At 42.7% G+C, this 279502-nt stretch overlaps 13 protein-coding genes, 1 long non-coding RNA gene, 1 other non-coding gene and 1 pseudogene across 30 annotated transcripts in view; 10 read left to right on the plus strand and 6 right to left on the minus strand.

Annotated features, from left to right (window-relative positions):
* LOC106588458 (zinc finger protein 706) overlaps positions 1–6039 on the minus strand; it is a 9213-nt gene extending 3174 nt beyond the window's left edge. The window contains exons 1-2 of the mRNA XM_014177490.2: positions 5923–6039; positions 4877–5018 (exon numbers count right to left, since the gene is read on the minus strand). Of these exons, the coding sequence (XP_014032965.1) occupies positions 4877–5011 (135 nt within the window). The 5' untranslated portion in view covers positions 5012–5018; positions 5923–6039. The remainder of the gene's footprint in view (positions 1–4876; positions 5019–5922) is intronic.
* A 19884-nt stretch (positions 6040–25923) lies between these two features.
* On the minus strand, positions 25924–45968 carry LOC106588455 (formyl peptide receptor 2-like; annotated as a pseudogene).
* mag (myelin associated glycoprotein) lies at positions 36922–55106 on the plus strand. 7 transcript variants are annotated; one of them, XM_045709175.1, is made up of 10 exons: positions 36922–37078; positions 37180–37261; positions 47794–48162; positions 49432–49515; positions 52398–52709; positions 53192–53458; positions 53630–53726; positions 53851–53869; positions 54182–54271; positions 54439–55106. In XM_045709175.1, the coding sequence occupies exons 1-10, from the start codon at positions 37055–37057 to the stop codon at positions 54520–54522; spliced, it is 1428 nt and encodes a 475-aa protein (XP_045565131.1). In that variant the 5' UTR covers positions 36922–37054; the 3' UTR covers positions 54523–55106. The 7 variants fall into 7 exon arrangements, with proteins under 7 accessions (XP_045565131.1, NP_001133927.1, XP_045565133.1 ...); XM_045709177.1 differs by lacking the exons at positions 36922–37078; positions 37180–37261 and adding exons at positions 46117–46841; positions 46914–47021; XM_045709176.1 differs by lacking the exons at positions 36922–37078; positions 37180–37261 and adding exons at positions 46120–46841; positions 46942–47021.
* Positions 55074–73441, plus strand: LOC106588457 (interleukin-11). Its single transcript, XM_014177489.2, has 5 exons — positions 55074–55351; positions 65303–65463; positions 65573–65668; positions 72161–72331; positions 72871–73441. Exons 1-5 carry the CDS (start codon positions 55204–55206, stop codon positions 73033–73035), a joined length of 741 nt encoding a protein of 246 aa, XP_014032964.1. The 5' UTR covers positions 55074–55203; the 3' UTR covers positions 73036–73441.
* A 5196-nt stretch (positions 73442–78637) lies between these two features.
* On the plus strand, positions 78638–82512 carry LOC106588290 (serine/threonine-protein kinase SBK1). Its single transcript, XM_014177124.2, has 4 exons — positions 78638–79138; positions 80315–80459; positions 80573–80775; positions 81312–82512. Exons 1-4 carry the CDS (start codon positions 79133–79135, stop codon positions 82113–82115), a joined length of 1158 nt encoding a protein of 385 aa, XP_014032599.1. The 5' UTR covers positions 78638–79132; the 3' UTR covers positions 82116–82512.
* A 13174-nt stretch (positions 82513–95686) lies between these two features.
* LOC106588454 (adaptin ear-binding coat-associated protein 1) lies at positions 95687–102256 on the minus strand. The gene is made up of 8 exons (XM_014177483.2): positions 101942–102256; positions 100991–101091; positions 100712–100816; positions 99114–99195; positions 98767–98875; positions 98450–98597; positions 96963–97059; positions 95687–96816 (listed from the first exon to the last, which is right to left on the minus strand). The coding sequence occupies exons 1-8, from the start codon at positions 102034–102036 to the stop codon at positions 96762–96764; spliced, it is 792 nt and encodes a 263-aa protein (XP_014032958.1). The 5' UTR covers positions 102037–102256; the 3' UTR covers positions 95687–96761.
* Positions 102257–102512: 256 nt separating this feature from the next.
* On the plus strand, positions 102513–117041 carry LOC106588453 (epsin-1). 4 transcript variants are annotated; one of them, XM_014177478.2, is made up of 11 exons: positions 102513–102593; positions 103247–103387; positions 103555–103656; positions 104521–104676; positions 108628–108756; positions 109791–109911; positions 110097–110278; positions 110421–111402; positions 113032–113184; positions 113665–113802; positions 115204–117041. In XM_014177478.2, exons 3-11 carry the CDS (start codon positions 103588–103590, stop codon positions 115635–115637), a joined length of 2364 nt encoding a protein of 787 aa, XP_014032953.1. In that variant the 5' UTR covers positions 102513–102593; positions 103247–103387; positions 103555–103587; the 3' UTR covers positions 115638–117041. The 4 variants fall into 4 exon arrangements, with proteins under 4 accessions (XP_014032953.1, XP_014032957.1, XP_014032955.1 ...); XM_014177482.2 differs by lacking the exon at positions 115204–117041 and adding an exon at positions 113344–113365 and having other exon boundaries at positions 113665–113934; XM_014177479.2 differs by lacking the exon at positions 102513–102593 and adding an exon at positions 102608–102831.
* Positions 117042–117638: 597 nt separating this feature from the next.
* LOC106588452 (germ cell-specific gene 1-like protein) lies at positions 117639–129606 on the plus strand. 2 transcript variants are annotated; one of them, XM_045709741.1, is made up of 8 exons: positions 117639–120374; positions 120669–120827; positions 121189–121975; positions 122821–123015; positions 124016–124063; positions 126111–126269; positions 126435–126546; positions 128049–129606. In XM_045709741.1, exons 3-8 carry the CDS (start codon positions 121780–121782, stop codon positions 128458–128460), a joined length of 1122 nt encoding a protein of 373 aa, XP_045565697.1. In that variant the 5' UTR covers positions 117639–120374; positions 120669–120827; positions 121189–121779; the 3' UTR covers positions 128461–129606. The 2 variants fall into 2 exon arrangements, with proteins under 2 accessions (XP_045565697.1, XP_045565698.1); XM_045709742.1 differs by having other exon boundaries at positions 117640–120827; positions 121189–121293; positions 121539–121975.
* trnae-uuc (transfer RNA glutamic acid (anticodon UUC)) lies at positions 119043–119122 on the minus strand. The gene has a single exon. It is a non-coding gene; the product is annotated as a tRNA-Glu (tRNA).
* Positions 129607–132452: 2846 nt separating the features above from the next.
* LOC106588288 (visinin) lies at positions 132453–142000 on the minus strand. Its single transcript, XM_014177123.2, has 4 exons — positions 141733–142000; positions 139301–139862; positions 133113–133224; positions 132453–132998 (listed from the first exon to the last, which is right to left on the minus strand). The coding sequence occupies exons 2-4, from the start codon at positions 139679–139681 to the stop codon at positions 132910–132912; spliced, it is 582 nt and encodes a 193-aa protein (XP_014032598.1). The 5' UTR covers positions 139682–139862; positions 141733–142000; the 3' UTR covers positions 132453–132909.
* An 8528-nt stretch (positions 142001–150528) lies between these two features.
* Positions 150529–152092, minus strand: LOC106588287 (uncharacterized). The gene is made up of 3 exons (XR_001324622.2): positions 152074–152092; positions 151033–151385; positions 150529–150821 (listed from the first exon to the last, which is right to left on the minus strand). It is a non-coding gene; the product is annotated as an uncharacterized lncRNA (long non-coding RNA).
* A 2371-nt stretch (positions 152093–154463) lies between these two features.
* LOC106588451 (splicing factor U2AF 65 kDa subunit) lies at positions 154464–168387 on the plus strand. 3 transcript variants are annotated; one of them, XM_014177468.2, is made up of 12 exons: positions 154464–154587; positions 155173–155308; positions 155464–155502; positions 155949–156055; positions 163416–163570; positions 163806–163922; positions 164112–164250; positions 164353–164432; positions 164603–164725; positions 166552–166638; positions 167108–167276; positions 167742–168387. In XM_014177468.2, the coding sequence occupies exons 1-12, from the start codon at positions 154539–154541 to the stop codon at positions 167768–167770; spliced, it is 1230 nt and encodes a 409-aa protein (XP_014032943.1). In that variant the 5' UTR covers positions 154464–154538; the 3' UTR covers positions 167771–168387. The 3 variants fall into 3 exon arrangements, with proteins under 3 accessions (XP_014032943.1, XP_014032940.1, XP_014032941.1); XM_014177465.2 differs by having other exon boundaries at positions 167108–167359; positions 167742–168380; XM_014177466.2 differs by lacking the exon at positions 155464–155502 and having other exon boundaries at positions 167108–167359; positions 167742–168381.
* Positions 168388–171707: 3320 nt separating this feature from the next.
* On the plus strand, positions 171708–188662 carry LOC106588450 (CCR4-NOT transcription complex subunit 3-like). Of its 4 annotated transcripts, none has more exons than XM_014177462.2 (18): positions 171708–171876; positions 174702–174768; positions 175406–175473; positions 176076–176150; positions 176598–176687; positions 180075–180203; positions 180762–180857; positions 182202–182421; positions 182879–183051; positions 183409–183465; positions 183622–184579; positions 184793–184898; positions 185021–185162; positions 185319–185415; positions 185831–186023; positions 186255–186387; positions 186571–186696; positions 186951–188662. In XM_014177462.2, the coding sequence occupies exons 2-18, from the start codon at positions 174744–174746 to the stop codon at positions 187047–187049; spliced, it is 2787 nt and encodes a 928-aa protein (XP_014032937.1). In that variant the 5' UTR covers positions 171708–171876; positions 174702–174743; the 3' UTR covers positions 187050–188662. The 4 variants fall into 4 exon arrangements, with proteins under 4 accessions (XP_014032937.1, XP_014032939.1, XP_014032938.1 ...); XM_014177464.2 differs by having other exon boundaries at positions 182924–183051; XM_014177463.2 differs by having other exon boundaries at positions 182208–182421.
* A 3154-nt stretch (positions 188663–191816) lies between these two features.
* LOC106588449 (protein shisa-7) lies at positions 191817–205802 on the plus strand. Its single transcript, XM_014177459.2, has 6 exons — positions 191817–192193; positions 192591–192672; positions 195339–199124; positions 199420–199574; positions 200790–200981; positions 201515–205802. The coding sequence occupies exons 3-6, from the start codon at positions 198382–198384 to the stop codon at positions 202339–202341; spliced, it is 1917 nt and encodes a 638-aa protein (XP_014032934.1). The 5' UTR covers positions 191817–192193; positions 192591–192672; positions 195339–198381; the 3' UTR covers positions 202342–205802.
* A 13470-nt stretch (positions 205803–219272) lies between these two features.
* LOC106588448 (zinc finger protein 91) lies at positions 219273–243461 on the plus strand. Its single transcript, XM_014177457.2, has 2 exons — positions 219273–220151; positions 237831–243461. Exon 2 carries the CDS (start codon positions 238260–238262, stop codon positions 242289–242291), a length of 4032 nt encoding a protein of 1343 aa, XP_014032932.1. The 5' UTR covers positions 219273–220151; positions 237831–238259; the 3' UTR covers positions 242292–243461.
* A 2684-nt stretch (positions 243462–246145) lies between these two features.
* Positions 246146–261198, plus strand: LOC106588446 (thyrotroph embryonic factor). The gene is made up of 4 exons (XM_014177456.2): positions 246146–247152; positions 251708–252133; positions 255276–255541; positions 257492–261198. The coding sequence occupies exons 1-4, from the start codon at positions 246963–246965 to the stop codon at positions 257705–257707; spliced, it is 1098 nt and encodes a 365-aa protein (XP_014032931.1). The 5' UTR covers positions 246146–246962; the 3' UTR covers positions 257708–261198.
* The last annotated feature ends 18304 nt before the right edge of the window (positions 261199–279502 follow it).

Below are 279502 nucleotides of genomic sequence, written 5' to 3' on the forward strand. Positions count from 1 at the left end.
AAGTGTCACGTAACAGCAGAGATCCCCTGTAATGGATAGAGATAATCAAGAAGGCCAAGAAATTGTCAGACAGGGCACTTCCTGCATGGAATCTTCTCAGGTTTTGGCCTGCCAAATGAGTTCTGTTATACTCACAGACACAATTCAAACAGTTTTAGAAACTTTGGAGTGTTTTCTATCCAAAGCTAATAATTATATGCATATTCTAGTTTCTGGGCAGGAGTAATAATCAGATTAAATCGGGTACGTTTTTTATCCGGCCGTGAAAATACTGCCCCCTAGCCATAACAGGTTAAATAGCAGTCAACTGTTGTTATTCTATAGAGGGTCGTGATTCGTTTAGGTTAACTAACAAAAGTGGTCTGGTCCCTTTTCCATGATGGAAGCCTCCCGAAATCAACATCCAACATTCAAAAATATAGATATAAGCCTTCAAGTGCTCATCTAACCGACCATTTATAGGTTATTCCAAGTCTACGTGTGGCCTTTGAATAGTGTTAGTTCAAACACTACACCCAAAACGTATATCCCCTGTTCTATTGATTTCAGCGGGATATCGATGGAAGCGATTTTTGTTAGTGTTGCGTTACTTACCACGTTGGCGACACACTTGACTAAAAATTCAACGCTTAAAAATGTAGTTAGGCGTCTTCTACAAAATTGTCCTCTAACCAGTGATGTACACATTATTTCCAGATACTGTGATGGTTGAGCCAGGCTAGTTTTAACAGGACGTGCCACCTCATCTCCCCCTCTCGCGCAATTGATTTCAACGTGATATCGACGAGTGATTGACAAATAAGTCTTGCGTATCTCTTTTCATTTTGGCGCCCCCCCCAAATGAAATTGCATCCCTTAAAAATGTAGCCGACTGTCTTCTGCGGGTTGTTCTCTAACCAGTGATGTAAAAAACATCTCCAGTTTCCATGTGTTTTTTTTTAGTTGTGTTAATAACTTCAACAGCACGTACAACCTGATTTCCACCCTAATCGATATCAGTTATTTATCAAAACAACAGGGTTATTGGTGAGTGTACAGTTTATACGGTGCATGTTGAAAAAAAACAGAAGCAGCAACTTAAGTTTTGGACAAATGTAACTTTCAACATTCATGGTTATGTACTCAACATTCATGGTTATGTACTTAAAAATCTGGTAAAAACTACTAAATGAACCCAAAAACATGCTGCGATTTATTTGATGATATACCTGAAATCACCAAAACAGGTGTGCATAGGGCTGTGGCTGTCATGAAATTGTCAGTTGGCGATTGTCAAGCAAATAACTGGCGGTCTCACAGTAATTGACTGTTAACATAAACACATTTAGCATCAGTGGCTTCCACGCATAGCATACAAGCCACTGATGCAGACCTTTGGAACATCTACACTTTAAAAAGTCTAATAAATCCATGTAATATAGCCTACACCTTCACAATAAATCAATTTTAGACAGGTCTAAAGAAACACGACATGAAGAAAATGTAGTCCATTTCAGAAGAACAGAATAGCATACACTGAGTTGTCCTTATGTTAAGCCCTGATCTGGCTATGCCATATGGCTGTGGGCTACACTAGTAGTAATTTAGCAGACAAGATTTGCTTAGAATTGCATGGAATTATTTTATATTATTTTACAGTATGAACAACAATTAAACATAGCTGAATAAAATAGAAAGAATATGTTCCCAAACATTTTGAGGGAGTGCGCATATTCTGTGTTGAGTGGTTAAAAAAGAAACAGGTACTCCTATATGCTTAATTTAGAGTTATTTGTGTAATATTTGTTGTGATACCCATGTTGGGCGTTATATATTTTGATTTTTAATACAATCTAAGGCTGTATGATGCGACTAAGGATGATTTGAAAAAAGTTGCATAAAAGGCATGAGCTCTGCTTTGTTTTTTGTGCAGGTTGTACACACTTCATCAGTCTCTCATTCACAATTTGGCAAGCACTTGATAATGCCTCGAATTTCCCAGTGGCATCCCATGTGGCCATAATGCCCCCGAAAAAATCCATGCCTTCTGCGGCCAGTGGCCGCGTGGTCTTGGGCTGAATATAATAATTACAATTCCCTTCTCCCGGCTGGGTGCCGAAGCACCTCTCACTCACATGGCTCCGTCAGAGGATCGGGTCTTTCTTACAGGCTAAAAGTGAAGACAGACACATCGGGGATACAACTGTGCACATCCTTATCCATTTCTGAGGATATTGAAGATTTTGTGAAAAAAACTGTCCACATTTACTTTTCGCCAGCCAACAAGATGAGTAGGCCTAACGAACAGCAAAAGCACTAGCCTATATCAATCTACAACCACAAATAGTACAAAAGTTGACCTATTCTATGCAAGAAATAAACATTCCAAACAAAGTCTGGGACAGTTGTGGGATGCGATAGATCCCAAATTAACCGCTCTAGGGTAGGGGGCAGTATTTGCACGGCCGGATAAATAACGTACCCGATTTAATCTGGTTATTACTACTGCCCAGAAACTAGAATATGCATAGAATTGTTTGATTTGGATAGAAAACACCCTAAAGTTTCTAAAACTGTTTGAATGGTGTCTGTGAGTATAACAGAACTCATATGGCAGGCAAAAACCTGAGAAGATTCTGTACAGGAAGTGCCCTCTCTGACCATTTCTTGGCCTTCTACACTCTCTTTATTGAAAACTGAGGATCTCTGCTGTAACGTGACACTTCCTACGGCTCCCATAGGCTCTCAGAAGGCGGCAGAATGTTGAATGATGACTTTGCAGGCCATGGCTGAAAAACAGTAGCGCATTTGGTAAGTGGTCGATCTGAGAACAATGAGACGGGGGTACACGTGAAGAGTCCATTTTAGATTTTCAGTCTTTGAACGAAAACAGGGTTTCCCGGTTGGAATATTATCGTTTTTTTACGAGAAAAATCGCATAAAAATTGATTTTAAACAGCGGTTGACATGCTTCGAAGTACGGTAATGGAATATTTTGAATTATTTTGTCACGATACGCGCTGGGCGCGTCACCCTTCGGATAGTGTATTGAACGCACGAACAAAACAGAGGATATTTGAACATAACTATGGATTATTTTGAACCAAACCAACATTTGTTATTGAAGTAGAAGTCCTGGGAGTGCATTCTGACGAAGAACAGCAAAGGTAATCCAATTTTTCTTATAGTAAATCTGAGTTTGGTGAGTGCCAAACTTGGTGGGTGTCAAAATAGCTAGCCCGTGATGGCGAGCTATCTACTCAGAATATTGCAAAATGTGCTTTTGCCGAAAAGCTATTTTAAAAATCGAACATAGCGATTGCATAAAGGAGTTCTGTATCTATAATTCTTAAAATAATTGTTATGTTTTTTTGTGAACGTTTATCGTGAGTAATTTAGTAAATTCACCGGAAGTTTGCGGTGGGTATGCTAGTTCTGAACGTCACATGCTAATGTAAAAAGCTGGTTTTTGATATAAATATGAACTTGATTGAACAAAACATGCATGTATTGTATAACAATGTCCTAGGAGTGTCATCTGATGAAGATCATCAAAGGTTAGTGCTGCATTTAGCTGTGGTTTGGGTTTATGTGACATATGCTAGCTTGAAAAATGGGTGTCTGATTATTTCTGGCTGGGTACTCTGCTGATATAATTTAATGTTTTGCTTTCGTTGTAAAGCCTTTTTGAAATCGGACAGTGTGGTTAGATTAACGAGAGTTGTCTTTAAAATGGTGTAAAATAGTCATATGTTTGAGAAATTGAAGTAATAGCATTTCTAAGGTATTTGAATATCGCGCCACGGGATTCCACTGGCTGTTGAGTAGGTGGGACGATTTCGTCCCACATACCCTAGAGAGGTTAATGCAACCACTAGTATTAAAAAAACTGTTTTAAGCAATGAGCCTGACACAACAGATGAGAACTTTTAGCTTAAAATGTTGAAACTATTAGGCTATTTCTTCACATTATAAGCGCTGCAATGCGCTGTAGGCTATAAGTGCAAATGTTTCATTAGCAGGAAAACACAACTCAAGTGACCACAGGTGTGTTATGGTGAAAATTATCTTCCCCAAACTTGAAACTCATGAGTTGCGTATGTACGCCAGTGTGCTTCATTTTAAGAAGTTATTTGGCCACTTCAGTTGTGATACGAACCTTATCAAAACATATAGGCCTATGGGCTAGGCTACATGAGGTGTGCAACAATGATTTGAAAAAGCTGGGCATCATTCCATCAAGTGATAATATATCATTCCCTATTTGTGATTTAATCTTGTCTTTATATATACACACACTAAATAATGTGTGAAATTTGTTTTGATTTAGAATGGACCCCGGTCTCGAAACATGGGCAGCGGAAAAAATATGTAATCTATGCACTTAAATAGCGAATGGAGGACGCTTTTCCCGTGGTTCATTTTCATGCCAGCCATGTAGGCTATACTCCTGTTGTAAAGAGAAGTATTGTGCTTAATATTAGGAATGTTGAGAAATAAATATAGTAGGCCTAGCCTATAGAAAGCTGATGGGATCCTCCTCTTTTTAATAAAGGCCATCACTATGTTTTCATAAGTAATTGCATAGCCTATAGAAATGTTGCGCAACATGAGCTCTCATGAAGTGTTTGATTAGATTTGATTACATTTGCATTGATATCAGAGTAATTAGAGGGACAACAGAGTGCTGAGTACCAGGCAGTTAGCAAGTGTGGTAGGCTACTAATAACTAGCAGTAGCATCAGAGCTTGGAGAAGCCTAATTAGTGACTAAACGGTCACGTGCAATTTGCCTGCCGTCATGACTCGTGACCGCTGGTGTGGCGGTAATACAGTCACCGTAACAGCCCTAACCCTGCCTACTAAAGGCAAATAAAGTACCAACCACTAACACTCACCCGGCAGACGGGACAGGTGTGGACAAGTGCTGCCTTGGCTGCAGTCTTCTGGTCTGCTGCCGCTCCCTTCTTCTTAGCAGCCGCCGCCTTGGCGTTCTTTTGCTGGGATTGAATCTTCTGCTGCCCGCGAGCCATAGCCTACCTGAAAGAACAGACTTCTAAAAATGCAACTCATAGCATTGATATTTATCCGTTGATACTAGTATCGCAGTCTTGTCAGCAATCTAGCCATCTATAAAGAAAATGTACAAGTGAATTTAGCTAAACAAGTGACTAACCAGCTGACAACTAAACAATAGATTATGTAAGATTCTATACCTAGCTAGGTTGTATTTAGTAAACAATAGTTTTTTTATTTAACAGCTTTAAACTATAAGATTTAGGCGTGCTATACAATCTAATGGCTAACATATTTTGTGAAGGCATCAGCTGGATTGTCAGGTGTGACTCTAGTCACTAGAGAAGCGTGTGGCTGAGCTTATTATCTTCTGTTCTGAGAAGAATGTGATAAGCATAAAGCAAGAGCCAAAACATTCCACTGTAGTGGCTAACTGCGGTGTATACACAGAAGAAAACGGGACGAAACTGACCTATGTGAATATGTCCAATAGAATCTCGTTTTCGTTGCGAAATGTTTTGCAACTGTTTGCTACGGTGTGCACTCATGATTATACCCCGTATACCTCGCATTGTAGCTAACTAGCGCTAACTAACGTTAGTTCGGCTGGCAAAAATAACTAGCACATCTAGCTAGTAAACTAGCCAATTGATTAGTAACAGTTGCGTAATAACTAAGACAAACACGTCTGCGGCGCGAACTGAAACAAAACACAGCATGGTTAGCCAGTTCTAACAGTTCTTAACTAGCTAGCCAAGTTAGACAGCCATTTCAAGTGTGGCTTAGTTAGCTATTTAACTACCGTCGCAGAACTGGATAGCTAAACCAAAATGAATGTTACCAAAGAGTTTTATTTGGCTACAAGTTGAACACACCAACATGTGTGCTGTTCAATCTGATAAATAAAACGCTTATTTTTATAAAATACCTTCGCGTTGTTTCGCCCGTCTTCGTTCTCCTTGGGTGTTGTACCAGAATCGGAAGTTGGCCAGGAGTATCAAAACTACGGAGCGCCGCCTTCTTTTTCTTCTTCGATGAGGTTTACCGGCGGTTGGCATACAATAAATGTTGCATTACCGCTAGCTATTAGACTGGAGTACAACTCCCTTATACTTTGGTCGAAAAAAACAAAACAAAAAAACACCATACCATCAAACAACATTCACCACTTTTCTTTTTTTTTAAAGCCCAACCTGTTTTGAGCCACATATTTTTAGCAATACAAATTATATACACACATACATATATATATATTTGGGGGGCTTGCCTGTTTTGTATGTTATTTTGGCATTAATATGTGTCACATATAGTTTTTGTTTTCTTGAGTATGGCAGCTCCAAAATGCAGGTGTTTCAGCCTAGCTCAGTGCTTTCTGTGGTGGTGATGCGAGCCAGCAGAAAATAGGAGCATTGCACCGTGATTGGCTGTGTTCTGTCACTCATGGGGACAGTATGTCATCGCCGAGTTTATGTCCTTATTAAGAGTAGACATCCAACATTTCAGCCCTTTGGGTCCTGCCATAGAGTTATATTACAAGTGCCCTTCCAAGAAGGCTCAAGGTCATTGGCCACAGATAAAATTACGGCAAATCCCGTTATATGTACAGTAGCTTTGATTGGACTGATCATGTCAACATCTTACTTTCAAAGTCTTAGCTAGCAGTCATCATGAATCAAGTCGACAATCTACTGGCAAATCCTTTTTAATCCTTGTCATATAATGAAGAGAAATTATAGATAAAACGTATCATTCATCATTGAGTCGTTTGGAAGGAATCAATGGCTATATGCAACCATTGCAAAGCAACCACTAACATTAGCCTACTATTCAATGGAGAGGACCTGTGGCGATTTTAGCATGTAAATCTTGGTCGGGCAAAAAAAGTACATATGGGATGCATGCCAGCAAAGCCACTACACAACACAACACTTAACAATACATGAATTTCACTACAACGGTGACAAACGGTACCTATAAACTGTTAGGGCCTACATAAATCTATCCCAACAGCAGAGTCCCAATAGCAGAGTCCCAACACCTTACCACTGCTACACCTGGCTATCAGCGGAGCCTTGTCTTGTAGCGAAACAGTTCATTCAGCCTCATTTACCGCCTTAAAAAAAAATATGGCTGACTTGCTTAAACAAATGTGGTTTCTACTGACAATTGAGATGTACAAACTATGGCATAAGGGGACGATAAGAGGCAATCCGTAATTTCGATTAAGACGTTAATGAGTGAGTGACGACAGACGTAGTCAACATAACTATTTGTTCAGCACTTTTGAAATGTACAGCGACAGAATTCAGAACATGGGCCATTCTTACAGTGTACTCCCTATACAACAAGTCAGAACCGTAGGATAAATAAAGGGGGCATATAAACAGACAATGCTCTTACAATATTAAATAATTACATTTCTCTAAACCTTCACACCTTGATCTGTTTCACCTGTCCTTGTGATTGTCTCCACCCCCCTCCAGGTGTCACCCATCTACCCCATTATCCGCTGTGCATTTATACCTGTGTTCTCTGTTTGTCCATTGCCAGTTTGTCTTGTATGTCAGGTTAACCAGCATTTTTGTTCTCAGCGCCTGGGTTTCCCCTGTTGCTCTTTTTTGCACCCTCCTGGTTTTGACCCTTGCCTGTCCTGACTCTGAGCCCGCCTGCCTGACCACTCTGCCTGCCGACCTGTACCTTTGCCCCACCTCTGGATTGTTGACCTCTGCCTACACTGAACCTGCCTGCCGTCCGGTACCGTTGCCCCACCTCTGGTTTACTGACCCCTGCCTTGACCTGTCTATTGCCTGCCCCTGTTGGAATATTAAATAATTATCAATTTGACGTGTCTGCATCTAGGTCTTACCTTGATTCCTGCCAAAAACAGGTTATAAGCTACATGTGCACCACCAAGTTAGAACAGTAGGTAAAATTGTAAGAGGTGAAAATAGACCAAATTATTAGGGTGAGGCACATTGAATGCCGTTTGGGTCTTTGCGTGTGAAAAAAGATACATGTCATATAATACTATTTGACGCGTTAAATAAGCTTTTGTGGGCAAATTTTGTCATCAAAGTCTGGCATTCTCTGGATTTATGGTGGGAACACGGGGGAAAAACATAGACACTCCATTAAAGAATGGGACACCACCATTTAACACACCCTGTAACTCTTCTCATGTCAAGACTCACACACCCAAATACCTCTATGCAGCTGCCACCACAACCTCAATATTCTGTGACTTACGTTCCATCCCTGCAGTAAAGTTGATAACCATTGCTATAAATGCTAAAAATCCAATCTTACTGAAACATATATCACCTGTTGGCCTATCCCTCTGTACTGGTACAGATATATTTCTCACACCACTCCTCTCAGGATCCCTCCCCCTTGACCTTTCTTTGCAGCGCCACCTGGCAGCGTGGGTGTTCTATATTTGTTCTTATCGTGCCCATACCTCTAGTTGGCGATAATCCATTGTGCCTTCGCATAATCACAATGGTAATGAAAGGATTAAACTGAGTGAGTAAAAAAAAAAAAAAAGACTATCTATTTGACTATAATATACTCTTTTGGCGCATTTCCAGTGAAGGTTTACCTCAGTGTTTTACCCAAAAGGCTCACTTTTCTGTTTCAATCTACGCAGCCTGGCACCTGTGTCTCACTGGGCCATGACTCCTGCGGACCTTCTCTAATTGGGGCCCAAAGCCAAGCCACTCTTACTTTTCAGTGACATTTGCGAAACTATGGCTAACTGTGAACTTTAACACCTTCTCAAAAAGCAACTGCTTGAATTATGCAGAGGTTGTTGATTCTGCTCTCCACAAGCCTTTTGTGTCACACACCTGATGGAAGCACAATAACACTAGAGCACACACTGACATGAAACACTGGCGACCCACTGGTGCGGGGGTGATCTCATTGGAAACACCAAAAGGGACCTCTAGGTGACAAAATTCCACAGTATTCCTATGGGTATGTATGGCGTGAATGCTTCTGCATCAGGGCAGCTGCTTTAGGCTTAGTTTCATGAAACAACATGAAATCTATTCATGAATTCACATGGTAACGTGTGGATTTCCCATAAAAGAAAACCCAGCACACAATGGTTTTGTGGAAAATCCACAAACGAACCATCTAGTCACTATGCTTCATGAGAAACATGACACACTGTTTCTCCGGATGAGAACAAGGCCTGTCTTGGTATCGCCTACCCACTCACACCCCAATTCCAGATAGGCTTCCACTTATATGCATTTTTCTGTGAGTTTAGTAACTAAATGGGCAATTTCAATTATGTTTCATAAACACCCTTAATGTTTATTTACAATGTTGGTGAAACCCAAAGTTACACAAAAGCAGCAAAGCTTAATTTCTCAGAAAAATTGATAGGCTACTTTCCATCTCACATTCTTAATTTTTTTTCACCTTTTATTTTTTCTAAACACAAACAGAAACAACACAACAACAAAAAACATAACCACCACACATAATACACACCTCAACATGCCCACACCTGTACTTGAATGTATCAAATATACATTTGAAATTCACACACGATTATGTCCGTTGGGAAATGTCACACTCCTCAAAACGGTCAATATACGGTTTCCAGATTTGATCAAACGTGTCTTTTGCTTTGGTTAATTTTGTAAAACACATAATCTAATGGAATGTAACTATATAGGTCAGTCCTCCAGTTCGTTATTGACGGTGAGTATAATGCCTTCCAATTGATAGCTATAAAAAAAATCTGCAATTTGACCAAAGTTACAAAACTTTCTTTGATATTGGTCACCAATATATACATTTCCCAACAGACATAATCGTGGAGATGGATGGGCCTTGATGGCGCCGAAGAGGATGGCCGCTGTTTTATGGGCTCTTCACCAACCGTGCTATTTTGTTAGTTTTTTTGCATATTTTGTAACTGATTTTGTACATAATGTTGCTGCTCCTGTCTCTTATATGCTGCTGCTACTCTCTGTTTATTATCTATGCATAGTCACTTTAATAACTCTACCTACATGTACATATTACCTCAATTACCTCGACTAACCGATGCCCCTGCACATTAACTGTCACGCTCTGACCTAGGAGAGCTGTGTTTTCTGTTTAGCTAGGCCAGGGTGTGATAGGTGGGCAGGCATTCTATGTTTTGTGTTATATGTTTTGGCCGTGTATGGTTTCTAATCAGAGGCAGGTGTCTATCGTTGTCTCTGATTGGAAGCCATACTTAGGCAGCCTGTTTTTCCTTTGTTTCTTGTGGGTAGTTGTTTTCCATTTTGTCTGTAGTACCTGACGGAACTGTTTGGCCGTTTTGTTGTTTTCTGTTTTACATGTATTCATTAAAGGAAGTATGAGGACTTCACACGCTGCGCCTTGGTCAACTCATTTCGACGCCTGTGACATTAACTCTGTACCGGTACCCCCGTATATAGCCTCGCTATTGTTATTTTACTGCTGCTCTTTAATTATTTGTTACTTTTATTTATACATTTTTAGGTATTGTTCTTAAAACTGCATTGTTGGTTAAGGGCTTGTAAGTAAGCATGTGACAAATACAATTTTATTTGAATTGATATAAATTCCTAGACACAATGATATGATAGCACAGACATTATACCAAAATTGTGTCAGTTTGTCACAGGACCACAGCATGTAATAGCGCAGACAGAAGGGGTAACCCAGACACGTCACAGGGGCTATAAAGCTGAAGCATCCGTTTAAAAAATGTTCTCACCACCAACTATGGTACTGAGAGGAATTCAGTCACAGGTAGTGGAACTAGGTGAACTAGGTGAAACTGGGCCGACATTCTGCTGATTTTCTAATCGATGAAAAATCTGATCTCAATAAATTTTTCTGTTCCCAAAACTGCAATATGTTATGAACACAGTGCACTAAGTTTTATAGACTTGACGCTTTACCAAAGTTTTAGAAAATTAGTGGGATGCATGCCAGAAAGCCACAGCACAACACCAAACAATACATTAATTGAACTATAACGTGAACAAACAGTTCCCCCAAACTGTTAGGACCTACATAAAGCTGTCCCAACAGCAGTCCCAACACCTTACCACACCTGGCTACACCTGGCTATCAGCGGTATCTTGTCTGGCAGCGAAACAGTTCATTCAGCCTCATTTACAGCCTTAAAAAAAACCTGTTAGGGCTAGGGGGCAGTATTGACACGGCTGGATAAAAAACGTACCCGATTTAATCTGGTTACTACTCCTGCCCAGTAACTAGAATATGCATATAATTATTGGCTTTGGATAGAAAACACTCCAAAGTTTCTAAAACTGTTTGAATGGTGTCTGTGAGTATAACAGAACTCAAATGGCAGGTCAAAACCTGAGAAGATTCTGTACAGGAAGTACCCTGTCTGACCATTTCTTGGCCTTCTTTGCCATCTCTATCCATTACAAAGGATCTCTGGTGTTACGTGACACTTCCTACGGCTCACATGGACTCTCAGAAGGCGGCAAAAAGCTGAATGGTGGCTTTGCAGGCTCTGGCTGAAAAAAAGTAGCGCGTTTGGGTAGTGGCTGGTTACAGTACTGTGAGACTCAGGCTCGTGCCTGCGTCGACCGAATGCTTTGTTTTCTTTCCTCTGTTTACCTAAACGCAGATTCCCGGTCGGAATATTATCGCTTTTTTACGAGAAAAATGGCATAAAAATTGATTTTAAACAGCGGTTGACATGCTTCGAAGTACGGTAATGGAATATTTAGATTTTTTTTGTCACGAATTGCGCCATTCTCGCGACCCGCATTTACCATTTCGGATAGTGTCTGGAACGCACGAACAAAACGCCGCTATTTGGTTATAACGATGGATTATTTTGGACCAAACCAACATTTGTTATTGAAGTAGCAGTCCTGGGAGTGCATTCTGACGAAGACAACAAAGGTAATCAAACTTTTGTAATAGTAAATCTGATTTTGGTGAAGGCTAAACTTGCTGGGTGTCTAAATAGCTAGCCCGTGATGGCTGGGCTATGTACTTAGAATATTGCAAAATGTACTTTCACCAAAAAGCTATTTTAAAATCGGACATATCGAGTGCATAGAGGAGTTCTGTATCTATAATTCTTAAAATAATTGTTATGCTTTTTGTGAACGTTTATCGTGAGTAATTTAGTAAATTGTTAGTAAATTCCCCGAAGTTTGCGGGGGGTATGCTAGTTCCGAACGTCACATGCTAATGTAAAAAGCTGGTTTTTGATATAAATATGAACTTGATTGAACAAAACATGCATGTATTGTATAACATATTGTCCTAGGGTTGTCATCTGATGAAGATCATCAAAGGTTAGTGCTGCATTTAGCTGTGGTTTGGGTTTTTGTGACATTATATGCTAGCTTGAAAAATGGGTGTCTGATTATTTCTGGCTGGGTACTCTGCTGACATAATCTAATGTTTTGCTTTCGTTGTAAAGCCTTTTTGAAATCGGACAGTGTGGTTAGATTAACGAGAGTCTTGTCTTTAAAATGCTGTAAAATAGTCATATGTTTGAGAAATTGAAGTAATAGCATTTCTAAGGTATTTGAAAATCGCGCCACGGGATTCAACTGGCTGTTGCGTAGGTGGGACGAATTCATCCCGCCTAGCCCAGAGAGGTTAAAAAAAACATAACTGATATGGCTGACTTGCTTAAACAAATGTGGTTTCTACTGACAATTGAGATGTACAAACTATGGCATAAGGGGACAACAAGTGGATAAGAGGCAATCCGTAATTTCGATTTAGACATTAATGAGCGAGCTAGGATGGACATAGTCAATATAACTATTTGTTTAGCACTTTTGAAATGTACAGCGTGTCACATGCGTTGATGAAAGGTGACCAAAACGCAGCGGGTATAGTGCTCATCTTCTTTTATTATTACTAAAGAGAACACTTAAACGAAAACAATAAACCGACAATCAACAGTTCTGCAAGGCACACGGCTATACAGAAAACAACCACCCACAAAAACACAGGAAAAACAGGCTGCCTAAGTATGGCTTCCAATCAGAGACAACGAAAGACACCTGCCTCTGATTGGAAGCCATACTTGGCCACACATAGAAAAATAAATATAGAAATAGAAAACTAAAACCAAAATCCCCTACAACTAAAAAAAAAAAAAACACAAAACAAACACCCCCTGCCACGCCCTGACCATACTACAATTACAAATGACCCCTGTACTGGTCAGGACGTGACAGTACCCCCCCGAAGGTGCAGACCCCGACTGCACCTCCAAAACAAAGAACCCCACAAAACCAACCCCAAACCTAAAGGGAGGGAAGGGAGGGTGGCCACCGTCAACAACGGTTCCTGTGCTACACCTCCCCTTTGCCAATCCTCCCACTACGGAGGTGGCTCTGGCTCTGGGCGTAGCTCCCGTTCAGAAGACTCTGGGCTGAGAGGCGTCGCTGGAGGCCCCGGGCTGAGGAGCGTCGCTGGAGGCTCTTGACTGGGGAGCGTTGCTGGAGGCTCCTGACTGGGGAGCGTCGCTGGACGGAGAGTTCGCGGAGCAGGCACAGGACGTACTCGGCCTTGGAGGCGCACTGGAGGTCTGGCGCTCAGGGCTGGCACAACCCGTCCTGGCCCGATGCTGACTATAGCCCGGAAAGGGCAGAGCGCTGGCACAGGACGAACTGGGCTGTGCTGGGGAATGCGGGGCACCGTACCTGGAGCAGGCGTAGGATATCGAGGGTCCAGGATTCTCCCTGGAGGTCTGACACTTACAGCCAGCATAACCCGTCCTGGCTCAATGCTCCCTCTAGCTTGGCAAGGGCGAAGCGCTGGCACAGGACGAACTGGGCTGTGCTGGGGAATGCAGGGTATTGTGCGTGGAGCAGGCGTGGGATATCCTGGGCCGAGGAGCCGCACTGGAGGCCAGATACGCTGCGCCGGCGCACTTTTTCCTGGCTGCCGGCTAGCTGTCGAACGACAACGTTGCGGAGCCTGTATCGACCGCACCGGGCTCTGAGTGCATATGGGCGACATAGTGCGCATACCTCCATACTGCCTAGCTCCTCCCTCTGTGCGTCTGCTCCGTCGTACGCTCTCCACCAGTCCCTTTCTCTGGAATCCAGCGTCGTCATACGCTCTTGACTCCTCGACCGGCTCTGGTTTCCTTCATGGCTCCCTCCGTATAGCCCGAGAAGTTAGGTCAGGGTTCACCCCTGACCTAGCAACACTCCCCTTATGCCCCCCCCAAAAAAACTTTTTTGGGGCTGCCTCTTCACCCCCTGAATAAGAGGATACAACGCCTCGTACCTCCGTCGTTCCCTCCAGCTCCTCCTTCAATCGCTGGTACTCCCCAGCCTGGCTCCATGGACCCTTGCCATCGAGGATCTCCTCCCACGTCCATGACTCAAAATACCTCCTCTCCAGCTCCTTACCCCGCTGCTTGGTCTTCTTCTGGTGGGTGGTTCTGTCACATGCGTCGATGAAAGGTGACCAAAACGCAGCGGGTATAGTGCTCATCTTTTATTATTATTAATAAACAATAAACCGACAATCAACAGTTCTGCAAGGCACACGGCTATACAGAAAACAACCACCCACAAAAACACAGGAAAAACAGGTTGCCTAAGTATGGCTTCCAATCAGAGACAACGAAAGACACCTGCCTCTGATTGGAAGCCATACTTGGCCACACATAGAAAAAGAAACATAGAAAAACTACAACCAAAATCCCCTAGAACCAAAAAACCCCAAAACACACAAAACAAACACCCCCTGCCACGCCCTGACCATACTGCAATTACAAATGACCCCTTTACTGGTCAGGACGTGACACAGCGACAGAATTCAGAACATGGACCGTTCTTATGGTGTTCTCCCCGTACACCAAGTCAGAACCATAGGATAAATAACCAGGGACCCTTGCACACATCAACAACTGACATCCACGGAAGCGTCGTTACCCATCACGCCACAAAAGCCGCGGCCCTTGCAACGCAAGGGGAAACCCTACTTCAAGTCTCAGAGCGAGTGACGTCACTGATTGAAATGCTATTAGCGCGCACCACCGCTAACTAACTAGCCATTTCACATCGGTTACATGTGCACCGCCAAGTCAGAACAGTAGGCAAAATTAAGAGGGATAAATAGACCATATTATTAGTGTGAGGCACATGGGATGCTAACATCTTACTACACAACGTACACTTAGTATTACTTTCTTAGCTACAGTATACATATCTCCCTGGTATATTACATAATTTATGCAGCAGCATACAATACATTTTGGGACTCACCTTGTTGTGCTGTGCTCACTTGAACAAGAAGGTGGTGCTGCGGTCCTTCGTGGGCAAATTTTGTCATCAAAGTATGGCATTCTCTGGATTTCTGGTGCTTTCAAAACCACTGGGAACTCTGAAAAAACAAGGTCGTATCATGATGACGTCATTGATCTTCAGGTCGTAGCTCTAGAAAGAGGCCGGATTTACAATTCCGAGTTGGATGACCTTTCAAAACTTGTTTTCCCAGTCGGAGCTTGTTTATTCACGACTTCCCAGTTGTCTTGAACTCACTGAAGTCAAGTTTTCGCAGTTGTTTCGAGCGCAGCACAAATCATGCTTTGTTGACAGCATGGAAAATGTTGAATGTTTATCATTTTAAACTTGGAAAAGAGCCTCTTAATCTCAGATTTGGCTAGTGATTGCTTTGCAATGCTTGATTGCTTTGCAATGCTTGCAGCCACTGTCACTGACTTCTTCCAAACCACTCATTGTTGAAATTGCGATTTCCAACTTCACTTCATTATTACTCCATATGACAAGGATTAAAACGGATTTGCCAGTAGATTGTCGACTTGTTTCATGATGATGACTGCTGTCAAGGAAATATTGAATCAAATATTTCTCAGATACCGGAGCATGTGAATTCAAATAGACTTTATTACAAAAAGTAACAAAGCCGAGCAATTCCATGGAACAACTAAATTATCTTTTTACAGACCAGTTACTGCATATATAACGTGATTTGACGTCATTTTATCTGTGGCCAATGACCTTGAGCCTTCTTGGATGGGCACTTCTAATGTAACTCTATAGCAGCACTCAAGGGGCTAGAATTTTGTAGCTCTACCCTGAGACTTGGCGGTGATGTAGGGTCCCCATGAGTGACAGAACATTGAGCCAGTCACGGTGCAACGCTCCGTATTTTCAACTGGCTTGCCCCACCACCACAGAAAGCACTGAGCTAGACTGAAACACCTGTATTCTGGAGCTGCCTTACTCAAGAAAACAAAAAAAGAGACCATGTTTGTATCCAGCTTAATTAACTCAATGATATATATATTTTACATTGTTTGCAAACTGATATGTGACACGTATTAATGCCCAAATAACATGTAAAGCAGGCAAGCCCCCCAAAAAACATATTTTTCATTTTTATAATTTTGTTTCTAAAAATGTAGGGCTCAAAACAGGCTCTGCCCCATCTGCTCTGAATTAGGGGTCGCCACTGTTTAGTAGGAGTGCAAGGTCAAATTGAGTTGTGCACATCTGCAATTCACAGATGAGGCGTTCCCTAACGGAAATATGCAAATACAGTTGAAGTCGGAAGTTTACATACACTTAGTTGGAGTCATTAAAACTCGTTTTTCAAACACTCCACAAATTTCTTGTAAACAAACTATAGTTTTAGCAAGTTGGTTTTAGCAAGTTGGTTAGGACATCAACTCATTTTTCCAACAATTGTTTACAGACAGATTATTTCACTTATAATTCACTGTATCACAATTCCAGTGGGTCAGAAGTTTACATACACTAAATTGACTGTGCCTTTAAACAGCTTGGAAAATTCCAGAAAATGATGTCATGCTTTAGAAGCTTCTGATAGGCTAATTGACATCATTTGAGTCAATTGGAGGAGTACCTGTGGATATATTTCAAGGCCTACCTTTACATTTCAAGTGCCTCTTTGCTTGACATCAATGGAAAATCAAAAGAAATCAGCCAAGACCTCAGAAAAAAATTGTAGACCTCCACAAGTCTGGTTCATGCTTGGGAGCAATTTCCAAACGCCTGAAGGTACCACGCTCATCTGTACAAACAATAGTACTTAAGTATAAACACCATGGGACCACCCGGCCGGCATACCGCTCAGGAAGGAGATGCGTTCCGTCTCCTCGAGATTAACGTATTTTGGTGCAAAAAGTGCAAATCAATCCAAGAACAACAGCAAAGGACCTTGTGAAGATGCTGGAGGAAACAGGTACAAAAGTATCTTCGGCTTGCAAGCCGAAGAACACCATCCCAACTGTGAAGCACGGAGATGGCAGCATCTTGTTGTGGGGGTGCTTTTGATGCAGGAGGGACTGGTGTACTTCACAAAATAGATGGCATCATGAGATGGGAAATTAAGTGCATATATTGAAGCAACATCTCAAGACATCAGTCAGGAAGTTGAAGCTTGGTCGCAAATGGCTCTTAGAAATGGACAATGACCCCAAGCATACTTCCAAAGTTGTGGCAAAATGGCTTAAGGACAACAAAGTCAAGGTATTGGAGTGGCCATCACAAAGCCCTGACCTCAATCCCATAGAAAATTTGTGGGCAGAACTGAAAAAGCATGTGCGAGCAAGGAGGCCTACAAACCTGACTCAGTTACACCAGCTCTGTCAGGAGGAATGGGCAAAAATTCACCCAACTTATTGTGGGAAGCTTGTGGAAGGCTACCCGAAATGTTTGACCCAAGTTAAACAATTTAAAGGCAATGCTACCAAATACTAATTGAGTGTATGTAAACTTCTGACCCACTGGGAATGTGATGAAAGAAATAAAAGCTGAAATAAATCATTCTCTCCACTATTATTCTGACATTTCACATTCTTAAAATAAAGTGGTGATCCTAACTGACCTAAAACAGTACATTTTGACTAGGATTAAATGTCAGGAATTGTGAAAACTGAGTTTAAATGTATTTGGCTAAAGTGTATGTAAACTTCCGACTTCAACTGTATGTATGATTGTATATGTATATTTTCAAAAAATATATGGGGGATTGGAAGTAATGCAGACAATGACATTGATGGAAGCTACAATCTATCTGTAATATTATAGCTGATCTACTCTCTAAAAAAAAGTCAGAACCGTAGGATAAATAAAGGGGGCATATAGGCAGACAATGAAAGCTCTTACAATATTTGATGATAACGTTTCTCTAAAACATGCTATAGGCTACACGTGCACCACCAAGTCAGAACAATAGGCTACGTTATGAAGGGGAAAGGGACCAAATTATGAGGGTGAGGCTCATGGGCTACTAACAGCTTACTACACAACATACATTTAGTATTACTTTCTAAGCTACAATATACAACTGGGAACTCAGAAAAAAACAAGGTTGATTCATGACTTCAGTGATCTTCAGGTCAGAGCTCTAGAAAGGGGCCCAACTTTAAATCCGAGTTGGATGACCGTTTAAAATGTTTTTTTTTACCCCCAGTCTGAGCTCGTTTTCTTCCGAGTTCCCAGTTGTCTTGAACTCACAAAAGTCTCAGATTTCCCAGTTCCGAGTTTACAGCTGTTTTTAAGGCGGCAGAAGTCATGCTGGATTGACCTCATGGCCAATGTATTCAACCTTTTCTGGACCATGTTATTTTGTGTGAATGTTTATCCTTTTATGCTTGGAAAAGAGACCCTTAAACCAAGACTTGGACCACACACCCTCTCCACCGAATAGCAGGCGGGGGAAGCAAAATAGTGATTGCTTTGCAGCACACTGTAAAAATTATTCTTGAGTTAATAAAGCTGCATAGAAGCATGGTCTCTTTTTTGCATCCTTGAGTAAGGCAGCAAGTTGGAAATTACAAATTCAACAATGAGTGGTTTGGAAGGAAGGAAGTTAGTCATTGATTCCTTCCAAACCACTCATTGTTGAATTTGCAATTTCCAACTTGCTGCCTTACTCAAGGATGCTGTCACAGTATCCACAGAAAATGGTGCCCCTCCTCGGCCGGGCGGCGCTCGGCGGTCGTCGTCGCCGGTCTACTAGCTGCCACCGATCTATGTTTCTGTGTTCGTTGAGTTTTGTCTGTCTAGGTCCGCACCTGTTTCCTTTTCTGTCATTAGTGGGGGGTATTTAGTTTGTTCCTTTGGGTTTGTTTTTTGTGCGGGATTAATTGTTTGTCAGCGGGCAGTGGTGGTTGACGCTGTTTCTGGGTTTTCCTCCAGCGTATTATATTGGATTATTATTTCTTGCCGGGCTGCGCCCCGTGAGTAATTTTCTTCATTGGTGGAATTACCTGTTTTCCCTTTTGGGGTATTGTGCGCTCCCTGTGCCTTTTGACCACCGAGTGTTTTGGGTGTGAATAAACTTCGGCACTATTGGACAATAGTCTCCTGCATTTGACTCTGCTCCTTCCTCCTGCCCTAAGTATCCGTGACAGATGCAAAAAAGAGACCATGCTTGTATGCAGCTTTATTAACTAAAGAATACTTTTTGCAGTGTTTGCAAACTGATATGTGACTTGTAATAACATGCAAAACAAGCAAAATAACATGCAAAACAAGCAACATTTAATATAATTATTTTTTGCTAAACAGGTGGGACTCTATTATTTGCTCAAATGTGGTGACCTGATTGACAGGTTGCTACTGAACAAGATTGTAGCCTTATTAGAATCCCCCCAAAATATATTTTGTTTAGAATTGATAACTTCTAAACAAAAGGCTATTCGGAAATGTAAAAACAGATATCTATGTGCTTTTTTTTCTCCATGACAAAAAATGATGACATATTTTTAGCTGATATGGGAGCCAATACATTGAAGCAGCATATCAAATTGGGATAATGTTGTAGGTTACACCGGGAAGTATAAGTATTTGCCATTTAATATTATTTCATTAGAAATCTGATTATTTCAAAAGGCCAGCTAGCTTGTAGTGTTCAGCCAACTTGCTAGCAAGGGAAGACAAGAGAGACTCTTCTTTTGCTTTCACAACAAATGAGAAGACATCAAGAAAACCTTTGTCGCCCCCTTGTGAATGTTGACCAGTGAAAAAGCAACCATAGAGGATGTGTATTGCTGCAATAGAGGCAAAGAAAAACATAACTTGTGTACTTACATACACAGCAGCACCCTTCACCCCACTGCCTTCAACCCATTTTGTTATTTCACATGTTGCTCAATTCAAGACCTTTTGACTCATGACAAATCAAATGAATCAAACATACATACAGTAGGAGTTCCCTCTTCCTATAGGTCAACATGTTGGTTGAAGAATGTGATATACGTTGGCATGGTACTTTCTCGACAATGGCAATTGGTCAATTTGTTTTACACACATTGATTTAGAAAAGTATTTCACATTGTATAATACATTGAAGAGATAAAATCACCCCAAATATATTACAATATTTACAGTATCACCAGTTACACTATTCAAACCCGGTCAAAACATTTGTGTTTTTGCATGGGACATTTCGACTTTTCACCCATGTTACATTCATTCTAAGCAAAGCAATGATGATAAACGGCAGAGCATCAAAAAGATGAGAGGAAGGAGGGTGCGGCTGGCTGGTCTGGTCTGTTTGTTCCCATCCATTTATGTTCCTTTCCTCCATTGTCCTGAGGGGGATTTCTGTTTCTCTGCATCCTGGGCATTTAGGCCTTTCATGAATGACACCGCCAGCTACACAGTTTCAGACAATACAGGAAAACAGTTTTGATTCCCATTGAGAATATTTATCAAAAGTAGATGTTGGCTGAATTGTTTCTTTCATACTTTTTCTTTCAGTACAAGAGTCCTGAAAAATATAAGCAGAGAGAGGGAGAGAGAAAGAGAGAGAGGGGGAAGGAAGGAGGGAGAAAGCGAGATAGAGTCATAAAGCGAGTTGAATTGTGGTTTCAATTTCTCTTCCACTGTGAGTGTGGTGTCTGACAATGCATATTAAGTGGAAACTTGACCGTCCGGTTTTATCTGATCTGGCAACCACAGAGCTTAAGCTAAACCACTTTGTTCACTTCTGATACAGTTCGTCTGAAGGAGTGACCAGTCATATGACTGAGACATGATAGAGACAGTCTGACTAGGAGGAGCAATGTGGTGACTAAAAGAGAAACAAGCGACCACCACGCTTCCTCAAGTCAAGTTGTCCAGATCACATCCTCTTCTTCTGACTCCCCTCTACCTATTTTCTCTCAACTCTTTATTTTCCCCTCTTTGTATCATCAATGAGAGTGAATGAGGTGTCAGCAATATGGAAAATTCACCAGTGGCACATAAGGATAGTAGACGTTGATTCTAAATGGAAAAGCTGAAATGGAAAATGGGAATAAATGTCCTTGTTTTTCCACTGTTGAAACATGACACTTATTAAAACATAGCATGATTGAAGTCATCTATGACTTTCCCTAAAAGCTGTACCACTTCCCCCTGATAGGTTAGTTTCTATTTTCTAGGCACAGTTCCACTTTCCTTATGAGCTGTGTGTTCCATGTCTTCACTGTTCTTTCATGCGCCATGATGCACCTGCCCTGTCCGCTGCCTATCAGGTATTCCTATTTGTTCTTGTCAATTTATATTGAAAATTGATGCAGCTTTGAATGGTTCTATATGTGGTGTGATTGCTAGTTAGCCTATTGCAGATCTGGACAAATGACCCACCTACCACTATTGTCACTATGAATGCTGGATAGACCGTTAGACTGGTAGACTATACTGACCTGTGGTGTAGTAAAAGTTAGCACACGGAAAAGCATGTGCATTTAGGGAAGCACCAATACACCTTGACATAGAGGAGGTGCCTGCAAGCAGATGAGGAAATTTGGCTAGGATGGAAGAAATTATATTGTAAAACCTCCCCAAACCCTCCCCAAAGCAAAAAAATAAAATAAGTTTGACAACCCTCCCCTATTTTGGACCACCCCAGCCCCCCCAGTAATTTGTGAGCTGTCCCTTAAGCAACATATCAATAATGTTGTAGGTTACACCGGCAAGTATAAGAATATTTGCCAGGGAATTTTATTAATATGTTTTTATTTTACCCCACATTTTCATCATATCCAATTACAATCTTGTCTCATCACTGCAACTCCCCAACAGGTTCATGAGAGGCAAAGACCAAGTCATGCATCCTCTGAAACATGACCCACCAAACCACAGTCCTTAACACCCACACACTTAGCCCAGAAGCAATAATGTGTCAGAGGAAACACTGTTCAACTGACAAGCACTGTCAGCCTGCAGGCACCCAGCCCACCACAAGGAGTCACTAGAGCACAATGAGCCATGTAAAGCCCCCCCCTGGCCAAACCTTCCCCTAACCGAGACAACGCTGGGCCAATTGTGAGCCACCCTACTGCACTCCCAGTCATGGCCAGTTGTGACACCGCCTGGGATTGAACCCAGGTCTGTAGTGACATCTCAAGCTCTGCAATGCCTTAGACCACTGCACCAGTCAGGAGACTCAGGGCATGTTATTTAATTATAAATCGGATTATTTCACGGCTAATCAACTTTAAAATCACTTAAACTTCAAGATTGCCGTCTCAGTTTAGCTTGCCATTAAATAAGCAGCCTATTTTGCGTTGATAACCAAAAAATAATCTCAGTGACTGTTCAAACAATAAATCAAACAAGATCAGAAGCAATTTTTTGGTGTAAATCTTGGTGGCGCAAACTCAACATTTTTATTAAGATGCATGCCAGCAAAGCTATTACACAACACAGCACTAAACTGTTAGGGCCTACATAAAGCTGTCCCAAAAGCAGAGCTTTCTTTTCAACACCATGGAGTGAATCCTTATCACCACTACACCTGGCTATAGGGGTGGCAGGCAGCCTAGTGGTTAAAGCGTTGGGCCAGTAACCAAAAGGTTGCTGGATGAAGTCCCTGAGCTGACAAGGTAAAAATCTGTTGTTCTGCCCCTGAGCAGGGCAGTGAGTGCCATGGATGTCGATTATGGCAGCCCCCCGCACCTCTAGGATTCAGAAGGGTTGGGTTAAATGCAGAAAACACATTCAGTTGTACTACTAACTAGGTATCCCCCCTTTCCCTGGAGTGTTGTCTTGCAGTGAAACAGTTCATTCATCTTAATTTAGTGCCTTTTTAGAAAACATAGCTGATATGGCTGACTTGCTTAAACAAATGTGGTTTCTACTGACAATTGAGATGCACGAACTATGGCATAAGGGAACGATAAGCAGATAAGAGGCAAGCCGAAATTTCGATTAAGACATTATTAAGCGAGCTAAGACGGATGTAGTCAATAAAACTATTTTTTCAGCACTTGTCAAATGTATAGCGTTTACATCCCGCCTCAAGCCAATACCTCGACGGCCCTCAAAGAACTTCACTGGACTATGCAAACTGGAAACCACATATCCTGAGGCTGCATTTATTGTAGCTGGGGATTTTAACAAATCAAATCTGAGGACTAGGCTGCTGAAGTTCTATCAACATATTGACTGTACTACTCGCACTGCTAAGACTCTCGACCATTGCTATTCAAACTTCCGGAATGCTTACAAGGCCCTCCCCCGCCCTCCTTTCGGTAAATCTGACCACGACTCTGTCTTGCTCCTCCCGTTTTATAGGCAGAAACTCAAACAGGAAGTACCTGTGCTTCGAACTATTCAACTCTGGTCTGACCAATCAGAATCCACGCTTCAGGTTGTTTTGATCACATGGACTGGGATATGTTCTGGGTAGCTTGCGAAAGTAATCTAGACGCATAAACAAATACGATGACTGAGTTTATAAGGAATTGTACAGTGTACCCACTGTGACAAGTAAAACCTACCCTAACCAGAAACCATGGATAGATGGTAGCATTTGCACGAACCACCGCATTTAACCATGGCAAGGTGACTGGTAATATGGCAGAATATAGACAGTGTAGTTATTCACTCCACAAGGCAATCAAACAAGTGAAATGTCAGCATAGAGATAAAGTGGATTCGCAATTCCAACAGCTCAGACTCGGACAACAAAAGGAAAACCAGCCACGTTTCTGAGACAGACGTCTTGGTTCCAGACAGGCTAAACACATTCTTCGCACGATTTGAGGATAACACAGTGCCACCGATGTGGCCCGCTACCAGGACTGTGGGCTCTCCTTCTCCGTGGCTAACATGAGTAAAACATTTTAACTTGTTAACCCTCGCAAGGCTGCCGGTCCAGACGGCATCCCTAGCCGAGTCCTCAGAGCATGCGCAGACCAGCTGGCTGGTGTGTTTTCAGGCATATTTAATCTCTCCCTATCCCAGTCTGCTGTCCCCACATGCTTCAAGATGGCCACCACTGTTCATGTACCCGAGAAAGAAAAAGTAACTGAACATAATGAATATCACCCCGTAGCACTCACTTCTGTCATTATGAAGTTCTTTGAGCGACTAGACAAGGATCATATCACCTCTACCTTACCTGCCTACCTAGACCCACTTCAATTTGTTTACCGCCCCAATAGGTCCACAGACGATGCAATCGCCATCACACTGCACACTGCCCTATCCCGTCTGGACAAGAGGAATACCTATGTAAGAATGCTGTTCATTAACTACAGCTCAGAATTCTACACCATAGTACCCTCCAAGCTCATCATTAAGCTTGAGACCCTGGGTCTCAACCCCACCCTGCGCATTTGGGTCCTGGACTTCCTGACGGGCCGCCTCCAAGTAGTGAAGGTAGGAAACATCACCTCCACTTCGCTGATCCTCAACACTGGGACCCACAAGGGTGCGTGCTCAGTCCCCTTCTGTACTCCCTGTTCACCCATGACTGCGTGGCCATGCACGCCTCCAACTTAATCCTCAAGTTTGTAGACGACACAACAGTAGTAGGCTTGATCATCAATAACGACGAGACAGCCTATAGGGAGGAGGTGAGGTGCGGTTTGCACAGCGCATCACCGGGCCAAAAAGATCAAGGACAACAATCACCCGAGCCACTGCCTGTTCACCCCGCTACCATCCAGAAGCCGAGGTCAGTACAGGTGCATCAAAGCTGGGACCGAGAGACAGATGTTATTTTTCAATCTCAAGGCCATCAGACTGTTTAACAGCCGTCACTAACACAGAGAGGCTGCTGCCTACATACAGACTTGAAATCATTGGCCACTTTAATAAATAGATCACCAGTCACTTTAATAATACCACTTTAATAATGTTTACATATCTTGCATTACTCATCCTGTATGTATATACTGTATTTCTATACCATCTATTACATCTTGCCTATGCCGCTCAGTCATCGCTCATCCATATACTTATATGTACAGTATATATTCTTATTCCATCCCTTTACTTAGATTTGTGCGTATTAGGTAGTTGTTGTGGAATTGTTAGATTACTTGTTAGATATTACTGCACTGTTGGAACAAGAGGCACAAGCATTTTTGCTACACTCGCAATAACATCTGCTAACCATGTGATATGTGACCAATAAAATTTGATTTGATTTGGTTTTCTGCTGGCCTGCCCCACCACCACAGAAAGCACTGAGCTAGGCTGAAACACCTGCATTTTGTATGCGGCTTTATTAACTCATATTTTTTACATTATTAGCAAACTGATATGTGACATGTATTAATGCCAAAATAGCATGCAAAACAGGCCCCCCTAAAAAGAAGATATATAAAATATAAGGCTCTGCCCTGAATGACGAGTCGCCACTGCGTCACTTTATCTGTGGCCAATGACCTTGAGCCTTCTTCATCGGGCACTTCTAATGTAAATCTATGGCAGCACCCAAGGAGGCTTGAACTTTTTAGCTCTCCCTGTAGATTTTCTGGCAACGTGTTCCCATGAGTGACAGAACACTGAGCCAATCACGGTGCAACTAGAGAAAATTACCAACCCCTACGCTCTGTTTTTTCCTCTGGCTGGCTCTCCACCACAGAAAGCACTGAGCTAGGCTGAAACACCTGCATTTTGGAGCTGCCTTATTCAAGAAAGCAAAAAAGAGACCATGTTTGTATGTGGCTTTATTAAGTCAAAAATAATTGTAACTTTTTTTTGTTAAACATGTGGGGCTCAAAACAGGTGGGACTTTGATTCTCATTGAGAATATTTATCAAAAGATAAATAGATGTCAGCTGAATTGTCTCTTTCACACTTTTCTTTCTGTAAAATATAATCAGAGAGAGGAGAAGAAGATAGAGAGAGAGAAAGAGAGACAGGGAAGGAAGGAGCGACAGAGTCATAAAGCGAGTTGAATTGTGGTTTTCATTTCTCTTCCGCTGTGAGTGTGGTGTCTGACGTTGCATATTAAGTGGAAACGTGGCCATCCGGTTTTATCTGATCTGGCAACCACAGAGCTTAAGCTAAGCCTCTGTGTTCACCTCTGATACAGTTAGTCTGAAGGAGAGACCAGTCATATGACTGAGACATGATAGAGACAGTCTGACTAGGAGGAGCAATGTGGTGACTAAAAGAGAAACAAGCGACCACCACGCTTCCTCAAGTCAAGTTGTCCAGATCACATCCTCTTCTTCTGACTCCCTTTACCTTTCTTCCTATTCTCTCTCAACTTTATTTCCCCCCCTTTGAATCATCAATGAGAGTGAATTAAGGTGCAGCTTTGAATGGTTTTATGTGTGGTGTGATTGTTAGTTAGCCTATTGCAGATCTGGACAAATGACCCACCTACCACTATTGTCACTATGAATGCTGGACAGACCGTTAGACTGGTAGACTATACTGACCTGTGGTATAGTTAAAGTTAGCACACGGAAAAGCATGTGCATTTAAGGGAGTAACAAAACACCTTGATATAGAGGAGGCGCATGCAAGCAGATGAGGACATTTGGCTAGGATGGAAGAAATTATCTAGTAAACCCAGTGCCCAATAAAAAACCACAAACCCTCCCCTATTTTGGACCACCCCATTCCCCCCAGTAAATTGTGAGCTGTCCCTTAAGCAACATATCAAATTGGGATAATGTTGTAGTTTACACCGGTAAACTACATTTTACTCCCCTTTTTCTCCCCAATTTCGTCATTTCCAATTACAATCTTGTCTCATGGGATGAAAAATGGGAATAAATATCCTTGTTTTCCCACTTTTCCATGTTTTCCAAACATGACACTTAGTAAAACATAGCGTGATTGAAGTCATCTATGACTTTCCCCAGAAGTTGTACCACTTCCTCCTGATATGTTATTTTATATATTCTAGGCACAGTTCCACTTTTTTCCTGTGATTTTCATCACATAACACTTCGAAAGTGTGACAATTATTTCCTGAGGCATTTACATAAATTCACAGTTACTCTATGTCTATATGTATCCCAACTGAAAATAAATATGAAAAATGTTTGTCTACACAAGCTATTCAGCTATAACTAGCCTGTGAGCTAATAAGGACAGAAACTCCTCCTCATACCAAATGTGACTTCCCTCAGACTTTGGCCACATTCACTTGAGACTGATGTTGGCCACATTCACCATTGCAAGTCGTGATGCAGAGCCAGAGCTATCATCCACTGAGCGACCATCTCTGTCATCGGCTAGTGCTCTCCGGTACACCCCCGCTAAGCTCTGCCTGAACCTCGACCCTCTCATGTCCAACCCCATACAGAAGTACAGCAGCGGGTTCACACAACTGTTGAAGTAGGCAAAGCCTGTGGCCCCTGTCAGCCCCACCTTCACCACCGTACTGTTGCTGTTCACCATCTTTGCCAGTAGGAGGCAGTGGTAGGGCGCCCAGCACAGGAAGAAGGCACAGACCAGCGATGCCAAGATACGGAGGGGACGTGACTTGCCCAACAGGCGGGTGCGTCGGATGCCTAACCCTGCTAGGATGTAGCAGCAGAGGATGATGAGGAAAGGAAGCAGGAAACCGCATAGGAAGCGCATTAGGTAGAGCGCTAGCTTAGCCCTGTTATCGCCTTTCGTTGACTCCTTGACATCTAGCGAGCACTTGCTCAGGTTGTTCTTGCCGAGGTAAACCTGGCGGTAGGCGAAGTAGGGGCGCTCAAAATGGCCGCCACTGCCCACACGCCGGCGCTCACCAGGCGGGCGGCGCAGATCGTCCTACGCCGTTTGGTAAAGACGGGGTGCCAGATGCAGAGCGTCCGGTCCATGCTGATGACAGCGAGCAGGAACACACTGCAGAACATGTTGGTATACTTGAAGAAGCCATTGAACTTGCATAAGAAGATGCCGAACGGCCAGTAGTCGAAGAAGAGCTTCTTGGTCAGTGAGAGCACACGGCTCAGGCAGAAGATAAGGTCGGCCACGGCCAGGTTGACCAGCCACACATTAGTGACGGTGGGCTTGAGCTTGAAGCCTGCCACCCAGATGACTACAGAGTTGCCTGTGGTGCCCAATACAATGGTCAGTGTGTAAAGGACAATGATTAAGTTGTTCATGATGGCCTCGATGTCCACCACCTTGGCTTTGTCATCTCGGGCGGCTGAGGTGACGAGGACGAACGGAAGGGTGGCGTTTGGTGTCATTCTGTAAAAAAGGGCGACAATAGTTTGAATACACAGAATGACTTCCTTCTAATCTACATTATACTTAATGGCTTTCCTCTAGATGAGTCATATTGTGTAACACTGTTTCCTCTAATGGTAGAACACTTTATCACAGCCAATAGCCAGTCAGTTATTATTATCGGGAAGAGGACTCATAGTCACAAATGGACAGAACTCTATAAATTCTTGACGTTAGGAAGTATATGGAATCTTCAGATGGGATATTGTGTACCAGGCATGATGTAATCTATTCATGACAGTCTATTTCTATGTCTGTGTCATTCTTTGTCTGTGTGTGTATGTATCTGGTTGAGTATGTGGCGGGGGTCTGGGACTGTGAACTACCCACAGTTTTACCCTTTAAAAAAAATGTTTTGACAAAGTGCACACCACAGGAGGCTGCTGAGGAGAAGACGGCTCAAAATAATGGCTGTAACGGAGTAAATGGAATGGAATCAAACACCTGTTTCATGTATTTGACACCATTCCACTCATTCCGCTTTAGCCATTACCACGAGCCCGTTCTCCCCAATTAAGGTGCCGGACGGGATGGCTGCCATTTTACGGACTCCTAACCAACTGTGCTATTTTGTTAGTTTTTTTGAGATGTTTGTAACTTATTTTTTTACTTATTTTGTACATAATGTTGCTACTACCATCTCTTATCACTGAAAATAATTTCTGAACATCAGAACGACGATAACTGACCTCGAACTGGACAAAGATTTTTATTTTAATGAGTCCGACGCAAAGGAATAACTTCTTTCTCAGAAACGAGCCCAAATCCCCGTCATTGCATGAAGAAAATACGGAGAAAAATGGGGCGGAGATCGGGCTGCCTTCTGCGAATTTGTAGGTGAGTGAGTAAACCTCCACTACCATTGGCCAACGTGCAATCATTGGAAAACAAAATGGATGTTATACGATCAAGACTATAATACCAACTGGACATTCAAATCTGTAATATCTTATTTTTCACCAAGTCGTGGCTGAACAACGACATGGATAATATAGAGCTGGCAGGATTTTCCATGCACCGGCAAGACAGAGAAGCTACGTCTGGTAAGATGAGGGGTGGGGGTGTGTGTCTTTTTGTCAATAACAGCTGGTGCGCAATGTCTAATATTAAAGAAGTCTCGAGGTATTGCTCGCCTGAGGACAGAGTACCTTATGATAAGCTGTAGACCACACTATCTACCAAGAGAGTTCTCATCTATATTATTCGTAGCCGTCTATTTACCACCATAAACTGATGGTGGCACTAAGACCGCACTCAACCAGCTGTATAAGGCCATAAGCAAACAAGAAAATGTTCATCCAGAAGCGGCGTTCATAGTGGCAGGCAAACTTAAATCCGTTTTACCAAATTTTTACCAGCATGTCACGCGTAACCAGAGGAAAAAAAACTCTCGACCACCTTTACTCCACACACAGAGATGCATGCAAAGCTCTCCCTCGCCGTCCATTTGGCAAACCTGACCATAATTCTATCCTCCTGCTTCCTGCTTACAAGCAAATACTAAAGCAGGAAGTACCAGTGACTCGCTCAATACCTAAGTGGTCAGATGACGTGGATGCTACGCTACAGGACTGTTTTGCTAGCACAGACTGGAATATGTTCCGGGATTCATCCAATGGCATTGAGGAGTGTACCACCTCAGTCATCGGCTTCATCAATAAGTGCATCGACGACGTCGTCCCCACAGTGACCGTACGTACATATCCCAACCAGAAGCCATGGATTACAGGCAACATCTGCATTGAGCTTAAGACTAGAGCTGCCTCTTTCAAGGAGCGGGACACTAATCCGGACGCTTATAAGAAATCACGCTATGCCCTCAGACGAACCATCAAACAGGCAAAGCGTCAATACAGGATTAAGATTGAATCCTACTACACCGGCTCTGATGCTCGTCGGATATGGCAGGGCTTGAAAACTATTACGGACTACAAAGAGAAACCCAGCTGCGAGCTGCCCAATGACGCGAGCCTACCAGACGAGCTAAATGCCTTTTATGCTCGCTTCGAGGCAAGCAACACTGAAGCATGCATGAGAGCACCAGATGTTCCGGACGACTGTGTGATAACGCTCTCAGTAGCCGATGTGAGCAAGACCTTTAAGCAGGTCAACATTCAAACAAGTGTCTTCACTGACATTTTCAACCTCTCCCTGACCGAGTCTGTACTACCTACATGTTTCAAGCAGACCACCGTAGTCCCTGTGCCCAAGGAAGCGAAGGTAACCTGCCTAAATGATTACCTCCCCATAGCACTCACTTCGGTAGCTTTGAAGTGCTTTGAAAGGCTGGTCATGGCTCACATCAACAGCATCATCCCGAATACCCTAGACCGACTCCAATTCGCATACCGCCCCAACAGATCCACAGATGACGCAATCTTAATTGCACTCCACACTGCCCTTTCCCAGCTGGACAAAAGGAACACCTATGTGAGAATGCTGTTCATTGACTACAGCTCAGCGTTCAACAACATAGTGCCCAGAAAGCTCCTTACTAAGCTGAGGACCCTGGGACTAAACACCTCCCTCTGCAACTGGATCCTGGACTCCCTGACGGGCCTCCCCCAGGTGGTAAGGGTAGGCAACAACACGTCTGCCATGCTGATCCTCAACACGGGGGACCCTTCAGGGGTACGTGTTTAGTCCCCTCCTGTACTCCCTGTTCACCCACGACTGCGTGCCAAACACGACTCCAACACCACAACTGACGACACAACAGTGGTAGGCCTGATTACTGACAACGATGAGACAGTCAATAGGGAGGTCAGAGATCTAGCAGTGTGGTGCCAGGACAACAACCTCTCCCTCAATGTGACACTGACATCGTGTGGACAATCAGATAGTTACACCCGGTAACAACAGGTGTCGCCATCAGAGGAGAAGGAGGATCTCGGTCCATGAGGAGATACCCCATCCGAGACCTTTGACACGTAATTACATCATTATATTCTGACCCATAAGAGCGGCAGTTCGGGGCAAGGTTAGGGCTAAACTAAGCATAGTTTACAAATGTACCCAAGTGTGCTTTTCTCTCTTTCTCTCTCTTTTTAAATCTCCATTTGTGTAATGTGTCATATTGTGTTGGCCCGCTAGGGACCTGTTTCATTGTATTAAGTTCTAATCAATAGCCTAGACTGTGTGTTTGTGTATCTTATATTATCCTTTTAGCTTGTTAGTAAATAAATAATAAACTCAATTGGTATGGTACAGACTTATTTAGTGGGACTCGGATTTGTGCAGATTCCCAGATTATGCGATGTTCAGGATAAGACTGTAAAGGAAATTAATTAATTAGCAACTGTTGTAAAATTGATATTCTGATATTTTTTTTAGTTAATTTGGGAAATAGAAACTCAATAAAACCAAACTTTCCCATGGTGCCCCAGGTTACTGAGTTAATAAGTACCTGATTAATTTAATCACATAACTATAAACAGTTAATCAATCGAGGAACAGCAGTCATCACATTAATCAATACAACGTCCCCACAGCTCCCTAACAGCTTCTACTCCCAAGCCACAAGACTGCTGAACAATTAATTAAATGGCCACCCGAACTATTTACATTGCCCCCCCACCCCATTTGTTATTACACTGCTGCTACTCGCTATTTATTATTTATGCATAGTCACTTTACCCCTACCTACATGTTCAAATTACCTCGACTAACCTGTACCCCCGCACACTGACTCGGAAACCGGTACCCCCTGTATATAGCCTCGTTATTGTTATTTAATTGTGTTACTTTTGATAATTTTTTACTTTCGTTTATTTGGTAAATATTTTCTTAACTTTTTCTTGAACTGCATCGTTGGTTAAGGGCTTGTAAGTAAGCATTTCACGGTAAGGTCTACCTGTTCGGCGCATGTGACAAATAAAGTTTGATTTGATTTGACCAACCTCCTGTGGTGCACACTCACATACTATACAATTCATTGGATATTGACATACTCTCTGCATTCCACCTAAAATATATCAGTCCAACAAGGAACTTGTAAGAACATGATCGCCATCCTGGTCCTCTTTGCATACAGTATCTCTATTTCCTTTCCAGAGGCATGCATAGACAGGAATCGTATAATGGTTTTGGCTTATAACTAGGGCTGTGGCGGTCATGAAATTTCATCAGCCGGTGATTGTCTAGCAAATAATTGCCGGTCTCACGGTATGTGACAGTTAATTAACAAACACATTTTGCATCTCCTGGCTTCCACACAATATAGCCTACACCTTCACAATAAATCCATTATTTATTTTAGACAGGTCTAAAGAAACATGATATGAAGAAAATGTAGTCTATTTCAGAAGAACAGAATAGCATACTCTGAGTTGTCCTTATGTTAGATCCTGATCTGGCTATGCTATTTTCTCCAAACAATTTGAGGGAGTGCGCACATGTGGCAATTCTGTGTTGAGTGGTTAACAAAGAAACAGGTACTCCTATATGCTTAATTTAGAGTTATTTATGTAACTTTAGTTGCGATACAAATGTTGGGGTATATGGTTTGATTTTTAATACATTGTAAGGCTGCATGATGAGACTCTAATGATGATTTGAAAGAAGTCACATGAAAGGCATGAGCTCTGCTTTATTTTTTGTGCAGGCTGTACATACCGCATCAGTCTCTCATTCACAATTTGACAAGCACTTGATAATGCCTCGAATTTCCCAGTGGCATCCCCTTTGTTTGACCATAATGCCCCCTAAAAGAATCCATACATTTTGCGGCCAGTGGCGGTTGTGCCCTTAGGCTGAATACGATAATTATAATTCCCTTCTCCCTGCGTGCTGCGTGCTCTAAAGCACCTCTCACTCACATGGCTCTCAGTCAAGTGATCGGGTCTTTCTCACAGGTTGAAGACAGACATATCGGGGTGGCAACTGCATGCGTCCTCATCCAATTCCGAGGCACGTATTAACGTATTAAAGATTTTGGAAGAATTTACTTTTCGTCAGCCAACAAGATGAGTAGGCCTAATGAACAACAAAAGCACTAGCCTATGTCAATCTACTATCCCCCATAGTACAAAAGTTGACCTATTCTGTGCGAGTAATAAATATTCCAAACATAGTCTGGGACAGTTGTGGGATGCGATAGATCCCAAATTTATACAACTGCTAGCATGAAAAGAAAAACGCAATGAGGCTGATGCAACAGATCAGAACGTTTAGCTTAAAATGTTGACAAACTATTTGTGCAGCAGTGCACAAACGGCAGTAGGCTATAAACCGAATGTTCCATTAGCTGGAAAACACCATTATCAAATGTGAAAGAAATGGGATTACCCATGTAATGCTTCTATTATAAAGGTGCATTTTAAAGGTGAAAATGATCTTCCCCAAACTTGAAACTCACGCACTGCGTATGTAAGCCAGTTAGAATCTACAGTTACATGACCACTTTAGTTGTGATGCAAACCTTATCAAAACATATAGGCCGATGGGCTAGGCTACATGATGTGTGGGACTATGATTTGAAAAAGTAGCAAAAAAAAGGTCTGCTCTGTTTCTTGCCTTATGCTGGGCATCATTCACAAGTGATAATATTTCATTCACAAGTAGGCTAATATTGCCACTCATCACACTATTCTTAATTTAATATTGCATTTACATATACTAAATAATATCTGTGAAATTTGTTTTGATTTGGAATGGACCATTATCATGCACCTGTCTCGAAACAGGGGCAGGGTAAAAAAAATACATATTTCATCTATGCACTTAAATAGTGAATGGAGGACGCTTTTCCCAAGGTTCATTTTCATGCTGTAAAGAGAAGCAAGGTGCTCAATATTAGGAAAGTTGAGAAATAAATATAGTAGCCCTAGCTGATGGGATCCTCTTCTTTTTAGTAGAGGCCATCACTCTGTTTTCTCACGCAATTGCATAGCCTATTGTGCAAAATGAGCTGATGGGCTCTCATTTAGTGTTTGATTAGATTTTCGATGACATTTGCATTGATCTCAGAGTGACAATAGAGTGGTGAGTACCAGGCAGTCAGCAAGTTTGGTAGGCTACTAATGACCATCAGCAGCATCAGAGCTTGGAGAAGCCGAATTACCGTGACTTCACATGAAATTTGAATTTGACTAACTCCATGACTCGTGACCGCTGCTGTGGCGGTAACAGCCTTGATGTGACCAGTCTCTTTGGATCATAGCCGTGGGAAGTAGGGGTGCTGAGGGTGTTGCAGCTCCACTGGTGGTGAGATAGTAAAACTGCAGAAGAGCTGAATATTCCAATCAGTGAGCAGTGCATTTGGAAAGTATTCAGACCCCTTCACTTTTTCCACATTTTGTTATGTTATTACAGCCCTATTCTAAAATGGATTCAATTGTTTTTTATACTCATCAATCAAAACACAATACTCCATAATGACAAAGCAAAAACAGGTTTTTAGAAACATTTTGAGATGTATAAAAGCAAAAAAACTGAAATATCACATTTACATAAGTATTCAGATTCTTTACTCATATACTTTCCGAATGCACTGTATATGTATATTCCCTTCAGTGAGCCAATAGTAAAACAAACATAGTCCTGTTGTCTGGCAACCAATAAGCTTCCAGTCTATATAAGGGATGGGGTTTACCTAGGAGCAAGACTATTAGGAATGTGTTATTGTGCAATGAGTCAAGGACTCAATCCACCTCTCGTACGGTTTTGTGTTGTTTTATGAGCAGAGGCTTCTTTGATATGACGCTAATACAATTTGCATTCCCATGTAAATACTTGCGTTGCCATAATGCTTGCTCTTGGCACTAGGTCAAAGTCAATATTGACAGGGTAGATTCATTGTTTGTTCTTTATCAGTTTGAGGATGTATTTCAAAGTAAAATCCGATAATTTGTCTTTGATAAACATGAGATACTATTTCTGTTTGATTTCTTTATTGTCAAGATAAAGAATGATGTCTTATTGTTAGATGTGACTGACAGATGCTGTTCGCCCCTGCTCGTAAACGTAGAAGAAACTTTGTTTTCAATTACTTACTGTTCCTGGCTAAATTAAGTTTCAATAAATTCTGCAAAACAAACAGTCCATATCTAGCCTAGACTTTACTCAATATTTTCATCTACAGTAGTTATATATATATCAGTGGCTAATCATTATTCGTCTTGTCGGCAACTCAATTTGAGCTGGCATTTGATGATATTGCAATGGAAAGCAATGGACGCAGATAAAGAGTAACGTACAGTATCTTCTTTATATAGTCCCTGACGGACGATCTGTATATATTCAGCTAACTATCCACAGAATCTCATCATTTGTCCAGAATAGGCTATAGCATGCTACAACTACGTACGTGTACAGCTTGAATGGCCAGTATTGATAGTCAGAAGACGAAGTTGCTTCATGTCAAAAGAGTTTACTAAATCAAAGCAATCGTCTCTTGATAGTCAGAACATCTAGAGAATATTCTCTCCTGTATTTGAAAATATCCAAATAAAGTGATTTAAGAAACTAAATGAAAAGTAATCCCAAAAAAACGCTGTATACGGTTGTTGTTATTCATACTGATAATACTTACCTATGAGTTGAGATGCTTCAGTAGTAGCTGTCCAGCATGTTTAGCTTCAGAGGTTGACCAAAGTGTGGAGGTTCATAGTTCTAAGCTGTGTGTCTTTAGTTTACAGATAGGTCTGGGTCCCTACAATCCTCACGATCTTCTCTATCCTTCCTGTGAGTGTGTCTGTGTGTGCATGTCTAAATTATGTGGCCCCCAACCACAAGTCATTGTGCCGCTTGGGTGAAAAGGCTACAGAAAAGTGAACTTCCTGCCTCTCGCTCTCTCTTTCTCACGCTCCATCTCTTTTGCTCCCATTCCCTATCTCCCACCTCCTCTCTCTGCTCACACAGATACAAGGGGCAAGAGTTGGAAGGGGGTGTGCACTACTGACCATGCCTTACTCGGTCGTTGGACACTCTTCCCTGGAGTCCTAGAGTGTCCACTTCCGGCATGTATTCTCTATTTTTAGCCAACAGACCCAGAATGAGGTGAATGCCTCAATAAATTATGACTTTATGATGAATGATGGTGTAGTTAGTAGCTAATTAGGTCAAGATAAGGGCTTTTTCATGGTGCCATCCCAATCTCAAAGTATCAAATGATACTACTTTATATAAGGATCTAAATGCATCATTCAATCACAATATTTTGTTTTATTGCAGATTTTAGTTAGAGTTAATCACTCTCCAAATGTACCAATAGCTGTCTTACTGATGCATGTACTGCACGACTGTATACAGAGCTTTATAAAAGCTATCTGCAGGATGCCCCTGACCCCTGATAGTTTTGGTGGCTCCTACAAGGGGATGTTGCACTCCGGTGGCAGACTGTGTCAAGTCATCACGTTGTGCCTTATTACAATAGAGAAGTCAGAGATGTCCTGTCACAGAATGTTGCAACCAATTGCAAATGTTCTAATGTTCCATCAACTGTAGCAAACATCCTCTTTATTCTGATGTTTGTCATTGGTTCAGCATTAAGCAAACAGGGTTTGGATTTCCCTTTATTTCACAATGCATATAAAAGAAAAGACAGCTTCTTGCTTTGATTGAACACCCTGTGCCATTTTGGATATATCTGTCATCTCAATATCCATGATCTCTATTATTCAGTCACAGGTAAGGCTTTTTCCTAATTTAATCTAAAAGACACATTTAGAGTATCTCAGAAGCATTACACAATAAACACAGTATTTGTCTGTCTCTATGTTTATTTGAAGTGTATTGTTACTGTGGAAGGCACCTCAACAACATCACAGATGGGTCTGTGGTTTATTGCTTTCACCATTTTTCTGCTGAAAGGTCAGTTTCTTCCTGATTGTCCTCTTAACTGATACACTTACTGACAATTTTACTGACATTTTACTGATAACATATTGTTTAATTATAAATGTGATTATTTCACAGCTAATCATCTTTAAAATCACTTAAATTTCAAGATTACGGTCTCAGTTTAGCTTGGCACTAAATAAGCAGCCTATTTGGCATTGATAAATAAATATAATCTTAGCGACTGTTCAAACAATAAATCAAAGAAGATCAGTGTCGATTTTAGCATGGGGCAAACGTAACATTGTTATTTCTTTTTATGCATGCCAGCAACGCCACTACACAACACAACACTAAACAATACATGAATTGCACTATAACGGTGACAAACAGTGCCCACAAACTGTTAGGGCCTACTTTAAGCTGTCCCAACAGCAGAGCTTTCTTTTCAGCACCATGGAGTGAATCCTTTTTAAAAAACATAGCTGATATGGCTGACAAATGTGGTTTCTACTGACAATTGAGTTGTACAAACTATGACATAAGGGAACAATGAGCAGATAAGAGGCAATCCGTAATTTGGATTAAGACATTAACGAGCGAGCTAATACGGACGTAGTCAATATAACTATTTGTTCAGCACTTTTGAAATGTACAGCGACAGAGTTCAGAACATGGGCCATTTTTACAATATACTCTCTGTACACCAAGTCAGAACTGTAGGACAAATAAAGGGGGCATATAAGCAGACAATGAAAGCTCTTACAATATTCGATGATAACGTTTCTCTAAAACAGGCTATAGGCTAAATGTGCACCACCAAGTCAGAACAGTAGGCTAAGTTATGAAGGGGAAAGGGACCAAACTATTGGGTGAGGCACATGGGCTACTAACATCTTACTACACAACATACACTTAGTATTATTTTCTAAGCGAAAGTATACACATCTCCCTGGCATATTACATAATTTATGCAGCAGCATACAATACATTTTTGGACTTGTTGTGCTGTGCTCACCTGAACAGGAAGGTTGCGTGGCAGTCCTTCTCGTGGGAAAATCATCAAAGTCTGGCATCCTCTGGATTTATGGTGCTTTCAAGACAACTGGGAACTCTGAAAAAAAACAAGGTTGAATCATGACGTCAGTGATCTTCAGGTCGGAGCTCTAGAAGGAGGCGTGAGTTCTCAACTCGGAATTCCGAGTTGGATGACCATTCAAAACTTTTTTTCTCAGTCGGAGCTTGTTTTTTTCAAAGTTCCCAGTTGTCTTGAACTCACTGTAGTCTGAGATTTCCCAGTTCTGAGTTTCCAGCTGTTTTGACGACGGCAGAAGTCATGCTGGATTAACAACATGGCCTATGTATTCAACCTTTTCTGGTCCATGGTGTTGCGTGTGAATGTTTATCCTTTTAAGCTTGGAAAAGAGACCCTTAAACACAGACTTAGACCACACACCACCACCGAATAGCAGGCAGTGGAAGAAAAATAGTGATTACTTTGCAACACTTGCAGTTAGCCACTGATTCCTTCCAAACCACTCATTGCTGAATTTGCGATTTCCAACTTGTTGTGTAATGTTAATATCCAATGGCCGATGAGCACTGATACGTTTTATCTATCATTTCTATTCATATAACAAGGATTGAAAAGGATTTGCCGACGTGATTCATGATGACTGCTTGTCTAGCTTGCTAGCTAAGATTTTAAAAGTATGATGTGGACATGTCCAATCAAAGCTACGGTAGATATAACGTGATTTGATGTCATTTTATCTGTGGCCAATGACCTTGAGCCTTCTTGGATGGGCACTTCTAATGTAAATCTATGACAGCTCCCAAGGGGGCTTGAACTTTCTAGCTCTCCCTGTAGATTTTGTGGTGACATAGTGTCCCCATGAGTGACAGAACACTGAGCCAATCACGGCACAACTAGAGAAGATTACCAACCCCTACACTCTGTATTTTCCACTGGCTGCCTCTCCACCACAGAAAAAACTGAGCTAGGCTGAAACACCTGCATTTTGGAGCTGTCTTACTCAAGAGTGCAACAAAGAGAACATGTTTGTATGCAGCTTTATTAACTCAGTAATAATTTTGATATATAATATTAATGCCAAAATAGCATGCAAAACAGGCAACATTACTTTTTTTAGCTAAACAGGTGGGGCTTAAAACAGGAGGGGCTCCGACAAAAGAATTCTGACATTCTATGTTTAGCTGATATGGGAGCCAATACATTGAAGCAGCAAATCAAATTGGGATAATGTTGTAGGTTACACCGGAAAGTATTTGCCATTTAATATTATTTGATTAGACATCCAATTATTTCAAAAGGCCAGCTAGCTTGCAGTGTTCAGCCAACTTGCTAGCAAGGGAAGACAACGAGACAAGAGGGACTCTTTTGCTTTCACAACAAATGAGAAGACATCAAGAAAACCTTTGTCGCCCCCTTGTGAATGATGATCAGTGAAAAAAACAACTATAGAGGATGTGTGTTGCTGAAACAGAAGCAAAGAAAAACATAACTTGTGTACTTACATACACAGCAGCACCCTTCACCCCACTGCCTTCAACCCATTTTATTATTTCACATGTTGCTCAATTCAAGACCTTTTGACTCATGACAAATCAGACATACAGTAGGAGTTCCCTCTTCCTATAGGTCAACATGTTGGTTGAAGAATGTGGCATGGTACTTTCTCGACAATGGCAATTGGTCAATTTGTTTTACGCACATTGTGTCACGATTGTCGTTGGTAATGGAGGACCAAAACACAGCAGGTATGTGTAAGCTCATCTTGACATTTAATAAACTCAGAATGAACGTACAAAAATAACAACAACAAAAAAAAGAACAACCGATCAACAAAACAGTCTGACAAGGCTAAACACAGAACAATCTCCCACAAATACACAGACAAACACACCCAACTAATATAGGACTTCCAATCAAAGGCAACACCACACAGCTGCCTTCAATTGGAAGTCCACCCCAATTAACTCAACATAGAAATAGATCAACCAGACTACACATAGAAATACAACATAGACCATAACTCAAAACCCGGAAATAATAAATCAAACGCCCTCCTAACTAACACACCACCCTGAACCACATAAAACAAATACCCTCTGCCACGTCCTGACCAAACTAAAATGACAATTAACCCTTATACTGGCCAGGACGTGACACATTGATTAAAAAAAGAAATTTACATCGATAAAGGACAGAGCATCAAAAAGATGAGAGGAAGGAGGGTGCGGCTGGCTGGTCTGTTCTGTTTGTTCCCATCCATTTATGTTCCTTTCCTCCATTGTGCTGAGGGGGATTTCTGTTTCTCTGCATCCTGGGCATTTAGGCCTTTCATGAATGACACCGCCAGCTACACAGTTTCAGACAATACAGGAAAACAGTTTTGATTCTCATTGAGAATATTTATCAAAAGATAAATAGATCTTGGCTGAATTGTCTCTTTCACACTTTTTATTTTAGTACAAGAGTCCTGAAAAATATAATCAGAGAGAGGAGAATGAGAGAAAGAGAGAGAGAGAGTGAGTGAGAGGGAAGGAGGGAGAGAGCGAGAGAGAGTCAGAAAGTGAATTGTGGTTTTCATTTCTCTTCCGCTGTGAGTGTGGTGTCTGACGTTGCATATTAAGTGGAAACGTGGCCCTCCGGTTTTATCTGATCTGGCAACCACAGAGCTTAAGCTAAGCCACTTTGTTCACTTCTGATACAGTTAGTCTGAAGGAGAGACCAGTCATATGACTGAGACATGATAGAGACAGTCTGACTAGGAGGAGCAATGTGGTGACTAAAAGAGAAACAAGCGACCACCACGCTTCCTCAAGTCAAGTTGTCCAGATCACATCCTCTTCTTCTGACTCCCCTCTACCTATTTTCTCTCAACTCTTTATTTTCCCCTCTTTGTATCATCAATGAGAGTGAATGAGGTGTCAGCAATATGGAAAATTCAAATGTGACTTCCCTCAGATGTGGGCCACATTCACTTGAGACTGAGTGTAGGTTGTGACGCAGAGCCAGAGCTATCATCCACTGTGCGCTCGTTGGACTGCGTGGAGCGACCATCTCTGTCATCGGCTAGTGCTCTCCGATACACCCCCACTAAGGTCTGCCTGAACCTCGACCCTCTCATGTCCAACCCCATACAGAAGTACAGCAGCGGGTTCACGCAACTGTTGAAGTAGGTAAAGCCTGTGGCCCCTGTCAGCCCCACCTTCACCACCGTACTGTTGCTGTTCACCATCTTTGCCAGTAGGAGGCAGTGGTATGGCGCCCAGCACAGGAAGAAGGCACAGACCAGCGATACCAGGATACGGAGTGGACGTGACTTGCCCAACAGGCGGGTGCGTCGGATGCCTAACCCTGCTAGGATGTAGCAGCAGAGGATGATGAGGAAAGGAAGCAGGAAACCGCATAGGAAGCGCATTAGGTAGAGCGCTAGCTTAGCGCTATTATCGCCATTCGGCTCATTGTCCTCCAGAGAGCACTTGCTCAGGTTGTTCTTGTCCAAGTAAACCCTGCGGTAGGCGAAGTAGGGGGCGCTCAAAATGGCCGCCACTGCCCACACGCCGGCGCTCACCAGGCGGGCGGCGCAGATCGTCCTACGCCGTTTGGTAAAGACGGGGTACCAGATGCAGAGCGTCCGGTCCATGCTGATGACGGCGAGCAGGAACACACTGCAGAACATGTTGGTATACCTGAAGAAGCCATTGAACTTGCATAAGAAGATGCCGAACGGCCAGTAGTCGAAGAAGAGCTTCTTGGTCAGTGAGAGCACACGGCTCAGGCAGAAGATGAGGTCGGCCACGGCCAGGTTGACCAGCCACACATTGGTGACGGTAGGATTGAGCTTGAAGCCTGCCACCCAGATGACTACAGAGTTGCCCGTGGTGCCCAATACAATGGTCAGCGTGAGAAGGACAATGTTTAATTTGTTCATGACGGCATCGATGTCCACCACCTTGGCTTCGTCATCTCGGGCGGCTGAGGTGACGAGGAAGAACAGAAGTGTGGCGTTTGGTGTCATTCTGTAAAAAAGGGCGACAATAGTTTGAATACACAGAATGACTTCCTTCTAATCTACATTATACTTAATGGCTTTCCTATAGATGAGTCATATTGTGTAACACTGTTTCCTCTAATGGTAGAACACTTTGTCACAGCCAGCAGCCAGTCAGTTAAAAACTTCTTCGGGATAGGTGTCCTGTCCAAGAGACGGTTGAGCTAACGTAGGCTAATGTGATTAGCATGAGGTTGTAAGTAACAAGAACATTTCCAAGGACATAGATATGTCTGATATTGGCAGAAAGCTTAAATTCTTGTTAATCTAACTGCACTGTCCAATTTACAGTAGCTATTACAGTGAAAGAATACCATGCTATTGTTTGAGGAGAGTGCACAATTTTGAAAATGAAAAGTTATTAATAAACAAATTAGGTACATTTGGGAAGTCTTGATGCAACATTTTGAACAGAAATGCAATGGTTCCTTGGATCAGTCTAAAACTTTACACATACACTGCTGCGATATAGTTGCCAAAATCTAAATTGCACCTGGGCTGGAATAATACATTATGGCCTTTCTCTTGCATTTCAAAGATGATGGTACAAAAAATACAAAAGAACATTCGTTTTTTTTCTTTGTATTGTCTTTTACCAGATTTATTGTGTTATATTCTCCTACATTCCATGTTCTATTGTGTTATATTCACATTTCCACAATCTTCAAAGGGTTTCCTTTCAAATGGTACCAATAATATGCATATCCTTGCTTCAGGGCCTGAGCAACAGGCAGTTAGATTTGGGTATGTCATTTTAGGCAAAAACTTTAAAAACGGGGCGGATCCTTAAGAGGTTTAATATTATCAGGAAGAGGACTCATAGTCACAAATGAACAGAACTCTATAAATTCTTGACTTTAAGATTAAAATGAAATATATTTTGCTGTTTAGGAAGTATTCTGAATCTTCAGATGGGATGTTGTGTACCAGGCATGATGTAATCTATTCATGACAGTCCATTCCTATGTCTATGACTGGGAAGGCGTGTGTGTGTATTTTTGTGAGTATGTGGCGGGGGTCTGGGACTGTGAACTACCCACAGTTTGACCCTTTTTTTAACCTTTTCCCAAAGTGCACACCACAGGAGGCTGCTGAGGGGAGGACGGCTCATAATAATGGCTGGAATGGACTAAATGGAATATCAACACCTGTTTCATGTATTTGACACCATTCCACTCATTCCACTTTGTATTTGACACCATTCCACCGATTCCACTCCAGCCATTACCACGAGCCCCAATTAAGGTTCCACCAACCTCCATACTATACAATTCATCGGATATTGACATACTGTCTGCAATCCCCCTAAAACATATCAGTCCAACAAGGAATGTTGTCTGAACATGACTGCCATCCTGATCCTCTTCGCATACAGTATCTCCATTTCCTTTCCAGAGGCATGCATAGACAGGAATCATAAAATGTTTTTGGCTTATGACTCATTTGACCAGTCTCTCTGCGTCATAGCTGCGAGAAGTAGGGGTGCTGCAACACCCCCTGGTGGTGAGATAGTAAATCTGCAGAAGAGGTTACAGCCTTATTCTAAAATTAATTAATTTGGTTTACCTCTGAAAACATCCCCATAGTATGATGCTGCCACCACCATGCTTCACCGTAGTGATAGTATTGGCCAGGTGATGAGCGGTGCCTGGTTTCCTTCAGATGTGAAGCTTGGCATTCAGGCCAAAGAGTCTTGTTTTTCATGGTCTGAGAGTCCTTTAGGCACCCTTTTTAAAAGGACAAAGCGAGCTGCTGTCATGTGCCTTTTACAGAGGAGTGGCTTCCGTCTGACCACTCTACCATAAAGGCCTGATTGGTGTAGTGCTGCAGAGATGGTTGTCCTTCTGGAAGGTTCTCCCATCTCCACAGAGGAACTCTGGACCTATGTCAGAGTGACCAAGTTTTTGTTTTGAATAAATTAGCAAAAATATATAAAAAAGGTTTTTTTTTGCCTTGTCATTATCAGATGTTTTGTGTAGATTGATGAGAAATAAAAACGATTTAATCCATTTTAGAATAAGGCTGTAATGTAACAAAATATTGAAAAACTCAAGGGGTCTGAATATTTGCCGAATGCACTGTATATATATTCCCATGAGTGAGCAAACAGTAAAACAAAACATAGTCCTGTTGTCTGGCAACCAATAAGCTTCCAGTCTATATAAGGGATGGGGTTTACCTAGGAGCAAGACTATTAGGAATGTGTTATTGTGCCATGAGCCAAGGACTCACTCCACCTCTCGTACGGTTTTGTGTTGTTTCATGAGCAGAGGCTTCTTTGATATGACGCTAATACGATTTGAATCCCCCTAAATTCTTGCGTTGTCATAAAGCTGGCTCTCTGCACTAGGTCAAAGTCAATATTGACAGGCTACATTCATTGGTTGTTCTTTATCAGTTTGAGGATGTATTTCATTCATGTAAATAGACCTTACAAAGTAAAATCCTTTCTGCTTCATTTCTTTATTGTCAAGATAAAGAATTATGTCATATCGTTAGATGTGACTGACATACTGTATGTACTGGCGACTTCATGAGCAATGTGTCTAGCACAGTGGACTGATTGTTCTGGACTTCATTGTATACATGATGAAGATTACATTGTTCTGTTACACCTCCTGTTTTATGGCACTGTTTGTGTTACTACAATATTTATGCTCGCCTACGTGATTAACTGCTGTTCGCCCCTGCTCGTAAAGGTAGAAGAAACTTTGTTCACAATGACTTACTGTTGCTGGCTAAATTAAGTTTCAATGAATGCTGAAAAAAAAACGTCCATATCTAGCCTAGATTTTACTCAATATTTTAATCTAGTAATGTATATCAGTGGCTAATCATTATCCGTTTTGTTGGCAACTCAATTTGAGCTGGCAAGTGGTGATATTGCAATGGAAAGCAATGGACACAGATAAAGGGTAACATATTTCTTTATATAGTCCCTGACAGATGATCTGTTCAGCTAACTATCCACAGAATCTCATCATTTGTCCAGAATAGGCTATAGCATGCTACAACTACGTACGTGTACAGTTTGGGTGGCCAGTATAGATAGTCAGAACATCTAGAGAATATTCTCTCCTGTATTTGAAAATATCCAAATAAAGTGATTTAAGAAACTATATGAAAAGTAATGCCAAAAAAACGCTGTATATGGTTGTTGTTATTCATACTGATAATACTTACCTATGAGTTGAGATGCTTCAGTAGTAGCTGTCCAGCATGTTTAGCTTCAGAGGTTGACCAAAGTGTGGAGGTTCATAGTTCTAAGCTGTGTGTCTTTAGTTTACAGACAATCCTCACGATCTCCTCTGTCCTTCCTGTGTGTGTGAGTGTGTCTGTGTGTCTAAGTGATGTGAACTCCAGCCATAAATCATTGTGTCACTTGGGTGAAGTGGCCAGAGAAAAGTGATCAGATCTGTGAACTTCCTGTCTCTCGCTCTCTCTTTCTCACGTTCCATCTCTCTCGCTCCCATCGGCTTTCCCATCCCCTCTCTCTGCTCACGCAGATAGGGGGTGTGGAAGGGGATGTGTACTACTGCCCATGCCTTACTCGGTTGTTAGACGCTCTTCCCTCTTCAACTGGAGTCCTAGTGTCACGTCCTGACCCTTGTAAGATGTCATTTTCTATAGTAGAGTAGGTCAGGGCGTGACAGGGGGTGTTTTTGGGTGGTTTTCTATGTTATCTATTTCTATGTGGTTATTCTAGGTTTCTATTTCTATGTTGGGGTTTTTGGGATAATCTCCAATTAGAGGCAGCCTGTCCTCGTTGTCTCTAATTGGAGATCATATTTAAGTAGGGGTTTTTCCACTTGTGTTTGTGGGTTGTTATCTTTTGAGTAGTGTTTATTTCTCTCTGCGTCACGGTTTGTTGTTTTTGTTATTCAAGTTATTGGTGCATCGCAAATGTTTCACGGAATAAATATGTGGAACCACAACCATGCTGCACTTTGGTCCGATCCTTCCGACAGCCGTGACACCTAGTGTCCACTTCCTGCCTGTATTCTCTATGTTCAGCCAACAGACACACCCAGAATGAGGCGAATGCGCCCAAAATCAATAGTAATAAATTATGACTTTATGATTAGTTAGAGTATATCACTTTCCAAATGTACCAATAGCTGTCTTACTGATGCATGTACTGCACGACTGTATACAGAGCTTTATAAAAGCTATCTGCAGGATGCCTCAGGCCCCTGATAGTTTTGGTGGCTCCTACAAGGGGATGTTGCACTCCGGTGGCAGACTGTGTCAAGTCATCACGTTGTGCCTTATTACAATAGAGAAGTCAGAGATGTCCTGTCAGAATGTTGCAACCAATTGCAAATGTTCCAATGTTCCATCAACTGTAGCAAACATCCTCTTTATTCTGATGTTTGTCATTGGTTCAGCATTAAGCAAACAGGGTTTGGATTTCCCTTTATTTCACAATGCATATAAAAGAAAAGACAGCTTCTTGCTTTGATTGAACACCCTGTGCCATTTTGGATATATCTGTCATCTCAATATCCATGATCTCTATTATTCAGTCACAGGTAAGGCCTTTTCCTAATTTAATCTAAAAGACACATTTAGAGTATCTCAGAAGCATTACACAATAAACACAGTATTTTTCTGTCTCTATGTTTATTTGAGGTGTATTGTTACTGTGAAAGGCACCTCAACATCACAGATGGGTCTGTGGTTTATTGCTTTCACCATTTTTCTGTTGAAAGGTCAGTTTCTCCCTAATTGTGCTTACTGTACGTCCCTCTTAACTGGTACACACTTAGACTTACTGACAATTTTACTGACATTTTACTGATAACAACTCTGCAATGTGTGCTTGTACGTTTGAACAAATGTGTGTGAGATTGATAAATCTTCGTGTGTGTGTGTGTGTAGAGAAATTTGTTTTGCTGTTCAGCCTGGTCTCATAGACTAGACGTAATATAATAAACGTAAATCTGTGACACTCAAATTAGTATGATATGTAACCATACCAAACGTAATATAAGACAGAAGGTTATTAATGCCAAAAAAAACGAAAGGAAGGAGGGAGGTTGGTCGGGGAGGATGGGTAGAGGTGAACGTCTAGCAACCCAAAGGTCTCATTTTTTAATCAAATCACGGACAACTTTAGCATTTTAACGAAATAGCAACTTTGCAACTACTTACAGTAGTACTTAGCCTGTTAGCTAAACCTTCCCCTAAAACTAACCCCTAACACCTAACCCTAACTTCAACCGTAATTTTAACCCTAACCCCACATAGCCACCAACTGTAGCTAACATTTGCACAGCAAAGTGGAATTCGTAGCATATCATACATTTTGCAAATTCTTAACATACTATACAAATTGAAATGCGTGATATATCATAAACGAATTGTAATTCGTAACATATCATACTAAATGAAGGCAGACAGATTTTATGTTTACAATGTTACGTCTATCCCTGAGTCCAGGTTTTGCGGTTCAGTGTTTGTTGATGGTGCGGTGTTCTCCAGGTGCTCTCTGCCAACAGTGGAGTCTGTGGATGCCCCAAAGCATTGTGGCTGTTGGTGGATCCTGCCTAATGGTCCCATGTAGATTCCAGATCCCTGCCGAGTTTGATGCTCCCTTGAAAAACTGCACACTCCATGGGCTTTGGAAGAAACATTCAGAATGGGGAAATATCGTTTTCCACTCAGCCCAAACGGATGCCAAGAACATCATCAAGGGAGTGATGTTGGGAAATCTGTTGAACAAGAACTGCACCACTATTTTCAACAGTTTCTCTGCAGGATATGATGACACGTATATCTTTAGGCTGGAATGTGCTGGAACAAATCCCCTCAAGTATAGCTTTCTACCAGGTGTAAATATCAATCATACAGGTACTGCATTTTACCTTTCCTAAGAAATACAGTGCCTTCGGAAAGTATTCAGCTCCCTTCACTTTTGCCACATTTTGTCCCATTACAGCCTTATTCTAAAATGGATTATATATTTTTTTTCCCCTCATCAATCTACATACAATACCCCATAATCAGGGGCGGAAATCCCGGGGGGGACGGGGGGGACACGACCCCCCCATCCTTGGAAAAATATGATTTGTCCCCCCCAATATATCACTGAAACATAACTATGTAATTTAAATAATATTAATAATACGCAATGAAAGCAATTGTGCTGATTATAGACACTTAATAGCGCGTTTTTAAGTTTCAAAAGATTGCGACCCCCCCCACCCTTTGCCTCACAATGGTTTGATCCACTGCCAGTTCCTTAGTTGGCAAGGTAACAGAGGGGTCGTGTCTACTGTCTGAAAGGCACTCAATGAACGTAACTGACGTGAGGTTAATCCAGTCAATCGCGCACACACACTAGCTGAATATGCAGAGCTAGCGCGCAAATATTAACTATTACGCTAGCTAGTACCTATTCCATTTATGTGGCCTCGTCAAAGATGGAATCTTTGCTATCGTCAATTTATTCCAAGATCATCATGCAGATGATGTAAGTTAGTGCTTCAAAGTCCCTGCGATAAGGTTAGCGATAAAGTGAAGTCCAAACTGAACAGAACTACACTCTCTTCTACCATTGTCTTAAATATATTTAATGGTCTCGTTGCAAAAGCTAAATTGTCACAAGGGAACTTTTATTTATTTATTTTATTTCACCTTTATTTAACCCGGGTAGCAAAGATTATAGCAAACACCATTGAAACGGAATTGGTGCTCGCTAGCTTTGCAAATTCAGCTATTGTTGGAAGCCAGCCAATATGAAACAAACTATTAAAATTATAAAAGGTTGCAGCATATGTTGTGTAAATGGTGAACTCATACAGCTGTCAACTCTTGTCATTTTAATCTGTTTCACATTTGCTAGCTACCTTTTAGATCGAAGCCCAAATAGAATGATAGAAGATGATAGAAGCCCATCTCCTACTGTAAATAACCTACACACTGTGTGTGTGTGTAGCCAGCCAGCCAGCCAGGTAGAAAAATGGCAGAAAAATAAAAGACGGACATCAGAGTATTTTTCAGTACACCAAAACGCAAAGTAAGAACCCGAGTAGCCTAATATCTCCAAGACTAGTTGATACAATGTTCATAAGAAAGAAATGAAATTCTAATGGAAATGTTTCACAATGATGTCATTAGGCAGAGCAGGCAACAGATGGCACACAGACAGCAGAGTTGGGGACAGATATGCAGGGACAGACTGGCAGAGACAGGGAGTCTCAGGTAAGTTTGTTGAGTCTTTGTTTGGCAACATTATGAAAGGTTCTCCATTTTTTTGACTTGTAAAATAGGAACATAATTGGAAAATGCCATGGATACCCCCACTCTCAACTTAAACTGGTGACTGAACTAAGATTTGTTAAAGGCAATGGTAGTGCTGTTGTAATTAGTTGTGTAGTTTTGGGTACCGGTAGTTAGGAGTACGGCAAACACCTTATTTCTTTGGTTCCTCAATATACATTTACCATATTACAATGTAGGCTATGTGTTACAGCACTACTTTTGGTGTCACGCTCAGGAATTGCTCTTGAGAAAATTTAATGTAATTGTCCCCTCCAAAGTTGATATCAGATTTTCGCCCCTGCCCATAATGACAAAGCAAAAACAGGATTTTAGAAATTCCGTATTTATACAAGTATTCAGACCGTTTGCTATGAGACTCGAATTTGAGCTCAGGTTCATCCTGTTTCCATTAATCATCCTTGAGATGTTTCTACAACTTGATTGGATTCCACCTGTGGTAAACTCTATTGATTGGAAATTATTTTGAAAAGCACACACCTGTCTATATAAGGTCCCAAGTTGACAGTGCATGTCAGAGCAAAAACCAAGCCTTGAGGTCGAATTAATTGTCCGTAGAGCTCAGAGACTGGATTGTGTCGAGGCAAAGAACTGGGGAAGGGTACTAAAACATTTCTGGAGCATTAAAGGTCCCCAAGAACACAGTGGCCTCCATCATTCTTAAATGGAATAAGTTTGGAACCACCAAGACTCTTCCTGTCACACCCTGATCTGTTTCACCTGTCTTTGTGCTTGTCTCCACCCCCCTCCAGGTGTCGCCCATCTTCCCCATTATCCCCTGTGTATTTATACCTGTGTTCTCTGTTTGTCTGTTGCCGGTTCGTTTTGTTTGTGAAACCTACCAGCATTTGTTCCCCTGCTCCTGTCTGTTTCTTGCTCCTGTTTCTTAGTCTTCCTGGTTTTGACCCTTCTGCCTGCCCTGACCCTGAGCCTGCCTGCCGTTCTATGCCTTGCCCCACCTCACTGGATTATTGACCCCTGCCTGCCCTGACCCTGAGAATGCCTGCTGTTCTGGACCCATTGCATCTTCTCTGGATTACTGACCCTTGCCTGCCTTTGACCTGTCGTTTGCCTGCCCCTGTATTTAGAAATAAACTTTTGTTACTTTGACACTGTCTGCATCTGGGTCATACCTGAAACGTGATACTTCCTTGGTCAGGGAGGTGACCAAGAACCCGATGGTCACTCTGACAGAGCTCCAGAGTTTCTCTGTGGAGATGGGAGAACCTTCCAGAAGGACAACAATCTCTGCAGTGCTCCACCAATCATGCCTTTGTGGTAGAGTTGCCAGACGAAAGCCACTCCTCAGTAAAAGGCACATGACAGCCCGCTTGGAGTTTGCCAAGAGGCACCCAAATACTCTCAGACCATGAGGAACAATATTCTCTGGTCTGATGAAACCAAGATTGAACTCTTTGGACTGAATTCCAAGCGTCACGTCTGGAGGAAACCTGGCACCATCCCTCCTGTGAAGCATGGTGGTGGCAGCATCTGCTGTGGGGATGTTTTTCAGCGGCAGGGACTGGGATACTAGTCAGGATCAAGGGAAAGTACAGAGAGATCCTTGATGAAAACCTGCTCCAGAGCGCTCAGGACCTCAACCTGGGGTGAAGGTTCACCTTCCAACCGGACAATGACCCTAAACACACAGCTGTGCAAAATAGCTGTGCAGCAACATTCCCCATCCAACCTGACAGAGCTTGAGAGGATCTGCAGAGAAGAATGGGAGAAATTCCCCAAATACTGGTGTGCCAAGCTTGTAGTGTCATACCCAAGAAGACTCAAGGCTGTAATCTCTGCCAAAGGTGCTTCAACGAAGATCTGAGTAAAGGGTCTGAATACTCATGTAAATGTGATATTTACGTTTTTTTATTTGTAATAAATTTACTAACATTTTTAAAAACGTGTTTTTTCTTTGTCATTATGGGGTATTGTGTGTAGATTGATGAGGGAAAAAAAACAATTTAATCCATTTTAGAATAAGGCTGTAACATAACAAAATGTAGGAAAAGTCAAGGGGTCTGAATACTTTCCGAATGCACTGTATATGATTTCCAATTGAATTATACCCTTAGGGCTAAACATTCTAACAAAATGACTAGATTGAACTCTTATGAATACTAACAGCAAACATAGGGCTCGATCCAGTCAGATGGAGCGTTAACGCGTGTTGGCCGACATCCGCATAATGGATGTTTTGGTGGTGTTGGACATGTGACTGCGGTAAGAGCTGACAAATTGGTGAGTGGCTGCTCTTGTGTGTCACAAACCACTTCCTTCCTTATTATCCCTACCACTTTAGAAGTTCAAAACAGTGATAGAAAGTGTAGGCTCTATCGATGATAGAAATAATTACTCTCAAGTAATATCATTAAACTAAATGGGCTATAGCCAACAAAAGCCACCTGGTTACGTTCTCCTTATTTATGCAGTTGAAAGTCAACAATGAGGCAACATTTTCAGAACTGCCTACTTCTAATGTGTCTGCATGGGATTTGTCGAATTGTGAAATCGGGTGGTCCAATTCAGTGTCCCAGATAAGGTAACGCAAGGATCCATTTGTGGATTTGAACTATTCCACCTCAGAAATCACCAAAACAACCGTTTGCGGGTGTCGGCTAAAGCGGATCTGATTGAATCGAGCCCCTAGAATCAAATACTCAACATGAAAAGTGATATTGTTAGCAAAGTTAGTTTCAACCTGGTTGCCCCACACGGCATGCCATTGAGCTATACCCAGGCCACTTTCTGTCATGTTATTGATTCAATATCACCCTTTCTCCCACATATCTTCATCCACCCAGTCACCCCACCCAGACCCCAACTGATCCCTATGGGCAACATCATAGAGGGGGAGCAGGGTACACTGAGCTGCTCTGCCCCCGCCCCTTGCCCTACATTGCCACCCTCCCTGACCTGGACCTCTGGGCTGGGTGGAAGTGTTGAGAGCCAGCTACAGGAGGGTATAGATGGGCTCATGACCATGATCTCCACCCTGACCTTTACCGCCTCCCTCCCCCATCACGGGCTGATGGTCAAATGCTCTGCCCGCTACACACTGCAGCCAGGGGGCACCACCAAGACGACTCAGGGGAACCTGACCCTCAATGTTCTGTGTGAGAGACCACAACCATAAACAGTAGTGTAATCTCTTTATTCTGTGTTTAAACATGTTTAGTGATTTAACTGTTAAGTGCTAACAGTATTAAAGAGCACAGGGCATAACAAACGAACTGGTTAGACATGAATTAGCAGATAATAGGCAGTGATTAAGCTAATCATACCTGTGCAAGGATTCTTCCCATCCTCATACTGTACACTGTATGTGTATCTTCTCAATAGTGCTTTCGAGATCAAGTTCTCAGTACTATGGCAACCTTCCAGCTCACTAGTGAGACTTCAAAATGACACTAATAATTTGTATTTTTTTCTGTTTTCTCTCATTCACTTCAATACGTTATATTTCTATCATTCGCACGCTTGTTGACGCTCACATGACGAACGTTCCCCGTGGGAATTGGTGTTTAATATTTCAAATCAAAATGAGCTTGTATACTTCACAGGAAGTTGAATTAACTGTGTGGATTTTGTCTTCCAGATGCCCCTAAAAACACTGTAGCCCTGTCCAACCCAACAGGGCCTGTGCCTGAGGGTAGGGCAGTGACCCTGACCTGCCAGAGTGATGCCAACCCACCGGTGGAGCGCTACTCCTGGTACAAAGACATCAGTGGGCAGGTGACCTGGAAGGCCAATGGGCAGACACTAGTCCTCCTGGTCAGCAAGGCGGACAGCGGGCTCTACCTCTGTGAGGCCCACAACCAGAACGGATCACAGAGGTCAAAGGCCATGCCTCTGGAGTTCGAAAGTAAGCCATTTTGTTCACTTTATGAATAGCGCACTACGTTTGACCTAATAGTGCACTATACGAAATAGAGTGCCATTTGATTTGTTGAAAAGTGCTGTTGTGGATAACACTCAAGACAAATGGACAACAAATTAACTTTAAAAACACATGTTCTATTCCGATTGTTTTCAGGTGACCAATTTTTTAAGATGGCCCCCTACATCATCTGTGGAGTGATGGTGTTGCTTTATGTTCTGACCGTCACCGTGGATGTGTATAAATATAAAAGGTATCATTGTTTACGTAGTCATGCCCATCGAGTTTAGGAATAGATTTATATAATAGATTTCTTGAAGGACTGTTCCAATCCTCTTTGTTCTAACCCAAGTTCCCCCTTTTCCTTCCCTATTAAGTCTCTCCAGAAGACTGAAAGTAAGAGGAACATTTTCATTTCATAATATTCTGTTTAACCAACCTCAACCACTGAGCAATTTTAAGACATTGGCAGTTGATGACGCGGTTTGATACTCAGAGTTTGATGTGTTAAATTCCACGTCAAAACTTTAACAATTCTCAGTATGACTATTATACATGTTGCGTCTTTGACAAAATTTACTGGGGTTTTGTATAAAACGTGTAACGCTAATACTCCTATTTCGTATTAAATATTATATAGTATTGCTACCTCTGTTGGGTAATATGACTCCTCTGTTTACATGAAATGATTTATCCTCAAAATTTTAGCAGATCGAGCTCTCCCTCTCAGGGAAAGCGGACAACACATACACCAACCTAAGGATCGCCAGCACCAGCTCTGACTATGACGAACTCCAGGTGACTATGAAGAAAAACCTCAAATATAAACTCAAAACAACAAAATACCAAGTTTGAGTTTTTAGGTATTTAAGCTAACTGTTATGTGTGAGGATTCATTTGAATAAGGTACAGTTAAAAATCATAAATGTGTTTGTGTGTCCATACACAATGTTTTCCTCTGACAGATGACTAGGGCTGCCCCAGGTAAAGCTCGCGCTCATGAAAACCCCAATGGAATTGGCAGAAGAAGTGAAATAGCTGCGCCCTGAAACCACATGGCAAAACAGCTCCAGATTTGACCTTTTCATTTTAGCTTTCGTATGGAAAATGATCATCTTGTATCTTTTGCTTCGGATTATACTATATCATTTTTAGTCACAAAAGACATGATATTATATATTTTAACCTGATGTTTTCTGAATGTCATCACCTCTGCTACTGTACTTCGCCTGAAAGAGTTCAAAATGATTCAGAGGCGTCATGCACCTGATTTTTAAAAAAAGGGGGCATTGATGGCCAAATTGGATATCTTTGGATTCATGCGTAAGATGAACCATAACTTCTGTATTTTCAGTGTACAAATGGATAAACTCAATGGGCATAATGCCTCTGTGTTGCCCCTGTGAGCTATGTATTTACATCTCAATGTGTAAGACTGTGTATCTGGATTAATGCAATGCTTTATGCACTGATAGTTGTATTTCCTAAAATAGTACTAAATTGTTCTTGAAGGATTTTGGTTTGTGGTTGAGCATCATCAGTGTATTGCTGTCGTCTTCTCTGTAAAGGATGTTAAACCATGCAGGGGATTGTGGGTTGTGTGGTAATCAGTCGGATAAATCTGTTAATGCCATTCTACCGTGTTTTCTCTCTTGAAATTCCACACATTCCATTGCCTCCATCAATGAACAGGAAAGAAAGTAGAGGAGTGGGTGGCCGGTCGGGGGGGAATGGCAAAAGAAGCAGGGCGTGATCTGACATCACTTTCTGACCCTCCCCCCTCCCTGCTCCCCTTGGGGCCCCCTGATTTCCCACCAGGAGGGAAGTGGGGGATCTTTGATGACATCATGGCGCGCTCATCTCCTTTGTCTGCTCTGTGTGAGTCTCTTTGCGTTCATGTCCATCCATGAAACAACAACAGGCAGAATGCTAACAGGGAGATCTGACAGTACTTGATAGCTACAGAGACGGTTGGGTGGGTTGTGTGTGGGGTGCAGTGTGGGGACATTTTTGGGGATTATTTTACTAAGGGAGGAGAACGATTTAAAATTCAGATAAAAATGAATCACCACTTAGCAACCGTTTCAAATACAGTATCAAACATGTCTGATAAATGTTAGTTTTGAATAATCTCTTTTAGGTGAGCCTCAATGCAACTCATATGATATCAGCGTTAAGGAGTGGGACAATTTTTTTTCCAGTGTCTGATTGCATCACTAATTCAAAGCCAAGATTATTCCATAGAACAGCCTGATAGGAGAACCCAATCAGTAAAACCCAACCAGTTTTAAGAACCCAACCAGTATAAAGAACATAACCAGTATAAAGACCCTAACCAGCATAAAGAACCAAACCAGAACTCAACTAATGAACCCAACCAGTATAAAAAACCCAACCAGTATAAAAAACCCAACCAGTATAAAGAACCCAACCAGAACCCAACTAGTATAAAGAACACAACCAGTATAAAAAACCCAACCAGTATAAAGAACACAACCAGTATAAAGAACCCAACCAGAACCCAACCAGTATAAAGAACCCAACTAGTATAAAGAACACAACCAGTATAAAGAACACAACCAGTATAAAGAACCCAACCAGTATAAAGAACCCAACCAGTATAAAGAACCCAACCAGTATAAAGAACCCAACCAGTATAAAGAACCCAACCAGTATAAAGAACACAACCAGTATAAAGAACACAACCAGTATAAAGAACCCAACCAGTATAAAGAACCCAACCAGTATAAAGAACACAACCAGTATAAAGAACCCAACTAGTATAAAGAACACAACCAGTATAAAGAACACAACCAGTATAAAGAACCCAACCAGTATAAAGAACACAACCAGTATAAAGAACCCAACTAGTATAAAGAACCCAACTAGTATAAAGAACACAACCAGTATAAAGAACCCAACTAGTATAAAGAACCCAACCAGTATAAAGAACCCAACCAGTATAAAGAACCCAACCAGTATAAAGAACCCAACTAGTATAAAGAACCCAACTAGTATAAAGAACACAACCAGTATAAAGAACACAACCAGTATAAAGAACCCAACTAGTATAAAGAACCCAACCAGTAAAGAACACAACCAGTATAAAGAACACAACCAGTATAAAGAACCCAACTAGTATAAAGAACCCAACCAGTATAAAGAACACAACCAGTATAAAGAACCCAACCAGTATAAAGAACACAACCAGTATAAAGAACACAACCAGTATAAAGAACACAACCAGTATAAAGAACCCAACCAGTATAAAGAACACAACTAGTATAAAGAACCCAACCAGTATAAAGAACCCAACCAGTATAAAGAACCCAACCAGTATAAAGAACACAACCAGTATAAAGAACCCAACCAGTATAAAGAACACAACCAGTATAAAGAACCCAACCAGTATAAAGAACACAACCAGTATAAAGAACCCAACCAGTATAAAGAACACAACCAGTATAAAGAACCCAACTAGTATAAAGAACACAACCAGTATAAAGAACACAACCAGTATAAAGAACCAAACCAGTATAAAGAACCCAACCAGTATAAAGAACCCAACTAGTATAAAGAACCCAACTAGTATAAAGAACACAACCAGTATAAAGAACCCAACTAGTATAAAGAACCCAACCAGTATAAAGAACACAACCAGTATAAAGAACACAACCAGTATAAAGAACCCAACTAGTATAAAGAACCCAACCAGTATAAAGAACACAACCAGTATAAAGAACCAAACCAGTATAAAGAACCTAACTGGTAAAAAGAACCCAACCAGAACCCAACTAATGAACCCAACCAGTATAAAGAACACAACCAGTATAAAGACCCTAACCAGAACCCAACTAATGAACCCAACCAGTATAAAGAATCCAACTGGTTTAAAGAACCCAATCAGAGCCCAACTAATGAACCCAACCAGTATAAAAAACCCAACCAGTATAAAGAATCCAACTGGTTTAAAGAACCCAACCAGAACCCAACTAATGAACCCAACCAGTATAAAGAACCCAACCAGTATAAAGAATCCAACTGGTTTAAAGAACCCAACCAGAACCCAACTAATGAACCCAACCAGTATAAAGAACCCACCCAGTACGAAGAACACAACCAGTATAAAGAATCCAACTGGTATAAAGAACCCAACCAGTAAAAATAACCCAACCAGTATAAAGAACCCAACCGGTATGATGGAAAACAAAGAAAGAAAGTGAATAGCCGTGTTTTAGAAGGGAGGAGGGAGAGGAGAATTGCGGGGGCATTCTTCTATGAATGGAGAGGGTGACTCAGGTGACGTGTCATCGTACAGATTCTATAAAAGAGAACGTTTGGATTTGTGAACTCATTTAGAGGGACGAACGATTGAGGCTGCTGACAGTTTTTTTTTTACAGCTTTTGGATTTTGGGGTGACAATGAAAAGTAAGTATTTCTGATATACTATTGACTGGGGATGTATGTCTGTGTGTGTGTGTGTGTGTGTGGGGGGGGGTGCAAATTGAATGTATAGTTCCGCGATTATGATATATTTATATACAGAAGTGCTCAAATTTATTGGTACCCCTCCACAAAAATGAAGAATGCACTATTTTCTCTGAAAAAAATTTAAACTGACAAAAGTAATTGGCATCCACCATTGTTTATTCAATATTTATTTATTTTTACATTTTTACATTTAGAATATATATTTTTTTACCCCTTTTTCTCCCCAATTTCATGGTATCCAATTGGTAGTTACAGTCTTGTCTCATCACTGCAACTCCCGTACAGACTCGGGAGAGCCGAAGGTCAATAGCAGTGCGTCCTCCAAAACACAACCCAACCATGCCGCACTGCTTCTTGACACAATGCCCACTTAACCCGGAAGCCAGCCGCACCAATGTGTCGGAGGACTTTTTTAAAATGTTTTTATTTTGCCTTTATTTAACCAGGTAGGCCAGTTTAGAACAACTTCTCATAACTGCGACCTGGCCAAGATAAAGCAAAGCAATGCGACACAAACAACACAGAGTTAAACATAAATGTAACACATAAACAAACGTACAGTCAATAACACAATAGAAAAGTCTATATACAGTGTGTGCAAATGAAGTAAGATTAGGGAGGTAAGGCAATAAATAGGCCATAATGGTGAAATAATTACAATTTAGCAATTAAACACTGGAGTGATAGATGTGCAGAAGATAAATGTGCAAGTAGAGATACTGGGGTGCAAAGGAGCAAAACAAATGGGGATGAGGTAGGTGGGTGGGCTATTTACAGATGGGCTATGTACAGGTGCAATGATCTGTACGCTGCCCTGAAGCTGATGCTTAAAGTTAGTGAGGGAGATTTGAGTCTCCAGCTTCGGTGATTTTTGCAATTCGTTCCAGTCATTGACAGCAGAGAAATGGAAGGAAAGGCGGCCAAAGGAGGAATTGGCTTTGGGGGTGACCAGTGAAATATACCTGCTGGAGCGCGTGCTACGGGTTGGTGCTGCTATGGTGACCAGTGAGCTGAGATAAGGCAGGCCTTTAACTAGCAAAGAGTTATAGATGACCTGGAGCCAGTGGGTTTGGCAACGAATATGAAGCGAGGGCCAGCCAACGAGAGCATACAGGTCGCAGTGGTGGGTAGTATATGGGGCTTTGGTGACAAAATGGATGGCACTGTGATAGACTGCATCCAATTTGCTGAGTAGAGTGTTGAAGGCTATTTTGTAAATGATATCGCGAAAGTCTAGGATCGGTAGTATAGTCAGTTTTACGAAGGTACGTTTGGCAGCATGAGTGAAGGATGCTTTCTTGCGAAATAGGAAGCCGATTCTAGATTTAATTTTGGATTGGAGATGCTTATTGTGAGTCTGGAAGGAAAGTTTACAGTCTAACCAGACACCTAGGTATTTGTAGTTGTCCACATATTCTAAGTCAGAACCGTCCAGAGTAGCGATGTTAGACGGGCGGGCAGGTGCAGGCAGCAATCAGTTGAAGAGCATGCATTTAGTTTTACTTGCATTTAAGAGCAGTTGGGGCCCACGGAAGGAGAGTTGTATGGCATTGAAGCTCATCTGGAGGTCTGTTAACACAGTGTCCAAAGAAGGGCGAGAAGTATACAGAATGGTGTCGTCTGCGTAGAGGTGGATCAGAGGAACATCAGCAGCAAGAGCGACATCCTTGATGTATACAGAGAAAAGAGTCAGCCCGAGAATTGAACCCTGTGTCACCCCCATAGAGACCGCCAGAGGTCCGGACAAGAGCCCCTCCGATTTGACACACTGAACTCTGTCTGAGAAGTAGTTGGTGAACCAGGCGAGGCAGTCATTTGAGAAACCAAGGCTGTTGAGTCTGCCGATAAGAATGCGGTGATTGACAGAGTCGAAAGCCTTGGCCAGGTCGATGAATACGGCTGCACAGTATTGTCTTTTATCGATGGTGGTTATGATGTCGTTTAGGACCTTGAGCGTGGCTGAGGTGCACCCATGACCAGCTCGGAAACCAGATTGCATAGCGGAGAAGGTACGGTTGGATTCAAAATGGTCGGTGATCTGTTTGTTAACTTGGCTTTCAAAGACCTTAGAAATTCAGGGTAGGATAGATATAGGTCTGAAACAGTTTGGGTCTAGAGTGTCTCCCAAGAGGGGGATGACTGCGGAAGCTTTCCAATCTTTGGAGATCTCAGATGATACAAAAGAGAGGTTGAACAGGCTAGTAATAGGGGTTGCAACAATTGCGGCGGATAATTTTAGAAAGAGAGGGTCCAGATTGTCAAGCCAAGCTGATTTGTAGGGGTCCAGATTTTGCAGCTCTTTCAGAACATCAGCTATCTGGATTTGGGTGAAGGCTTGGGCAAGTTGCTATGGGGGGTGCAGAGCTGTTGACCGTGGTCTGGGTAGCCAGCTGGAAAGCATGGCCAGCCGTAGAAAAATGCTTATTGAAATGATTGATTATCGTGGATTTATCGGTGGTGATAGTGTTTCCTAGCCTCAGTGCAGTGGGCAGCTGGGAGGAGATGGTCTTATTCTCCATGGACTTTACAGTGTCCCAGAACTTTTTGGAATTAATGCTACAGGATGCAAATATCTGTTTGAAAAAGCTTGCCTTAGCTTTCCTAACTACCTGTGTACATCGGTTCCTAACTTCCCTGAAAAGTTGCATATCGTGGGGGCTATTCGATGCTAATACAGAACACCACAGGATGTGTTTGTGCTGGTCAAGGGCAGTCAAGTCTGGAGTGAACCAAGGGCTATATCTGTTCTTAGTTCTACATTTTTTGAATGGGGCATGCTTATTTAAGATTGTGAGGGAAGCACTTTTAACCTCTCTACGAAATCGTCCCACCTACTCAACAGCCAGTGGAATCCCGTGGCGCGATATTCAAATACCTTAGAAATGCTATTACTTCAATTTCTCAAACATATGACTATTTTCCACCATTTTAAAGACAAGACTCTTGTTAATCTAACCACACTGTCCGATTTCAAAAAGGCTTTACAACGAAAGCAAAACATTAGATTATGTCAGCAGAGTACCCAGCCAGAAATAATCAGACACCCATTTTTCAAGCTAGCATATAATGTCACAAAAACCAAAACCACAGCTAAATGCAGCACTAACCTTTGATGATCTTCATCAGATGACACTCCTAGGACATTATGTTATACAATACATGCATGTTTTGTTCAATCAAGTTCATATTTATATCAAAAACCAGCTTTTTACATTAGCATGTGACGTTAATTTGTAAGTCGCTCTGGATAAGAGTGGCTGCTAAATGACTTAAATGTAATGTAAATGTTCAGAACTAGCATACCCACCGCAAACTTCCGGTGAATTTACTAAATTACTCACGATAAACGTTCACAAAAAACATAACAATTATTTTAAGAATTATAGATACAGAACTCCTTTATGCAATCGCTATGTCTGATTTTAAAATAGCTTTTCGGCAAAAGCACATTTTGCAATATTCTGAGTAGATAGCTCGCCATCACGGGCTAGCTATTTTGACACCCACCAAGTTTGGCACTCACCAAACTCAGATTTACTATAAGAAAAATTGGATTAACTTTGCTGTTCTTCGTCAGAATGCACTCCCAGGACTTCTACTTCATCCACAAATGTTGTTTTGGTTCAAAATAATCCATAGTTATGTTCAAATATCCTCTGTTTTGTTCTTGCGTTCAAGACACTATCCGAAGGGTGACGAAGGGTGGACAAAAAAATTCTAAATATTCCAGTACCGTACTTCGAAGCATGTCAAACGCTGTTTAAAATCAATTTTTATGCGATTTTTCTCATAAAAAAGCGATAATATTCCAACCGGGAAACCCTGTTTTCGTTCAAAGACTCAAAGTTGAAAATGGCCTCTTCACGTGCACGCGCGCACCCGTCTCATTGTTCTCAGATCGACCACTTACCAAATGCGCTACTGTTTTTCAGCCATGGGCTGCAAAGTCATCATTCAACGTTCTGGCGCCTTCTGAGAGCCGTAGGAAGTGTCATGTTACAGCAGAGATCCTTTGTTTTCAATAAAGAGAGTGTAGAAGGCCAAGAAATGGTCAGAGAGGGCACTTCCTGTACAGAATCTTCTCAGGTTTTTGCCTGCCATATGAGTTCTGTTATACTCACAGACACCATTCAAACAGTTTTAGAAACTTTAGGGTGTTTTCTATCCAAATCAAACAATTCTATGCATATTCTAGTTTCTGGGCAGTAGTAATAACCAGATTAAATCGGGTACGTTTTTTATCCGGATGTGAAAATACTGCCCCCTACCCTAGAGAGGCTAACCTAATATTTTTTTGCACAACCTTTAGAGGCAATCACTGCAATCAAACGTTTTCTGTAGCTCTCAATTAGTCTTCTGCACCTGTAACAGGTAATTTTGCCCACGCTTCCTGATCAAACTGCTCCAGCTGTCTCAGGTTTGATGGGTGCCTTCTCCAGACTGCAAGTTTCATCTCTTTCCATAGATGTTCGATTGGATTCAGATCAGGACTCATAGAAGGCCACTTCAGAATAGTCCAATGTTTTGTTCTTATCCATTCTTGGGTGCTTTTAGCTATGTGTTTTGGGTCATTATCGTGTTGGAGGACCTATGACCTGCGACTGAGACAGAACTTTCTGACATTGGGCAGTACATTTCGCTCCAGAATGCCTTGATAGTCTCGAGATTTCATTGTTCACTGCACAGATTCATGGCACCCTGTGCCAGGCGCAGCAAAGCAGCCCCAAAACATAACCGAGCCTCCTACATGTTTCACTGTTGGTATGGTGTTCTTTTCTTTGAAAGCTTCATTTTTTCGTCTGTGAACATAGAGCTGATGTAACTTGCCAAAAAGCTCCAGTTTTGACTCATCTGTCTGAAGGACGTTCTCCCAGAAGGATTGTGCCTTTTTAATATGCATTTTAGCAAATTCCAGTCTGGATTTTTTATGTTGTTCTTTCAAAAGTGGAGTCATCCTGGGTCTTCTTCCATGGAGCCCACTTTCGCTCAAAAAGTGACGGATGGTGCGATCAGAAACTGACGTACCTTCACCTTGGAGTTCAGCTTGTATCTCTTTGGCAGTTAACCTTGGTTCTTTTTCTACCATTCGCACTATCCTTCTGTTCAATCTGGGGTCGATTTTCCTCTTGCGGCCGCGCCCAGGGAGGTTGGCTACAGTTCCATGGACCTTAAACTTAATAATATTTGCAACTGTTGTCACAGGAACATCAAGCTGCTTGGAGATGGTCTTGTAGCTTTTACCTTTACCATGCTTGTCTATTATTTTCTTTCTGATCTCCTCAGACAAATCTCTTCTTTGCTTTCTCTGGTCCATGTTCAGCGTGGTGCACACAATGATACCTAACAGCTCAGTGACTACCTTTCTCCATTTAAATAGGCTGCATGACTGATTACAAGATTGGAGACGTGTGATACTAATTAAAGAAAGGAATTACTTTGAAATTTCACTATAATCCAATTATTTATTATCTTTTCTAAGGGGTACCAACAAATGTGTGCAGGCCATTTTAGAATCTCTTTGTAGAAGAAGCAATAATTCATCTCTTTTCACAGCTTCTTTGCTTTATTCTATGACATACCAAAGGCATGCAAGTATACATGATAAAATTGGCTTTTAATTTCCTCGCTTTTCAGGAGGAATGAAGCATTATTTCAATGAGCTGTAAGGGTACCAACAAATTTGAGCATGTCTGTATTTGATTTTTTACCTTGAAAGCAGTCTATGGACAAAGAGTGATTGCAATCCACACTAGCACTTTTGGACCAATTCCTCATGTAAATCAATCTTCACCATTTAGAACGTTTGCAATTTCATTCCCAATCATCTGAATAGGATTTGAAATCAACACAATCCATTTAAGAGAGGATTTGGGCAAACAACATGGAAACAAATACACAAATAAATAAATATATAAAACCACTGAACTTATAACTTAAGCAATTTTATTCTATTTAGGAGAGTAATATAGGCATATCCAACACACTATAATGATACATTTCCAGAATACTAATCCACTGTACGTAGACAAGGCAATGCACTTACAAGCAACAATGTGTGGAGAATTTCTAAGGAAATTCTCAAATACATGGGGGTGTGTTAGGTCAGCCCAAGGCTACATGAAACTTCAGTTCAGTGGTATCTGAATCAGCTGAACATCTGTATGAAAACTGGGTCAGAAATAACTTTTTGACAGTGCAAGTGACAATCATTTTTACATGAAATGACTGAACAGGAAATGGTTACCTCTAAGGTTACTCTCTTTAACTCCATGGCTAAATTGATGACATTTAACAACATAAGTACGTTGTTTCTAACCTTAAGAAGATGTTAAAAGGATCATAGACTTTTGCCTGCGTCAGACTGCGTTCTATTTATCAGGTAATGAAATGACAAATGCATTTTTCAATCAAGTGAAAGTATTGTACAGGAAATGGTGACTTTCTTTGAAGTTGTTTCAAACCCTATCCTGTTTCTCAAGCATTGATAATGGTTTATAAGAAGTGTATAGGGGATATAGATGCTACTGTATTATTCTACTGGTGATGTACTGGTCATCAACATGTTGCTCCTTTATGTTTACAAGGAACCTAAGATGTCTATTACAACATACTCAGCATTCTTCATCAATGACTTGGCTTCAACTGAAATATCTTGTTTAGTTCTGGTTGGGGATTTATATGAAGGTTTGGTTGCAGTGTTTCTGATGCAGTCTGCTGGCTAGGAAAACAGTTGACATCAATACTCATGATTTGGTTGCATCAAATGAATCACTAGCCTACTGTCTAAACTCTGAGTCATAGTGCTAGCTAGCAATATACCCCTAGTCTAGAAAATATTATTTGAAGTTGTCGGCTTGATGAGTCAATGATGAAACAGTTGGACTCCATGGTGATTGGATGACTCCTTCATCAAACGGAACCTCTTTTTGAAATGGAACCTATCATATCTATGTTTTTCCTGCTCATGGTAGCATATGGCATCTCATGGTAAAGGCATGTTGTGCCAAAGTGAAGGGGAGAGTGGCCAGGTAAAAAAAATATATCTGGTTCCACGATGGCTTCTTGCTCTCTGGGAAGACAAACCCCTGTTACGTGGCAACCAATCAGCATGTCCACTCACTCTAATGTAGGCCTACCATTTGGTCTGGTACCAGGCTATTAAATCACTGCTTTGTAATTGTTGAATAATGTTTCATAGCATTGTAAACAGTGGCAATTGTTCAAAGCAAACCTATTTTGAAACGTAAATGAATGCTGCGATCTTGAATGTAACCCTGATCCAATGCCTCATACAATGTACCTCTCTAAAATGAGGATTTTTTTTCTTATCTCTGCAGCGTGGCTTAACTCAACACAGTCTCTCCTCCTGTTGCTGCTACTAGCCCAGCTGCTTGTCCTTTCGTGGTCACGCCCAAGCCACAAGTTCCCCCTCTGTGCCCGTCTGACAATGATGGTCCAGCAAATGAGAAACCTGCAGATGCTGACAAGGAATCTTCAGGTGAGTGAGTTGACCGTATTTTGTTAGGCACAGCACAGTCAATGCTAGTCAACATACTCTCATTAGTTGACCATCCAATATAACTCTTACCTATGCCCTCTTCCTTCAGAGTGAAAGTGAGTTCAGCGGTATAGAGCTTCTGGAATACAACCTTGACACTCTTCCAGAGATGGAACACACGGCAAATCACCTCAGTTCACTGAAGGTATGTATCCCGTCTTCTCGAGTCCAGTCCTTATTGCATGCTTTCAGCCTTCAGAAAGTATTCACACCCCTTGACCCTTTCCACATTTTGTTGTGTTACAACATCTACACAAAATACTACGTAATGTAAATAAAAAAATACAAATAATAATAATAATTAATGGAAAATAAAACACTCATATTTTGATTCGATAAGTATTCAACCCCCTGAGTCAATACATGTTAGAATCACCTTTGGCAGCGATTACAGCTGTGAGTCTTTCTGGGTAAGTCTCAAAGAGCTTTGCAAAGCTGTGTTGTTCAATATTTTCCCATTATTCTTAAAAATAAATTCATGCTCTGTCAAGTTGGTTGTTGATCATTGCTAGACACCATTTTCAAGTCTTACCATAGATTTTCAAGCCGATTTAAGTCCAAACTGTATTTAGGCCACTAAGGAACATTCAATGTCGTCTTGGTAAGCTACTCCAGTGTATATTTGGCCTTGTGTTTTAGGTTATTGTCCTGCTGAAAGGTGGATTTGTCTCCCAGTGTCTGATGGAAAGCAGACCGAACCAGGTTCTCTTGTGCTTAGCTCCAGTCCTTCTCTTTTTATCCTAAAACACACCCTATTCCTTGCCGATGACAAGCATGCCCATAACATGATGCAGCCACCACCATGCTTGAAAATATGAAGAGTTGTACTCAGTGATGTGTTGTGTTGGATTTGCCCCAAACATAATGCTTTGTATTCAGTACAAAAAGTTAGTTTTTTTTGCCACATGTTTTGCAGTATTACTTTAGTGCCTCATTGCAAACAGGATGCATGTTTTGGAATACGTTTTTATTTTGTACAGGCTTCCTTCTTTTCACTCCATAATTTAGGTTAGTATTGTGGAGTAACTAAAATGTTGTTGATCCATCCTCAGTTTTCTCCTATCACAACCATTTAACTCTGGAACTGGTTTAAAAATCACCATTGGCCTCATGGTGAAATCACTGAGCGGTGTCCTTCCTCTCCGTCAACTGAGTTAGGAAGGACGCCTGTATCTTTGTAGGGACTGGGTGTATTGATACACCATCTAAAGTGTAATTAATAACTTCACCATGCTCAAAGAAATATTCAATGTCTGCTTTAATTTTGAATTTTTACCCATCTACAAATATGTGCCCTTCTTTGCGAGGCATTGGAAAACTGTTCAACTGAGCAAGATGGCGCCGACAGAGATGGTCGCCTCGCTTCGAGTTCTTAGGAAACTATGCAGTATTTAGTTTTATTATGTATTATTTCTTACATTGTTATCCCAGGAAATCTTCAGTCTTATTACATACAGCCGAGAAGAACTATTGGATATAAGAGCGACATCAACTTACCAACATTATGACCAGGAATACAACTTTCTTGAAGCGGACCCTCTGTTCGGACCACCACCCAGGACAATGGATCTAATCCCAGAAGCCGACACAAAACAACGGAGCCGCAGAAGGGGCAGACGGTGCGACCTCCTGGTCAGGCTCCATAGTCGTGCACTTCACCCACCGCTCCCGAGTATACTACTCGCCAATGCCCAGTCCCTTAACAACAAGGTAGACAAAACTCGAGCAAGGGTTGCCTTCCAGAGAGACATCAGAGATTGTAACATTCTCTGTTTCACGAAAACATGGCTCTCTCGGGATATGTTGTCGGAATCTGTTCAGCCACCGGGCTTTTCCATGCATCGCACCGACAGAGATAAACACCTCTCTGGGAAGAGGAAGGGCGGGGGTGGTGTATGCTTCATGACTAACGACTCATGGTGTAATCATAACAACATGCAGGTCCTTCTGCTTACCAGAACTAGAATTCCTTACAATCAAACGGCCATTTTACATCCCAAGAGAATTCTCCTCAGTTACAGTCCCAGTTTTGTACATTCCCCCTCAAGCAGACACCAAGATGGCACTCAAGGAACTTCACTGGACTCTATGTAAACTGGAAACCATATATCCTGAGGATGCATTTATTGTAGCTGGGGATTTTAACAAAGAAAATTTGAGAACAAGGCTACCTAAATTCTATCAGCATATTGATTGCACTATGCGCAGTGGTAATACACTCGATCACCGCTACTCTAACTTCCGCAATGCATACAAATCCCTCCCCTGCCCACCCTTCGGCAAATCTGACCACAACACCATCTTGCTCCTACCGTCTTATAAGCAGAAACTCAAACAGGATGTACTAGTGACTAGAACTATTCAACGCTGATCTGACCAATCGGAATCCAAGCTTCAAGATTGTTTTGATCACGCAGACTGGAAACTGAACGCGCGAACAATCGAATTTGGAAAGAAGTATGGGAATATGGCTGAATATAAACAGTGTAGTTATACCCTCCACAAGGCAATCAAACAAGTGAAATGCCGATATAGGGACAAAGTGGAGTCGCAATTCAACGGCTCAGACATGAGACGTATGTGGCAGGGTCTACAGGAAATCACAGACTACAAAAAGAAAACCAGCCACATCACGGACACCGATGTCACGCTTCCAGACAAACTAAACACCTTCTTTGCCCGCTTTGAGGATAATACAGTGCCACCGTCGCGGCCCACTAACATGGACTGCACCCCCCCTCCTTCTCCGTGGCCGACGTGAGTAAAACATTTTAACGTGTTAACCCATGTAAGGTTGCTGACCCAGACGGCATACCTAGCCGCGTCCTCAGAGCATACGCAGTGTGTTTACGGACATATTCAATCGCTCCCTATCCCAGTCTGTTGTCCCCACATACTTCAAGATTGCCACCATTGTTCCTGTACCCAAGAAGGCAAAGATAACTGAACTAAATGACTACCGCCTCGTAGCACTCACGTCTGTCATCATGAAGTGCTTAAGGAGACTAGTCAAGGATCATATCACCTCCACCTTACCAGCCACCCTAGACCCACTTCAGTTTGCATACCGCCCCAACTGGTCCACAAACGACTCAATTGCCATCACACTCCACACTGCCCTATCCCATCTGAACAAGAGGAATACCTATGTAAGAATGCTGTTCATTGACTACAGCTCAGCATTCAACACCATAGTATCCTCCAAGCTCATCATCAAGCTGGAAGCCCCCAGGTGGTGAAGGTAGGAAATAACATCTCCACTTTGCTTACCCTCAACACTGGGGCCCCACAAGGGTGCGTGCTCAGCCCCCTCCTGTACTCCCTGTTCACCCACGACTGCGTGGCCATGCACACCTCCAACTCAATCATCAAGTTTGCAAACGACACAACAGTAGTGGGCTTGATCACCAACAACGACGAGACAGCCTACAGGGAGGAGGTGAGGGCTCTCGGAGTGTGGTGTCAGGAAAACAACCTTTCACTCAACGTCAACAAAACAAAGGAGATGATTGTGGACTTCAGGAAACAGCAGAGGGAGCACCCCCCTATAAACATCGAAGGAACAGCAGTGGAGAAGGTGGAAGGTTTTTAAGTTCCTCGGCGTACACATCATAGACAAACTGAAATGGTCTACCCACACAGACAGTGTGGTATAGAAGACACAACAGCGCCTCTTCAACCTCAGGAGGCTGAAGAAATTTGGCTTGTCACCCAAAACCCTGACAAACTTTTACAGATGCACAATCGAGAGCATCCTGTCAGGCTGTATCACAGCCTGGTACGGCAACTGCACCACCCTCAATCGCAAGGCTCTCCAGAGGGTGGTGCGGTCTGCACAACGCATCACCGAGGGCAAACTACCTGCCCTCCATGACACCTACAGCAACCGATGCCATAGGAAGGCCAAAAAGATCATCAAGTTCAACAACCACCCGAGCCACTGCCTGTTCAAACCGCTACCATCCAGAAGGCGAGATCAGAACAGGTGCATCAAAGCTGGGACCGAAAGACTGAAAAACAGCTTCTATCTCAAGGCCATCAGACTGCTAAACAGCAATCTCTAACTCAGAGAGGCTGCTGCCTAAATTGAGACAAAATCACTGGCCACTTTAAAAAAAAATGGATCACTAGTCACTTTAAACAATGCCACTTTAAATAATACCACTTTAATAATGTTTACACATCTTACATTACTCATATCACATGTATATACTGTATTTTATACTATCTATTGCACCTTACCTATGCTGCTTGGCCATCGCTTATCCATAAATGTATATGTACATATTCTTATTAACCCCTTTAGATTTGGGTGTATTAGGTAGTTGTTGGGGAATTGTTAGATTACTTGTTAGATATCACTGCACTGTCAGAACCAGAAGCACAAGCATTTAGTTACACTCGCGTCAACATCTGCTAACCATGTATACGTGACCAACAAAATGTGATTTGATTTGATTTTGACCTTACAGATAATTCTGTGTGATGTAGAGAAGCGATAGGGTAGTCATTAAAAGTCCATGCAACTTTATTATCTGACTTGTTAAGCACATTTGTACTCCTGAAGTTATTTAGGCTTGCCGTAACAGCGGGTTGAATACTTACTGACATTTCAGCTTTGAATTTTTTATTAATTAGCAAAAAATTTCCAAAAACATAATTCCACTTTGACATGATGGGGTATTGTGTGTAGATCAGCGACACAAAATCAAAATGTAATACATTTTAAATTCAGGCTGTAACACAACAAAATGTGGAAAAAGTTAAGGGGTGTGAACACTTTCAGAAGACACAGTACATACAGTGCCTATAGAAAGTCTACATCCCCTTGAACTTTTTTCACGTATTGTTGTGTTACAAAGTGGGATTGAAATAGATTCAATTGCAATTCTTTATCATTGATCTACACAAAATACTCCATAATGCCAAAGTGAAGAGACAATTCTACAAATTAAATAACACAAATATAGTCGTTGCATAAGTATTCACCCTTCTTGTTAAGGCAAGACTAAATTAGTTTTTAAGTAAAATTTGGCTTAACAAATCACATAATAAGTTATATGGACTCACTTTGTGTGAAACAATTGAGGTTGACATAATTTTTTTATGACTACCCCTTCCACTGTCCCTCATACATACAACATCTGTCAAGTATTGAATTTTAAGCACAGATTCAACTACAAAGACCATGGGAAAAGACTCATAAAGAAGGGCAGTGATTAGTAGATGGGTAACAATAACAAATCAGACATTGAATATATCTTTAAGCATGGTCAAGTTAATAATTATGCTGTGAATGATGTATTAAACCACCCAGAACATCAAAGATGCAGTCGTCCTTCTGAACTGAGCTGCAGGACAGGAAGGAAACTGCTTAGGAATGTCACCATGAGGCCATTGGTGATTTTTAAACAGCTACAGAGTTCAATGGTTGTGATGGTAGAAAACTGAGGATGGATCAACAACAAGTTTGTGTCTCCACAATAATGACCTAAATGACAGAGTGAAAAGAAGAATACAAATATACAGAATAAAAATATTCCAAAACATTAAAGTAAACAAGGCACTAAAGTAATACTGCAAAAAAAAAAACGACAAGGGAATACACTTTTTGGCATAAATGCAAGGCCTTATGTTTGGGGCAAATACAACAAATCACTGAGTAACTGCCTATTTATTTACAAGCATACTGTTGGCTGCATCATGGTACGGGTATGTTTGACATCGACAAATACTGGGGAGTTTTTCAGGATGAAAAGAAATGGGATGGAGCTAAGCACAGGCAAAATCCTAGAGGAAAACCTGCTCCAATCTGCTTCACACCAGACACTGGGAGAGGTTTTCACCTTTCAGCAGGACAATAACCTACAACACGAGGCCAAATCTACACTCGAGTTGCTTACCAAGAAGTCAGTGAATGTTCTTGAGTGGCCAAGTTACAGTTTTGACTTAAATCTGCTTGAACATCTATGGCAAGACTTTTAAAATTGCTGTCTAGTCATGATCCCAAACACCTTGATAAAGCTTGAAGAATTTTGAAAAGAATAATGGTCAAATATTGCACTATATTTGCCCATTATTCTTTTCACCTGAATTATTCAGGTGTGCAAAGCTCTTATGAGACTTACCCAACAAGTTATAATTGTTGCCAATAGTGTTTCTAACATATATTGACTCAGGGAGCTGAATACTTATGCAACTACTATATTTTAGTTATTTCATTTTTATTCATCTATATAAAAAAAAAAAATCAAATTTGACAGAGTATTTTGTGTAGATTGTTGACAAAAACGGACAATTAAATCAATTGTAATCCTACTTTGTAACACAATACAATGTGAAGAAATCCAACGGGTCTGAATACTTTTGCAAGGCACTGTATACCGTGCTACATTGAGTGAAATTGACAAAGTGACATAAATGTGGTGACTTAAAGCGACATAAATGTATTCCATAATTCATCACCGCTCGGTTTATTTACTATATTGTGAGGAATGCTTCAGGGATGCTTTATCAATTCACCCGGAACACTTTTCAGAAGCTTTTTGATGTTGTACTAAATCATGTGTTTATAACACATTGTCAAGTCCCGAGTCTTTAGAACTCACACCTTGTCACCCTCTCTCCCCTCTGCCAGCTAAACGACTCTCTCTCCCAACTTTACACGGATTTCCGCTCCTTTAAGCTGCACCTTGATTGGCTGATTGATGTCCGAGTCAGTATGAGCCTGCCGGTCTCTCTCAAGACAGTAGAGGTCACTAGAGGCCTACAGCATATCTTAAGCCTCTGCACCACTGCGCTACAGCAGGTAGGTAGCTCAATATACTCTGGGTACAGTAGCGGTGTGTGTGGAAAATCACTGGGGAAGCCAGGCCAGAAAAATAAATCCATATTACAACCTATGTGTTGTCATAATTAGGTTGTTTGCTCTATAACCGTTTAGTTCACATGCCTTGCCACCGTAATAGTTAGACTGGGTACAGATCTAGGATCCACTTATGCTCTCAGATTCCTAACCTTATCCATAAGTGAGAGAAAAAATAACTGACCTTAGAAGAGTATAGGGGCAATGTCATCCTACTCCACTCAGATCAATATGACGCACAGCTGAGGTGGCACAAAAAGAGCTGACTAATGCCAGTGGTAGAAACCTTAATGTACCCAAGCATTTTAGCTTAGTCACTCTGTGGGGAAAAAACGACCTATATAATATAACAAATATGGAAAATCTGTTTGGATTTTGATAATTGACTGTGGTATGTTAAGATGTAATATTTCACAGTAAAATAACATTCTTAGTTGACACCATTCTAACTTTTCCCACCCCGCTTTTTCCCACCATTATAGATCGCGTGCCCACTACCCCAGATTTCCATTCCTTCTTTCCCAACTCGACTCACAACCTGGGACGTGGTCCTCCTCTCCTACGAGATTCCTGAACGGTTAGGATTCTACTGTCAATGGTCTACCAGAGTGCTGGTCCTCCTTAAGTCACAGGTTCAGGGCCTTTGACATCAAGGTTCCCGCCACCTAGGTTCCTACTCTTTGCGACAACAAATGCCTTCCTCCAAAGCGCTGTTAACTTTTTGAATTTAACTAAAGATTTCTGCCACTTTTCTAGGTACGCTTACTTACTGTGAATGAGAAGTGTTCAACTTGAGTATCTAAGATTCAGCTTACTGTAACATGTTGTCGTTCTTTCAAACATAATGCACTCTATACGGTCAATTGCTTTTTACTTCCCCCTGTGGTCTTAAATCAGGGGTACTCAACTTTTACATGCTGACTAGACCGAGCACGGGCTCACAAAAGACGCAATTAGGACACGCGGGTTTGAATATCAAAACGAACACTGAACCAACTATATTAATTTGGGGATAGGTTGAAACACATGAAACATTCATGGCAATTTAGCTAGCTTGCTGTTGCTAGTTAATTTGTCCTGTGATATAAACATTGGGTTGTTATTTTACCTGAAATGCACAAGGTCCTCTACTCTGACAATTAATCCACAGATAAAAGGGTAAACCTAGTTAGTTTCTAGTAATCTCTCCTCATTTACATTTACATTTAAGTCATTTAGCAGACGCTCTTATCCAGAGCGACTTACAAATTGGTGCATTCACCTTATAATATCCAGTGGAACAACCACTTTACAATAGTGCATCTAAATCTTTTAAGGGGGGTTAGAAGGATTACTTTATCCTATCCCAGGTATTCCTTAAAGAGGTGGGGTTTCAGGTGTCTCCGGAAGGTGGTGATTGACTCCGCTGTCCTGGCGTCGTGAGGGAGCTTGTTCCACCATTGGGGTGCCAGAGCAGCGAACAGTTTTGACTGGGCTGAGCGGGAACTGTGCTTCCTCAGAGGTAGGGAGGCGAGCAGGCCAGAGGTGGATGAACGCAGTGCCCTTGTTTGGGTGTAGGGCCTGATCAGAGCCTGAAGGTACGGAGGTGCCGTTCCCCTCACAGCTCCGTAGGCAAGCACCATGGTCTTGTAGCGGATGCGAGCTTCAACTGGAAGCCAGTGGAGAGAGCGGAGGAGCGGGGTGACATGAGAGAACTTGGGAAGGTTGAACACCAGACGGGCTGCGGCGTTCTGGATGAGTTGTAGGGGTTTAATGGCACAGGCAGGGAGCCCAGCCAACAACGAGTTGCAGTAATCCAGACGGGAGATGACAAGTGCCTGGATTAGGACCTGCGCCGCTTCCTGTGTGAGGCAGGGTCGTACTCTGCGAATGTTGTAGAGCATGAACCTACAGGATCGGGTCACCGCCTTGATGTTAGTGGAGAACGACAGGGTGTTGTCCAGGGTCACGCCGAGGCTCTTAGCACTCTGGGAGGAGGACACAAGGGAGTTGTCAACCGTGATGGCGAGATCATGGAACGGGCAGTCCTTCCCCGGGAGGAAGAGCAGCTCCGTCTTGCCGAGGTTCAGCTTGAGGTGGTGATCCGTCATCCACACTGATATGTCTGCCAGACATGCAGAGATGCGATTCGCCACCTGGTTGTCAGAAGGGGGAAAGGAGAAGATTAATTGTGTGTCATCTGCATAGCAATGATATGAGAGACCATGTGAGGATATGACAGAGCCAAGTGACTTGGTGTATAGCGAGAATAGGAGAGGGCCTAGAACAGAGCCCTGGGGGACACCAGTGGTGAGAGCACGTGGTGCGGAGACAGATTCTCGCCACACCACCTGGTAGGAGCGACCTGTCAGGTAGGACGCAATCCAAGCGTGGGCCGCGCCGGAGATGCCCAGCTCGGAGAGGGTGGAGAGGAGGATCTGATGGTTCACAGTATCAAAGGCAGCAGATAGGTCTAGAAGGATGAGAGCAGAGGAGAGAGAGTTAGCTTTAGCAGTGCGGAGAGCCTCCGTGACACAGAGAAGAGCAGTCTCAGTTGAATGCCCAGTCTTGAAACCTGACTGATTAGGATCAAGAAGGTCATTCTGAGAGAGATAGCAAGAGAGCTGGTCAAGGACGGCACGTTCAAGAGTTTTGGAGAGAAAAGAAAGAAGGGATACTGGTCTGTAGTTGTTGACATCGGAGGGATCGAGTGTAGGTTTTTTCCTCCTTCAGTCTTCTTCTTCTTCTTCTTCGGACTTTATATGGTGGTTGGCAACCAACTTTAAGGTGCATTACCACCACCAACTGGACTGGAGCGCGTCAATCGTAAAAAATAAAGCCAATTTCTATTTTAGCGCCTGGCTGTGCAGATGCTCGTTGACGCGCATGAGCAGTTTGGATGAAATGATTGAATAACATGTATGTGTACATTTATTTTGCTATGCTCGCGAATGCACTGCAAGTCGCACCTCTCCCATCTCCTCATTGGTTTTTAGGGAGCATATACCCATGTGGGTGATTGAAAGCTGAACTGAGGTCCACACTCCAATCCAGTTGGTGGTGGTAATGCACCTTAAAGTTGGTTGCCAGCCGCCATATAAAGTCCAAAGATGAAGAAGAAGAAGAAGACTGAAGGAGGAGAAATTACTAGAAACTAACTCAGTTTACCCTTTTATCTGTGGATTAATTGTCGGAGTAGAGGACCTTTTCAGCATTTCAGGTAAAATAACAACCCAATGTTTATATCACAGGACAAATTAGCTGGCAACAGCAAGCTAGCTAAATGGCCATGAAAGTTTCATGCGTTTCGACCTGTCCCCAAATTAATATAGTTGGTTCAGAGTTCGTTTTGATATTTAAACCTGCACATCCTGATCCCATCTATTGTGGATGGACAAAATCAACATGCACGCGATGGCGCATACGGACGCACGTGCGTGTCAAGTCTAGTCAGCATGTTAGGTCATTTACATGTTGAAATGCAAATTCCTCTTCTTTAATATACAGTAATTTATTATATCCTTATTACAGTGCTGTTACTGAAGAATGTGCTTGAATTAGGGTTAACCTTGATCATAACCCTAAATCTGACTGAGCCTATGACCCTGTTTTGTTTTGTATTTACTGAATGTATAGTTATTTATGACCCAAGTGTGTCATATATGAGCCTATTATATTTGTGATGCTGGCATCACATATTTTTATACAAATACATTATAATATCCGTGGGGTTTGCCCATCTAAAATTAAAGACAGTGATATATTACCATGTTGTCCTGCATTTCTTTACATCATTCAATGTAAAATGACATACTGTTTGGGTAACTTCATTTAATTGTACATATGACTTCATAACACATTCATCATGCTTTCATAGCAGTACTACCGACCCGTAGCACTCACTTTGTCACCATGAAGTGCTTCGAGAGGCTAGTCAAAGACCACATCACCTCCTCCCTCCCTGGCACACTCGATACTCTCCAATTCGCCTACCGCCCTGACAGATCCACGGATGACGCAATCGCCATTACACTGCCCTCACCCGCCTGGACAAAAGGAATGCATATGTGAGGAAAGGGGGAAACCTAGTCAGTTGTACAACTGAATGCATTTAACTGAAATGTGTCTTCCGCATTTTACCCAACCTGTCTCAATCAGAGAGGTGCACAGGGCTGCCTTAATCGACATCCACATCACCGGCGCCTGGGGAACAGTGGGTTAAATGCCTTGCTCAGGGATGGTAATGACAGATTTTTACCTTGTCAGCTCAGGGATTCGATCTAGTAACCTTTCGGTTACTGGCCCAATGCTCCTACCCGCCAGGCTACCTGCTGATCATAGACTACAGATCGGCCTTCAATACCATAGTGCCCTCGAAGCTCACCGCAAAGCTCATGGCCCTGGGACTGAAGTCCTCCCTATGCAACTGGGTCCTGGAATTCCTGATGGGCTGCCCTTCAGGTGGTGAACATTACCTTCTCAACACGTTTCCTCAACATGGGGGCCCCACAAGGGTGTGTCCTCAGTCCCCTCCTGTATGCTCTGTATACCCACGACTGCGTGGCCTCACATAGGTTCAACACCATCATCAAGTTCGCTGATGACACGACAATAGTATGCCTGATTACCAACAACGGCCTACAGGTAGGCACTCTGATGGCCTGGTGCCAGGTAAACAACATCTCCCTCAATGTCAGCAAAACAAAGGAGCTGATTGTGGACTTCAGGAGAAACCAGGCTGGGCACGCCCCCATCCTCATCAATGGGGCCGCTGTGGATACGGTAAAAAACTTCAAGTTCCTTGGCGTACACTTCTCAGAGGAGCAGAAATGGTCAAACCACAAGGACACTGTGGTGAAGAAGGCACGACAGCGACTCTTCAACCTCAGGAGGCTGAAGAAATGTTGCCTGTCCCCAATGGCCCTCACAGTGTTCTACAGGAGCACCATCGAGAGCATACTGTCGAGCTTCATCACAGCCTGGTATGGCAACTCCACCGCTCACCGCAAGGCGCTACAGAGGGTGGTAAGCTCAGCCGAACGCACCAGTGAGTGCACACTGACTGCCCTCTAGGACACCTACAGCAGCATGTGTTGCTGGAAGGCTAAGACAATCAACAGGGACCCCAGCCACCTGAGTCACAGACTGTTCTATTAATGCTTATGAACTGCTTATGAATTCATTACGTATAGGTTATGATTGTGTTAATAAGTATTTATGTAGGTACCCGTTGAAGGAAGTGTCACCCAGAACACTGCTACACATGAACACGTAACACAGATGACATATTGCTAACACAGCTAAAGTGACAGTACAGGTGTAAGTTGCGTGGTAATTCTAGTCGCAGAGAAAGGGATCCTCCTTGGGACTGGAGGAGTTAGAAAATATGTTGGCCAGGATAGCTGGTTGGATGGGTGAAGGTGGGGGAGATATTTGGATAGTTGGCAAGCTGGAGGAAATAGAGTTGACAGGCACTCAAGGTACGAGAGGATCGCACTATAAAGCTGTTTTGGTGCGCGACCTCCTTCAGCTGTTCGGTTTGTCAAACGAGGGGAGGGAGGGAGTTGGAGAGAGAGAAAGAAAGAGGCACAAAACAGGTGGAAAAGTTCAGAAAAAAAGAGGCAGTCATTTGAAAGCCTGTGATCGAGTGTGAGCCGCTTGTTAAACACAAGTCCGAAGTGGTTATCCAAGCACATGTCAGAAGTAGTTATCCAAGCACAGGTCAGAAGTGGTTATCCAAGCACAGGTCAGAAGTGGTTATCCAAGCACAGGTCAGAAGTGGTTATCCAAGCACAGGTCAGAAGTGGTTATTCAAGCACAGGTCAGAAGTGGTTATTCAAGCACAGGTCAGAAGTGGTTATCCAAGCACAGGTCAGAAGTAGTTATCCAAGCACAGGTCAGAAGTGGTTATCCAAGCACAGGTCAGAAGTGGTTATCCAAGCACAGGTCAGAAGTGGTTATCCAAGCACAGGTCAGAAGTGGTTATTCAAGCACAGGTCAGAAGTGGTTATTCAAGCACACGTTTGTCAGAGTGGCATGCCCTCTCTCGCTCCTCTTCAAAGGTGGAATGCAGCAAGCGTAGAGAGAGAGAGAGAGAGCAAGAGAGAGAGAGAGCAAGAGAGAGAGAGAGCGAGCAAGAGAGACAAAGAGAGAGAGAATGTGTGTCCACTGTATGTGTTTGTGAGTGAGTGAGTGAGTGAGTGAGTGAGTGAGTGAGTGAGTGAGTGAGTGAGTGAGTGAGTGAGTGAGTGAGTGAGTGAGTGAGAGAGGTGCCATTGGAAAAAGGGAGAGAGTCTAGACAAGTGTTTGGATAGACACAGGCGTTCATTTACTGATTGACAGAACAAACTCAAAATATTGACTGGCCTTGGGAGGGGCTGGCCGTCGACTGGTGGGACAGACAGCTCACCAGAGAATCCGGTGGGATGGAGAGAATGTGAGAGGAGTGCAGGAGAAGAGGAAAAGGGGAGCGAGATAATGCAGGGATCAAAGTAGGGGTTGGAGATATCAAAACTCACAAACAGGAGAGATAGTGGAGCCTCTGCTGAGAAAGACAGACGCGGACAACTACTCTACAAGATCTCTAGAGCAACTCTTTTACCTTATAGTTGGAAGAGCTAATGTGCAGCCTATGTGTTGTGGAAGCGGTATTGAAAGGTGCACTACTTGGTCGATGTGGGCAGGGATACAGATTCACTGTAACTTGTCTGTGAGGAACATCACAATATCACTGTGAAAGAGACTGAAGTCAACCACAGAGCCAAAATGACAGTAAGGAAGCTATCCGTTCACCCCATTTTCCTCTGCAACCAAGAAAGAATTATGAACAATGTGTTTCATTCAGCCAACATTCATCAATGTTTAGGTAGACATTTGTAGTAGTTTTCTAAGATGCTGACTTCTTATGAAATTGATTTAATATAGTTTTACTTCCTTTATTTTTTCGAAATGTATTATTTCAAAATAACATTTTATTGCGCCATTATATAAACAGGGAAATGTATTCAATTATTGCGTGTGGGGGGGCAACAGCAGTGCCTTAAACCGATGTGAGATGTCCCCATTATGTGACAAAATGGGATCAAATGTGTTACTGATATTAGACAGCAGGTTATTAGATAAGGAAAATTGGTTATGTAGTATGTACTATTTGGTAACACTTTATAATAACGTTCATGCAAAAGCCATTTGAAATGCTTATACATGTTTTTAAATGCTGTATTAATTATTAGAAACGTTATAGAAGCTTATGAATTGGAATCCTTGTAATGCTTATAAATAAATAAACATGTATAATGAAATACCTATTAACTGTATACTAATGCTTGTTCATGATAGGTATTATAAAATGCTTACCCGCTATATTTATTCATATTCATATCTAATCAATCCCTATACTTTTGATGCATACACTATTGATACCAAATGTTCCTAAGCATTGCATGTTGTAATTCATTAACATATGGCGCAGTAGTCAGAAGTTGGGTACAGTGCAGTACAACTTTAAACCCAAACCATACGCCTCCGTTTCCCCCAACACGAAGTTACATAACCAAGGTGTTGAGCCCATGTCCCTACAGGCTGTTCAGGTTATGCCGCTCTGGCAGGGGTCCGGGGAGGGCTTACCCCTGTGGAGCTAGCTATGCCACTCAGAGATGTATATATATCCATGGCTCTCTATGTATTAATGGGATGTCTTGGGGTCAATCCGGTTGGCTCATATAGAAAAATCACACAATCGCCTGCCTGGTGCCAGCCAATGAAAAAGTAAACAGTCGAACGGATAAATCAAAGGCTTGTTGAAAAGGGGGGTGTCCAAAAACTGTCCAATAAGAGCCTTTGAGCTGTTCATAGAGCTATAAAGGGATGTGTTTATACCTGGTTTAGTGCTGCCAAAATCGTCATGACGACAAGCATCATAACAGATATATGTTCCCATCTCCGCAGGCTGCCACAAGGTTATTGGACGAGATGTGCCATCTCACCGTCCAGTCGTTTACATCACTGGAGACCTCGGACCACTTCCAGGTGGTCAAGATGTTAGGGGAGGGGTCGTACGGGAAGGTCATGTTGGCTGTACATAGGAAAAGAGGTAAACTACGTGTTTGTTTTAACCCTAAACCCAGTTTGTCTGGCCTCATATCGACCGAATTTCTCTCTTTCTTTTGTTCTGATCACTTTTCACTCTCTCTTCCTTCCCTCAAGGAACTCCAATGGCCCTGAAGTTCTTTCCTCGTGATTCCACAAATCTCTTCTCCTTTTTGCGAGAGTATAACCTCTCCCTCTCCTTCTGCACCCACCCGTCCCTGACCAAGGCCCTCGGCATTGCCTTCTCCACCCCCTCACATTACGTTTTCGCCCAGCAAGCTAGCCTCTTCGGTGATCTGTACGACGTCATTGTCCCCGAGGTATAGTGTATGTGGGAAATGTGTCATTATTCTCGTATGCATCTTTGTTAACTAAGGTCTAGATCCAATCAGATCAAGAATTAACCGGCAATGGCAGACACCTGCATAGAGCCTGTTTTGGAGGTGTAATGTCAAATCGGTGAGCAGCTGCTCTTGCGATCCACACATTACAAATTCAAAACTAGAAAGTGTAGGCTATATAGAAATAATGACGCTCAAATTGAAAAATCCTGAAATAAAATTATAAGGGTTTCTATCATCGTATTGGAGGTGTAGATTACATCTCACGTTCTAGTGTTCAAACTTGTAAACAAGGCTGCAAGGATTTCTGTTCATGTGACTCCCTGCAGCCAATAGCAATGCCCGCTTCAGGTATAATGCCGGGAGCCACTTGTGGATTTGAGACCTATAATGCAGTTCCACCTCCCGACACTGTCAAAACACCCACCCTATGGAAGTCAACTAAAGTGGATCTAATTGAACAGAGCCGTAAGAGTGGGAAATGTAGTTCAACTTTGCCTCTGTCTTTTTCCCAGGTGGGTGTGGAGGAGGATTGTGTCCAGAGGGTCGTGTCCCAGCTGAGCAGTGCCCTAACCCACTTCCACTCCCTGGGTTTCGTCCACCGCGACGTCAAGCCCGAGAACATCTTCCTGGTCGACGCTGCCTGCCGCTGGGTCAAACTGGGCGACTTCGGCATGGCCAAGGCCACGGGAACCAAGGTACCCGGTGTGTGGTACAGTTCTGCTTACTGTACACCCGAGGCAGAGATAGCGAAGGAGTCGGAGGATAGTAGACATAATACTGCTTCAAAACCTGATGGAGGAAATGGGTTGCACAACAAGATCAAGAGGGTGTGGGTGTCGGTGGAGGCCAGTACGGACTGCTGGGCCTTGGGGATCCTCATCTACGCCATGCTGACTGGCAGTCTACCCTGGACGGAGACCGCATCCGACGACCGCTCGTACATCAAGTACAAAGAGTGGTTTGACCAGGAGAAAGATCAAGATGGTCAGGACGACGAACTAGACCTATGGGGGGAAGGAAAAGACGAGGACATCATGATGAGTTTGGATGAAGACAAGCAGAATCTGAACGAGAAAAAATCCAATCCGGTCGCCCCCCAGTTTGCCTATTTCACCCCACTGGCCTGCTCCCTTTTCCAGGCACTTCTCCACCCACAGCCTAGGCTTCGCAGTAGGCCCGACGATGTACTGGGCTACCTCGGGGGAGACTGGTTGCGGAAGAAGGAGAAGACACGGTTGGAAGAGGAGAGGAAGAAAATTAGAGGGAGAGAGGTAATCAGAAACGTGAAAGAGAGGGAGGGAAGGGTGGAGAGATAAGGGAGTGGCGACACAAGATCATAAACTTACACACTCAGAGGTGAAAGAGACAATATTTCTGACCTCCAGAAAACAATCCATATCCTCTGATGTGTCACATTGGTGCTAAAAAAGACCCTGTACAGAATATAATACCACTACAGTTGCACTTTTTGTAAGATAAATAGCCATCAAGTCATTGTTGATACTGGATAGCCTTTGGGGATAGACACAGTTGCATTTGGTTAGTATAGGGACTTGTAAGCACTTTATAAATTAGCATGTTGATGTGTTCAATCTAGTAAATTCTACAGTAAGTGTGACTACAGTAAGTTTTTTATAATATGTAAATATCATCTGTATGTCATAATGTCCTGTGGTTGGAATTGAGTCTAATAAAATGTTTATTATGAGTTAACATTTGGATTAAACTCATAAATTCAAAGTTTTCCTCTCTAGATTGCTGTGATATTTACAGTCTTCTGCACTTTGTGTTGATTCTATAGTAAGTTATCTAGCTACTCTACTGTATTACTTTAACCAAGACAATACAGTACGGAGAAAAAATGTATGAAATGTATGCATTCACTACTGTAAGTCGCTCTGGATAAGAGCGTCTGCTAAATGACTAAAATGTGAAAACTACATTTTATCAGACGCTCTTTTCCAGAGCGACTTACAGTAGTGAATGCATACATTTCATAAATTCTTTCCATACTGGTCCCCCGTGGGAATCGAACCCACAACCCTGGCGTTGCAAACACCATGCTCTACCAACTGAGCCACACAGGACAATTGACATGATTTCAGATTTTTCAAAATGATTGGACTTGGAGGGTAGAATAACAACTGTGACTGCAAGTGCCCCGCTAGGCAAAAACTGTTTGAATCATCGTGGTTTCCATGTAATTTCAACAAAAACATTCTGTTCTTTTTTTTCTTTCCCCCCTTTATTTAACCAGGTAGGCCAGTTGAGAAGGTCTCATTTACAACTGTGACCTGGACAAGATAAAGCAAAGCAGTGCGACAAAAACAACGACACAGAGCTACACATAAACAAACGTACAGTCAATAACACAAAAATGTATGTACAGTGTGTGCAAATGTAGAAGATTAGGGAGGTAAGGCAAGAAATAGGCCATAGAGGTGAAATACTAACAATTTAGCATTAACACTCGAGTGATAGATGTGCAGATGATGATGTGCAAGTAGAGATATGGGGTGCAAAAGAGCAAAAAGATAAATAACAATATGGGGATGAGGTAGTTGGGTGTGCTATTTACAGATTGGCTGTGCACAGGTACAGTGATCGGTAAGCTGCTCTGACAGCTGATGCTTAAACTTAGAGAGGGAGATATAAGTCTCCAGCTTCAGTGATTTTTGCAATTCATTCCAGTCATTGGCAGCAGAGAACTGGAAGGAAAGGCGGCCAAAGGAGGTGTTGGCTTTGGGGATGAAGAGTTAAATATACCTGCTGGAGCGCGTGCTACGTGTAGGTGTTTCTATGGTGACCAGTGAGCTGAGATAAGGCAGGCCTTTAACTAGCAAATACTTATAGATGGCCTGGATCAAGTAGGTTTGGCAACGAATATGAAGCGAGGGTCAGCCAACGAGAGCATACAGGTCGCAGTGGTGGGTAGTATATGGGGCTTTGGTGACAAAATGGATGGCACTGTGATAGACTGCATCCAATTTGCTGAGTAGAGTGTTGGAGGCTATTTTGTAAATAACATCGCCAAAGTCAAGGATCGGTAGGATAGTCAGTTTTACGAGGGTATGTTTGGCAGCATGAGTGAACGAGACTTTGTTGCGAAACAGGAAGTCGATTCTAGATTTGATTTTGTATTGGAGATGCTTATTGTGAGTCTGGAAGGAGAGTTTACAGTCTAACCAGACACCTAGGTATTTGTAGTTGTCCACATATTCTAAGTCAGAACCGTTCAGAGTAGTGATGCCAGTCGGGCGGGCGGGTGCGGGCAGCAATCGGTTGAAGAGCATGCATTTAATTTTACTAGCACTTAAAAGCAGCTGGATGCCACGGAAAGAGTGTTGTATGGCATTGAAGCTCATTTGGAGGTTTGTTAACATAGTCTCCAAAGAAGGGCCAGATGTATACAGAATGGTGTCGTCTGCATAGAGGTGGATCAGAGAATCATCAGCAGCAAGAGTGACATCCTTGATATATACAGAGAAAAGTGTCGGCCCGAGAATTGTACCCTGTGGCACCCCCGTAGAGGCTGCCAGAGGTCCGGACAACAGGCCCTCCGATTTGACACAATGAACTTTATCTGAGAAGTAGTTGGGGAACCAGGCGAGGCAGTCATTTGAGAAACCAAGGCTGTTGAGTCTGCTGATAAGAATGCGGTGATTGACAGAGTCGAAAGCCTTGGCCAGGTCAATGAAGACGGCTGCACAGTATTGTCTTTTATCGATGGTGGCTATGATATCGTTTAGGATCTTGAGCGAGGCTGAGGTGCACCCATGATCAGCTCGGAAACCAGATTGCATAGTGGAGAAGGTACAGTGGGATTCAAAATGGTCGGTGATCTGTTTGTCTTTCAAAGATTTTAGAAAGGCATGGCAGGATGGATATAGGTCTGTAACAGTTTGGGTCTAGAGAGTCTCCCCCTTTGAAGAGGGGGATGACCGCGGCAGCTTTCCAATCTTTGGGGATCTCAGACTATACGAAAGAGAGGTTGAACAGGCTAGTAATAGGGGTTGCAACAATTGCGGCGGATAATTTTAGAAAGAGAGGGTCCAGATTGTCTAGCCCAGGTGATTTGTATGGATCCAGATTTTGCAGCTCATTCAGAACATCAGCTGTCTGGATTTTGGTGAAGGACAAGGGGGGGGGGGGGGGGTGCAGGGGGTGCAGAGCTGTTGGCCGGGGTAGGGGTAGCCAGGTGGAAAGCATGGCCAGCCGTAGAAAAATGCTTATTGAAATGATTGATTATCGTGGATTTATCGGTGGTGACAGTGTTTCCTAGCCTCAGTGCAGTGGGCAGCTGGGAGGATGTGCTCTTATTCTCCATGGACTTTACAGTGTCCCAGATCTTTTTGGAATTAGTGCTACAGGATGCAAATTTCTGTTTGAAAAAGCTAGCCTTAGCTTTCCTAACTGAGTGTGTATATTGGTTCCTGACTTCCCTGAAAAGTTGCATATCGCGGGGGCTATTCAATGCTAATGCAGAATACCACAGGATGTTTTTGTGCTGGTCAAGGGCAGTCAAGTCTGTGGTGAACCAAGGGCTATATCTGTTCTTAGTTCTACATTTTTTGAATGGGGCATGCTTATTTAAGATTGAGGAAAGCACTTTTAAAGAGCAACCAGGCATCCTCTACTGACGGGATGAAGTCAATATCCTTCCAGGATACCCGGGCCAGGTCGATTAGAAAGGCCTGCTTGCTGAAGTGTTTTAGGGAGTGTTTGACAGTGATGAGGGGTGGTCGTTTGACCGCGGACCCATTACGGACGCAGGCAATGAGGCATTGATCGCTGAGATCCTGGTTGAAGACAGCAGAGGTGTATTTAGAGGGCAAGTTGGTCAGGACGATATCTATAAGGGTACACATGTTTATGGATTTAGGGTTGTACCTGGTAGGTTCCTTGATAATTTGGGTGTGATTGAGGGCATCTAGCTTAGATTGTAAGATGGCCAGGGTGTTAAGCATATCCCAGTTTAGGTCACCTAACAGTACAAACTCTGAAGATAGATGGGGGCAAACAATTCACATATGGTGTCCAGAGCACAGCTGGGGGCTGAGGGGGGTCTATAACAAGCGGCAACGGTGAGAGACTTGTTTCTGGAAAGGTGGATTTTTAAAAAGAGAAGCTCGAATTGTTTGGGCACAGACCTGGATAGTATGACAGAACTCTGCAGGCTATCTCTGCAGTAGATTACAACTCCGCCCCTTTGGCAGTTCTATCTTGTCAGAAAATGTTGTAGTTGGGGATGGAAATTTCAGGATTTTTGGTGGCCTTCCTAAGCCTGGATTCAGACACGGCTAGGACATCAGGGTTGATGGTGTGCTAAAGCAGTGAAAAAAACAAACTTCTGATGTTAACATGTATGAAACCAAGGCTTTTACGGTTACATAAGTCAATAAATGACAACGCCTGGGGAATAGGAGTGGTGCTGGGGGCTGCAGGGCCTGGGTTAACCTCTACATCACCAGGGGAACAGAGGAGGGTACGGCTAAAGGCTATAAGAACTGGTCGTCTAGTGCATTCGGAACAGAGAGTAAAAGGAGCAGATTTTTGGGCGTGGAAGAATAGATTCAAAGCATAATGTACAGACAAGGGTAGGGTAGGATGTGAGTACAGTGGAGGTAAACCTAGGCATTGAGTGACGATGAGAGAGGTTTTGTCTCTAGAGGCACCAGTTAAGCCAGGTGAGGTCACCACGTGTGGGGGGTGGGACGAAAGAGCTATCTAAGGCATATTGGGCAGAGCTGGGGTCTCTACAGTGAAATAAAACAATAATAACTAACCAAAACAGCAATAGACAAGGCATATTGACATTAAGGTGAGGCATGTGTAGCTGAGTGATCATAGGGTTCAATGAGTAGCAATAGGTGAGTCAGGGAGCCGTTCAGTAGTTGCTACTACGCTAGTCGAGCTGGAGACACGGCGATTCAAACAGCTAGCGGGCCGGGGCTAGCAGATGGGCCTTCGGTGACTTCGCAACGGAAGAGCCTGTTGAAACCACCTCGGACGATTACGTCGGCAGACCAGTAGTGATGGATCGGCGGGGCTCCGTGTCGGCAGTAAAGGAAACAGGCCAATTGGCAAAAGAAGTATTGTAGCCCAAGAATTAGCTGGTGGACCTCTTCAGCTAGCCGGGAGATGGGCCTATAGCTCGAGGCTAGCTTAAGGCTAACTGGTGCTTGCTTCGGGACAGAGACGATAGCCAGGAGTAGGCACATGGATTGCAGCAAGCTAGCTGCAATGATCTGGTGTAAAGGTTCAGAACTTGCGGTAGGAATCCGGAGATGTGGTAGAGAAAAAGCAGTCCGATATGCTCTGGGTTGATATCGCGCTGTGCAGACTGTGAGGTATTGACTGAGCTGTGGCTGGCTGGTGTCCGAGTTAACGGTGAAGACCGCTAGCAGTGGCTAACTGACTACTAGCTAGTAGCTAGTTAGCTGGCTAGCTTCTGATGGGTGTTCCGGTTAAAAAGTATAAAAATAGCAGATCCGTACCACATTGGGTGAGGCGGGTTGTAGGAGAGTATATTCAGTCCGCAGATGGAAAGTGAGATTAAAATATATACGAAATATATACGAAGCAAAACGAGGAAAGCGATATTTACACGGGACAGGGCGGGACAAGACAAAACACACTGCTACGTCATCTTGGATGTGATGTGATGACTTTGAATCAACATGGAAAACTGACTGGCTTTGTAAAAAGTAAGGGAATTTCGTATTTTTCCACCCAACTTTTAACCTAAATCCAATGAGATGGTGACATGTTTTGTTGATTTCAAGTTGAATTCACGTTAACTCAAACAAATGTAAATCAAAACTAGACGTTGAACTGACATTTATGCCCAGTGGGTCATGACTATCACGCCGTAATGTGAACTGGCAGTGGGCCTTCAACAAGTAGCCATACTCCCCGCCATAGAAGGAACTGGTACAACATAAATCTGCTCGTCTGCCCTGCAGGGTGCTCCAAAAAAAAGCCCATAATAATGCACGATGTCAGCAGAATCTGTCATCGTCTCCATTACAAATGGACGGCAATATGGAGGCCATTTTATGTATTCGGACCATTCCACTCCACAAGAGGACACAGTGACTGAGATTCAGGGTAGATTGGAACAAAATGGCTGTTTGATATGATACATTTGCATTATGTTGTGCGAGCAACTGAACATTATTTAAGGACCATAATATGATGACCTGGCATGCATAGGCCTATATACAAACACATGCCCTCGCATGCAGATACAAACACACACACAGAGATCTTCCCAGGGTGCCACCACAAACCTATTTCAAATTGACCGGCCACAGTTTATTACCCATCCCCTATCTATCTACCCCAACCCCAAACCCGTTTTCTGCCAATTTCTCGCTTGTGGCCCTACAAAGTCAAACAGTTCACACACAGCATTCACTTCAAAAGTTGCACACACTTTCAGTCAACATTATCACAAACACAGGGTGAATTCCTTGAACAGACCACACATGTACACATAGTGGTGTCAAGTCTCTTTCTCCTACCGTCAATGCGCATACATGAACAATAAACACTCCATGTCCACATATCCCTCTAACTCCATGTACAATAAGTCTGTCAATAAAATAGTTCTTCTTTAAAACTATTGCAATATGTCTTTGTTTACTACGACCCAAAGGGGGTTAGTTCTGCAGACCATGGTCAGCTAGTCAATTTATTTGCTTGAATACATTTGCTCTCTGACACTCGCAACTTCTTGGAAACGACAAGGTCAGCCCCTTAGAATCTAGGACGGGAAGGATATATATGTACAGTATGTAGAACCATTGCCTGGTGCCCAGCCCAAAAAAAACACACATTATTGGATTGTAAATCAACCGACACAAGACAACTGGAAAACTTCTCAAGTGGTTATGTCATACTCACCTATATGATTTCAGCCATTTTCTTTTATCTATTTGGTAATCCTTTACATTAAGGTATAGTTAATAAAGGCTTTATAAAGGGCTTGTAAGCTGCTTATAAAACAAGTTAAGTATTAATGTATAGATGGTTTATGACAACTTGATAAACTATTATAACAAATTGTGTTGACCTTTTGCTGAAGCAGCAGCTACTCTTCCTGGGGTCTGCAAAAAATACAACACATGAGAAGTAACTAAACATTTATACATTGATAGACAAGGACAGTCACACAAATTTAAAATACAAGGATATACAAACAATACCAAAACGTTTAACTAAAATAACAGTACAAATAATACCACAAAAATATGATGTGTGTGTTAGAGTGTGTCTGTGTGTGCGAGTGTGTCTGTGTGTGCGAGTGTGTCTGTGTGTGCGAGTGTGTCTGTGTGTGCCTGTGTGTCTGTGTGTTAGAGTGTGCCTGTGTGTGCGAGTGTGTCTGTGTGTTAGAGTGTGTCAGAGTGTGTCTGTGTGTCAGAGTGTGTCTGTGTGTCAGAGTGTGTCTGTGTGTCAGAGTGTGTCTGTGTGTCAGAGTGTGTCTGTGTGTCTGTGTGTTAGAGTGTGTCTGTGTGTCTGTGTGTTAGAGTGTGTCTGTGTGTCTGTGTGTTAGAGTGTGTCTGTGTGTCTGTGTGTGTCTGTGTGTCAGAGTGTGTCTGTGTGTCAGTGTGTCAGAGTGTGTCTGTGTGTCTGTGTTAGAGTGTGTCTGTGTGTCTGTGTTAGAGTGTGTCTGTGTGTCAGAGTGTGTCTGTGTGTCAGAGTGTGTCTGTGTGTTAGAGTGTGTCTGTGTGTTAGAGTGTGTCTGTGTGTTAGAGTGTGTCTGTGTGTTAGAGTGTGTCTGTGTGTCTGTGTGTTAGAGTGTGTCTGTGTGTTAGAGTGTGTCTGAGTGTCTGTGTGTTAGAGTGTGTCTGTGTGTTAGAGTGTGTCTGTGTGTTAGAGTGTGTCTGTGTGTTAGATTCTCGGCCCTCACTAGCATTAAAAATAAATACAGGCACAGACTGTGTGTGGAAAATGATTTAAGACTGAGACTCTCTCCAATACAACCCCAACATTGCAGAGTTATGTGCATCCTTTCAAGCACACCCTTCTCATTAACCTGTAGTTATTCACAATTTACGAACAAATAAGGTTTTCTACGTGGTTAAATAAAGAGCAAAACTATTGATTATTTTTATATTATTATTTGTGCCATGGTCCTATAAGAGCTCTTTGTCACTTCCCACGAGCCGGATTGTGACAAAAACTCACACTCACTCTTATGTTTAATAAATGTATCGTATAGTGTGTGTGTGTGACAGACTTACAATGATGGCAAAAAACAACATTTGAGAGTGCGCTGACCCTGGTGCTAGACGGGGTACGCAGCTGGAGGTTGAATGTTTAAAGAGGTACGGGACTATAAAAAGTTTGGGAACCACTGCACTACAAGACCATGATACTTGCCTACGGAGCAGCAAGAACCGCCCCTCCCTATCTTCAGGCTATGCTCAAACCCAACACCCCAGCCTGAGCACTCCAACTCTGCCACCTCTAGTCTCTTGGTCGTCCCACCCCTACGGGGGGGTCAGCTCCCACTCAGACCAGTCAAAGCTCTTCAAAGGTGGAGCGAGCTTCTCCCTGAAGCTAGGACAGCAGAGTCCATGCCCGTCTTCTGAATACAACTGAAACCCTACCTCTTCAAAGAGTATCTTAAATAAGACATCTCAGTCTTTTTTATGCAGTTGTCTTTTCCTACTAGCACTGACTTTGCTGATTACTTCTGTATTGAGGGAAAATGTACTTACCACAGCTGTGATATGTGGTTTTATCCCCTTGCTGTCTTAAGATGAATGCACTTACTGTAAGTTGCTTTGGATAAAAGCGTCTGCTAAATGACTAAAAAGGTCAATGTAAATGCAAGTGTTAAGTTCTGCGCCAGAACACCTGATCCCCTTGTAAAACACTGAGGTTGAAGCCCCCAATGCCCGATAGTCCTCAAATCACCACAGTGCAGCCCAGATGGGTAAACTTATGTGTAACATGAACACTATGTAGGTCACCCTACATGGGTTGCCCTTTGCGTGAATCCAAGAGTAAAAACCCCGGTTTTAGGAGCAAGACAAGGGGCCGAAAATGGCGTCAGAAAAGGGGCACTAGCCAGTAACAAATATATATGGATGGATAAAATAGTTATCATCTGGATGTGGCAGGCTAACAACACCAGGTTATAACCCACTTGGCCAAAACTCGTTAAAGTCGTTAATAATGTCTCGTTAACGACTGGGCAGTTTAATTAGAGTATTACACATGAGAAGGAGAGGGGCTGGGTTGGAGGGGGGTGAGAAGGATCGCTGCACAGCTCCAATACACTTTTCCAACCGCGGCTCACTCCTGACATTTCACCTGATATGAGTCATTGATGGTGTGCTTGTAAATGTATGCTGAATTATGTGTGTGTCAGAGTGGGGGGGAGAGAAAGAGCGAGAGACATGCATTTTAGGTATATTGAAAATGTATTTTCACGTGGCCACAACATCAGATCCCATGCTAACTGAATTAAAACCGATCGGTCTCGTTTTTTGGCTCAGAGTTTCATTAATAGACGTGTATTAAACGTTGACATACAATTTTACAAGACACATAAGGCGTCAGCCTCTCATGGGCAAGTTAATATTAGCATCCAGTAACTACGAGCCTGTTAATGGGCCTAGCACAAGACTAGTGCAGCCTAGCACTCTGTGGCCTGATACCTGAACCACCAACTGCCTTCAACCAGACCTGTGTTTGTGAGCCAACTTCAAAAAATGATGGATGGAGGAGACGAGATAATTGGAATCAGAACTAGAATCTCATATGCTTGTGTAGCACATGGGGATGCCTGAAGTGGCCCCACTTGCACTAGGGAATAGCTAGCTTTTCGCGTGGCCCTGATTGTTAACGCGCTTCAAGAGGGTGGTCACGTGTTAGCTAGCAAGGCAGAAGTCCCGAGTTCGTGCCAGGTATGGGCCGAATAGGGAGGAAGTGGTACTTGTTAAGCAAGTAACGTGACGTCCTTTACACTTGTATACAAATATAATTTGAAATAAAGGATAACATAATAAAGCTACTTTTCAAAAATGCTATGCAGTCACGTCCTCCTGAAAGAGACTTTTATAATATGTTTCAAAGGTGTTTCAAAGATATTTTCAGAATGAATGGGGCTCTGAAAACACCTCAATCAAATACCTAAAGCGAAATACCGCACATTTATCCCAAAACTGTTTTGCGGAATAGACTACAACCTAGGTAAGTGGCATTGTGTTTTAAGAGAGCAACATCCTCTGTCACAACTAACCACTGCCACCAACTGCTAATACTACAACTTTCTAATGTCGGTCAGTGGAAGTCCCCAGTTAGCATGCTTCAAATTTGATGTCCAAATAATCGCTGAAGGGGATTGTTTATTTCAAATTAAGTTACTTTTGGATGATTTGTGCATGAACTGTTAAGCATGCTAACTGGGGAACATTGACTTACATGGCTTTTGGTTAGAAAATGCTAATATCAGCCATTGGTGGCAGTGGCTAGTTGAACAAAACCAAAGTATGGATTGCAGTCTTTTCTTGTGCATACAGACAGTGGACTAAGTAAACAAATATGCTACATTTCCAATTTGGCTGAATTATCCCTTGAAATGTGAAAAATGTACAGATATTTGACACTGAGCTTGGTGCAGACCCTCTTGGTATTTTCAGACTATGTCATCTTCAAAGCATTGACAGACTAATAGCATAGCAAGCCCCATTCCTCAGAACTATGAGTGCATGTCTATCAGCCACGTGTTGCCAATTGATCAGTGGAACAATATCCAGGGACAGGTGGGGGAATGGAGAGAGATAGATGATGCTCAGCGGAGGACTGTACCTGTTCTCCTTTTTCCATCTCTCTCATTACTCTTGTTATCCATCCATATCCGTCAATCGCTTTCTCTGTCAGCAATGCTAAAAGCGACCAGCCATGGATAGATGATGCCCACCCCTCTGCCTGGGTCATATCAAGGCGGCAGGTAGCCTAGCGGATAAGAGCATTGGGCTAGTAACCGAAAGGTCACTGGTTTGACATACTTTTTCCCTGTCAAGGGATATAGGAATGTAAATGTACAACTTTAAATATGAATGTCCTCATTTTTGTAATTTATTTTGGGAAGCCATATTTACTAACACCTTTGACATACAGTCCACACCTTGAAGGTAAAACGTTGTCTTAATTTTAATGAACAGGCGAAACAACAAAATACAAATCTAACTTTCAAACATCATATTTTGAGATTAAAAAAAAATGTCAAACTATAAGCATAATCCAGGAGCCATCTAGGTGAAAAACCTGCCGTTGTGCCCTTGAGCAAGGCACTTAACCCTAATTGCTCCTTAAAGTTTCTCTGGATAAGAGCATCTGCTAAATGACTAAAATGTAATGTAAAAAAATGTATATCACCAGCAACCAGTCATGGAGTCACGCTGACCCCCTTTCTCTCTCTCGCTCTCTTAATTTACTTCCCGCCTCTGCCTGGCTCGTGTCAGTCTTATCTGTCCACGGTGTTCTTCACGTTATGTCCCCTTTGCCCATGTCCCCCTGACCCTGTTGTGTCAACTTGGTATTTGTGACGAATGTGTCGGGTCTGTTAACTTATCAACCTCGTGCTTCAGATAATGTCAGGTAGTTTTACGTGGGAATCGGCGTCTGCCTGTACTTGCCTTCAAGTCCCTGGTACAGTATGTAGGTGTGAGTAGATGTACTGAGGCTGGAGTGGCAGGTTAAAAAGCAGAGCATGTACGAAGCAGTTCAAAGTGGCTCCGTGGTGGTCAGCGTTGGGCTGTCCCCCTAGTGGTAGAAGTTGAGAGTTACACTAACTATTTACATTTCATGTAAATGTACAACTTCCAAATATTAAATGTCCTAATTTTTGGAATGTCTGTTGTTTTTTTGAAAGGCATGTTTTTCGAACACCGTTGACATACATAAAAGGCAAAACACTGTCTACACTCTCATGAACAGCTGAAATAACAAAATACAAACGTCATATTTTGAGATTGAAAAAAATGACAAACGTAATTATTTTTGTTTTTTGACCCTCTTAATCAAAGTCTAACCTTTTCTACCATGCATCATCAGGAAGAAGGCACAAAGACACACGACTCCCGTTGAAGGTTTTTATTGCCACTTTCAGATGTCATGAGTAATGACGACCAAGGCAATAAATCATAAGTACGCGTCTGGTGAAATTACAGTAACTATGGAATGACAGAGCCATCTGAAACCATGTTCTGGGGAAGGTAAACAAACACCTTTGACACGAGGCAACTTATTCAATCCATATACAACAGCACATCCTCGACAACAATAGTTGCAGTTGTTACACATTCACATTACACTGTGTTAGACAATCATCATTTCACAGCCTGGTTGCCAGACTGGAGGAGTAGGCGGGCACAGATCTGGCATCCCGGGCTACTTCTTTAAAACTCATACAAATTAAACATTGAAAAGCACTTTTGCGAATATCATTAGTTTTACACCTACAGTTGAAGTCGGAAGTTTACATACACTTACGTTGGAGTCATTAAAACTCGTTTTCCAACCACTCCACAATTTTCTTGTTAACAAACTATAGTTTTGGCAAGTCGGTTAGGACATCTACTTTGTGAATGACACAAGTCATTTTTCCAACACTATCACTATTCACTATCACAATTTCAGCGGGTCAGAAGTTTACATACACTAAAGTTGACTGTGCCTTTAAACAGCTTGGAAAATTCCAGAAAATGATGTCATGGCTTTAGAAGCTTCTGATAGGCTAATTGACATAATTTGAGAGTCAATTGGAGGTGAAGCTGTGGATGTATTTCAAGGCCTACCTTCAAACTCTGTGCCTCTTTGCTTGCCATCATGGGAAAAATCAAAAGAAATCAGCCAAGACCCCAGAAAAAGAATTGTAGACCTCCACAAGTCTGGTTCATCCTTGGGAACAATTTCCAAAACACCTGAAGGTACCACGTTCATCTGTACAAACAATAGTACGCAAGTATAAACATCATGGGACCACGCAGCCGTCATACCGCTCAGGAAGGAGACGCGTTCTGTCACCTAGAGATGAACGTACTTTGGTGCGAAAAGTGCAAATCAATCCCAGAACAACATCAAAGGACCTTGTGAAGATGCTGGAGGAAACCGGTACAAAAGTATCTATATCCATAGTAAAACGAGTCCTATATCGACAACCTGAAAGGCTGCTCAGCAAGGAAGAAGCCACTGCTCCAAAACCACCATGAAAAAGCCAGACTACGGTTTGCAACTGCACATGGGGACAAAGATCGTACTTTTTGGAGAAATGTCCTCTGCTCTGATGAAACAAAAATAGAACTGTTTTGCCATAATGACCATTGTTATGTTTGGAGGAAAACGGGGGAGGCTTGCAAGCCGAAGAACACCATCCCGACCGTGAAGCACAGGGGTGGCAGCATGATGTTGTGGGGGTGCTTTGCTGCAGGAGGGACTGGTGCACTTCACAAAATAGATGGCATCATGACGAAAGAAAATTATGTGGATATATTGAATTAAAATCTCAAGACATCAGTCAGGAAGTTAAAGCTTGGTCGCAAATGGGTCTTCCAAATGGACAATGACCAAGCATACTTCCAAAGTTGGGGCAAAATGGCTTAAAGACAACATAGTCAAGGTATTGGAGTGGCCATCACAAAGCCATGACCTCAATCCTATAGAAAATATGTGGGCAGAACTGAAAAACCGGGTGCGAGCAAGGAGGCCTACAAACCTGACTCAGTTACAGCAGCTCTGTCAAGAGGAATGGGCCAAAAATCACCCAACTTATTGTGGGAAGCTTGTGGAAGGCTACCCGAAACGTTTGACCCAAGTTAAACAATTTAAAGGCAACACTACCAAATACTAATTGAGTGTATGTAAACTTCTGACCCACTGGGAATGTGATGAAAGAAATAAAAGCTGAAATAAATCACTCTTTACTATTACTCTGACATTTCACATTCTTCAAATAAAGTGGTGATCCTAACTGACCTAAGACAGGGAATTTTTACTAGGATTAAATGTTAGGAATTGGGAAACTGAGTTCAAATGTATTTGGCTAAGGTGTATGTAAACTTCCGACTTCAACTGTATGTTCTGTCATTACAAGTAGGGATTTTCACCCAATGTACACTACATCACATCTACCAACTTACAAATGGACTGTAGAGGGCTGTGTCAAGTCCTCTGCAGCAAAGTTAACAAGAATACATGCTCTTCGCTCTTTAAAACAGGCCAAGTGTGAGGCAGTCAGTACAATGGAAACAGATAAGTTCATCAATATGAGCCCCATTCCAGTTCTCCTCCTTCTCCCAAAAATAGCCTATAGTTTGCATGCAATCATAAGGAATATGATAGAGTCCCTCCAGCCAAAGCATACACTCATCCAATGCTTTTAAATCATTGAGGGGGAGTGAACGATTGCACACTGAGGAGAACGGGGGCGAAACTAAATTGGGCGAGTGTCTGAGCAATTCCTTTTCACAATTATTTACTACGAATGCTGTTCCCTACTATGATCAGAGGAAAACCCTGTGGGAAAGATGGGAACCCATGGGGAATAACACTCTCTAAAAATCAAGCATGTAGGTATGTTTAGGTAAACATTAACAAGAGGGCGCTGTTGCCGGGTAAAAAGCAGTACTGTAAAATTGCTGCTACTGAAGATCCTATCATCATAGCCCTTAGGATATATTGAAGACATACCATGAAGCTCATATGACAAAATATTGAATATTTGCAATAGAGTTGCATTATTATCCCTAATATTACTTTTTTATTATTATTTTTACTTTGGGAGGAGATTGTAGTGTACATCCATTCTTAGATTTGATAAAGACTTTCTAGACGTGCATAGTGTTCTTTGACTTTTGGAAAGTTTGCTTTGACTGTGTTTGTAGCGACGGAGGGAGGCGTTGCGTTCAGCGATGGAGACAAATGAAAAAGGCGATGATGTGCACTCAAAACTGGCCCCAATTCGGCGTGTGCTCTTGTCGCGATGTTGGAGGGAGCGAACTGAAGATGAAGAGACTATTTTTACAGGCTGATTGACTCATAGCAATGCTGGTATTACAGTATATCAAGCATATATCAGTATGTCATAGCATAACAAGAAAAAAAAGCTCAAATAAGCTCCGTCACAGACAGTTCTAACAAGTTACCTTGTAGGAGAGGAGAAGTCTCCCCAAAGATCACTGCTGGGGTTGGATGGTTGGACCACAGTGTTGGAGTTACTACTGTCCAGATCTAGCAAACAGCCTAGAGAGAGAGAGAAACTCCTGAAATGTTTATGTTAACTGTTCATTTGTGATTGCCAAAGCAAGTGAAATAAACAATGATAACATGTTTTCCATGCCAATAAAGGCCCTTTGAATTGAGAAAGAGACACACGACACAGAGAGAGAGAAAAATGAACAATCAAAGCTACACTACATGGCCAAAAGCTATACTACAGGGACACTACATGCTCGTCGGACATCTCATTTCAAATCATGGGCATTAATATGGAGTGTCTGCTATAACAGCCTACACTCTTCTGGGAAGGCTTCCCACTAGATGTTGGAACATTGCTGTGGGGACTTGCTTCCATTGAGCAACGACAGCATTAGTAGGTCGGGCACTGATGTTGGGCGATTAGGCTTGGCTCGCAGTCGGTGTTCCAATTCATCCCAAAATGTGTTCAATGGAGTTGAGGTCAGGGCTCTGTGCAGGCCAGTCAAGTTCTTCCACACCGATCTCGACAAACCATTTCTGTATGGATCTCACTTTGTGCACGGGGGCATTGTCATGCTGAAACAGAAAAGGGCCTTCCCCAATCAGTTGCCACAAAGTAGGAAGCACAGAATCGCCCTATATGCAGTAGCATTAAGATTTCCCTTCACTGGAACGAATGGGCCTAGCCCGGACCTTGAAAAGCAGCCCCAGACCATTATTCCTCCTCCACTATGCATTTGGGCAGGTAGCGTTCTCCTGGCATCCACTAAAACCCAGATTTGTCCGTCGGACTGCCAGATGGTGAAGCGTGATTCATCACTCCAGAGAACGCCTTTCCACTGCTTCAATTCTGTCCAGTTTAAAACCACTTCAGCTGACGCTTGGCATTGCGCATGGTGATCTTATGCTTGTGTGAGGCAGCTCGGCCATGGAAACCCATTTCATGAAGCTCCCGATGAACAGTTCTTGTGCTAACGTTGCTTCCAGGAGGCAGTTTGGAACTCGGTAGTGAGTGTTGCAACCGAGGACAGACAATTTCTATGTGCTACGCAGTTCAGCACTCGGCGGTCCCGTTCTGTGTGGTTAACACCTCGCGGATGAGCTTTTGTTGCTCCTAGACATTTTCACTTCACAATAACAGCACTTATAGTTGACCGGGGCAGCTCTAGCAGGGCAGAAATCTGATGAACTGACTTGTTGGTAAGGTGGCATCCTATGACAGTGCTACGTTGAAAGTCATACTACGGGCCAATCTACTGCCAATGTTTGTCTATGGAGATTGTATGACTGTGTGATCAATTTTATACACCTGTCAGCAATGGGAGTGGCTGAAATAGCCGAATCCACTAATGTGGCCATGTAGTTTACCAATCAAAGCTTTATTTAGCTATAGAGAAGTTTATCAAGGCTTTATTGAGAGTTTTAACTGATGTACCCATATCTGAGCCTCCTGTTTGAGGCACTGTGTTGTAATTGGAGAAGGCAGAGGAAGGAGGAGGAGCCATCTTTCCTTTTGGTGGTGGCGGTAGGAGACCGAGCCCACCTGCCCCCTGTGGGCGTGGCTTATCCCTCTTTTTGCCTTGCTTGAAGAGAGAAAGGATGAGAGAGAAAACAAGATTGGAATTCTGAAGGAATATTGGTGTTGGGGAAAAGCCAAATGGCCAATCCCAAACAGACCCCAGCGGCAAGGGCTAGGATTTTGTTATACAATTTCTACAAGAATGATCTAGTTCAATTGTGCTTGGTCTTTACCCCAATATTAAGGGTGATGGTTTGTCCGTCTTTAAATCCCAAGTCCAGCTTTGGTCCCAAAGCTGTCCCCTGAGGGTTTTTGCTGATCTCATTCTCTTGTTTCACCCACCTGTAACACACACAATATTGACTGCACTGACACAGGAAAAAGCAATGTAACATCAGCTGTTTTGAAAACTGCAGCATCTGGAACAAGCAAACGCAATGACACGTTGTTTTGGCTGGCAACTTATGCTGCAGACAGACCACAGTACGTGTGTTTGTTATTAGTGGGAGATGGCGAAGCGCCAATGTTTGAGTGCCTTGACAGTCACATTGTCCCTGGAGTGACCCCTTCCATCACTTACTTAAAGTGGTCCTGCAAAGACACGTTGAAGTCAAAAGAGTCCCCTCTGTCCCCGAATCCAACACCAATAAACGCACTGCGGCCTGAGAGAGTAGGTTGACATAGCTGTATGAGTTCATTGACATCGAGCTGACATACAGTACCGGTCAAAAGTTTGGACACACCTACTCCTTCCAGAGTTTTCTTTATTTTTACTATTTTCTACATTGTAGAATAATAGTGAAGACATCAAAACGATGAAATAACACACATGGAATCATGTGGTAACCAAAGGAAGTGTTTAAACAAATCAAAATATATGTTATATTTGAGATTCTTCAAAGTAGCCACCCTTTGCCTTGATGACAGCTTTGCACACTATTGGCATTCTCTCATGCTTTTCAATTAACAGGTGTGGCTTGTTAAAAGTTAATTTGTGGAATTTCTTTCCACCTTAATGCGTTTGAGAAGATAGCCCTAGTTGGTAAAAGACCACGTCCATACAGCTCAAATTGAAATGACAGTCCATCATTACTTTAAGACACGGAGCATTTCAAGAACTTTGAAAGTTTCTTCAAGTGCAGTTGCAAAAACCATCAAGCGCTATGATGAAACTGGCTCTCATGAGGACCACCACAGGAAAGGAAGACCCAGAGTTACCTCTGCTGCAGAGGATAGGTTTATTAGAGTTACCAGCCGCAGAAATTGCAAACCAAATAAATGCGTTCAAGTAACAGTTCAAGTAACAGACACATCTCAACATCAACTGTTCAGAGGAGCCTGCGTGAATCAGGTCTTCATGGTCAAATTGCTGCAAAGTAACCACTATTAAAAGGACACCAATAAGAAGAAGAGACTTGCTTGGGCCAAGAAACACGAGGAATGGACATTAGACCGGTGGAAATCTGTCCTTCGGTCTGATGAGTCCAAATTTGAGAATTTTGGTTCCAACTGCTGTGTCTTTGTGAGCCGCAGAGTAGGTGAACTGATGATCTCTGCATGTGTAGTTCCCACCGTGAAGCATGGAGGAGGTGTGATGGTGCTTTGCTGGTGACGCTGTCAGTGATTTATTTAGAATTCAAGGCACACTTAACCAGCATGGCTACCACAGCAGGAAAAGCAGCCAACAAGTGCTCAGCATGTGGTAACTCCTTCAAGAATAAAGGAAAAGCATTCCAGGTGAAGGTGGTTGAGAGAATGCCAAGAGTGTGCAAAGCTGTCATCAAGGCAAAGGTTGGCTACTTTGAAGAATCTCAAATATAACATATTTTGATTTGTTTAACACTTTTTTGGTTACTACATGATTCCATGTGTTATGTCATAGTTTTGAAGTCTTCACTATTATTCTACATTGTAGAAATAGTAAAAATAAAGAAAAACCCTTGAATGAGTCAGTGTGTCCAAACTTTTGACCGGTACTGTAAGTGTAGAGTAAACTTACACTTGAGGAGAGCTGACAAACTCTATGAGCGCACTGTGATCAGAAAAAATATGTTGACATAGACTGATGAAAGTACTAAAACCTGCTAAAGGAGGCTGACATAACTATCTGACTTGTGTAAAAGGCTGACATAGCTATGAACGCACAGTGAGGGGTTCTTCACTCATACACACACACACCATTGTCATCCTGTATTCGCAGGACAAAGTAGCGACTGGAGTCGCTTACGGTTTCAACTGCGATGCCGGGATACTCTGTGACAGGGGCCTGAGCGAACAGCTCCCCTGCAGGATGGGAGGAGAAACACAATCATAATAATAAACCACAGATATGCTGTATGAAGTTCATTTTACTAGCTACTTTGAAAGGGCCCTAATGAGCAATGTTGGGACAAAGAGGCACCTGTGCCTGCCACCCACCCACCCACCCACCCACACACACACACACGACTCTCACACCTGAGACTTTCTCTTCCAGTTTGATGTAGGCCACTTTCCCCTTCGCCGTGAGCCGCATGCGCCCTGACCAATCGGGCACATCCAGTTTCCAGTCTGCTGCCCTACAGGAAATACCCAGGTCAGAGGTAGCCAATAACAAGGCAAAACAGGCAGTAGGTCAGAAGGTCAGTAAACAGTGCCTATTCCAACTGTTCTCAGACCAGCTTTTGTAACAAATAGTACTGTACAATATGGAGAGAATTCTGAATTGACCCAATTGTCTTGTTCTTATAATTCCTGAAGGCTGAAGCAAGACTATTATGAAGATCACAACCCCCAATTAATAGCATATCAGATAATGTACGGTTTTTGAGAATTTCATTTAAAACCATTTAGCCTACATTTAACTGGGCCACACACATATAGGCCAGACTGAAAACAGTAGTCTGCTGAAACTACTCTACTTTCTCCCTGGCAGCCTTGAACTGTTTGTTTCAGATGCCTTTAATATACATTGGTTTCATTATTTGAGCTATTCTGTAATCAATGTTACTATCATAATAGACTGGTGTAGAATGATCGGGAGCCTTGTATTATAGGCCCATGGATATAGGGCTATTTATCACCTAATATACATCCATATAACATTTGCTGTCAATACATTTTCTGGTTAAATTATGCTGATAAACAGCACACGCAAATACACATATCATGCCATACACTGTCGATTCATCCGCACTGATAGTGCCAGCTTTGCGAGAGTAACATCAATATTACCAATGGAGCAGAATAATTAGTGAGTCGTAGGCCTACGCAAAACAAATATTAGACACACGTCAACTGCTGTTAACATCCACTTAGCGCACAGACAGATGGGCACACACACGATGCAGCACCATGACCACAGATAGAACCACCGGCACCGCGGTTTTTGTCCAACACCCTAAATATGGGCCAACCCTTTATATTTACCTGTATCCACGATTTGTAGCCCTCGGTGGTATTCGATAAACGTTGACGTCGGGTTTAACGCAAAGGATCGACTCGTATTCGCCCTCGGTCGCCATCTTGATGTAAATTAAATTGATGTGTGGCTTATTTATAGTTCCTTTCGGGTTTTTTGCGAGTGGCCTATATACTCACAAGACGGCGATGACGTGATGGGGATTCCAGAGCAGAGTTTGTGCTCCATCAATGGATGCATTGACCCTGCGCACATCCCCCAATGTTTTAAGGCAGCATCCCTCTTCCAATAATATGTATTAATAGGCTAGATGTGTAAGCACCCATAGATGGCTTAGGTAAATATGGCAAACAGCTGTTTATGTACACTTTTGAGACCCAGAAAATGCTCAATAAACACATACTTTATGAGAAACAGGCATGACTGCTCCCAAGGATAATCAGTTCATTTGTGGAAGAACAAAGAAGCAAACATAGTATTTGTTTCAGTCCCAATAGAGACAACGTTACATTATTGCCACATTGTTTAATTTTATTGACAACAATGTAACGTTCTCGTGATTATTAAGTAGGGGGAGTGGTCTTTTAGACAGGTCAGGTGCGGATTGCAGACGGAAGCGGAAATTGTAGTTCTTAGCAGATCCCTGAAAGCATCCCGAAGGTTCGTATTCCTTTCAAATACACGCAAAATCATATGAAACATGGATACCCAATGGAAGCATGTTATCTTAAAAGTGTCCGCTCTCCTTAGAAGTTTACCAAAGCTATATTTTCCAAGCTGTCGTTGTCATTAGACGGCTGTCATTGATAGCTAACTGGTTAGATTGCTTGCTACGCTAAAGCTTGGATGAAAACAACATTCGACAGCCATGAAGATGCACTGACGTTGGCTAGCTACGGTAGCTGTCCATGGTTCTGAATCGTGATGCAGACAGTAGCTTGGTTGATCTATCGTAATTACTGTTCTTCAATAAGAATATTGCCAAATAGCATGCTAAATCGACAGTAGCCTACTCGGGTGCATAGCTAATCTGTAGCACTGTAGATCCTGGATTTGTCGGCATTACATTGGCATTGCATGACGCTAGCTAGCTACTAAGCTAGTTTAGCCTTTTGCTAACATGAATGGCGTTGATTTGGTTACAATCATGACGATGTCTAGTTACTAGGCTGCTTTTGACATTTTTCTGTTTGGTATTTACATTTAAAAACACAAAGCTAACCATTGCATGACTGGGTGATACAATTTGTTGCCCAGTGGCATGCCAATGTGAAGTTGCCTATAGCTTTGTCATTGCTTTGCTCCCTTTTTAGGATAATTATTTTCCAGATCTGTGTGTGCTGGGACCCAATGTTGTCGTGGAGAGAGGCTAACAGAATGAGCATCCAGTGAGAGCAGATCGAAAGAGAGACTCGCTTCTTTGACATCACCCACAGTCCGTTTTATTTCAATAGGTAAGCAGAGGTATAAGCAGCATGATTTGGGCTAAGTGCCGAGCAGCTTCTCCTGTGTTACAGACATGTACATGTCTGGTGTTACGCGAGGCAAGACTGAAGCGGCATGGTTAATATATGAGTGAAAGGTGTGTGTATATGCTTTTACTAGTCTTTATCCTGACTAGGTCCTTGTGGTTTGAGACACCCCATCAGGCACCATGACGTCCTCTATGCTACGCCGACAATTGAAGAACCTCGTTCAGAACTTCTCTGAGGCTGAGGTCAAGGTAAAGGATATGACTTACTTTCCATCGTCGCCCATCTTGTCTTTCCTCCTTTCCTTTCCCCTTCGCTCTCTCTCTTTTCTCGCTCTCTATCCTTTGCTCTCTGATTTCCTCTTGATTTGTCTCATCTTCCTCTCACTCTCTACTACTCTACATACTTCCCTTCATCTTCACTCTATCCCTCTCTTTCTCTCCTCTAAATGCTGTACCAAGGGTGGGTAATTTTACCTTGCAAGGGCTGGTGAGGGTTCAGGCTTTTGTGCCAGCCAATTAGTAGCACACATGATTCAACTGATCGCAGTCCTGGATCAGGCTTTAATTTAGTAGAATCGAGTTAGTACTGGTTGGCTGGGGCAAAAGCCTGCATCCACACTGGCCCTTGTAGGGTAAGAATGGCCTCCCCTGCTGTTCAGTTGACACTGTCAGCATTCTGAAGTGCCTTTGCAGCATCGTTCTGAAATAAGACACACCCTTTGTAGCAGAGCATGGGTAAGTCCTCCATCTGTTACCCCTGTCTGTAACACCAGTGACTCTATCACCAGTATTTTCCTACAATTATATAGTACAAGTTTGGTGCCAGAAGGCCTGGATGGTATTTGGTATTTTATAAGGATCCCCATTAGCTGTTGCAAAAGCAGCAGCTACTCTTCCTGGGGTCCACACAAAAGATGAAACATATTACAGAATGACATAATACAGAACATCATTAGACAAGAACAGTTCAAGGACAGAACTATATAACATTTTTAAAAAGGCACACGTAGCCTACATATCAATGCATATACACAAACTATCTAGGTCAAATAGGGGAGTCTTTGTTCTCCGTCTGGAAAATAATCTGTGTTAACACTGCTGTATGTCTGTCAGGTGAGGGAGGCCACCTCCAATGACCCCTGGGGCCCCTCCAGCTCGCAGATGGCCGACATCTCGGACCTCACCTACAATGTGGTGGCCTGCAATGAGATCATGACCATGCTGTGGAAACGCCTCAAAGACGACAAGAACTGGAGGCACATCTACAAGGTGAGGCCAAAAGGGGTATAATTACACATATTTATAGTTCGAAAGATTTAGATTGTGAATACAAGAATCTAATCTACAGATGTACATCTACTCATCATAACGTCAAAGTTGTTCGTACTGTATGGCTCACTGGTTGTATGCATTCTTTATTCTGAAACTTTATTCTGAATAATTGATGCGCTATCCTGCTGAACAGCTCAGTTCATCAACCAGTGCTGGATAGAACCACGCCTCTCTCTTTTTCCGTCACATCAAATGATTTATTTATCTTGCCTTTGGTGGGGTGGATTGCTATGACGCATTGGGTTTGAGTTACTGGTACCGATCACTTCAGTGTGGTTACCTTTCAGAGACGACAATGTCGATATCAAGCCTTTGTATAGGAATGGTGCTTTTATATTTCTGTTCAGTCCATGCTTCCTGTAATATTATGTTCTCTTATTCAAGTAGGTTGGTGGTTTTTGTGGTTGAGAGCTTTGTAAAACTTATATATATATATATTATTTAACACTTTCTTGTTTCTTTCGCCACAAATCAGATACAAATACATTTCGTCTACAGTATTTATATTGGCATCGGACGTACACGGTACCAGTCAAAAGTTTGGACACACCTACCCATTTCAAGGGTTTTTCTTTATTTTGACTATTTTCTACATTGTAGAATAATAGTGAAGACATAAGGTATGAAATAACACATAAGGAATCGTGTACTTACCAAAAACCTTCAAAGTAGCCAGCCTTTGCCTTGATGACAGCTTTGCACACTCTTGGTATTCTCTCAACCAGGTTTATGAGGAATGCTTTTCCAACAGTCTTGAAGCAGTTCCCACATATGCTGAGCACTTGATGGATGCTTTTCCTTCACTCTGTGGTCCAACACATCCCAAACCATCTCAATTTGGTTGAGGTCGGATAATTTTGGAGGCCAGGTCATCTGATGCATCGCTCTCCTTGGTAAAATAGCCATTACACAGCCTGGTGGTGTGTTTTGGGTCATTGTCCTGTTGAAAAACAAATGATAATCCCACTAAGCGCAAACCAGATGGGATGGTGTATCGCTGCAGAATGCTGTGGTAGCCATGCTGGTTAAGTGTGCCTTGATTTCTAAATAAATCACTGACAGTGTCACCAGCAAAGCACCATCACACCTCCTCCATGCTTCACTGTGGGAACCACACATGTGTAGATCATCCGTTCACCTACTTTACTGACTTTATTGTCCCAATGGGGAAATGTTGTTGCAGTGTCATGTACACGTTTAAAGTGACGTTTAAATAACAAACCAAATTGACAATACAACTTTCGTATCGGTTACATACCAATAAAAAGGGACTAGCCTGCTGGCTTTACTGGGTCGATAGGAACATTAGCCCGAATTATTTAGGTGGGATATCACACCTGGCACAAATTATTGTCTAGTTCTGTTTTTCCTGCTGAGGGGTACCTGCGCCCAGAGGGGAGTAGTTTAAAGTTTGGGTACAGGGGGTGGCTTGGGTCAAATTATTTTGTGAGCCTTGCGGAAGGCCCTGATCTTAAAGATCTCATCCAGGCCTTGTCTGATTGACTCCAAGTACCTTGCTTGCTGTGGTGATAATCCTTCTCAGCATATTTCTCTGGCTGACAGTGGCATTGCCAAACCAACAAACAATACAAAAAGTGAAAATACTCTCAATGAAAGATTTGTAAGACAGAGTCAGTAAAGTACAATTAACATTAAAAGATCCCAGCTTGTTGAGAAAGTACAGTCTCTGTTGACTCTTTTTGTAGATCAGGTCTGCACATTTACTCCGCTGAAGCTTATTGTCCAAGAGGACACACAGATATGTGTATTCCTCTACAATCTCTATGTTCTGACCTCTAATAGATGTTGCAGAGGTAGGTGTTGTATGCTTCCTGAAGTCTATGCACATCTCTTTGGTCTTATTGATATTGAGGACCACGTGTGATTGGTCACACCACTCTACCAAGTAATTTAGGACCGGGCCATGGTGTTCCTCATCATCATGCAACAGGCTGATCAAGGGCAGTGTCATCAGCGAACTTAACAAGGTGTCTGTCAGTATGGGAACTAGTACAACTATTAGTGTATAAGATGTACAGGAGTGGGGACAAAACACATCCCTGAGGAGAGCCTGTGTTGGTGGTGCGTATGTCCCACACGTGGGGATCCACCTTGACCCGCTGTGACCGGTGGCTCAGGGAGTCCAACAGCCACAAAACCAGCCCCCAATCTAAGGAGAAGTCCCGAATGAGTCTCTGTGCCAGAATGTAAGGCTGGATTGTGTTGAAGGCAGAAGAAAAGCCAACAAACAAAACTCTGACAGGGGATTTGGCACCCTCTAGATGTCTATAGACCATGTTGAGGAGAGCACACCCTCTAGATGTCTGTAGACCATGTTGAGGAGAGTACACCCTCTAGATGTCTATAGACCATGTTGAGGAGAGTACACCCTCTAGATGTCTGTAGACCATGTTGAGGAGAGTACACCCTCTAGATGTCTATAGACCATGTTGAGGAGAGTACACCCTCTAGATGTCTATAGACCATGTTGAGGAGAGTACACCCTCTAGATGTCTGTAGACCATGTTGAGGAGAGTACACCCTCTAGATGTCTGTAGACCATGTTGAGGAGAGTACACCCTCTAGATGTCTATAGACCATGTTGAGGAGAGTACACCCTCTAGATGTCTATAGACCATGTTGAGGAGGGCACACCCTCTAGATGTCTGTAGACCATGTTGAGGAGAGTAAGAATGGCATCATCGACTCCTCTGTTGGGCTGATAGGCAAACTGAAATGGGTCGAGGAGCTTCTGGATGACGCTGAGAATAGGACTTTTCACAATTTTCTTAACGCATTTGATTACTAAGGATGTCAAGGCAACAAGACAGTAGTCATTCAGCACAGAGGGATTAGATGCTTTAGGAATTGTTATATTTATTGAGTTTTTCCACAATACTGGTACGTGTTGCTGGTCAAGCGACTCTGCTTCTCACAAAGACCACGGTTGGAACCAAAATTCTGAAATTTGGACTCATAAGGACAAATTTCCACCAGTCTAATGTCCATTGCTCGTGTTTCTTGGCCCATGCAAGTCTCTTCTTCTTATTGGTGTCCTTTAGTAGTGGTTTCTTTGCAGCAAATAGACCTTGAAGGCTGGCTTCACGCAGTCTCCTCTGAACAGTTGATGTTGAGATGTGTCTGTTACTTGAACTCTGTGCAGCATTTATTTGGGCTGCAATTTCTAAAGCTGTTAACACTAATGAACTTAGTGTTAACTAACTTTGGGTCTTCCTTTCCTGTGGCGGTCCTCATGAGAGCCAGTTCCATCATAGCGCTTGATGGTTTTTGCGACTGCACTTTCGAAGTCCTTGACATTTCCCAGATTGACTGACCTTCATGTCTTAAAATAATGATGGACTGTTGTTTCTCTTTGCTTATTTGAGCTGTTCTTGCAATAATATGGACTTGGTCTTTTACCAAATAGGTCTATCTTCTGTTTGCCACCCCTACCTTGTCACAACACAACTGATTGGCTCAAACGCATTAAGAAGGAAAGAAATTCCACAAATGTTTTGGTAACTACATGATTTCATATGTGTTATTTCATAGTTTTGATGTCTTCACTATTATTCTACAATGTAAAAAATAAAGAAAAACCCTGCAATGTGTGTCCAAACTTTTGACTGGTACTGTATTTTGTAATCTTTCTCAACTTTTACAATCCACTTGTAATTTCATAAAAACGCTCCCATCTTCGCCATATTTTTCTGGCACGTCTTGGATTTCACTGTGGTGCCATCTTACATTTTTATGAATGATGTATTTATTTTCCTGCTGACGATTGCTCCATGCAGGGATCATGTTTCTGAGAGTGTTTTTAAGGAGTAGGCGATGATCATCTTGATTCCCTATTTAGTTTTTTTTACTCCCATCCCCCAACTGCAGTCGTTGACCCTGTTGGAGAACCTGTTAAAGACGGGCTCAGACCGCGTTCTGAATACGATGAAGGACAACGTCTACATTGTGAAAGCGCTAACAGAGTTCCGTTTCCAGGACAAGGATGGGAAAGATCAGGTACTAAAGCTTGCTAAATGCATGTTTGTCCCACCAACTCCTCTGATATGCAAGTTCCATCTCCAAGGTATTACTTTAAGCCTCCCCACTTGAGAAATTAACTGTGAGCGAATTTACGTATTCATAATTACCATTAGCATAACTTTTATCTCCAGATTATCTCGTCATTGCTCTAACTGAATTAATATTATTAAAATGCATCCGAATCTCTCATGGCTTCACGTTAAAAACAAATTACTATCTAGTCTTCTGATTTTCTTTAGGAATGCTATATTTAAAAAAAAAAAAAAAACAACACAGTGTTTCTCAGTCCAATTAGTACATACTAGCAACACGCATAACCACCAAACCAGACAGGCAAATTCAGGGCAGCTAAAACAACTCAAGCCAAGGACAAATCGCTTTAAATCTACAGTTTTATATAGAGCTATAGCTAAATGGAACTTTTTACCAATCCATATTTCTCAGGCAAAAAGTAAATCCACCTTCAAGAAAAAAATAAAAGAACATCGAATGTGATAGACCATATGACTGGACAGGAAATAGAAAGTATCAACTGAATGTTAAATGTGTTTCCTGTCAGGTATTTTAATTATCTGTATTGTCTACTTGTTGAATGTTTGAAGTCTTGATTGTGGTTGTTTGTAATGTCTTGTTAATTGGTGTTGGACCCCAGGAAGATTAGCTAGCGTTACGGCGTTAGCTAATAGGGATCCTAATAAAAATGACAAAATTAGCATCACTTTTATGATTAGTACATTCAGAAAATCTCCAGTGAAAGTGCTTTGTAGAACAGGAATAGGTTTAAACCGGCCCGGGAAACCAGTCCAATAAGTGAGTGAGGCTTGGAAGTATCTGGCTCTACTAACATCTAAGCTAACACAGTGCTTTGCCATTCATACACTGGCCACTTCTTTTCTGATGTTGAGCTTTCCCATACTAATTTGGTACAGTTACACTTAGGGAGCCCCATGCTCCAGAAAGAGAGCTGCCTAGCGGTACGTGCTAAGGTCTGCTCATGCTATCCTTCACAGGGGGTGAACGTGAGGGAGAAGGCCAAGGTAGTACTGGTTCTTATGGAGGACGACGAGAAACTAAAGGAAGAGCGAGAGTCTGCGCTCAAGACCAGAGACAAGATCTCAAAGAACGCCACTGGTGAGCATTAGAGAGCACACACTCTACATTTGAGAGACTTCATTTGACCCATTTCTCTTAAAACATTCCGGAAAATCTCACAGAAAACAATAAGCAATTTCTTCAATTGAAACCTGAATTGAACCCCAACCCTGTTTGACATAATGTATCTTATCATGCTATATCTTATCGTGCTCTTCCCACAGCCTCCTCGGACGACCCCAACGACCCCAAGGACCCCAACTACAAGCCAGTGTATGTCCCAGGAGCCACCGGGCTCCCCTCCCTGGCCAACATCCCTTCTGTGGCTGACCTCGCCGCCAGCTTTGAGGCCAAGAAGCAAGAAAAACTGAGAATAGAGGCCCAGAAGAAAGAGGAGGAACGACGGGTTAGTTTTACACTTCAATAGTCTGATTTCTCCCTTTATTTGGACTTCAGTAAATGATTGTACACTTAGGACAATTTTGGATCATCTACCAAATAAATGTGTGTTTGACATCATGATTGTCCAATCACTTATGTCATTGCAGTCAAAGATGACCAAGGAAGAGCTTGAATGGGAGGATGCCGCCAAAGCAGGAAAAGTTGCTGACGCCTTTGGCGGGGCAGATGAACCATCAGAGGATGCATGGGGTGCAGCAGCCAAAACACCCGCTCCTGATCCTTGGGGGGTTGCGTCCAAAGCTCCATCCGAGGATGCATGGGGCGGATCATCCAAAGCGCCATCCGAGGATGCATGGGGTGCACCATCTAATGCTACAACAGAAGAAGCAGATCCTTTTGCGGCGCCAGCCAGTGCCCCAACAGATGGTTCAGATCCTTTTGCAGCTACAATAGATGGTTCTGATCCATTTTCTGCACCATCCAATGCATCATCTAAAGTTGAAGCTGATCCGTTTGGGGCACCAAAAGATGATCCCTTTTCAGCACCATCCAATACACCAAAAGATGGTTCCGATCCATTTGGGGCACCGAAAGATGATCCCTTTTCAGCACCATCCAATACACCAAAAGGTGGTTCTGATCCGTTTGGGGCACCAAAAGATGATCCCTTTTCAGCACCCTCCAACACACCAAAAGGTGGTTCTGATCCGTTTGGGGCACCAAAAGATGATCCCTTTTCAGCACCATCCAATACACCAATAGGTGGTTCCGATCCATTTGGGGCACCAAAAGATGATCCCTTTTCAGGACCATCCAATATGTCTAAAGATGGAGCCGATCCGTTTGGGGCACCAAAAGAGGATCCATTTTCGGCACCATCCAATATGCCAAAAGACAATTCTGATCCTTTTGGGGCCCCATTGAATACCCCAACGAAAGGTGCTGATCCTTTTAGGGCACCATCCAGTCCACCAACCGAGGCTTCAGATGCGTGGGGTGCTCCATCCAATCCACCGTCCGAAAAGAAGGCTGATCCCTGGGGAGACGAGGGGACCACAGCTGCCTCTCCCCCCGCAGATCCATTTGGCGATGACTCGAAGGCTGATGATGACGCATGGGGACCACCAGGTAAGGAGTAATGGTTATTTTTTTATTTCACCTTTATTTAACCAGGTAAGCTAGTTGAGAACAAGTTCTCATTTACAACTGCGACCTGTTCCAAGATAAAGCAAAGCAGTGCGACACAAACAACAACACAGAGTTACACATGGAATAAACAAGCGTACAGTCAATAACACAATAGAAAAAAAAGGAAAGTCTATATACAGTGTGTGCAAATGGCATGAGGAGGTATGGCAATAAATAGGCCATAGTAGCAAAGTAATTACAATTTAGCAGATTAACACTGGAGTGATAGATGAGCAGATGTTGATGAGCAGATGATGGTGTGTAAGCAGTGATACTGGTGTGCAAAAGAGCAGCAAAGTAAATAAAAACAATATGGGGATGAGGTAGGTAGATTGGGTGGGCTATTTACAGATGGACTATGTACAGCTGCAGCGATCGGTTAGCTGCTCAGATAGCTGATGTTTAAAGTTAGTGAGGGAAATGTAAGTCTCCAGCTTCAGCGATTTTTGCAATTCGTTCCAGTCACTGGTAGCAGAGAACTGGAAGGAAAGGCGGCCAAAGGAGGTGTTGGCTTTGGGGATGACCAGTGAGATATACCTGCTGGAGCGCGTGCTACGGGTGGGTGTTGTTATCGTGACCAGTGAGCTGAGATAAGGCGGAGCTTTACCTAGCATAGACTTGTAGATGACCTGGAGCCAGTGGGTCTGGCGATGAGTATGTAGCGAGGGCCAGCCGACTAGAGCATACAGGTCGCAGTGGTGGGTGGTATAAGGCGCTTTGGTAACAAAACGGATGGCACTGTGATAGACTGCATCCAATTTGCTGAGTAGAGTATTGAAAGCTATTTTGTAGATGACATCGCCGAAGTCGAGGATCAGTAGGATAGTCAGTTTTACTAGGGTAAGTTTGGCGGCGTGAGTGAAGGAGGCTTTGTTGCGAAATAGAAAGCCGATTCTAGATTTGATTTTGGATTGGAGATGTTTGATATGAGTCTGGAATGAGAGTTTACAGTCTAGCCAGACACCTAGGTATTTGTAGTTGTCCACGTATTCTAGGTCAGAACCGTCCAGAGTAGTGATGCTAGTCGGGCTGGCGGGTGCGGGCAGCAAACGGTTGAAAAGCATGCATTTGGTTTTGCTAGCGTTTAAGAGCAGTTGGAGGCCACGGAAGGAGTTTTGTATGGTATTGAAGCTCGTTTGGAGGTTAGTTAACACAGTGTCCAAAGAAGGGCCAGATGTATACAGAATGGTGTCGTCTGCGTAGAGGTGGATCAGGGAATCACCCGCAGCAAGAGCAACATCGTTGATATAAACAGAGAAAAGAGTCGGTCCGAGAATTGAACCCTGTGGTACCCTCATAGAGACTGCCAGAGGTCCGGACAACAGGCCCTCCGATTTTACACACTGAACTCTGTCTGAGAAGTAGTTGATGAACTACTGGTAATGGTTATAACCTTGTGACATCATCACACGTGCTCTTAATACAGATTTTGGCTCAATCCTAAAGTTAAACACACGATAGGAAATTAATATATAGTCATTTTTAAGATGGAGAGCACAATTACCATATTTACATTTTTGGGTTGGAGTTCCCCATTAGATTGGTTTAACCCCTTCCCCTTTCCCCCAGCATCGACTCCGCCCACCGCCAGTGACCCTTGGGGTGCAACTGCTGCTCCCACAGACACAGCATCAACAAGTGACCCCTGGGGAGATGGAGGGGCTTCCACCACTACAGACACTATGAACTCTGACCCATGGGGAGCTCCAAGTAATGGCACAGGTAATATACTGTAGTAATGTATGCTTCCTAAAGGCCTCCAAGCTCTGAGGAAGGCGTCTGATACGCCGCAATGTAAGCCTGTCTTTTTGTCCAGGCAATAAGCCTCCAACATCCTTGCATGCAGATATCTGAGTGCTCCTTTTTCTTTCTCTGGGATAGTCGGCAATTGATGTGTCCTGGGGTAAGATGATTTTTTGGGATTCCTAAGTCCCTTAGTTAAATGCTGTATTCCCTTTTTCAGTCACGCATGTTTGGTTACGCTCACAGATTCCATGAATGTTTTTCTTTGTGTGTTAGCACTCCATCTGTCTTCCCTCTGTCTGTCTCCAACACTATACTTAACACATCCTTGTCTGGTGAAACCCATCCTTGCTCATATTTATACTTCCCACCCATAGGCAATGATTCCTCTAGGGTTTGGCAAAATCTTATATCAATCTCTTATTGTATATCACAATAATATTTGCTCTCTCTCTACAGACAATGGAGCCGCCGCAGACAAAAGCAACAAATCGCCAGCTTGGTTCCTTGGCGCAGGAGCTTCACTCGTGAACATGGACTCACTCCTCTCCTCCGAACCCAAACACCCCCCCCTCAACGTCCTTGCCAAGCAACAAAGTAAGGATGGGTAAATGAGAGACCAGGGGAGAGAGAGAGGGAATATATATTTATCCGTTCATTTAAAGCAGTGCTTGTGATTCAGTGTTTTGACTAGGTCTTCCTCACCCTGTAGTGGATAACTGTTGTGTGGGTCAGCACCGGTAGTTGTAGTCACTTACAGTACCAGTCAAAGTTTGGACACACCTACTCATTCAAGGGTTTTTCTTTATTTTTACTATTTTCTACAATTTAGAATAATAGTGAAGACATCAAAACTATGAAATTACACATATAGAATCATGTAGTAACCAAAAAAGTGATAAACAAATCAAAATATATGATATATTTTAGATTCTTCAAAGTAGCCACCCATTGCCTTGATGACAGCTTTGCACACGCTTGGCATTCTCTCAACCAGCTTCACCTGGAATGCTTTTCCAACAGTCTTGAAGGAGTTCCCACATATGCTGAGCACTTGTTGGCTGCTTTTCCTTCACTCTGCGGTCCAACTCATCCCAAACAATCTCAATTGGGTTGAGGTTGGGTGATTGTTGAAGCCAGGTCATCTGATGCAGCACTCCATCACTCTCCTTCTTGGTCAAATAGCCCTTACACAGCCTGGAGGTGTGCTGGTTCATTGTCCTGTTGAAAAGCAAATTATAGTCCCCCTAAGCGCAAACCAGATTGGATGGCGTATCACTGCAGAATGCTGTGGTAGCCATGCTGGTTAAGTGTGCCTTGAATTCTAAATAAATCACAGACAGTGTCACCAGCAAAGCACCCCCACACCTTCACACCTCCCCCATGCTTCACGGTGGGAACCACACATGCGGAGATCATCTGTTCACCTACCTACTCTACTCCTTATGAGAGCCAGTTTCATCATTGCTCTTCATGGTTTTTTGCGACTGCACTTGAAGAAACTTTCAAAGTCCTTGACACAACACAACTGATTGGCTCAAATGCATTAAGACGGAAAGAAATGCCACAAAATAACTTTGATCAAGGCACACCTGTTAATTGAAATGTATTCCAGGTGACTACCTCATGAAGCTGGTTGAGAGAATGCCAAGAGTATGCAAAGCTGTCATCAAGGCAAAGCGTGGCTACTTTGAAGAATCTCAAATATAAAATATATTTTGATTTGTTTAACACTTTTTTTGGTTACTACGTGTTTCCACATGTGTTATTTCATAGTTTTGATGTCTTCGCTATTATTCTACAATGTAGAAAATAGTAAAATAAAGAAAAATCCTGGAATGAGTAGGTGTGTCCAAACTTGACTGGTATTGTATATATTTTAGATATGTAACCTTTTCACTCCTCCCTCTGTTGTACACTCTCTTGGAATGTTTTGTACTGTGTATCCCTCCTCCTCCCTCTCTTGCCCCATTTCTTTTGCCTTTCCTAATTTCCCAGGCATTTTACAAGGCCCAGGCCCTATGGGCAGAGTCACGTCCATTGCTGGTGTGTCTCGTACTACAATCCCCCCAAACGCCAGCCTTTTAGGTTCCACCGCTATGTCCTACGGTGTTACCCACCCCAGCTTTCAGTCCCCCAACCCCATGCTGGGGACTCCTTTATCCCAGCTATCATCCCATTCCCTGGGCATGCCTCGTCCTGGCCTGGCTATGCCTGCAATGGGACCTCAGATGGCACCCCCCTGTTTTGGAGCTGTGATGGTACAACCCAATTGTCTGGGGGTGATTCCTCAGGAAGGTCACTCTGCAGTGGCCCACTTGGGAGCTTCCACTCCTCCAATGGGACGGGGGGTCCCTTTGCAGCCACACATGGTTTTGGACACCGGGATGGCAGAGCCTCTTCAACAGAACAACAATCCTTTCCTTTTTTGAAAAGCTACAACCTGTCCAGCTCACCTTCCTCAACCCCAAAATCTACAATGGTTAATATAATGTACATGTCCAATTTAGGTGTATGCAACGATATGTAAGAAATGAAGCAAGGCAAAATATAAGTATTCTGAAATGATTTTTCATGGAAAAACATTCCATTTTGGTTGATTCGATTTTCATTTCGGTTCTTTCAAGAGGGGGAAACTCATCGGGGACGGTAGGAGCTAGTTCCATTTAGGTCTTGTGTGATTTTGCTCTCGTGTTGTTCGTTTTCAGTTACACTGACCAGGTTATTATCAACGCTCTCGTTCTTTATGCTTGACTCATAAGGCTCTGAGAAAGATGGACGGAGGGTTAAGAAGACTTGATAGCAATATGTGTACAATCATTACAAAAGCCTACGTACCCATAAAGAACAGGATGCTAGTAGAGACGCTTTCAGGAGGTGTGTGTGTGTGTGTGTGTGTGTGTGTGTGTGTGTGTGTGTGTGTGTGTGTGTGTGTGTGTGTGTGTGTGTGTGTGAGCGAGCATGTTTTGTGTGAAGGTGAGGTCCTTCAGCAAAAGTAACCATAACAACAGTAACTTTTTAAAGTTCTGTTGTATTTTTTAAAATTAATTTATTATCCTATTTATTTATTTATTTATTAAACGATTTGTTTGTTTCTTGAACACTTGGCCTCCAACAGATACTTTCGAAAAACAAACTGGAGCCATATTCAAATTAATTCATCTCACATTACTGACAGCAAGCATCAAAGTTGTCATTGTCCCGTGGGTTTCTTGAGTTGAACAGTGACTTTGGTTGGAAACGGTCATATCCAATTGGATAGAACCCTAATCATCCACATTATCATCCAATAACCAATAGTGGCTTTATTTCCCTTTTATCATTTTGTACACATTTATGTCTACTTATTTACTTATGTTCGGGAACAAACACATTGTATAGAAATGAAAGCTGAATTTGTCATATCCATTTTTTCTGTCCTGCGAAACTATCTGTCAGTTGAAAGTCGTTTTTTGTCAAATATTTGTATTGAAAGACAACATTCCATGCATACAATACTGTTAATCTATGTCTATTCAGTGAGTTTTCATCGTAAAGCCTATTGGATGCTTGTCATTCTGTATTTTTGCATTCCTTCTTTGGCCTCAAACGAAACGGTCGAAGTACAACAAGACGGTGCACAAAACGTGAAGCGAAATGAAAGTGGGACTGGAAGTCAACAAATTAATTTCTGAATCGTAGTGCAAGTGTATTAGTATAGCTACGATAAATGTTATCATAGCTACTATTATAATTACATTTTGTATGATAAATCTTTATTTTATTGTGTATGTCAAGGCTGTGATGTAAACTGTGACAGTACACATTTGAGAAATAAAATGATTCAATTCCTGAGAGCTCGGCTCTGACTACAGTATCTGCAAATTCTCTCTTGGTTGGCATTTCTTATGTTTTAAGGTATCTCTATCAATGCATGTTAACTCTTTGAATGAGGCGTATAGTCTATGCGCAATCAACATTCGTCTCAATTCGCATCATAGTGATGGTTGCTATTACAAATGGCCACAAGAGGGCTGGCGACACATCTGTCACTCCAGTACAGTGAGTCTGTGTTTTATACTGTATATATATATATATATTTAGTTTGCACATACATGCATGTGCGCCACTAGACTAAAACCCAATTTCAATTATTTTTCATTTGCCCACTTCACTCTTCCAGCCCCTCTCCGAAATCGGGATGATTCAAACTAACTTGTGGACATCATTTTCGGAACAGCTGTTTGGTGGGGAGTGAGCTGAACGGAGTGGAGATTGCTGGGTTGAAGGGAAATTGGGTGAGTCAGAGCTGATGAGTGTACTAGATAACTTGAACTGACGGGGTGAAAGCGAGGGGCTGAGTGGTCAGTGCATACTGTAAATTCTCTAATTCCACTCCTCATTCAGAATATGGGCATGACCCAAAGGAAAGTTTGACTCGTCATCCGGGTCACGATGGGGATTCCCCGGAGGGGAACAGATTGTGTGAAATCTTGTGTAATCAGAGGGGTCAGAGCAGTACAGCACACCAGTAGAGTACAACAAATGACACCGTGGGTTCACGTCTAAAGCCATAACCTTAATCATTACGTAGTGAACTAGAAAGTATGATCATGGATTTGCCTAAAGTGGAGTGGAAGAAATGGTCGGAGAGGGAGGGAGAGAGAGAGAATGTGAGGGATGGATGGATAGAGATAGGGTGCAAAGAGAGAGAAAGTAACAGATGGGTGCTTGAGGATTAAGTCAAATCTGGGTGTATTTGTGTTAGAAACTCACCCAAGAAAGACGAGCGTGAGAGTGAGGGAGAAAAAGCGAAGGAAGTGAATATGGTAGAGAGGACGAAGGAGTGTAGAGGGTCGATGTCTTTGAAGGCCTTATATGGTAAGTTGTTTTCTTTCATTCCAATGTGATTTTTTTGAGCTTCGTTCATTCACAAACATCTGTTCGGTAACTTTCATGCATGCATTGTACAACCTAACGGGTGGACAAGGACTCAATGGAAAGCCCGCCGATATGCAGCACGTAGAGAAAATACAATGCGTACGGCAATTGGAAATCATATCTAGGCACAGGTATTACAAGAAATGAAACCTATCTACCTACGATAGCCTACAAGTATCCCGCAGGAAGTGTGGAAAGTAGCTTTTATCTTGGGGAGCTAGTTTTCTACAGCTTCATATGTGCTGTAGCACCATCTGAATTACATGGGAAGGAAAAATGATACTGCGTGTGTGATTGTGTGCCGGCTGTCATATTTAATCATATTGCAGGACAATGGGGATAGGAGATTTTCTTTGGTTTACCCGTTAAATTGATGCAGTCCCTAGACTGCCCCAAATCTTTTACAGTTTCGAGTGAAGCAATAAAATAGTGTCAGAGTATCTGGAGTTTATATGTATGAGACTCTTCGAAAGGACAGATTGATTGACAGTTTGAAAAAAGAAATTGTTGAAAAGCTGACAGATTTAAACAATTGGAAAATTGAAGGGCTTGTAATTTGATATTTCGGGAGTAAATTGACCAAGTTTGAAGGATATTCCAAATGTTGGAATATTTTGGTATCATGATGGGATAAATGAAATGCCTTACTTTTCTGGATGAACTTGAAAATGCCTAATATGGGTGTCACTAGGGAGCAGTCTGACTAACTCCTGGTCTTACTGTCACGAGGAATCATCTCCATCATTATTTTGTGCTGCAATTGACAAACAAATCTGGCAACAACACAGCTATACACTCTTAGAAAAATGCCAATAAGGTTCTTCGGCTGCCCTCATAAGAGAACCCTTTTTGGTTACATTTTTGTAAACTAGTATACGCTCTTATAGAGTGCATACATTTTTCATTTTGTTTTGTACTGGTCCCCTATGGGAATCAAACCCACGACCCTGGCATTGAAAGTGCCATGCTTTACCAACTGAGCCACCCAGGGAGAACCTTTTTTGGTTCTCTGTGGAAAGGGTCCTACATGGAACGAAAAGGGGTTCTTCAAAGGGTTCTCCTATGCGGACAACTGAAGAACCATTTTAGCTTCTAGATAGCACTTTTTTGTCTGAGTGTATAGTGGTAATGTATGCAGATGTTTCCAGATGAAATAAAAAATATACAAACATCACATCTGTGATTCTGCCATCTTCGTCAGATTGCTATTCTACATAAAGACCATATCAACACAGATGGATTGATCTTTCAATGTCTATTGTCAGGTTGGTGGGTGTAGCTGGTGTATAAAGTCAGGCGCAGGAGAGCAGAGATGAGGGAAACAACACACTTTACTCGACAGCACAAAGTAAACAATTTACAAGGTGCAAAAAGAACGGTTGCCACAAAGCATGGGTGATAAACAGCACCCGGTACAAACCAGCCGGAACATTCCGACCTGAACAAAATAACAATCACACACAAAGACATGGGGGGTTAAACAGAGGGTTAAACAGAGGGTTAAATACATGACCAGTAATTGGGAAATGAAAACCAGGTGTGTGGGAAAACAAATGGAAAATGACAAATGGATCGGCGATGGCTAGAAGACCGGTGACGTCGACCGCCGAACCCTACCCGAACAAGGAGAGGCATCGACTTCGGCAGAAGTCGTGACAACTATTCTCTAAGGTGACCAATAATGATTCATGGAAATGAAACAGACATCAGACCAGTACATTAAACCATCCGTATAGTATGATGATGATGATGATTGTGATGATGCCAAAGACTGTGATTATGAAGATAAGGATAAAGACTATGAGGATGACCACGATGACAGGATGATGATTGTGTGGGTGATTGGGATTGTGACGATGCATAAGATTGTGACGATGAAGATGATGATAAAGATTGCTGTGATGATGATGACGATGGTGATCGTCAACGATGTTGATCGTGGTCTGTTGACATAGTCCAAAGTATGTATGTAATCTCAAACTTTGCTTACTATATGGATTACATCGTTGTCTAAACCTATTGCCATGTAATATGAAATGTTTCTACTTAAAAGAGATTACAGTGAACAGTGATTTATGACAGATTTTTCTGTAATTTGTTGCCCCTTAATTACTCCTCCCAATACTAATCCAAATTATTTGTCTTGCTCTATAGATGGTTGGACAGACGTTACGATCGTGAGGTCAAGTGGTATTGCCCAGATTTACCGAGTACAGGGAGATTAACACAGATTACGGACCAACAGAGAGGTAGATTGAGAGATTAGACTAATCATTACATCAAATCACAATCTTCCTAAGAAAGCCGAGATGCGCGGGAAGAACAGAGTATGTCCTGAGAAAAAGGAGACAGGAGAGAAGGATTAGGTGTTGTATAAAATGTGGTGAAATTGAAGCGTTCCTCTTCCAGGAAACGACTGTATAACAGCGAACACATGTCAATTCCATGTCATGAAGCTGGAAACACGGGATGTAGCATTCAGACGAAAAATGTCAAATGTAAGAAAAATTCATTCATTCAATTTGTTCTTCCCAAATCTAAAGATGAAAAGCTCTCTGCCTGATTGCCTCAGTTCAAAGACTGCGTTGATTTGCTCATTAATCATCACAAGTCGTTATCGAGGGACCACAGCTGGATCAGCGTGTCAAGGGTGGAGGAATATCGAGAGGACTCGTTGGAGTAGACCATGACAGAGGCTAGAGGTTAGCTAGCCCTCATCCGCATGACATGATGTGATGATGATGACGATTGTGTGGATGATTGTGATGAAGATGATGATAAAGATTGCCGTGACGATGATATGATGTTGACGATGACAATGATGACGAGGATTATCATGGTCTGTTGACATAGTCCACATAGTCCAATTTATGTATGTAATCTCAAACTTTGCTGACTATATGGATTACGTCGTTGTCTAAGCCTATTGCCATGTAATATGAAATGTTTCTACATAAGGGAGGCTACATCATGAACAGTGATTTCTGACGGATTTTGCTGTAGATTGTTGTCCATGAATTACTCCTCCCAATACTAATCCAAATGATTTGTCTTGCTCTATAGATGGTTGGACAGACGTTACGATCGTGATATCAAGTGGGATTACCAAGATTCACCTAGTACAGGGAGATTAACACAGATGAATGAGGATTACAGGCTAATAGAGAGGTAGGCTGAGAGATTGGACTAATCCTTACATTGAATCACTGTCTGCCTAAGAAAGTCGAGATGTGCGGGAAGAACAGAATATGTCCTGAGAAAAAGGAGACAGGAGAGAAGGATTAGGGGTTGTATCAAACGTGGTGAAATTGAAGCCATCCCTCTGTCAATCCCCCTCCCCACTCCCATTTCTCCACTCTATATCTCTCCATTCCATTCCCCTCATTCTGCCGTGTCATTGAGTTCCCCCACAGTTCCCTCCTCATCATTGTCAATGCCCTCGCTCTAGCTGGTCTCTCCTCGGTCCTCTGTCATCCCTGCGTCCATCCTCTAGCCAGCACCCTCACCCTGTTTCACCATCCTTCGCCTCAAGCTCCTCTTGAGACACCCCGTCTCTCGCTTCTCTTTCCTGCCTGTCTCCCACCTCTCTGTCTCTCTATTGGAGGGGCATTATTTCTTCTCGCAGTGGCCCTCGCCCCACTCCCATAATCCACCATGCTGGAGAACATGTCACGATGCAACCGCTCCCTGCTCTCTTTGTCCCTGACTTCGCTGGCCCTGGCACTGTCCATTCTGGCCTTTTGCACCTCGTACTGGTGCGAGGGGACCCACAAGGTTGTCAAGCCCCTCTGCCTCTCCCCGGTCAAGTTGAAGAACTGCGGGCAGAACAACAGCCAGCCCTACACCACAGGTAGGGAACTAATTCCCCTATTCACCTGTGCAAGAACGAATGTGGAGCCCAGTACCTAACGATTTGTTTCCCCTCACTCTATACTTGTGGACTCACCCCTGTTGAACCAACCCTTGAACATGAGTCCTGAAACTGACAATTATTACTTTTTAGATTTGTCAGGGGAACCCTTAGCAAAAAGTCTACCTATCCCTTTTTCGCAATCGCTCTCTGAGCAATCTACTGTGTATCAACAGAAGGCAACCAGAGGTCTGTTGACATAGTCCACATAGTCCAATGTATCTATGTAATCTCAAACTTTGTTGACTATCTGGATTACATCGTTGTCTAAGCCTATTGCCATGTAATGTGCAATTTTTCTACATAAGGGAGATTACGTCAAGAGCGGTGATTTCTGACAGATTTTGCTGTAGATTGTTGCCCCTTCATTCCATTGACACTAGGGAGCACTTTTGACCTCTGTGCCTGACGAATATTAAATGATGGTCTTGTTATGCCTTTGAGGAACATGGCTGGAAGATGTGTGTTTCTGGAGTTTATTGTAGAACAACATTAATACGGTGTGTAGACTAGACACATACAGTACCAGTCAAAAGTTTGGACACCTACTCATTTAAGTTTTTTTCTTCATTTTTACTATTCACAACTATGAAATAACACATGGAATCATGTAGTAACCGATAAAGTGTTAAACAAATCTAAATATATGTTATATTTCAGTTTCTTGGCATTCTCTCAAGAAGCAGCTTCACCCGGAATGCTTTTCCAACTGGTACTGTAGATCTCGCCTAAAACTGTCCAACCATTCCTGTCCCAACTACCCCCTTACCCTCTCTTTTCCTCAGAGAGTCCCACTCTGGACCCTAAGAAGCCGGCAAACAACGTCACCTTGTCGCCCCAGGAAAACGAAGAGCAGGCGAGGCTTCGGAAAAAGGCCCTCGCCAACGCAGTGCACTACATCTGGGAGACGGGCGAGGACAAGTACATGCTGCGCTACTTCCACACAGGTTTCTGGTTGTCCTGTGAGGCACACAATGAGGGTGAGCATTTGGCTAAACATTGGGTCTTTATCCAGACCATTGTTTGAATATGCTTTACACTTATAGAAAGAGGGGTTAAGTAGCCTTCATCCCAAGAACCTAATGATGCCTGGTCCTTGTACTGTAAGATCCAATCTCCTCAATGAATGTACTTGCTACGACTGTGATACAGTATGTGATATGTGGTTGTCTCACCTAGCTATAAGGAATGCATGCACTAATTGTAAGTCTCTCTGGATAAGAGCGTCTTCTAAATGACTAAAATGTAAAATGTAAATATAAATGAATCCCTAGCCTTAGCCAGTAATTGTTTGACACAGAGAACTTCATTGGAACAGTGAATAAAACAGGAGATAGATCTTGTTTTAGGCTGTTGATCTACAGAACCTTCATCGAGTCCAGTCTTAGGGTCGGACCTAGGACTGAGCCTTGTGGAACCCTAATAATCACTGGACACTAGTGATTAGAATGCACTATAACGTCGATATATCTATCAGCAATTACCATTGTGCAAGACTGGTTGCTTTAACACCATACTCATCCACTGATCTGGGATTGTCCCTAATCAGCCGAGGCTATGTAGAGGTAAATAATCACAAGCGGGTGCTTTGTTAATAATTGAATCGTCTTTAATGTCAGTGATGTAAAGTCAAGAGTCAGTGAAGGCTAACTTAAAGGAATATCTTCCCATATCACCTCAGGAATAATTTGCTAGATCATTGTAGAGAGAGGAGAGTTAGAGCTTTGGTCTTGACCCTAGATAGAAAACATCTGGTGGATTTCTCTCTCTCTTCTCAATGTGGCTTATTTTACTACAGAAAGTGTCCCCTTCAGATTTCCCGTGCCAAATGGAGCACTGTCTTAAGATCTCCGAACAGCCACTCAAGGGATCTCTTATTAAATCAGTACGTCCATTTTCTTGACAAGGCCCTAAAAGATACATGTGAATATACTGACTTAAGTTGGATTTATAACTAATCACATTCTATTTGTCTTATAGAGGAGAAGTGCCGAAGCTTCATTGAATTGACTCCAGGGGAGACACAAGGTTTGTGCTCATTGAAAGTACAGTTGAAGTTGGAAGTTTACATACACTTAGGTTGGAGTCATTAAAACTTGTTTTTCAACCACCCCACAAATTTCTTGTTAACAAACTATAGTTTTGGCAAGTCGGTTAGGACATCTACTTTGTGCATGACACAAGTAATTTTTCCAACAATTGTTTACAGACAGATTATTTCACTTATAATTCACTGTATCACAATTCCAGTGGGTCAGAAGTTTACATCCACTAAGTTGACTGTGCCTTTAAACAGCTTGGAAAATTCCATAAAATGATGTCATGGCTTTAGAAGCTTCTGATATGCTAAATGACATCACTTTGAGTCAATTGGAGGTGTACCTGTGGATGTATTTCAAGGCCTACCTTCAAACTCAGTGCCTCTTTGCTTGACATCTTAGGAAAATCAAAAGAAATCAGCCAATACCTCAGGAAAAAAATTGTAGACCTCCACAAGTCTGGTTCATCCTTGGGAGCAATTTCCAAACGCCTGAAGGTACCACATTCATCTGTACAAACAATAGTACGCAAGTATAAACACCATGGGACCACGTAGCCGTCATACCGCTCAGGAAGGAGACGCGTTCTGTCTCCTAGAGATGAACGTACTTTGGTGCGAAAAGTGCAAATCAATCCCAGAACAACAGCAAGGGACCTCGTGAAGATGCTGGAGGAAACAGGTACAAAAGTATCTTATATCCACAGCAAAATTAGTCCTATATTGACATAACCTGAAAGGCCGCTCAGCAAGGAAGAAGCCACTGCTCCAAAACTGCCAGAAAAAAAGCCAGACTACGGTTTGCAACTGCACATGTGGACAAAGATTGTACTTTTTGGAGAAATGTCCTCTGGTCTGATGAAATAAAAATAGAACTGTTTGGCCATAATGACCATCATTATGTTTGGAGGAAAAAGGGGGAGGCTTGCAAGCCGAAGAACACCATCCTAACTGTGAAACACGGGGGTGGCAGCATCATGTTGTGGGGGTGCTTTGCTGCAGGAGGGACTTGTGCACTTCACAAAATAGATGGCATCATGAGGGAGGAAAATTATGTGGATATATTAAAGCAACATCTCAAGACATCAGTCTTGGGTCTTCCAAATGGACAATGACCCCAAGCATACTTACAAAGATGTGTCAAAATGGTTTAAGGATAACACAGTCAAGGTATTGGAGTGGCCATCACAAAGCCCTGACCTCAATCCTATTGAACATTTGTGGGCGGTACTGAAAAAGCATTTGCGAGCAAGGAGGCCTACAAACCTGACTCAGTTACACCAGCTCTGTCAGGAGGAATGGACCAAAATTCACCCAACTTACTGTGGGAAGCTTGTGGAAGGCTACCCGAAACGTTTGACCCAAGTTAAACAGTTTAAAGGCAATGCTACCAAATACTAATTGACTGTATGTAAACTTCTGACCCACTGGGAATGTGATGAAAGAAATAAAAACTGAAATAAATCTTTCTCTCTACTATTATTCTGACATTTCACATTCTTCAAATAAAGTGGTGATCCTAACTGACCTAAGACAGGGAATTGTTACTAGGATTAAATGTCAGGAATTGTGAAAAGCTGAGTTTAAATGTATTTGGCTAAGGTGTATGTAAACTTCCGACTTCAACTGTACATACAATACTAATTGAGTGTATGTAAACTTCGGACCCACTGGAATTGTGTTACAGTGAATTATAAGTGAAATAATCTGTCTGTAAACAATTGTTGGAAAAATTGCCAAAACTGTAGTTTGTTAACAATACATTTGTGGAGTTGTTGAAAATGAGTTTTAATAACTCCAACCTAAGTGTATGTAAACTTCCGACTTCAACTGTATACTGTAGGTACAGCTAATACGGCAACATTAAATTTAAACTTCAACTGTATACTGTAGGTACAGCTAATACTGCAACGTTAAATTGCAAATAAGGACTGTATGCCAACATTTTATCTCTCTACCTCTGTCCAATCTTCATTTTCCCGTTTTCTCTCTCTCTTCCTCACTCTTTCGCTCTCTCTCTCTCTCTCTCTCTGACAGGGGTGCTGTGGCTGTCAGTAGTATCAGAGTTCACGTACATAGGCCTGTTGGCCATGGGCTTTCTCCTCATGTGGGTGGAGGTGCTGTGTCTCTGTGCCCGGAAGGAGATGTACGCTCTTAAGATCAACGCCTTTGCCGCTATATGCACTGTCCTTTCAGGTGAGACAGCCACGACGAGCAGAACTTTCTCTTATCACCAACATGATACATGCCAAGGCTTTTGAGTACTCTGTAAAAATATTCAAAAAGGTAAAGAAAGCATTGATTATTCGATGTTAGTCAAATAAAATAGGAGATTGTCAGCAAATACCTTTTCTCTCTCAGGTCTGATGGGAATGGTGGCTCATATGATGTACACCACAGTGTTCCAGTTGACTGTGAGCATTGGGCCAAAAGATTGGAGACCACAAACCTGGGACTATGGCTGGTCATTTGCGTAAGTATCTCCTTAGGCATAGTTCGCCCAAATTACAAAATTGCTTATTTGTTCCCTTACCCTGAAAGCAGTCTTTGGACATTGAGACTGCAATCCTGCAATGGTTTGGTTTGTTTGTCTAGGCACTGTCTCCATTTTCTAACCACTAACCAATGGAAAACAGTGGGTCCAGAATGATTGGATCACTTGATAATGATGAGCAAAAAAAGCGTGTATAAAGGAAATAATACAAATACTGATCTATATTGTATGCTATTATATATATTTTTTAATCATTTATATTATTTTATACTAACACAATTTCTCAGAGAAAGAGATGTTGTTTAACAACTAGTAAAAATCTCAAAAACGTAGGGGTCAAAATGATTGGATCCCCTGTTTTCAATACTCCAGCATCCTCCCCTTGTGAGGATAAGGACACTGAGCCTTTTTCTAAAATGTTTTATGATATTGGAGAACACGTTGGGAGGATCTTAGACCATTCCTCCATACAGAATCTTTCCAGATCCTTGATATCCTTTGTCTGTGCTTATGGACTGCCCTCTTCAATTCAAACCACAGGTTTTCAATGGGGTTCAAGTCTGGAGACTTAGATGGCCATTGCGAAATTATGATTTTGTGGTCAAGGAACCTTTTCTTTGTGGATTTTGATGTGAGCTGGTGTGCGTGGCCAAAGACCTTTGTTTTCGTGTCGTTTGACCACAGCACCGGTTCCAATCCAAGTGCCAATGGCATTTAGCAAACTCCAGTAGGTGCTGTGGTCAGATGACATTAAAATAGAGCTCTTTGACCATGCACACCAATGGTGGGTTTGGCCTTCGAAAAACAATGCATGCAGAAAATACCTCATCCCCACTGTAAAATATGGTGGTGGATCTTTGATGTTATGGGGCTATTTTGCTTCCACTGGTCCTGGGGCCCTTGTATTAAGGTCAACGGCATCATGAACTTTACCAAGTACCAGGGCATTTTAACCAAAAACCTGATTGCCTCTGCCAGGAGGCTGAATCTTGGCCGCAAGTGAACCTTCCAGCAAGACAATTATCCCAAGCACACATCGAAATCCACAAAGAAATGGCTAATTGACCACATAATCAACATTTTGCAATAGCCATCTCAGTTTCTGGACTTGAACCGCATTGAAAATGTGTGGTTTGAATTGAAGAGGGAAGTCCAGTTGTACTGTACAGACAAAGGATATCAAGGATCTGGAAAGATCCTGTATGGAGGAATGGTCTTCTCCAATCTCATAAAACATTTTAGAAAAAGGGGAGGGTGCTGGAGTATTGAAAACAATATATTTGTTTCATTACTTGTTAAACAAAATATTTTTCTCTGCTCAATTGTATTAGTATAAAATAATTGTATTTATCAAGGGATCCATTAATTCCGGACCCGACTGTACAGTATGTACCCGATATTAGCATCTTTTAAACTTCCTAGGCCATATTTACAGCCTATCTATAACCAATGACCACTACGGCCCTCTCTTTTACCTCCAGTCTGGCCTGGATCTCCTTCAGCTGCTGCATGGCGGCGGCTGTCTTCACCCTCAACTCCTACACCAAGACGCTGATCGAGATGAAGCACCGCGCCCGCGTTCGTCTGGAGGAGGCCCGGGCGGCCATCCAGGCACCCTCCTATGACGAGGTGTTGCAGGCGGCCGGGGGCATCTACTCAGTCAGCAGCCTGCTCCAGCACTGCCATCAGGGGGCGTTGGTCGACCCCATGTGTGAGGGAAGGGGGCCGCTGGTGGGCCCGGGGGTTCCAGACCCCAGAGGGCTGGTGGTGATGGCTGGTGGCTGTGGGACAGAGGGGTGCGAGGACTGCGAGAGGGAGATGGACGAGATTGAGGACGCCCTAGACAGGGAAGAGGGGGAGGAGATGGAGAGAGAGGACTGTGAGAGGTGCTGAGGGAAGGGAGGAGGAGGCGTTAAAAAGAGGTTCTGGCCATCTGAAACTTTTTTTCTTCTTTTCTTTTTTTAACTGTGAAATGGACTGCTCTTGATTTCAGTCATTGCAGTGATAATTATTTCAGTACCTCCATCCATGCATTAAATCGGAGTAGCTAAAGCTCTGTAAAACCAAGCACAGAGAGTGATATGTATTGTCTGGGTAGAGATCAATATAGACAATCACTAAGAAATGCCTGGCATTGGCCACATTTAACATGTATAATATATCTCACTTTTATTCTATGCATTTGTTAACCCTGTTATTACTATCCTGATATGGATAGTAACTGTCCATCATGTCAGTTTTCATGTCATGTCAGTTCTTCTACATGGACTGGACCGATCCTGGGAATTGTCTGTTGGGACAACTGTCTCAATATCTCCAGTTGACGTCCAAAAATAGATGATTTTATCTTGTAGTTAAATGAAGATTGAGTCAAAGATTACATAAACAAAACACAGAGCTTTGGATGTTAAGACAGATGGTTTCAAATGCAGAAGATTATGTAAATTATCTCCCCAGAACTCTTCTGTACAGATTCTGTCAGACCTGGGCCCTGACAGTAGATCTCAGTAGGACAAAAATAATGCTGATCCAAAAATGGTCCAGTCGCCAGGACCACAAATACAAATTCCATCTAGACACCGTTGCCCTAGAGCACACAAAGAAACTATATATACCTCGGCCTAAACATCAGCACCACAGGTAACTTCCACAAAGCTGTGAACGAGCTGAGAGACAAGGCAAGAAGGGCCTTCTATGCCATCGAATGGAACATAAAATTTGACATACCAATTAGGATCTGGCTAAAAATACTTGAATCAGTTATAGAACCCATTGCCCTTTATAGTTGAGGTCTGGGGTCCGCTCACCAACCAAGAATTCACAAAATGGGACAAACACCAAATTGAGACTCTGCATGCAGAATTCAGCAAAAATATCCTTTATGGACAAGGTAAAACACCAAATAATTCATGCAGAGCAGAATTAGGCCGATACCCGCTAATGATCAAAATCCATAAAAGAGCCGTTAAATTCTACAGCCACCTAAAAGGAAGCGATTCCCAAACCTTCCATAACAAAGCCATCACCTACAGAGAGATGAACCTGGAGAAGAGTCCCCTAAGCAAGCTGGTCCTGGGGCTCTGTTCACAAACACAAACAGACCCCACAGAGCCCCACGACAGCAACACAATTAGACCCAACCAAATCATGAGAAAACAAAAATATAATTACTTGACACATTGGAAAGAATGAACAAAACAGAGCATGCTATAATGCTATTTGGCCCTAAACAGAGAGTACACAGTGGCAGAATACCTGACCACTTTGACTATGTACATACTCAGTGATCATAGCCTTGCTATTGAGAAAGGCCGCCATAGGCAGACCTGGCTCTCAAGAGAAGACAGGCTATGTGCACACTGCCCACAAAATGAGGTGGAAACGGAGCTGCACTTCCTAACCTCCTGCCAAATGTATGACCATATTAGAGACACATATTTCCCTCAGATTACACAGATCCACAAAGAATTCGAAACAACCCCAATTTTGATAACCTCCCATATCTACTGGGTGAAATACCAAAGTGTGCTGTCACAGCAGTAAGATTTGTGACCTGTTGCCACAAGAAAAGAGCAACCAGTGAAGAACAAACACCATTGGAAATACTACCCATATTTATGTTTATCTATTTTCCCTTTTGTACTTTAACTATTTGCACATCGTTACAACACTGTAGACATAATACGGCATTTGAACTTTTGTTTATTATCTACTTCACTTGCTTTGGTAATGTTAACATATGTTTCCCATGACAATAAAGCCCTTGTTTGAAAGAAAAGAAAGAGCGGGTGGAACTAGGGAAGGATGGATTGATGGATGTGACAGCCATCTCTTCAAGTCTGTAGGATTATTCAGATGTATGTGGTAAATGATAGAGAATGTAAATAAAAACAAAATGGTAGCATATAAGATCAGCAATATAAGTAGTGTGACAATACTGTGTGGAATGTAAAGAGTTTACATTTTGTATGGATCAATTTTAAATGTAATGTTGACATTTCCAACCAGAAAATAGCCATTTCTATGAATGTATCAACCATTAAAAAAAATTACTTTTCTTGAAGTGGAATGCTTTATTTCACAATAATACTTTTTAATCAAAACAAAGTGTACAAAAACAGAGGGGGGAAGCACAAATCACTAATAATCAAAAACAAAGAACACAAATAATCATCTGATAGATTTGATGTCTTGCTACACACCCCAGCTTTCTAAGAACTATTAAAAGGGCCATTTTTATCTAATGAAGCTTGAAGGTAATGGAATCTAAAGTTTATGACAACTCTTTCATAAAGTCAGTATCTTATCAAAATTAAAGGAATGTGTATTAAATGAGCTAGACTTCAAATGCTGCTAGAACCGTGCTCAAAAGACATGGTAAACCCTAGTGATCTTCCTGTCCGGGTTGGCGCCCCCCCTTTGGGTTTGTGCCGTGGGGGAGATCTTCGTGCTCTACACTCGGCCTTGTCTCAGGATGGTAAGTTGGTGGTTGAAGATATCCCTCTAGTGGTGTGGGGGCTGTGCTTTGGCAAAGTGGGGGGGGGGTTATATCCTGCCTGTTTGGCCCTGTCCGGGGCTATCATCGGACGGGGTCACAGTGTCTCTCGACCCCTCCTGTCTCAGCCTCCAGTATTTATGCTGCAATAGTTTGTGTCGGGGGGCTAGGGTTAGTCTGTTATATCTGGAGTATTTCTCCTGTCTTATCCGGTGTCCTGTGTGAATTTAAGTATGCTCTCTCTAATTGTCTCTTTCTTTCTCTCGGAGGACCTGAACCCTAGGACCATGCCTCAGGACTACCTGGCCTGATGACTCCTTTCTGTCCCCAGTCCACCTGGTCGTGCTGCTGCTCCAGTTTCAACTGTTCTGCCTGCGGCTATGGAACCCTGACCTGTTGACCGGACGTGCTACATGTCCCAGACCTGCTCTCTAACTCTCTAGAGACAGCAGGAGCGGTAGAGACACTCTGAAGGTTCAGCTATGTAAAGCCAACTGACATTTTCTCCTGAGGTGCTGACCTGTTGCACCCTCTACAACCTCTGTGATTATTATTATTTGACCATGCTGGTCATCTATGAACATTTGAACATCTTGGCCATGTTCTGTTATAATCTCCACCCGGCACAGCCAGAAGAGGACAGGCCACCCCTCATAGCCTGGTTCATCTCTAGGTTTCTTCCTAGGTTCTGGCCTTTCTAGGGAGTTTTTCCTAGCCACCACGCTTCTGCACCTGCATTGATTGCTGTTTGGGGTTTTAGGCTGGGTTTCTGTACAGCACTTAGTGACATCAGCTGTGGTAAGAAGGACTTTATAAATACATTTGATGGCAGATGGCATCATGAGGCAGGAAAATTATGTGGATATATTGAAGCAACATCTCAAGACATCAGTCAGGAAGTTAAAGCTTGGGTCTTCCAAATGGACAATGACCCCAAGCATACTTACAAAGATGTGTCAAAATGTCTCAAGGACAACACAGTCAAGGTATTGGAGTGGCCATCACAAAGCCCTGACCTCAATCCTATTGAAAATGTGTGGGCAGAACTGAAAAAGCGTTTGCGAGCAAGGAGGCCTACAAACCTGACTCAGTTACACCAGCTCTGTCAGGAGGAATGGACCAAAATTCACCCAACTTATTGTGGGAAGCTTGTGGAAGGCTACCTGAAACGTTTGACCCAAGTTAAACAATTTAAAGGCAATGCTACCAAATACTAATTGAGTGTATGTAAACTTCTGACCCACTGGGAATGTGATGAAAGAAATAAAAGCTGAAATAAATCCTTCACTCTACTATTATTCTGACATTTCACATTCTTAAAATAAGGTGGTGATCCTAACTGACCTAAAACAGGGAATTTTTACTAGGATTAAATGTCAGGAATTGTGAAAAACTGAGTTTAAATGTATTTGGCTAAGGTGCATGTACACTTCCAACTTCAACTGTAGTAAAAACAATACCAGTATACAGTATATAGTAAAAACAATACCAGTATACAGTATAAACAATACCAGTATACAGTAAAAAGTAATGTCCCGTGTAGGTCAGTTGGTAGAGCATGGCGCTTGCAACACCAGGGTTGAGGGTTTATCGTATGTTTTTACAATCAAGCACAGCTAAAGTAGTTGGAGCAAAACATTCTATTTGAACCGAAGTCCGATAAACATTTAAGTTAGACTGGGATTAAAACGAAATACTTTCTGCATTAAGATGGGTAAGTTGAGGATAGGGGCGGGGAATGTGGAATGTAGGAACCTGATCCCAGATCTATTTGTGCTGTCTTGTCAACTCCTATGGTCAACACTTACGGTCATGTCCTATGACCATTGGACTTTATTAGCAGAGGGTTACTTGTTGGCAGGTTCATATTGAATGAGGCGAAGCGCATCCTCATTGTCCATCACACCCTTGATGAACTCTCCTTCTGCAATTCGCTCTGAGGTGGGGAGAGAGAGCAAGAGGAAGAAACAGATAGGAATCATCATCATCATCAGGTTTATATTACAGTTAAAATGTCAAATCACGTTAAGCAAGACTTTCTTCTCCTCACCATTGTCTTCTTTCTCAAAGAATGTCCAGAGTTTGTTGGCCCTCTTCTCCGGTGTGTTCTCGTCGTTGGGCAGCTCAGCCTGTTTATCCTTGGGAATTAGCTTGAAAATAGCCTGTTGGGTACATAAAAACAGCGTTTATTAGAGACAGGCTTCTATTTGAGCCAGGTGTTTATTTCCTTAATACTCAATAACATTTTGAAAAAGACTACCACACTGTTTATTGTGACAAGTATGACCAGTGTAAACATTATAATAACAAATCCATCGCAGATCAGACTTGCAACGACTAGACTGCCTATCGTACGCGCTCCATTTCGCGCTTCAACGCAACGGAGAAGGGTACTGTTGATGTTGCATGTTCATTTTGGTGGCGCAATGGCTAGCAACAACGACAGAATTTTGTACCAATGTTTTTAATGACCATGGGAATATCAGAGCTGTGTCCCATGCTAATCTTGCAAACAATTCATTTCAACCTGGTGTTTATTTGAAGCAGGTGTTTATTTGCTGAAATGTGTTTTCGATGACCGGCTATTAAAAAAGGGACCGACGGCTATTTGAGATTCAGCGTTTAATTGAAGTTTTATGGTATGTCACTTTCAGCGGTTATTCTGTAACACGGGAGATTTACTAACAAATATGTGAAGCAAATCCTGCCGACTACGCCAAAATGTCAAGTTCATTAATGTTGTCTAACACAAATAACTATTATTATGGAACCATTTTTATCCACATTCAGTTTAGGAATTAATACAAGCGGCGTGTTGTTGTGAAGTGTTTGTGAAAGGATGTCATGGATATTCACTCACCCTATATAAACTATAAAACACCAGATCACTGCAGTGAGAATATATCCTTACAACACCCCAATCCCGTTCTTTTTAATCTTCTCATAAAACCATATTCCAGGGCAGACTATTTTAAAAGAGCGATTACTGTAGAACATTGATGTCTGTACTGTGAAATGATCAAATTATAATCTTTAAAGGTAATGTAAGGCTAAAGAAAACGTATCGCTCTGAAGCATTGTCAAAAACACATACTGTATTCTTTCCTGAACAATGTCAATGTATGAAATAATCAGGTACCATTCACATGGAAATAAAAATGAATTTGCGTTCTGTGAATATACAGTGCCTTCGGAAAGTATTCAGACCTGTTGACTATTCCACATTTTGTTATGTTACAGCCCAGTTCGAAAAAGGATTAAATAAAACCATTGCCTCAGTAATCTACACACAACACCTCGTAATAAAAAACAGAAATACCTTATTTACATATGCATTCAGACCCTTTGCTATAAGACTCGAAATTGAGCTCAGATGCATCCTGTTTCCATTGATCATCCTTGAGATGTTTCTACAACTTGATTGGAGTCCACAAATTCAAATGATTGGATATGATTTGGAAAGGCACACACCTGTCTATATAAGGTCCCACAGTTGACAGTGCATGTCAGAGCAGAAACCAAGCCATGAGGTCGAACGAATTGTCCGTAGAGTTCCGAGACAGGATTGTGTTGAGGCACAAATGTCTGCAGCATTGAAGGTCCCCAAGAACACAGTAGCCTCCATCATTCTTAAATGGAAGAAGTTTGGAACCACCAAGACTCTTCCTAGAGCTGGCCGCCAGGCCAAACTGAGCAATCGGGGGAGAAGGGCGTTGGTCAGGGAGGTGACCAAGAACCCGATGGTCACTCTGACACAGCTCTAGAGTTCCTCTGTGGAGATGGGAGAACCTTCCAGAAGGACAACCATCTCTGCAGCACTCCACCAATCTGGCCTTTATGGTAGAGTGGCCAGACGGAAGCCACTACTCAGTAAAAGGCACATGTCAGCCCGCTTGGAGTTTGCCAAAAGGCACCTAAAGACTCTCAGACTATGAGAAACAAGATTCTCTGGTCTGATGGAACCAAGATTGAACTTTTTGGCCTGAATGCCAAGCGTCTCGTCTGGAGGAAACCATCATGCTGTGGGGATGTTTTGCAGCAGCAGGGACTAGGAAATAGTCAGGATCAAAGCAAAGATGAACAGAGCAAAGTACAGAGAGATCCTCAATGAAAACCTGCTCCAGAGCGCTCAGGACCTCTGACTGGGGTGAAGGTTCACCTTCAAACAGGACAACAACCCTAAGCACACGAACAAGACAATGCAGCAGTGGCTTTGGGACAAGTCTCTGAACGTCCTTGATTATATTGGTTTTGAGGGATTTCAAATGTTAGCATCCACCATTTATAAATATTCTTCCCATCTGAACCTTAGTTTTGATTAAATCGCATTGTGTTCCCATGGATTGTAAGAAATCAAAATAACATTGGAGAGAAAAACGGTGGTACAAAAAAAACACTAAATCACATTTTAGTGTTTCAACTGTAAACAGGGAGCTTAAATAAGATTAGAGCCTAAGGACTGGTGTGAACTGACAAATCAGCAGCAGCTTGTTTACAGTTCACATAGATTCAGTTTGTTTAGAAGGATTTTTTCTTTTTATATGTACACACACTGGACAAAAATATAAACGCAAAATGTAAAATGTTGGTCTCATGTTTCATGAGCTGAAATACAAGATCCCAGACATGTTCCATACACACAAAAAGCTTATTTCTCTCAAATTTTGTGCACAAATTTGTTTACATCCCTGTTGGTGAGCATTTCTCCTTTGCCAAGATAATCCATCCCCCTGACAGGTGTGGAATATCAAGTAGCTGATTAAACAGCATGATCATGGCACAGGTGCACCTTGTGCTGTGGACAATAAAAGGCCACTCTAAAATGTGCATTTGTCACACAACACAATGCCATATTTTTGATAGGGCGTGCTGACTGCAGAAATGTCCACCAGAGCTGTTGCCAGAGAATTGAATGTTCATTTCTCTACCATAAGCCGCCTCCAATGACTTTTTAAAGAATTTGGCAGTACGTCCAACCAGCCTCACAACCGCAGACCACGTGTATGGGGCGAGCGGTTACCTGATGTCAACGTTGTGAACAGAGTGCCCCATGATGGTGGTGTGGTTATGGTGTGGACAAGCATAAGCCACATTATGGTTGTGCGTAATAAGGAGCGCACGCGCCTCAGTGTGCATCGAAATCGGCCTATGCTTCGTGACCTGCGCTCCACGCTTTGGAGTCAGAATGTTGAATAAGATTCAATTATTTTTCATTCCATGTATGCATGGTGTTGAAACAAACACAACTGCATTTTATCGATGTCAATTTGAATGCACTAAAATACCATGACGAGATCCTGAGCCCCATTGTGAGGCCCATTTTCATAAAGGTATATGTGACCAACAGATGAATATCTGTATTCAAAGTCATGTGAAATCCATAGATTAGGGCCTAATGAATTTATTTCAATTGACTGATTTCCTCATATGAACTGTTACTCAGTAAAATCAATGAAATTGTTGCATGTCATGTTAATTTTTTTGTTAAATATATATATATGTGTGTGTATGTATGTGTGTGTATATATATATATATATATATATATATATATAGTGTGTATGTATGTATGTATGTATATATATATATATATATATATATATATATACACACATACATACACACACACACACACAGTGGGGGAAAAAAGTATTTGATCCCTGCTGATTTTGTACGTTTGCCCACTTACAAAGAAATGATCAGTCTATAATTTTAATGGTAGGTTTATTTGAACAGTGAGAGACAGAATAACAACAACAAAAATCCAGAAAAACGCATGTCAAAAATGTTATAAAAGGATTTGCACTTTAATGAGGGAAATAAGTATTTGACCCCTCTGCAAAACATGACTTAGTACTTGGTGGCAAAACCCTTGTTGGCAATCACAGAGGTCAGACGTCTCTTGCAGTTGGCCACCAGGTTTGCACACATCTCAGGAGGGATTTTGTCCCACTCCTCTTTGCAGATCTTCTCCAATTCATTAAGGTTTCGAGACTGACGTTTGGCAACTCGAACCTTCAGCTCCCTCCACAGATTTTCTATGGGATTAAGGTCTGGAGACTGGCTAGGCCACTCCAGGACCTTAATGTGCTTCTTCTTGAGCCACTCCTTTGTTGCCTCGGCCGTGTGTTTTGGGTCATTGTCATGCTGGAATACCCATCCACGACCCATTTTCAATGCCCTGGCTGAGGGAAGGAGGTTCTCACCCAAGATTTGACAGTACATGGCCCCGTCAAATGATGCGGTGAAGTTGTCCTGTCCCCTTAGCAGAAAAACACCCCCAAAGCATAATGTTTCCACCTCCATGTTTGACGGTGGAGATGGTGTTCTTGGGGTCATAGGCAGCATTCCTCCTCCTCCAAACACGGCGAGTTGAGTTGATGTCAAAGAGCTCCATTTTGGTCTCATCTGACCACAACACTTTCACCAGTTGTCCTCTGAGTCATTCAGATGTTCATTGGCAAACTTCAGACGGGCATGAAGTTCTTTTGTGTTTCTTCCATTTGCGAATAATCACACCAAATGTTGTCACCTTCTCACCGAGCTGCTTGGCGATGGTCTTGTAGCCCATTCCAGCCTTGTGTAGGTTTACAATCTTGTCCCTGACATCCTTGGAGAGCTCTTTGGTCTTGGCCATGGTGGAGAGTTTGGAATCTGATTGATTGATTGCTTCTGTGAACAGGTGTCTTTTTTACAGGAGCACTCCCTTTAAGAGTGTGCTCCTAATCTCAGCTCGTTACATGTATAAAAGACACCTGAGAGCCAGAAATCTTTCTGATTGAGAGGGAGTCAAATACTTATTTCCCTCATTAAAATGCAAATCAATTTATAACATTTCTGACATGTGTTTTTCTGGATATTTTTGTTGTTATTCTGTCTCTCACTGTTCAAATAAACCTACCATTAAAATTATAGACTGATCCTTTCTTTGTTAGTGGGCAAACGTACAAAATCAGCAGGGGATCAAATACTTTTTCCCCCATTGTGTGTGTATATATATATATATAAACCACTACTACCCCAGGCAAAATACAGTATATGGTGTTTGCCATTGGTCACATTTACATGGCAAAGCACTGACTGTTCAGTTATTGGTTAGCAATATTGTATGCTTCATCATGATCGCTATAGGGTGGGACCACTCAATATCATTCTTTAGCATATATCCGGCTCGAAGGGCCATATAAGAAATGGTAGGTTTAAAATTGTTTTTTTTAAATTTGGACTAAAACGTTATTCACGATTTTAGTATTCAACCTCCTTTGCATGTTTGAACAAAACATACATTTACTTTCAGACAGCCATGGGAGATAATCGCACAGTGAGTGTCACGTACATCTTGACCTGCAGCCCAGTGTAACCGGTGTTAAATGGCTAGCTAGTTAGCAGTGCGCGCTAGTAGCGTTTCAATCGGTGACGTCACTTGCTCTGAGACCTTGAAGTAGTTGTTACCCTTGCTCAGCAAGGACTGCGGCTTTTGTGGAATGATAGGTAACGATGCTTCGAAGGTGATTGTTGTCGATGTGTGCAGAGGGTCACTGGTTCAAGCCCAGGATGGGACGAGGAGAGGGACGGAAGCAATTATGTTACCCCAGGACACACGAGATGCGTCTTTAAATCTTAAACACTGTTTAATCTCAGTCCCCATTCTCTACTAACCTACATTTATCCCTCCTTCCCTAATTCCCTCACTCCTACACCCTTTCAGTTTAAGCTCAGGGCCCGGAGAATATGGTCAGACGTTGAAGTGGAGTGGTATCAGCGCTTGAATTCATCTGCACCACAGGGACATTGACACTACCGCCGAGGCAAAACAATGTATCCCTGCCTCCAAGTCACTATAGTTCTCCCTGAGACTCCACAGCAGAAGTGAGGCGACAAAGCAATGAATTGTGAGATATTGGGGTTACTACTTTCTTTGTCAAATGGAAAGTCAAGATTTTTTGGATTGAACATTCTATTTTTTGGCTTAGTTTGCTCATGTTGCAAAGTGTTTAATTATCCTATGGTTGAGAGCCCTTGATATAAGCGTCGCCCATTTCTGGGTAAAAGGTTTGTGTGTAGAAGTATGTAGAAGTATCAGGGGTCAAGTATTACATCTTTGAAGATCAAACAGAGCTTGAGGCTTATTTAGATGACAAGCATCAGTCAACAGGATTTGTTTCTAACATGCATGTCATCTCTATTGATCTATCTATCCACCCACCCATCCACTCTCCGTTTCTCCTCCCACTACTTACGCTGCAGATCTCGGTCACTTCCGACTTGGTGATGTATCCGTTCTTGTCCACGTCGAACAGCGAGAAGGCCCACTCCAGCTTCCTGGTGGTCTTGCCCGTGGACGTCAGGTGCAGCGCAATTATGTACTCCTTGAAGTCCAGAGTGCCGTCATCGTTGGTGTCGAAAGAACGGAAGACGTGCTGCGCGTACGTCTGGGCGTTGCTCTCGGGGAAGAAGCGGCTGTAGATGACCTCGAACTCCTTGGGCGTGATACGTCCAGAGGGACATGACTTCTGGAAGCTCTCGTACCACTGGGTGATCTCCGTCTCAGTGAACTTGGTGCTGAGCTTCAGGTCTTCCAGGATCTCCTTGGAGACGGCGCTGCTCTTGGCGTTCCCCATGTTATGTTTTCAGGACAAAGAAATAGCCCCCTGATGTGTCTTTTAAAGGGCAAATGTATATCAACACGGACTGTGATGTGGGTTATTTTTGTACGTCCCGACAATATACGATATCCAGAAGCTGGGAGGCTGGGTCCTTCTCTCTGTAAGCAGGCTTTTCGCTTGACCCCTTGAAAAGCAACTATAAATGAAAATAGGAATGAAGTCATTTAATAAGGTTATTCCAGTCTAACAAATCGCAGAGTGGAGTCCAATGTCTTTAATATTTTAATCTTTAATCAAAAGCAGTATCTGGGCACAACGAGCCATCCATAACTAATTGCAGTAGTGTATCCAGCATGTGACGGGATGACAGTTATTTTAGACATGATAATCTAGAAGAAAAAGAAACGCACACACCTATTTAGGCGAGGTGCTAGCTAGCGGAGTAGAAAACTTGAAAATAAAGGAGAGCCGCACACTAGGAGCTCAGACGCAAAAATGTAATATCCAACGTTTCGACAGCCAAGCTGTCTTCATCAGGGTATGACCATGAACACTGCGGGATGACTCGTTTATATAGTGTCAAAAGACACACAGGTGTCTGTAATCAGGGCCAAATGTGGCCTAATATCATTGGTTAATTCTCAAATATAAAAATGGCATACAAAAAAAACAAATGGATAGCATACGATCATAGATTTGTTTTAGACTACACAAGCTTACAAACAATTACAATGGCAAAGTCACATAATCACAAGAATGGCTTCAGATCAAAGTCTCCGTTGAGACCGAAGGGTGCGTGGGTCTTTAAATTAAAGATCCATGCAGCCTCTCGTTTTAACAATAAATTATCAAGGTCACCCCCTCTCCTAGGGAGGGTGACATGTTCGATGCCAATATAACGCAGAGACGAAATTGAGTTGTTTGCTTCCAAGAAGTGGGCCGCAACTGGGTAAATCAAGTTTATGCACCTAATGGTGCTACGATACTCTGAGATACGTACTTTTAATTCGCGCTTTGTTTTACCCACATAATTTTTACCACAAGGACAAGTTATAAGATAAATAACTACCTTAGTGGAGCACATGATAACACCTTTGATTGGGATCTGTTTCCCTGTTTGGGGGTGTTTGAAGGATGTACATTTATAAGGGCCATTGCATTGAGCACAGCCATTACACTTGTAATTCCCATCCAGTAGGGGCGCAAATAGAGGTAAATCAGAGTGTACCAATTGGTCTATGAGATTTCTGCCTCGCGAGAATATGACCAAGGGAAGGTCCGATGTCGTAGACATGATAACCATTATCTGTGCTCTGTGATCTCCGTCTAGTAGGCATAAAATACCCATTCCTAATCATCGGGTCTAGGATGCAGGCTACAGTCAGCTAATGAGTTTACACACGCAACACACACACACGAGCACACACACACCTGAACAACATCCAGGCTTTCTCTGTTCTGTTTGTCGCTTCATAAAGCCCCACATATGTGATATACCCAGGCTTTAAGGTGTTTACAAGTCTACCTGTCTACTGTTCGGACTCACCAGTGATTCATATGCCAGCTCAATACACATATGGCATTAGCAGTTGAGAGCCCATTACTCTTATACTTTTAGACATGTACATGTATCACAATCAGAGAAGGCTGGTGGCAGGAGCTATAGGAGGTTATTCCTTTGATCTATGACTCAAATATGGACTAGCATACATTCATGATAATACAACTTTAAAATGGCTGTAATGTGTAGTAAAGCACAGGTGTACATCAGACCATTAGAAGCTTCAAAAGTACTAGAACAGAAATTACAACTATGGGTGAAATGAGTACAGTATGTTGAGTAGATACCAAAAACGAGAAAGTCCATATGCTTTTAGAAAGGAGTACCATTCAGTCAATTTAGAAAGCAAACTGAAATTCCAACATAAATTCCAATCTTCCACATAAATTTGAAGGGAATTTAACCCATCCCTGGCTCCAAAAATGCATTTCCTTGGAGTACAGCTAGAACTATAGACAGAAACAAATAAGGAAAGACATAAATAAAGATGAATTCAAACGCTTACCTGTGTGAGTGACTCAGAGAAGACAAGTCAAGATAGAAGTGATATTCGTGGTCAGCGGAGAGCAAAGTGGGATTCCGTTACATCTGCCGGCTGGGCTAAGTCAATTACACAGGATTGTTAAGGCGCTAAGCCACAAACACACCCAAATGAACTTCTTATCTGCTTCTTTTTGTTTCTCGATCATTCCATGTCTACACGTTAGCACACACAAAATATATTTTATGTAATGTCCATGTAATGTCGTAATATGTCCTTATTTTCTATTGCCCTGTCTTAACAAGCAAAGTTCAAATAACTTTAAACAATTCAATTATTTTAAATCTTTTGCCGTGAGCATTTTATCCACATAGGTTGCTGTGTAGTTTTTGACTGTAGCTTTACCTTCTTCACTAAGACTTGTTGTCCGTTATCATCACTTGAGTTGAATAAGAAAAAAACACAACGGTCTTTGGTATGAGCTGTTTTTATAGATATCAGAGGTTAGTGTACAGGGGCCATGCAACCATTTCTCAACACATTGCTAGCAGTTCCTAGATAGCCAACCGTAGGTCCGTTTTTATGGTTCAAGTGCTTTAGTCAGTTAGGATCCCACTTAAGTAGAGGGTTTGGTCAAACATGTTCAACTATGAACACTAACATAGAAACAAATTAATGTCTGTTCGCTGTTTTGTTGTTCCCAGATGAGGTGATTTTAATAAGGCTTCGAGCTTTATTCAAATCGCCTTCAAGGTAAATGACCACGTTAGCGTTATTAAATCACCATGATAGCTTTATTAAATCATCATGTTTGGGAGCAGCATAACAGTGAGCAAAGATTCCTTTTTTGATGTAGATCTTTGACTTTGAGCATGGTCTGGGAGAAACTTGGTGGGAAAAAGAAGGCGGAAGCAGATGATGAAGTGGATTCTGAATCCAACGGCGGTAGAATCAAGGATAATTTGTATAGAAAAGTAGTGTACAGTGATGAGAATGTGTCAAGGGTGTGTGTACTGGTGGCGAAGTCAGGTGCAGGAGAGCAGAGAGTTTGTGAACAGGCGCACACTTTACTCAGGCTGGAGTGAACAAACAGACGGACGCAAACTGCGTCAAAACCTCCAGCAAAAAGGCAAAAGTGCAAAGCGTGAAAAAAAACACTCACCAAAGCTAATGTACCAAATAAACATACAACGTGCACAAACACGGAACATGGAAACATAGCCTGGCGCGTCACAATAACCACATAACAATAAACAATCCCACACAAAGACATGGAGGGGAACAGAGGAATAAATACATGCAGTGTGATTAGGGAATGAAAACCAGGTGTACAGGGAACAAGACAAAGCAAATGGAACAATGAAAAGTGGATCGGCGATGGCTAGAAAGCCGGTGACGTCAACCGCCGAACGCCGTCCGAACAAGGAGAGGAGCCGACTTCAGCGGAAGTCGTGACAGAATGTCCCTTCGTATCTAGTAGAAGTACAGTTTCTTAATGAAGAGCAGTTGAGCAGATTACCGATCTTGAAGAAACCATTTGAAATATCCAAACTGATGGAGAGAGTGCTGGGCAAAGTGAAGGCTGTTGGGCAAAGTGAAGGCTGTGAGGATCCCGAGAGACGGGCTTGTTTAGGTTTTTTGTGCTTCTGCGGATCAGAAGAAATGGGCGTCTCCCCCGATTTGATAAGTTTGAAGTGTCGTGGCTGTCTCTTCAGAACAGGGCACACCTCAAGGGGGTTATATCTGGCATCTCGTGGGAAGTCGATTTTGAAGAGATGAAAAATATTCCTGGAGTGATTAATGCACGTCGGATGAATCGTGTGGTGAATGGTGGAAAACAGTCTATCTGTTCTAGTCTCTCCCTACTCAAGTGCAGTTGGGATATATAAACTACATAGTCAGAACATTTATCCAAAGACCAAAGCACTGTGATCATTGTAAAGCTTTTGGTAATGTTTCAAGTGTTTGCAGAAGGGAGGAGCAGAGATGTCCAAGTTGTGGAAAAGATCAAATCATGTGTTTTAAAAGTGAGGAAAATGTGACATTGCAATTGTGGTGGGAACCATGAAGCCACGTCTTTGGAATGCCCAACCAGGGTGAAAGAGAACGAGGTGGCCAAAGTCGGGGCTGTCCAGAGCATTTCATATGCAGCAGCTGTTAAAAGTGTTGAGGGTTTGAACGGTGCTCCTGAAGAGTCCATGGTGGTGGATAGGCCTTCACTAAAGGCTGCAGGGGTTGCCTTTCAACAGCAGGACCCAGACATTTTCAAGGTTAAGAAGGTGGACTTTGTGGCCTTTATAGCTATAGTGATTAATGGCACTGCCAAGGTGAAGAGGAGGTCCAGGAAGATAGATATTATTGTGGATGCGGCGGAGGGGTTCCTGGGACTGAAAGATTTCTTGGCAGAGGAGTTGCATGGAATATTGTCACATGCCGTACCACCCTCTGAGGCAATATACCTTTTCGGGTTGTAGTCCGCCATAAAACCCACAGAAGAAGAATAAGATGTAGATATTTTTGTCAAGGTCCTGTTACTATTTAAGATGTGCATAAACCCCCTCTTTCCATCATGTACACCACTTTTGAGACAGAAACAGACAAAATAGTAAAGGGTGGTCTCACAAACAAAGAGATTCAGTATGTCAATAACACACAGGTTACCTATTCTTCCCCCGTAATTAGAAAGGGCTAAACCTTCAGGTTCTTGGGTCTTACAGACCTAAGACGAGTTAGTGATAATTGACCCCTCTGTCTTTGATCCAGGGGACTTAAGTGCACTTACCTGACCTATGAGCCATAAGCCGTAGTCCACCACCTGCTGAGGTGAAACTGCCTGAAAGAAAATGTGCATTATATTTTTGGTAGAATCCTCATAACTTCCCCAATTTAGTTGGAGTTGGTATAAGCAGTGGCGATTTTAGCATGTAAATGTTGGTGGGACAAACTCCCCAATTTTTTTTTGTTTGCATGCCAGCAAAGCCATTACACAACACAACACTAAACACTACATTAATTGCACTATAACGATTGCAAATGGTGCCCACAAAATGTTAGGGCCTACATAAAGCTGTCCCAACAGCAGAGTCCCAACAGCAGTCCCAACACCTTACCACTGCTACACCTGGCTATCAGCGGTATCTTGTCTGGCAGCGAAATGGTTCATTCAGCCTCATTTACCGCCTTTAAAAAAAACATAGCTGATATGGCTGACTTGCTTAAACAAATGTGGTTTGTACCGACAATTGAGATGTACAAACTATGGAATAAGTGGATGACGAGCGGATAAGAGAATATCCGTAATTTCGATTAAGACATTAACGAGCGAGCTAGGACGGACGTAGTCAATATAACTATTTGTTCAGCACTTTTGAAATGTACAGCAACAGAATTCAGAACATGGGCTGTTTTTACAGTATTTTCCCTGTACACCAAGTCAGAACCGTAGGATAAATGAAGGGGGCATATAAGTAGACAATGAAAGTGCTTACAATATTCAATGATGAAAATGTATACCAAGAAGGAGAGTGATGGAGTGCTGCTTCAGATGACCTGGCCTCCACAATCACCCGACCTCAACCCAATTGAGATTGTTTGGGATGAGTTGGACCGCAGAGTGAAGGAAAAGCAGCCAACAACTGCTCAGCATATGTGGGAACTCCTTCAAGATTGTTGGAAAAGCATTCCAGGTGAAGCTGGTTGAGAGATTGCCAAGCGTTTGCAAAGCTGTCATCAAGGCAAAGGGTGGCTACTTTGAAGAATCTCAAATATAAAATATATTTTGATTTGTTTAACACTTTTTTGGTTACTACATGATTCCAAATGTGTTATTTCATGGTTTTGATGTCTTCACTATTATTCTACAATGTAGAAAATAGTAAAAATAAAGAAAAACCCTTGAATGAGTAGGTGTGTCTAAACTTTTGACTGGTACTGTATATATATATATATACATATATATATTTTTATATATGTATATACTGTATGGTATGTATGGTACTGTATATATATATATATATATATATATATATATATATATATATATTAGCTAAACAGGTGTGGCTCAAAACAGGCGGGTTCGCCACTGGGTATAAGTATAATGACTGTCGCTGGTTGACACTAGTTGAAAACCATGATAGCCATACATAAAAGAAGGATGGGCCTTGATACCTGGAGGTTTCGCCACCTCTATCTACCTCTGTTTATCACTAGGACCAGAGGGGTTTACAACAAAGCAGGATCAATGAGTTAGCCATCGAACTTGCATAAATATTCAGAATATTTTTTTTTACATTTTATATGCTTGAAATGCGTATGGTCTAATTGAGTCGACAACCAAAAACACATACCTAAGTTTAATGAACCAGAAAATCATTAGTTATTTCTGGTTGTTTATCAAAGTTGGCTAACTCATTATTCCTGCTTTGTATTATACCCCTCTGGAGGGGCCATGTTTTTATTGGCTTGGTTAACCCATTTTCTTATTCTTCCTTGTTTTCTCTGGCCTTTTCCATACTCCACCTATAATGCTTAGTGTTATTGGTTGATTGACTGACACAATGTTCATTTTCAAAACCCACAGTGTGTTATAGGGACCCAACACTGTGAAGTGGTCAATTTATCAACACCTTGAAAAAGATGGTCCTATGTACAGTATGAAAGTTTGGATTTCAACACTGTGTTTTGAATCTAATACAGAAAGGCTGTGTTTACACAGGCAGCCCAATTCTCATATTTTGCCCAATTATTGGGCTAATTGGGCTGCCTGTGTAAGTATGTATGTAAACGCAGCCAAAGTGCGTTTGAATCAAAATGCATTCAGTTTCTTTTGTTTCACACAGCAAACATTATCTCACTGATCAAATGAATACAAACATTCTTACAGCAAAAGAGGTATGTATTTTAGATTGTACTATAATACAAGTCACCAATTTTCAGTGAGTTCCTCTGGTGCAGTTTTAGGGGGTTAAGTGCCTTGCTCAAAGGCACAACAATAGGAGGTACCATCGAGGATGCTGATTATGTTTCTTGTCTATTTATTGTCTATGTGCTTGATTGTTGTATGTGTGAAGCAACACCACACCTTTAACCTGATAACATGGATTCGATTTGATCAACCACATCAAGAGAGACGTCTGGATAGACTGGCGCCAAGACGTGTGTGTTACCATCAGTCCCCGAATTCACCTGTAAATGAAATCAAACTACTTCAATGTTCAGATGGCCAGAACACCCATGGACAGAGGCACAGATCCCCTTAAAACAGAGTGGCATAGTACCACTCTTCAGCTATAGTCTTGTCCTCACATTCCACTTTGTCCACACACACTTTATCCATAGTGATCTCCCTGGCTTGACACGCACCCTCCCCCCCACTTGTTTGGTTCATCCATCTATTTTAAAGAGGGGATTTTCCCCTCGGCTAGAAATATACTTTGCCAAGAGCCCCTGGTTATTGGATTAAGTGTTTTGACGCCCCCCTCAACTCTCTGAGCCAGTAAAGCTGCTGCCCCGAGACCAATCTAACCTTTGCCCTAAATCAAGGTTTAGGCCGAGTGGGTGGCGGGCCGGCCGCGCTAGTGAAGGGATCTTTTGATTGACGGAGAGATAGACAGAGGAGAGGCTATGGAGGCTTTGATGGTTTATGTCAGGACAGAGCGGTGCCAAAGCAACCGAATGGCCATGCCATCCATCCTATTAGTCTGTTTGTCAAAGATACATGCCATGGTAAATATAGTTAGATTTTGTTGATGATCAATTATTTGAGAAGGAGACAAGTCAAGACGCTTGACCGGGTGGATTCAGTTTATAGTAAGGCAGTTTATTATGAGACAAAGATATTTGGCTGAGCGTGCACGGACTCCTTCGTTTAGCTCATAGGGAACTAGCAGAAGAGAGCCCCGAAACATAGTATACATCCAATTTATACAATGAAATAACAGTGTGTTGACGTTGAGTCTAGTAGGTCCGCTCTCCTGACTGGTCGATGAGTGGAGGGACGGTCCACTCTCCAGGTGGTGTCGACTTCCCATTGGCCCTTGGCAGTGTCCTTTGTCCTCGGAGTCCAACACACCTAAGTGTGTGTGTGTGTGTATTTCTGGTAATTCGTGTCTGGGTGCTTTCGATATTCATGGAATGTTGTTCTTTACACCAGTGGTCAGTTCGTGTGGCTAGGGCTTAAGTCAGCCATCTGTCTCTTGGTGTGGTCGTGATTGGTATCAGTTGGTTGCTCAATATGTCTCTGGAATTTTGTTGTGTGCTGTTGTGAAACATGTTGTGCAAATGCCCTCCTTATATATCATTAGGTAAAACGTTAGATTATCTTTATTACAGTTTATAAAAATAGTTGGCAATTGGATCACAACAATGGAACATGGAACGAACTAGCCATGGCAGGCTATATAGGCAACTCCATTCCTGGCCTCAGACTGGGCAGGCTTTTGGTACAGCCCTTTTGTTACAGCTCAGCTCTTAAATACCGGATTAGACTAATCATGATCTTCATTTAAGGCCATGATTAAATTGAAGACCATAATTCATTAATTAACCGTTTCTACAGACAGTGAGTAACGTGGCCGTGGCAGGCACACAGCGATCGAGGCCTTCAGTTACTGTTCGATTGAATGTTAAAAAGGCAAAACGAGTGACCTAAGCGACTTTGTGCGTGGTATGATCATAGGTGCCAGGTGCGCCGGATCTACTATCTCAGAAATGGCCACCCTCCTGGGCTTTTCACACACGACAGTGTCTGCTCCGACAAAACCCAGTTCCTTTTGCATCATGCTGATGGCAGAGTCAGGCTTTGGCGTAAGCAGCATGAGTCCATGGACCGACCCATCCTGTCTGCTGTCAAAGGTACAGGCTGGTGGGGAATGTTTTCCGAGCACACGTTAGGTCCCTTGATACCAATTGAGCAACGATTGAACACCACAGGGTATCTGAACATTGTTGCTGAACAAACCCAATAGAGCATCTTTAGGATGAGATGGAATGGGCTGTACGCAGAATGAATGTACCGCCGTCCGATCTGCAGCAACTGCGTGTTGCCATCGCGTCAGGATGGACCCACATCCCTTTGGAACGTTTCTGACACCTTGTAGAATCCAAGCCCTGAAGAATGCAGGCTGTTCTGGAGGCAAAGGGCGGGTCTGACCCGGTTCCTGTACCTAATAAACTGGCCAGTTTATATTTTTGCTTGCTGACTCTTAGTGATCAGTTGAATCTACCCATACAATTGTATAGATTTGTCATTTAGGTGAACTATCCATTTAAGTGTGGATCCAGACAAACCAGAACACTGATCTCACATTCATATATGTACTAACCCAGATATGTACTTATATTATAGGTAGCCTAGTGGTTAGAGTGTTGGGCCAGTAACCGAAAGGTTGCTAGATCAAATCCCTGAGCTGACAATGTAAAAATCTGTTGTTCTGCCCCTGAACAAGGCAGTTTAACCCACTGTTCCTAGGCTGTCATTGTAAATGAGAATTTGTTCTTAACTGACTTGCCTAGTTAAATTAAAAAAATATTAGGTCACCCAGCGTACAGAACAAGCTTGAGAGTACATGATAATTATCTGCTACACAAACTCATTACCTAGCTTATGAGGAAACACCCTCTTATAGAACACAAGTCAAAGACCCCTCTAAATTTGGCAGGACAAAACTATTTTCTCTTCTTCCAGGAGCAGTGGAGGCTGCTGAGGGGAAAACGGCTCACTATAATGGCTGGAACGGAGTGAATGAAATGGCATCAAACCATGTGTTTGATGTATTTGATACCATTCCACTAATTCTGCTCCAGCCATTACCACCAGCCCGTCCTCCCCAATTAAGATGCCACCAACCTCCTGTGTCCAGGAGAGTCCATTTTCTCTTCCCTGCCTTCCATTAAGCCTGTTTGTTGTTTTTAATATAATACTTCTTGCCAGGTTAACAGGATATCAGTTGTTTGACGGTATCCTCTGAATAACACAGCAATAAACTGTATTTGAGCCCCCTCAATATAAAGCTAATTCATTTTTGTTTAAGTCGTAAAACAAAAGCTCCCATTTTTCTCTTATTGGGAAACCAAATTGTGGTCACACACAGGACATGGAAGCTAGAGTACAATTATGAATATCTACCTTTGCATAGTAGTCATCGCACATACTTACATCGCTGTGTCTCTACGATGGAATATGCATTGTGTGCATGTAGGTTCTTAAGTGTGTTTAAATGTATGCTGTGTGATTTGGTTGAATAAGAGTGTCAGTCCAAACAGGTCTACTGGTACATAATGTACATCACAGGAGGTTGGTGGCACGCACCTTAACTGGGGAGGACGGGCTCATAGCCATGGCTGGAATGGACTAAATAGAATGGTAATCGAACTTATCAAACATACGGTTTCTTATGCGTTTGATACCATTCCATTACAGCCATTATTATGAACTTTCCTCCCCTCAGTAGCCTCCTGTGACGTACATACTGTACTCTCCTTGTGGGGACCTGAGAGTAAATCTGTTTGTCTCCATCTACAGTTCACAGTAGGAACTGTCCCAAGATAAGAGGGAATGGTTGGAGAGACTGAAAATACTGCAATTGCGCCTCCCAGAAACGTAAAACACAATGGATCACATTCACACTGCAGGGCTACCATCTAAACGATTTAGATTACTAGTAAACCTATTGACATTTCCAAAATTGAAAGAGCCTGAAGAAGCTGTTCACACAAGGAAACATGTATTATCAAAATAACGAAATGAAAATGATTGACCGTAAGGGCATTTTTCTAAATTAAATCACACCACACAAGAAATGTTAAATCACATCCACTATGTCAGATTTAACAGATGAGCAATTGCATTATTCTTTTTTATTTTACTTTGGACATTAATAGTTTGTAATATACAGGAGACATAACATGCTAGGTGAGTGCATTTCAACTGCTTGGCATAAAACAGTGCTAATTACCCATCACACATTTAATACTGCTGGACTCAAATCTCAGAAGAAAATGTAAAATACTGCACTAGCACAAGAACTATTGAAGTCGTTCAATGTGAGGGGAGATTGGGGGTGATTGAGCCAATATATGTCTGGCATCCACGCACCAATGTGTAGATGGGAAGCCTATTGAGAGAAGAGGTAGAGAGAGCGAGAGGTTACAAATCAATTAATTATTTTAGATGCTGCAGAAATAGCATGTCTCGTGGCGTATTTATTTTATTTAAGGGAGTCATGCTGAGAACAAGGTCTCTTTCACAGATGAGCCCTGTAAGTATAATGTAGAATATGTTTTGGCCTATAACCCATTATTCAAGTCCCTAGTAACTTAACTTACCTGCTTTTATGGCCAGTCACCACAGACCTAAGGCCCCCGGTGGCGATGGATATGCATCTTGCGGCTGAGGGTGCGGGCCAGTCGGTCCACGGTGGTGCCGATGTGGCCAAGCTCTTTGCTGGAGACGAGGCCGTCAATGTTTCCGCTGTACCACAGCACCCAGCCCCCCAGGGACATGAGCACGAACAGTGCTCCTGTGTACACCAGGAGGTCCCCAAAGTCCCTGCCTTTGATAGTCAGAGGGACAAAGACTCCCACCAGCAAGGCGGTGCCACCCAGCAAATCCATCAGCACTGCAAAGGCCAGGGCCAGTTTACAGTGGGACAGGCCATCACAGAGCCCCATGGTCACACCTGAGAGAATGAGGGAATCAGAAATCTGACCTGGGGTGCTACAAGTTGACACAAAAAAACTGGGTAAAGAATAAGTGCATCAAATAAATTCTAGGGAATATGAAAGGCTACATATAATTTATCATCTACATGAGTTGGATATAAAAGTGGTTAGTATTAGGTTACAAAGATTTAAACAAAGTTTGTATGGGATAAACAGGAACCCATTGGTCAAAACGGGTTGAATCAACGTTGTTTCCACCAAAACAATCAATGTAATGAATTTAAATCAACGTGGGAAACTAACTGGATTTCCAAAAGTCATCAAGGTAAGAGATTTTCGTTTCTTTTTCACCTAACCTTTAACCTAAATCCATAGACAAGATGACATTTTTGGATGATTTCACGTTAACTCACAACTCAACCAAATGTAGCCTAAATCAACTGAACGTTGAACTGAGATGGCACCAGTGGGAAGGCACTATTTTATAACATCAGAATAGCCTAACTAATTACATTTTCACTCCAAAGGAACAAAGACGATAGTTAGGCTAGGGAGGCTACGTTGTTTTTAAACCATTGGCTTTCCATAGTCGGCGTACAAGTTGCCCTTTGTCTGGAAAATATGTCATGTTTTTACTGAAATTGATGTCGAATCCGACATCGTTGAATGTTTTTTTTTTTATTATTATCAAAAATAGTTATCTACCTGGACAAGTTGTTTAATCTTGCGGAATTCGAACCCACCTTTTCACTTTTTGTGTGTTTTTCTCAACGACCACTTTACCCCTCCCACAATTTCACCTGAGCCCCGCCCACAAACGGGATGAAAAAATTGTATAAGACATGGTTATCATTGATAGGCTAATAAGGCTTGGACATGCAAATACAGTAGTTGATGTGTGAAGACACGATGAAGTAGGTACAATGTTAGTTTCACTGTAATTCTTATACATTTTCATTAGCCATCAGGAAGTCCGAAGCGTTACAAGTCGTACGCATGTGCGCTTGAGGAGAAAAGCTGACGAATTTACCTGATGGGGAGCGGATGGTTATTAACTTTAATATTAACTTGCGTCTTTTTATTTTATTTTTTTGCAGAACGAGGTAACAACTAATGCAAACGATTCGATGACCTTTCATGCGAAAACATAAGTTGTTTTTACATGAATCTTCATTTAGCTACATTTCAGCTTTGTGCAACCAATTTTGGAGCAGGTGAACTTACTAGATACAACTCATATGGCGAAATTGCATTTTAATATTAAAGTTAATTGTTTTACAGCTGGTGACATCACCGTGTCGGAGGACTAACGACTGTTTTAACACTTTCCGTACAACGTATGATCCATGATGGTGCTTATTATAATGTTACAATGTTGCCATATGTAGCCTATCACAGATTTGCAAAACAACACTCAGCCCATGAAAGATGACTGATCCTCGGACAAGCACGAGGAATGCAACAGGCACTTTAACTTGTCTTCCTCCTCCGGTCTAATTGTTATTTTACTAAATTACTATAAATCCGTATATATTACTGCATTTACTATAGAAATTTATAAAACCAGGGTTAGCCTACTCTCTAGGCACTTATATTTAAAGAGCTGCTTCTCCCTTTCTAGTTGATCAAATAACATAATTCTTAATTATGTGTCACTACCATTGACTGTGGTCCCTAAAGGTCTGTATAATGTTGTGGATGGATGTGAAGTCTCCTTCCCCTTTGAGGAGAACATACAGAATACTAGTGAGTTAAGCAACCCCTTATAAATATGTTCTCTTATGAAATGTCAGATAGTTCCGGGCTACTGGAACACAGGCAACATGATCTGCATTTTATTGATTCATGTCACTAATTGGCTAGAAATTCCACAGACCTGGAGGGTGGAGGTAATTAAACTACCATCCCTCATGAATAGGGCTCTGCATAATCACCTCTTGATACCTTCATCAACTCAATAATGTAATTATGGTGTCATAGGTCAAGTGGTCAATAACTTCTCAGTGCATACCACCTGCTTCTGCCCATCACCTACAGGTTTAGAAACTAATGGGGGTTCCTTTCCTCCTATAAGTTTAGACATCAAGGGATGGGAATGTAGACGTGAAGTTATTGACCTTCATGGGGATTCACTTACCAAAAGCTATAAGGCTTTGGTCACAGTCATTTGGCTCTAGCTTCAGAATGGTCCCCCCCCCTCACATCAGCTCTTGAAGTATCTTGTTCATTGTCCAAAGTGGAGATTGTGGTTGAATAATTTAACAGTGGCTAATTGCAGGATTACTGCGTTGAGGCTCAGAGAAGAGTTCTTTTTTTGTTTACCAAGAGATTTCTGTTCTCCCAACCTCATTTTTTTTACAAGGAAGAAGAGATGTGTAAGAAAGGTTTGTAGTCTATCACAGTATTAACTAAAAGCCACATTTTGTGATGTAGCCTATTACAGCAGTTACATAGAAAAATAGTGTTGGCTCCATCCTGAGTCATCCATTGGTTGGGCATGCTGTTTATGGTAATTGGATTATGTTTTGATAGCCATGAATCAAATACTATCTTTCATTCAGTTAGATGGCACAGCAGAATGATTATGTGAGGTGTTGCTGCATGATTCATGGATGGTAGAAGCACTGACATATTGCAGACACTGCATTCCTCCGTTTGAGAAGAAAATGTGAATAATTTGAGCACATATTGTTGTTTTGATGGTAGAGAAAGTTAATGGACATGCACGCCGTTCTGAGCCGTGGTGTTAAAGAAACTCCACCTGTACATGTTTTATTTGTTTTTATTGTTGAACCATTTGTTAATACCTGAATCTTTTTTTCTGTCTTTTATTTTTTTTCACGTTTTGATAGGTCAGTGAAAGCAGTGTAACCCATCTGCTGTACAATAAAACAATATCATTTGTGCAAAATGTAGTTATGGGTTTTTGTAGTTGGTATGTCTTCCTAGATATTAAATTGATCAGAAATGTGCATGTGTTTATTACTAATTGGCTGGCCTCTGAACAATTTTCCAGAATTTCTCTGCTCAGCACACACACTGGATTAGTATTATTCCATGCCGACAGAGGGCATCCTAATTCCTTGTGTCCAGTCTTGATTCAAACAGATGTTTATTTGTAGCCTTGGTAGCTAAACTAACAAGATCAAGTCATTAAATCTAGGTCCAAAATGTCGGATTTTGATGAATTCGAGAGACTGTTGACTGAAAATAAGAAAGGTGAGTGTTGTTGCACATTCATCCTACATTAATGGTTAATTTTACCATCTACAGTAGCTCCAATAGATTATTTTAGCTCGCTATCATACCGGTAGCTCCCTGTCACTGCATTGCTGCTAACTAGCTTGCACAAGGCCTATAAGGTGTTTACCAAAACAATATTATGACAAGAGACTCACATGCTTGCTTGCACCTCTGCTGGCAATGTATAACAAAAGGGTACTGTTTGACACGCTATCCATACCTGAATAGCTAGCTACATCTGCAGGATTGACTAGTGACATTTTTTTATTTGGGAGCCACATTTCTTAATTGCGACCTGTCCATTACTTTTTGACTTGTGCTGCTATTAACTGCAGCACGCCGACTATCCGATAGCTTATCTAAAGGGTACTGTACCAGGACACACAACTGTACATTAATGCAATGTAGAATAAGGGAATAGTGTTACAGATATGCCTACATATCGTGCTTGCTCTGCATGTTGATGGAGTGAATTTTGAATTGCCTTTTAACTCCTCTAACGCTGTGTCTTTGTCAGTGACTCTGCCCTACTCGCTTATTCTTCCTCCCTCCCCCTTTTAGAGCGGGACAAGGAGAATCGGCACGGACGGCGCACACTGTCCCGCAGTCGCAGCCGAGAGAGGAAGAAGAGGAGCTGGGAAAGGAGGAAGAGCAGGCCGAGCCCCAGCGACAGCAAGGACCATCAACACAGGCGCAGGTGGATACCGCTGTTCAAGTATTTGAAATGAGACCCATTCCCATTTTGTGTGAATAGTTGTCAGCTTTGTGGACCATTGACTTGTTTCAACTATTTCTTTCCCCCACCTTTATGCAATAGTAAACGGAATACCCATGTTTTAACTGTCATTTCAGCACACAGACTCAAAAACAATCCCAAGAGACTGTTGTGAGGTACAGTAATACAGCGGACAGTGACTTGCATGACACCTTCAAAGTATAACTGCTAATTATGAGTCAGCTGTCCATCTGTTGGTTATGTACTGTACTTGGTGGTTGTTGAGTGTACTAACGTTAGAATTGCTTCTTAATACGAGGTCAAGGTAAGGGGAGACGACTTGGATCTGTAACTGTCTTAGAGGCTTGCTTTGAAATCCGTACTTATATTTTGGTCGATATCTCATGTCTAATTCATATACAAATGTGACCATGTAGATGCCAGGAAGATAGAGTTCTGAGAGGAATGTGTTACAACTATCCATCCAAAATGTATATTTTTTAGTATCCCTTTGATTCCCATACTTTTGTGCTATTCGTTGTCCTCTGTCCACACATTCTCTGCATTGCAAGGCTATATGTCCATCTCTCCTGTCCTGTCCCTTACTGTTTCTCTCCGGCAGTCGCTCTCCAGCTCTGCACAGAGAGAAGAAGAAAGTGAGGAAGTACTGGGATGTTCCGGCACCAGGCTTCGAGCATATCACCCCCCTGCAGTACAAGGCTATGCAGGGTCAGTTCGGCAATACTTGTCAGCTCTCACTATAATAGTGTCACATCACAGTCCGTATATTGTCTGCTCAAAAGCAAAGGCTGTTGATGTGATATTGTATGAAAGTATTCAACTCAGTCCCTCTATCACTTCATACATATACAGTACATGTCAAAAGTTTGGACACACCTACTCATTCAAGGGTTTTTCTTTATTTGTACTATTTTCTACATTGTAGAATAATAACGAAGACATCAAAACTATGAAACAACACATGGAATCATGTAGTAACCAAAAAAGTGTTAAACAAATCAAAATATATTTTATACTCTTCAAAGTAGTCACCCTTTGCCTAAGTGCAATCCAGATGGGATGGCGTATTGCAGCAGAATGCTGTGGTAGCCATGCTGGTTGAGTGTGCCTTGAATTCTAAATGAATCACCAACAGTGTCACCAGTAAAGCACCATCACACCCCCTCCATGCTTCACGGTGGGAACACACATGTGGAGATCATCCGTTCACCTACTCTGCATCTCACAGAGACACGGCTCGTCACCAAATTTGAACTCATCAGACCAAAGGACAGATCTGCACCTGTCTAATGTCCATTGCTTGTGTTTCTTGGCCTAAGCAGGTCTCTTCTTATTATTGGTGTCCTTTAGTAGTGGTTTCTTTACCGCAATTTGACCACGAAGGCCTGATTCACACAGTCTCCTCTGAACAGTTGATGTTGACATGTCTGTTACTTGAACTCTGTGAAGCATTTATTTGGGCTGCAATTTCTGAGGCTGGTAACCCTGGGTCTTCCTTTCCTGTGGCGGTCCTCATGAGAGCCAGTTTCATCATAGAGCTTGATGTTTTTTTGTGACTGCACTTGAAGAAACTTTCAAAGTTCTTGACACAACATAACTGATTGTCTCAAACGCATTAAGAAGGAAAGAAATGCCACAAAATAACTTTGATCAAGGCACACCTGTTAATTGAAATGCGTAGCCTAGTGGTTAGAGCGTTGGGCTAGTAATCAAAAGGTTGCAAGTTTGAATCCCCGAGCTGACAAGGTACAAATCTGTCGTTCTGCCCCTGAACAAGGCAGTTAACCCACTGTTCCTAGACCGTATTTGAAAATAAGAATTTGTTCTCAACTGACTTTCCTAGTTAAATAAAGGTAAAATAAATAAAGCTGGTTGAAAGCCAAGAGTGTGCAAAGCTGTCATCAAGACAAAGGGTGGCTACTTTGAAGAATCTCAAATATAAAATATATTTTGATGTGTTTAACCCTTTTTTGGTTACTACATGATTCCATATGTGTTATGTCATAGTTTTGATGTCTTCACTATTATTCTACAATGTAGAAAATAGTAAAAATAAAGAAAAATCCTTGAAAGAGTAAGTGTGTCCAAAATTTTGACTGGTGCTGTTCATAAATATATAGTCATACATAGTCATACAAAACATTAAGAACAGCTTCCTAATATTGAGTTGCACCCCCCCATGCCCTCAGAACAGCCTCAATTTGCCAGGGCATGGACTCTGCAAGGTGTCGAAAGCATTCCACAGGGATGCTGACCCATGTTGACTCCAATGCTTCCCACAGTCGGGCGCAACTTTCACTGGGGACGGGGACATGAGCCGCCTCCCCCCCCACACACATTCTGAAATAACAGTTTTATAATTGCACTGTGATACAAAATGTGGCTCCAGTGTGCTTTAGTACCATGTGGATGCCTCAGAGCGGTCCGGTAGGCTGTTTTCCGGTTTCAGACAGCTGGATTTAGGCTTGCATGGACACCACAGAACGTGCAGACAGGCTGTGTGAAGGCAAAGCTTCTGAAAGGCTGGCGTATAAGACCAGCAAGGGAGAGATGATCAGAGGCAGCTGCTGTCTGGGTTTTTTCTCTGAGTAGTAAAAGCAAGCAGAACATAAACTGGCTACTCTTTAGTTGACTAATCTAGCTGGCAAGGTTACTGCTGTTTGACCGAATTTGTTTATTTTTATTCAAAATGCTGAGCTAGTAGTGTAACTGACATGTTACGTTAACCAATGTTTAATCCCCTCTCGACTGAAATGAATGAACTACTAGCAGCTAGTTAATTGTAAAATTGATTAAACGAAACTAGATCATCAAATTTTAAAATGTTCAGGGGAGAATTCTACGGAGCTCAGTAACTAAAACAATTTCTACCATGACCTGTTCTAATTTTTGGTACTGTTAGAAGCAAATGAGAATGGGACCGTAATTGATATTTATTTACCGACCTGACTAAAAAAGAAGAGAGAAAATGGCATTTTACCCAATATGGCCTTATAAATCAGTGTATACCAGTGTTTAAGCCTACGCAAGGTCAATGTCGGCCAGCCAACAGCGCTGTAGCGATCACAATGATGTGTTAGATGTTTTATCTACACAGAATAATATATATCACATTTACATAAGTATTCAGACTCTTTAGTCAGTACTTTGCTGGAGCACCTTTGTCAGCGATTACAGCCTTGAGTCTTCTTGGGTATGACGCTACAAGCTTTGCACACCTGTATTTGGGGAGTTTCTCCCATTCTTCTCCTTAGATCCTCTCAAGCTCTGTCAGGTTGGATGGGGAGCATCGCTGCACAGATATTTTCAGGTCTCTCCAGAGATGTTCGATGGGGTTCAAGTCTGGGCTCTGGCTGGGCCACTCAAGGACATTAAGAGACTTGTCCTGAAACCACGCCTGTGTTGTCTTAGCTGTGTGCTTAGGGTCTATGTCATGTTGGAAGGTGAACCTTCGCCCTAATCTGAGGTCTTGAGTGCTATGGAGCAGGTTTTCATCAAGCATCTCTCTGTAATTTGCTCCGTTCATAGTTTCCTCGACCCTGACTAGCCTCGCAGTCCCTGCCACTGAAAAACATCCCCCAGCATGATGATGCCACCACCATGCTTCACCGTAGGGATGGTATTGGACAGGTGATGAGTGGTGCCTGGTTTCCCCCAGACGTGACGCTTGGCATTCAGGTAAAAGAGTTCAATCTTTGTTTCATCAGACCAGACAATCTTATTTCTCATGGTCTGAGAGTCCTTTAGGTGCCTTTTGGCAAATTCCAAACAGGCTGTCATGTGCCTTTTACCCAGGAGTGGCTTCCATCTGGCCACTGTACCATAAAAGCCTAATTGGTGGTTGTCCATCTCCACAGAGGAACTCTGGAGCTTTGTCAGAATGACCATCGGGTTCCTGGTCACCTCCCTGACCAAGGCCCTTCTCTGCCGATTGCATAGTTTGAATGGGCAGCCAGCTCTAGGAAGAGTCTTGGTGGTTCCAAACTTCTTCCATTTAAGAATGATGGAGGTCACTGTGTTCTTGGGGACCTTCAATGCTGCAGAAATGTTTTGGTAGCCTTCCCCAGATCTGTGCCTCGACACAATCCTGTCTCGGAGCTCTATGAACACTTCCTTTGACCTCATGGCTTGGTTTTTGCTCTGACATGCACTGTCAACAGTGGGACCTTATATAGACAGGTGTGTGCCTTTCCTAATCATGTCCAATCAATAGAATTTACCACAGGTGGACTTCAATTAAGTTGTAGAAACATCTCAAGGATGATCAATGGAAACAGGATGCACCTGAGCTCGAATTCGAGACTCATAGCAAAGAGTCTGAATACTTATGTAAATAAGGTGTGTGTGTGTATAAAATATATATATATATATATTTTATACATTTTCAGAAATAGCTAAAAACCTGTTTTCACTTTGTCATTATGGGGTATTGTGTGTAGATTAATTAGGAAAACAAAATATTTGATCAATTTTAGAACTAGGCTGTAACATAACAAAATGTGGAAAAAGTAAAGGGGTCTGAATACTTTTCGAATGCACTGTATATACAAAAGTATGTTGACACCCCTTCAAATTAGTAGATTCGGCTATTTCAGCCACATCCGTTGATGACAGGTGTATCAAATCGAGCACACAGCCATGCCATCTCCATAGACAAACATTGACTGTAGAAGGGCCTTTACTGAATTGCTCAGTGCACTAGCTGCCTCGGTCAACTAACGTCTAGGAGCAACAACAGCTCATTCACGAAGTGGTAGGCCACACAAGCTCATAGAACGGGACCTCCGAGAGTGCTGATGCGCGTAAAAATCGTCTGTCCTGGGTTGCATCACTCACTACCAAATTCCAAACTGCCTCTGGAAGCAATGTCAGCACAATAACTGTTCCTTCACGAAATGGCTGAGGAGCCACTAAGATCACCATGCGCAATGCCAAGCGTTGGCTGGTGTGGTGTAAAGCTAGCCACCATTGGACTCTGGAGCAGAACTGTAAAGTTTGGTGGTGGAGAAATAATGATCTGGGGCTGTTATCCGTAGTTTGAGCTAGGTCTCTTAGTTCCAGTGAAGGGAAATCTTAAGGCTACAATATACAATGACATTCTAGCGGATTCGGTGCTTCCAACTTTGTGGCATTCAACTTTGTAGCAGAGCCCTGACCTCAACCCCATTGAACACCTTTGGGATGAATTGTACTGCGAGCCAGGCCTAATCGCCCAACATCAGTGATCGACCTCACTAATGCTCTTGTGCCTGAATGGAAGCAAGCCCCGCAGCAATGTTCCAACATCTAGTGGAAAGCCTACCCAGAAGGGTGGCTGCAGTTATTGCAGCAAAGGACAGACCAACTCCATATTAATGCCAATGATTTTGGAATGAGATATTCGATGAGTAGGTGTCCACATACTTTTGGTCATTTAGTGTACCTACCATAGCCAGTTCAGCTCTAGCTAGCCTCTAGCCATCTGTCAGGTAGCAGTATCTAACAGCTTATGTGTGTATGGAAATGTTTTGTAGACTTTGTTTTGTCCCGTTTTAACAGAAGTAAATTTCAACCATTGTATCATTAGCTAGAGCTAGCCAAAAGTTGGGTAACGTTAGCTAGCTAGCTCACTAACCTTTGCTATTATTTTTGCCTCAATCACACTAGACCTGAATCAAATGATTAAACCAGCGGCCAAACGATTGAAGGCCGATATATTTATTCAGCGTAATGTGAGTTTTTATTAGTCAGTAAAGCAATGTAACGTTATTCAACTGTTAGTTTCCCTAGTTAATTCCCTACTTTTCACAGTGACACATTATAAACAGCTCTACAGGCTACACTGCCATGGTGTACAGTCAGTACACAACACTATGCTCATCATATCCCAGCAGGGTCAGGCAGCCAGGGAAGACCAGTCTACGGAGCTTAGGTGAATTTTGCAATCAGTGAATGGATACAAAATTCCATCTTGAGTTGATGGGTAGGCTACAGTCTGGGAATAATGGTCATTTCAATTATTGAACCATTGATTCTATTCTTGGATAATATAATGTATAAATGTACACCAAGGTAATTCTTTGTCATGCCTCATCTGAGCAGGATCAGATGGTGACGGGTCTCAGCAGGGTCAGGCAGCCAGGGAAGACCAGTCTGTGACAGTGCTGAGGAGAACTTTTGCAGATGCAACACTTTATTCTCTCTGTGCAGCAAACACTGGACAAGTAAGAAGCTTCAAAGATTTAAACTATTTTAAGGCAGTCTGACAAACATTTCCAAACTGTATCGAGGGTTTTCCCCGATGATGCAAAACAGGTCAAACAAAAATGCGAGGAAGACCTGGGAGACACTATTGATGATGATAAATGGATACAGATGTGTTTGAATGCCCAGTCATGTTCATATAATCTCAGACATAAATTATTGCAGTTTATGATCATCCATATAACATATTATTTGCCAGTTAAATGGAATATCATGCACTCAGATTTGTCATTCTTCTGCTGGAGGTGTAAAACACAAACGGGGGCATATTTGCATATATCATGGTCTTGTGAAGGCTGGCTGAATTCTGTCAAAGACTATGTTCTTTTATCTCAGCATGTCTACTGATTCTCACTATTTGTTTGCTTATAAATGTTGATACTGGAGACTGTTATCAGACGAAACTGTAACCTAGCATTTATAGAGGCTAAGACATGCATTGCCATTAATTGGAAGGTTGGTTATCCTCCGATAATGTCACATTGGAAGATATGCAGCACTAGATTTGATTTATTTCAAGATTAAGGGTATACTGTGCAACTTTCATAAGGTCTGGATTCCTTATGGAATACTGTACAAGAAAAGGAGTCTATTGAAAACCTATTTCGTCAATCCCTAGCTTCTGGGCTGCTCAGTCCTGGCCCTGGGGGTCTGCCGTACTGTTGGTTGTCACACTGGTCTTGGCCTAACACACCTGAAACCAGTAATGGATGTTTCACTAAGATTCTAAAGCTGAGTTGGGTGTATTGGTTTCAGGCGCTGCAGGGCCATGGGCCCCTAGGGGGCAGGACGGGGTGACCCAGCTATATTGTGTGCAAGTAAAAATATCTCTACAGTACTATTAGGCCTATGATACGAATGATATGAGGGATGTACTGTTTCTGTGTGAATGTGTAGGAGGTGTATGTGTGTTTTTATTAAATGTTTGATTTCCAAACCTTTCCCTTGAGACATAAAAGATGGGAAGGAAGTTGTGTTGGGGAGAGAGTTTAGTTATTGATTAGACTGGTGAGGGTTGGGGGTGCAGGCGACTCGGGCTGGCTGGGTGGTCCGGCTGAAATTTGATATAGAGGATATCTTAATAAAAAGTATTTTGTACTTTATTTGTAAGAATTTGTTAGGCTATTGGTTAGATATGCAATTCAATATTGATTATTGATCTATATTGAACAAAAATATAAATGCAACATGTAAAGTGTTGGTCCCATGAAATAAAAGATCCCAGAAATGTTCCATACGCACCAAAAGCGTATTTCTCTAAAATGTTGTGTACAAATTTGTTTACATCCCTGTTAGTGAGCATTTCAACTTTTTCAAGATAATCCATCCACCTGACAGGTGTGGCATATCAAGAAGCTGATTAAACAACATGATCATTACACAGGTGAACCTTGTACTGGGGCCAATAAAAAGACACTCTAAAATGTGCAGTTTTGTCACAAGTTGTGCCCGTGCCCACAGTTGTGTCAGGTTGGCTGGATGTCCTTTGGATGGTGGACCATTCTTGATACACATGGGAAACTGTTGAGCATGAAAACCCACCAGCGTTGCCGTTCTTGACACAAACCGGTGCGCCTGGCACCTACTACCATACCTCGTTCAAAGGCACTTAAATCTTTTTTGTCTTGGCCATTCACCCTCTAAATGGCACACATACACAATCCATGTCTCAAGGCTTAAAAATCCTTCTTTAACCTGTCTCCTCATACCTCATAGCTTTCACCCTGGAGTCACCTGATCAGTCTACGTCATGGAAAGAGCAGGTGTTCAGTATTTCTTCTCCGTTGGGAGTCATATCTAACGTGAGTCCATGTTCCTTTCTCAGCTGCTGGCCAGATCCCAGCCACGGCCCTACTGCCCACCAAGATAACTCCAGAGGGGCTGGCCTCCACCCACACTTCTGTACCTGTGGTGGGCAGCCAAATGACCAGGCAGGCCAGGAGGCTCTACGTTGGCAACATACCTTTCGGAATCACAGAGGTAGGTAATAGAGAACTGCTATCCATTCCACACGACTGTGTTGTACATAAGGCCTAAAATACAGTTAAAGACTAACGCCACAACCCTATGAGATATGGGTAGTAAAACTCTGCATTTCATCGTAGCTACTGTGCCATAGCATCAGCCTGGTCGAGAGCCTTCTACATCTGCCTTCCCCACTGCAAAATGTATAGTAAGTGACTCTTTCGTGTGATCGTCCATGTTGTGTCAATAGGAGGCCGTGATGGATTTCTTCAATGCCCAGATGCTCCTCGGCGGTCTTACCCAGGCCCCTGGCAACCCTGTTCTAGCTGTGCAGATAAACCAGGACAAGAACTTTGCCTTCCTCGAGGTGTGCTCAACTAAAATTTATTTAATATAAAAACAAAATAGCATGAAATAGATCATGGACGGCAGTTATCAGCTAACTTGCATTGCCCTGTAAGTTTCCTTCCTGACTGCTGAAGTTTTGTTGACTTCTGCATTCTTCTGCAATAGCACGTCATAATGTTGACCTTCTCTCTACCTGTTCCTCTTCCAGTTCCGCTCGGTGGACGAGACGACCCAGGCCATGGCCTTTGACGGCATCATCTTCCAGGGTCAGAGCCTGAAGATCAGACGGCCTCACGACTACCAGCCCCTTCCCGGCATGAGTGAGAGCCCCAGTGTCTATGTACCAGGTGGGTCTTTCCATAGGACATCCACGGCTTGTTGACCCTGTCGAATCCTCTGATTTCAATTCAAATGTACTTAACCCTATTTCTCACTGTTGCTTGGATTAGGAGTGGTTTCGACCGTGGTGCCAGACTCAGCCCACAAACTCTTCATCGGTGGCTTGCCAAATTATCTCAATGATGATCAGGTCAGACCTTTCTAGCTCGTTGAAGTCCTTCTTTCTAAGTCTCTAGCATGATCAATAAATGTTATGCTACTGTTTTATTTAAGGTTGAGAAGAATTTGATTCAGTTCCAACAATGTTACCTGATAGAGCAATCTGTTTTCCTGTATTCACACCCTGCCTTCGTCACCTAGGTAAAAGAGCTATTGATCTCCTTTGGCCCTCTGAAGGCCTTCAACCTGGTCAAAGACAGCGCCACGGCCCTCTCCAAGGGCTACGCCTTCTGTGAATATGTGGACGTCAATTTGAATGACCAAGTCAGTGTCAGATATTGTACCTGTAATGCTGTGCGCAATCTTGTTATAGACTTGAGGTTAACATAAGGTCATAGACTCTTGGGCTGCATGTCAATAGTCCAAAGTGGCTACCCTGTGTTTCTTCTTTCATCTGCACTGATCTGCTATACCTGGCCAAGTGAAAGCAAATCTCATAATAGTCTTCTGCCATATTGCTTTCACCTATCCAGCCTTTGCAGATCAGTGTTGTTGTAGGAAAGGAGGTGAGAATAGGAAGCACATTTTGAGTGGAAAGATGGCAGCAAATCCCAAACTCCTTCTATAATTAAAATGTCTATATTGCCAAGAATGAACTTTTATACTTCCATGATCCCTCTTTCACCACCAGCAGGATACTGGGATAGGCTACATTCTTTACTTGCTAGATTCATTTGGAAGAGTAAAGGCTAGTCAGTTGTACACCTGAATGCATTCAACTGAAATGTGTTTTCCACATTTAACCCCTCTGAACACCCTCGTATTATGTTTTCTACACTTCAGCGTGAAAAATGTGCAGGTTGCCAAAACCTCCCAAATTTCTAATGATATTTTTTGGCTTTGATTTTACGCCCTCTGTACTCATGGTTAAATCCTGCTACAGCTGTATCTTGGCCCCCCCTAGAGGATAAACAAGTTGCCCCTCACAGACTCCAAGACATAATCAATTCTGATATCCCGCTCAAACATTGCAAATTCAAATTTGGACCTATCATCTCACAACTTATTTCAGTCTGGTGCCTGGTTGGTAACCATACCAAAACCAACCTCACTATCCTCACCTTCCTTTATTTCACAACCATGCTCTCCACCTGGGTGGTCGTCCTCTCTTTTCATCAATGGTCTGAAAGAGGGATTCCTACTATCTCAGATATCACTGAAGGCTACTATCTGTGTGCATTTCAAGACCTCCAGAAGCAATTTAACTTACCTGGTACTTTCTTTTTCGTTTATTTACAACTCCGTTCTGCTTTGTGCGCATATGTTCCTTTGGGAGGCACGAATGGTCTGTCCACCCTATTCACAAATGATTTATTCATATTAGTACACAGGGACTGGTCTCTAAATGACATTCTCTGCTACTTAAAATGACTCACAAACCAATCCCTTCCCTAGCATCATGGAAGAAAGAACTTTCCGTATGTAGTACTGTGACTAATTGGACTAGAGTTTGGTCCAACATATCAATTTCATCAAGAGACCCCAACCACCAATTTATACATTACAATTTTGCCCATCGAACGTACTGTACACCATGCAAACTATTTAAGATGAAAGCTAGACAAACCCCAAATTGCTCATTGTGCCCTCCGGGGGCTCCTGGAAAATTGTTTCATATGGTTTGGGAGTGCCCAGTGGTTTTACATTTCTGGAGTTGTGTTTCATCCTGTCTTTCTGACATAATGAGTAGAAATGTACCATGTTCACTATTTTATTGTTAAATGATGACACTAGACCTATCTGTCAAACAGCATTGTATTTGGCTGGCAGCCTCCTCATTCTTTAAACAGTCAGCAGTGGCTGCTATCATTCATGGCTATTATTGACATGGAAATATCTGTAGGACTGTAGGCATGCATGGGGCGAGTGAAAGAAACATATTTGCTCTTTCATCAACGTTATGACTCTGTAAAAAGACTGCTATCTAACTTCGGGTTCGGGAAGTCCTGTGGGTGGGATGGGAACTGTTTGTCTTGTTCGGTCTGGTCACTTGTTTTTCTGTCCATGTGTACCTGTTTTGTGTACCTTTTATTACAAATAATTTTTAAAAAACCATTTGATCACTGTTCTAACTCTGTTTGCTGTCTCAGGCCATTGCAGGGTTGAATGGGATGCAGTTGGGGGACAAGAAGCTCCTGGTCCAGAGAGCCAGTGTTGGGGCCAAGAACGCAGCTCTGGTGAGTACCAGAGATGATAGACTACCACTTTACAAATGGATGGTGTTCAATATAAGACAGAGATGGGGGGAAAATGAGTGATATTTTGGGGTAAGTTAGGACCTAACTATCCCCTCTGTTTGAAATGTTCTCTCCCATTTTGTGCCTTACTGAACACAAGCCTTCTTCAATCCACCTCCGCTGACCTAAAACATCAAGCTCTGTTTCATTTCAGGACAATCCAGAGCTGATTAAGGAATTAACTAAGCATATGCACCACTGGAAAGTAGACAGTATTATGACAAAAACAAGTTGGCAATTGAATAATAACTGTTTCATTTAAAAAATTAAAAAATCTTCCATTTCCTTCTGTGTTTTTACACCATAAACATTCTAAAACGTTTTCTAAAAGTATCTCATGTTCTTTCAACCTTCCCAATAACCAACACCTCTCCCCACCCCCACCCTTCCCCACCCCTCCCCTCACCAGACAGGTATGAACCAGACCCCGGTGACCCTCCAAGTGCCAGGCCTGATGCCCACCTCCATGGCCTTGCTGGGTGGCCTGCCCACTGAGGTGCTCTGCCTGATGAACATGGTGGCTGTGGAGGAGCTGCTGGATGACGAGGAGTACGAGGAGATCGTGGAGGACGTCCGCGGTGAGTGCAGCAAGTACGGTCAGGTGAAGAGCATCGAGATCCCCCGGCCTGTGGATGGCCTGGAGGTCCCAGGCACTGGGAAGGTGAGGAGGGGGAGGGGAATAGGGGTACCTGGGTATTAGGATGGGATAGGGCATGGGGTGTTTGTTGCAGTGTTTTGAGGAGAGTTTGTGTTGTTGTTTCAAAGTGAATTTGTTCAGTTCAGGTGAAATTATTGAATCTCCTTGGGGAAATGTGTCTTTTGCCTCCCATCAAACAAGCATAGCAATTCATAACTTATCACTCTTGCCTAGGCTTGTGGTAATAGTTTCCAATGCAATAATCCCTTTGTGTGTGTGTGTGTAAACATGTATCATAGTTGATTGCTGTAGAATTACATTTAACATGGTTGTCTGGTTCCATACAGAATGGCCATACACCCACTTTCCTATCCTTTCTTTCTTTCCCTCTCTCTCCCTCCCTCAGATCTTTGTGGAGTTCATGACCCTGTTTGACTCCCAGAAGGCCATGCAGGCGCTGACAGGCAGGAAGTTTGCCAACAGGATGGTGGTGACCAAGTATTGTGACCCAGACGCCTACCACCGCCGAGACTTCTGGTAGACCTGAGAACCAGAGAGAGGGAGAGAAGCAGAGTTTCATGTTATTTATGTAATGATATGAATATTTATGAGCATCACAACACTCAACTTTTTGCACTTTTTTAGAGGAGGCGTAGAAAGTTCATTTAAGGCCACTTATCACTGTAAAATCAGCAGAATTGGTTGAAGTATTACTTTTGTCCTCGTCGCTTATAATTATATGATTTCATTCAATGAATCAAGTTCAATCATGATTTTAACCATTTTATTTTGTCCATGCCTGAGCTTCAGGTACCAGTTGTTTATTGTTACACCAAATGACCAAAAGTATGTGAACACCTGCTCATCGAACATCTCATTCCAAAATCATGGGCATTAATATGGAGTTGTTCCCCCCTTTGCTGCAATAACAACCTCCACTCTTCTGGGAAGGCTTTCCACTATTTGTTGGAACATTTCTGCGGGGACTTGCCCCAAGAGCATTAGTGAGGTCAAGGCACTGATGTTGGGCGATTAGGCCTGGCTCGCAGTCGGCGTTTAATTTAATCTCAAAGGTGTTCAATGGGGTTAAGGGTCAGGGCTCTGCGCAGGCCAGTCAAGTTCTTCCACACCGATCTCAACAAACCATTTCTGTTTGGACCTTGCTTTGTGCATACGGGCATTGTCATGCTGAAACAGAAAAAGGCCTTCCTCAAACTGTTGCCACAAAGTTGGAAGCACAGAATCGTTTTGAATGCCATTGTATGCTGTAGCGTTAAGATTTACCTTCACTGGAACTAAGGGGTTTAGCCCGAACCATGAAAAACAGCCCCAGATCATTATTTCTCCTCCACCTAACTTTGCAGTTGGCATTATGCATTGGGCAGGTAGCGTTCTCCTGGCATCCACCAAACCCAGATTCGTCCGTCCGACTGCCAGATGGTGAAGCATGATTCATCACTCCAGAGAACTTGTTTCCACTGCTCCAGAGTCTAATGGTGGCGATCTTTACACCACTCCAGCCGACGCTTTGCATTGCGCATGGTGATGTTAGGCTTGTGTGTGACTGCTCAGCCATGGAAACCCATTTCATGAAGCTCCCGACAAACAGTTCTTGTTCTGACGTTGCTTCCAGAAGCAGTTTGGAACTCGGTAGAGAGTGTTGGACACAACCGAGGACAGACGATCTTTACGCGCTATGTGATTCAGCACTTGGGCGGTACCATTCTGTCAGCTTGTGTGGCCTACCACTTCGCGTGTGAGCAGTTGTTGCTCCTAGACGTTTCCACTTCACAATAACAGAACTTACAGTTGACCGGGGCAGCTCTAGCAGGGCATAAATTTGATTAACTGACTTGTTGGAAAGGTGGCATCCTATGACGGTGCCCCACTGAAAGTGACTGAGCTCTTCAGTAAGGCCATTCTTCTGCCAATGTTTGTCTATGGAGATTGCATGGCTGTGTGCTTGATTTTATAAACTTGTCAGCAACTAGTGTGGCTGAAATAGCCAAATCCACAAATTTGAAGGGGTGTCCATATATATACAATTTTCAGAACATCAACGCCACTAATCGTGAAGTCTGACTCATGTCTGAGGGGACATGCAAATACTGTAAGTGTGTGTGTCTACATTTAACTTATCATCACCACCCTCTTTTGATAACAAAATGTCTGAAAATGATGTAATGTTTTGACTTTGTGGCTCTGGCACCAATTCTCAGTGGGCAACCCCCATTCCACAAGAAACAATATAGTATATTAACAGGAAATACCTGATGAACCAGGCCAGATTCTGTAATAGAAGGCTCTCACCCAATCAGAGGTACTGTGACTGCCTCTGAAATTGATACCGCTGGGTCGTGTTCATTAGGGCACACCGTAGCAAAATGTTTTGCAACAGAAAACAAATGTGTATTTCTTATTGGAAAAGTTCAGATCTCTCTGTTTTCTTCAGTTTGGTGCCTAATGAACATGACCCTGAACTCTCCCCGCCCACAGCTTCCCTCTCTCTCTCTCTCTCTCTCCTTAGAAAATCTGCTATACAGCTAAAAGCCTTTTTCAGAGTTATCACTGCCCTGCCTCGACCCTTGGTTGGTTTTGTAAAACATTATTGGCATTGACTTACAATCACTAGGTAATGTTATTTATTATTTCACTGTAAAATCATATCTGCTGTATTTTTGTATTATGTTATTATATGTTTCAATTGTAAGTTTCTATTTAACCCAGTTGAGCTCTCATGGCTTTGCCTCAAAGTGAGATCTCTTTAGGACCCAAAGAGGCATGTGGATCTGCACGTGTGAGGCTTTCTGATGGGTGACATGAATTCAGGTTTATGACAGGCGAGACAATATAAAAGTTAAGATAATGTAGATAATTTGTATGTGTGGGTAGGCTCTATGAAACAATATGAATCAATTACATACCCCTTTCTTCCACTTCCACTCCTCTTTCCTATTTAATCGTTTTCATTGTCTATACTACAAGCACCACACTTGGAGGAACCTGTCTGACATTATTTTCCTTTCTATTCCCATCCCCTTCTCCAAGACCTTCCGTTGCTTAGAATTACATAATGGATATTTCTTTTGACAGGTTTTGCGCTCCAAATGCTGTAGTCTCCTGAGGATTTTTCGATGATTTGCATTACCGAACCATTTCCACATCTAAGACTTTTGTTGTTTTCCTAAACAGGTTGAAAGATTATGTAAGAAAATGTATTTGTCTCTGTCCTTATACTGTGAACAGGTTAGCAGGTGAGAATTTTTGCACTCCGTCACTTCCCTCAACGTTGTAAGGTTGCATTTTTTATTTCCAGGTCTGAGTGATCATATTAAAACAGATGTAATGTACTCTGATGCCTGTCTGATCTGTTTCATGTCTACAGGATATTGAATCAGAATTTTAGTGTGCGTGTGGCTCATCCTTGGTATTTTATGGAGCCAACTATTTGGGTTCTGCTCCAAGGAGGAATATTTTTTATGGTGAATGGAAAAGTGGATCAAAAGGTGTGATGGAACAGTGTCCAGAGACTCCATATAAAACCAATGTGTATCAATGAGGCTCCAGAGTGGTGCAGCGGTCTAAGGCACTGCATCTCAGTGCAAGAGGCGTCACTACAGTCCCTGGTTCAAATCCAGGCTGTATCACATCCGGCCGTCATTGAGTCACATAGGGCGGCGCACAATTGGCCCAGCGTCATCCGGGTTTGGCCGTCATTGTAAATAAGAATTTGTTCTTAACTGACTTGTCTAGTTAAATCAAGGTAAAAAAATATATATAAATAAAATCTAGATTCATGTAATCTCTCAAGCTAAAGTTACTGCTGAATTGCTGTCAAGTGTTCCCAAATGGGCAAAGGCTTGAATCTGTCTTTAATTTCCCAGTGCCTTCCAGTGGGGTTGGAAAAAAAGACAATGCCAGCCCAGAGTTCTATTCAGTGAGTTTTGAAAACTATATATTGTAATATTGCTTTGGCAACATCTTTCATTTCAGTCATGTAGGCCATTTGATTAATGAAAGACAGCATTGAATGATTTCATATTGCACTGTAATTAATAATCTACATGGCAGTCTACACTTGGACTATTACAGCTCATATTATCAATAGATTTTCTGTCGGCTCAGTTTATTATCGTGTTTTCTTGTCATTTGCTGGTCAGTGTTACTGGTTAGGGACAGGGATCAAAACATAAGGGGGGCGAGGTTTGAGAACTCATGTTTACCTTTCACCTTTCAAAGTTAACCAATCATAGTGCGACCTGTGCGGAAGTAGTAAATCTATCCCACTAGAAGGACAGACAGTCTAGCCAGTGGAATGCAAAAATGAGGACGAAGATCCAATCGCTTGCAAGGGAGGCGGGCCTCCAGTCCATCAGGGCAACAGCGGAGGAGGTGTTCCTGGTAGCCATCTTGGATGTGCGGAGTGATTGTTTGGCGAAAATATTAATACAATTTAGAAAAATAGCGTGAGGACTTGGGGAAAATACGACTTAAAAGAGTGGGGTCAACTAATAAAAGAAACGCTTAATCGGAAAATCCAGGTAAATGAATCGTACCCTAAAACAGATCTAGTTATGTGCCATTTTCTTCTCCCTTCCAATTTGTCTTACACTAATAGCTTAGCCGGTGGTTATCCACTAGCTGGCTATCATATCCGCTACAGAGCCAAATTGACATGGGTTCGGCTGATTTGAATTTCCTTGGAAAACATGTTTTGCAATAATGCACGGCAATTTTGTAGCCGACAAGTTCTTGTTACTCAGGTGTTGAAGTGGTCTACTTGTTTGCTTATCTCTGACAAATAGAAACAGCTTATAAAGTAATCTGTTGCTTGTAACATGTGTTTCTTTAATGCTCACGTTTTTAAATAAGCGATCGTTTCCCCCCAAGCCAGATGTGGAGACTAGCCGAGCTGCGTGGACGTTTAACATTGTCGCAAAAAAAGTAACAAGTGATGCTCAGCAAAGTAACCTGCCTCGCCCATTACATTTTTGAACTCACGTGCACTGTCTGAATGTCAAAGTATCCAGACGCCTCTCAGTGGCTACAATTCATGTAGTTAAACTAGCTAAATCGGTTAGCTGCAATCTACTGCCTCTTGTGCTGTTTACTCTTGTGTTATGGTATTGATTGACAGACACATTCAAAACGAGTCTTGTACAATAAAACAAACATACACTGAACAAAAATATAAACGCAACAATTAAGGAAATCAGTCAATTGAAATGCATTCATTCGGCCCTAATCTATGGATTTCACATTCCTGGGAATACAAATAGGCATCTTTTGGTCACATACCTTAAAAGAAAAAGGAAGGGGCATCAATCACAAAACTTGTCAGTATCTGGTGTGACCATGTCTCATGCAGAGAGACACATCTCCTTCGGATAGAGTTGATCAGGCTGTTGATAGTGGCCTGTGGAATGTTGTCCCACTTTTCTTCAATGTCTGTGTGAAGTTGTTGGATATTGGGGGAAATGGAACACGCTGTCATATGTTGATCCAGAACATCCTAAACATGCTCAATGGGTGACATGTCTGGTGATTATGCAGGCCATGGAAGTACTGGGACATTTTCAGCTTCCAGGAATTGTGTACAGATCCTTGCTACATGGTGCCGTGCATTATCATGCTGAAACAGACAACAACATGAGGTGATGGCGGCAGATGAATGGTACAACAATGGGCCGCAGAATCTCGTCACGGTATCTCTGTGCATTCAAATTGCCATCGATAAAATGCAATTATGTTTGTTGGCCGTAGCTTATGCCTGCCCATACCATAACACCACCTCCACCATGGGGCACTCTGTTCAAAATGTTGACATCAGCAAACTGCTCGCCCACACGACACCATACACGCTGTCTGCCATCTTCCAAGTACAGTTGAAACCAGGATTCATCCGTGAAGAGCACACTTCTCCAGCGTGCCAGTGGCCATCGAAGGTGAGCATTTGCCCATTGAAGTCTGTTACGACGCCAAACTGCAGTCAGGTCAAGACCCTGGTGAGGATGACGAGCATGCAGATGAGCTTCCCAGACAGGTTCTGAAAGTTTGTACAGAAATTCTTCAGTTGTGCAAACCCACAGTTTCATCAGTTGTCCAGGCATAAGCTACGGCTGGTCTCAGACCGTACCGCAGGTGAAGAAGCCGGATGTGGAGGTCCTGGGCTGGTTACACGCGGTTGTAAGGTCGTTTGGACGTACTGCCAAATTCTCTAAAATGACGTTGGAGGTGGCTCATAGAAAAATTAACATTCAATTATCTGGCAACAGCTCTGGTTTACATTCCTGCAGTCAGCATGCCAATTGCGCGGTCCCTCAAAACTGTGGCATTGTATTGTGTGACAGAACTGCACATTTTAGAGTGGCCTTTTATTGTCCCCAGAACAAGGTGCACCTGTGTAATGATCATGCTGTTTAATCAACTTCTTGATATGCCACACCTCTCAGGTGAATGGATTATCTTGGCAATGAGAAATGCTCACTAACAGGGATGTAAACACATTTGTGCATTCACCTGACATTTGAGAGAAATAATATTTTTGTGCGTATGGAACATTTGAGGTCTTTTATTTCAGCTCATGAAACATGGGACCAACACTTCACATGTTGCATTTTATATTTTTGTGCAGTATATGTTTCTGTGAGGCCCCCCTTGAAAAGTAATTTTCCCTTTCTTGAAATGGTCAGAAATGCCTTGTTATTAAAGGACCCATGTCTAAACCCAATTACATGCACCATTCAACAAGGAGATGACGATGTGTAAGATGTCAACAAGTCAGACTGTCAGCTATGGTCTATACTAATCCTTAATAACTAGACACTTTGATACAAGGTAATGACAATGCCCCCAGGGTGTACATCAGAGAGGTGTCTCATTCAAAATGCTTTTTAATGTATTTAACTTGAGTTGAAAGTCGAATACTGTACCATTAGAAATGAATCTTGAGTTATCAAAACTTTGTTCTGCATGCTGGCCGTTTTGATGCGGTAGCCTAATGTGGAAGCCATGTACCTGCGCCGTGCATGCTCTCACTATACATCTTCATCACATTGAGATGTGGGAAACATTCTCCCCAGGTGGAAAGCTGGGTCGTATTCATTAGGCAGCAAACGGTAGAAAGCGGACTGAAACGGGCAGGAGTCTACCTGAACTTGTCCAATAACAAACGCTCGTTTTAAATCTTCTCTTGCTAAACGTTTTACTGTGGTGTGCCTGTGCCCTACCGAATACGACCCAGGATTTCACACTGCTAACTTCGCTGAACTTCGCTGCCGAGTTAACGTGCTATGAAAAAGTAATGTAGTGTAAAAGCGTTGCCAGAGATGACTAATCACACCGTAAGACTTATTTTTCTCTACAGTGAAAGAAGTAAGGCATGAAGAAAGCATCCTAGTCAACAGTCATGGCTGATAAAAGGAAACTTCAAGGTGAGGTTACCAAATGGTCGATCAGAATGGTACCACCTGCCAGACATCCACCACCCAGTCAATCACTACATTCCCTCCCGGCATGCGTGTTTTCTCTATGAAGCACGTCTAGCCAACAGATGAAATGTCACTTAATCTCTATCCATTCAGGTAGAGATTTACCTCTTCATTCTAAATCTGTCACGCTACAGTGCAGTATGGTGCACTCTGCTTACTGTGATCAAATCGTCCTGCGCGGATGTGATCGCAGTAAGAAAAGTGCTGCACTGTATTACTGAAAAGGGTTGTGATGCCACAAATATGAAGCCAGAAGCAACGTTTAGGAGGAAGGCTGCGCAAGGCCAAAGTCAGACTTACTCTGCGGAGACAACCTTCTTAAATGAAGACTATCGTGGCCAGTGCCTGTGGCGCTGCATTTTTAACCAGGTTTGGGGTGACACATGTAGCTTTTACTGCATCTATCATTGATGAGCCTGCCAGCCACAGTTGTAAAAGCGGTGTTGCTTATGAGGAGAGGGAGCGCTTCGCATTTTGGACTTTACATTATTCATCCTGACGTGATGCGTCGTGAAGGATTTCTTTTTGAAGCCGCGGCTCTTTTTCCCAAACCTCCCTGTTATTCTATGCCCTTCCCCAGGTGAAATAGATCGATGTTTGAAAAAAGTAACGGAAGGCGTGGAACAGTTTGAAGACATTTGGCAAAAGGTAACAGCCATATCTCATTTTTAATTTTGAAAGAATGTTTGTGTGTTGATCTGAAAACGTGCTAACTGCGCACAGATATGGAAGTTGAGCGCTACCTCCCCAGCGCTTTGCTTGTTGGAATGTTTTGTGCTGACCGTACGAAGGTCCACCAAATTATTCAACGTTTAACATCCATTGTATATGCAGGGTCTTAAATACTGCATCACGCCTTGTTTGGTAGGGTTGTAGACATTGTTATTCACGGCCGTGGGGACAGAGAAGTAACAGTTTGTTAGTGTGTAAAGCAAAGAAGAACACGTTTTAAAGCCACACTCCTGAGTTGGGTGTTTCGGCCCAGTGGCAGCCCCGCCACTTGATTTGGTGTAAAGTTGAGGGATGATGGGACTGGGAGGGAATGTAGACTAATCACTAAAACGTACAGACAGAGGCTAAGCTATGGATGCTAGGCTTGACACTCCATGAGATTGAATTTGCCACGCTAGTTTTAGACATTGTGAAGCTATAGGCTACATTGTTTACAAAGACTTTATATGAAATATGTTTGGGAAGAGATACTGTTTGTCTGAGTGTACTTTGTGTGACTGTGCCCCTCCAAACCACAGCTTCACAATGCAGCCAATGCTAACCAGAAGGAGAAGTATGAAGCCGACCTCAAGAAAGAGATTAAAAAACTACAGGTGGGACACAAGACAACGCTAGGGTTCTCAACTGTTATGTGGCTTGAGGACACATGGGTTTTGGGATGTTCCTCAAATGTCAAAACAATGTGTACTAGTGTTATATGGTTTAGCCTGCCCACAGGTGTGTGTGTGTGTGTGTGTGTGTGTGTGTGTGTGTGTGTGTGTGTGTGTGTGTGTGTGTGTGTGTGTGTGTGTGTGTGTGTGTGTGCATGTACGTGCAGACATGCATGCGTTGATTAAATCTGATGAGGGTCAGCTATCCTTAAAACCAAGCAAAAGCACCTGGCTGTCCACTTTGTGATTTTGTTTCTGAACGTGTCCATGTGGACCAAACTTATGTGTATGCGTGTCAACCATACTTGATCTCACAGGGCAAGCCACTGCATGCTTTCAATAAGATAACTTATGTCTCTTCCTCTCCCGCTCTGTTCCCTCCCCCCCCAGCGTCTTCGAGACCAGATCAAGACGTGGGTGGCCTCCAACGAGATCAAAGACAAAAGGCAGCTAGTGGAGAATCGCAAACTCATTGAGACGGTGAGTGTGTGGGAACACATGTTCATTAGCCGCATACTGAGAAATCCCTTGGTATAAACACCTGTGCTTAGCGCGGCTTACCAAACCACAGTGCGTTGATGACGTTATTCAGACAGCTTCAATGACCGCACCTGCTAACACAATGAGATGTCATTTTAACCTCTGGATCTATGGTCTTGTATCTAAGTGTGTGAGCATCTGAGGTTTTGGTTGACCTGAAATGTGGTGCTACTAAGCCAAAAAATACATGCGATGATGTTGAAAAGGACATTTGGATATCAGGACTCTTGATGTGACTTTTGTATTGTGGTGATCAGCCAATACAAATTGAGACAAACAATGGTGACTTTTAATATTACCTTTGTGTGTGTGTATTCAAAGCCATGTTCATTGTGAATACTAGATCTCTGTTAGCAGTAAGGTTTATCAGAGGAGGGCAGCTAGATTCAGCCGCGAGGGGCGATTTGTCAGAGCGGGTGGTCAGGGGGCCGGAACATAATTATAATTTGTACACTGCAAATTGACCACAACTAAGCCCCAAAATGTTTTATTTGAAAATAACAATTTCATACCTTGATTACATTGAGACACGGTCACATCTATAAAAAAAAAACATCTTCGTGTGAATACTTTGGAACCGACACCCTCCCCCCCCAAAAAAAAGTTTTACTTTGGGGGGCCAAATAAAATCACTTGCGGGGCAGTTTTGGCCCGCTGGCCGCCTGTTGCCGACCCCTGGTTTATATTGAGTCTACTGCAGATCTCTAATCATCTGCATTTCACACCTGTAACACTTTGTTTAGCTGAGGGCAATTCCATGGTAACAGAATTGCACCATATTTTTTTTTCACTTTTAAAATGTATGCCAAACAAAAACCATTGATTTCCAAGTTTAACAAACCATACACCTCTATGCACAAGGACTACTTTTAACAATTTCCACTGAAGAATCCCAGGTTATGCGACCACATTTTCCAAAAACTCTTAAATACCTGCTCCGAATTAAGATTTAAAGATGTCTGCAAAAAGAATGGGGTGTCAGCTATGGGATTGAACTACAGTAAGTGAAGTGGCTTTACACCTGGTAACAGAATTACATCACGGGTCCCTGTACTACACAGAAATGCATAATTATGGATATGAATGTCATTCTCTTCATGTTTTACAAGTTTGGACAGCACAGCACAATAGAGCGGATTTCAGTACAGTACAATATACTGCATGCTACTTTTCTTTACTGTATATTACTGTACTGTCCAAACTTGTTAAACATAAGTCTATGATGGGTTCAGATTTGGTCCAGTCCGGTCCGTCTGTAGACGTTAACATCAAGGCCAGGGTGGACTGATCAAATTTCACCTACTTTTTAAATGTCCATGGACATCCGGTATTGGTCGATGCTCAGTGGGTGAGGATGCTGGTTAAAGTCAATGGAAAGAGGGGGCTCATAGGTAGGTATCAGTAAAATCTGGGAGAGGTGAAATGAACCTGGAGAGGGAGGGATTGTCCAGGCTTAGACTGTTTTAACACTCTTGGTTTGACCACCAGCCAACAGAGACAGAAAACAGTTATGAGCTTAACATAATTCCATTACAGATTTTTGGGGGGTTAATTCTGTTACCAATTTGGTAACAGAATAATGAGTTTTAATCACTTAATTCATAAACAAAAGGGATGTCGTAAAATCACTATAAAAAAAATGGTAGGTCTACCATTAAAAGTTACTTCTGTCAACTTTATCTTCAGTCATGAAAATATCTTTAAGAAATTAGTTTTTGGTAACATTTCTTAAACTTAGATGGTAAACAATTTCTCCCAAACAAAAATATAGACTCTTGGCTTTCATTTGACACCCTGTTTGATATGCTCTTATGCAGGGTTGGGGTCAATCTAATTAGAATTCTAGGTAGAAATGTTCCTAATTGAAGAGAACTGAAATCAGAGTACTTCCTGAATTGACTGCAAATGAAATGGAATTGACTCCAACGCTGCTATGAATTTCACATGTTGGCGCTCATGGGTCCTTTGATGGAAATGCCTCTAAGCATAATGTGCTTCTGTTTTTTGCAGCAGCCCCCCCCCCAGCCTGACACTCAACTTCTAGAATCAGACAATTGCTACATCACTTTAACAAAACTAAACTGATCAGACTTAGTCAAAATTATGTCGTCACCATATCCCAGTTTATGGTCCGCAGATATGATAAATGAAGGAAGTTGCCCCATAGCACCTATTGAAGCCCCAGCTTGTCTTCCAATACGTTTTGTAGCATTGAGGTAGGATCCTACTGTAGGTACTTACTGTAATGCGGCGACACCTGTTCAAGGCAGGCAGTTTGCCCCCTTTGTCTCGGTCCCCAATGACAGTGGTGTACCATTTACAAAGTACCCTTCAGGTTCCAGTTCCACAGAGCCCTACCCTGATCTATATGAAGGCTTCATCAGTCCACTCTAGGGCTGAGGTGGATTAAATAACCAGGCGGAGACTCCATCCACAGCCAGGCCCCCCTCAGGAGAACAGTTAGCCACATGAATAACATTTAGCAAATAGTCACTGCTCTGCTAAGCATTCACAGGCTTCATGCTAGGGTTTTAATTTAGCTTCTTGTTATACTGTCAACAGATTAACACAGGGGGACTATCAATCTTATATACAAAGGTGCTGCTGGCATGCTCTTGTGTGGATGACGCATATTACTACACTTACTGGGGCTGCTGACTTCTAGGGAAATGCATTGAAACAATGTTACGTGTTTGGCTGGGTTTACTCGCCTCCAAGCATTCGCCTTAGCAAAACATCATACAAATTCTGCACCGAACTCTGCTTGTGGGAGTCAAGAGGTTGTGGAGCCTCTTCTGAGAACACCTAGTGGAGTATATCCAGCATTACGGGTCAAGGAAGCACACAGGTGTCAAAATTGAGTAATCACTGGCCTAATTGGGAGATCGGTACACCTGCTGCGGTCACTCTGAAGCGTTCTATTGGAGGATGGCTTTAATTGGTGAGGACTCCGTGTTAATCTCTACCCACAGTGCCCAGCAGGCACACGTTCAGTAGGTCTGAAACCGCAAGGTAGTATCTGAACTTGCCCCCACCCCCCCACCCCCAAAAAAAAAAAAAAAAATGCTTCCTTTGGGTTTCCGTTGAATAACATTTCAAAAAGTTTTGCTACGGTATGCCCTAACACGACCTTATTTTGATCGCCAACTAGTCCAATGCTTTGACGTGAGCAGGTGGAAACGTCTGCTTTCACAAGCCAAAAGTTTTTTTTAGTTTTTTTTATTTTTATCTCTGGCATAGCTAGCATGTGGTCAGCTAATGGACTCTCAAAGAGAACGTATCACCTGTAGTGATTTATAAACCATTTCCTGCTATCTCCCCCTTTAGCAAATGGAGCGGTTCAAGATCGTGGAACGAGAGACCAAGACAAAGGCTTACTCGAAAGAGGGGCTGGGCCTGGCACAGAAGGTGGACCCGGCCCAAAGGGAGAAGGAGGAGGTCGGCAATTGGCTAACGGTGAGCACTACTTTTGATTGAAAACATTTGTTTCACACATGAGCTCATTTCTATTGGCAATAATATGGTCTGATGACATGACATTAATGACTTGGGGATTTCATCATGCAAGCTATGCCTATTCATTGCAGTGTACTTGGATTTCAAAGTACATAAGACTTGTTAAATGTCCAAATCTGAATTTGCTTTACTGCGTAATTTCTAGAGCCAGGACCGTACCAGTATTGTAATATTTTCTCCATGGCAAAAATGAAAACACCAAGCAGACCAAACTCTTTAGTCCTTTAAAACCTGCTGTGTGCAAAACAGTGTGCTTTAGCTTGGAAAATGTTTGTTTCCAACATTAGGGCTGTTTTCCTAAAGAACTTAAATCCGCTTCTTGTTTTTTTTCCTTGCCACGATACTGGTATCGTCCCAGCCCTAATAGTTTCACCTATGAAATAGGTTTTGGTGTTTTCAAGTGTTTGCATAGACCACGCTGCATAATGACTGGTTCTGGTGTGATCATGTCTGTTGTTTTGGTTTAAATCATTGAATGTCTCGCCTGTCGTCCATCAGAATACGATAGACACTCTGAACATGCAGGTGGACCAGTTTGAGAGCGAAGTAGAGTCCCTCTCAGTCCAGACTCGAAAGAAGAAGGGAGACAAAGAGGTCAGTAGTCGCACCATATGTTATCTACACTACATGACCAAAAGTATGTGGACACCTGCTCCTCAAACATCTCATTCCAAAATCATGGGCATTAATATGGAATTGGTCCCCCTTTTGCTGCTATAATAGCCTCCACTCTTCTGGGAAGGCTTTCCACTAGATGTTGGAACATTGCTGCAGGGACCTGCTTCCATTCAGCCACACCAGCATTAGTGAGGTCAGGAACTGATGTTGGGCAATTAGGCCTGGCTCGCAGTCGGTGTTCCAATTCATCTCAAAGGTGTTCAATGGGGTTGAGGTCAGGGCTCTGTGCAGTCCGGTCAAGTTCCTTCCACACCGATCTCGACAAACCATTTCTGTATGGACCTCACTTTGTGCATGGGGGCATTGTCATGCTGAAACAGGAAAAAGCCTTTCACAAAGTTGGAAGCACAGAATTGGCTAGAACGTATGCTGTAGCGTTAAGATTTCTCTTCACTGGAACTAAGGGCCTAGCCCGAACCATGAAAACAGCCCAGACCATTGTTCCTCCTCCACCAAACTTTACAGTTGGCAATATGCATTGGGGCAGGTAGCGTTCTCCTGGCAAACCTAGATTTGTCTGTTGGACTGCCAGATGGTGAAGCGTGATTCATCACTCTAGAGAACACGTTTCTACTGCTCCAGAGTCCAATTGCGGCGAGTTTTACACCACTCCAGCCGACGCTTGGCATCGGCGGTCCCGTTCTGTGAGCTTGTGTGGCCGTACCACTTAGCGGCTGAGTCGTTGTTGCTACTAGACGTTTCCACTTCACAATAACAGCACTTAGTTGACCGGGGCAGCTCGAGCAGGGCAGAAATTTGACGTACTGACTTGTTGGAAAGGTGGCGTCCCATGACGGTGCCATGTTGAAAGTCACCGAGCTCTTCAGTAAGGCCATTCTACTGCCAACATTAGTCTATGGAGATTGCATGGCTTTGTGGTCAATGTTCTACACCTGTCAGCAACAGGTGTGGCTGAAATAGCCCGAATCCACTAATTTGAAGGGGTGTCCACATACTTTTGTGTGTCTATAGTGCATCTCCTCCATATCTTCCCCTCCATCTCTCTCTCTCTCTCTCTCTGTTTTCTTCCATACGAAAGTCTTTTCTCTTTATAGATGATGTCATTCTAACTCTAAATTCATCTCTCATCCTATATGTCTCTTTATTTTCTCGGCACGCTGCATTACCCAATGCACCTAATGTAAAGTAGGTACCATCTGTTTTCCACTTCCATGCCTCCACACATGCATATAGCACATTCTGCGCTGAATGCGTACACTGAGTTTTAGGCATAAACTTACACGCGCATCTCTGCTATAGAAACAGGACCGCATCGAAGAGCTGAAGCGCTTCATCGAGAAGCACCGGTACCACATCCGGATGCTGGAGACCATCCTGCGCATGCTGGACAACGACACCTTGCCGGTGGACTCCATCCGCAAGATCAAGGACGACGTGGAGTACTACATGGACTCGTCGCAGGACCCTGACTTCGAGGAGAACGAGTTCCTCTACGACGACCTGGATCTCGAGGAACTCCGTAAGTGGTGCTTCATGGTGGTGTTCGTCGTGATACTCACGCTACTGATACTACAAAGGACGGTAATCACGGCAAGGAAATAAAACAGGAAGCGGACAATTTCCTGAGGAAACAGTCCTGATGTTGGAAACGGCCACCCTAAAGTCACATTTGTAGAAAAATAAAATCTATAGCACACACTATTTTTACCTAAAGCCATTTCTTAAAGGACCATAGAGTATTTCCTTGGCAAAAGCCATGGAAAGAGTATCGATACTGTGTCTAGACATCACTGTTCCATGTATGTGTTTATTCCTGAATGTGCGTGTGTACTGCATATCTTAGACCCCATGTGTGTATAATTTATGATGGCTTGGTTATTGCAATACTGTACATTCTATCATTTCTGATCCTGTTGTCTCTGTATAACTGCCCACTTAACGTTTTTCCTTATGCAACTTTTTTTGTTTTTATGTAGCTACCTCTCCCTCTGTCTCCCCCCATCCATCTCTTGTCTCTCTAGCCGGGTCACTGGTGGCCACGTCCCCGCCGGGCCAATCGCTCCTGGACGACGATCTCTTCAATCAGATCTCCAGCGGCACGCCTACCTCCACCACTTCCTCTTCGCCCATCCCCGCCACGTACACTACGGTGAGGAAACCCCTGGTTCTGTCTACTTCTCACTTCAGTCTCCGTTGTGTCCCCTACTTGCTCTCCCATTCTTTAGAACCGCCCACTCTCAGGCCGTACTGTCAGAGTATAGTAATTAGGTGTTGTGAATGTTGACTTGTTCCTGGGTTGGAGTGGGTGCTCCGTGGTCCCTCGCTCTCAGATCAGAGGGGGTTTAGAGAAACGGATGAAAGCGAGCAGATGAAGTTTGTATTGAGCCTCAATATGAACAGCACTTGATTTAATTTCGGTACAAAACATGTTTTGCGTTGAATTAGAACCAGTGGTCATAGCTCGGTGCTGATTGGGAGTTATTTTTGGGTTTATTTTTTTCTCCAGGAGAACTCTGAAGATGACAAGAAAAGGGGACGTTCGACAGACAGTGAAATCAGTCAGGTAACATGCATTGCAAAGTAAACCGTGCTGTCTGAGTCACTTGCTTTTTGTTGGGTCTATGGTCTTCAAAACTTTGCACCTTTCCATCTATATTCCTTCAGCTGTGCTGTGCTGCACCAGAAGTGGTTTTGAAGTATGTCTTTTACTCCATTTCAGTCGCCTGTCAAGAACGGCAACCCCTCTTCGTCGTTGTCTTCCTCGTCGTCGTCCTCGTCCTCCTCCTCTTCATCATCTGCCTCTGGCGCCTCCTCGGGAGCCGCCTCTTCCTCGCTGGCCTCTATGGTGACCATGGCCGGAGGCGGCCAGGCCATCGCTGGGGGCAACAACAACAGCCTCCTGGGCAACATGGGGGGTCTCCTCTCCAACTCTGGCAGCTACAGCGACGCTACCCAGCAGCAACTGCAGCAGCATCACCACCAAACGCAGCAGGCCAGAAACTCAGTCCTCTCCTCCAACGCCCCCTCCAGCACGTCGAACAACATCCTTCTCCCCAGCCCCTCCGCCTCCTCGCCCGCCATCTCTAGCACAGCCCTCGCACCCAACACCCAGCCCCAGGCTCCGTCAAGGCCCTCTCCGGGCTCCACCTTGGGGCTCGGGTTGGGCTTGGGCCTTGGTAAAGGCGGCATGAGTGGGTCACCGGCCGTCAGCCAGATGTCGGGCCTTGGCCTGTCAGGGATGCCGGCGTCCTTAAACACCATGGCCGGTCTCCTGGCGGGCTCCACTTCGGCCCCCTACGCCACGGCAGCAGCAGGCTCCGGGACCATAGGAAGCCCCCTTGCAGGAAAAATCAGCAGCCTGAGCACTAGCAGCACTAACTCCAGCGCAGTGGGACTGGTGAGCGGACACGGTGTCAGCGAGAGATCCACGGGCCTGTTGGGCTCTGTGCCCGGTGCAGTTGGTGTCAGTGGTGGGATCTTGGGCCTTGGCTCAGGACAGTCGACAGTCCAGGGCCCTCCACTGGTGACCCCCAGTCCCATAGGAGGAGGCCTGGGAGCTATAGGAAGCATTGGAGGGAACTCTGGATCAGGAGCGCCAAGCAACAGTGTGGGCATCGGAGGAGGAAGCGCGGCGATCGCAAGGCTGCCCAGTGGACAGAAGCAGAATGGTAGCACTAGTAAGCTTGAATTACCATCCGCTTATATTGTTGTTGATTGGTTATATCCATCCATGGCATTTTTTTGTGAATTGTTTTGTCTAGAGTAGTTGTTCAACCTAGAATTGGGTTGTACAGATTATATAAGGTAGACCAAACCAAATGAATATCACCTATGTACAGTATTATCAGAGTTCTGTTTGAGAGAGAGGTTTACAATCTCCTCTGTCCCAGGTTACAGTGCTGTAGTAGCAGACAGCACACCAGATTCCGCCCTCAACAGTGCCAGCCAATTACAAAGCAGCCAACCCTCGTCTTTGACCTCCACCACCAATCAGCTGTGAGTAAAATATATATTTTTTTAAATCCTATGGTATCTTGTATCGTGAATCTCACTGTATGGTCATAATTATTCAAACTCACTCAAAACCAAATCAACCAATGTCTCTCTTACCCACCCAGTAAAGACAGTGGCCCCAGCCTTTTAGGGTCCATGACCCTTCCCACCAGCACTCCCTCGCCATCCTACATTGAGAGTAAACCTTCAGGCAGCAGTATGCTCAACGGGCCGCTCTGCTACACACAGGCCTCTGAAAGCATGAAGGTGAGGGAAAAACACAAGGAGCTTCATGTAAAAATGACCCTGGCCGTAGACATTGATCTAGGATCAACCCCAAATACTAACCTGAGCCATAACGGGGAGGACTTCAGATTTCCTGATCTCTCACCCAGTTGGGTTTAACCCCTTTTGCACTTTCAGCCCCAGGAGCCTCTGAGCACTGTGAAGTCCATGGCTGAACAAGCGGCACTGGGCTCAGCAATGGAGGGAGAGTTGCCCCTTCTGCACCTCACCACAGGTGAGCAACCAACTGGACATAAAGACTCAATTGGTCCATTGATTCAGTCTTGGAATGTGTTGATATATCTTCCAGTTTACAACAAGAACATCATGTAGTGTGTTAAGTGTTGCTGACTGGGAGACTTTCTAAACACCTTTCAATTATTTATGGTATTGTTACTGAGCGGCAGGTAGCCTAGTGGTTAGAGCGTTGGGCCAGTAACCGAAAGGTCGCTGGTTCAAATACCCGAGCCGACAAGGTGAAAAATCTGTCTGCCCTTGAGCAATGCACTTAACCCTAATTTGGTCCAGGGGCTCCTACTATGGCTGACCCTGTAAAACAATGTAACCATTTTTTTAAATCCTTTTTGACCAGACTATTTTTTTCTTTTTTTCTCTTCTCCTAATTCTCTTTTCTCTCTCTGTGGCTTCAGACATTTTCCCCAGCACTACAGCGCCTCCCTCGGCCCCCCAGCAGCCCTCGCTCTCGGAGGTCAGCATCCCCCCATCGCTGGGTGTGTGCCCGCTGGGGCCCGTACCCCTGTCCAAAGACCAGCTGTACCAGCAGGCCATGCAGGAGTCGGCCTGGACGCACATGCCCCACCCCTCCGACTCAGAGAGGATCAGGTACGAACATGAAGGCAATCTGAAGCCACAAAGATTCTCAAGGGTTGAATCTCAAGTCTTCTCGTTTTCCCCCTCACATTTTGGAGAGGACATGAGTACTCAAGGAAAATACTTTTGAGATTCACCCCAGGCTTACATTTTGGAGGATATCTGTATCTCTTCTCTGCACTGTTGCTTTGGAGACTAAAGGCATGTATTTAATCCCCTATTGTGACTGTTTTGGTCCTCCAGGCAGTACCTGATGAGGAACCCGTGTCCCACCCTGCCTTTCCACCACCAGGTGCCACCCCCCCACTCCGACTCTGTAGAGTTCTACCAGAGACTGTCCACGGAGACACTGTTCTTCATCTTCTACTACCTAGAGGTGTGTGTCTACATGTGACAAAACAAGCTTCACTGTGTGACTGAGACACTGATTTATTTTCATGGTTTTACTTTTGAAGAGAAAGATGGCTGTGTGTGTAGTTTCAGTCTTCAGGCCTTGTCATGTTTTGGACATGGTTGTGTACATAATCGTAGCATATTCCCTTCTGTGTTCTCTCCACAGGGCACTAAGGCCCAGTATCTGGCAGCCAAGGCCTTGAAGAAGCAGTCATGGCGGTTCCACACCAAGTACATGATGTGGTTCCAGAGGCACGAAGAGCCCAAGACCATCACAGATGAGTTTGAGCAGGTGAGCTCGTCCCCCCTCCACACACTGCAGACTCCTTGGATCGCAACCTGGGTCGTGTTCATTGGGCACCAAACAGAAGAAAACAGATTGAAACAGGAAGGGACTACTACCTTGACTTGTCCAATAATAAACACTCACTTGCATTTTCCGTTGCATGCTCCGTTGAAATATAACCCATATTTAAAGATGAAGATTTTTGTCAAATTAAGGATTTTCACTAACATTGCTGTGCTTTTTCCAATGTCTTTTAAAAGGGGACGTACATTTACTTTGACTACGAGAAGTGGGGACAACGGAAGAAGGAGGGATTCACGTTTGAGTACAGGTACCTTGAAGACCGAGACCTCCAGTGACATAAGGCAGAGGAGGAGAATAAAAGAAGGGTGGACTACTGTCGACATTCCTGGATTGAACTCAACACACTGGGAAGAGGGACGGATGCAGACGTGAGACTGAGCCAGTCTGAGAACAACATAATGCATTTGGAGCTCCTCCCTCTTTGCCCTGCGACGCCACACCCCTACAGTGATAAACCCCCTCCCTCTTTTCCCATCAGGCCGTTTTGATTTAGATTGAAGCTTTTAATCTCTTACCTGAACTGGATCCCACCCTTTTTTTTGTTGGACAGATAAGAAATCATGATTTCATATAATGTTTGGTTGATAACGCATTCTGTATTGTTTTTTTATTTATTTTTCTTCAAAACTCACTCACCACTCATTGACAACCAAAGATGATTGGTCAAATCCGTCTTAATTCCCAGCAGTATGGCAGTCCAATTTAAAAAGAAAGAAGAGAAGAAAAAAAAGTGACAAGGCACAGAGAAAGGCCAATCAAATGAGCCCTTGGGGAATGTTGGGTCCGGGATGGTTCCAAAGTGTTTCACAGCAGTCAGGTCATCGCTGGGTTGTACACAAGCTAAAGACTAGATAGGGAAACGGTAGCATTTCCATGCTACAATAAGGGCTTATTGGGGTGACTCCATGTTTTTAGCCCTAATGAATCCTCTCTTCAGGGTCACCAGCCCCACCCTAATACTAAACTAATAGCTGCCTCTTGGGTACACCCAGCATTGACCACACTGCCATAAAGACTGCTGTAGTACAACATGGTAACCAATTCATTCTTGTCCCACGTTACATTACGTTTATATTGCTGTGGTCAACGGCAACCGAAACCACACCAGCACTGAAGCGTCTCGTCTGTAGAGAAAGTTTACAGGTGTTTTTCACCCCAGAGGCGGGCTTTTACAATAAAACTCAAGACTGCCCTAGTAATAACAATTCATTATTTTTGTTCCTGTCGCTTTGATGATAATGTACAAATCAATTGTGATTGCACTTCCAAATTCACTTCAACCACCAGGTAGATATTTCCTTTTCTCAGGAAGTGTTTGATGGATTATTATGTGAGGAAATATACCAAATCAGAAGCTCCATTGCAGCACAAAAAAACCCACACAAATGAGACTGACACCTCCAGGCAACTTTGTTTTGTCTGCCCCAATAAGGCTTTCTATTCCCATTTAATGGCCATTTGTTTCATTTCTATAAGGCTTTTTAAAAATAGTATCCTCCAATGTTTGGAGTGCAATCTTAAGTTTTGTCATTTTCGTTTGCTTATGTCATCTCAGAGATGGAAAGCGTTTAAATTCTAAGGAGTGAGACACTTTTTTTTTTTTTTTTAAGAAAATAACTTGTCGTGGCACCATTCACTGACAAGCCTGCTGTTTTTAATGTTATCTTTACCTATTTGGCGAGCGGAAGGGAAGAGAAGTCATCCAGAGGTGAAATGTGAATCTCCCCCTCTGAAAAGGTGTTGTATAGACTGTCATTTTCATCCTTTCCGTTTGTCGTCTTCTGGACAGCATGACACTTGCAAAGTGGAGCTGAGAAATTAAGTAAATATGAACCATAACCATGAATAAAGGATTGTAAAATATTAATAAAATAATTACTTTTCGGAATATTGTTTTTTTTTTAAATCATATTCATAAACCTTTTGAGTGCCTTAAATTTGGGTAGCAGACAAGTATAATGCGTTATTACTTGTTATAACAGTACAGTTTTACTACAGTAATAACTTTTTAGGAACGCACATAGTCTAAGTGTACTGTACACTGAACACTACATGGGATTTACATTTACCACATGCAAATATTAAAGGGGCAATCTGCAAACAATAACAAAGCGGTTTACATGCCACTTTTTGCCCCACAGCTGAGGGGTGGGGCTGGAAAGATTTAGCCACTCAAATTCCTAGAGCAATTGATGCAAGGACTGACGAGCCATGAGATCAAACGTATAGTTCTAACCATGTTTGTTTACAATTACATCGTTTACAAACATTGGAGTAAAACAAGCTTGTATTTTGGGTTCTGGTGGAGTTGGACCGAAGTAAGCTCATGAGTCAGAAGTTACGTTCTTCAATGTGCAATGGGTAGATAAGTACAGAAACGGATGTAGCAACGGCAGATTGCCCCATTTAAAGATCTTGTTCTTACAGGGTGGTGTGAGTTAAGTGCATGAGCCTAGCATTAGCATGTAGTGTTCCTAAGTCTGGAACAGCAGGTAACTGCTTCGATTGTCACCTCAGTAGAAGACCTATTCCAGGCAGAGACCTAGTACTCTGTAAAATAGAGTACCCTACTCGAGTAAAGAATAAAGTCACGCAAAATGCACCAGCCACTTCAATCAGATGGTAGAACTACCCATGAATATTGCATTGGGTCGTAGAAGTGTAGTCCTTTTTAAGGTGTGACCACATAATGTGTATTGCTATATCTTAAGGGGGGGGGTCCATGCAGGCTTATGATAAGTCTTTCAATGCATTATAACTGCACCATAATGCATCATACCTGCTGGTTTTAAGTCAAATGTTACCACTTTGACCATTCAATTTTGTCTGTCCCCTCCCTTTCATTGTGTTTACGTTGCACCATTGAGTGCCTATGTTTTCCTCTCCCTGTCTCTACATACCTTATGATATACGCAGCACAACACAACACATGGTTGCTAATGTGTTCAACAACAAGATGGCTGCTGGGGCTCTCTCGGGAGACTGGCTCTGCATATGCTACTTGATGAAATGATTTCACCTGGTCATGGACTATCGCCTGGAGTTGTTTGGGAGCCAGAGGTGCTTGGCCCTGTGTATCTGAAGGTGCTGTGTGTCAAAGTGTGTGTGTGTGTGTGCTTGTGACGCACACCGACTCCATCCTGGCCAGAGGACACTTTGAGTCATCCTGCACTGTTGACTGAGTAGAGGTCTGGCACGTCTACTATTGAGAGGCCTGCATAGCGATGGCGACAATGCTTCTCTTTTGCCCCTCAAGACATGGAATGGAGGAAGTGACGCAAATGGTGAGGAAAGGCTCCTTATGCCTTAACTTTCTCCCACGTGCACACGCACATCACATCTGGGAGCTTGTCGTTATCGCTGTCGTCATGTGACCCAGATTTGATCCTTTAATGCTAATTTGTTCAACGGTTCATATTGGGGCTGCAGGTAGCCTAGTGGTTAGAGCATTGGACTAGTAACCGAAATAGTTGCTAGATCGAATCCCTGAGCTGACAAGGTAAAAAATCTGTCGTTCTGCCCCTGAACAAGGCAGTTAACCCACTATTCTAGGCCGTCATTGTAAATAAGAATGTGTCCTTAACTGACTTGCCTAGTGAAATAAAGATAAGAAAATATACTGTATACATCCATATGCTTTGTAGTTATGCCAAAAAAGGGGACGGGTCCAAAGCCTGAAGTGAATAATAGGTCAGCCATTACTATCTTCCATTACAGTACCTTTTTGACCAACGTACTCATATCAGTATGTTTTGGCGTAGCCACCAACAGGCTTGTAATGCCCTCAAGAACTTGCCAAACATTTCTCTTTCTTTGGATCTAAGACTACTAGACAACACAAAGTAAGAAATTGCCCAAAGTCTACATATTGTCATTGTGAGGTGCAGTCCCGCAACACCGGACACCCTGTCTACTTCAAATAGGTGGACTTACCCATTGACTGTAGATACCCCTGAGAATTCTCCCTTTCCTGTTCAGGGGGGAGTATTTCCTGTGGCTGGTTCACAAGGGTTCTCTTTTAGCCTGTCCGCAAATGGCTATTATGGAGTGAAACGTGAGTCTCTGGACATTTTCATTCAGATGCAATTTCAGAGTTTTCATTTGCGAAGCATCCGGTCAGCACTTACCTTTGTTGTTAAAATGACTATTGCCATATTTGTTAGCCTCCTGGAGGCAATATTGATCATGTGTTTGGTTAATTCATTGATATATTGACGTTCAGAGTAATCACTGGTGAGAAGTGATGATTTGGACCTTGGCTCTAAGAGCCACCGTGTACCATGTTATAGAAGACCATCTGTGGTGCCACAGACCACATACAGTCCTTCAGTGTGCTCCCGTTCTGCTATACTGATAAATATTGCTGCCTCTGTCACATAATAATGCTCCCACCAATGGTGGACTTTATGGTAGATTTTGATGCATATTATTTTCTATTCTGCTCTGTTCGGTTCTATTTTATGTAGCCTACAGGGTACTGTCATTTATCTGTCACTGAGGGAAGGCGTGCCTGAGAGAATTTGGGAACAGTTTGTGCAACAAATTGAAGTTTTTTTTTTATATTTGCATATTTCCTTTTTTCTTATGATGACGTCATTTAGTGAATGGGGCAATGACTGGGAAGAAGGAAACAAGCATCTGCTAATTTCCATCAAATTCATAATTAAGCTGAAATACATGGGCATGGTTGTCAAGGCAACTAATGACACTGCATTATCCTAGACTCTTCCCTCTCTATCTATTTCCCCATGAAACGCTGTAAAGCAGTGTCAATTTTCCCCCATAACTTTGCTAGTGTTTTAGATTTTTACATTCCACTGTTATTTGCAAGGAGCTTAGTTGTGCACATAGAACAGAAACATTTTGCTTTTTGAAGGCGTGTGCGTGTTCGCTCCTGGTGCATGCGTTTAAACCATTCCATTCCATCCTCGTTTGTAAACCAATGGTTCCGCGAAAGAAATATCTCATTGGGAATAAAGCGTGTCACCGATTGGTAGATACTTTTGCTCACTTAACAAATGGAAACGTGGACAAGTAGTCCTACCATACTGTCCTATCAATGAATGAGCATCGAGTGTAGCGGACCTTTGTGAAAGCAATCACTTTTTATGAATTTTATCAACGCGGTGGAACCTCTATAGCAAAGGGGGGAGCGCACTGAGGATTATAGTCACCGCTAAAAGGAAATAGCAAAATGTGATTAACAAAATTATATCAGAAAATATATTTTCAGACGACCTCCCTCTCTTTTTTTTATTATTGTGTGTTTTTCTATGTCTTTTCGGAGAGAAGCATGTCCTTCGAGACAAATTAATTTCATCCTCACCTGGAATTACAATGGAAAATGTAGGCATGATCGATTATTTTCCGGGAATCACAATTAAGATCCAATGTTGGTGAATGGACTACTAGACATCCGGTAAAGCTACCTTTTGAACACTTTTTAATGAACAAAATCTGATTAATGTTCTCCTGTTTGCATAACTTCAAAAGCTTGAAAACGGATTTCCACTGCCTCATTCGAGTGGATAGATAAACACGACTCTCGCAATTTAGGATGGAAGTTAATTATTAATTGAGTGCTGATTTTCGTATTTTTCTAACAATTATTTTTGACCATATGACACATACAATTTTGGTGTAGTTATTTAATATTTTCAAGAGACCAGCGCAGCCGCGTGTGAACTCCAGTCTATGGGCTTTTATTGTGATGTGGCATAGTGTAGGGCCATTTGTACTCAATTTATATTGGAATTATTGTATTGGCAACAATTAATGTGCTACAATATTATTTTTCCCCTTGTTTAATTTCAAAGAAACATGGTGACGGGCCTGACGACCGCATCTAAAAATGGATCATCATCTTATTGCCCTTTGAATACAACCAGCGACACGCAGGTAAGTCGTTCCTTCATTTTGTTTCTGTTTAGTGCTGCAACATTGCCTAATGAAACGCGCACGTGAACAGGTCTCGCTCTTTGCGCCTCGACCACCGTAACTACCCTCCCATTTTGTGTCTATCTTGTCCGTTTCCCCCCCATAAATGAAGTCATCTAGCAGCAATAGAAAATGGAAGTGTGTGAATTGGCCTAGACACACAATGACTGTGTGACTTGTTCCCGACATGAGCAACGCCACATGAATGCAAATGTCGACACACCAGCCGTACCATAATGCTCATGGTCAGCAAGCCTTCCTAACTTTAATGTGTATCGATATGGTTTTGCTTTGATAACATTGTCACATAGAGGCACATGTTTGCTGCCCAAAACCTCAGCAGTGGGAGGCTTATCGATATATAATCTCCCACAAAGAGCCTATAGACTAAACTCAAGGAATGCTACATGATATGGCACATTAAGAAACAGCCACAATAGTTAAATAATGGTCAAAAATACTACATTTCCCAGTAGTAAAGGTAATTATCGTTAACTATCAAGGGGAGTCAGTAATGGGTCTACAGTAATTAAGTTGCTTCCATAATTCATGATGCCTTGTCTTCGGAGGCCTATGCACGCTGACACCTAATTACAAAGGACGCTGTTGCTCACTGTCCTAGTGGACTGCCCTTCGAACCAGCATGCCTCAGTCCAGAGAGAGATGGGGAGAAAAGGTGGGGTAGGGTGGACGAACAAGAGGAGCGGTGGGGTGGACAAACATCTGACACTGAGCAGCCTGGGAGTAGGGCGAGATGGAGAGATCCTTGGGAAAGGAGGAGAGGTGAAGCAAAGCCCATTGTACAACGGAGGGCATCGATAAGACAATGGATAGACGGATATGTGTTGACATGGAGAGAAAGTGGAGGACGGTGTTGCGCCTTCCCTTTCGTTCCCTTTCTCACTCTTCCTCTCGTTCAGTGCTGCAGTGCTATTCTGAGAGAGCCTGCTCCAGCCCACTCACTGGCAGAGAGAGAGCGGGAGGGAGGTGGGAGCGAGTGGGGGGGGGGTCGGTGTAGCGCTAACACGCTGTGTGCCAGCATGTGCGCTGTCTCTTTAAGACCTGTGTGCTCGCGGTAGGGGCCAGGCATATGCAGATGCTCAGGCAGTGTACATGTTCGGAATTCTCTGTTCCATATGGAACCGAACAGACTCATAACATCTCCCTATTTGTAGCCAGGCCGAGTGGTGTGTCTGTCGAAACCGATGGGTCTGCCTAGAAAGCATCCCATTAGAGGTGATCAGCTGTTGTCAATACCTTCTTAATTGCTGCATCCAGGAAACGGAATGCAAATGGCCCCCAGGGCAGTGAGTGATTTTTAAAGGCACCCTTAACTTTTCAGCACAAGAGACTCCACTGTTAGGGCCTCCAACCCAGCTTTGCCTCCTTTTTTCCTCCTCCCATTTCGAAACGATACTCCCATTCCGGGCAACCCCCCACTCTGCTCACATCTGTGGCTTCTCCCCTCCTTTCTCTCCTCTCGAGGCCCAGTCTTCACTATGAGACCTACTCTTCTCCCCTGACACTCGTGTCTCGGTGTCAGTATTATCCATATGGTGTGTCTCATCATCATGTCCCATCTAGCAGTTTTTTTGTTGTCGAAGTCAAAACATGTCTATTCTCTCGAAGTTGATGTTAATGTAGTGTGATCTCGCAGGTCCTTACCTAACGAAGGGCTGTAGGAGACTGTAGTCCTCAGGAGTCTGTGACTGGGATATTCAAGGTCTGGTGTGAAAGGATGAGCTTTTCCGAATTGTATTATGTTATAGATTTGCTGACAGTATGATGATTAGAATAAATGAAATCGTTGCTTTTAAATGAATGCAATAATGCAACGTGCGTTGTTATTTTTACACCGTGGATATCGCACAAACTGAAATATGAATCGATTTAGCCAAACAGAGTGAATGTATGCACTTGTTAATTACTGCTTATACCAGTTATTAGTCAACTGTTTATGTAGGAGTAATCATGCATGCTTGTTCAGTGTTGGTATTACCAGTGCTTTTGTACTCTGAGTGTACAAAACATTAAGGACACCTTCCTAATATTGAGTTTTACCCCCCCACTTTTGCCCTCAGAACAGCCTAATTTCGTCTGGGCATGGACTCTACAAGGTGTCGAAAGCGTTCCACAGGGATGCTGGCCCATGTTGACTCCAATGCTTCCCAAAGTTGTGTCAAATTGTCTGGACGTCCAAATGGTGGACCATTTTTGATACACACGGGAAAACTGTTGATCATGAAAAACCCAGCAGCGCCTGGCACCTACTACCATACCCCTTTCAAAGGCACTTAAATATTTTGTCTTGCCCATTCACCCTCTGAATGTCACACATACACAATCCATGTCTCAAGACTTAAAAATCCTTCTTTAACCTGTCTCCTCCCCTTCATCTACACTGATTTTAAAGTGGATTTGACAAGTGACATCAATAAGGGATCATAGCTTTCACCTGGATTCACCAGGTCAGTCTATGTCATGGAAAGAGCAGGTGTCCTTAATGTTTTGTACACTCAGTTTATGTCTTGTACCTAAACTCTCCTAGAATAGAAACACGATGGCTAAACTGTGGAATGAAGAAAAGGTCATCCATTGATCAGCTCGATGTCTTCTTCTTTTTGCAGTGTCAATTTAGAATAAGTAAAGACGTAGAAGAAGTTTGAAAAAAAAAAAAAGCTAAGAACTGAAAGAACCTCAAACCTGGATTACGTCATCATCACTGTCTTGGCCAGGTGGAACAACTAAGGGGACGTTCTCCCCTGCTTTAGAACCAGAGGCTGTTTGCTAATTACAACGGACTTTCTACATCCCTTTTTTATTTTCTTTATTTTTTTGGGGGGGGGATTTCTGACCTTTATTTACACTGACTGTTTTTCTTTCTTCCCCTGTTTCGTTTCGAGCGAGACCAAAACCGGTGCCATACAAACTGTGCAAGAAAAATGAAGAAAGAACGACAACAACGAAACTACCAAAGCCACGTTTATCATTCGTACCTCATGTTTCACTTAGTGTTATCTTGAGTTCACACAGCGTTCAGATTCAATATCAAAATAGTCATTTTTCATTAGTCTCCCTAACACATAAAATGCACATTTCATATCCTTATTACATCAAAATAGCATTGAAGCTCAAAGCGTACATAAAGTTATAACATTCTATCAATCAAAAAGTAGTTAGAACCACATTGTGGAGAGTTAGCCTAATGCCTGTAGTTAAATGTACATTTATTGTCCTGACGAAAAATGAAAAAAATCGTTCAGATTTGGATGAATAGTGCATTATTGGTTCGTTCAACTAATCTTTAATGGTGACCTGTATTTGTTTGTAGTACATTAGTTGGAGAATGGTAAGCAGTGATAACTCACAAACTTGCTCAGGCTCTGAAAGCTCGGCCCCAGATCGATCAATCGAACTAGGCTTTGACTGACTGAAGGGCAAGACAAGTCACATATAACGTGATACATTGACCTTGCTGCTATTCTGTCGCTACTTTGCTTGTCTCCCTCAATATATACCTCACATTGTTTCAATTTTTCTCTATCAGCATCTCTCCAGCATTCTCCCATACAGCACGTTGGCACACCACATTTAACAATCTGAAAAGCCCCCGTTTCCTTTTAACCCGAATGATATTCAAACCCTTGTTCTTCTTTTCTTCCTCTCAAAACATGCAACACAGCCCCTCAGCGTATTGATGTTGTCTGTCAAAGGAGATCCACTTTAACACATAAGCCATGTTATACCAGCCATACTATGACCCAACATTTTAGAACTACCATCTTACTATGTTTAAGATTTCTTTGCATCAACAACATCTCATATAGTAACTTTCAAATATAGGCGCGCTCATACATTCAGGGATACAGTGAAGAGCTTATATGACACTAGGATACCATTTCCTAAAAAAAAATTCTGAAGAAAAAAGCTTAGAAAGCTATTCATATTAGATTGTTCTACTTTTCTCGTTTAGGTCACAATTACCATGTATCTGTAGTCATCAGCCCAGGTTAGGTTAGGCTGGAAAGTGACCATATCATAGTGTACGTTTCCTTCACATATTCTGCATTGAACGAATGAATCCAGACATTTTCATGTCTGTTCTGTGGGCGGAGCCGCGCTGTCCTGCCAGAACCGGGCCCAAGCCCACCTTCGTTCTATTCTGTTGGGCCGAGTTAAACTCAGAGCAGAGACACTCCCGCAAGGGGATCAAACGCACATAGATCCTTAGCCTCCTTTCGTCCCTCCACCTCCCATCACCAGTCCCTCCTTCCCTCTCTCACCTTTTCCTAATTCACCAACAAACAGAAATTACTATCTCCGACTGCCTTTATTCATTTTGTCCATCACTCGCTGTGTTATATCTTAGTTTTTCCTTTCTCACTAAGTTAGGTGTAAATTGTGTGGTCCCAGTTTGTCTCAACTATATATGCTGCTTGGTACATTTCTTCAGTACCCATTTTCACCGGACCTTGTGACAAGCTTTTGCGATTGGTCCTTTTCTCATAGCGCAAACCTTTTTTAGGCTTTCAACCACTGTATTTAAGTCGGAATTTAGAATCCAACGTCTCTCTGAATGATATTTTCTCAATTGACCACCCCACCTCTATTTCCTTTCTCTCAATATTCAAAGAGTTGATCTGTGAACAAATAGAAAGCTCCATGCAGAAGAAATGACACTATCAAGCTAATACTGATAATAGACCAATCTGTTTTAGCACATGTATGGACATTATGAATTAGAGACACCTAAAGCTGCCAACACCATTGTTTACAATTCACACAAAGTTTTACATTAAGGTTTGCGGGTCAAATACCTACAACGGGAAACTGAAGTGCTAATTCCAAGTGAAAATATACAATTAAGCATAGGTGAAAAGTACTCAAATAAAGAAAATGAAGTTTACATACAACCCTTAATGTTTACAGACTACACTTGCCCTTCGAATAGGATTTGCTTGCTACCTTATTCATAACTTTGTGGGATAGTTCAAAAGACTCCGAAGGGTACGAAACGTTTACACATTGGTTTTGTTTACAAGATAATACTGCTTCTCATAAAGAAAGACAACCCACACTTGCCGTTTGAGTGAGGTCTGCACAGTAGAGACCACAGACATTATCATTACTCTTACCATTCCATAAAATAACACTTTATTGACTGATGTTTACAATATATACATTTTCCAGCATCCTCGTCATCTATTTTGTTTTTGTGTGCTAAGTTGAAGTTGTCGAGACAAACTTCAAATTGTCCTTTCACAAGTATAGCCATAATATAGGCCAGTACATGCTAAGGTCTAGAACGTAGAAATATAGGAATATATAAAACCTCAACATTTACATAAGCTGCTTACGAACGAGAAAAGATTTGTATTGAGAGCTTGAGAAATATGTTTACATAAATACATATAAGTTACACGCCACACGCATTGCTTGAACAAACAAAAAAAAAAACTTTTCAACAACGTAAAAACACCCACACTAGTGTGTGTTCTGTATACGGAAGCACTAACAAAGGATTAGTTCATCGTATTCCAATTGAAACCTTGAGTAGAAGCTTTTTATATTGTTAGACTTACACGCCAGTGAAATTCAAAGAAGACACTTTCCCTCTTGGAAGAGGACCTTGATATTTGAACACCCGGCGGGCCTTTAAAAAAAAAAAAAATGAGGCCAAGAACCTACAGAAGGATGCTCAGCAACTCCCTCATCTTTTTCCTTGTGTCCGGCCTCGTCCTTTCCGCCGTCACCATCACCACAGAGCGCCGCTCATCCAACGGCGGCCCCAGCGGCGCCACCCTGTTCCTCCTCACCGGCTTTGGGAACAAACCGATGCCGCCGCCCCCGGGGGGAGCGAAGGTGGCGCCTAAAGCGGCTGAGATGGAGGACGCTCACGACGGCGAGCCGAAAGTACCCGAAACGCTCCCCAAGCCCCTCCCCCAGATCAAGCTCCCTCAGAACATGACGGCAGCTGACGCCCTCAAGCCCCCTCTGGGTGCTGCCCAGGTGGCTCCACCCCCCCGGCGCCTGGTGGATGTGGACGTGTGTCGGGCCTACTACGATGTCATGGGCCAGTTAGACAGCACTTTCAACTGCTCCAAGGGCACCTACATCTACTGCTGCGGCACCTGCCACTACCGCTACTGTTGTGACCACCAGCGTAGCCGCCTGGACCAGGAGTCGTGCAACAACTACATCTCGCCCGGGTGGCTCGACACACCGCAGACGAACCCCCCGCTGTCGGGGAACCGGGGTGACCCAGACTCGGAGCAGCTGCAGCAGCAGAGCAACAGCACGGCGTACGTGATCGGAGGGGTGATCTCCTTCACCCTAGTGGTGGCAGTGGGCATCAAGGTGGCCTTCCACAAGATATCCCGACGACCTCGGAACAGAGACATCAACATGCCCAGGTGAGAAAAGAATGGAGAATTGTCTTTGAGCAGACGATCAGTAAGCACTGTCGGAAAAATGGCCGTATGGGTGTAGGTGGGTCTGTCAGTGGGTTTTAGTCTTTTAAATTCATTGAGGTCACAAGCCACAGGGGTGATGAAACTGAACCACAATCAATGAACAAGTAGCACATTTTACATTGGTGGCCAGCTAAGTCGAATGCTCTACTTTTTGAACGGAAAGTAGTTTGTTCTACTCTCTTGCCCTTGTCCATGATTTTTCCGCTCCCCTCCTCTTCTCTCCTCCTCCTACCAGAGCCCTGGTGGACATCCTACGCAGCCAGGCCAGCCCAGTCCAACAGGGGGAGAGGAATGACAGCAGCGTCCTGACCAACACCACCGTAGGAGACGGCCTCGGTCGCCCCCCCAAGAACCTCTACACCCCGGTGCTCCAGAGCAAAGACAACCGCAGTGAGTGACGCAACAGAACGCATTTGGACAACACTGTAATAACAATGTCGTAACACTGTTAGTGGAAGAACCGCTAACGCTGTTATTACATTGTAATAACACAGTAATAGCCTGTTTTCAGATGTACACGAACCCTTACAGTGATGATCGCGGGACGGCGGTGACGGACGCAGTAGCCTGGTAACGCTGACTGTATGGAGTCGCGCTCAACAATGCTTGCACTCTGAACACACTCACGTAATCCCACCGCTCACACTCCACCACACACGCAAACAATGCTCATGCTTCACGCGTACACGCACGAGTGGCTGTACCGTCAGTGTTCGCTGTGCTCTCTTGCAGTTGGCAACTTGCACCACAATTTTATCCAGGTGTCTGGTTCCAGTCCCAAACACTCGGCTGCTAAGGGTAAGCCTAACGAGCTGACACAGGCGGCGAGTGTGTGAGTTGGCCTGGTGACCCGTCTGTCTGGTGTTGTACATGTACCGCCGGGTGTTTTTTTTCCCCTCAGCGCAGTCGCTGTTTCCTTAACACTGTCGCTGTTTCAGTGCTCCCACTCACTCTGTGTGTGTGTGTGTGTGCGTCTCCCTCGTAAGTGTCTCAGTATGCGCTACGTACTGTATCTGTTTGTGGTGTAAGTGTGCTTACTTACACTATGGGCCTTGGCTTGAGTGAAGTCAGCGACCCGAAGCCTGCACGTGTTACTCCACAGTGGTCAATGTCTCCCGTGTGCTCCCTCAGTGGTTATAAAGATATTCTTGGCTGTTATTGCCCGTTATTGTACATGGTCAATGGCCAAAGTGTCAGACAATCATCTTGGCTTGTTATATATGTTACCTCATACTAGTCGCCTTAGAATGACTTGAAAATGTACAAATTACAAATGGCTGCAATTCTCTAAGACTAGTAATTTGTGAGGAGTTGGCACGTTTTGTCAATGTATATGTACCATTAAGGTCATTTTAAATACATGTTGGCCCATTATAAATGTAGCTACCCACCATATAGGTGTTAGGTCCTTGTAAATGTATATGTGTGTGTGTGTGTGTGTGTGTGTATATTAGGTCTTTATAAATGTAATCATACTGTATATATTATGTTAATAAACATGTAAGGTCATTCTAAATGTATCCCTGTGTGTTAGGGCCCTAATTAATGCTCCCGTGCGTGTCGGGTCTTTGAAAATGTCTTCCTGTCTTCCTCTTCCTCCTCCAGAGCGCGTGCCCCGCATGAACAACGCCCAGCTGGCCTCCACGGGGACCCTCCTCACCGGCAAGCACAACAGCTCCGGCCTGCACCCGCAACCCCCTTTCTCGCACTCCTTCCACAACCTGGCCCAGCTTCCCCCCTCCTACGAGGCGGCCATGAAACCTGAGATCAGCCGCTCCAGCTCCCTGAAGAGGCTCGGTGAGGAGGGGGGTGGTGGGGGGGTGGGGCGGAGTGAGGGCTGGGTGTCTGGGTGGCAGCCGCTGCTGGGAGGGGGTTGTTAGAGAGAGAGCTCCAGAGATATGTGTGTGGAAGAAGCAATAACAGGCGAGAAGCACAGCGGCCGACGGTGTGTGTGTGTGTCAGACGTATTCTCTTTTGTTGTGCCTTTAATGTAGGCTGTTATAGTCTATATGATGGGCGTTGATAAAGGCCTGTTTGTCTAGAGTGGGTGCCCCGGAAAACGATGTAATAGGGAGGATGTATAGGGGGATTGTAGAATAAACAGAGAGAGAGGAACCAACGGTTGGCTAATGGCCACATTTCAGTTTGCTGTCAGGGAGCTCAGTCCAGGGAAAGTCTTTAAAGATTAAAGACTTCTTAGGACGAGAAATGTTGGAACACTTTCTTTCACCTAATAATGAATGAATTTCACTAAATGTTATTTCTACATTTGTTTCTTTCATCGTCTTTCTTTAAAAACTTAACCCCCCCCCCCCCCAAAAAAAACACAGAGAAAGATCTGGAGGACTACTCTGGCTACTACTCATCGAAGCGACGACCTAACAACGCTCCTCTGTCGTTCCACTCCTCCCAGCACCATCTCTACTGGGGCGGTGACTACACTCTCGGAGCCAAAGGTACCCTCCACTCCTCCCGGACACATATTCACGTGCCACCATCCACCCCCAATCCCTACCCTCTGCCAGCCCAGTCGTCGGGGTACCAGGCTGCCTTCGACAAGGCCCCGCGGAGGGTTATGTCCCAGGACCAGCTCCTAGCGCTTGGCGAGGGCAACACCCTCTCCAGACTCTCCAAGAACCAGCAGCACCAGTACTACAAGGCTATGACCACCAGCAAGAGCTCCACCTCACAGACGCTTCGCAAGTCCCACGAGAGACTCCTAGTCTCTCCCGACCGTCTGGAGGAGAGGATGGTGGGCATGGGCATGTCAGGGGTAGGCGGTATGGTGGGTATGAGTGGGATGGGGGAATTTGGGGGGATGGGGTTCCCGACAATGGGATGCCTCAGCCACAAGGCCCAATCACAGCAGAACGTCTGCGTCACACCCTCGCTGGACCGCCATCACATGATCAAGATGAACTCCCACCCCACATCGGGCCACGAGCTGGAGATGAGTGTGGCGGGCCACCCGGTAGGAAGCTGGGGGGACCCTCATGGGCAAGGGAGCGGGGCGGGGACCATCGGGGGCCACAACGTGCGGAGGATGGCATTCGCCACCAAGAGGCAGAACACCATCGAACAGCTCCAATATATCCCCGGTGGCGGAGGAGGGGGCCAGACATTGAGGACGGCTAGTAAGAACGAGGTGACTGTGTGAGAGAGTAAAGCCAACGGTGAAGGAGAGATGAAGGTCGTGTTGAGAATGTTCAAGCTGAAAGTGTTCACACAGAAAGGAAAGGGAGAGGAAGAGAAGGTCAATTGGGGCATGATGGAACGATAGATGAATAGGAGAAGAAACAAGAGAGACATGGGCAAGCTGATGAGAGAGAAGGATATGACAGGGATACTACGTCCCAACAAGAATGAAAGACGTGAGAGAAGAGTGGATGCCATTGTTACCTGTTGCCAGGAAACACAGAAAAGGGCAATGATAGAAAGAAACCATTGAGAAAATGGAATTATTAGAGGGAATTTTGAATGAAGCCTATTGATTTGATTCATGTTATTGTGAGTCTTGGGAAAGAGAATATTCAACCATATTGTTGAGGAGGAAGAGAGAAAAAGGGCCATGTATAGAGCAAAAAAGGAACAATTTCAAAAAGTTTTTCGTGCAATTGAAACATTATTCGAGGACATGATGACTTTTACTAATGGATTAAATGAATAAATGGTTATTGAGTTTCTTGTTGCTCTGACAGAGAGAACGAAACTGTCTTTGAATCTGAACAGACACTGAGATGTCAATGGAATGCAGAACAATGTGATGGTGGTTTGACTTTTGTAAAAAAAAAAAAAAATACAAGACTGTAAATTGTTGGTTTTTGTAAAGGAATAAAGCCCTGTTAGACAGTATGTGTATTCTGGGGGGGTATCACACAGCTATAGCCTGATGACTTAATGGCTGACACTGAGTGGACATTTGAGTTGCCCATTGTCACTTTCCTAATTTTTGATTGGACGACTTGAAAATAGACACATTTTGGAGTATTGTTGCTAGCTACCACAATCTCACACTACAGCCATAGCTTAGTCTGCAGACGTTTTGTACAAGGTCATGTAAGGGTTGAACCTCTTGATTATGGCTGGATTTCTTCAGTTATTATTAGCATGATTTGACACAAATATAACTTTGCTGCATGACCTTTGCACCCTCGCCTGATTGGCTGGCTGGTCGATGTGATGGCTGTCATTCCCATAGAGACCCAAGTCTCAAATGAGGTCAGTTTCCAAACTGTGGAGCTGATTCCAGTTATGTTTATAGTCACACAGAAATGCTTTGACACTGTTATTCGATACACAATGTCAGTTGTGTTTTTAAGGAGTTAAAGACCAGCTGAAAGAAAAAACCTAAACAAAATTGTTGACCACATGAGATGAGAATGAAAGCTCAGCGAAGATGTGTTCATTTTGAGGGACACTGTCATACAGAGGATTTACCTCTTGGCTAATGCAAGTGCTTTGTTTAGCCATACCTGCCCATTGGTCTGTCCCTTAAAACAATCCCCAAAACCAGCCAAGCTCCATTGATAATCCTTTCTGAGCTGTTTACCAAGATTGTGAGGTAAAACATTGATTTGTTAGTAGTTAATATACCAATCACTACTCCGACTTCTCTGAATTCCACATGACTGTTTCTGAAACTCAAGCCGTTCACAATATTTGGAGGAAGGTGGGAAAGGGAGAACAGAAGACAATGGACACTTAACACCAAGGGCTATTCTGAAAACTCTTTATGTGTGTCTGTGGTCTACTATGTTGGCTTTTTCTGTGTCAATATTGGGGAAAGTTTGTGCAACGCTGCAGAAATGACTGACACATTTTGTAAGTGTGAAGAAAACAGAGTCAATGCTGCAAAGCTACTTTGTGCCCCCGTGAGGTTGACATTGAGTGTGACAAAAAGCCATCATATTATTGTTTTTTTACATTGCAGGGGTGGAGGTGGACCTAATGTCGTATTTTGTACATTTACAAAAGTTTATTTTTTTGTGGGTTTTTGACGGATTATAAAATGGAAGATGTGGTCATTTTTGGCCAATTTTGAAAGGGTTGAACTCAACTTTGACTGAAGGGATAATGAGACCATAGTATTTACAAAATCTTTGTATAGTATTTCGGCTCTCCCCTTTAACTGTGACTGGATAAAGACAAAAATGTATTACTTTCAACCAGACAATGTTTTTAAAACTCTATGATATGTGTTTGTGTTTATGGTCATGATTACTATAGATTTACTCTGATTATTATTATCATCATCATGATTATTAGTTCCCCTATTTTTATTCTCTGTGAAGCTCAATGTTTCCTGGATTTTGAATATTCATCTTTCTAGTGGATTTTAACCTTTGTATTCTTGATAAAAAAAAAAAGCAGATGCAATCAAAGTGAAAAGACAAACCGCATGAAGATGTCAAAGCCAGTGTTTGCGATGTCATAGTGCTGACTTATGATGTCATGGCGTGTATGTGTAATGTACATGCGTCTGTATTTGTGTGCCCGTGTGTGTATTTTTATTTATTTTCAGGAATGCTGAATCTCACATTTGATCTGACTTGGGATATTACAAGTAAGACAATTGTGTTTCTCAGAGAATCCACAAACTATTTCAAACCCAAAGCTATGATATTATTATTCACATTGGCTTTTTGGATTCAAAAGCCTAGTATCAGAAAGGACATCAATCAAAGCTGTCCTTGTAAAGTGACATTCACCAAAGCAAATGTAACAAAATCTACTTTTCTCACATTTCAAGGTGTAGAGCAAAAGCTATACAATTCCATTGTTGCCATTTTTTTGTGAAGATTTGTGCATTTCGTTATAAGATTACATTTATGTGACCGGAATCTCACTCTTTTCAAGAACTTTACTATTTATTGTAAAGAATGAGGATTTTGCTAGAATAGTTTGGAGAATGCATTGTGACTTGCCTTGTTGTCTAACATGATTATGGATCACCAATTATAGGACTAGAATGGCCCAATGATTTTTACAGTAAGAACTTCAGATTCCATAATTGGAATCTTGTTAAACTAAAACGAAGAGAGGCAAAATATATTTATGTCACACGAAGATTCAGTTATTTTAAATGTATGTTTTTATTGTACTTTTGGAGGTATACTGATGTTGTGATTATGTTTTTGTTGAGTACGCCCTCATTAATCTGTGTGCCTGTAAATGTACTGTTGATTAATGTGTGTGTGTATGCGTGTGTGCCTGCATGCGTGTGTGTGGTCTGAGGAAATGATTCCAGAAGGTGTGTGTGTGGGTGGGTGGAGGTAAGAGGGAAGTTGTGGTATAAAATGGTTGTTTTGGTGTGTGGCTCGTGGGGTGACATTTAGTGGCGTGAGGTTTTCTAGATAGAAGGAAGTGTAAGTAAACATGAGATAGCTTTATTGGCCCCTAATTGTATTGCGGGAAGATGAGGCAGGGGTGTACTGTATTACCTCAGAAAAATGTATAGGGATTAATCTAATAGATAAACCCCATGTCTGTTTCCAAGAATATAAAGTGAAGATCTCACAAGCGTGCAACCCTTATTTTGGTTATTGGTGAATTCTCGCATTTGTAGAATCATACTGTTCAATTGATAATAACAATTAAAAAAATCCCAACAATTACAAATTTTTTCTTCCACTGGGTTATTGGTGTTCATCAGATCAACACAAATGATGATTGTGATTATTCTATGTAAATCACTTTGGCTCATTGTTTTATGGGTGGACTGACTGATCAATTATGGATAGGAAACAGACAAGAAAGACAGAAGATGCTGCAACTATGTGGCGGTGCTGAGCACTGTCATTTACATGTCCAAAATTTAGGTCAGTAATCACGGGAGAGAGAATGCATTTTCAACATAAATTTTATACATTTTATGTATCCATTGATTCTTAAATAATACAATTTATCAAATGAATTGAGCAGCCAACAATTGACTTACCCCATCATAACCAAAAATACAAATGTTGTACTCTGTGGTTTGTATCAATGCCTTTTTTTTTTTTAAACAAGCATGTATTGCTTAAAAATATGTTGATTTCATGGACTGTAAAAGTTTGCACCCATATCTCCATGAATTTGACAGTGGTAACATTTCTCCAGCCCCATCCCTCATTATTATAGCAAATCAAGTGGCGGGGCTGCCATTTGGATGAAAAAATGTATTGTGCTTTTGAACTCACTTAGATAATACCTTTGATGATATAGTGGTAGCAATACATGGTTATAAAATCTACAGAAAATACAGAAATGCCAATGGTGGAGGTGTTGCCGTTTATATTAAGAACCACATTCCTGTAAAGCTTAGAGACGATCTCATGTTAAATACCTTTGAAGTAATATGGCTACAGGTTCCTCTGCCTCACCTAAAGTCTTTTCTTGTGGGAAGCTGCTATAGACCACCAAGTGCTAACAGTCAGTATCTGGATAATGTGTGAAATGCTTGATAATGTATGTGATATCAACAGAGAGGTATATTTTCTGGGTGATTTAAATATTGACTGGCTTTCATCAAGCTGCCCACTCAAGAAAAAGCTTCAAACTGTAACTAGTGCCTACAACCTGGTTCAGGTTGTCAGTCAACCTACCAGCGTAGTTACAAACAGCACCGGGATGATATCATCAACATGTATTGGTCAAATCTTTACTAATGCTGCAGAAATTTTATTTAAAGCAGTATCCAAATCCATCGGCTGTAGTGATCACAATATAGTAGCCATATCTAGGAAAACCAAAGTTCCAAAGACTGTGCCTAATATAGTGGTCATACAAGAACTATGTTTTGTAGTGATTCCTATGTTGTTGATGTAAAGAATATTTTTTGGCCTGTGGTGTGTAATGAGGTGCAATCAGATGCTGCACTTGACACATTAATGAAATTGCGTATTCCAGTTACTAATAAGCATGCACCCATGAAGAAAATGTCTGTAAAAACTGTAAAATCCCCGTGGATTGATGAGGAGAGGGGAGGCAAAAGGAATGGCAAATAAATCTGGCTGCACAACTGATTGGCAAACGTACTGCAAGTTGAGAAATCATGTGACTAAACTGAATAAAAAGAAGAAGAAACTAAACTATGGAACAAAGATAAATGACATGAAGAATGATAGTAAAAAGCTTTGGAGCACCTTAAATGAAATTTGGTGCAAAAAGGCAAACTCAGCTCCATCATTCATTGAATCAGATGGCTCATTCATCACAAAACCCACTGATATTGCCATTTACTTTAATTATTTTTTCAATGGCAAGATTAGCAAATTTAGGCATGACAGCAACAAACGCTGACACTAAACATACAATCATAACTAATCAAATTATGAAAGACAAGCATTGTGATTTTAAATTATGTAAAGTGATAGTGGATGAGGTGAAAAATGATTGTTGTCTATCAATAATGGCAACCCCTGACGTCTGACAACTTGGATGGAAAATGACTGAGGATAATAGTGGACGATATTGCCACTCTTATTTGTCATATCTTCAATCAAAGCCTACTAGAAAGTGTGTGCCCTCAGGCCTGGAGGGAAGCAAAAGTAATTTCACTACCCAAGAATAGTAAAGCCCCCTTTACTGGCTCAAATAGCCAACCAATCAGCCTGTTACCAACCCTTAGTAAACTTTTGGCAAAAATTGTGTTTGACCAGATACAATGCTATTTTACTGTAAACAAATTAACCAGAGACTTTCAGCACGCTTATAGGGAAGGACATTCAACAAGCATGGCACTTACACAAATGACTGATGATTGGCTGAGAGAAATTGATGATAAAAAGATTGTGGGAGCTTTTTTGTTAGACTTCAGTGTGGCTTTTGACATTATCGATTGTAGTCTGCTGATGGAAAAACCTATATGTTATGCAGTGGTGTAAAGTACTTAGGTAGTACATTAAAGTATTTTTACTTAAGTAGTTTTTTGGGGTATCTGTACTTTACTATTTATATTTTTGACAACTTTTACTTTTACTTCACTACATTCCTAAAGAAAATAAGGTACTTTTTTCTACATACATTTTCTCTGACACCCAAAAGTACTCGTTACTTTTCGACAGGAAAATTGTCAAATTCACACACTTATCAAGAGAGCATCCCTGGTCATCCCTAGTGCCGCTGATCTGGCGGACTCTAAACACAAATGCTTTGTTTGTAAATTACAGTGCATTCGAAAAGTATTCAGACCTCTTGACTTTGTGCACATTTTGTTACGTTACAGCCTTATCCTAAAATGGATTAAATAGTTTTTTCCCCTCATCAATCTACACACAATACCTCATAATGTCAAAGAAAAACAGGTTTTTATACATTTTTGCTTGTATAAAAAATGTAAAACTATCAAAATATCACATTTACACAAGTATTCAGACCCTCAAGTACTTTGTTGAAGAACCTTTGGCAGCGATTACAACCTCGAGTCTCCTTGGGTGTGACGCTACAAACTTGGCAGACCTGTATTTGGGGAGTTTCTCCCATTCTTCTCTGTAGATCCTCTCAAGCTCTGTCAGGTTGGATGGGGAGTGTTGCGGCACAGCTATTTTCAGGTATCTCCAGAGATGTTCGATCGAGTTCAAGTCTGTGCTCTGGCTGGGCCACTCAAGCACATTCAGAGACTTGTCCTGAAGCCACTCCTTCGTTGTCTTGTTGTAAGGTGAACCTTCGCCCCAGTCTGAGCTCCTGAGCGCTCTGGAGCAGGTTTTCAACAAGGATCTCTCTGTACACTGCTTTGTTTATCTTTCCCCTCCATCCTGACTAGTCTCCCTGCCTCTGAAAAACATCCCCACAGCAGGATGCTGCCACCACCATGCTTCACCGTAGGGATGGTGCCAGGTTTCCTCCAGACGTGACGCTTGGCATGCAGGACAATCTTGGTTTCATCAGACCAGAGAATCTTGTTTCTCATGTTTTTAAGAGTCTTTAGGTGCCTTTTGGCCAACTGCAAGTGGGCTGTCATGTGCCTTTAATTGAGGAGTGGCTTCCGTCTGGCCACTACCATAAAGGCCTGATTGCTGGATTGTTGCCGAGATGGTTGTCCTTCTGGACGGTTCTCCCATCTCCACAGAGGATCTCTGGACGTATGTCAGAGTGAGCATCCGTTTCTTGGTCACCTCCCTGACCAAGGCCCTTCTCCCCCGATTCTTTAGTTTGTGCAGGTGGCCAGCTCTAGGAAAAGTTTTGGTGGTTTCAATCTTCTTCCATTTAAGAATGATGGAGACGACTGTGTTCTTAGGGACCTTCAATGCTACAGACATTTTTGTTACCCTTCCAGAGATCTGTGCCTCGACACAATCCTGTCTCGGAACTCTACGTTCAATTCCTTCGACTTCCAGGCTTGGTTTTTGCTCTGACATGCACTGTCAACTGTTGGACATTAAATAGACATGTGTGTGCCTTTCAAAATCATGTCCAATCAATTGAATTTACCACAGGTGGACTCCAATCAAGTTTTAGAAACATCTCAAGGATGATCAATGGAAACAGGATGCACCTGAGCTAAATTTCAGGGTCTGAATACTTATGTAAATAAGGTATTTCAGTTTTTTATTTTTAAAACATTGTAAAAAATGCTAAAAACTGTTTTTGCTTTGTCATTATGGGATATTGTGTGTAGATTGATAAGGAAAATATTTTATTTAATCAATTTTAGTATAAGGCTGTAACGTAACAAAAAAATAAAGTCAAGTGGTTTGAATACTTTCCAAAGGCACTGTATGTGTTGTATGTGTTTTGAAATAAAATGTGCCATCTGCTTTGCTTAATATAAGGATTTTTTAATTATTTATACTTTTACTTTTGATACTTAAGTATATTTTAGCAGTTGCATTTACTTTTGATACTTAAGTATATTTAAAACCAAAAACCTTTAGACTTTTACTCCAAGTATGACATTTGAGTACTTTTTCCACCACTGTGTTTTAGCGACTTTTCAGATGCATTTTATACTTCAATTTCACTGTTTTCCCCTGTCCCTTGTCCCTGACCCAGACTTTTGAGATTTTACTGTTTTTCTATGAGAAACATGAATAATTACACATTATATAGTGTTCTCTACTAGAGACAGAGTCAATGAAATAAAATCCATATCAATATTTATTGTGAGTATGCCATTTATATTGTTTTTTACACAAAATATAACTGTCCTTTGGTAGTGGTGTCATTTCCACCGCTGAGGACAAATTCCTCATTAATAACGTTTTTTTCAAGAGAATGTTAACTTAGATACTATGGAAACGTATTGTGACACTGAAGCACATGGCTGTAGCGGACAGTTGTTCCAGATGTGAAGTTCAGGTTGAAGAAAAATGTAGGTAAATATTGCTTGTGTAGAAAATATTTTTATTGTCAGTCATTTCCAAACAGGCTATAATTTCTTTAATTTGTTGTATAATTATTATTATTTTTTTTTACTGTTTCATGCATTTAGTGTAAACTATATGCTAGCTGTAATACTAGCCAAAGCATGCTAAGCAGCCTGTCAATTTTCTCCAAAAACTGTAGAAGCATCATTTCTATCACAAAGTTAACTGTGGTTGAAATGACAGAACATGGTGAAAATGACAAAATTCATTATCCCATTAGCTTTCATTTGTGTTTACTTTAGGCGAAGAGAAAAAAGAGAAAGGAGAAGTGAAATCTATCTCTGAGCTTACAAAGTGAGAACAAAGAAGCAAGAGAAGGCAATGGAAATGCAACCAATGGAATAGAAGACAGACTTTAAAGAGAACAGTTGCAACTAGATAACTTGCAGCCAGAGGCCAATATACCTGCCCCTAACTTACCTGCCCCTGATACACTGCATGATACCCCTTCCTCATCGTCTGCAACACGAATGAGAAGTTGAATACTTGCTGGAAGGGAAAAGGTTGGATGAGGTCACTCAAAAACATACAGATAACTTTGCATGACAAATGTCAAACTTGATAATGCTTTACGGAAAGCTAAATAATACCAAAAAAGTGTGATCGACTTGATGAAGAAAATGGAGAGACAAGATTCCCCAAAAACAAAACAGCAAATGAAGGGAACTCCAAAGAACTTTAAAAGCATTTTATTGTTTCAAAATGCCATCATTGCAGAGTTAAAGCAAAAGTATCAAAAAATGCACAGTGCTAAGGACAAACAAGTGGCTTCAAAAATGCTCAGAGGCAACATCCTGAGAAAGTGTGGCCTGGTCAAAGCCACAAACAGATCACTTGGATTTTCAGCAAATGAAAACAGGCCAACAAGTCCTCAATACTCCAGGAAAAATCAGTGTAACAGAATTAGCACAGCCAGAGAAGAGAAAATCACTCGATTCTGTGAACGTGATTTCAACAGTAGAGCAACAACAGAGGAAAAAGACACACTAACGAGGACCAAGAAGAAAATGCAGAAGCGCTTCTTGAATGACAGTATCACGAAATGATCAGCTGCAGCAACATTGAGAACCTTTGGAGTCTTTGTTGATGTGAAAACCTGAAGAAAGAGTGCATGTACAGAGAGTTCTCCCTTTGCCAAGCAAAAGAGCTTAAACATCTGACTTTGATGCTGGTGAGCAGACATGGTGGTTTGAGTGGAAAAACAAAGCTGAAAAGAGAGAGAAGAAAAACAAAGATGGAAACATGTAGAAGTTCACTGTACATTTGACAGTTAAAGAAAAGGTGTGTGGCACACTGCAGATTCTACTGGAGGACTTCTCGAAAGGATTGAAAGAGAATTTGTGGAAACACATGTAAAACATTCAACACCAATTCTCCAAACTGAGAGAATTTAAAGAGAATCTGGGGAAAGAGGAGATCATAGTACATATTGACTTTTCAGAGAACTACCTGCGTAAATCCACCAGTGAAATCAAACCAGTTCACTTTGGTGATTCTCACGAGCAGGTCACCATCTACACTTGTGTTGGATATACCACAAATTATACAGTTTCACTTTGCTCAATGAGCTCTTCTATGACCTCTCTGCTATCCGGGCCCATCTCTCAAAAACACTGTCCAACTTCCTTGAGTTCTGCCCATCGGCTACTCCTGTACATTTTGTGAGTGATGGGCCAACAACCCAGTATAGGTCTTACAATTATTTATACTATCTCTCCACCCTTCCCTTTGAAATGGGCTTCCAGAGAGTCACATAGAATTTCCTAGAAGCTGGACATAGAAAAGGCCCAGCTGATGGGGTAGGGACAGCTGTGAAATGAAGAGCAGATGGAAATTGTGGCACAAGGCAAGGACCTCCCAAATGGAAGAACTGTTCTTGAGGAACTGCCAAAAGATCAGTCAGCTATCAAGCTCTTATATATCTCAGAGGAGGAGATAGAGAGCATGGAGTCTCTCCTACCGGATCACCTGGAGACGATCCGCGAGACAATGATATACCCGGTAATAGTTCAGGGTTATTTTATGTCAAATCTCACATTTGTTAAACAAACATATTATCACTACACTATGTGTCATTAGACTATGCTATCATTATATATTTCGAACGCACACAACTTTGACAATTTCCTGTGTTTCCAGATGGTCACCGACAGTCCTCCAGAGAATACTCAGTTGCTTCTGTTCCCTTCCACATCACTGCAGCTGTTTCAGCCCAAAGACTGTGACTCTGGTTGGAAAAAGAGAGGCAGACTGCGATGGAAAAATCCAACACATCTCACAACGCCTTCCAGCCCATTGAAGATCTAAGTGAAGCATTGATCGGAAAGTGGTGTGTGGTGGAGTATGATCAGGACGTTTACCCTGGCATCGTGCAAGTCGGTCACGCAGAGAGTGGTGCTCTTGTGAAAACCATGAGTCGCGTTGGCCCCAATCGTTTTTTGGGGCCGATGAGAGACGACATTATATGGTACAGACCGCAGCATGTGCTTGGACTTGTCCCTGAGCCCCATCCAGTGACCAAAAGGCACATGGAGCTGGATGCCTTGGTCTGGGAGGAACTTAGCTCTCTTTCTAAGCCTTAGGTACCCTTGGAAACTCACTATACAATGTATACAAAGCAGGACATAAAGGTACTGTTTATGTAAATATATGTAAATCATACATTAATTAAAACATGTACAGCTGTCAGCTTTAACTCTTCCCTCAATAAATACAGTTGAAGTCGGAAGTTTACATACACTTAGGTTGGAGTATTTAAAACTTGTTTTTCAACCACTCCACACATTTCTTGTTAACAAACTATAGTTTTGGCAAGTCGGTTAGGAACCCTACTTGTGCATGACGCAAGTCATTTTTCCAAGAATTGTTTACAGACAGATTATTTCACTTATAATTCACTGTATTAAAATTCCAGTGGGTCAGAAGTCTACATACGCTAAGATGACTGTGTCTTTAAACAGCTTGTAAAATTCCAGAAAACGATGTCATGGCTTTAGAAGCTTCTGATAGACTAATTGACATCATTTGAGTCAATTGGAGGTGTACCTGTGGATGTATTTCATGGCCTACCTTCAAACTCAGTGCTTGACATTATGGGAAAATCAAAAGAAATCAGCCAAGAACTCAGAGAAATAATTGTACACCTCCACAAGTCTGGTTCATCCTTGGGAGAAATTTCCGAACGCCTGAAGGTACCACGTTCATCTGTACAAACAATAGTACGCAAGTATAAACACCATGGGACCATGCAACCCTCATACCTCTCAGGAAGTAGACGTGTTCTGTCTCCTAGAGATGAATGTACTTTGGTGCGAAAAGTGCAAATCAATCCCAGAACAACAGCAAAGGACCTTATGAAGGAAACAGGTACAAAAGTATCTATATCGACAGTAAAATGAGTCCTATATCGACATAACCTGAAAGGCCGCTCAGCAAGGAAGAAGCCACTGCTCCAAAACCGCCATAAAAAAGCCAGTCTACGGTTTGCAACTGCACATGGGGACAAATATCGTACTTTTTGGAGAAATGTCCTCTGCTCTGATGAAACAAAAATAGAACTGTTTGGCCATAATGACCATCGTTATGTTTGGAGGAAAAAGGGGGAGGCTTGCAAGCCGAAGAACACCATCCCAACCGTGAAGGACGGGGTGGCAGCATCATGTTGTGGGGGTGCTTTGCTGCAGGAGGGACTGGATATACTGAAGCAACATCTCAAGACATCAGTCAGGAAGTTAAAGCTTGATCACAAATGGGTGTTCCAAATGGACAATGACCCCAAGCATACTTCCAAAGTTGTGGCAAAATGGCTTAAGGACAACAAAGTCAAGGTATTGGAGTGGCCATCACAAAGCCCTGACTTCAATCCCATAGAAAAGGTGTGGGCAGGATTGAAAAAGTGTGTGCGAGCAAGGTTGACTACAAACATGACTCAGTTACACCATCTCTGTCAGGAGGAATGGGCCAAAATTCACCCAACTTATTGTGGGAAGCTTGTAGAAGGCTACCCAAAACGTTTGACCCAAGTTAAACAGTTTAAAGGCAATGCTACCAAATACCAATTGAGTGTATGTAAACTTCTGACCCACTGGAAATGTGATGAAAGAAATAAAAGCTGAAATAAATCATTCTTTCTACATTTTACATTTATATTTTAGTCATTTTAGTCACATTTTAGTCACACTCTTATCCAGAGCGACTTACAGTAGTGAATGCATACATTTATATTTACATTTTTATTTATTTATTTTTTATTTTGGTATTTTTTTGTACTATTATTCTGACATTTCACATTCTTAAAATAATGTGGTTATCCTAACTGACCTAAGACAGTGCATTTTTACTTGGATTAAATGTCAGGAATTGTGAAAAACTGAGTTTAAATGTATTTGGCTAAGGTGTATGTAAACTTCAACTATAGGTGCTAGAAGACACCATTCTGTATACTTCTGGCCCTTCTTTGGACACTGTGTTAACAACCCTCCAGACGAGCTTCAATACCATACAACTCTCCTTCCGTGGCCTCCAACTGCTCTTAAATACAAGTACAACTAAATGCATTCTCTTCAACCGATCGCTGCCTGCACCTGCCCGCCCGTCCAGCATCACTACTCTGGACGGTTCTGACTTAGAATATGTGGACAACTACAAATACCTAGGTGTCTGGTTAGACTGTAAACTCTCCTTCCAGATTCACATCAAGCATCTCCAATCCAAAGTTAAATCTAGAATTGGCTTCCTATTTCGCAACAAAGCATCCTTCACTCATGCTGCCAAACATACCCTTGTAAAACTGACCATCCTGCCGATCCTCGACTTCGGCGATGTCATTTACAAAATAGCCTCCAATACCCTACTCAATAAATTTGATGCAGTCTATCACAGTGCCATCCGTTTTGTCACCAAAGCCCCATATACTACCCACCACTGCGACCTGTACGCTCTCGTTGGCTGGCCCTCGCTTCATACTCGTCGCCAAACCCACTGGCTCCAGGTCATCTACAAGACCCTGTTAGGTAAAGTCCCCCCTTATCTTAGCTCACTGGTCACCATAGCAGCACCCACCTGCAGCACGCGCTCCAGCAGGTATATCTCTCTGGTCACCCCCAAAGCCAATTCCTCCTTCAGCCGCCTCTCCTTCCAGTTCTCTGCTGCCAATGACTGGAACGAACTACAAAAATCTGTGAAACTGGAAACACTTATCTCCCTCACTAGCTTTAAGCACCAGCTGTCAGAGCAGCTCACAGAATACTGCACCTGTACATAGCCCATCTATAATTTAGCCCAAACAACTACCTCTTCCCCTACTGTATTTATGTATTTATTTAGCTCCTTTGCAACCCATTATTTCTATTTCTACTTTGCACTTTCTTCCACTGCAAATCTACCATTCCAGTGTTTTACTTGCTATATTGTATTTACTTCGCCACATGACCTTTTTTTTGCCTTTACCTCCATTATCTCACCTCATTTGCTCACATTGTATATAGACTAATTTTTCTACTGTATTATTGACTGTATGTTTGTTTTACTCCATGTGTAACTCTGTGTTGTTGTATGTGTCGAACTGCTTTGCTTTATCTTGGCCAGGTCGCCATTGTAAATGAGAACTTGTTCTCAACTTGCCTACCTGGTTAAATAAAGGTGAAATCAAAAAATATATTAAAAAATAAAGGTGAAATGTGTTATAGATACCGCGGTTATCAGATATTGTTTCTAGACAAATCAAAGACAATCAAAAATACTTGTAAAATGGTGTTTGAATAAGTTTTAATTTCTGAAAAATGCAGGGCCGAAGTGCCCGAAGTTTCAGAATCACCCACACAAGGATTTTGTATTATAGATATGTGACAGTAAAGTAGTGGCCTGAGGGAACACACTTCATGTGTTGGGAAAAGTGTTATGAAATGTAATGTCACGTAATATTTAAAATTGTATATAACTGCCTTAATGTTGCTGGACCCCAGGAAGGTAATGGGGATCCTTAATAAGTAAATACAATAAATAAAGTTTTCAAACTGGTTGTAAATTCTATAAATGGCCCTATAATTACACTGTACTCGTTTACTTAAAATTCCAGGAATATAAAACTCTCTGGGCCACACGCTCTGAACTAATTATTTCTAATTGCTTTACCTCACATATGTGATGCGCAGCTGTTATTAAGTGTCTAGTGATATGGGAGTCATTTTGATATTGTTCTCTCAACCTTTCTTATACCAAAACATGAAGTCGTTTGTCCCTTTATTCCCCTTTGTCACCCTTGTGGATTCAGTATGAATGATGTCAGTATAAATCAAATCAAATCAAATCAAATCAAATGTATTTATATAGCCCTTCGTACATCAGCTGATATCTCAAAGTGCTGTACAGAAACCCAGCCTAAAACCCCAAACAGCAAGCAATGCATGTGAAAGAAGCACGGTGGCTAGGAAAAACTCCCTAGGAAAAACTCCCTAGAAAGGCCAAAAACCTAGGAAGAAACCTAGAGAGGAACCAGGCTATGAGGGGTGGCCAGTCCTCTTCTGGCTGTGCAGGGTGGATATTATAACAGAACATGGTCAAGATGTTAAAATGTTCATAAATGACCAGCATGGTCAAATAATAATAATCATAGTAGTTGTCGAGGGTGCAACAAGCACGTCCGGTGAACAGGTCAGGGTTCCATAGCCGCAGGCAGAACAGTTGAAACTGGAGCAGCAGCACGGCCAGGTGGACCGGGGACAGCAAGGAGTCATCATGCCAGGTAGTCCTGAGGCATGGTCCTAGGGCTCAGGTCCTCCGAGAGAAAGACAGAAAGAGAGAAAGAGAGAATTAGAGAGAGCATATTTAAATTCACACAGGACACCGGACAAGACAAGAGAAATACCCCAGATGTAACAGACTGACCCTAGCCCCCCGACACATAAACTACTGCAGCATAAATACTGGAGGCTGAGACAGGAGGGATCAGAAGACACTGTGGCCCCATCCGATGATACCCCCGGACAGGGCCAAACAGGCAGGATATAACCCCACCCACTTTGCCAAAGCACAGCCCCCACACCACTAGAGGGATGTCTCCAACCACCAACTTACCGTCCTAAGACAAGGCCGAGTATAGCCCACAACGATCTCCGCCATGGCACAACCCAAGGGGGGGGCGCCAACCCAGACAGGAAGACCACGTCAGTGACTCAACCCACTCAAGTGACGCACCCATCCCATGGACGGCATGGAAGAACAGCAGTAAGCCAGTGACTCAGCCCCTGTAATAGGATTAGAGGCAGAGAATCCCAGTGGAAAGAGGGGAACCGGCAAGGCAGAGACTGCAAGGGCGGTTCGTTGCTCCAGCCTTTCCGTTCACCTTCACACTCCTGGGCCAGACTATACTTAATCATAGGACCTACTGAAGAGATAAGTCTTCAGTAAAGACTTAAAGGTTGAGACTGAGTCTGCGTCTCTCACATTGGTAGGCAGACCATTCCATAAAAATGGAGCTCTATAGGAGAAAGCCCTACCTCCAGCCGTTTGCTTAGAAATTCTAGGGACAATTAGGAGGCCTGCGTCTTGTGACCGTAGCGTACGTGTAGGTATGTACGGCAGGACCAAATTGGAAAGATAGGTAGGAGCAAGCCCATGTAATGCTTTGTAGGTTAGCAGTAAAACCTTGAAATCAGCCCTTGCCTTAACAGGAAGCCAGTGTAGGGAGGCTAGCACTGGAGTAATATGATCAAATTTTTGGGTTCTAATCAGGATTCTAGCAGCCGTATTTAGCACTAACTGAAGTTTGTTTAGTGCTTTATCCGGGTAGCCGGAAAGTAGAGCATTGTAGTAGTCCAGCCTAGAAGTAACAAAAGCATGGATTCATTTTTCTGCGTCATTTTTGGACAGAAAGTTTCTGATTTTTACAATGTTACGTAGATGGAAGAAAGCTGTCCTTGAAACAGTCTTGATATGTTCTTCAAAAGAAAGATCAGGGTCCAGAGTAACGCCGAGGTCCTTCACAGTTTTATTTGAGACGACTGTACAACCATCCAGATTAATTGTCAGATTCAACAGAAGATCTCTTTGTTTCTTGGCACCTAGAACAAGCATCTCTGTTTTGTCCGAGTTTAAAAGTAGAAAATTTGCAGCCATCCACTTCTTTATGTCTGAAACACAGGCTTCTAGCGAGGGCAATTTTGGGGCTTCACCATGTTTCATTGAAATGTACAGCTGTGTGTCGTCCGCATAGCAGTGAAATTTAACATTATGTTTTCGAATGACATCCCCAAGAGGTAAAATATATAGTGAAAACAATAGTGGTCCTAAAACGGAACCTTGAGGAACACCGAAATTTACAATTGATTTGTCAGAGGACAAACCATTCACAGAGACAAACTGATATCTTTCCGACAGACAAGATCTAAACCAGGCCAGAACTTGTCCATGTAGACCAATTTGGGTTTCCAATCTCTCCAAAAGAATGTGGTGATCGATGGTAAGCACACATGGAAGATAATCTGACAAAATGTCCTTAAAAAAAAACATTTTTTATTTTAATATAAGCAATAAGCAATCTCAATTGTGTGTTAAGTGCATAATTCAACTAAATACATGCATTTAATAATGCATTTGGCAATGGTCATGCAATGGCCATAGATAAATTGGTTGGGTTATGCACAAATTCAGAAACAACACGAGCACACATACTCTAACACGCGCGCGCGCACACACACGCACGGTTGGACTTCTTAGCCTGTGACACTACCCGGAAATAGAATACAGACCGGAAGCTACCATTTTAACTCGAAGAACATTAGGAGCCGTAGGCATAGTCCATAGACGGGGACACCTAAAATTGACACGGGGCGGAAAATATTTGACCGAAGAAAAATTATGAAAATACGACAAACACTAAAGAAAGGGCTAATTTCGGTAAATTCGAAGAGTTAACGATTCAAGCATCGAAACTACCGCTTCAAACAAGGGACATATCTGAATTAGCAGGCCAACCCAGCGGAAATAGTTTTTGTTATCGAGTCGAAAACAGCCCTCCTGGGCCGATGGAGAGGCAGGCCTTTGAAAATATTTGTCCCTGGATGAAGAATGGCTATCTGACATAAATAAGTTATCACGGCATTCCCCGCGCCATTTTTATCCTATGTTTTTCTTTTACCTTTTTGACAGGCGATTTTAATGGTATTTATAAGGTTAGCTAGCTAAAAAAGACAGCTATCAAGCTATCTGTTAGCTTGGTAGCTAGGTTAGCTTAGCATCGGCTACCTATGCAACCAGGATTTCAAACGACATTTTAATTTATTAGCTAACAACGACATGATCGAAAGACTCCTTTATTTATATCCAATTTCATTTGTATTGTTGCTTTGGTTGACAACTTTACTCAACCACTTATAAAAACAAGGTAATGTTAGCCTGCTAACGTTAGTTAGCTAATGACGAATGCCGCGCTACTAATTTTGGAATTTTGCCACCACCTGCAATTTTGGTGGGTTTTCAAGTTAGTCTAGCTAACTTGGCTACCCACCAGATGATCAATGGAAGCAGACCCATTCGTTTCTACCTGTAAACACGTTTTGGTCTTCAATCAAGCAGAAAGTGCTACACCAGTTTCCAGCCCATATACATCCCACCAAACCTGTTGGTAAGATGTTTTAAAATGAGTTTATTGTTAAATGGTACGTTATAACCTTGTAGTTAGGCAAGGTCTTCACAGACCAGCAGGAATTATTAGGAAATACTGGGAACGTCACTGAAAAACATTTTAGCACATTAATAGTCCTTTGTAAGTTATATGAAAACATATTTTCTGTTATGGTTGCAAATATCTCAACAGTAGGCTATTATTGGCACCTATCAGGTACAGGTCTAGACATGGCCATGTTGGCTATCACCCATAGTTTCGTCGATTTGTTTTACATAATGATGCACAGCATGTTATCATAAAAATGAAATGCTGTCCATGCCAATCATTTTATGCCAATTTCTGTCACATATTTATATTCTGGGTTCTCATATGCTCACTGTAATATATCCACTTTGATTGTAATTCCTTGAATTTATATATTTTTTATTTGTATTACATTTGCGAAACATTCTACTTCACTGTTGGAGTTAGTAACATAAGCATTTCGTTACACCTGCTATAACACCAGCAAATATTTGTACATGTCCAATAAACTTTGAATTGATTTTACCTAGGCCTAGGCTACGTTCTATTTAGGCCTATTTGATTGCCTTCTTGGCACTTTAGACTAATGGCTTCAAGTTCATGGTATATCATTTCATAACTAGCATTGCCCCGTAGGCTTCAATCTGCAATTTGTGCATTATATCAAAGAGTGGGCCCTTGAAAAAAGCAAATGATGGAGAAAACAGAACATGCGTCCCATGTAAATACCTTTACTGGTAACACTTAATTTCTATGAGATGAGGCTAGACCTAACTATAGTGCTCAAGGAATGTCATTCCACCAGAGCAACGCCATTAATAATTTGGACTTGATTTGGAGTAAATGGCCTAAATCATTTGTTTACAAAGTTTCATGACAACAAAAAAGTCTCCCTGGAGTAGGCTACTTGTTTGTTTATTATAACATAAGACAATTGTACCAACCTCCACAAGGTTATATGGGTCATCTATTTATTTTCTTGGCTATTATAATACCTTCCTTGTTTGGTAACAATAGGTTGGGTGACCTTATTGCCCTAGAAGAAAGGTAATTGGAACATTGCCTACAAGACACAACTGTTTTTGTGTGTCTATTGTTATGGGGAAGGACACAGTGAATTCACTGTTGTCCTCTAGCAGAAGTTTCACCCTGGGGTTCCTGTGATATTTACCTTAAAAGACTGAAGGTTGAGTGTAGCCCAGGGCCACGTTCAGTTGCAAAACGTTCTTGAACGTTGCAGATAGAAATTCTATGAATAGAGCTGACGTGGTTCCTTATTTCACATGTCTGTTCTACATAGCATATTTATATCTGAACGTTACAAAACGCTGCGTCCTGCTGAATGCGGCGCTGGTGTTACCATTTTGAAATGTAGCCTATAATTAGTCTAGGTGAGGTGGTTGTGTAGCTGTGGCAGGCCTCCCATGTCTCTAACCAAGTCAGAAAAGTAACCTGGGAAAAAGTAAAGGAGGTGAGAAATTATTTAGACCACCAGTGTTTTTATTTTATCTTTATTTAACTAGGCAAGTCAGTTAAGAACAAATTCTTATTTTCAATGACGGCCTAGGAACAGTGGGTTAACTGCCTTGTTCGGCGGCAGAACGACAGATTTTTACCTTGTCAGCTCAGGGATTCGATCTTGCAACCTTTTGGTTACTAGACCAATGCTCTAACCACTAGGCTACCTCCCGCCCCCATTTCCACTGAATATATTTATAGGCGGATTTGCCCTTACACATCTGCACAGCTCAACTAGACTAATAAAGGACTTGTTGGTTAATTGAATTAGTGCTGGGCTAGAACAAAGATGTGGACCCCTAGGACCAGCATTGCACATAATTAACTGCACACACTGAATTCACGTCTCTCCTATTTTCAAAGCAAACCTGGGGTGCATGAGGAAAGTATGATTGGGTGAACTAACAGCTGGGTTGTTCCATATGATTTCCAAAACTTGTTTACTGAACCCTTTTGATTTGAATGAAACCTTCCATGTTTTCCCATGGTGGAAGTGGTCAGAAAGTGACATTTTGGACCTGAATGCCAAAACATTCAGGAGATTGCTAAATTTTGACCCAATTTGCAAAGCCCACCCTACCATGAGACTTCATCACTGAAAAAGGTTGAGTTTGATATCATTTCAAAGCTTACAAACAGGGTTGTTAAAATCTTTTATGATTTATTGAAATACATTTTTCTTTTTATAAAACATGACATTTTTTACATTTATCTAAGAACATGTAAACTCAGATTTTGTTCATATACACTGTGTATACAAAACATTAAGAACACCTGCTCTTTCCATGACATAGATGTACCAGGTGAATGCTATGATCCCTTATTGTTAAATCCACTTCAATCAGTCTAGATGAAGGGGATGAGATGGGTTAACCCTCTAGGTTCTAAACTAACATGGAATTGTTTTAAGATGGCCATACCAAGGTTAATTTGACCACCTTTCACCACAGATGCGGAATGGCGATATTACCAATGGGACATTAAACTGTAATATCTTATGTTTCACCGAGACGTGGCTGAACGATGACATGGATAACATACAGCTGGCGTGTTTGAAACTTTTTCGGCAAGGATAGCACAGCGGCCTCTGGTAAGACAAGGGGTGGCGATCTATGTATATTTCTGAACAACAGCTGGTGCGTGAGGTAGAGTATCTCATGATAAGCTGTAAACCACACTATTTACCAGAGTTTTCATCTGTCTTTTTCGTAGCTGTCTATATACCACCACAAACCGATGCTGGCACTAAGACCGCACTCAATGAGCTGTATACCGCCATAAGTAAACAGGAAAACGCTCATCCAGAGGCGGCGTTCCTAGTGGCCTGGTACTTTAATGTAGGGAAACTCAAATCCGCTTTTACCTCATTTCTACTAGCATGTTAAATGTGCAACCAGAGGGGAAAAAACTCTAGACCACCTTTACTCCACACACAGAGATGGGTACAAAGCTTGCCCTCCATTTGGCAAATCTGACCACTATTCTATCCTTCTGCAAAAGCAAAAACTAAAGCAGGACGCACCAGTGACTCGGTCAATAAGAAAGTGACCAGATGAAGCAGATGCTAAGCTACATGACTATTTTGCTAGCACAGGCTGGAATATGTTCTGGGATTCTTCCGAGTGCATCGATAACGTCGTACCCACAGTGACTGTACGTACGTACATAACCATTAGCCGCTGAAAATACATTTGACCGGTCATGCTTATCAGTCTAGGTTAATTTGCGTAATTCAATTAGTGTCAGAATTTTAACAAATCTCGTCAGTCATAAAACGGGAACAGTGTCGGGAGTCGACCAGAATTGTTATTTAGCAGAAAATAGTAATGTACAGTGAGTTTATAGAGTTAGAAAGTAGCTTTCTTACGTCAACTAATGGCTGTCTTTAGTCAGTGAGCCATGAGCAAATGAGTAGAGACTCGTTGCTAGGCTACTCAGACTCACTGCAGGGAGCTGTGGGAGACAGAGTAGCAGCACTAAGTAGCTAACAACAGCTAAGCTAGCAACCAAAATAGCAAAATTCTTGCTTGAGCAATTGGTGTTTGTTAAGAAGCTATTTTCGTTTCTTTTTGACCATTTTAATTGAAAACAATCACAGGAAGGTACTTAATTGTTTCCTAGAAATTATTTAATTTTGAGATAAAAAGGTTGCATTGGACCTGTTTTAAACTGTCAATCTTCCATGTGAAACCTATTGAAATTATATAGATAATATGTTTCCATTCAAGTTGACATTCGACAGTGGGTGGACCAGCTGCTATCTTACTGTTAGTAATTGGAAGGTAGTTTCAATTAAATTGAAATGGCAATGGTGTACCAGATAAGTTGCAGGTGTCTGAAGGGATAGGTCCATTTTATGAATTCTATTTCTATGATTGAAATGAAACCCACCCTGTATTCGAGTATGCTGTCTCAACCGTTGACGGGCACAACACAAATGCTTCCGATGTAAAATAAGGTCTAAGGTAGGGCTGGGTGATATACCGTATTTTACAATATACCGGTATTGATGCACGGACCGGTTTGGGTTTTTACTTTACCTTCTATAACGGTATTTGAATGTTCTTTTTTTTAATGTGATGCGCCATGTGTAGTGTAGGCCTGGCCAATATATATCATATTCATTTTTGTTTTTATGAAAGTTTATGTCCGCTTGTTCCCATGTTGTCTTTTTGGTCTCGTCTTGTTCGCTCCTGTGCTCTGCACCTTCCCGTTTACATCAGAGAGTTGTATATAATGATGAGATGCTCACTTCTCCATCCTAACAATGGGAGTCGTTGTCTCAAAGGTGGGAAGGCAGGCGACAAGCTTAGGTTCAAAATAAGTGCATAGAAACGCATTAGGCTTATTTTGGGCAGATGTTGGCGAGAGGGAAACCTCATGCTTTGCCTCTTTCTCCCAAGATGAGAGATCACTTCTTCCTCTCTGACAAACGGTTTCAACTTGCTATTTTGCATTTGAGGTTTGGTCCAACAGAATCAGTCATATGGACACCGAAACACATGGAGACATAATTTTACTGTAATAGAGAACTTAACCTTTCGAACCATACCCTGTTCATGTTTTAACTCCTCAAATTTTGAGCCGAGCAGACACTGCTAAAACGTATGTATCAAATTAACAGTAATTCTGGAAAATTAATTCTGATTGTCACGCGTGCATTACGGTACCACGTATTGCTAGCAGCATTTTAGTCAGTTAACCTGGCTGGGAACGTGGGACCCTAGTCAACAGCCAGTGGAGTCGCGCGAGATACAAAACCTCATAAATGCTATAACTTCAATTTCTCAAACGTATGACTATTTTACATCATTTTATAGATGCAACTCTCCTGAATCGAACCACGTTGTCCGATTTCAAAAAGGCTTTACAGCAAAAGCAAAACATTAGATTATGTTAGGAGAGTACCCTGCCAAAAAAAATCCCACTGCCATTTTCAAAGCAACTAGCATGCATCACAAATACCCAAAACACAGCTAAATGCAGCACTAACCTTTGATGATCTTCATCAGATGACACTCCTAGGACATTATGTTATACAATACATGCATTTTTTGTTCGATAAAGTTCATATTTATATATAAAAACAGCATTTTACATCGGCGCGTGACGTTCAGAAAATATTTTCCCTCAAATGCTTCCTGTGAATCAACGCTACAATTTACAAAATTACTATTCGAAAACATTGTTAAAATTTAATATTGTCATTCAAAGAATTATAGATTAACATATCGTGAATGCAACCGCATTGCCAGATTTAAAAATAACTTTACTGGGAAATCACACTTTGCAATAAACGACGTGGTATGCTCAGAAAAATAGGCTAGGCGATACATGTTAGCGCCATCTTGGAACCATCTAAAATCAAATATACTATTGTAAATATTCCCTTACCTTTGATTATCTTCATCAGAAGGCACTTCCAGGATTCCCAGGTCCACAACAAATGTAGTTTTGTTCGAAAAAGTGAATAATTTATGTCCCAATAGTTCCTTCTTGTTAGCACGTTCCGAAGGCTACTCATAATGTACTGAAGCGCGCGGGACTTGTCGTCACGAATGTGCAAAAAAATATATATTTACGTTCGTTCAAACTAGTCAAACGTTGTATAACATAAATCTTTAGGGACTTTTTCAACCAGAGCTTCAATAATATTCAAGGCGGACGATTGCATTGTCTTACTAAACGTTTCAGAAAAAAAGGGTTCCCATGGGCGCCCGCGTCATAGTAGTAATGGCCCTCCCCCTGTGACCAACTTCCCAAGCCTCTCTTTCTACCATAGAAGACTCAAACCACTTTGTAAAGACTTGACATCTAGTGGAAGCCTTAGGAAGTGCTAAATGATTAAGTCCCTGTGTGTTTCAATGGCAAAGGTTTGAAGTGATTCCACACATCAGATTTCCATTTCCTGTTAGGATTTGTCTCAGGGTTTTGACTGCCATATGAGTTCTGTTATACTCACAGACACCATTCAAACTGTTTTAGAAACTTTAGAGTGTTTTCTATCCAAATCTACTAATTATATGCATATTATAGTTACTGGGCAGGAGTAGTAACCAGATTAAATCGGGTACGTTTTTTATACCCGACCGTGCAAATAGTGCCCCCTATCCCCAACAGGTTAAAGATCATAATACTAGCTGTTTAGTCTTTGTGCAATAAGCATACAACAATTATATAAGGAATTGCCAACTCATTCTGAGAAATAAGGTAGGCCACTTGATTTCAACATCTGAACAAAGCGGACAGGCTAGCATGCTTTTCAAACAGTTAGAGACGGACAAGTTGTGTTCATAACAATTCAACTGTTTTGCCTTGTTAGCTGAATTCAGAGCTTGTGAAATTTTACCTAGATCCAAGTTGGCTAAACTTGATATCAAATCACATCTTTTGGGTCACATACACATATTTAGCAGATGTTATTGTGGTTGTATCAATGCTTGTGTTCCTAGCTCATCACTGCAGTAATATCTTAACAATTCACAGCAATACGCACATCTAAAAGTAAAAGATTGGAATTAAGAAATATATAAATATTAGGATGAGCAATGTCGGAATGGCATTGACTAAAATACAGTATATACCATTGAGAGCATCCTGACCGGTTGCATCACCGCCTGGTATGGCAACTGCTCGGCATCTGACCATAAGGCGCTACAGAGTGCAGTGCATACGGCCCAATACATCACTGGGGCCAAACTTCCTGCCACCCAGGACCTAGTCACTTTAATAATGTTTACATACTGCTTTACTCATTTCATATGGGTGCAACTAACTTTTTGAGGATCTGGGGACTAGAGGTTGACCGACTATGATTTTTCAACGCCGATACCGATTATTGGAGGACCAAAAAAAGCCAATGCCAAATAATCGGCCGCTTTTTTTTTTTAATTTTTTTTTTAATTTTAATTTGTTATTTATTTTTTATTATTTGTATTTTATATTAAAAAAAAAAGTTACATATACATTTTTATTTATATATATATATATATATATATATATATATATATATATATATATAAAATGTTTGTTGTTGTAATAATGACAATTACAACAATACTGAATGAACACTTATTTTAACTTAATATAATACATCAATAAAATCAATTTAGCCTCAAATAAATAATGAAACGTTCAATTCGGTTTAAATAATGCAAAAACAAAGTGTTGGAGAAGAAAGTAAAAGTGCAATATGTGCCATGTAAGAAAGCTAACGTTTAAGTTCCTTGCTCAGAACATGAGAACATATGAAAGCTGGTGGTTCCTTTTAACATGAGTCTTCAATATTCCCAGGTAAGAAGTTTTAGGTTGTAGTTATTATAGGAATAATAGGACTATTTCTCTCTATACGATTTGTATTTCATATACCTTTGACTATTGGATGTTCTTATAGGCACTTTAGTATTGCCAGTGTAACAGTATAGTTTCCGTCCCTCTCCTCGCTCCTACCTGGGCTCGAACCAGGAACACATCGACAACGGCCACCCTCGAAGCATCGTTACCCTTCACTCCACAAAAGCCGCGGCCCTTGCAGAGCAAGGGGAACAACTACTCCAAGTCTCAGAGCGAGTGACGTCACCAATTGAAACACTATTAGTGCGCACCCCGCTAACTAGCTAGCCATTTCACATCAGTTACACCAGCCTAATCTCGGGAGTTGATAGGCTTGAAGTCATAAACAGCTCAATGCTTGAAGAATTGCAAAGAGCTGCTGGCAAACGCACGAAGGTGCTGTTTGAATGAATGCTTACAAGCCTGCTGCTGCCTACAATCGCTCAGTCAGACTGCTCTATCAAATATCAAATCATAGACTTAATTATAACATAATAACACACAGAAATACGAGCCTTTGGTCATTAATATGGTTGAATCCGGAAACTATCATTTCGAAAACAAAACGTTTATTCTTTCAGTGAAATACGGAACTGTTCCGTATTTTATCTAACGGGTGGCATCCCTAAGTCTAAATATTGCTGTTACATTGTACAACCTTCAATGTTATGTCATAATTATGTACAATTCTGGCAAATGAATTACGCTCTTTGTTAGGAATAAGTGACACAATTTCCCTAATTATAAGAAATTCATGTTAGCAGGCAATATTAACTAAATATGCAGGTTTAAAAAATATATACTTGTGTATTGATTTTAAAGAAAGGCATTGATGTTTATGGTTAGGTGCAACGACAGTGCTAAATCATCACCCGTTTGGCGAAGTAGGCTGTGATTCGATGAGAAATTAACAGGCACCGCATCGATTATGTGCAACGCAGGACACGCTAGATAAACTAGTAATATCAACCAACCATGTGTAGTTAACTAGTGATTATGTGAAGATTGATTGTTTTTTATAAGTTTAATGCTAGCTAGCAACTTACCTTGGCTTCTTGCTGCCCTCGCGTAACAGGTAGTCAGCCTGCCACGCAGGCTCCTCGTGGAGTGCAATGTAAGGCAGGTGGTTAGAGCGTTGGACTAACAAGGTAAGAATCTGTCGTTCTGCCCCTGAACAAGGCAGTTAACCCACCGTTCCTAGGCCGTCATTGAAAATAAGAATGTGTTCTTAACTGACTTGCCTAGTTAAATAAAGGTGTAACTATTTTTTTGGGGGGGGGCCAAATCGGTGTCCAAAAATACCGATTTCCAATTGTTATGAAAACTTGAAATCGGCCCTAATTAATCGGCCATTCCGATTAATCGGTCGACCTCTACTGGGGACCCATGCCAAATCTTTTCAGTCTCGTGAGGGGGAAAAGGTGTTATCGTGCCCTCTTCACGACTGTCTTGGTGTGTTTGGACAATGGTAGTTTGTTGGTAATGTGGACACCAAGGAACTTGAGACTCGACCCGCTCCACTACTGCCCCGTCGATGTGAATGGGGGCGTGATCGACCCTCCTTTTCCTGTAGTCCACGATCAACTCCTTTGTCTTGCTCACGTTGAGGGAGAGTTTGTCTTGGCACAACACTGCCAGGTGTCTGACCACCTCTCTATAGGCTGTCTCATCGTTGTCGATCAGGCCTACCACTGTTGTGTCGTCAGCAAACTTAACTTCTCTAGGGCCAGTGGGACGATTTCGTCCCACCTACGTAACAGCCAGTGGAATCCCGTGGCACGTTATTCAAATACCTTAGAAATGCTATTACTTAAATTTCTCAAACATATGACTATTTTACACCATTTTAAAGACAAGACTCGTTAATCTAACCACACTGTCCGATTTCAAAAAGGCTTTACAACGAAAGCAAAACAGATTATGTCAGCAGAGTACCCAGCCAGAAATAATCAGACACCCATTTTTCAAGCTAGCATATAATGTCACATAAACCCAAACCACAGCTAAATGCAGCACTAACCTTTGATGATCTTCATCAGATGACAATCTTAGGACATTATGTTATACAATACATGCATGTTTTGTTCAATCAAGTTCATATTTATATCAAAAACCAGCTTTTTACATTAGCATGTGACGTTCAGAACTAGCATACCCCTTCCGGTGTATTTACTAAATTACTCACGATAAACGTTCACAAAAAACATAACAATTATTTTAAGAATTATAGATACAGAACTCCTCTATGCACTCGCTATGTCCGATTTTAAAATAGCTTTTCGGTGAAAGCACATTTTGCAATACTCTAAGTAGATAGCCTGGCATCACAGGGCTAGCTATTTAGACACCCACCAAGTTTAGCCCTCACCAAAGTCAGATTTACTATAAGAAAAATGTTATTACCTTTGCTGTTCTTCGTCAGAATGCACTACCAGGACTTCTACTTCAATAACAAATGTTGGTTTGGTTCAAAATAATCCATAGTTATATCCAAATAGCGGCGTTTTGTTCGTGCGTTCAAGACACTATCCGAAAGGGTAAACAAGGGTGACACGCCCGACGCGTTTCGTGACAAAAAAATTCTAAATATTCCATTACCGTACTTCGAAGCATGTCAACCGCTGTTTAAAATCAATTTTTATGCCATTTTTCTCGTAAAAAAGCGATAATATTCCGACCGGGAATCTGTGTTTTAGTACAAAGAGAGAGAAAATAAAAACATGGGGTCGCCTCGTGCACGCGCCTCAGTCCGTTGTCCTCTGATAGACCACTTACCAAAGGCGCTAATGTTTTTCAGCCAGGGGCTGGAATTACATCATTCAGCTTTTTCCCGGGTTCTGAGAGCCTATGGGAGCCGTAGGAAGTGTCACGTTACAGCAAAGATCCTCAGTTTTCAATAAAGAGAGTCAAGAAGAACAAGAACTTGTCAGACAGGCCACTTCCTGTAAGGAATCTTCTCAGGTTTTTGCCTGCCATATGAGTTCTTTTATACTCACAGACACCATTCAAACAGTTTTAGAAACGTTAGGGTGTTTTCTATCCAAAGCCAGTAATTATATGCATATTCTAGTTTCTGGGCAGTAGTAATAACCAGATTAAATCGGGTACGTTTTTTATCCGGCCGTGTAAATACTGCCCCCTAGCCCTAACAGGTTAATGATGGTGTTGGAGTCGTGCTTGGCCACGCAGTCATGGGTGAACGGGTACAGGACGGGACTAAGCACGCACACCTGAGGGGACCCCGTGTTGAGGATCAGCTTGGCAGATGTGGTGTTACCTACCCTTACCACCTGGCGGCGGCCTGTCAGGATGTCCAGGATCCAGTTGCAGAGGGAGGTATTTAGTTCCAGGGTCCTTAGCTTAGTGAAGAGCTTTCTGGACACTATGGTGTTGAACGCTGAGCTGTAGTGACTGAACAGCATTCTCACATAGGTGTTCCTTTTGTCAAGGTGGGAAAGGACAGTGTGGAGTGCGATTTCAGATGGCGTCATCTGTAGATCTGTTGGGGATGTATGAGAATTGGAGTGGGTCTATGGTATCCGGGATAATGGGCTACCGATGTGAGTGCTACGGGGCGGTAGTCATTTAGACAGGTTATCTTTGCTTTCTTGGGCACAGGGACTATGGTGGTCTGCTTGAAACATGTAGGTGTTAGACTCGGCCAGGGAGAGGTTGAAAATGTCAGTGAAGACGCTTGCCAGTCGGTCCGCCAAAGCTTAAGGTTCCCATAGGAAACACTTGTCAACACTTTGTTTCCTACCCTGTCACAATAACTCCTCCTTGGCATTTTCAGTTGTTGTCAAGTCAAACACTTTATTTAAAGTGCCCACTATTATATTCTAACTATAGAATTTCCATGATTCTAACAGTTCACCCAAGTGTTTTCCTCTAAATCGCAAGTCAAATCGCAATTGCAACATTTGGTTAAAAATAAGGCCCAGATTCTTTGCCGATATTGTGCAGCACTACGTGGCAGTGTGGAAATGATCTCAAATGAGTGCAGGAAAAGCAGAAATGTATGATAACGCTGAGAAATTATTTTTAGTTGAATTGAAGAGTATGAAACAACCAGAATGCAGAAAGACCCAATGAAATCACTTAGAATGTATGTGTTGCCACCCTAGGGTCACACTACTCATAAAGCAAGTTTTTAACTTTTATTATTCAAAAACTTGAAATGGCGCCATTCAACAAAAAAAGTGATATTTTAGCTATATCACCCAGCCCTAGTCTAAGGTAGTGTTGTAAACGTTAAACTATTTAAACGAACATTTGGATCTTAACGTTAAGAAAGATCCATGACTGAAAATGTTTTGTTTGTTTTTGCGTAGATGCAGAAAGAACAACAACATAGTGGGTCAATTTCCGCATCAACTAAGGCTCAACTTCTTCTTTGTCTTGGTGCCCTGGCTACCACGCTGTGAACAGCGTAAAGCGAACCCGTGCACTATGAGATCGAAGTGTTGCATCTAGCTTATCTCAATATCCTAGCCTATTCGTTGATGAATAGGCCCTGCTTTACTGAAGTTGTGAGACTTTGCAAGCCAAGAAATTGTGATATACAGGATTCCATTGTGAGATACAGCTTTTGATTGCCGTCAGATAGGCCTAGTGCACGGTTCTGACTCTGTGTGTCTGGCGGCTGACCTTCCCATACTGTCTCCCTCCGTCCCTCGCTAGCTCACTGAAAATTGTGAGTGTTTGTGTTCTTGGAGGTACGGCAACTACTCAGTCTCCTGCGTTCCAAAAATACAGAATCTTAGGAGTCTTCACACTAGACGTGCAAGGATTCGAGGAAACAATTATTTTGGAGTTGACTCTCCACTACGTCATTGTTGTTAACAGTTGGAAAAATGGCAGAGAAAGGTAAGTGACCGCAGCGAAGTCCTGTGTGGCAATACTTTGAGAAGTTAAATGAGAAGGAACATCTAACTTGAGTTGAGGTACAGTAATGGTAGAACAGGTGCAATGCTTTAAAAATAAAATTCCACCAAACCACTCATTTGCATAACACTAATATGTGACAATAATTTTTGGTGGGTGAACACGTTTCATTTTGTTTAAGGTTGGTAGCAACATGTGGAAATCTGTTGCAGCTCAAGTCAACTACAAAACCCGCAATGCTGTCTCTGTGGGCTGGCTGGCTAGGTAGTTAGCTAGCAAATGTAGCTACACACAATAATACCAAAGTCAATATCAGCCTGTGAAGGAGAGGGCTGTAAAATCACCTAAACAAACTGCACTAACTATCGATTTACCAGTCTACAATCTCACCATGATCAACATGCCGATCGATGCAGTCTGACATTCACAACGGCACCATGCAATTCACACAGGACTGAAGAGGCAGACAAATGGGAGAAATGTGTTAAACCCTTTTTGTTAAATTACACATTTCTCTAGGTATTTATATCACAAAAATATGATCAATGGCTCATTGGAGAAAAGACAATCTGACATCGGTCAGTATTGAAATCTGACATGTTTTTCCGATCTAAAAGTCGTATTCCCGTTAACTTCCAGTGTGGTGAGAGCGGCTTTATCTTAATGCTACGTCATACCAACTGAATTTCTGCCTGCTTGAATGGCAATATCTCAGATAAACATGAATTGACCCAGGGAATCGATGGAACATTGCTCAGAGATGCACAAAAACAATATAACATTCAAAATGGTTGAATCTTTACTTTAACTATCTGAAAGGGATGCACGGTGAGACCCAAACCGTTGCTGGCAGCAGCACAGTTGCATTGTAAATTCACATGGAATTTTATGAATTGTCTTCTCTTTTTTTAATGGAAAAACGTAAAACTGTTTACGTTTAAATGTTAAGAAAAATTGTCCTTTGTCACATTCCTTATCCAGGGTACATTTGTGAAAATGAGAATCTGGGTTTAGTTAAAAAAAATATATATTGACGTAAACATTTTGTTTTTTGACAACCCTGTTTTGTAAGCTTTCAAATGATATCAAATGTAACCGTTTATCTTTTTCAGTGATGACATCTCATGGTAGGGTGGGGTATGCAAAATGGGTAAACTTCGAACACCTGTTTTGGCATCCAGGTCCAAAATGTCACTTTCTGACCACTTCCACAATGGGCAAACTTGTTTGAAGATTTTGTTCAAGTCAAAAGTGGTGCAGTTTGAAAGTGATTGAAATTATATGGAACGACACAGCTTCAGTTTTTATTTGACCAATGAGTCAGAGTGCAATTGGGGTCTAACCTATTCTGTTTGACATAATGCAAGCCAAATAGCATTGAAAAACTTGATGCACGCCCCTGATCACTATTGAAGCAAGAAAACACTTATTTCAATATAAAATGCAGGTGAAATGGTTTAAAATGCAGATTTTATGGTCTGCGTTTTGAAAGTGCAGATTTCTAAAAGCTAATGCGACCCCTGCTTCTGCCATGGCCTAACATGTTTAGAAATGTTTGTTCAAGTCAAGACGTGCGGTCAAAAAGTGATTGAAATCAAATGCAACGACCCTTGGGTCAAGCGAGTTTGGTTCTCGGGCCAGAGTCCTGTTTTCTTTTTTTTTTGCTCTTTCAAATCAGTTACTGATTCTGGATTCTGACCTGGAAATGTGGGCACTTTTGTGTTTTCAATAATTATTTTTGTTAAATAATTGTCAATCCTTAGTAATTGCATGTGGCTATGTTACAGAATGCACCTTTAACAGAGTTGATGGCTGCATTGGTCTAGGCAATACAATTATTGTAAATAATCACTATTTTAAAAGCACAAACGCTTGTTTACGTTTTGACAAATCTTAAGTTAGACAATGAAGATCTCCTGAGTTTTGTCTAGTGGTAAGTGGTTATGTATGCCTATACTGGGAGCTTAAAATAATTTGATATGATGCTTCGTCAATTCTCTGGGGATCAAATCAAATCTTATTGGTCACATACACATGGTTAGCAAATGCTAATGTGAGTGTAGCGAAATGCTTGTGCTTCTAGTTCCGACAGTGCAGTAATATCTAACAAGTAATCTAACAATTTCCCAACAACTACCTAATACACACAAATCTAAAGGGAGGAATAAGAATATGTACATAGAAATATATGGATGAGCGGCATAGGCATGGTGCAATAGATGGTATAAGGTACAGTATATACATATGAGTAATGTAAGATATGTAAACATTATTAACCTCTTACATCTAGACGTTCCGCTAGCGGAACACCTGCTCCAATATCCAATGATAGGCGTGGCGCGAATTACAAATTCCTCAAAAATACAAAAACTTCAATTTTTCAAACATATGACTATTTTACAGCATTTTAAAGACAAGACTCTCCTTTATCTAACCACACTGTCCGATTTCAAAAAGGCTTTACAGCGAAAGCAAAACATTAGATTATGTCAGCAGAGTACCCAGCCAGAAATAATCAGACACCCATTTTTCAAGCTAGCATATAATGTCACAAAAAACAAAACCACAGCTAAATGCAGCACTAACCTTTGATGATCTTCATCAGATGACACGCCTAGGACATTATGTTATACAATTCATGCATGTTTTGTTCAATCAAGTTCATATTTATATCAAAAACCAGCTTTTTACATTAGCATGTGACGTTCAGAACTAGCATTCCCACCGAACACTTCCGGTGAATTTACTAAATTACTCACGATAAACGTTCACAAAAAACATAACAATTATTTTAAGAATTATAGATACAGAACTCCTTTGTGCAATCGAGGTGTCCGATTTTAAAATTGCTTTTCGGTGAAAGCACATTTTGCAATATTCTGAGTAGATAGCCCAGCCATCACGGCTAGCTATTTTGACACCCACCAAGTTTAGCCCTGACCAAACTCCGATTTACTATTACAAAAGTTTGATTACCTTTGGTGTTCTTCGTCAGAATGCACTCCCAGGACTTCTACTTCATCCACAAATGTTGGTTTGGTTCAAAATAATCCATAGTTATATCCAAATAGCGGCGTTTTGTTCGTGCGTTCAAGACACTATCCAAGGGTGACGAAGGGTCACGCGCCCGACGCATTTCGTGACAAAAAAATTCTAAATATTCCATTACTGTACTTCGAAGCATGTCAACCGCTGTTTAAAATCAATTTTTATGCCATTTTTCTCGTAAAAAAGCGATAATATTCCGACCGGGAGTGGTGGTTTTCGTTCACAGACGAAAGAATAAAAACATGGAGTCGACTCGTGCACGAGCCTGAGTCTCATAGTACTGTGACCGGCCACTATCCAAACGCGCTACTGTTTTTCAGCCAGAGCCTGCAAAGCCACGATTCAGCTTTTTGCCGCCTTCTGAGAGCCCATGGGAGCCGTAGGAAGTGTCACGTAACAGCAGAGATCCCCTGTATTGGATAGAGATAATCAAGAAGGCCAAGAAATGGTCAGACAGGGTACTTCCTGTACAGAATCTTCTCAGGTTTTGGCCTGCCAAATGAGTTCTGTTATACTCACAGACACCATTCAAACAGTTTTAGAAACTTTGGAGAGTTTTCTATCCAAAGCTAATAATTATATGCATATTCTAGTTTCTGGGCAGGAGTAATAATCAGATTAAATCGGGTACGTTTTTTATCCGGCTGTGAAAATACTGCCCCCTAGCCATAACAGGTTAAAGTGGCCATGTTTAAAGTGGCCAGTGATATGAGTCTCTATGTAGGCAGCAGCCTCTCTGAGTTAGTTATTGCTGTTTAGCAGTCTGATGGCCTTGAGAGAGTAGCTGTTTTTCAATCTCTCGGTCCCAGCTTTGATGCACCTGTACTGACCTCACCTTCTGGATGGTAGTGGTTTGAACAGGCAGTGGCTCGGGTCGTTGTTGTCCTTGATGATCTTTTTGGCCTTCTTGTGACATCAGATGCTGTAGGTGTTTTGGAGGGCAGGTAGTTTGCCCCCAGTGATGTGTTGTGCAGACCGCACCACCCTCTGGAGAGCCTTGTTGAGGGCAGTGCAGTTGCCGAACCAGGCGGTGATACAGACTGACAGAATGATCTCGATTGTGCGCCTGTAAAAGTTTTTTGGGGGGTTTTAGGTGACAAGACACATTTCTTCAGCCTCTCGAGGTTGGAGGCACTGTTGCGCCTTCTTCACCACACTGTCTGTGTGGGTGGACCATTTGTTTGTCTGTGATGTATACCCAGAGGAACTTAATTTTCCACCTTCTCCACTACTGTCCCTTCGATGTGGATAGGGGGGTGCTCCCTCTGCTGTTTCCTGAAGTCCACGATCTGCGCCTTTGTTTTGTTGAGTGAGAAGTTGTTTTCCTGACACCACACTCCGAGAGCCCTCACCTCCTCCCTGTAGGCTGTCTTATCATTGTTGGTGATCAAGCCCACTACTGTTGTGTTGTCTGCAAACTTGATTGAGTTGGAGGCGTGCATGGCCACGCATTCATGGGTGAACAGGGAGTACAGGAGGGGGCTGAGCACACACCCTTGTGGGGCCCCAGTGTTGAGGGTCAGCGAAGTGGAGATGTTGTTTCCTACCTTCACCACCTGTGGGCGGCCCGTCAAAGTCCAGGACCCAATTGCACAGTGCGGGGTTGAGACCCATGGCCTCCAGCTTAATGATGAGCTTGGAGGGTACTATGGTGTTGAATGCTGAGCTGTAGTCAATGAACAGCATTCTTACAAAGGTATTCCTCTTGTCCAGATGGGATAGGGCAGTGTGATGGCAATTGCGTCGTCTGTGGACCTGTTGGGGCGGTATGCAAACTAAAGTGGGTCTAGGGTGGCAGGTAGGGTGGAGGTGCTATGATCATTGACTAGTCTCTCAAAGCTCTTCATGATGACAAAGTGACTGCTACGGGGCAGTAGTCATTTAGTTATCTTTGCCTTCTTGGGTACAGGAGCAATGGTGGCCATCTTGAAGCATGTGAGGACAGCGGACTGGGATAGGGAGCGATTGAATATGTCTGTAAACACACCAGCCAGCTGGTCTGCGCATGCTCTGAGGACGCAGCTAGGGATGCCATCTGTGCCAGCAGCCTTGCGAGGGTTAACATGTTTAAATGTCTTACTCACGTCGGCCACAGAGAAGGGGGCGGGGGGGGGGGGCTGCAGTCCTTGTTAGCGGGCCACGATGGTGGCACTGTATTATCCTCAAAGCGGGCAAAGAAGGTGTTTTAGTTTGTCTGGAAGTGAGATGTCGGTTTCCGTAACGTGGCTGGTTTTCTTTTTGTAGTCCGTTATTTCCTGTAGACCCTCGTGTCTGAGCCGTTGAATTGCGACTCCACTTTGTCCCGAGGCGCTATCAAGCTCTAGGCCTATTTAACCAAGAGACTTAAACAATGTTTCTGTTTTTCCCCAGTCTTCAAGAGTGTGGCATCAACGGGCAGACAAAGAAGTGGAACACCTGTTCATCCTTCATCACCCCAGCTGGATGCGGACAGCTTCACATTTTTGGTGAAAAACAAAGACTACCACTATACAAGAAGGAATCTACAAACACTACATAGACTGCATACTATTTATACATTGTATTTCAAATTAGGAACAGCATTTATTTAAAAGGACCTTTACCTGCTCTTCTTGGTTTAAAGTGCAAGCACTAGGCATTCATCTGTATAAGAAGGGATAAGGGATAGATATTGGTAGCAGCGGGAGTCATTCTAGAGAAAGTTGTTCAAGAAGCATTACTTTCAATAGCTGTGGCTATTGATTATTATTGGTGCGATATTGTTGTACTTCAACAGTAGGGCGAGTGACCCAGGAAAAACCTCCCATCAGTGAGTGGGAGATGTTCCAGTTCAGTAAGTACCCCTTGGACATTCTAGATATGCTAAGTGGACACCAAGCTCACCAGTTTAAAGGCCTTGGATTGGAAAGACAGTTGCAGCACCAACAGCAAGTCCAACTCCAGCACCAGCAACAGCTTCAGCAGCAGCACCAACAGCAGGGAGAGTCGTCAGGCGCTCTTCTCTCTGGGCTTGGTCTGGGGTCTCTTCAGGGGTCTAGAAGTAATGCTTTTGCTGATTCTTCATCGATATTTGCCAAAATGAGTGCCCCACCTCCACCAATATCACACCAGAGCCAGTCCTCATCCTCGCATAGTTCACGGAAATCCAGTAAGATGAGCAGTAGTGGGAGTGGGAGCTCTGCTGCGGGATACCCACAATTCTTACGTCCGTTTCACCCTGCAGAAGCAGCTCTAGCCCAAGAGCAGCTGCACTCGGGAATGGGACGTTTTGACTTTGGTGGTAGTAGCAGTGGAGGGTCTGGTGTTATTGGAGGAGTGGTTACATCGGCTCCCCCACCGCCACCTTTACACCCTGGCCTCTCTGTTCCCCAAGCCTCACCTGGACCATCCTCCTCGCCCTCCCCGTCATCTTCATCGTCCACCAGTAACAACCCTGGCAGTGCAGTGTCCTCCCTAGGGCAACCACTCGTTGGGCAGTCTGATCCACGTAGCTTACATCAGCAGTTCAGTTGCATGCTTGCCGCCAATCAGTACTTTCTTTCTGGGGTCCCGACTAACAGCAGTCTGGAGCAGTTTCTGGTTCAACAAGGGGGTCATAACCATCTTGGCCTGGGTTTGGGCCAAGGAGCTAGTGACTCAAACTCAGCCCTCGCCCCACCTCCAGCTCTTCACTCCTCTCACAGTCATAGTCACTCCACTCCCCAACCTCAACAGCAGCAGCAACCATTGGCACCCCATGCTTTATCTCACCCTCACAGCCATACCCACCCACACCATCCTCTTCACCCAACACCTCAGCCGTCGTCTCTGGGTGGCTTTGATTTCCAAGGTATTCCAGTTCTCTCCTCCAATCAGCTGGCTTCGTTGATGCAACAAGAAGCTAGTGGTATGCCTCTCCCTCTACCACTCCATTTATCACTTTCGAAAGATGAAGGGAAAGGAGACAGTGGATCTGGGTCTGGTGGAAGTGGTGGTAGCAGGAGAAAGAAGGCTATGGCTGGCTACCTTCCTCAGAGAAAAGCAGATGGCACTAGTCACAGCAGTAGCAGTGGTAGTAACTGCCACAGCAGCTCCACTGAACACAGTCAAAATTCAATCATTCAACCGGGCCTTGTAGGAGGAGCCATAACCAGCCTTGGTAATAACCATTCATCAGTCCTCTCTTCATCAACACAGTCTTCCTCAACGGTCTCCTCCTCTTCCTCTTCAGCTCCTTCCTCATCCACAGCCTCGGTGCTGGTAGCTAATGATTCACAGCTACCTAAACCTGCAAATCCCATGGCCTCCATGCCTTGTCAACCTGACCCTGAAGCCATCTACCACTGTGGTGAATGTGGAAAGACCTTCAGTCATCTTACAAGCCTTCGAAGACATCTCCGTAGTCATGGGTTGACTTCTGAAGATGCCAAGCCAGACACTTCAAGCGAAGACAAAACGTTCTGTTGCACCGAATGTGGAAAGGGATTCAAGAAAAGAGGGCACCTCCTCCAGCATGGTGTTATCCATTCAGGGGCTCGTCCATTTGCATGTGGTGTCTGTCAACGGTCTTTCAACCGCCGTGAGTCCCTCACTAGGCATGAGAAGATCCATGATGATAAGCCTTTCCGATGCCCTGCTTGTGGTCGCTGCTTCCGAGAGAGCACCTCTTTGCTAAATCATGCTGCGTCTGGCACCTGTGGAAAGCCTGGAAGGAATTCCCGGCCCAGACCAAGCGGTAGTGGTGAAAATCAAAGCTCATCAAGTGCAAGTAGCAGCAAAACTGAAATGGTGGCTGGAGGCAGTGGTACAGGTGATTACCAACGAGATGGAGCGAGCAAATATGGCACGGATTATTCAAGAAACCGGCCATCCTACCAACCATCCTACAGTGTGGATGACTACCGACGACAGCAGGCTAACCAATCTTGTTATTCTGGAGAGAGCTCCCATAGCAGTGAGATGTCAAGCCAGACACTTAGAAAAGCACCCTTGGCTCCTACCTTACACCCACACCCTCAAAGTCAACAACAACACCATCTCCATCAACAGCAGCCTCATCTTCCTCTTTCATCTCTATTGGATGACTCTGAGGATGAGGTCACTAGCAGTGCCATGTCTGCAATTGCAGCAGCTGCCGCTGCCTCCTGCGAGATAAGTACTGGCGAGAGTCGAGGAGAGGAGCGAAGAGACATCATTGGAGGTTTGCTTGGAGGACTTGGCTTTGGGAATATGGGAGTCTCACCAGGTGGTCCATCATCTACATCTGAAATCGACAAGACTTACAGAGCAGGTAGTGGCTCTACCATGCCTTTAACCCATCCAAGCCAGCAGATGATGAATGCTAAACCGAAAAAGCCCCGCAAGCCTCGACAGAAGAGAGAACCAGGACCTGATGGAATCATAGTTAGACAAAGAAGAAGTCGTGGAGAGGGAGAACGGCCATATTCATGTGGAGTATGTGGTAAAGGGTTCAGGAGACGTGAGACCCTACGTCGGCATGACCGTGTTCACACAGGTGAAAAGCCACACCGGTGTGATGTTTGTGGGAAAGAGTTCCGGGAGTACTTCCATCTTACTAAACATTCCACTGTGCATTCTGGTCAGAAGAACTACAAATGTGACATATGTGGTAAAGAGTTTGCTTATGCTCAGAGCTTGGTGAGACATGGAAAATTACACACAAAAGGGGAATCCGATGGTACACCAGGAGGAAAAATAGCTAAGGGCCATGGAGGGGTTAATAATCTAGATGGAAATCAAGCAAACTCTCAATCTTATTATCCATACCCTCAAGATAAGTCTCAGGGGTCCAGCTCGTCCACTCAACCCTCTCAGAAGCTCTATACATGCACAACATGCTGGAAATCATTCCGCCATCAGTTCCACCTGACAGCCCATCAACAAACTGTCCATGGTGGTGGAATAAGGGGTGAAAAGAATTTCTGCTGTGAGGTATGCGGGAAGGCTTTCGCCTATTCTAACAGCTTGTCCAGGCACAGGCAATCGCAGCATGGATTGGGCCGCACTGGTTCGGCAAACCCACCAGCTGGTGGAACCCAACATCCTTCCCAAGCAGCTGAGTACATCCCTCTTTTTGAATCAGGCCACCCCTCAACTTATCCGTCTGGCTCCTACATGCCAAACCAATCCTCCCAAGGTCAACACCGCCCTTTTCAGTTCCAGTCCCAAGAAGGATGGGTTGGTGGCAAGAGAAAAAGAGAGAAAAAAAGGAGGGTTGAATATCAAAGTATAATGAGAGGGGGGCAACTAGTAGGGGTTGCCTTGAATAAGGCCACGAGCAGGAGACTCAAACTGATGAAGCGGAAAAAAGGAATAATGCATGAGAAGCTTAAGCAAAAGAAACTGCTCGCCCAGCTCCTGAGGATGAGAGGAGGGTATAGAGTTAGACAATGGTGCGGAGGTGTGGTTAAGGTCAGTGGGCTGTCATCTATGGAAGTCCCCATAAAACGTTTTCCATGCCAGTACTGCCCCAGCACCACATTCGCCAGTCTGGCCAAACTTTTGATCCATCGTTGTGTGAGGCATCCTCCAAGAAATAACGGCCACCAGGCCCGTCTGAAGTGTTCGGTCTGCGGAAAGCGTTCTCGGACGTTACGGAAAGCCCTCATTCATCGTGGACGTCACCTTTCCCAAGGGCGGTTCTCATGTCCCAAATGCCGCTCCCGCTTCTGGAATGGATCTCTCCTGGAGAGGCACAGGGTTGCTTGCCGGGGTCAATCTCTCTTAGGTAGTGGAAGCTGGGGCTTGAACGTGAACTTGCCCCCAAGAGAGGTTGTTGAGAAGACAGCGGAAGAAGCGGTTCAGGAGGGCCAGCCTGGGAGAACAACAGTGGTGACTGAATACAGCCACTAATTATTTTCTAGTCTAGGATTTTTAAACTAAAAAGCAAGCAAGAACTAGCAAGTTTTAAAGATGTGGGCAACAGGCTTAGTATAACTACCATATATCCCCTCTACATTCATACAATCCTTACTATAGCAGAGATGTTTGTAAGATAACATGGACTTTTTAAAGGCCAACATCAAAAGCACCATCCGTCTGTCTTTGCTTCCCCAAAGCGGAGAGAGGATTCTAGATCATGTGAGTGTTTGAGTAGCACCTCTTTTCTTCTGAAATGCATTCTACCACAGTATAATTTTTGTTAGCTGTGTTTGGTCTGGGATTATGAATGCATACTAGTAAGAGTGGAGTACCAAAAGTACTGATGTTTTCTGTTTTCTGTCATTATTCACAGTTAAACAGTAATAGTATTTGTCTTTTGTTCTGTACTATGTGTTTTTCTTTTGTTCCCTGTAGAGATTTTTTTTCGTACAGATGTTTGGCCTGAAGCAAAAACAATTGTCTGGTAAGCAAGTCAGTCTAAGAAGCTATTTGAACCGATAAAAGATAGTTGTCAGTTAGTCACTCCTGTTATGAAACTTGACTCACTGAATTGAATAATCACTTAGTGTAACTGGACGTATCTTGTCAAACAATCGGTAAAATTGTGCAAAACTGGCTAGCTGAACAGGTTGGAATGGATCAGAATGGAATGAAAGAGACCATTTTTCTGTACACTTCCATCATATATAGGGGAAAACAATGGGACTTAGGTGTCAGGAATGGATAATGGGAACAACCGGAGTGTACTGTACAATTCGTATTATATTTTATTATATATTGATTATTTGCTGTTTTTTTTTACTCCAAGTATCATTTATTTTTGTCATTGTTGCTATTGTATGGGTGGGTGGGAATATGTTTTGGGACTATCTTTGTAAAACAAAGGGAGGACGATGAATATATGTATCAGTGTGATTATAATTTTTTTCCTTCCCTACCCCATTTACCAACCCTATGCCTTAGTTAAGCCCTATCCCGTAACACGTGTACACATCGTTCATTACTTAGGTCCTGTCCCCCAGTGTTTTCCTTTCAGTAAACTAAAACATGAAATATTATTACTAAATAACTATCGTTTTCTTTGCCTAAAGTGAATTGTTGAAACCCTTAAAAATGAAATAAAAAAAATTAAAAATGTCATCATGCTTTCCCTTCCTGTTATTTAAATTGTTGGTATTCAAAGTCTCCCCCTAGTGGGGTCGCAGGGGAAATGCAGTGGGCAAAAATTAGATTATTTTTGGGACAATATACAAAAGTTATTGAGAAAGATCATTTAAAAAATACATATACTAATGTTATTGAGAAAGATGATTAGAAAAATAAAATTTGAATGATTAAATGTGTATTACTTGATTCTTAATTTTGATAGGAGAGAAATGTAATTAATTGCAGGCAATTTGTTGATGTGACAATCCAAATGTACCAATTAAAAAAAAAAAAAAAAAAATTAAATGTAAAGGTTGTCATCAGATTTGGGATGGGGTCGTCAAATTCTGGCGAAGAAAATGGGGTCCCTGCTGAAAAAGGTTTTGAATACCACTGATTTAAATCTTGAGCAATTCTGAACTCTTTCTTTTTGCCAATGCACAAATGATCGCTCCTACACATTTCACTGTTTATATTTACCTTCCTATATGTTGATCATTTAAGTAGGTTCAAATAAATGGCAAAACTGCAAGGTGCTCCACACAGTGCACTGTCCTTACCTTAGTGCACTGTCCTTACCTTAGTGCACTGTCCTTACCTTAGTGCACTGTCCTTACCTTAGTGCACTGTCCTTACCTTACACTGCAGAGATGTTTACAGCTCACGTGTTGGCACATGCCCTGTGCAGTGCCACACTCAATTAGAAACGGAGGAAAAAAGCCCAGTAGACGAGTACGGCTGTTTAGTGCCAAAGGCGCACGACCGGCTGTTCTGAGAGTTTTCTTCTGTATCTGGAAGATTGTATATGGGTGCATTTGCTAGAATTCACTTTTCAGAAAGTCCTTTATTTTATAATATACTGTATTTGGTCACCAGTTTGGCAGGGCCTGCATTTAACACTTCGGTCAGATTATCAGTGTCAGTGGTGTGATACACATCAAACTCTTAGTAACATTTGATTTCTGTTGAGAGAATGGGCAGGCATGCAGCTGTGGTTGGAAAATGACTGGGGTAATATTATTCAGTGTCCTCTAGATGGCCATATGAGGCCCTTTTATGAATGCTTACAGAAACCTAATCAGAGAGGGAGGGAATATTTTGTGTGAGAAACATTGCAGTTTACATTTTCAAAAATGAAGTTATGCATGCACATTTAAAGAATCCATGCTATAACGTAGTCGCACCATATTTACAAATCAAGGATTGATTCATCTGTGTGAATATTTGTCCATGTTTTGAATGTGTTGATTGTGGCATTTTATATTTTTGCTCTTAAAAACCGCACTATTGCCTCCATCTAGTGGCTTGTAGGTCTAATGGATACAGGAGTGTGTTTTCAAGCACTTTTTAAGGTAGCACATCAATTAAGATGTTGTACTTCTGAAGTGTGACTCATTAACGGGAAGTTAGTTATGATTATGAAGATACTTTAACTTTCAAAGAAAATATTAGCGGGGGGGGGGGGTAGTATAGACAAGTACATTTATTATTATATTTTTATTATTTTTATATATATATTGGTATTGACGCTTATTAGGCTACATTGTATTATTAGTAGGGCCAAGTATTAATAGCCTATTGTCACTATTGGAATACTATAAGGAAAAGTATCAAGCCAAACTATTACACTGTGGGGTGGTCACCAACTAAATACTTTAATACATGTCAAAGCAAATTCAGTATCTCGATCTTGCTAAATGCAACACTAATCCGTTCAATCTCTCTGTCCTCACTTGCCTCTTTCACTTCTGTCTCACGCGGCCCTACCATGGGGATGTCTTTGGGCGGAACCAATGACCTATTTTTGTCCAATAGCGTTCGGCAAAGGGCAGAGACTGACCTAATTCGGACCAATCGCAGCGAAGCAAGGCTGCCGGTTGGCACCACTCGAGCGTGCCATGGCCATGTGCTCGCTTTGAGAGCAGGAATCGTTCTTAAAGTGGTAGGGAGATATTTTGTTGCGGCCAAAACACTGACTTTCACGTTTTGGACCGAAGTAAATGTGATAATATTGATAATGATGATTTGAATGATTTGTTTAATTTGTAACTAATCACACAAAATCACGACAGGGATCCGAATCCTTTAAATTACAGAGATAGCCCACACCCCAAGTAGCATACAATGAATTTATTGGTAAAATCTTTGAAAATAAATGAGGCTACTGAACATTGCAGAGCAATTCCATTATTGTGTTGGCCTAGGATTGGCTACAGGACCCGTGATCATAATCAATTAAACATATATGTATGTTGGTCCATTAATCTCGTGGTTACTGGTTTAGCTTTATGACTGACAGTAAAGTCAACCACGTGTTCCATAGGTTCCATCACCAGGACGGCCATTGAAAGTTATGCAGGTTTGAGAATAGTAATCAACAACTAACTCCTTCTGTGACTGTTTTGCTTATGAAGGGGAGGGGCTCATTAATGCTGTTTGGGGCGTTTTAGTAGGTGTGGATAATGAATATTGATCAGTCTCTCCCCCAGCGCCAATCCCCGGTGAGCAGTGATGTCATGAGAGCGGCCCGTGTTCATTCCAGCTGACTCTAGCCGCGCGGCGCTTGGTTGCTTCCTTGCTGGCAGTTTACAGAAAGGGAGGGAGGGAGGGAGTGGGTGAAGGTGAACGACAAAAATAACGACAGAGAAAGAGGGAGGGAGAGAGAGAGAGAGAGAGAGAGAGAGAGAGAGCGCGCGACTAAGTGGGGAGAGGAAAACAAGGGACATCAACATCTATACTACTCTCATGTTGTTGGATATTATTTGACGAAGCCTTTTTCCCCCTTATCACCCCCCACCCTATACCCCCCCCCTCCACCCCCAAACATACACTTCTTTTCAACTTTCTCTATTATTGGATTTCTTTGAGTTTTGAGACTTTACGTAGGACTACACATTCAATGCTGTCCGTTATATTATAGGCATTTCTCCAAAATCCATTTCAATTATTTTTCGCGGAATATTTTTGTCCAGGTCAAGAAGAAAATCAACTCGGTTGTGATACCTATTATCCTCAAATAAACGGACATCATCAAGCAAGGCATGTTTCGCGAAATCTGAGCGCTGATGTCCAACTTTGTTTATCTCATAGATAGAGGCTGGAATAAGAGATTTATTAAAGGGCCCATTCCATCTGGCAAGATTAATGAATCGAACACTTATTTGACCATGGACATTTCTTTGAGGACATCATTTTCACTTTTGATTTCTTCATGGACATTTGGGAGAGCAATAGTTTATTGTTGATGTCAAGTTATATTTGATATGTCGAATTTCACTATTATTCTCTAACACTTTCTTAATTCATATTTAGAAAAACTATCATTCGGTGTTCGAATGAGGTAAACAGCAGTTGGTGTAGCAGTGTGTATTCAGCTGTCCACCTTTTTAATCGTCACGTCACTGTGTTGTGAACCCGCTGATAGCCAGTCAATCATTTGTGGATTAATCGGATAAATTCCGCGTTCATTCCACGGTGGGAATCAACGGCGTACCAATGTCTAGGCCGCTCACACAGCTCCTACCGCCTGACCTCCCGGCCGGAGCGAGCCCACAGTTCAGTACCGGTAACCTCGCGGGCAGTGTCCCGACCGGCGGACACTTGAACTCCATGGCCAGCCTCAAAACTCTCCTACAGCTGCCCATCAAGGCTGACCAGCGAGCGAAACACTGCTGTGCAATGAAAGGTGAGGTTTGTGTGTGTGGTGGGGGCAGGGAGGGATGGAAGCGGAAAGTTCATGCATATCAAATGTTAAAATTAATAAATACACACACACACACAGGCTGGCCTGCAATCTTTGTTTTCATTCTGTTGACTTGAATTCATGTTTATAAATATAAAGCGTATAGGCTTGACAATTCTTGATTTGACTTGTATCATGCATTACTTATGGAAATAGGTTCATATTTTTAAGACAACACAGCAACAAGAACACACACAAACAGCGTTGAACATTAGCGCTTTTATCATTCAATAAAGACCTTCAATAAGGTCATAGCTCATGATATTGATGTACACTGAGTGTACAAAACATTAGGAATGCCTTCCTAATATTTAGTTGTACCCCCTTTTGCCCTCAGAACAGTCTCAATTCGTTGGGGCATGGACACTACAAGGTGTCAAGTGTTCCACAGGGATGCTGGCCCATGTTGACTCAAATGCTTCCTACAGTTGTGTCATGTTGGCTGGATGTCCTTTGGGTTGTGGACCATTCTTTATACAAACAGGAAACTGTTGAGCGTGAACAACCCAGCAGCGTTGCAGTTCTTGACACTCAAACCAATGCGCCTGGCACCTACTACCATACCCCTTTCAAAGGCACTTACATTTGTCTTGCCCATTCACCTTCTGAATGGCGTGCACACACACACAATCTCAAAGCTGATTTTTTTTAAACCTGACTCCTCCCCTTAATCTACACTGATTTGAAGTGACATCAATAAGGGATCATAGCTTTCACCTGGATTCACCTGGTCAGTCTATGTCAGGGAAAGAGCAGGTGTCCTTAATGTTCAGTACACTCAGTGTATATAGATGTCTACCACCAGTTCTCAATCCAACAAACATTGATTTTCACACTAGAGCCATTTTAAGTGGTCAAATGTTAACTAAGCGCTGCTGTTGTTTAATGTAAAGTACACATTTTAGATTTCTGCCTAAATAGACATACCCAAAAGTATTATTTATCATGAGTGCCATAAGCAATACCTAGCAATTCTTATACTGCCAGAAAGATTAAAGTCTCACTTTTCTGGTAATTTTTTAAATAAATTGCTGAGGTGTAGTTACTTTTGAGGACACAAACTCAAATTTACAGTACATTTATGATGGAAATATAAAAAATCATCTATCATTTTTTTCCTATTCATGGGTTGCATGTTTCGTCACAATATTGTTTTGAACGTTCGCTTTTTACTGATGCCCAATTGAGCATTCTACACAATGCATCGTCAATGAGCGCTGATGAAGATTTCATCAAAAGTGCATTACATTGGCTTGGAAATACAATGACATTCAAAGGGAGGCAATTAGTTTGTAGGAAAACCTTTTGTCATCATTTTGATGTCGCCAGATTGACTTTAGAGGCAGTACAACGTTAGCTAAAATTGAGGGGAGGTCACCTGATTTTAAGCTACCTAAGGTTAGATTTGCTAGCTATTTTTTGGGGACGAACTTTGCTAGCCAATGACAACATTGCCATCTGTCTAAAGTACATTTGGCGACATGATAATGCTGGCAAAGTTGTTTCCTACTAAACATTTCACAACTTTACTAATGCCATCGTATTTCCAGGCACTATATTGTAATTTACACTGAACAGGCGTCAGCCTCTGTCCGGAATGACTAGGCCTATCACGATTTTAGGGCACCACTATTGCGCCGCTGATAGAGGGCGGCTTGAGAACGTTCCTGACCCGACCGAGTGACGGAGGTGCAACCTATGAATTCAACAAAAATAGGTCTTGACCTTATTTAAATGCTTTCTAAATATAGTAACAATCAAATGATAAATGACTTACTATAATATTCCACCTGTCCTGTAACTGTGAAGTAAATATGATCACACTTAGTGACAGTATAAAAATTGGCACCATTTCATATAAATGACGAGGGACAAGTTTCTGCCCAGCAAAGCAGAGACGCCATTTAAACGCCCACTAACTTGTTACAACTTCAGCTTTAAGCACAAAGTTAATCTTTGAGCAATTGAAAGTGGTCTTGTTTAACTTCTACAAAATGATTTTTGTATCTTTTCTTGTTGAAAGATCTAAATCCAGCTGAGAAGGTCGCAGCAAGACGCTACTGCTTTTGCTGCGATCGCTAGGCTTTCCCGTTTCATATGCCGTGTTCATTGGAAGCGGAGCTACAAGGTTCACAGCCAGAGGAAATTGATCCTTTGTCTGGATAGGCCAGAAAGTGTGACGTGTTGCTCCCTATGCAAATGAGGTGTTCGATTTTCACATACTGCATCTCAGATGAGAGCGGAGAGAAGCATGCGGAGCGGGACAACCAGAGCTTTCATGGAGTGCGCAGCCATTGATGTTATGCCGTTCACAGAGTACTCTGTACACAAAAATGACGGGCGGAACCAGTCCAGAACCACACAAAGTCCCCTAAATAGGGGACTTAACGTTTAAGTTGAATGGATGTCACAACCTCAGTCAGCATCTGTCTGGCTAACATCCCCCCCCTGGTGGCTATATAGTTGAACAACGTCCCTCCACCATTTACATGGATGGTCTTTGTGTGAGAGACGATGCTGATCAAGACTGACAGCTCCTCCGATGGAGTCCGAGTACAAAGGGCCTACCAGCATCAAGTTCACCATCAGAACATGCATAGTCGTGGTGCATCACTAATGTTAAGGGATGGAGAAGGGTTTTTATTACATGAGATGGAGTCTTGAGTCTTTTTTTTTTTGCATCCGAGAGAGTTAGTGGCTTCGATGCATGATGCATTTCCCTTTAAACAAAAACAGTATATTCCTCTCCCTGGCATGCTTTGTTCTACGCCCTCGTATACACCCACACGCTGTACGCATCTCTCCTCTGTCTCCCTCGTCTATTCTCCTCTCCATCCTCTAGCACGTTTACCATATCTCCTCATTCACTCCTGTTGCACTTCTCACATCTCCCTCACTCCCCCTTCACTTCTGTCTCTTATCATCCCTCTTTTTTTTCTTTGCATTGCATATCTCTCTCTTTTCTCTCCTCTCCCATCACCCCCTCCTCCTATTTGCACTCCCTCTTATTTCTCTCCTCACCCTTCATTATCATCTGCTGTATTTCCTCTCATCCCCCAATATCGCCCTATCAGCCATCTCTCCTCCTATTTGAATCTCTTTAATCTCCACTCCTCTTCCCTTTCCTCTCCCTTATCAACCCATCTCCTTTTATATTCATTCCCTCTGTCTCTTTTTACTGTCTCCATTCCCTGTAATTACTCCTCTGTTCCTTCTCTCTCTGGTTTGGCGTTGCTTTCCCTTCCCTTTCTCCCCTCTCATTTCTCCTGTCTTCTCTGTCCTCTCTCCTGTCAGTCTTGCTTATTTTGCATTCCCTTTTTTTTCTCCACTCCCTCTCTCTCGCTCTTCCCTCCTACATGTCTCTCTCCTTTCCATCTCCATCTGCATGTGTGTGCTTGCTGACAATAATGTGCTGTGCTGTCCAGAGCCACCAGTACAGTCCGGGTGTGATCGTCACGCTATGAATCAGGCCTGTCACCCATTCCCCTACCACTTCTACCATGTCTCTGTGAAACCCTCTGCCTAGCCCCCAGCGGGGTCACACTGATAGTCATCCGCCATGTTTGAGCCCCCTCTCCTTGCTCATTAATCTGATTGCTCTCGCCTCCCCTTATTACCCCCTCCAACTCAAGGGAATGAGGGCTGAGACACCAGACGATGCCACCTCTGCTAATAGTTTTAGTATACCATCTCACTCTTGCCTCATTATGTTAGCATATTATCTCACTCTTCCTTCATTATGCTAGCGTAGCATCTCACTCTTTCCTCATTATGTTAGCGTAGCATCTGACTCTTTCCTCATGATGTTAGCTTAGCATCTCACTCTTTCCTCATGATGTTAGCTTAGCATCTCACTCTTTCCTCATTATGTTAGCCTACCATCTCACTCTTGCCTCATTATGTTAGCATATCATCTCACTCTTCCTTCATTATGTTAGCGTAGCATCTCACTCTTTCCTCATGATGTCAGCTTAGCATCTCACTTCTTCTTCATGATGTCAGAGTAGCATTTCAGTCCACCTTCATGATATTTGCATAGCATCTCACTCCCTTCCTCACGTTATTCAGCCAGCCTGTGTGTGAATGGGAAGACTGCTGCCACTGTTGCTGATGCATCCATGTAATGGCGGTTGGTTGCCTGCAAAGCTGATAAGGGCACGAGGCTCGCAGGCAGATTATGTGATGATAAGAGACATCAGTGATGAACACTGAAGAGGCTGGATTGTTGTACTCAATGGCCCTTCTTTCTTTCTTTCTTTCTTTCTTTCTTTCTTTCTTTCTTTCTTTCTTTCTTTCTTTCTTTCTTTCTTTCTTTCTTTCTTTCTTTCTTTCTTTCTTTCTTTCTTTCTTTCTTTCTCTCTCTCTCTTTTGCTATCTCTTCTTCTCCTCAATGTTCTCTCTCTTTTATTCTCTCTTTCTTTCTTTCATGCTCGCTCTCTCTCTCTCCAACTCTCTTCTCTCCATCTTTTTTCTCTCTCTCCCAATCTCCCGCCAACAGACAAAGACAAGCCCCAGGACTCGGACGAGGACACCATGGGTGGGGGCCCAGGCGGTCGGCCTTCCCAGTCGGCTTTCCTGGGGCCCCATCTGTGGGAGCGCACGCTACCCTGCAGCGACGGTGGCCTCTTCCAGCTGCAGTACATGGACCTGGAGGAGTTCCTGACTGAGAACGGCATGGCCATGCACAGCAAAGGTGGCAACAGCTCCAGCGCCAGCGCACAGGTGCCCTCGCAGAGCTCCCTGCAGTCGGCCGTGCCCAACCAGAGCTCCCAGTGCCCGCCATCCTCCCCTCCGCTATGTTCTTCTTCTTCATCATCCTCCATGTCCTCCTCATCTTCCTCCTCCTCACTGCTGGGCCTGGACAACGGGCCGCCACCACCAAACAGACTGCCAGGCATGATGGGAGGGCCCGAGTGCCTACGTGGTTAGTAGGGTGTGTGGTTAAAGAGGGGAGGGTGTGGGTTTGTCCAGGTATGTGTGTGTGTTTGATTGTGTCCACACGAGTGTTTCTGTTTCATTCTGACCGTATGTTTGCATGTTTTGCGTTGGTGTATCAAATCACATTTTATTGATCACATACACGTGTTTAGCAGATGTTATTGCGGGTGCTAGCGAAATGCTTGTGTTTCTAGCTCCAGCAGTGCAGTGATATCTAATAAGTGATATCTAACAATTTCACAACCATACACGCGCGCGTTTGCACGCGCAAATCTGTGTGTCTAAGCAAATCTTGTGTGCGGAAGCTCGACAATGTTGCAAGATGACTGGAACCGTCATTGCAGTAGTTGCTGCACCCTCAACATTCCCTAGGTCGGCATTGGTTGGTGGGGGAAAGCACGGCAGTTTGTGGAGCACAAAGGCAAAAACAAGTATGTAGGAGGGCCAGTGGAACGGCTTTGTGTTTCATTTGTCTAGTGTGAAATTGGTGGCATGATGCTGGCAGAAGATGTTATGTCAGCAGAAGCTATATAAAAAGACAGGGTATAGTCTCAAGCTAGTCCAATAGACTTTTCACTGCCCTTTATTTTGACGCTAACGCCTTCTGGTGGCATTTTCTAAACGACGCATGATATTGTATACTACCTTTATAAAGTACATTTAGTTTTCAAAACTACAAGCACATGCTTTACAATAACCATCAAGGTGTACCCTTTCCATGCATACTAAATGTTTGCACTTTTGGTGACTTGACTTATATTGCAGACTCCATGGGTTGCAGGGGGCAGATTCTTATGACATTGCCAGCAGTAAGATTTTAGTTCGATTTCCAAAAAGACAAGGGGACTGTAGCCTTCAAATAGTTATGTCACGTTCCATTTTCTGACAAAACATTCTTGCCGGATCTGGTACTGGGTCCAACACAACCACTCAGAGTTTACAAATACAGATCTGCTAAATACGTGCAACACAATCACACTACATTTATAAAGAGAACCTACACTGACTGGTCACAGAACAGGAAAAACAGAGTTACACCTTAGCTTAGAGAAATAAACAAATACATCAATCATTGAAATGGTGAGGTTAACTTAAGATCTCCCCTCTTTTACCACAATGATTCATTTGAATGAAATGTGGAGATGAAAGGGTTATTAAGGAAGACTGCAGTACAGTAAAAACTGCACAGAGAGAGAGAGAGAGCTGTCATTTTTCTCTCCCTCACTCTCTCCCCTCCCTCTCTCACACGCTTGGGCCATGTGCAGGCATCGCGTCACGTGCCGATGCAGAGAGCAATGGAGCGAGAGACGGGAAGGGTGGGGCATAGGAAGAGGGAGGGGTCGGAGGGAGGCATAGAGGGGGAGTAAAGCAGAGAGCGAGAGATAACATTGCATAAGACTAGCCTAGCATAAAGAAGCAGAGAGATTTACATTGCAGAGATAACGCCACCATGTCGCCATACCAGTGTTACACACTGAACAACTTTGTGACATAACATTTCAGAATTTCATGTTGTTGACAAGGACTGAGGGAAAGACTACTGTGAAATGAAAGGTGAGGTGTATTGTTTGTGTGTGATGGGGGGGGATAGTTTGTCTTATGAATACTTAGGAAGGAAGAATTCTGTGTATATTTTAAATATAAGCTAGAGGGAGGTGGTGGTATGTTGGGTGGGGTAGGGGTTGGAGGGGTATTGTAGGGAACTGTCTTTGTGGTGGCTATGGAGCAAGGGGACTGGGGAATGCATTTTATGTAACACACTTCCTACATTCCATTTCAGCATTGCATTTCCTCAAGTGTTTTCTAAAGACAGAGCACAATCAAACAATTGTTGCCAACAAGACTGATTTCCCCAGAGAGAATGCAATAATCAATAACACGAGACCAATATTTATTTCAAATGTAAAATTAAATGGCTATGTTATAGCTAATTTATGAATGTATAGGGAATGTATTGGTTGTCTTCCAGAGAGCAGCTGGTCTTGATTAGGCTATACCCCTTGACAAAAAGCTGCTGTGGCCATAGCTACAGCTCATATTACACCACAGGGAAGTAAAACAATGTAGTGAAGGCCTAATAAATTGCAGTCTAATTTCACTGGTTAAAGTTGAGTGTGAAAAAATAATAACAAATTATAGTGTGTTTGGATTATGAGCGCTTTAAAAATCCTGCTCAGAAGTGTTACCTGGAAAATTAGCATGTGTTGCTATCGAATGTCAAAAATGTATATTAAAGGAGTTGGTTCACTATTTTACAACTTGATGATAGATGGTTCCTCACCCTGAAAGTAGTCTATGGGCCAGGAGAAACTGTAATCAGGTTTCTATAAACAGCCACTACAAACGTCAGTTAACTTTAGACACCACAAGCTAACAATCAATGGAAGTGATGGGGGCGTGTGTGTTTTTTTTAAAATGGCAAAATCACCTTTTAAGCAACATCAAACTAAATATGGAGTTGATTTAAATTGATTTCAAGGGATTTGGACATTATTTTTGTAAACATGCTCACGTGCCCCTATCACTTCCATTCACTCTTAGCTTGTGGTGGCTAAAGATAGCTGAAGTGTGTAGTGGCTGTTTAAAGAAAACTGAACCTTGGATTACATAGACTACTTTAAGGGTGAGGAACCATCTAACATCAAGTTGTAAAATATTGAACTACTCCTTTAAAGATAATGCATATTTTACTAACTGAGGGAAATATAGTAGGACATTGATCAAAGGTTAAAGAGGGGGGAGAGAGCAATGGCCATACGAAAGCTCAGTGCTGTGTGTAGAAGGTTGTTTACACAGCAGCACTGTTCTTGGATCAGTTTCAACTTTTTGCCCAAAATGGTTGTTATTAGGATTAGGCTTTCGCGTCGGCTTATCCTGGATCAGCCAGCTCAACCACATGACTGACTGATTGATGTAGCCTATGCTTCCACCTGGTGGACGATCTGTATCACTGCAGCCACCGTGCAGCAGCCAGTTTATAAATGAGTGATGTTGCCATATACACAGAAATAACAAATCCTCTTTACCTTATTCTCGGCATGCTGGAGGCTTTGACCTTTCACCCTGGCCACGGTGTGAAGCATGTGACCAACCAAAAGTTTTGTTTTTGTTGGCCTCTCTCATTATAGGTTGCCAGGTCATGCCTCCAGACCTCTCGCCCTCCTCCACCACCTCCTCCTCCTGCCTCCCCGGGCCGCCAGGAGGCTCACTGGTCGCCAACGGCAGCGCTGACGTCATGGTGAACTTTGACCCTGACCCGGCGGACGTGGCGCTGTCCAGCGTGCCGGGCCAGGAGGCCTTCGACCCCCGGAGGCACCGCTTCTCGGACGAGGAGCTCAAGCCACAGCCCATGATCAAGAAAGCCCGCAAGATGCTGGTCCCAGATGAGCAGAAGGTACTACATTTCTTGCGATTCTTGGCTTTAAACGTAGTTTGCACCTAAGAAGCTTCAAGGTAAAGTTAGCAATATGATGTCATCATACGAAGCGGGGCAACTTCCTGTTTACTCAAGTGAATGACAATGGGGGCATGCCTCAAGGGAGGGCACACATTGGGAAGGGCCAAAAGTGGAAAGTTTGAACTGGCATGTAGATATGCATGCAATAAATAACAAGGTAGGAAACTCTCATATTGCTTTCTGTAGAGTAGCTAATTGTGACGGCATTGTTATTAAGGCACACACTTTAATAAAATCTTTATATACAGTTGAAGTCGGAAGTTTACATACACTTAGGTTGGAGTCATTAAAACTTGTTTTTCAACCACTCCACAAATTTCTTGTTAACAAACTATAGTTTTGGCAAGTCGGTTAGGACATCTACTTTGTGCATGACACAAGTAATTTTTCCAACAATTGTTTACAGATTATTTCACTTATAATTCACTTTATCACAATTCCAGTGGGTCAGAAGTTTACATCCACTAAGTTGACTGTGCCTTTAAACAGCTTGGAAAACTCCAGAAAATGATGTCATGGCTTTAGAAGCTTCTGATAGGCTAATTGACATAATTTGAGGCAATTGGAGGTGTACCTGTGGATGTATTTCAAGGCCTACCTTCAAACTCAGTGCCTCTTTGCTTGACATCATGGGAAAATCAAAAGAAATCAGCCAAGACCTCAGAAAGAAAATGGTTCATCCTTGGGAGCAATTTCCAAACACCTGAAGGTACCACGTTCATCTGTACAAACAATAGTACAAAAGTATAAACACCATGGGACCATGCAGCCGTCATACCGCTCCTAGAGATGAAAGTACTTTTGTGTGAAAAGTGCAAATCAATCCCAGAACAACAGCAAAGGACCTTGTGAAGATGCTGGAGGAAACAGGTACAAAAGTATCTATATCTACAGTAAAAACGAGTCCTATATCGACATAACCTGAAAGGCCGTTCAGCAAGGAAGAAGCCACTGCTCCAAAACCGCATAAAAAAGCCAGACTACGGTTTGCAACTGCACATGGGGACAAAGATCGTTCTTTTTGGAGAAATGTCCTCTGGTCTGATTAAACAAAAATATAACTGTTTGGCCATAATGACCATCGTTACGTTTGGAGGAAAAAGGGGGAGGCTTGCAAACCGAAGAAAACCATCCCAACCGTGAAGCACGGGGGTGGCAGCATCATGTTGTGGGGGGTGCTTTGCTGCAGGAGGGACTGGTACACTTCACAAAATAGATGGCATCATGAGGAGGAAAATTATGTGGATATATTGAAGCAACATCTTATGACATCAGTTAGGAAGTTAAAGCTTGGTCGCAAATGGTCTTCCAAATGGACAATGACCCCAAGCATACTTCCAAAGCTATGGCTTAAGGACAACAAAGTCAAGGTATTGGAGTGGCCATCACAAAGCCCTGACCTCAATCCTATAGAAAATATGTGGGCAGAACTGAAAAAGCGTGTGCGAGCAAGGAGGCCTCCAAACCTGACTCAGTTACACCAGCTCTGTCAGGAGGAATGGGCCAGAATTCACCCAACTTATTGTGGGAAGCTTGTGGAAGGCTATCCGAAACGTTTGACCGAAGTTAAACAATTTAAAGGCAATGCTACCAAATACTAATTGAGTGTATGTAAACTTCTGACCCACTGGGAATGTGATGAAGGAAATAAAAGCTGAAATGAATCATTCTCTCAACTATTATATACTGAGTTTAAAGGTATTTGGCTAAGGTGTATGTAAACTTCCGACTTCAACTGTACGTGCTTCAAGTGTGCAACTACAATGCTCAGCTTTGACACCTCTCCCCCTTCCCCCATTGCCATCACAAAACTGACCATTCTTGCCACTCTACTCCCCCCCCCCCCCCTCCCCACAACACGCCTCTACTTTGCCTTGACTCCTGCAGGACGACAAGTACTGGAGCCGGCGCTACAAGAACAACGAGGCAGCCAAGCGCTCACGTGACGCCCGGCGCCTCAAGGAGAACCAGATCACGGTGCGCGCCGCCTTCCTGGAGCGAGAGAACGCTGCTCTCAGACAGGAAGTGGCCGACATGCACAAGGAGCTGGGCCGCTGCCGCAACATCCTCAACAAGTTCGAGAGCCGACACGGAGACTTGTGAGGGAGAAGAAGAAGAAGAGGGGAAGGGTGGAGGAGGGAGAGGGTTAGAAGGCAGCCCCAACATTGGCAGCACTTTAGTTGAGGGGGTGCGCGTAGGGCCTACGTAGACGTGACTTAAGCATTGTATGACACCTGGCGTAAGCATCCGTGTTGTGAGTTGCCCGCAGTGTTGTAGTGAGTGCAGCCTCCATTTTGTGTATCTGTGCTATGCTGGTTTCACTTCCCTTGTCTCTTTGACAGGTTGCGACGTGACGTCATTCAGTGTTTATATCAGGTGTGTTGCAGTGTTTCTTTTTCGGGTAATGCGCAGGCCATACGCGCACCCATTCAGATGGGTGTGTTCAAATCATACAGATCACAGACGACTAATGTTTTTTAAGCTAAAGACAAGGAGACAAGCCAGGGGAGGACAGATGTGTCATTTTTTTCTATGACTGAACATGTATATTTTTTAACTGTACTGAGCAGGGAGGGAGGCATGGGCAAACTAGAAAACAGAGGATGAGCTATATCTAGAGGAGGAGGATTAGGAGAGGTAGGCAGAAGAGAGGACAGCAAAGAGAGTTCAACATAGGATAACTGTATATTTTTATATTTGCAAAGACAGTTCGGAGGAGATTTTGGAAATAATCTTTTGTATATTTTATATATGGGTGAGTTTAGTAGAGAGAGAGAGGGGCTATATGAAGATGTTTTAACCACGGGGTAGATGGATAAATTCTATATTTTGAACTTTGAACAACCATCCCGGTTTAGGGACATCGATCCTGAAGAGGTTTTAAGGGTCAGAGGTCGTAATAGAGAATGTATAATGGTTGAATCCAGGGACAACATGGCGAGAGAGGAGATGTATCTTAGTAAATGATTGTGGACATGAACAGATAGGTTAAATAAACATTGTGTAGTTTAAATAGTGTTCTTGTGGGTTTGTTCAAGCACTTAAAGGAAATGTTCTTTTTTTTTTCCTCACTCCAGCACCACCTCAACATCAACATATGTGAAAATGGCGCGTTTCTATGTTTTGTAGTAAAATAAATAGAGGAAGGTAAGTGTTTCCAATTAGATCATAAACCAGTTAGTAGGAAATTAGTAGGCAATGCCTACTCATAATTGGTTAAAAATCACACGATGCACACCGACGATGTCATTGGAGGAAACACTTATCTTAGAAACACGCAATTTTCACATGTTGATGTTGGGGTGGTGCTGGAGATGATGAATGTGAAAAGTGGTGGAGTTGACCTTTAATTTGTTATCGTCTCTTTGATTCCTTTCTTGAATTAAATCTTTTTAATTGTGTGTCTGGCAGTGAGGGGGAGAGAGAGAGAGAATTTATTGAAATGGTGCAGTCAGTGATCCATCACGAGAACAGCTGCATACGCACTGATGTTTGTGAATAAATATTGGTCAAATGCGTTGCCAGGTATACATGTAGATGGGTGAATATGTTTGGCTCAGCCGCAAACACAGACAGACACACACCACAAACAAACATTACTAGCCAAACAGTCCAATAACCTGGACCAGTGACTACGTATGCATTTTCACATTACACACACACATGCACGCCTCCATGTACGCACACACACACACACACACACACACACACACACACACACACACTCTTATTTCACATTTATTTATAAAGCCCTTCTTACATCAGCTGATATCTCAAAGTGCTGTACAGAAACCCAGCCTAAAACCCCCAAAAGCAAGCAATGCAGGTGTAGAAGCACGGTGGCTAGGAAAAACTCCCTAGAAAGGCCAGAACCTAGGAAGAAACCTAGAGAGCAACCAGGCTATGAGGGGTGGCCAGTCCTCTATTTGGCCCTGAAAGCAAGCTGGACCTTGAAACACAGGGCTGGTGTACGATAGCGCACAACCAGTCAAGGCAAATAACACTTCATCACTTTCTACAGCACATGCTGGGAATTTCTCTCTCTCTCTCTCCCCTCATCCTGATCCATTTTGAAGTGTGAAACTGGTTTAGAATTGATCGCCCAGGTTAAGTTGGCAGTGTTCAGCATGAACCGGAGCATGCTGCCACTTAACACACCCCGAGTTTGATTATAATGATGATTATTCTTGTGGATTATGTATGGTGCTCAACCTGTTCCTCCATCTGAACATAGACAACCCAACACAGTAACTGAACTGCCTATAGCCTTTTTATTTCTTTTTATTTGTTCTTTATTTTGCGTGTCATATTGCAAGAGTAAGTCTCGTATAGAGTGACACACAAAATAGTATGTCTATACCTCTCCTAAACCAGATAACCCAGTGAAACAATGCACCCTTATGCACCATACACATGTACAATTAAATACTACAGCTATTCTCTCACTAGATATGTGTGTGTATATAATATATCCTTGAACATATAATATATCCGTGACTATAGATGTAATAATATACATAGCTTGAATATATAAATGCAGTATAAGATGATTGGAATCATTGTCAATTTCTCAGGCGTTCTGGGGGACAAAAAAAACCTAAAAACTCTTACGATAAATCTTAACTTTGATTACAGAGGTTGTGTTTCTTATTTTTCTTTTTTTATCCGGTTTGTCCGGTTACATTTCGGAGCTGGCCCATTTTGGCAGTGCAATTAGGTAGAGTTCGATGGAATTCTACTGCGTACTACCAACTCACCTTGGGAGGGATGTTCTAATTCAACCAGTTCTGGATTTGAAGGTCTTTGTTGATTTCAGACATAGCATTCAATGTTATTTTGTATTATTATTATTATTATTATTATTATTATTATTATTATTACAGTTATGATTGCTAGTATTATCGTTGTTGTTGTTGTTATTATTACTCTAATTTATTTTCCTTGCTACAACTTTTAAGGGAGAATGCAGTTCTCATTTTTATCGCCCTTGTATTTTTCAAGACCATCCTTTACTCTACATTATTTTCTATGAGCCTGTTCACTATCGGCACCATCCAATGAGACTGTACAAAGCTCCAGGTGCACTGTGGGGACTGTAGTCTTGTCCGTGTGTTTTGTAATTGAACAAAAGCTGAAACAACCACAAACTATGGACTTGAAAGCCTGGAAGAATTTGAACTACATCTCCCAGCAGCAGGCTTCTAACACCGTCCATCTTTTGATGGACAAAGAAGCAACTTTTTGATACCTGGAACTTGTTTGCAGAAACTTATAAACTTTTGACAGTGCTATTTTTCTATGTGTCTGTATATGCATACTGCAACTTTTTGTGGGCATTTGTAGCCCATCCTCACAGTGATGGTATGCTACTAAACGGCATTGCGGGTAATGTGCACAGCCAATTTTCCCTTCCCCATGTGGATTACAAACTACTCCCTGTTGTGACTGTTATAAATAAACTACAAGTCCCATGAGCACACCACTACCCAATTGCACCAGTAATGTCTACTGATCCTGCCTATAGGGATGCTGAGGAATGTGATCTGGCTTTTCCCGAAAACACCAATAAAGACTCATCCTTACTCACTGAGAAAGCTTTTGTGGTGTCTTGTACGTTGTCATGATTTTATATCTTCTCTTTGTGTAAAACTGCAGTGAATCGTACTCACACAGCATCAGAAAGTACAACAGAGCGCCAATGGGGGGGGTACTAAGTCCCATTTAACATGGCGCTATTCTCGAGACCATATTAGACATCATAAAATGGCGGCCCGACGCTCCGAGTGCCACCTGTGAACAGTGGGCTGGTTCAGCTGTTCGTCAACGTGGATTGCGTCAAGCAGTCCCCCACGTAACTCCATTCTGCCATCTGTCCAATCAGTAGCAGCAGCAACAACATACCACCACACAGCTGTTAACTAACACGGGTTCAAATGATAGATCCACACGGACTCCCAGAGCATCTGTTTTTCTGATCACACTAGATGATAGATGGTAAACCTCAATCTGATTTCCCAGGTGAAGTAAATATTAGGTTGAACATAACCCTTTCCGATGTTTGTAGTTCATGAAAGACTCTAGTGCAGGTTTATTTCACGTATGACAACAAGGAACCGTCCACAACCACTGGATGCCGTTACATTACGATGATGTGATGGCAGTGCAGACAATGTCTGAGTAGAAAAACAGTCTAGACTAAGTCGTTGATCTTCACCTAGCAGAGCATGTGTTACAGTATTACTATTGCAAGGTAGGAATGCCAACATGATAGGAGCAAAGCCAAAGGCCAGTTTGTCCCTCAGAGCAGTGATCATGAGCGGTGACTAAGTGGTGGACACACTGCAACCCTTTCAATTATCAAGGCCTCATAGTGTCCTTGACAACACTGCTGGGGGGACCAACGCTTTTCCTTCCATCGAGAGGAGGGAGACGACTGTGGCTGTGTCCCGTATGGCACCCTATTCCCTTTCTAGTGCACTACTTTTGACCAGGGCTCACTACTTTTCAGCAAGACCCTCGTATCCAGGGCTCTGGTCAAAAGGAGGCGACTATAAAGAGAATAGTGTGCCATTTAAGACGCATCCAGTGTTTTGACCACGGGTATCAAGGCCTTGGCCTGCTACTGATTAAACCAGTATGGAGTGTTATTCAGTTGTCACTGAGCTAAGGAAATACCCGAAGAAGTACAGCGCTGTGTGAAAGAAATAATAGATGGTAGAGAACAGGAAGATTACATGAGGGAAATAATTGTACTTATTGTTTTACTACGAGGAGGGATGGGTGGGAAGTGTTTGTGTGTGAACCTTTGAGAAGACAACTAGTCTAATAGCTGACAAAGGGAGAATGTGCGTGTGCAAGTTGGTGTGCCGGTGCAAGAGTTTGAGCCTGAGAGAATTGAAGAGGGAGACAAAGAGCACTTGCTTGAGAGTGTGGCAGTGTAATGTCTCTACTTGTCTATCTCTGCGCTCTTCAAAGCCTCGCTCAGCTCCCTACGGAACTGGATGAGAGGTTCCCTTCATTACGGCTGTGTTATGTGCCATGCCTCAATGTAAGGTCCTTCCCAGTGGTGCCCATCTCTTCTCCACCCGCTCACTTTTACATTTAAGTCACTTAGCAGATGCTCTTATCCCAGAGCAACATACAGGTGCAATTAGGGTTAAGTGCCTTGCTCACCTAGCCGGCTCAGGGATTCGAACCAGCGACCTTTCGGTTACTGGCCCAGAGCACTTAACGACTTGGCTACCTTCCGCCCCCCACCTCTCTATCTCTCTATGTACCCCCATCTCCTTCCCCCTATTTTCTTCTCTCTCACTTTTCCCCAATCCTCTTTCTCCTTCTCTCTTTTCTCCTATAGTCAAAACCCCACAAACACCCCTCCGTCTCTCACTTTCTCCCTCTCTTCCCATCTTTTTCACTTTACCCCCTAGCCTACTGGACACCCCCTGCCCCCCACTAACTCCTCACCCCCTCCCTCTCTCTTTCACCCTACAGCTTTCTTCAATAACCATTTTGACAGCCAAGGAAGACGGACTGTACTCTCCTTACCTCCTCCCCTCCCTTCTTCGGACTTTTCCATCTCCCTGGCAAACCAGCCTGTAACACTATGGGATTGGGTGTGTGTTTGTGTTGGGGGGGGAGGGGTCAAGCTGGGTACCCTGTCACATCATAGCCCAGAGACTCAGAGCCGCCACACGAGAATGTCACTCCAAATTGTCTCGGCATGGCCTCGCATAGCGCACGCAAACACCTCCTACCTCCTCCTCCTCCCACCTCCTCCCTCCTCCTCCCACCTCCTCCCTCCTCCTACCTCCTCCTCCCACCTCTTCCCACCTCCTCCCTCCTCCTCCCACCTCCTCCCGCCTCCTCCCACCTCCTCCCTCCTCCCACCTCCTACCTCCTCCTCCCAACTCCTACCTCCTCCCACCTCCCACCTCCTCCTCCCACCTCCTCCTCCCACCTACCTCCTCCTCCCACCTCCTCCCTCCTCCTCCCACCTCCTACCTCCTCCTCCCACCTCCTCCTCCCACCTCCTACCTCCTCCTACCTCCTCCTCCCACCTTCTACCTCCCACCTCCCACCTCCTACCTCCCACCTCCTCCCTCCACCTCCTACCTCCTCCTCCCACCTCCTACCTCCTCCCACCTCCTACCTCCTCCTCCCACCTCCTCCTCCCACCTACCTCCTCCTCCGTCCTCCTCCCTCCTCCCACCTCCTCCTCCTCCCACCTCCTCCTCCTCCCACCTCCTACCTCCTCCTACCTCCTCCTCCCATCTCCCACCTCCTACCTCCCACCTCCTACCTCCTCCTCCCACCTCTTCCTCTACTGTAGCCGAGCGTGCCGATGGCCTGAAGAGCGGTTCTGCGGCGGTGGCACGGGAGGTTGGCATATCTGACAGGTCTGAAAAAGCTGTCGCGATAATGAGCGAGCCAAATGTCACGGGCATACTGATTACCGAATCAGCCTTCTAATTGTTTCCGGGTGGTATCGAGTTCCGTGCGCAATCAGATTCGAAGGCCGCCAGCATTAATGAGCGACGGTTGTAGTTGGAGATAGAAATCCCACTGATGTATTCTATGATGTGTGCCTATTCAATCCAGGCTGTAATGTAATTAAGGCAGTGTGAGTGATCACCAGTCTGACGTGCAGGGTTGTCAAGATATATGACTCCTGACCTTTGTAGTTTAGGTTGCAGTGCAGAGTTGACAGCAAAGTGAGCGATGAGTAATGAGGGGTAGGATATAGAAGACACTGGTGAATAACCAAGTGACACACGGACATGAAGGTCATAGCCTACTTATTAACCGTTATAAGTGGTTTATTAACCATTACAGTAAACTGTTTGTAAATCATTGTGAATCCCTTTCTCCTGTAAGTATCAACATGATTAAATACATCTAGACTGCAGTAAATAAAAAAGGGCAACACACTCCATAATCTCCGTTGCCTGCAGTTACGGCAAATGTCTCCATTTGATTTGGAGGTTGCGTTGCGATATCTATGGAGATACACGAGTGATGAAATAGGACTTGAATGTGTTCTCAAGTTCACCTTGACTGTACAGTTCAGTTTCAAGCTCAGGCACAGCATATCAATGCACTGGTGCGGAACACATCAACGTATAGCATCCTTACTCTATCGCTGTATACAGGAGTGCAACTTTCACTGGGTCGGGGGGACCCCACATTCTGAAATTGGGTCAGGGTGGACCCCGTTGCATTTTTGTCCCCCCCCCCCCAGTTTTATCATTGGAATGTCATACAAAACGAGGCAACGGTGTGCTTTAGGACCATGCGGACGCTTCCAAGCGGTCGGGTAGGCTGTTTGGAGTGTCTATGCGATTAGATTAAAAAATTTGAATAATAAGTTATGTCCCCCCACTTCTAAAACCAAAGTTGCGCCCCTGGCTATACACAACAAAAAATAGTGGCACAATATAGAGGATGCGTCACATGTCAATGTACACTACTGTTCAAAAGATTGGGGTCACTTAGACATTTCCTTGTTTTTGAAAGCAAAACACATTTTTGGTCCATTGAAATAACATCAAATTGATCAGAAATACAGTGTAGACATTGTTAATGTTGTAAATGACTATTGTAGCTGGAAATGGCTGATTTTTTATGGAATATCTACATAGGCGTACAGAGCCCCATGATCAGCAACCATCACTCCTGTGTTCCAATGGGACGTTGTGTTAGCTAATTCAAGTTTATCATTTTAAAAGGCTAATTGATCATTAGAAAACCCTTTTGCAATTATGTTAGCACAGCTGAAAACTGTTGTCCTGATTAAAGAAGCAATAAAACTGTCCTTCTTTAGACTAGTTCAGTATTTGGAGCATCAGCATTTGTGGGTTCGATTACAGGCTTCTAGACAGAGTTCCTCTGTTCAGTGTCTGTGTTCTTTTGCCCAACTTCATCTTTTCTTTTTATTGGCCAGTCTGATATATGGCTTTTTCTTTGCAACTCTGCCTAGAAAGCCAGCATCCCGGAGTCGCCTCTTCACTGTTTATGTTGAGACTGGTGTTTTGCGGGTACTATTTAACGAAGCTGCCAGTTGAGGACTTGTGAGGCGTCTGTTTCTCAAACTAGACAATCTAATGTACTTGTCCTTTGGCTCAGTTTTGCACCGGAGCCTCCCACTCCTCTTTCTATTCTGGTTAGGGCCAGTGTGCGCTGTTCTGTGAAGGGAGTAGAATACAGCGTTGTATGAGATCTTCAATTCCTTGGCAATTTCTCGCATGGAATAGCCTTCATTTCTCAGAACAAGAATAGACTGTGTATCAGAAGAAAGTTCTTTGTTTCTGACCATTTTGAGCCTGTAATCAAACACACAAATCCAGATACTCAACTAGTTTAAAGAAGGCCAGTTTTATTGCTTCTTTAATCAGTGCAACAGTTTTCAGCTGTGCTAACATAATTGCAAAAGGGTTTTCTAATGATCAATTAGTCTTTTAAAATGATAAACTTGGATTAGCTAACACATCGTGCCATTGGAACACAGCACAGCTATTTTCAGGTCTCTCCAGAGATGTTAGATCAGGTTCAAGTCCGGGATCTGGCTGGGCCACTCAAGGACATTTAGAGACTTGTCCCAAAGCCACTCCTGCGTTGTCTTGGCATTGTGCTTAGGGTTGTTGTCCTGTTGGAAGGTGAACCTTTGCCTCAGTTTGAGGTCCTGAGTGCTCTGGAGTAGGCTTTCATCAAGGGTCTCTCTGTACTTTGCTCCGTTCATCTTTTCCCTCGATCCTGACTAATCTCCCTGCCCCTGTTGCTGAAAAACATCCCCACAGCATGATGCTGCCCCCATCATGCTTGACCGTAGGGATGGTGCCAGGTTTCTTCCACATGTGACACTTGGCATTCAGGCCAAAGAGTTCAATCTTGGTTTCATCAGACCAGAGAATCTTATTTCTCCTGGTCAGAGTCCTTTAGGTGTCTTTTGGCAAACTCCAAGCGAGCTGTCATGTTCCTTTTACTGAGGAGTGGCTTCTGCCTTGCGACTCTACCATGAAGGCCTGATTGGTGCAGAGATGGTTATCCTTCTGGAAGGTTCTCCCATCTCTACATAGAGACTCTGGAGCTCTGTCAGAGTGACCATCGGGTTCTTGGTCACCTCCCTGACCAAGGCCCTTCTCCCCCGATTGCTAAGCTTGGCCTGGCGGCCACCTCTAGGAAGAGTCTTGGTGGTTCCAAACTTCTTCCATTTAAGAATGATGGAGCCCATTGTGTTCTTGGGGACCTTCAATGCTGCAGACATTTTTTGGTACCCTCCCAGAGATCTGTGCCTTGATACAATCCTGTCTCTGAGCTCTACGGACAATTCCTTCGATCTCATGGCTTCTTATAAAGACAGGTGTGTGCCTTTCCAAATCATGTCCAATCAATTGAATTTACCACAGGTGGACTCCAGTCAAGTTGTAGCAAGATCTCAAGGATGATCAATGGAATCAGGATGCACCTGAACTCAGTTTCGAGTCTCATAGCAAAGAGTCTGAAAACGTATGTAAATAAGGTTTTTCTGTTTTTTATTTTTAATACATTTGTAAAAATGTCTAAAAACCTGTTTTCCCTTGTCATTATGGGGTATTGTGTGTAGATTGATTCAGATTCATTTCTTTTGTAATCCATTTTAGAATTAAACAAGTAAAGGGGTCTGAATACTTTCTGAATGCACTGTGACTAAAATCTATTGTCCTATTGCAGCTTCTCAATGGGATGGTGGAAAACGAAAGGGACGGCTTTAAATGGAAAGGGAAAGGGGAGATTCCTAGTCAGTTGTACAACTGAACACATTCAACTGAAATGTGTCTTCTGCATTTAACCCAACCCCTAACTTGAGGGAGCGACTCTCAGTTTTGATCCCTGAAACACTGAAGTGTCAAAGGAGGTTCCAGGAACAGGACATTTCCAGATTCTGCTGGAATATTGTTGAATGGACGTGTTGCTAGCTACAACTGTACTCTCTATAACCATCCCTCCAGAGGCCTGCTGGGTCAGAGAAACTTTCCATAATCTCAGGATGACATCACCATTTTACGTAGCCGACACACAGGCCAGGATTCAATTAGATGCGTTGTTCACAAGCAAACTGCATTGTCGACAATGTGCCTTTTTGAAGGCGTTTTTCGGACATTCAGGGGATTGCATTCACGGTGAAGTAAATTACCTTTAAACGCATATTGCAGTACGCTTGTCAACACTGCGCTTTGATTGAATCCTGGCAACAGGCAATTTGACTACGTGGTGGAAACCAACTCTTTCCTAAAGACATGTGCATTAGGTTCTGACTATAACCTCTGTAATGTTTACCCTGAAGCCGGTATAGGCTGTCTAAACTAGAGAAGCATTCATAACATGCTGACAGTTACGTACAGTATCGGCACATGCGGAGATTTGACAGTTATTCAGTGGTGTGGGGCGTGGAAGTGGAAACTGTTCTACCTATCCCGCAAGGCTTCACGGCAACCTCTCACTTCTACACCCCAAGAGCTCCTCTTCTCTCCTGTCTTCTCCCTCTCTTCTCTTCTGGTTAAATTTGAACTCTTTCCTCCTGGCCCCTGCCCCAGAGCCTTTTTCCCTCGCCTTCTCCCCCCTTCTTCCTCACTCTCCTGCTCCATATTTTCCTGCACCTCTCCTTTCCTGGACTTCCTCTGCCAGTTCTGCTTCGAAGATGACGGACTCCCCCCCCCAGCTCTGGATTGGCCGTCGCTATGGAGACTGGTGCTGGAGTGCTGTGGGGAGGGCTAGTTTCCCTGCAGAGGGGAGTGATGTGAAACTCGCTCATGTGTGAGAATGTGTGTGAAGTGTGTGTGTGTGTGTGTGTGTGTGTGTGTGTGTGTGTGTGTGTGTGTGTGTGTGTGTGTGTGTGTGTGTGTGTGTGTGTGTGTGTGTGTGTGTGTGTGTGTGTGTGTGTGTGTGTGTGTGTGTGTGTGTGTGTGCATGCATGCTGTGTACAATATGTTTGTACGAGAGGCAGAGAGTGTGTGAGTGAAGTATAGGCGGTAATGAGGCTCTTGCTTGTCAGCTGGTCTAGCTGCCTGTTCTGGAGGGCGTTCTCCACACTCCTAGTTACCCAGCAATGTGTACCATCCAGTGAGTGTGTGTTACAGTTTTATTTCTGTATTCAGCTAACTGTACACATGCCTTTTGTTTAACTCTAATCATATGTCTGCAGGCAGGCTACAGTGAAGTGAAGTGGCAGAGTGTGTGTGTGTGTGTGTCAATGTGTTTCTGCACTGTGTGGGTGGCAGCTGCAGTGGAGGCGAAGCTTCTAGTGTGACTGCTCCTTTTACACACTGGAGAGCAGCTCAGCTCATCTGGAGCCGTGGCTCCTGGCTGCTGCAGGGGGAGTGCACCACAACACCCTGGATTTGGCTCCTGTCCTGGAGCACGGCTCAAAGTCAACAGGCGCAGGACTAGGGAGAGAGGGAGGGAGTGAGAGAGAGAGAGAGAATCTGCACAGATTCTGTCAGACCTGGGCCCTGACAGTAAATCTCAGTAAAACAGAAATAAGGGTGTTCCAAAAAAGGTCCAGTCACCAGGACCCCAAATACAAATTCCATCTAGACACCGTTGCCCTAGAGCATACAAAAAAACAATACATACCTCGGCCTAAACATCAGCGCCACAGGTAACTTCCACAAAGCTGTGAACGAGCTGAGAGACAAGGCAAGAATGGCCTTCTATGCCATCAAATGGAACATAAAATTCGACATACCAATTAGAATCTGGCTAAAAATACTTATAGAACCCATTGCCCTTTATGGTTGTGAGGTCTGGGGTCCGCTCACCAACCAAGAATTCACAAAACGGGACACAGACCAAATTGAGACTCTGCATGCAGAATTCTGCAAAAATCTAACCTGTGTACAACGTAAAACACCAAATAATGCATGAAGATCAGAATTAGGCCCATACCCGCTAATTATCAAAATCCAGAAAAGAGCTGTTAAATTCTACAACCACCTAAAAGGAAGAGATTCCCAAACCTTCCATAACAAAGTCATCACCTACAGAGAGATGAACCGGGAGAAGAGTCCCCTAAGCAAGCTGGTCCTGGGGCTCTGTTCACAAACAGACAGGAAGCGATTCCCAAACCTTCCATAACAAAGTCATCACCTACAGAGAGATGAACCGGGAGAAGAGTCCCCTAAGCAAGCTGGTCCTGTGGCTCTGTTCACAAACAGACAGGAAGCGATTCCCAAACCTTCCATAACAAAGTCATCACCTACAGAGAGATGAACCTGGAGAAGAGTCCCCTAAGCAAGCTGGTCCCGGGGCTCTGTTCACAAACACAAACAGACCCCACAGAGCCCCAGGACAGCAACACAATTAGACCCAACCAAATCATGAGAAAACAAAAATATAATTACTTGACACATTGGAAAGAATTAACAAAAAACAGAGCAAACTAGAATGCTATTTGGCCCTAAACAGAGAGTACACAGTGGCAGAATACTTGACCACTGTGACTGACCCAAACTTAAGGATAACTTTGACTATGTACATACTCAGTGAGCATAGCCTTGCTATTGAGAAAGGCCGCCATAGACAGACCTGGCTCTCAAGAGAAGACAGGCTATGTGCACACTGCCCACAAAATTAGGTGGAAACTGAGCTGCACTTCCTAACCTCCTGCCAAATGTATGACCATATTAGAGACACATATTTCCCTCAGATTACACAGATCCACAAAGAATTTCAAAACAAACCCAATTTTGTGTGAAATACCACCATTTTTATTTAACCTGGCAAGTCAGTTAAAAATATTTTTATATTTACAATGCCTGCCTACCAAGGAACGACTGCCTTGTTCAGGGGCAGAACAACAGATTTTTACTTTGTCAGCTTGGGGATTCGATCCTACACATTTTTGGTTACTGGCCCAATGCTCTAACCACTAGGCTACCCCACAGTCTCCCCCACAGTCTGCCATCACAGCAGAGAGAGAGAGAGAGAGAGAACGTCCTAAAATGGACACTGCAGATGTGATCGCGTAGGGCCCATATCTTAAATCAACAGGGCCTATTATATAAGCGCACACTGTATTGCAGTGCATTGCAGTACACCGTTCCAAATTCAAAAATAAATTCATTTTTGTAGCTGTGGATATCTCGCTGTACTTTTCTAGTACCCCTATTTAGAGCAGTCCCAGTCATTACATTGATTGGGAGTTGCATGCATCTCACAGTAAATTATTCTACAGTAGGTGTGATCAGTAGTTGGCTCTAGGTCAACTATATTTGTACTTTTTCCCTCACTCAACTTTTTTCATTCAACTTCTTCACCCCGGAGGTTTTATCTGGACATGGTTCGTCAGGACTTCAAACAGCCGAAGCTAAGTAACATTAACATGATGCCTTCTAATTGCAGTCGTTGTATTTATAATATACAGGAGAACGATCGCCTTACGGCAAGGATAGCTGTGCTGCAAGCCCAGCTTCAGACGCAATTGTTAGGCAAGGGTCATTTCAGTGTAGGAAAGGATGAAACAGCATCTGTGCCACCAGTAAGTACAGATAGTAGCGTTAGTATAAACCCCCTCGCACGGTCCCCGCAGCCGGACATCTTTCTCATGGCTTCTGGAGGGAAACGCTGTAGGAATGCTCAACCGGTGTCGCTTATTCAGCCGACAGAAACTTTCAACCGGTTCTCCCCATTAAGCGAGTCGGAGTCGGAGGCCGAGACTTCTCTGGTCTCTACTCCTCCCGTTGTGGGGTCTGAGACGCCGACGGCTCCCACCATTAGCTCTAACAAATTGAAAACCCTAGTCATTGGCGACTCCATTACCCGCAGTATTAGACTTAAAACTAATCATCCAGCGATCATACACTGTTTACCAGGGGGCAGGGCTACCGACGTTAAGGCTAATCTAAAGACGGTGCTGGCTAAAGCTAAAACTGGCGAGTGTAGAGAGTATAGAGATATTGTTATCCACGTCGGCACCAACGATGTTAGGATGAAACAGTCAGAGGTTACCAAGCGCAACATAGCTTCAGCGTGTAAATCAGCTAGAAAGATGTGTCGGCATCGATTAATTGTCTCTGGGCCCCTCCCAGTTAGGGGGAGTGATGAGCTCTACAGCAGAGTCTCACAACTCAATCGCTGGTTGAACAAACAGGACCAAGCCTGGCCTGTTGAGGAGTGACGGACTCCATCCTAGCTGGAGGGGTGCTCTCATCTTATCTACGAACATAGACAGGGCTCTAACTCCTCTAGCTCCACAATGAAATAGGGTGCAGGCCAGGCAGCAGGCTGTTAGCCAGCCTGCCAGCTTAGTGGAGTCTGCCACTAGCACAGTCAGCGTAGTCAGCTCAGCTTTCCCCATTGAGACCGTGTCTGTGCCTCGATCTAGGTTGGGCAAAATTAAAAATGGCGGTGTTCGCTTTAGCAATCTCACTAGTATAAAGACCTCCTCCATTCCTGCCATTATTGAAAGAGATTGTGATACCTCACATCTCAAAATTGGGTTACTTAATGTTAGATCCCTCACTTCCAAGGCAGTTATAGTCAATGAACTAATCACTGATCATAATCTTGATGTGATTGGCCTGACTGAAACATGGCTTAAATCTTGGCGTGATCCTGGACAACACCCTGTCGTTCTCCACCAACATCAAGGCGGTGACCCGATCCTGTAGGTTCATGCTCTACAACATTCGCAGAGTACGACCCTGCCTCACACAGGAAGCGGCGCAGGTCCTAATCCAGGCACTTGTCATCTCCTGTGTGGATTACTGCAACTCGCTGTTGGCTGGGCTCCCTGCCTGTGCCATTAAACCCCTACAACTCATCCAGAACGCCGCAGCCCGTCTGGTGTTCAACCTTCCCAAGTTCTCTCACGTCACCCCGCTCCTCCGCTCTCTCCACTGGCTTCCAGTTGAAGCTCGCATCCACTACAAGACCATGGTGATTGCCTACGGAGCTGTGAAGGGAACGGCACCTCCATACCTTCAGGCTCTGATCAGGCCCTACACCCAAACAAGGGCACTGCGTTCATCCACCACTGGCCTGCTGGCCCCCCTACCTCTGAGGAAGCACAGTTCCCGCTCAGCCCAGTCAAAACTGTTCGCTGCTCTGGCACCCCAATGGTGGAACAAGCTCCCTCACGACGCCAGGACAGCGGAGTCAATCACCACCTTCCGGAGACACCTGAAACCCCACCTCTTTAAGGAATACCTAGGATAGGATAAAGTAATCCTTCTAACCCCCCCCTTAAAAGATTTAGATGCACTATTGTAAAGTGGTTGTTCCACTGGATATCATAAGGTGAATGCACCATTTTGTAAGTCGCTCTGGATAAGAGCGTCTGCTAAATGACTTAAATGTAATGTATGTAAATGCTTAAGCCTGATGAACTTACTGCGTTAAATGAGGCCTCACCCCCTGGTTACACTAGTGACCATACCCCCCGTGCATCCGGCAAAGGCGGAGGTGTTGCTAACATTTACGATAGCAAATTTCAATTTACAAAAAAAAAAACAATGACGTTTTCGTCTTTTGAGCTTCTAGTCATGAAATCTATGCAGCCTACTCACTCACTTTTTATAGCTACTGTTTACAGGCCTCCTGGGCCATATGCAGTGTTCCTCACTGAGTTCCCTGAATTCCTATCGGATCTTGTAGTCATAGCAGATAATATTATAATTTTTGGTGACTTTAACATTCACATGGAAAAGTCCACAGACTCACTCCAAAAGGCTTTCGGAGCCATCATCGACTCAGTGGGTTTTGTCCAACATGTCTCTGGACCTACTCACTGCCACAGTCATACTCTGGACCTAGTTTTGTCCCATGGAATAAATGTTGTGGATCTTAATGTTTTTCCTCATAATCCTGGACTATCGGACCACCATTTTATTACGTTTGCAATCGCAACAAATAATCTGCTCAGACCCCAACCAAGGAGCATTAAAAGTCGTGCTATAAATTCTCAGACAACCCAAAGATTCCTTGATGCCCTTCCAGACTGCCTCTGCCTACCCAAGGACGTCAGAGGACAAAAATCAGTTAACCACCTAACCGAGGAACTCAATTTAACCTTGCGCAATACCCTAGATGCAGTTGCACCCCTAAAAACTAAAAACATCTGTCATAAGAAACTAGCTCCCTGGTATACAGAAAATACACGAGCTCTGAAGCAAGCTTCCAGAAAATTGGAACGTTAATGGCGCCACACCAAACTGGAAGTCTTCTGACTAGCTTGGAAAGACAGTACCGTGCAGTATCGAAGAGCCCTCGCTGCTGCTCGATCATCCTATTTTTCCAACTTAATTGAGGAAAATAAGAACAATCCGAAATTTCTTTTTGATACTGTCGCAAAGCTAACTAAAAAGCAGCCTTCGCAAATGGAGGATGGCTTTCACTTCAGCAGTAATAAATTTATGAACTTCTTTGAGGAAAAGATCATGATCATTAGAAAGCAAATTACAGACTCCTCTTTAAATCTGGGTATTCCTCCAAAGCTCCATTGTCCTGAGTCTACACAACTCTGCCAGGACCTAGGATCAAGGGAGATACTAAAGTGTTTTAGTACTATATCTCTTGACACAATGATGAAAATAATCATGGCCTCCAAACCCTCAAGCTGCATACTGGACCCTATTCCAACTAAACTACTGAAAGAGCTGCTTCCTGTGCTTGGCCCTCCTATGTTGAACATAATAAACGGCTCTCTATCCACCGGATGTGTACCAAGCTCACTAAAAGTGTCAGTAATAAAGCCTCTCTTGAAAAAGCCGAATCTTGATCCAGAAATTATAAAAAACTATCGGCCTATATCGAATCTTCCATTCCTCTCAAAAATTTTAGAAAAAGCTGTTGCACAGCAACTCACTGCCTTCCTGAAGACAAACAATGTATACGAAACGCTTCAGTCTGGTTTTAGACCCCATCATAGCACTGAGACTGCACTTGTGAAGGTGGTAAATGACCTTTTAATGACGTCAGACCGAGGCTCTGCATCTGTCCTCGTGCTCCTAGATCTTAGTGCCGCTTTTGATACCATCGATCACCACATTCTTTTGGAGAGATTGGAAACCCAAATTGGTCTACATGGACAAGTTCTGGCCTGGTTTAGATCTTATCTGTCGGAAAGATATCAGTTTGTCTCTGTGAATGGTTTGTCCTCTGACAAATCAATTGTAAATTTCGGTGTTCCTCAAGGTTCCGTTTTAGGACCACTATTGTTTTCACTATATATTTTACCTCTTGGGGATGTCATTCGAAAACATAATGTTAAATTTCACTGCTATGCGGACGACACACAGCTGTACATTTCAATGAAACATGGTGAAGCCCCAAAATTGCCCTCGCTAGAAGCCTGTGTTTCAGACATAAAGAAGTGGATGGCTGCAAACTTTCTACTTTTAAACTCGGACAAAACAGAGATGCTTGTTCTAGGTCCCAAGAAACAAAGAGATCTTCTGTTGAATCTGACAATTAATCTGGATGGTTGTACAGTCGTCTCAAATAAAACTGTGAAGGACCTCGGCGTTACTCTGGACCCTGATCTCTCTTTTGAAGAACATATCAAGACTGTTTCAAGGACAGCTTTTTTCCATCTACGTAACATTGCAAAAATCTGAAACTTTCTGTCCAAAAATGACGCAGAAAAATGAATCCATGCTTTTGTTACTTCTAGGCTGGACTACTGCAATGCTCTACTTTCAGGCTACCCGGATAAAGCACTAAACAAACTTCAGTTAGTGCTAAATACGGCTGCTAGAATCCTGACTAGAACCAAAAAATTTGATCATATTACTCCAGTGCTAGCCTCCCTACACTGGCTTCCTGTTAAGGCAAGGGCTGATTTCAAGGTTTTACTGCTAACCTACAAAGCATTACATGGGCTTGCTCCTACCTATCTTTCCGATTTGGTCCTGCCGTACATACCTACACGTACGCTACGGTCACAAGACGCAGGCCTCCTAATTGTCCCTAGAATTTCTAAGCAAACGGCTGGAGGTAGGGCTTTCTCCTATAGAGCTCAATTTTTATGGAATGGTCTGCCTACCAATGTGAGAGACGCAGACTCAGTCTCAACCTTTAAGTCTTTACTGAAGACTTATCTCTTCAGTAGGTCCTATGATTAAGTATAGTCTGGCCCAGGAGTGTGAAGGTGAACGGAAAGGCTGGAGCAACGAACCGCCCTTGCTGTCTCTGCCTTGCCGATTCCCCTCTTTCCACTGGGATTCTCTGCCTCTAACCCTTTTACAGGGGCTGAGTCACTGGCTTACTGGTGTTTTTCCATGCCGTCCATGGGAGGGGTGCGTCACTTGAGTGGGTTGAGTCACTGACGTGGTCTTCCTGTCTGGGTTGGCGCCCCCCCTTGGGTTGTGCCATGGCGGAGATCGTTGTGGGCTATACTCGGCCTTGTCTTAGGACGGTAAGTTGGTGGTTGGAGACATCCATCTAGTGGTGTGGGGGCTGTGCTTTGGCAAAGTGGGTGGGGTTATATCCTGCCTGTTTGGCCCTGTCCGGGGGTATCATCGGATGGGGCCACAGTGTCTTCTGATCCCTCCTGTCTCAGCCTCCAGTATTTATGCTGCAGTAGTTTATGTGTCGGGGGGCTAGGGTCAGTCTGTTACATCTGGTGTATTTCTCTTGTCTTATCCGGTGTCCTGTGTGAATTTAAATATGCTCTCTCTAATTCTCTCTTTCTCTCTTTCTCTTGGAGGACCTGAGCCCTAGGACCATGCCTCAGGACTACCTGGTATGATGACTCCTTGCTGTCCCCAGTCCACCTGGCCGTGCTGCTGCTCCAGTTTCAACTGTTCTGCCTGCGGCTATGGAACCCTGACCTGTTCACCGAACGTGCTTGTTGCACCCTCGACAACTACTATGATTATTATTATTTGACCATGCTGGTCATTTATGAACATTTTAACATCTTGACCATGTTCTGTTATAATATCCACCCTGCACAGCCAGAAGAGGACTGGCCACCCCTCATAGCCTGGTTCCTCTCTAGGTTTCTTCCTAGGTTTTTGGCCTTTCTAGGGAGTTTTTCCTAGGGAGTTTTTCCTAGCCACCGTGCTTCTTTCACATGCTTTGCTTGCTGTTTGGGGTTTTAGGCTGGGTTTCTGTACAGCACTTTGAGATATCAGCTGATGTACGAAGGGCTATATAAATACATTTGATTTGATTTGATTTGATGTCTTTTTGTTACGTCAAAAAGGAAAAAGAGAAGAGTTTTGCACACAAAGAAGACTCCAATATCTTCCTTTTGCAGTTGCAATGTCTCTTCTATCTTGCAGTACCGCAGCTGGAAAAGCTTGACACAGACGTGTTGGTGTGTGTATTCAGTGTGTTGCATTAAAGGAGTAGTGCTGTAATACCACTTTACTGTTTTCTACCACATTCGGATAACTAACGGCCACAGAATGTCCCTAAATGCTTGCCGGCGATCGAACATACTTCTAAAGGAAGAACCACTGTATCACCCCTATTTGGTAGGTCTTTACTGACTGTGGTGGCTTGTTGAGTTTTTAAATGCCACAGAGTCAGAATCTGATCTGGGCTCAAACACGTTTTGTGGGAGGCTATTTGAAAGCAGCTTGCTGTGAGCGGCCTAGCAGTTAGTTGCCATGCTGGCTATAACCAGCTATAACCAGCTATAACCAGCTATAACCAGCTATAGCCAGATGACCAGTAAGGCACATACTGTGAAATGAGAAGCATTTTAAATCCTTTCAGATTGCATATCCTAAAATTGTGGCCTTTGTATTCCCTTTATGGCCTAAATCACCTAATATTTTTAACAGCATGTAGAACATTGACTTGATTATCTAAAATCCACTGAAACACCATTTTGCCCATTTTAGTGAGGTATAAAAAAAAACCAGTGGTTGTAGGCTATACAGAAAATGTCTGAAAAGGAAAAGTTATTTTACAAACCTTCTCTTCTCTCGACTGTACATAAAAACATCTGAGAACAAACATGTTACAGTTTATTTCATTTCTGTTTTTGGAGCCAGGAAAAGCAATCTTAATTCATTTTAATCTGTTAAGTAGCAGACTCTGGGTGCTATATTTAGATTCCTGTAATGGTGCATATTTGAAATAAGCCAGAGTGAACCGTTTCAACCTCTCCCCCTTCATCCCCCCCCTCTCCCCCTTCATCCCCCCCCCTTCATCCCCCAACCATGTAGTCGTTAGCATCTCTTTGATATCTCTTTGGTACGGCATGTAGCATCGACCGCATTCCTGCTCACTGCTTTTAATTGGGCTATGCTACGCTATGCTACGTTAGCCTCATATGCCTGCCTTGTGCCTATTCATGTGGCCGGGTTGCGGGGTTTTATACTCAGACCTGCTTAAGCTAACAACATCATGATATTAAAATGCAATTTGGAATCTGATGGGGATTCCCTTTTTTGATGGAAGAGAGATAAAGGTTTACGTTTGGGATTTTGTTGTTGAGTGATGGTGGGCAGTGGGGCCTCTCCTTGAATCTTTCGAACAGCACTTATCTTCAAAGTGCATTCATTTCCTGTTAGATGACTTCACAACTCTTGTATCTCTCTTTCCTTTCCCTCTTTCTCGCTCTCTCTTCCTCTTTCTCTCCTGCACACTCATTTCCGGTCTCCTTCTCTCTCTCTTTCTCCCATCCTCTCCTCTCTCCCTCCATATGGCTGTTTCTTGTGTGAGTGCAGAGTGGATTCGTCAGTAAGGCTGTGAGTGTGCCCCACTATTGCCAAATGAAGAAGCCATGTGGAGGGCATTGCCCAATGTCTCCAGATGTTTGACACGTGTTTCAGACACTCATCACCAATCAATTGTGTCTCTCTCCCTCTCACACAGCTGTGCCGTGATTGCTCACAATGCTTTCGGACATTTAAACACACGCCTGCACGCACATGTACACGCACAAACACGCACACACAAACACACACACATACAGACACACGCCCGCCTGCATGTACGTACATGTACATGTACACGCACACACATACACACTCTAAAATTATCTCATTCCCTCAGGCGGAGGGCTTAGACAGATTTTTCTCATATCAGCGTTTGTGTGTACGTGCGTGCGTGCGTGTGCGCGTGCGTGTGCGCATGCGTGTGTGTATGCGTCAGAGATAGAGAGCCAGCCAGATCTGATTCAATGTGATTTGTTTACCTTCACTCATCATTACACTAATCGTTTAAATGCCTTTCATGCTATTTTCCAATCCTATCATGAGTAATGCCAAATCTCACAGCTTCATACCTGATCCACACATCCAAAAGGATTGGAATCACACTGAAAACATTGACATACCATAGATTGGTCTTAATGTGATTCATTAAGGTTTTAGAAGAAAAAGGAAATCCTGATATTGACAAAGAAGGAGAAACAGAGACCCCTTTCTGCTTAAACACACACACACACATACAGGCAATTTCCCAATTAAATGTTCTTCAATTCAAATGAATGAAAAAAAATGAAGAAATTTGATTTACATGACTAATCTGAACACAACAGGACAATAGGACTATAGGACAGTCTACTATCAAGCTGTAGCAGGCTAAGCTGGTTGGTCCCTGGGATATATACTGTTCAAAAAAATACTAGATCTGAATGAAAGAAATCATCTTATTAAATACTTTTTTCTTTACATAGTTGAATGTGCTGACAACAAAATCACACTAAAATAATCAATGGAAATCCAATTTATCAACCCATGGAGGTCTGGATTTGGAGTCACACTCAGAATTAAAGTGGAAAACCACGCTACAGGCTGATCCAACTTTGATATAATGTCCTTAAAACAAGTCAAAATGAGGCTCAGTACTGTGTGTGGCCTCCACGTGCCTGTATGACCTCCCTACAACGCCTGGGCATGCTCCTGATGAGGTGGCGGATGGTCTCCTGAGGGATCTCCTCCCACACCTGGACTAAAGCATCCG

The sequence above is a fragment of the Salmo salar genome, chromosome ssa27, assembly GCF_905237065.1.
Source record: "Salmo salar chromosome ssa27, Ssal_v3.1, whole genome shotgun sequence".
Classification (NCBI taxonomy): domain Eukaryota; kingdom Metazoa; phylum Chordata; class Actinopteri; order Salmoniformes; family Salmonidae; genus Salmo; species Salmo salar.

Excerpts from the sequence above, each read along its gene's own strand:
- mag (XM_045709175.1), top strand. The coding sequence starts at position 37,055 with ATGATCTCTATTATTCAGTCACAG. Across the intron at positions 48,163-49,431 it reads TGTAAATATCAATCATACAG|GCAGAGCAGGCAACAGATGG; the intron begins GTACTGCATTTT and ends TGATGTCATTAG. Across the intron at positions 54,272-54,438 it reads CTGACTATGACGAACTCCAG|ATGACTAGGGCTGCCCCAGG; the intron begins GTGACTATGAAG and ends TTCCTCTGACAG.
- LOC106588457 (XM_014177489.2), top strand. The coding sequence starts at position 55,204 with ATGGCAAAAGAAGCAGGGCGTGATCTGACATCACTTTCTGACCCTCCC. Across the intron at positions 65,669-72,160 it reads ATCACCTCAGTTCACTGAAG|CTAAACGACTCTCTCTCCCA; the intron begins GTATGTATCCCG and ends CCCCTCTGCCAG. Across the intron at positions 72,332-72,870 it reads GCACCACTGCGCTACAGCAG|ATCGCGTGCCCACTACCCCA; the intron begins GTAGGTAGCTCA and ends CCACCATTATAG.
- LOC106588290 (XM_014177124.2), top strand. Across the intron at positions 80,460-80,572 it reads GGCTGTACATAGGAAAAGAG|GAACTCCAATGGCCCTGAAG; the intron begins GTAAACTACGTG and ends CCTTCCCTCAAG. Across the intron at positions 80,776-81,311 it reads ACGACGTCATTGTCCCCGAG|GTGGGTGTGGAGGAGGATTG; the intron begins GTATAGTGTATG and ends TCTTTTTCCCAG.
- LOC106588454 (XM_014177483.2), bottom strand. The coding sequence starts at position 102,036 with ATGGCGACCGAGGGCGAATACGAGTCGATCCTTTGCGTTAAACCCGAC. Across the intron at positions 100,817-100,990 it reads ACTGGAAGAGAAAGTCTCAG|GGGAGCTGTTCGCTCAGGCC; the intron begins GTGTGAGAGTCG and ends CCCATCCTGCAG. Across the intron at positions 98,598-98,766 it reads CCATCACCCTTAATATTGGG|CAAGGCAAAAAGAGGGATAA; the intron begins GTAAAGACCAAG and ends TCTCTCTTCAAG.
- LOC106588453 (XM_014177478.2), top strand. The coding sequence starts at position 103,588 with ATGACGTCCTCTATGCTACGCCGACAATTGAAGAACCTCGTTCAGAAC. Across the intron at positions 108,757-109,790 it reads ACAAGGATGGGAAAGATCAG|GGGGTGAACGTGAGGGAGAA; the intron begins GTACTAAAGCTT and ends TATCCTTCACAG. Across the intron at positions 113,803-115,203 it reads CGTCCTTGCCAAGCAACAAA|GCATTTTACAAGGCCCAGGC; the intron begins GTAAGGATGGGT and ends CTAATTTCCCAG.
- LOC106588452 (XM_045709741.1), top strand. The coding sequence starts at position 121,780 with ATGCTGGAGAACATGTCACGATGCAACCGCTCCCTGCTCTCTTTGTCC. Across the intron at positions 123,016-124,015 it reads CTGTGAGGCACACAATGAGG|AGGAGAAGTGCCGAAGCTTC; the intron begins GTGAGCATTTGG and ends TTTGTCTTATAG. Across the intron at positions 126,270-126,434 it reads TATATGCACTGTCCTTTCAG|GTCTGATGGGAATGGTGGCT; the intron begins GTGAGACAGCCA and ends TTTCTCTCTCAG.
- LOC106588288 (XM_014177123.2), bottom strand. The coding sequence starts at position 139,681 with ATGGGGAACGCCAAGAGCAGCGCCGTCTCCAAGGAGATCCTGGAAGAC. Across the intron at positions 133,225-139,300 it reads AAGTGACCGAGATCTGCAGC|GCTATTTTCAAGCTAATTCC; the intron begins GTAAGTAGTGGG and ends TGTACCCAACAG. Across the intron at positions 132,999-133,112 it reads CTTTGAGAAAGAAGACAATG|AGCGAATTGCAGAAGGAGAG; the intron begins GTGAGGAGAAGA and ends TCCCCACCTCAG.
- LOC106588451 (XM_014177465.2), top strand. The coding sequence starts at position 154,539 with ATGTCGGATTTTGATGAATTCGAGAGACTGTTGACTGAAAATAAGAAA. Across the intron at positions 155,309-155,463 it reads GACCATCAACACAGGCGCAG|CACACAGACTCAAAAACAAT; the intron begins GTGGATACCGCT and ends CTGTCATTTCAG. Across the intron at positions 164,726-166,551 it reads ACGTCAATTTGAATGACCAA|GCCATTGCAGGGTTGAATGG; the intron begins GTCAGTGTCAGA and ends TTGCTGTCTCAG.
- LOC106588450 (XM_014177462.2), top strand. The coding sequence starts at position 174,744 with ATGGCTGATAAAAGGAAACTTCAAG. Across the intron at positions 184,899-185,020 it reads ACCTCCACCACCAATCAGCT|TAAAGACAGTGGCCCCAGCC; the intron begins GTGAGTAAAATA and ends TTACCCACCCAG. Across the intron at positions 186,388-186,570 it reads TCATCTTCTACTACCTAGAG|GGCACTAAGGCCCAGTATCT; the intron begins GTGTGTGTCTAC and ends TTCTCTCCACAG.
- LOC106588449 (XM_014177459.2), top strand. The coding sequence starts at position 198,382 with ATGAGGCCAAGAACCTACAGAAGGATGCTCAGCAACTCCCTCATCTTT. Across the intron at positions 199,575-200,789 it reads CCAGAGCAAAGACAACCGCA|AGCGCGTGCCCCGCATGAAC; the intron begins GTGAGTGACGCA and ends TTCCTCCTCCAG. Across the intron at positions 200,982-201,514 it reads CAGCTCCCTGAAGAGGCTCG|AGAAAGATCTGGAGGACTAC; the intron begins GTGAGGAGGGGG and ends AAAAAAACACAG.
- LOC106588448 (XM_014177457.2), top strand. The coding sequence starts at position 238,260 with ATGTTCCAGTTCAGTAAGTACCCCTTGGACATTCTAGATATGCTAAGT.
- LOC106588446 (XM_014177456.2), top strand. The coding sequence starts at position 246,963 with ATGTCTAGGCCGCTCACACAGCTCCTACCGCCTGACCTCCCGGCCGGA. Across the intron at positions 247,153-251,707 it reads ACACTGCTGTGCAATGAAAG|ACAAAGACAAGCCCCAGGAC; the intron begins GTGAGGTTTGTG and ends TCCCGCCAACAG. Across the intron at positions 252,134-255,275 it reads AGGGCCCGAGTGCCTACGTG|GTTGCCAGGTCATGCCTCCA; the intron begins GTTAGTAGGGTG and ends CTCTCATTATAG.